Genomic DNA, 288,358 nt, shown 5'->3' on the forward strand with positions numbered 1-288,358 from the left:
TCACAAATGTTGATCAAGGAAATGCCACACATAAGCAATCTAAAATCTTGGCAGCAATATTTAAGTCAGTGTGAGACCAATTACGTAAGCATGAACAGCTATATGTTCACATATCCATATTAGAGTTTTCAAAGGCTGCATGTCAATGATTCCACTCCTAATGACTCTACCCTCATGATTCCACTCACTTTCTAGCACCATCCCATCCACAGTGCGTGGGTTCTCCAAATATTCTTTTTTGTTTCTCGGATATATTGCTGTACATTCATATTCTAACATCATTAAGGGGCTTTTCGTCTGTGTCAGAGTTACACTTGTTTTTAATCTCTCATGAACCACTGAAAGCTTGAGCTAGGCTCATGCCAGATGCCTGGCTCTGGCTCAGCTCTAGGCTCTCTTGGAACCTCAAGCCCAAAATGAACTAAGATTTCATAAGGGTGATGTGGCCTACTGGTCATAGCTGTTGCCCCTGCAACATGGGGAACCAGGTTCAAATCCTGGCCTCTGCTTACCTATTCTCAAAATCCCAGAAAATCTCTATGTGCCAATTATTTTTTTTTTTACATTGTTGGTCTGTGTTGTGAAGGGCTCTTATGTCATTGGTAAAACTGGGCTCAATCTTGGCTTCCGTGCTTGACTAAGTTGTGTGATTCCAGGCAAATGCTTTGTTTCACCGAGCCTCCTTTTTTGGTCATTATCACATACAATTAGGGCCGGACTGGCCCTAGTGGGCAGCGGGCATTTCCGCGGTGGACCGCCAGGATGGGGGCCGGTGTTTGCCCATAGGGGGGCATTTTTGTTACTGGGGGTCGGCAATATCGGCCCCCTGTAACAAAATCGACCGAAACTGGCCCTAGCAAACAGCTTGGCCGCACCCCCCCCCCCCCGCCCTCCCAGGGGGGCCGGCCGAGCAGTTTGCAAGGGCCGATTTCTGTTCCCAGTCCGGCCCTGCATACAAAAGCACCTTCAAATAAGTGAGTTCAGGTTACACACAGTACAAAAACCTCTCGTGTTTGTTTCAATTGCTATGTCTATAATAAGAGTCTAGGCTATATATAGGGTACACATGACAGCTGACTTGCCTCTTAGTTCACTAATAGCATTGTCATCAGGGTAGGGCCAGGAATGTTTCTCAGTTCATGTTGAGAAACTCTTACTTTTCATTAATACTCTCAATGCAGTGTTAAAATCTAATGTACGTTCTTATTCTAACCTCATCCATGGGCTTTTCTACTGTGCCAAGGTCCCAATTGTTCTTAATCCTTCCATGACTAGATGTGGGCAAACCACTTCATCTTATCTCGTGCCAGATGCCTGGCTCATCTCAAGATCCTCTTGGAAACTCAAGTACAAAACGACCTGAGCTTTTACGGAGGCGATGTGGCCTAGTGGCTACAGCTGCTGACCATATAACGTGGAGAACTAGGTTTGAATCCTGACCTCTGATCAGTATCGTCTGAATCCCAGCAAATCTCTATGTGCCCCAAAAAATGTCAAGAACTCCTATGACCTTAAGAAAAACTGTCAAAAAATAAATGTAGATTCTCCCTGTCACCCACGCTCTAATCTCATCCACCAAAAATTAAGGATAAAGCATTAACCTTTGAAAGCAGAAAGAGATACCCATCTAGTGGGTGAATATAGCAATGTGAAACTGGAAAAACTGGGATCAATCCTGGCTTGCCTGCTTGACCAAATGCGTGATTCTGGGCAAATTATTTATTTCACTGAGATTCCTTTTTTGTTCATTATCACATAGCAGTGTACCTTTAAATACATGAGTTCAGGTTGTGCTGTGTACAAATGCAAGTTTTGGGGTTGGTTTAACAGCCTATGTCGCTCCATTTATGAGTTTAGGCCACATATAGGGTACAAGCATAAATGCCATACCTTTAGAGCAGGAAAGTAGGAGATTCTGAAAAAATTGGGGGGATTTATTTTGCTCATTGACATATTGAAGCAGAGGCAATTTAAGGAGGGAAACAACTGAAATAAAGCCATTGTTGGCTTCAAAAATTGGAGATCTCCCACCTGAATCACGTCTATTGGCATGTACGTACATGGAATGTATGTACACTGACTTGCCTCTTAGTTCAATAATAGCATTGTCATGAGGGTGGGGGCAGGAATGTTTCTCAGTTCTTGTTTCAACACGGAGTGATACAATCTGAATATTTATGTGAAACGCTTCCACATGTTGTGGTGTAGCGGTCTAGTCCGCGGGCGCACACGGGGTGTGACGTCACCGGACACCGGTAGCGGCCATTTCATCGGCATTAGAGCGCCGATTCTGAAACTACACGGAGCTCCGCTCCGGCGCTCCTGTGTGCAAGTTATCCTAATAAAACAAGCATTATACCACGCAAGAGGTGTCTGCCTAATCCTTCCACCAGGCTCACGTGTGAGAAATCAGCAACCGTACAATGGCGAGGAGGAGGTGAGGGGGCACCACGTGCTCCATCCTAGCCCACGTGCAGAGCAGCTGTCGGCAGAACACCCTCGTGGAGGCACACAGGAGAGCGTGGCAGAGAGCGGAGACGCACCATGCATAACTAGCGGGGGATAACGGAACAGCGCTCCCAACTCCGATACGGTGAAGGGTCGGCGTCCAGCTCCACGCCGGGTACAGCAGGAACAGCGTGCCCACTCGACTGCCCCGGAGAGGGGAGCAGTGTCCCACACCCTGGAGGAGGCCAGGGGAGACCCCACGGGGAGCGGTGAGTCCAGCCAAGACGATGAAGCGAGGGGCGGGCAAGCCCAAGCTGTGAGGACACCCAACAATTCCACCCCTACAAGGCGGCGCGCCGGAGACGGAGGAACGATGAGCTCGCAGACATTCTCGCTGACGAATCCGGTGCCCTTCCTAACCAAAGTCGGATAACCCGAGATGCCATGGGAGGACTGGAAAAGGTACTTTCTAAATTACCTCTCGGCATTAGAGGAAGAAGGCGAGGCAGAATTCTCGAGCACACGACGGAAGAAAATTCTTCTCCACCATTTGGGCCCGGCGGGACAAAGAGTGTACGACGACCTGGTGAAAGAGGTGAGACCAGCAACGGACGACAACGTGTTCAAACATGCGTTAGATGATCTGGACGCCCACTATCGCCCGGCAGTGTGCACGGCGATCGATAGGTATAACTTCTACCATAGGAAGCAAAATAAAGGGGAAACGGTCGATGAATACGTGGCTGCCCTACAGAAATTGGCCCTTACATGCAAATTCAGAACCCTACAAGAAGAACTGATACGAGACCAGATCATCATGCACACAGTGAATTCCTCCATCCAAGAGAAGCTGTGGGCCAATGGTGACGCACCATTGAAGACAGTGGTGGCCTTAGTAAAGAAGGCAGAATTGACCAGGAGGTGTGCTGAGGCGGCCAAACGCGAAAGTCAGCCAGAACAAGCGGTGTGCAAAGTGGAGGATCGGAAGGCTAGAGACAGCAATCAACTAGCAGAACAGCAAGGAACTCGGAACTACAAAACGTACAACGCCAGGACAACCAGACCACAAGGACAACGGCAGTGGAGCAAGACTGCCTGCTACAGGTGTGGCAGTGGCACGCATACCGCTAGCGACAAAGGCTGCCCGGCGTTCGGAGCCAAGTGCGCATACTGTGGATTGGTAGGACACTATGAGAAAGTGTGCCGCAGGAAGTCCCAGAGGCAGGAAGTGAAGTACGTGGTGCACGAAACACGCAAAGACGATGTTGAGGAGAACGAAGATGAAGAAGACGAGATCTAGATCGTGGAAGAACAAATACTGGGCATAGAGAGTTCAGCGGACAAGAAACCAAGATGCGAAATGAATATTGGCGGAGTGAGTGTTACCATGGTAGCGGACTCGGGGTCGCCCTACACAATTATACAGAGGAAAATATGGGAAGAAGATTTTGCTACGAGGACGGAACACCACCTGAGGCCCACGGACATCCACCCAGTGACGTTCACCGGGGAGCCCATACCCATGGTAGGGTTTTGCCCTTTACTCTTTGAGTTCAGGGGCAGAACGTGTGATGGAAAATTGTACGTGGCAGAAAAGGGACCCTCAGTATTGGGCTGGAAGGACCAGGGAGCATTGGGGATGAAACTGAACCCAGGTGGACACATGCAAATTCTCATGACCGAGGACGGACTCGAGTATGAAGCGCAGCGTTGGAGAGAAGAATTCCCAGAAGTCTTCAAGGAGGTCGTATGGCAAAGTTCACTCACAGAATCCAACTGAGAGAGGGGGCCCAGCCGGTGTCCCACAAAGTACGCAACATCCCATTCCAGACCCGGACTGCGGTACAGGAAGAGCTGCAGAGGCTGGAGGACAATGGGGTGATAGAAGCAATCGACAATGCGGAATGGTTGGCGCCGTTAGTGGTAGCGCAGAAGCCCAACGGGAAGGTGAGGTTGTGTGTTGATCTAAGAGAGCTTAATAAGAACATTGTGGTGGACAAATTTCCACTTCCCCGCATCAACGAAATGTTGGCCAAGACCCAAGGGGCACAATGGTTCTCTACCATAGACTTAACGTCGGCCTACCACCAGATTGCTCTACACCGATCCTGCAACCATCTCACATCATTTATCACTCCGTTTGGGTGCTACAAGTTCCTAAGAATGCCATTCGGACTGGCCTCAGCGGCGGCAGTCTTCCAAAAACTAATGAACAAGCTATTCCACAAGAAAACAGGCATACAATACTTCCAGGATGACATACTGGTCATGGGGACTTCTAAAAAGGATCACAACAGGAAGTTGGGGGAAGTGTTGACCGTGTTAAAGCAGAATGGACTCACAGCCCAATGGGACAAGTGCAAGTTTGGCATGAACAAAGTCACGTATTTAGGGCACGAGATAACCAAACACAGCATTGAACCCAAAGCGGCCAATGTTGCGGCCATAAAGGAGGCCCCGACGCCCACGAACAAGGAAGATGTCCGGACCTTCTTAGGGATGGTGGAGTTTTACAGTAAGTTTGTACCTCACTTTGCCTCCAAAACCCACAACATGGGGGCACTTCTTAAAGAGAAATCTACTTTCCGATGGACGGAAGAGCAGCAAGAGGAATTTGAGGACATGAAAAGACACATCAGCGAGGCAGTGCCCATCCATGGATTTTACCCCAATGCGCAAACTGTGCTGACCACGGACGCTAGTGACCGGGGATTAGGAGCGGTGCTCATGCAAGGGACTACAGAAGGATTGACCAACACGATAAGTTTTGCGTCCCGGGTGCTGGCTCCCAACGAGTGTAAATTTAGTGTCATCGAGAAGGAAATGCTAGCAGCGGTGTGGGCAATGGAGAAATTCCGGCAATTCCTGTGGGGTGGAAGATTCTTGTTGCGCACGGACCACAAGCCGCTAGTGAAAGTTCTCACATCCTGTGGGCACGAACATGCCACGCCACGAATCGCCAAGATGACGCTGAGACTCCTAGATTATGTATATGACGTGGAGTATCTGCTTGGTCACAAGAACAAAGTAGCGGACTTCCTAAGCAGAGCAGCGTCCAAGGAAGTCACGGAAGTCCAGGATGAAGGAGGATGGGAGGACTACGCGGTGGCGTTCACAGGAGACCATTAACGAGCCATAAGTGGACAGGAAGGGGAGACAGAATATGAAAAGGATGAGAAATTAAGAGCAGTGAAAGCGTACGTAACCAAGGGATGGCCGGAAAAGAGATTACTAGAGGAAGTGTTGAAGCAGTATTGGGAAGTCCGGGAAGAGTTGTCGGTAGGGGACAACCCGTGGTTCTTGCTGCGAGGCAGTAAAGTAATCCCTCCGTCAACATTGAGGCAACGCATTGTGTCCATCGCACATGAAGGCCACTTGGGGATAGTGAAAACGAAAGGGAGAGCGAAGGAAGACTACTGGTGGCCGGGGATGGACATGGTAGTGGAATGCCATGTGAGGGCATGCGAGCAATGCTGCAATGCGGACAAGACGCAAAGGGTGTTACGTCCGCCCTTGGGGTGATATGAGTGTCCGGAGAATCCCTGGGAGGAAGTTTCCATCGATGTCCTGGGACCAATACAGGACGTGAATGACGTCCAGAAATACATCACCGTCTTAATAGACCGTTACTCTAAGTGGCCGGAGGTTCATGTGGCGGACAATGCGGATACTGAAACAATACTAGAGTTTCTAACAGACTTTTTATCAGAGAGGGAATCCCCAAAAGGATTCTGAGCGACAATGGCCCGCAATTCACGTCAAACAAGTAGGAAACCTTCATGGACAGAAATGGCATCACAGTCCGTCATACGCCGATCTATCACCCAGCGGGAAACGGAGCGGCGGAAAGGTTCAACCGGGTAATCATGGGGTCAGTGCAGGCAGCTATCAGCCAAGGCGCCAATTGGGAAAAGGAGTTGAAACGGTTGCTGTGGGCATACCGGATAACACCCACCTCCACTGGATACAGTCCCTTCCGGGTGCTGAGAGGGAGAGAGCCCTTCACGAAAGACAATGTGGCATGGAAACGTCTCACGGTACAAAGTCACTGGTCCCCAGCGGTAGTACGAAAGAACCTGGAAAAGGCGCAGACTGTATACACGGAATATTATGACAAGAGGCACAACACCAAAGAAGTAGCACTCGAGGAGGGCGAATGGGTCAGAGTCAAACTGCCCACACAAAGGAGGAAAGGAGACAGTAAGTTCACTTCCCCGTTCCAAGTAATGGAACCATACTCCAGATCGGCCCTCCTCAGCGACGGGAAGATATGGTCCCAAGACCGAATGGCGAGATGCCCCCCTACCGAAGGAAGGTGGACAAGTGCAGGGTCGGATGATGCTGGAGCAGCTGGTGACAAGCGGGACCTGAAGAAGGAGCGAGAGTGTCCCAAGGAAGGAGAAGGCAGTCCCCAATCGGGAAGTGGGCGCAGAGGGAGAGAGGAAACCACAGGACAGGCGTCCCCCGGCCCGGTAGGGAGTGAGAAGGAGGTGAGGACAGATGCAGGACTAAAGGGAGATGAAGGAACTCCCTGCATGGAAGGGGTCACCACCACCCCGAAGACGGGGGAGAGCAGTAAGTGGACACGGTGTAGAAGAAGAGTCATGTTGCCCAGGAGATTCGGGGAGTTCAGTATGGACAACAAGTAAGACTGTACAAGTTATGGGGAGTTGTTATATTGTTAGTTATTATAAAAGGGGGAGATGTGGTGTAGCGGTCTAGTCCGCGGGCGCACACGGGGTGTGACGTCACCGGACATCCGGTAGCGGCCATTTCATCGGCATTAGAGCGCCGATTCTGAAACTACACGGAGCTCCGCTCCGGCGCTCCTGTGTGCAAGTTATCCTAATAAAACAAGCATTATACCACGCAAGAGGTGTCTGCCTAATCCTTCCACCAGGCTCACCTGTGAGTAATCAGCAATCGTACACATGTTAAAGCAATAAGCTTTTTTTATTTATTTTTAAAACAGATTATCAAATTCTAACTTTATGGTTGTTGAGTGACTTTTGTGCCATGACTTTCAGGGGCTCTTGCAGCCAGAGCCGATCCTTGACTTGGATCTACTTGTTCATTTTGAGAGCAAGAAATTGGTGGTATGGATAAGGTTAGCGCAAACTAGCCAGTTCAATGCCTCCAAAATCAGGACACCCGGAATGATAGTCTGTCAATCTTGAATGCACGCTGTAAAACACGAAGCATATTTAATCCTAATTGTCTTTCTTTTTTTTTTTTCTTTTTTGCAAATAGCTCTTCTCCAAACTTTCCTAGCCAAGATGTATTACATGGTATTTGCCTTACTATTGAATTTAACTCCTTATTAATGTGTGGGCTCGCCCGCCTCAGGACAATATATATTATTTATCAAGGAAAATAAAAAGTGTTTGCTTATGTGTTCTCTGCTCTTCGCAAGGCGATCAAGGAACGTAGTGTCTCTGACATTCCCTCGTCACGAGGACAGCCACTGTGATCAATGGGCTGGAACAGCGCTCTGCCTAAATCCTAAGGCACTTCCTGCTTTGTGACCAAACTATCCTGCATTGGAAATGGCGGCGGCGTGCGCATGCGCGCTGGTGACAGAACCTGATGACCGAGAGAGAGGAGTCGTATTGAGCAGAAGAGGCGATTACACGAGAGGAGACCCCGGCCTGCAAGCTGTACCCGGCGCCCCCATATCCTTGCGCCGGCCTCAGCATGATCAAAGCCATACTTATCTTCAACAACCACGGCAAACCGCGGCTCTCCAAGTTCTACGAGCATTACGTGAGTAAAAGACCGCTCCTCCCATCCCGGAACCATAGCCCAGAGCCATTACAGAGCACCGGTATCACACCGGGGAATGACAGCTCGCGAAGCAAACATCACGCTGCCGACTAGTCGAACAGCTGGCACTGCCGGAAAGACAAGAAGGGAGGGGCACTGATACACAACTAGCTACACTCACGGAGGAGAGGAGTACTGTTAAAACAGGGGGGAGGGGAGGACATGCAAGCAAAAGGGCACAAGGAGAAGGGACTGCGACACAGAAGACCCAGTGCACAGGAAGAGAACATGAGCCCCGAAACTGCACCTTCAGTGCATATGGAGGGCTGCACTCTTACAATGCAACCTTTAATGCACACAAATAGGGACACCGCATGAAAGGTGTATTGCCATTCCCCAAAGCATCACATATTCGGACGAAACTGACACAGTATCACCTAAATAATTGTCACCGGCAGCTTCATACATGGCAGTGTACTTAACAGCTCAGGAAGAACACAGCAGAACAGCTTCTACAACCTAGACCCTCAGTACACAACCATCAACAGCACAGGAGTTTGGGCAGTAATACGTTACCGTGATGAACAAACCGGGCAGAGGCATTTTATTTTAAGGGCATCATGTAGGTTTGAATAGGACACAGCATGCATAACCTAGGACGAGGTACTACTGACAGTTGCAACCAGGAGGGGGTACTGTCAAGCCATCAGGAGGAATAGGCTTATAGGAGTAAAAGCAGCACTAGTGCAGCCTCAAATCACACGGATCACTGAAAAAGGCACGTACAGCACCAAGTTTAATCATGAGCTATCAACTACACTTCGTTATATAGCTCTAAGTCTGCTAGCTGATGGAAGCCCAGATCTCCTCATTTACAATGTATAAATCAAAGTTATAAAGGAACATCACATAATATCCATAGTAACACACTGACTTTTGACCCTATTGCAAATAGGTAATTATCGGGGAAAAGTCCGAAAAACCAACAAAACCAACTATTTATGTGCAACTAAACAGTTATCCGGTTAGCAGTTTTCCTCAGCAATTTCCCTTCGCTATTGTTTGGAAGAAAATTCACTTACCTAATCCTTGAATATTAGAATGTACTACTTTATGCCCCAGACTGTCAACTCGTCACTGTTTATCTGAAATAAGCCACATTATTAAGAAACTTGAGAAGAATCAGAATTGAGTCTAAATAAATACTAAATGCATCTCATTAATGTGAAATTAATCTGCTTTGTTGATGAAAACTATCTTGTGATCCATATTGCACGAATTAGCAATTTTTTGCTTTAAAACTGAGGTGATTGCATTCCAGTGTACTTACCACCTTACTCCATTCCTTCTGTATTATTAATTGGTACATTCCTTCTTTCCCACATTGCGCATTTGATCAGAATCAGAAACCCCTTTGCCAAACACATCTCCTCCATCCACAACATTCCTGCACAAATATTTTTCCATCAGGCAATGCAGAATCATCCAACCAGACCGTCACAGGAGCCATTCTATACATAATCCAAATGAGTAAGGAATATTTTGCCAAACTCTGTGGTACTCTTTTTATCTAACGAGGAAATATGTTGGGGTAAGTGGATCCGCTGGTGTACACTCTAATATGTGGGGAGTTGAGAGCGTAAGAAAACTAGAGAACACACTTATTGGTGTCTCAAGACCTTTATTCAGAATGAGGAAATACCACTATGTTTATTCTTTAAGAAACTGATTATTTTAAATGTCAGGTCACTGTTAATGAGAATCCCGTTTATTTCAGACTGAAGATACCCAGCAACAAATAATAAGGGAGACGTTTCACCTGGTTTCTAAGAGGGATGAGAATGTTTGTAATTTCTTGGAAGGAGGCCTGTAAGTATAACACCGGTCATTTGTATCAGAGAGTATTATTGTTTTTCCAGATGTTATGTGACTTTAAAATATCACTGCTGCAGGGAGGAAAAGTTGACAGTGCTTGGACACAAGTTGGGGGTACATGCGGGTAGATGGCGTCCACCCACTGTTTCAGAATTTAGACGTAGTCCACCCTGCCAAGAAGTTCGTTGGGCCACACTGAAATATGCTGAGCTTGTCCTGGTGTAATTTTCAGACACCAGGACACGTTCTGTATGTTGTCTGTTTTCCATTCCCAGCAGCAAGGTGTAGGCAGGGAAGAGGCTTTTATTATTATCACCTCCAGCAATGACAGAGATAAAGGCAGAAGTTAAGGGGCCATCAGGCCTCTTTTGTTCCAATATGATCCTTGCTGCGCACGGCCTGGAGCCTCACACTTATATGCAAATGCAACGGAGTTAAAGCATAGGCACACAACTTATTATTACTTCTCAAGTACTTAATAGATGCATGCGTTTGACGTTGTTCAGTGCCTGTATATAGGAGATATGCATGCACTGTAAGAATGTCAGATTTGTTGGTCTGTCCCAGTGTTTACACAAATAGCAATTTGAATACCGCTATTTTATTTGTTTTATAGTGCTACTCGTCCCAATTCAGGGTATCAGGGCGCTTTATGTAACATACACATTATACATTGACAATAAATAATGTAAGTGTGTAAATGTACAATATGTGTTACATAAGACAGTCAGGGTTACAATGTGTAGGAGTCACATGTTCTTCATAGTTCACTGTGCTACATTAGAAGGATTACAATGTATGAACTGCAAGTAACAAAAGGATCTCTGTGTTAAAAGCAGTAACCCACTTACCTATCTCATAAAATAAAAACCTGTCATCTGCATGTTACATGATGGGTTTTGCAGGAGACACGTTACCTGTCTTTACTGCTTTGATTCAAATCTGGGACTAGATAAAACACGGATCTCTTCAGCAAAAGCGTTAACCTCCAGAGTAATTTTACCATTATTATTATTCCCTGAGATTTAGTGGGCACACAAAGATCTCTGCAGCAAGTGCCTTGACTCCATAAGATATTTCAAAATGCATACTTCGCTACCAATTTAACAGAACAGATTTACTGCCATGTTTCTCCCTGTTGCCCAATTTCTCTATGGCAGAGTTATAAACAAAAATAATTCATAAATTGAGGCCCAAATTTAGCGTCTGGGTTGCACTTACGTTTTTGGCACAACCCAACACAAAATCTCATTTACTAACTCTAGTAATGCACTTAAATGTACTCATGATAGACCTGCTAATTTTATGTGTGAGGTCTTAATATCTAAGGTCACCTCTTGTGAGGTCACTTCCTGGGATGTCACGGGCTCTGTGATGTCATAGTCCATGATGTCACTGGCACATTGCCTAACTTGGTTAGTCCCCCACTTCTTTGTTTTTTTTAGGACTTGTGCTCTGGGCAGTCCCACCTCCACACAGAGTCAATTTGATTCTCTTCTCACTCGCTTGCAAAATATTTTTTGCACATTTAGTCCTACTTGTTGTAGATCATTTATAGAACTACGTCCATGATTTTAGTTCAGAATTACACACAGGTGGTGAAGGTAGTCTCCTGTTGAAGAAAGTGAGTACAGTGAGCTCTGCATTTTTCAACATAAACGCAATTTCTCGATTGTCAAGATTACCTAGAATGATGCTCCTCCCTACCCTTTGTACCTCTCCCCTTCAGTGTGGCTCCACAGTTTTATTCCTGTCACTTTTACCAGCCATGTTCCTTGTCACAGTTTTGATTCTCGCCCTTCATCACACTATGTGTCCATTCATCCTAGACCTCTACTTCTCCCTCTCTACGCTGTTTTTAGATCTCACCTACGCAGCGCGCATGCGCTGCTTAGGAAAAAGACCTTTAGAAATCGATCCGGTTTTGCAGGCAAAAAACGTGCACGCGTTGCATTGCTTTGAATGGCAACGCGTGCACGTTTGGCGATTCCCTTGCGGGAGCGAGCAGCACCATGTGTTAGCAATTAACGCGCTCGCTCCCGCAAGGGAAATGCTGCCTGCTCTCGGCCGCACTTCCCCCCCCCCCCCCCTCCTCCCACCCCTAACTTGCGTAAGGCGTGCGCTTGTTAAAAATAGGAGCAGTCAATTCAATTATGAAGAAAAGTCAAGCATATAGATAAAGGGCTTCTTAACAAAATGGATCACTAACTGCAATTCACTAATATTGCCTGTAGGTGTCCTCATAATATGCTACCAAGGAAACGGAACAAACGAAAGAGCATGAAAGAAGACTTACAAGAACGCATGCAATGGTCTTATGACATAGTTTTTGCTATTGGTCTCCAAATGGCGTCAATTCCAATAATAATTAAGGTTTTCAATGTCGTAGCACATACCCTTCATGTGCAAAAACGGATGTCAAATGTGCATTTAACCACGACAGAAAGTAGCAAAAGAACGTCTTATGATGATGCAATCTCGTTATTTTTAGAGCTCATTCATCTCTTCATATTTTTTTTTTGTGGGGGAAGGAGGGGTGCGGTGGAAGGGAGTGACATGGGAGGTTAGAAGGGTAGAGAAAATTAAACTATTAAGTTTTGTGCATATGATGTTTTTGCATTCGATGCTTGTGTGGAATTAGTTACATAATACAGCATTGATCTAAATATACTGCATGATATTTTGCACGTTCTGTTATGTACGAAGTTTCTTCGCACAATGTGCCACACCCACAAAAATGCTGGCATGTCCAGACTGGACATTAAATGGAGGTGGTCGCTTCCAAAGAAAGCTTTCAAACATAGGTCATTAATGACGCATGCAAATACAGAATAAAAAAATGGATAACCATGAATACCGGGAATCAAGGAGTTCTGAGTCAAACTGACCAGAGCGAGGCTCAAGTATTACATGCCACTCAAAATCCAGAATAGAACTGACACAGGTATGTAGGATATGGGCTGAAAACTGTCAGGGATCAATAAACACATCTCTGGCTTACTTCAGGAGTGGGATAACCACTGCCTCCGTGGAATGAGATGTACTGCCCTCACAGAAAGGGGTAGTAGACAGACAGAGGAAGGGAACACAGACGTCCGGCCTTTGGGTGATAAATGGAAATCTGTGACCTGTGGGGAGTTCAATTCAAAGTGAACAACGGACCATTAGCTTACTGGAGAATGAATCAGATGAAGACAACATAGGATGGAGTCATGGGGTTGGCAGCCGCATGCGTCGCATCAGAGATGTAGGAATGGATGTGGTGTACTTTGTCAGTAAAAAGGAGGCAGTGAAATGTAATTTCGTTTTTAATGAGCAGTAGCTGGCCAGGCCTAGTTTACCTATTCAAGGATATGATTGAAATGCCAACAAACTGACTCCTGTAAAGTTCCACTTATGTGCCATGACCAAATCCTGCACCGACATCCTGGTATGACTGTGGATTGTATGCGCATGTATGGTAGCAGGACTCCAAGTGGTTTACAAGTGCCTATGTATGCTGTTACTGGTGGGATATATTTTGGATAGCTGCTGGTCTTAAGTGGCACATCGTTGTAACAGCCCCCACTCAGTAGAAACTTATCACTTGAGAGATCTTATTTTGAGGTTTTCCCAAATGATTTAATAACACATTTACTAAACAGTCATTTTGAGGCCATGCAGACATTTCTAATGTCTATATCATACCAATGAGTTCAAGTTCTCTTGCCTATGATGCATGCAGCCTTCTTTCTATGTTTTGCACTACTAAGCAAGATTTCTCAATAAAAATTGCTCACTGTGAGAGATAGCATCAGTTATAACTCTTTTTAAGGTCCTTTTTTGTTCTTCTCACACGACGTCTACGCATCTGTTAATAGTTACCATTATCTAAAGATTCAGTTTCTGTCACATGTATGTCGTCTCAGCCACCTACGTGAAGAAAATGTCTAAACGTTGAGGACAATTGGGGATGGGTTAGCATCAACTGCTTGGTGAGGATGAAACGGTCTCACTGGGTAGTGATATAGCTTTGTTTTTATCTAACAAACATGTTTTAGACTTCCAGTGCGTTTGGATAGAGATTGTTTTTCCACACCTGCTTTCCTAAGAAGGATGGCGTAACTTTATACACAAATATGTGGAGGTATGGAGACAGGAGTGCCTTTAGATATACTAACCTTTTTCAGCAAAGGCTTACGGATTACTCCTTCCTGAGCAATTCCAGTGTCCTTTGCTTTCCTTTGAGTGGCCCATCCTGGAAGGCTGATCGGAACCAGGTGCAGAGATACCAATATACTGCGCTCATGTTGTGGGTAATCCAGCTAGAAAACCGCATTGTCACCACCAGTTGTGTGGAGCAATCCCATTACACAAAGAACATGTCTGTTCTTGAGAGTAAAAATAATTATGAAAATAACCCTGACCAAAGCAGTTTCTTAGCCCAGACAGTAGATCCACATCCTCTAAAGGAACATTCCATTTAGAAGTAGGTCTGAAATGTCCTAATTTTGCTTCAATTCAAGTTGGCTCACTGCCTGCAAAGTAGGGCCAGGACTGATGAAGCTCCAGGACTGATGGAGCTGAAAGCCAGTCTCCTGAAATTTCACTTAATCAATTACACCATCGTCCCAAAACGAAGGGGGAAGATCCTTCCACGACAACCGATAAAGTAGACTGCAGGTGTCTGCATAGAGCCACTGCCGTGCCAGCAGGCAGACCACAGAAATAAGGATGTGGGACTGCCCGAATGAGCCCAAGTGAGCACTATAGATTGACCCATGCCATGACCTATACTGGTACACCTGCACTTGGTTATCCTGAATAGGTAATTCTATTCACCGGAGACAATGATTGTGTACTTGAGGCAGCGGGCACAGTTAAGCATGTTGAGGCAGGGTGCGGCGGGAGGGGAGGAGTCGACAGACGACAGAATAGGTACTGTTTATTTATTCAATTATACCTATTCCGTAGTCTGTCGACTCCCCCCTCCCAGCCTCACCACATTTACCAGTGCAAGCCGCCGCTGACTTGAGGCTCACAGAGTTCGGTGGTATGATTTAGTGAAAACCGTTGTCCCCACACAAGAACTGAACAGTCAATTGCTACAGGCTGGCCTATGGGTCACAGAAAGCTAGCTAGCTGTTCCACAGCAATATAGTGAGCCAACACATGTGCTCTATTTGTGCTTATGTCCATGTTTTCATTCTTTAGCAAACTCTGTAGATCTCGACTGCCTCCCTGTAGATTTCCTTATTCCCTATGGGCCGTATTAAGTTTTGCTGTGACTAAAATGCTTAGCTTTTATTAAAAAGCCATGCATTGGGTTGGATTTTTATTTTCTGTACCTATTGTGTGACTGTTTGTGTTTTGAGTCCTTAGAGTCAAATGCAGAAATCATGAACCTGGCTCTGTTGGTAGAGTTATAGTAGGATAAATTCAGGACACCAGTGGTAAAGGATCTCAACTATGACAACTAGTGCCCTGTAGCCCCTGCCTGGACTTGCCCTTCTCCTCCTCGAAACGGGTCTGAAGACATGTTTACAGAACGCTCCTTTTGAAGGCCTTATGGCAACTTAAAAGGTGTGCTACTGACATAGTGTTGTCAGTTTTTCGCAGGTAAGTACATGGGTGTTTTTACATTACGGGTAAATACACTGAGGGTTATTTTTAGTACTTTTACATATTGGAACTTTACAACTCGGGTAAGTAACTTTTGTTCATGGTTAAAAGGGACAATGCTAAGTTTATGCGCATATATGTGTAAGTGCATTATATATACATATAAGTGCTTTCAATGATATGCCATTACATATTTAGGATACAGGGATTGGTAAGGACAAATAGTTATACACACACACATACGTTTACTGCTCCATTGGAAAAAATAGATACCTTGATCTCGAAGCTTGGATATTAATTAGTATTTAAAACCCATACATAGCTATTAAGTAAATTTACCATGAGGTAAAACATTGTGATGAAACCTATGGCAACGCATTAACAAGCAATGTATTAGCTGACATTCAACTGAAACAAATGGGGTGGGCTTTTCAAAACCATTATAAGTAATCCCAAAATATATTTACTCATCCAACGTGACAAAATTCTGGATATGACTGTATATATTTCTATACCACTGCATGCATCTAATTTCTAAAATATTGTCATTTAACTGACAATTGTGTAATCACTGTGATTCCTAATAACAAATGCTTTGCATGTCATTACAAAAACATTTGTATTAATCTCCAAATTTGTTCACATACAGCTAATCCAATTTTCATTTCATATATCATATACATTTACTCAATTACACAAAATATGGGTCAGACTACCCCTCACCATTAAATGTTCAGTGTGGCGAGTGTAGCTACGTTTTAGTAAGTGTAGTCTTCCTCCTTACAAATACTGGATATATTTCTATTTGACTACACTAATGTTTACAGAATGTCGGCATGTCATGGCTTACTACAATTTACAACAAGAATTGGCATAGCCAATAGGTCTCGCCTTTGGGACCTTATAAGTGTTTAGCCATGCAACAGTTGCATAACTAAATACTTATAAGGTCCCAAAAGCGAGACCAATTCGTAATCAAGTGACACTAGAGTAGGGGGGCCTGTTAACAAAGTAACAGATCGGGCATAAATCTCACAAACAATTTTTCATCAAACTCCTCTGCCTCTCATTTTAAATTGTTGTCCTGTATATCTATCACTGCTCATTTTGTTTTAATATCTGTTCATGGATTTCAAGTTTTTATATAGCGGTCACACTACCTTACAGCAGCTTGAGTGCCCCAGTACATTGGTGGGCTGGAGGGAGGGATATAGTGAGAGTTACATAGTTTATTTTCAAATCATTGTGGCAAAAAAGTGGTCAAGAGTCTTATAAGCAAGCAGTGAGACCATAGCTTAAGACAAATACGTTGATTATCAGCCTTCTAAACTACATGAAGTCATCATTGGATTTAAGTTTGGGCCTCCATTTGCTCCAACTTTGTGTGCTTACCTGAAAAGATGATGTTGTAGAAGCTGCCACTCTCTAGTTGAAGCATTATCTTGCAGTCATTTTTAGGTTGCTTTCATATGCTAAGTTCCATTTTCTTAGCATGAGTTATGAAACTATCTATGGTCATTGCTAATAACACCAAGGTAAACAATTCATAGTAAGAGAGTAACTCTATATTTATATAAATTGTAGTCAACTGTACCTCACAAATAGCAAGCCCACAAATGCAAACCTCTTTCACGGGAACTTCTTTGTGACTGGCACCTAGATGGAACAGGTATTTATTCCTGAAAAATGCTTAACTCACTATCATCCTGTAAATTGTAACTAGATGGACTTCACAAGTACCTTTAAGGAACTACATAACACTCTAAATTTAGAAATGTAGCTCTGTACTGTAAATCACATGTTGGTGGACTTCACAAATACTTTCCAGGGCCCAAGTAACTGTCTAATTTTTGCAAACCATTCATTCCCTGTAAATCACACCTGGATAGGTCTCACCAATGCTTCACTTAGAAATAAATATCTGCCTTTGTTGCTAACACCACATGTAGATGGCCTGCATAAACATCAGTCTCCAGAAATAAAATTATTTTATAGGAAATGACGAATTCTCTGAAATCACTATAACTCCCACCTGAGTAGACCATACCTATATTTATACCACGATCCAAGTATCACTCAACTTTCTCTGTAATTTGCATCTGGGTAGATTTTATATTCACATGGAAACAGAATAGCCCACTATGTCCCTTACAATCATTACAATTCAGATAACTGATTAACTGTTGTTTGAAATGGGGGTCTCTAGTTGGCAGGTTGTTACCCTGTCTAAGTAGGGACTCTTCTTCCTAGTCAGGATAAGGGAGTTACACGCCTAAAATAACCCTTGCTCACACCCTTGATAGCTTGGCACGAGCAGTCCGGCTTATCTTGGAGACAGTGTGTAAAGCATTTGCACATTACATACAGTAATACCGTGAGAACACTACAGAAGAACACAACACAAGTTTAGAAAAATATCCAATATTTATCTGTGTAAAACAAGACCAAAATGATAAAGATTCAACATGCAATAATCAAAAATGCACTTTGCAAGGATAACCTTACAATGCAGTTCCTTGAAGTCGGTAGCTCTGTCCGATGCTACTGTGGTGTTGAAGACAACCAAATCCAACAGTTTGGGTTGTCCACTTCAATGTGGACCGGTGTCGGAAGGCTTGCAAACAGTACTTTCTGTTCCGGCTGATTATGGTGGTGTCGGGCGGCGGCAGTCATCAAGGCTGTGGTGTGAAGCAGAGCGGTTCAGTGCCCTCAGGTCGCAGTGCAGACAGCGGCTTGGTGGTTGTCGTGCAGCGTCGTCGGTGAGACCAGGGCTGCAGTGCAAAGCGGGGCGGTGCTGATGGTCATGGTGCAAGCGGTGGCTTGCGTCGAAGATCGGCGGTCAATGGAGCTGGCGTCTGTGGGCTGCTGCTTTGGTGTGGGACGAGGGCGGTGCTTCGTGTAGCTTACCAGCGGTGCCCCCAGACCATGGTGGCGATATGAACTGGCAATAGCATCGTCATTGAGACCAGGGCGGCAGTGTGAGGCGGTGCAGAGTTTGGTGCCCACAGGTCGCGGTGCAAGCAGCGGCTTGGTGCATCAGCGGCCGTTGTCGGTGAGACCACGTTTGTGGTGCAAAGTGCGAGAGTGCCCTCTGTGGTGCCTTCAGTTCATGGAACCGCCGGCGGTCTTGGTGACGCCGTCGGGTTGTGGTTTCCCTCTGTGACAGCTGAGACACGCAGTCCCAGAGGCGGTACCCAGAGGAAGGTGAAGTCTTTGCTGTTCCTGACACTTCTTCAACAGGGGGCAAGCTCTACCTCAAGCCCTTGGAGAAACTCAAACAAAGAAGTTGCAGAAAGTTCAGTCCAGTCCTTTTCCTGCCCAAGACAGAAGTAGCCACTGCAGGCCAACACAGAAATGTGGTAGTTCCTCTTCACAGCTTCTCCAGCTCTTCTTGGCAGGTTTCTTGATCCAAAACAGTTTCAAAGTCCTTGGGTCTGGACCCCAATTTTATACCACATTTTCCTTTGTTCTCTTGTGGCAGGGAGTCTCTGAGCTTAGTCCAAACCAGTTCAATCTTCTCTGACCCAGCTTCCTGGCAGGAGGTGGAGAGGACATTGTGTAAGTCGGACCAGGCCTACTCAGGTGCAAGGAAATCTCCTCCCACTACTCGAAATGCAGCCCATCTCTATTAACCCCAGCCCTGACTCATCCAGGAAAGGCAGGACACACCTCAACCCTTGGGGAGGGGAGTTTGCCTAACGGCTAGGGCGGTCGTCCTCGAATCTGGGGAACTGAGTTCGAGTCTCTGCAATGATGCTGAACAGCCTGTGATTCTGGGCAAATCACTTGATCTCCCTGTGCCTAACAAAAAAATTAATGTGTCCTCATGTAATGCACTGGTGCTATGTAAATCGCTCTGATAGCTGATTCGGGTGAAGTTTGCGCTATATAAAACGCTGTAAAAAAAACCAAAAAAAACCCCAAACAGTGGCCGTCTACAGTGAATGCACATCCCCAGCCCGTGTCACTCCAAAGCCAGACAGTCAATCCACAATCCAGCAGAGGCACACAGGATGGTTAAGCAAGAAAATAACTTATTTCTAAAAGTGGCATTTTTAAACATATAATTTAAAAAACATCTTTACTAAAAGATGTGTTATTAAATTCTGAGTCCAGGCATACTAAACTCCATTCCTGTATCTTGTCCCAATGGGAAGTTATACTTGTAAGATGTTACAAAGTATCTCCCATTCTATCCTATGGGACAGATAGCCTTTCAATAGTGAAAAACTAAATCAGCGGTGTGGAATTTAATATAATATCTACTTGTTCGTGGGGCAGGTTGCTTCATAAATCTACTTGTCGTGTTACAAAATCCACTTGCCCCTTTGGTGCAATGTAGTGCAGAGACAAATTATGGCATCAATCTCATTATATAAGAGCTCTGATATAGCCTCTCTGATTATGCTAGGGCTCATACCATCGTAGTGTTTGAATGCTTTCAATCCCCTTATGTTGCCACGTTTCTGCACATCTACATACTGGGGCTGAAGGTAGTGGTAAGCAATAGTTCCTGGGTTAGAATGCCCATTTGAGTCTGGGCAAACCAACTAACTTGCATGTGTTAAGGGTTTTCAACAACTCTTCTCTAATCTTTTCCCATACTGAGAAATGCTGGAAATTTACTTCTGACAATGGCAGACTTAAACCACCTTCCAGAGTTGGGAAAAAAGTGGTTGGAGGGAAAGTAAACTTGCAAACACTATTCCTTTTCCTGCTTCTGTAAATTCTTGGGAATTCAAGAAAGACGTATAGATGCACTTAAAGCAAGGACATATACCATGGGTGAAGTTTTGAGACTTTCTTTAATAATTGGGCCCCTAATTTGGTCCGGGGTTGACCGTGACCTTTTGTGTTTATTAAAATTCTGTCTCTTTCTCTGTATCAGCTGGCTTCTCTGTGAGCGACAGCATTCTGCTCTTTCCCAAGGAGCATATCGGCACACAAAGTAGTTGTGTTCAGTGCCAGTAACTACTGTGGCAGTGTATGCTTTTTGAGACCAAAAACAATTTTTACTTTTGCCAATGTTTATTATAAAGGTGAGGGCCCGGCAATGCCCACACCAATAAGGTTTTACAAAAACCATCCCAAAACAAGTCACACATTGACAAAGCTAAGAGGCTGACCACCAATTTCAGACCTACTGGCTTTGCCAATACTTGTTTATTTTTGTTTCCCATAATCTTATTGAAACTGGTTACACTGATTTTTCCATTATGAATATTTTTGGGAAATACTAGCATGCATCAACATGTTACTAAATGATGCTGCAAAGAAATGGTACCTGAAATTTTACAGTAGTTGAGCAAAATGTTTTTTTCCTGCTTTTATTCAAGAATCATCACTCTTGCTTTCAAGCTTCTGCACATATTTGCATAAAATCAGAGAGCATTCTGGGAGCATTATACATACCGTTACCGACCGGTATATGGCTACCTACATGAGGCCCCAAATGCCTTCGGCTAGATTCAAGTTGCTTACAGATGCTGAGTACCAGTAGTAAAGTTTTATTAGTTGTAACCCAGAAACAGAATTTGAAGCCTCTTTGTTCTTCTTCCTGACCCTGATGGTACTTCTCACATTTTAGAACGGGAATCTGGAGAAGGCGTAGGCGAATTCTGTTGTGTCTCTGTGGCTGCTTCAGATAACGCTGGTATCTGAAGCAGCCACAGGATACTTAAAATGGGCCTGTAGTTATTATGGTCTAGGTTGTCCCAGGAACTTTCTGTTTTTAAGAAAGATGCTTAGTTCATTATCTTCATAAATGAAAGGCACTAATTCATTCTTCTTTGTTGTAGGACCCAGAATCACCTTGCCAGTATGCACTTTTAAGTTACTTGATTAGGTTGATCGTGTCCACCAGGGTACCATCACGAAAGCAGAAAGCTTTAGACTGCCAGCTGCTGCTCACGTGTCATTGCATTTTAAGCACTGGTATTGTGCACATCTGGCTGGCATGATGTGTTATGCTTGGCATGTGATGGTACTACACCAGTGTTTTGACAAATCACAGTTGATTTTTGCAACTTTTGTATTAGAATGCCCATTTAGAGTATGAAAAAGCTCTTTAGATGAGTTAGAAGCATTTTTCATTTTATGTTAGAAAACAAGCCTTTTTTGCTTGAATGATAGAGCTCAACTGAATTATAAAATAGCTATCAGTATGGTTTTGGGGTGCATGGGATATTTTGTCAGGATCTTTCAAATCACCTAACTAGAATCCGAAGGTCTTTTAGGTCAGAAGTAAATCAAGATGTGGATTTAGTGCATTTCTTTTTCGTGGTGGTCCTTAAAGGGGCCAATTCTTCCACATGAACGTTTATGGTTTATTTATTTATATAGTGTTTTATAGAGAGCGAACCAGACCCGTGAGGGTATCATAGCGCTTTACAGTAGTAATAGGTGGGATACAAGGACATGGGGGGAGGGGGGGGGGAAGAAAGTCAAAGGGATAGGAACAGGTAGATACAATATATTGGTAAAATAAACAATCATAATACCCGAATACATTTTGGGGTAAGAACAAGTCGATACAGTAAGCTAGAGAAAGCAGTCTCAACACCCAGGAGGTTTGTTTGGAAGTGCCGGGTGGGTATCATAAGGAGAAAAGGCCCAGGGATAGTGCCGTAGCAATTGGTGAAGCCAGGCTACGGAGGTGATTGTAACGTGAGCGTTAGGAGAGGAATTTGCAAATTAGGAAAGTTTTGGCCTCTTTTTTGAAGTGTGCTAGAGAAGATATTCTTCTGATGGCGGGTGGGAGTGAGCTCCATATTCTTAGGGCAGCCCCAGAGAAGGCCCGATTGCACTTTCTTTTTTTTCCTGAAGCGTGCTGGTTGGAGCAAAAGGTCCCTGGCGGACCGAGGGTTTCTGGCTCCTACGAATATCACGAGTTTCAGGGCGAGAAATGCAGGGGACTTGGAGTAAAGAGCCTTGTGGGTGATGCAAGACAGCTTAAATTGGGTTCTGGCCTCAAGAGGAAGCCAGTTCAGAGCTTTAAGGTGGGGCGAGATATGGTTGAACGTCTTAGAGCCAGTTAGAAGTCTGGGGGCGGCGTTGATGCAGGCTCTCAAGGGTACCAGAGAGATCTTGGGTAGGCCTGCGAGGGTGGAGCAACCATATTCTATCCTAGAGATGACTAGAGCCTGAATTGACGATTTTAGATCTGGGGTATCGAGGAATGGTTTCAGGTTTCTTAGGCAGTTCAAATTAAATCTGGCAGTTTTGGCCATCGAGTTGATATGGCCACGTATGTTCAGGTTCCCTCTAAGGTAATTCCAAGGGATTTAGCAGAGTCCACAATGGTAGGAGAGCAGTTTAGTGCTGTGATAGCCTTGATCCATTCTTGAATGTCTGTATTGTCTTTGGTCGTGAAATTAAGAGGAACTCTGTTTTTTTAGCGTTGAGTTTAAGCTGGTTAGATGTGAGCCAGTGAACAGTCAACTTCAGGGCCTCATTCAGGGAGCGAATGTCCTCTGGAGAAGAGATTTTGATGTAGAGCTGTGTGTCGTCGGCATACATGTGGTAGTAGATATTGGCAGTGCGCAGCACCTCTGAGAGCGGTTCAAGGTCAAAATTGAAGAGGGTAGGGGTCAGGGTTGATCCTTGAGGGACTCCAACCGTGATTGGAGAGGTAGCGGACAGGTTGACGTTGATCAGGACTCTCTGTGAGCGATTCTGGAGGAAGGACCTAAACCATGCAAGAACAGTGCCATCTAGGCCCATCCTAAGTTTGAGGCGATTAAGGAGAATTCCGTGGTTAACCGTATCGAAGGCCGAGGATAGGTCCAGGAGGATTAGGAGACAGGTTTTGCCTTGGTCAAGGGCTTGAAGGCCATCATCCACGATGTGGAGGAGTGTGGTTTCCCTGCTGTGCCCAGGTCTGAACCCGGATTGAAAGTTCTCTAGTAGGTGGAAGTTGGTGATGTGATGGCTCAACTGCTGTTGTACACATTTTTCCAGCACTTAAGCTAGGAGTGGGATGTTAGACATAGGTCTGTCAGGTGAAGCAGGATCTAGCGTAGGTTTTTTTAAGATGGGGATGACCTGGCCGGCTTTGAGAGAGTCGGGTATCGATCCCTGTAAGAGGGAGGCGTTGATTATTGCAGTCCAAGAGGGGATGATAGCCTGAGAGGCAGCAGCTAAGCAGTTTGAAGGGAGAGGGTCATTGAAGTGATTGTTGGGGTTTAAAGAGGATCGAATTTTTGAGACAGATTGTTCATCATAGACTTTAACGTAGGACCAGTGCGCTTAGTTTTTGAGGGCAGTCTGGGAGGGGGACGCGGAGGGAGGAGGTAGAGCCGGCGGAGTTTGGGAATAGGTAGCAGGCATGAGAGATTTTATCGCAGAAGAAGGAGGAGAATTGCTCGCATGGGATTAGAGATAAAGGGGTTTCAGCCAGTTTGTTGGATTGGTGTTTGACCAACTCAAATAACTTACGAGGTCTATTCTTGGCGTTCTCCAGTTCTGTTCTGAAGAATTCTTTTTTAGAGTTGAGGATTTTCTTGTTGTGGGCTTTTCTGGCCTGGCGGAGGAGCTTAAGATGGGCTGCTGACGGGTGCTTTTTAGGTCTCGCCTGACCCAGCGCATGCGCTGGTCTGGCAAGACTTATTGAGAGGGCTCCAAAAAGTGCTACCAGGCCAGCCTAGAGCCACAGTGCATGTGCGCGCGCCGCGCTTTACCGCCATTACTTTCGGTTTCGCTGCCGCACGGCCGCTTTGATGTTTGATCGTGATCGCGATCATTTTCACTTTCACGGCCGCTTTGCATAGCCAATAGGTTTCGCCTTTGGGACCTTATAAGTATTTAGTTATGCAACTGTTGCATGGCTAAACACTTATAAGGTCCCAAAGGCGAGACCTATTGGCTATGCCAATGCTTGTTCCAGTTCCCTTCTGTTTGCTGGAGGGACCTCCTCTCATTGTTGAGGGATCCGTTGAACCAGGGGTTCCTGTCTTTGATCTGGGTTCTTTTTAGTTTTAGCGGAGCAAGGTCATCGAGAATGTTGGATATAGTTGGGAAATAATGTTCAGTGAGGTTGTCGACCGTGGTGAGATGGAGGGGAGGTCAGTTTCACAGCAGACAGCCAATTTCTCGTGGTCAAGGTTCTTGGTGTCTGTAATCCGTCTTTTTGGGACCACGGGTTGCGGTGTCCATGTCTTGTGAGTGCCAGGCAGAAGGAAGGTGATAGCGTGGTGGTCAGACCGATCGCAAGGATCTATGGAGATGAGTTTGACCACAGGTTCCTTAGAGATATAGATGATCCAGTCTAGAATGTCGCCTTTCGAGTGAGTAGGGAGTCTCTGATGGCGTGGACCTGCGGGTCCTTAGGGTCGTTCCAGTGCAAGTTGAAGTCCCCAAGGAAAATGTCATTGGAGTTATGGGAGGCCTTGGCTGTGATGATTTCCATGAGGTAGTCGGTGAAAGTGTCATTCTTGCCTGGGGGGTGGTAAAAGATTTGCAGTCTGCACTGTAGGGTGGTGTTGCTGCAGATGGAGAGAGCAAGATATTCGCAGGAGTCTGTAGGTTCGGCCAGAAGTTCAGCGACCAGAACGTTGGAGCGGTAGATGCAGGCAATGCCTCCCCCTTTTTTTTTTTTCTTGATTGCCTGTGCAGCCTTATGATCTAATAGTTGGGCGGGACTAGAAGGTCTAGGCAGGGTGATGAGGATTCATTTAGCCAGGATTCAGTCAAGATCGCTAAGTCCGCGTTTAGGTTCAGGATGAGATCGGCGGCATCAGAGGCAGGCTTTACCGCAGAGCGGCAGTTGATAAGGAGACCGGATAAAGGGGGGTCGGGATGCGTGTCATGACTAGGGGCAGAGGTTGGAACTAGCGCTAGGTTACTGTTGACTACCCCTCTGTTGCAGAGAGTAGCTGATCTGTTGGGGTTGGTTGCAACCGTTCGGATAGGTTCTTCTTTCCTCGGGTCAGAGGGACATGAGGTTTCATAGCTAACGAGGAGGTCCACAATTTCTTCCTCCGAGAGCTCCAGAGGGCTAGTCGTTGCAAGGGTAGGTTTGTAGGTTAGGAGGATGGCCAGTACTACTTCCTCATGCGAGGTGGCAGGGCGCAAGTTTCTCAGGGATAGCGGAAATGGGTGGAAAAGGGGCTCGGAGGAGGAAGTGGGGGGGGTAGAGTTCTGCGAGAACCTGATATTCGAGCGAGAGAGAGCTCGGTGAGGTACAGGAGGTTCTTTAGGTCCGTAATGGAGTTGTGGATGCTCAAGGTTAGTTTGGTAGCTTTGCGGTTGAGAGCGTCCAAATCCCTAAAAGAGGGGTGCTCTTGTGGGCAGGGGACCAATGGTATGGGGACGGAACTGGTGAAGTGTGCTGTAGGCCTAGTAGTGAGGCTAGGTCGACCAGAGTCATGAGTTTCAATATCCCTGCAGTAGGGAGGATTTGACGTTGAAGGTTTGGGGAGGCTTCTGATGGCTTGTGCTGGTGGCGTGGTAGACGGGCTAGGACTTCTAGAGGGTCGGGCCATGGGGGGGGATATCAGTATCCATAGGAGAGGAATGAGTATGTAGGCTGGAGGTCAGGGGTAAGGGCACGCCACAGTTGGTAAGCGCTGGATGGATAGTAGGGGGGCTCTGTCGACCTGGTTTGGGAGCCCTGTCATGGGTGGTTGGTGAGAAGCTAGGCTCCCTTGGTGGATTGGGCGGGGAAGGTGCGAGGGGAGCGTGGACGAAGGGGGGTCGTACACATATTTTTTAAGGAGAGTGAAGAGGTCCGCAAATTTGTTGAAGTCTTTTGGTGGAGCGTGGATCAGAATGATGCCTTTTTTGTATAAGGTGATGGTGAGGTCAGCACGCAGGTTTGCGGATGGTGCGATTGTGAGTTTGCTGCCGTGTGGAATGTTCCTAGTTTTTTGTACGTTGAGGAGGTTCGAGAAGGTTTTGCGCCAAAGGGACGTTCTCCTGGAATAGAAGATAAGGTCATTAATGATTGTGCCCTTGTCCGCTCTGGATCGTAAGTCAGAGACTAGGGTCTCAGGATGCCTTTTCAGGATTGAGTGTTTGAAGGATTTAGCGGCGGTTTTGGAGAGTTTGGGAGGATAGATAACGGTGTAGGTGTTGTCGCCCGTGGGGGTCAGACCAGGTCCAGCCATGTTGGGGAGAGTGTGGAAACTCTCGCTCAGGAGGTCTGTTGAGAGTAATGAGGTATGTAGGTCGAAGTCCCCAAAAAGGTCTGCCCTGTGCGCTAGGCCTACCTAAGAGTGCGCAATGATGCCAAGCAGACATGCCCCATCTAAATGGTCCACAATGTAGTAAAGGTCAAAGTCCGATCCATAAATTAGGCTATCCAATGTTCGGTTGGGAATACTAGAACAGATTGAGAGGGCTGAATGATTGCAAAAACATGGCATGTTGAGAGTAATGAGGTATGTAGGTTGAAGTCCCCAAGAAGGTCTGCCCTACCTAAAGAGTGCGCAATAATGCCAAGATGACTTGCCCCGTCTAAAGGGTCCACAATGTAGTAAAGGTCCAGAAAGTCACATCAATAAAATTAGGCTATCCAATGATCGGTTGGGAATACTAGAACAGATTGAGAGGGCTGAATGATAGAAAAGGAAAAAAAAATGCCAAGATGGCAGCTACAGAAGTTGAAACAGTCCTCTTTCTTAGACCGAGATGCACTTTGAGCAGTCCGCTTTCGCTTTCCATGAGGAGGGATATGAGAGGACAGAGAGATTGTTCAGTCCTCTTTCCATTCCTATGAGTGCTTTGGTTCAGTCCTCTTTCACTGGTTGTATCATTCTTTCCATTGTGTTTTACCAGATTTAGACCAACTTCATTTTGTTTCTCCCTACCACTCATTGAGCGAGTGCTTTATTTCTGTGAGTAGCAATCTGAGCTTTACTGTATTTACATGAGGCAGTACTCCCTTTCAGTTGAAAAGAAGTATGCGGTTGTCTGATCAATCAATTATAGGAGAAGGTCAAAAGCAATTCCCTCCTATTGGCAATGTTGTATCTATACCATGTAATCATTTTTGTTTGACTATTTCTCCGACATCGCTCATGTGTTGAACCATTCTTGGTCTTTTTCGCTCTCTGAAAATTCTTCTGTCACAATTTTACTTTGTTGTGTACATATGAGGACCGTTTGATTTGTAGAGAAACATGGAGTATATGTGTATGTATCTTATAAATATGATTTTGGAATGTTTCACTACAAATAACTGTTCTGTGCAGTCTCCCCATTTTAAAAGGTGTGTTAATTCTGAAGTACAAAACAAAATATTCTACATTATTTACATGAAAGCCTTTGATAGAGTATTTTGCATTGTTTTATACTTTAATTGATTTATGTTGCCCAAGAAGGTCTGCCTTCATATGATATCAGATTTATACACTCAAAAGCTGAGGAATGATAGCTTAATTCTGTGCTGGTAAACGACAGTTCCATTAATTTGGTTCTTATTTTGCTTCATATTTAGACCATCATTTTTAGGCACTTCTCATTTCTGTTGCTGTTTATTGTGGTTTCTAACCATGATCAGTTTGGCTCCAATGCTTATTAAGACCCGGCACCTAAACAAAGCGGCCACATCTATTTTTAGGTTTGCTTCCAAACTGGGGTCAAGGCTCATTGGAGTAGGATTACAATAGCAAACGTGTCTCTGCTGCTACTAATGGCTCTAGTATTTGTGGTTATACTGACTGTCAGCCAGTGCAAAGGAACAGAGAATTTTGTAGCCTGAAGCCTGTTTGCCATCCCCAAACCACCCCAGCGTTTATTTGCCATATAGAATCAGGCCTTTCCCATATCGAGGAGATCTTTAGATCAAGGCCCATGCAGTTTTGGTATTCCATTTGTATGAAACCCTAAGCTACCCTGAACAGGAATTAATAACTGGCTTCCTTTCCCTTCACAATTTCTTGGCTAGAGTTTATCAGATCTAGTCCTAATAGCCTAAGTGTAAGCCTAGGTTCCACTGAGGGAAATAAATCCAGCAGGGGTGTGGAATTTAAGAAAATATCTATTTGTCCATGGAGCAGGTTGCTTTATAAATCTACTTGTCCTGTAACAAAATCCACTTGTCAATTGGTGCCATGTCGTGCAGCAACAATTATGGCAGCAATCTCATTATATAAGAGCTCTGATATAGACTGTCTGATTATGCCAGGGCTCATAACAATACTCCATGAATTTCGCAAACCAAATTGCCTAGAAGGAACTCATCCTGTTACTCAAGATTTTACAGACAAACTGGCAAATCATTAGACAGACAAAGCAGACACATTGGACTCATACTTAAAACAGAAACAAAGCACCAGCACTAACCCTTGTACAAAACAACAATCCAAGAATACTCTAACCCAGCCTCTCCGTTCCTTCCGACACATCTCACATGATTAATTTATGGACCTGGGCAAAGCAAGCAGGCCTGCCGGAAGCCCTTCTGACCCCTGTCCACCACAAACTTTCAAGACAATTCTTTTACCAACCTCTGCTGCCACTCCAGTAAGAAGAATCATCAACGATTCCTCAACTACCGGAATGTTTCCAGAAGAACTCAAAAAATCACACATTTGCCCTTTACTGAAGAAAACAAACTTGGACCCGCTGAACCCTGACAACTACAGACCGATTACAAATGGACCTTTCCTGGGCGAACTGATAGAAAGAGCAGCGTTCGCCCAGATGTCACAATTCATTGAAGAGAATGACATACTCTCAGACTTCCAAACAGGATTCCGACCATGACACTCTGAAACAAAGACTCTATGAAGCCGGCATAGAGGGAACTGCTGTAGACTGGATCACGTCCAACCTTCGAAACAGAACTAATGTCATCCATACCCCACCTTTCTCGTCCAAACCATACTCCACAAAAGCAGGGGTCCCTCAATGTTCTATCATCTCGCCCATGCTTTTCAAAATCTACATGAAGTCATTACCGGTACTGATCAATCAATTTCACCTCACGTGCTATAACTATGCAGATGAGACGCAAATACTCCTTCAACTGAAATGTCCCAAAGTAGTAGAAGTTTCTTGTGGTTCTTAGTAGCTTGATGTGGTCAGAGGATGGTGCAGATGTCCACCGTTGTTCAATTAATTTTAGGGCTCGTCTGTCTTCATTTAGTCTATCGTCATACCAGGGTTTTGAGTCTTTTGTGGTGACTCTTTTCAATTGTAGAGGAGCTAGTTTGTCTAGTACCATGTTCATGGAAGTAATGGTTAGTCAGACCTTGTACATCGCATAAGCCTTCAGGGGGAAGCAGGATGTTAGGATTGGAGGTTGAGAGTAAGTCGGAACTGAGATTTTTTTAGATTCCTCTTCCAAATTTTCGTTCTCGTGGGTTGTTCAGAGAGTACTTTAACTGATTAATTGATGTGGAATGTAATGATGTGGTGGTCAGACCAGTCACAAGGGAGGATCGATTCAAGCTGAGTGGAGTCAGCTTTGGAAATTACTAGCTCAAGGGTTGCGCCTTTTTTATGTGTGGGGCTGTTGCAGATTTGGGTAAGGTTAAGGTCTGAGAGGAAAGCTTTGAGGCTATTGACCCCAGGGTCGTCCGGGTCATCCCAATGGAGATTGAAGTCACCAAGGAATATTTGAATATTTTGAAGTCTGGCATTAGTAGATAGAATATCCATGAGGTGTTCGATGAAGGTTAGGTTATCTCCTGGAGGGTGGTAGAATGTGTGTAGTGAACATTTTGGTTTTGTTATTACTAGTGATGTCTAAGCAAAGGTATTCACAGGAGGATAGCACCGGGGCATAAGAGCGGTTCACTGATAGATTGCTCCGATGTATGCACGCGATTCCACCACCTGGCCTATTAATTCTATCTTGTCTTGTGATGTCATAGTTTGGGGGTACCAGTATGTCTAGAATGCCCGTAGAAGATTCATTTAGCCATGTTTTGGTATACAGTGTACAGATTTGTTTGCTATTAGCAGCCCCCTAAAAACTGATTCTAGCTGTCGAGAGTGTCATTGCTTCCACTTACCTTACTTGGTGTTCTAGGGTAGTGTTGTTTTGCAAATTACATTTCTAGTTGCAGATAGCCAAAATCCAAACTAGTTTAAGTATTTGTTGGCAATGGGAAGCTCCCCTCACACACACATGCCACTTTTGATGACTAGGCCATCTCTTCTTAGAGACCTAGGATTTCCTGCACCTTCTATCACTCCCACCAATAGAAAATTCCTAATTCCTGCAGCACTAATTAGAAGCTGCTGGGGTACAGTGAGAGTGTGTGTGACGAGCAGGGGGTCATAAGAAGTGCACACAGGGAGGTATGGATGGAGGGAGAGCAGGGATGAGAGGGAACGGCAAGTAAGCGAATGAGACGCTCACTGTTGGAAAGACAGAGGGGCTGAAGGGAGGAACGAGGCACGGTGGCGAGGCAGCAGACAGAGAGACCTAACGTCGTAAAGAAGTCCTATAAGCAGTTCAATTCAAACACTACATTGCAGGTGAAAAGATACACCCTACAGCCAGTATTATATGTGAGTGAGAAATGCTCCTCTCAGCCTAGTCAAGCTGTGGTTATGTGATTGAAATCATTTCAAGCCAATAGCTGAAAAAGGGTAGTCTAAAGTATTTGAAGGATGCGTGCAGAACCAAAGCCCAATGGAAGTATATTGTAAGCAGAAGTTCTGCTTGACAACTGTGCTGTTAACCCACACCTAATGTGGGACCCTTCTGATCACTGACCTGTCACAGATAAGCCACTTCCTCGTTCTGCTGCCACACACTCCTCCGTGGCTGTATCCTAGGAGAGAAAATATTCACTGTCCGGTTGTAGCAAACTAGATGTGCTTTTGAGCCTCATACTTAAGTCCCATTTGACTTTGTGAAAAGGGTGTAGCTGAGAGATAATGTTTTCTGGAAGTGAACTAGGTATTTCTATCCACCCTTTCTCCCCCAAACCAAGTGAATTACTATTGATTCTTTTTGCAAGTAATAAACTGCTAATAACACGTTTACTGTTTTGTTCCTTAATTGTATTTTTGTAAATTGAATGATTACCCATTGAGATGTTTCGTACAATTGACATATTCATTATATCTCTGTATCTCAGTTATAAGTTGTTGATTTCCCTAGAAAAATATGAGAATATTTGTCTATGCTACATTGCCAGAAAAGTAAGTTCTAGATAACATACCTCCTATTTTTACAAACAAATTACACTTGTAACGTTGTCTGAATCTTAACTGTTTGTGAACACATTCAATAAAAAAAAACTATCAAATATACTGGGTGTCAGGTAAAATGATATTTCTTTTCTGTGCAAATGAAATACAACTGCTTACATTTGTCCTTTTGTTAAAAAAATAACTGATGAACTTTAAAGCAAATCATTTTATGCTGTTTACTACATTGATTCTATTGTCCATTTAGCTTGATAGGTGGCTCAGACAACAAGCTGATATACAGACACTATGCTACGCTATATTTTGTCTTCTGCGTTGACTCGTCAGAAAGTGAACTTGGCATTTTGGACCTAATACAAGTACGTATTTCTTATTGTGTTTTTATCATAAGCGGTTTCCTTACCTGAATATGTGCCCATCACCATTTGTTATTTAAAGTGCCTTGTTTGCATGTGCTTCTGTCGCTTTGTAGGTCTCGCTACAGACGGTGTTATCTACGAATATGCTTATTGCTACCACTACACACCAAACAACACACACGTACATACACATATGCATTGAGAAAGGGTCTTTTGTACTGCCATTTTTTGCCATTGACTTGAGCGGACGAGCCCCCTTCAGGCATTGCTTGGTTGGTATGTCCTTCACGTTTTAGACCCGCCCACAGGAATTTGCAGATGTTTATACGTCTCTCCATTTACATTGCGTTCATGAGCAGGGTCCCAGAATAGTTCATCTGTGGCATCTCCAAACAGGAGAAACAGCTCGTTAACAATCCCCAAAGCGATGATGTTGCCGTTTTCTTCGGCAGGAGCCTTGCGGATTTTTTGTGCTGCTCGTCTTTACCGGCGTGCCCTCTTGTGCTTTGCTTCAATGCTGGTGGGCTTATATGAGGGACGGGGCATTCTCCCCCTCCCCCCCCCCCCCCCCCCCCCCGCGCATAGAAGCATCAGCACCGCAACCTCTGCATCGGGACAATTGCAACAGCGGCTGTGATGCTCATTTGTGTCTGGCTCCATATGGCCTTTGTGCTCTTCACTACCTCCTGAGATCCACGTTCCTGGAAGGCAGTGACGCACTGCAGTTCGAGCAGCGCTGCCCATCTGTAGTGCCCCAGTGATGCGGGTTCAGCAGACTATATCTTTATTGGCACAGAGACCAGGTACACACAAGTCTATATTGAACAGCGGATTCATACATCAATTCAGTGGAACATGATACATTTTCAGTGCTAGAACGTTCTTCAGCTGTGTAGCTTCCTGACCTCTTAGTTTGGTTATCGTCACCATTAATCTCAGGAGTTGCCAACCCAAAGGGGCTCTTCTGAAGAGTTGATCTTGACCAAAGAATCCCCCTGCAAATGAATTAGATTGAACCCACCGCTAGTACCTTCCATGGAGTTCTAGAATATGGCTGAACAGCTCGTAGGGGTCTTTCTGTTTTAAACCCAGATTCATCCAGGTTCTCACTTTGTGGACTACAGAAGAGGATGTACCCGTTATGTCACTGGTCTGCTCATGAGGACAGCAAGTCTTAGTTATTAGGGTGGATGGAAAACGTCCTGATTTTTGTACATTCGGAACTGTCAACTAGCAGTGATTTGTTAAATTATGCAACTTTTGCTGACAAATTGTGATCACAAGGCCCTAGTTTCTTTAATATTACCATGGCCTGTAGCCGCTGTCAACAGACAGAAAAAAACCTGATCTAAACTGGATGGTAAAATTATTTCCAGTTTTTGACAAAATAAGACCTATTTGCCTCCGGCATCTTTTTTTTCTTTTTTTCTTTCATTTGATGCAGAAGGCATACATAAACATTCTTCTCAGGCGTCCTGTTTCAAAAGTCATAGAACCGTTCGTAGTGGAATCAAATATCTTTAGATAACATAAAATGACGTAAACCTAGTCTAGTGAGGTAATTGTTTTAATCCTCAGATAATTTAATGATGCATAGTTTGGCGTGCAAGAAACCACGCAAATTAAAAGTGCACAGAGGAATGACGGTCATTAGTCTGAGATAGGTAGTGTGTATAATGACTGGCTGTTAGGTTTGCTGCGGGTGGTAAACCTAAGCAAAAACAAAAAAATGCTAACAACGTTTGCTGCTTTGAGGTAGTATGGAATTTCTCCCGGTACTCTTTGTCAACCAGATTAAAAAACTAAAAACCTGCCTTTATAAAAAGTTTGATTTATTAATACATACAACATAAATTATGTTCCCTCAGCACGTTGTGAGTTAACTCTGCTCAAGGTTTGATGAGTTAGAACATCCTGACACTTATCTAAGTTCTTGACAAGGCGGCATCTGCCCTATTCGCCGCCTGCTTAAAAAATACGTATTAATGATTTGATACTCATAACCAGGGCCACTGGAATTATGCTGCAGGTAAGGTCCAAATTATGCGGCAAGAAAATGCAAATCATGCAGGATAATGCGGCAAAGTTTGTGATAGTATTATTATGCCATTTTTACTTGGTGAAATACTGGACAAAGCTTTCACCTCTTTAGTACCTGTTTAACAACCAAATGCAGAAATATGCTACAGAAAAATGACCAGTCTACTTTTGCAAAGGGCCTTCCACTGTGTGGGAACACGTCGCCACGTTTTTAGTAACTTTTGATCCGTTTGAGTTACAAACAGCATCTTTTTTGGGGTAAAATCTGCTGATGATGGATTATGTAGAAAATAAGACCAATCCATAACTATGCAAAAAATGCAGCGGCTGCATAATTAGAGTGGCCCTGCTCATAAGGCATTTGCTTCCACAGCCTCTTGCAGGCGGTGTTGTCACTGGTTCTCATTTTAGGCAGAGTTTGCCTCAGTGTATTGATGCTTGTACTTCAGAAACCTTGACATGCCTTACTGAGCCATTCATTTTTCTGAGGTTGATAAAGTGGAAACTCCATGATGAACTATAATTTAAACAAAGTAGCAAAAATAGCTCGGATTGCGGTGTGCTCTCTATGAAGAGTTAATAATGTTAATATCTGCCCCTACCGCTCAATAGAATGAGAGAGAAACCTTCTAAATGCCAGTAAAACTGTAGTCTATCAGGCATTTATTTTTACGCACCAACCAGATAAAACTAGTATAAGGGTAGTTCCGAAAGGTGGCATGTAGGTTCATGGAATATGCGTCTGAGAGCCATTCTTTTACTGATCGGTGTCCACCGGTGCCTGTATTGTCTTAGAGGATAGTGCTCTGGAAATATTACCCCGAAGTAAGTGTGTGGCGAAACAGGACACCTCAAGAAGAGAAACTAGAGACACGAGAAGGAAAATAGTCTTCTCAGCTTACACCAAATGGAGTTTTGTACACAAATTAGCTTGGACTCGCCTTCTATACATGCAATATAAAATATAACCCGATGAAAATCCGTCTCTTTTCTTGTATGCCTGAACATGCTTTGTAGACTTGTAAATTATTTTGATATAGCTAGTAGACGATCACGCAGGTTACTGTGCTGTATCTCCCTCCTGGACAGTCTTAAAATATTTACCGACTGATAAATGATTCACATTAAATATTTATCTCCTGCCGATGGGAAATTTAGAAGCATCTAGCTATATTGGAACATGCATACTCTAGCAGTGTATTGCTGTTTGCAATTACGTTTACTGCCTTAGATCCCTATTTTGGTCTTAGTGTCAATAATTCAATGTACTTTGGATTCCAACATTTTAGATTTTTTTGTGTTGAAAATGCATATGAATTATGAAAAATGTCAAATGTGTGCTGCTTATTCTTTACAACTCTGTGATCGTTTTTCTATAGCAGTAGTATATCGGGCTTTCAAAAGACAACATTCTGACCTAAAGTATGGTCATCGACCTGCTACTTGCAGTTTTATTCTTATTTAATTCTGTACCCTCGGAGTTACTGACAAAAGTCATTTGCAATGCCACTGTTAAACGTATTAATCTTCTGCTCTTGTATTGTTCTTGATGTGTGTTTTTGCCGTTGTGTATTTTTCCAGTTTGTGTGATATAGTTTCTTTGACTTTCAAGAAAGGCATACTTTGAAAGCATGGCAATGACAAATGTAAATATGCTTTTGAGGTATATGCTAGACAGCTTTAGTTTTTTAGCTTGGCTAATTTAATGCAAAAAAAAAATAATACAACATATTACACAGGAAATAATTGTCCTTCTGCTGAAAAATAAAAAATATTGTGTGTATTGCATAGATTGTGTTCAGTACAGCAGGCCGGTGATGGTTATGCTGAAAAGCCAATGATAAAGGCTGTAGGCCTGATTTGGTTCATTAAGAAAAGTTATGTCAGATGCCATGGGTCTGATCCGTTTATTGTTAAAAGTTATGACAAAGGCAGTAGGTCTGAATTATTTATTGTGAAAAACGTTGGTTAAATCCAATAGACATTTATGGAACCTCTTGCTAAAAACACATTCACAGTGGCTTTACATTGTGAACTCTGACAGGAAGGTGTTTTACATTGTAAACTTCTTTGCTAAGCACCATAGGCGGGGCTTTATATTGCGAACCCTCTGGCAAATGCAACAGGAAGGGAGTTTGTTGTGAACTCTTACAAACACAATAAGATAGGGTTTGATGTAACCCTGACAAATGAAACGAGAAGGGATTTAATATATATGTGTCCCTTTTGTTGGTTTGGCACCTGAACATGATTGATATATGCATATAGTGATTTAATGTTCTGTAAAATGTACTTTGAGCCTTCCTAAAATGTTCAATGGGTTTCTTTAAGCAGAGACCACATCCGGTCTAAAGCCAGCTGGCCTTATTATTAATGTGGTGAAATAGTCAGATGCCAACTCAATAACAATTTGATTGATTTGACAAAGCCTATAGGCTTAACGCTTTTGATTGTGAAAATCCTCAAGTTTTCCAGTAGGCGCATATAGAAGCATTACTGTTTTTTATGACTAGAGCCTGCTCGTGCACACATTGTCACATGATGTGTCACATATAATCAGAGTTGACTACATTTATTGGGTCATTTGTTCCCTGTGGTATTTGTTTATTGTACATGATTTGCAGCCGGGTTAATATAGAAGGCCCCTATGAAAAGGAGTTCCAATTTGTAATTCAGCCTGAAATCTTGTTAATTTTGAGTATAGTTTTTAGTTGCGTGTGCATTAAAATATTTTTCATTTTTTCTATTTTTGTATTTGGGCATCACAAATAAGAGAACAGTGATAGTACACATCGCACATTATCACAGTATAACATTTGTTTAGCATAGTATACAAACATATTCATTAAAATAGTAAGATGAGTGTAGGGACCGTTGCGTTATCCCAGTTCAGCCAGCAGCTGTGCCGCAACCTCGTACACATAGATGACAAAAAGGAAAGGACAATCATTATCCCGTTTATGGGGTAGTAGCATAACCGAGTCTCCCCAACCTCCCAACTTTCCCTCTTTGTTAGTAACATGGCATTTAATGTCAAACAGACGCAGAGGTGTGATCAAGGCTTTGCAGGTAAGCTCGCAATGGCGCCCATATACCCTCAGAATGTGATGTGGGGGGGGGTAAGAGTTCCGCGTAGGCTTCTAGCTGCTCATTACAGTTTGCTAGATCTCTTAGCCATTCCTTTCATGTGAGTGTACACCCTTGCCCTCATTTCATGGAAGCTCAACTGTTCTGCAGGCATCTGTGCTTTGGTTGTGAGTTTTCCTTTCCCTGTGGGAACCTCCCTGACATATCCCAGCATATGTTCGGTTCTTTATTAATCAGGTGCAATGCCATTGCAGTCATGGAATTAGTTATGGTGTCCCTATAGTTCAAGACCCTGGGTCTTCCTTATGCTAAATGATAAAATCCAGCATGTGCTGCCCCACATCTCGTCCATCTGAAGTATTCTTTAGTCTACTAGTGTACAAACTCAATGGGGTGTGGTATATCCTGTGTTGCGGAATTTAAAGTGTATGATACGCAGACTGTTAAGTGAAGGAGCCCAAGTTTGAGTAAACCTACAATGCTCCTCAGAACGTTTCCTGTCTAAATTGTGAGTCTATTTATCACTAGTATTTGGTTTAGCTACCGGACCTTCTGATTCCATTGAGCAATTTAGGCGGATAACTAGACCTTTGGTTAATTCAGCAGAGAGGAGCCCTACAAGCTGTTTGGAATCTAAAGTTTTCTAGAGGTGTGCATCCTTCAACTGAGCTCAGCCCCTGCATCAAGATGAATTGCCCCTTGGGAAATGGGTCCTCAAGAGCTTTTAATTTCAATTTCTATAGTATCTGCAAAGATTTCTCCTCGCGTGTTGAAGTGAGCACAGGGTGGTGCAGAAGTGGTAACTGTGGTGAGTAAGTACATTTTAAATTAGCTCTAATCCTCATGCCCCCTCCGCCCACAATTTACATTTCACTGTGTCGATGTTGGCTCTCTTTGGTGGCATTAGGTGATATTGTAAGGCCTGCAGAGAAGTTTGGGAGGCATTATTATTTTCAGTAACGATATGCCGTGGCAATGAGGGTGGACAATTCTAATACTGAGCAAAATGAGTTTGGGAACATAGTTATGCTTCAGGTCTGGAGCTGCAAAGGCCCCCTAATCATATGGCAGTATAAGTTTAGGCTGTTTGTCCACTCATGCCAATGTAACCATTAGGAATTTAAAGTATTTCAGCAGCACTATGGAAATATTCATAAAAAGATAAAGAACTTTGGGCAGGACAACCATTTTCATCAGCAAAGTCCTTCCCACTAAGGAGAACTACTCAGCGTTTAATTTGCATTTCAAGGTTAGTAATTGTTACATAGTAGTTTGCTTGCACAGCCGTAGATAAATCATGGGTAATCCAAACACCCAAATACTTGACCGAGTCTGCACTCCATTGAAGTGTGTGCCAAGTGCACTTTTGTTCAGGCAATAAGGGGGAATTTGAGTGATTTGCTTCAACTAATACACAGGCCTGAAGCGCACTGAACTTTGTATTCACTTATAATCAGGGACAAATTATCCCTAGGATTTTGGATGAATAAGCTTGTATCATCAGCGTATAATGATATTAACATCTGCCCATGATGTTCAGTGTAACTTAGGAGTGGTGTTGCCTCAGTTTACAGGTAAGCGGCTTCACTGCAAAGGTAAACACTATAGGGGATAATGCACATCCCTGCCTAGTGCCACAGATTAGTGATCGTGTCCAAATCCATCCTGTTGACCCGGATTCTTGCAGTTGAGTTAATATACAGGAGCTCTCTCAGTGTAATAAAGCATGCCGGCATGCCCATCCTCTGAAGAATGGTGAATAAGAATGGCCTTTCTAAGGAGTTAAATGCTATAGCTGCAACTAGCCACAGCTTCCAAATCTGGGTTTAGGAAATTTATTGGAACAAAAATAGTTATGTGATGTAGACCTATCTGGGATGAAGCTGGCCTGATCCGAGAGTAGCAGGTCCAACACCATCGGCATGCCCTCTATTGCCGTTGTTACCTTCGCTACAGTAATGGGTTGTGACAGATAATCACAGTAGTCCTCACTCAGCCACGCAAGTGCATTATTGTCCAGGAAGTCATTGTCTATGTGGGTTTTAAAAGTGTATAGGTCAGCGTAGAAACTTCCTAATCATGTTTTCCAGTGCCCAACCTGGCCTCTCCCCACACTCTAGCTCGTATATTTCGTAAGATGTTTAATATCCTTCTCCGCCACCCCATTATATTCTGTTATTTTCAGCTTTATTTTCGCCAATAATTTAGTACCCGGCCTAGCTGCATACTTAGCCTCTAAGTCCAGGATCTCCTGTTCTAGACAGGACAGGTTTGCATGTAACATCTTTAGTATCTCCCCCCAGCTTTGATATACAAACACCTCTGATTACTACTGTGAGGAAATGGGGTGTATTATCTGGTGAAGTTGTGCAATCTCACCATGTAATACACTTAACAACCCCTTGAGGACCCTTGGTCTTCATTTGTCAATCTGTTGGCTCTGAGCAACAGGGTTTACACAGGAACAAGTCCAAAGCATTTAAACAGCAGCAAAACAGTAAAAGAGGTAATTGGCAAGACATCAAAGAAATCTGATGAGAATTTATAATAATCGACCTGTATTTTTAAGTAATTTTAGACTCCTGAATAAATAAGATCCATTGGCTATAGAATTTACAAGGTATAGTAAATCAATAAAAAGAATAAGCTTTGGTAAGTTCAACAAACTTGACACATAGAAACTTTGTTACTAAAACGTTTGGGATAGTTGTGATGTAGTTACTTGGAGTCTCTTTAGGTGATGAACTTCAGTAAGGAGCTAGTCGGGGATCCTCAGAAACCGTTACCTCAACAGGTGAATCAGTTTTCAGTCAGTTCCAGGCACTTTTATTGTTCGAACGGCTTTCTTATGGAAGTGGTCCTGGTGCAAGGGATGAAGGTTGCTAAAGATGCTCAAAGAATGCTGTGGATACGATGTGGTCAACAATGGTCTTGTTGCAACTAATTCTCGGTCCATGAAGGGGGTGAGACTGTTCTGGTCACAGGGTCGACATCCCTTGAAGTTCTCTCGAAGCTGGCAGAAATCCAGTTACCACTGGGCTACCAGTCCCCCAATATCGTGATCACTGGTCTCTCCTTCCTGGATCAATAGCTTGTCCTCTGGAGGTCCCAGCAGCAGTTTGACGAGACTAAAGGGTCCAGCAAACCCAGGTGCAACTTTGTCCGTCCGGTCCTGGTCTCTAGTGCTGCACTGTCTGCGGTTGGTGGCAAGTTGAAGACTTGGGGCTACCAACTTTCCTCAGTAGGCATCTCAGCTGTTGTGTCCCTGTGCTGGGAACAGAAGGCCAGCTCACTGACCATTGGGGCCTCTTGGCTTTGGCTGGGCTCTGGCGACGGCTTTTCTTCATGCAGGACACAGCAGACACAATCCATCTATTTTGCTAGCCAACAGGTTCAGCAGGTGCTGTTCCCGCTAGTGCAACCTCTTTTTTGCTTATTACACGATTCAGAAGGGCAGTCCTTCTTCCGTCCTCCGTCCAGTCGAGATCTGAGTTCGGGGTAGGATGCAGTTGGTAGCCAGTGAGCTACTAGGTTCCCTCCCTCCTGATGACGACTTCCTGCAAACTGTAGCATATGGGTATCCCATGATGCACCATTCTGCTCGCTTCCAATATGGCAGGACCCCTCTTCTGGCTTGTGGAGCTCCCTAGCCTAATCCAGAGGTGTAGCTACCAAGGGGGCTATACGCCTACTGAAAACCAGCTTGGCAACGGAGTTTCCCCTCGCCTGTCCCGAGGGCTAGTTGGTCTCCCCGAACACTGGAGCAGCCACTCAAACAAGTGTTACCCATTTGCCCTTCAAAGGCAGCCTCTCCTTTGAATCTCGCCTTTTGGGCCAATACCCGTGTGGCTTCCTGCAGGAGGAAGGTAACACCTCCTTCCAGAGCCAGTATTGTATTCTTTCCTGTAAGTTGTTAGCATGTCTCCCCAGGAGGGCAGTAAGCTGTCTCGATGACAGTACCCCATGTGCAACTAATATGGGAATAGAGGATTAAAGGCAACAAAGTGGCAACTTTGCAAAAGTTGCACACAGCACCATTTTACTTTAATTTGGAAACAAGTCTGGTGAAATGATACAAGTTGTTTGATACCTTGGATGACCCACTTTGGTCGCACCATTCCAGAGTGAGCACAGCAGAGCGGTCAACATGTCTTTAAAAAAAAAAACAGCTGCATCAGTCCAAAAGCTTAGAGATGACCATACAAAAAGCCACATTTCTTTAAAACCACCCTTAATGCCTTCACTAACCACCATTCATTTTTTTTCAATTGAAGTAATGCAGGATCTTGACGCAAAACTCCTTGCGAAAAACTGTATCTAGTAATATTTCAGGTCGTAACTTCCAAGTTAATTGGGGGTAAGGTGCATCTGGGATGCCCATTGTCAAGAAAAGTGGGGGATGGTTTGAAATTGTTATGGCCAAGTGGTGTCTATCCTGTACCTGAATGTTAACTTTTGTAGTGTCCAACCAGGAGTCTAACCGTCACCATGAATTGTGTACAAATGAGGGTGTCTGGCTCCCCGGAGATCTACCAGCTTGTGCGGAGTATTTATTTGGTAAAGCATTGCTGCTAAGATTTTTGCTCTCCTCACTGAACTATGTTGTAGGTAATGTGGATGGATGACAAGATACTTCTTGATAAGTTACAGGATAGGTTTATTAAGGTACAGCAGAGCAACACACCTCACCAGCTGACCAGACCATCAACTGCCAAGACTGGAACTTTCACATACCAGTCAGAACACTCATAGGTACTATGGGAGGTTGAGAAGGTAGAAACACAAAGGAGGGACTACTGACACCAAGTAGCCATAATGAAGTAAGCACAACTTTACAACATATCTTCTTCCTTTACAGAGAAAACAAAATAAAAGACTCAAACACATAATAAGAGCCTAAAACATGGAAAACAACAGAAAGGAAACATAAAACACGTAGAAGGTCAGCGACCTCTTGGACTTCCAGATCACGAAGGCAAAGGGATAGGATATGATGAGGATCATGATGACCAACTTCTCCCCTTCGATTGACGAAAAAAAACCAAGAAGAGACAGTCTACTCTCTACAATCCGTCATTGTGGCCAGCAAAAACGGGAAGAGACAGTTTACTTTCTCTGATCAGTCTTTGTCCGCCGCGGCTTACGACTCATAGTTGAAGATAGAAGAGTTCAACATGTGCCTCCAATGCCCAAAAAGTTCTAGAAGGATGTTCCCTAACAAAAAAAATTGGAGCCAGTTCTCTTACAGTCCAAGATGAAGTTCTGGACCAGTTGTCTCGGTTCTAGTTCTTTTTCTTGGGTTAAGGGCCTCTAGATGTGGTTCGAGCCTCTAAGTTACCTTTAAATTTAATTTCTTTGTGGGCAAACTGTCTCAGTACTGTGGGCTATAAGGCCTGGTTCTAGTCGCGGAACGTTTATCCCGGTTCAGAGAACCCCCTTGTCACGATTTTCTGTCATGGTACTGGAACTCTTGTTGTCACGAATCTCGGTCGTGAACTCTCCCGGTCCTGGGACACATTTTTTTCCTATCCCGGTGCTGATTCTGGGACATCCGTTGTCCCCCTCTAGATAGGTTACAACCTTTGTTCTCTCGTTTTTCCCTTTCTTCTGGGACCTTTGTCCCCTTCCGGTCCTAGAACATCCTTTGTCCTCTCCCGGTTCTTGGTTCTGCCGGTCCTGGGACTAGCTTTGTCCTCACCCGGTCCTGGTCCAAGGCTCACTCCCTCAGTCCTTAGTTTTCCCTGGATTGGGGTTAGAGTTGCAATAGTTTTATCCAAGTAAATATTGAAATAGGAATTGCTACTTTCCAATTTTCCCCATTTGCATTTCATCTCTTGAAATCTACAGTCTTTCAAAACTTTTGAACGGTGGCATCTCTTCTCATAACTTTAAGTCAGATTTTTGATATATTTGCCTCATTGCTTTGTGCTGCTCTCCGTCATGGTTCTAGACTGTGTTATTGTTTTTTTTTTTTTTTTAAATATTTTCCACAGTATTGTACTCTACTACATATGAGCTTACAGTTACTGTTCCTGGAAGTAATCATAGGCTGCAATGAGTGCTGCTAAGCTGAAATTACTGTTTCTGTACTCCCCATAGATGCTACAAAGCTGTGATATCTATGCTGGGGAAAAGCTGAAGTTACGAAACAAAGCAGTAGTAGATTTAATATTACTATAGGTTAAGGATCAAATATAGCTTTGAACTCCAAAAGTATTGACAAATGGAATACAAAGAACAACCACAAGATGGCACTCTTGTGAAAGAATTAAAAGCCTGAACTCGTTCGTGCTTGTTTCTGTTTCCGTGTAGATTCCAGAAATTATGACAGGTCATAATAGTTGGAGGTAGTGTTGGCTGCCAAAATTGTGAAACATCAGTGTTATGCTTAGCTATGCATGCGCTCGCTTACCTATACTTTGGAAAGGTGACATCGAGTTGAGGGACGGGCATTAACAAGCATAACGAAGTGCAAGGCATTTCCACAAAAGAAACCTCGATCTTGGGATACATCGACATGCGCTGCATAAGAAAATTGACCAAGATATTGAGATCTCTTGGGGAACACCAGTTCGGCAGAAAACACTTTCACTGTGCGGAAATCCTCCTATCACTGTTTTATTTGCGCTCCGTTGTGTGTTAGCGCAATTCTGGCCACCACTTCAACTATGCCGCTGGTACTCGGTACACAGGACAGATATCTTCCTCTCTTCACTCAATTGTGATCGGTGTTCCCGTTACCAAGGGAACGAGGCAACAAGATGGCTGCCTGACGTCGGGTCGCGACATTTAACCTTGGGTGGTGACATACTGAAAGCACGTCTCTAACCATGGGTGGTAGTCAGGACAACGCCAAGAACGCTGGACGTTCAGAGAGTGTGATGCTGAAGAGACATTCATTCCGCTAGTACCCACGGAAATTCTACGATGTCATCAGTGTGAGGATGGCAGCAATAGGAGAAGGATCTCTCTGAACAACAACGGTAAAACGGAGTTTTGGACACGCCTCACTTCTCTCTTCACCAGTCTCGGCTGTTCACCTCATTGTCCACACGTGTCACAAGATGTCTTTTTTTAAGATAGGTCTAACAGCTTGCCTCAGCCACGCATATCGATTACTGCAATATGCTGCTCCAAACATACGTTGGCTTAAATTAATCCAGAAAAATTGCTTGTTTTAAAATATTTCCATTTCAATTATACATGCACTTTTCACGCTTGCAACCGCTTCTCTGACCTGTCACCTAGTGTCAATATTCTTTTGACGAGATGAGTTCTTGGCTGCGCTTTAAACAGCAAGTGTCTTTCATACCTGGCAGGTCGTCTTGACTCAGACTTGACAGCAAATGGATTAGTTGTGACAGGTTTCTTGATAATTCTCGTTTCTTTTTCCCAATTTTTCTCGCGTTACTCAGGTTACCAGTTTCTTTCCAAGTTTTTTGCTGCAATTGGGTGACACGCAGTCTTGGGTTCTTGTGCGAGGTGTTGCTCAGGGCTGTGCTGTTCTTCTTGGTCTTCTTCACTGGTCTGGTCAGCTTAATCGTCGCCAAAATGTTGTAGGTAATGTGGATGGATCACAAGATACTTCTGGATAAGTTACAGGATAGGTTTATTAAGTTACAGCAGAGCAACACACCTCGCCAGCTGACCAGACCATCAACTGCCAAGACTGGAACTTTCACATACCAGTTAGAACACTCATAGGTACTATGGGAGGTTGAGAAGGTAGAAACACAAAGGAGGGACTACTGACACCAAGTAGCCATAATGAAGTAAGCACAAATATACAACAAACTACATCTATCAAGTATGTTTTTTAGCACTGTATTAAATTCTCCACCCTACAGCAATTCCTGAGGAGACGCTGCAAGTATTTTTTTTCATAAATGAACAAAAAAACTTGTCATCCCCATTAAGTTGTGTGTTCACCAAGGTCACATTGCCTTCCTCAGATAATTCTGTGGAGTATAATAAACCTGCTCTGGTCAGCCAATATGGGGCGGAGGTGCTGGAATCAGATTCCTTTTTTGACCAGGATGCTGACACCTCAGTGTAGGAGGAATAAGTTGATGCATACTCTCTGTGTTGTGTACTTTGTGACGTGGATTTCTTGCAGCAGGGCAACTTCCACATTTTGTCTGTTTAAGTAAGCTAGTATCTGCTGTGCCTTGCAAGAGTTATCCAGTCCACTGCAGGTTCACTTAATGGCCGGTACAGGTCCAGGACCCATGACCGGTTGTCATATTGCTAATCATAACTGTCTCATCATAGAGTTGCATATACCATGCAGGTGTCTTGCAATGGATAACCATCTACAGCTGTCATAATGTGTCCATATTCAAAACAACTCTAAACATTTTTAATCATCCCCTCTCCCACACTAGCAGCACTTCTGTGCCAGAGAGTAAGTAAATAAGCAAGTAAATCCCACTTTCCCTTCTACAGCCCATCAAATCAACTACCCACTCCCAAATCAAACCCAAAACAGTTCCTGTAGTTGCTAACCTATGGGGAATAGCCAGGGTGTTGGCCAGAGGTGGAGCATGTAATCCTTCAGGTGCAGATGGAAGGGATCGTAAGGTTCTGCATGGTATATATAGTCTTCTGCAGTGTGTTATTCAGCAAGTCTGTACATGTCTTTAAGGATATCAATAAATTGTCAATGTGTCAGGATAAAACCAACTTGGGGAGAGGTGCTAATGCCTCATCGATCACAGCCTATAATCTGATGCACCAACAGCCAATTGCCTACAGCTGTGTCCGGCTTGGCTATGCTACACAGTCCGCAGACTTCTGGCTAAAATGCAGCCTATTCGACATTGCTCGTTGGGGTTGTCTCATCTCACTCAAGATAAGGGGCACGGCCAGACTGCAGCAGTCCCTCGCTGCACACAAAATTCTAAGCTTATTTCAGGTTGTGGAATACGTGCTGTTTACCTTTCACCAGAATCTTCAATCTGTCTGGGCGTGGATGATGCTTGCCTCTTGTAGCCTTTTCTTCAGGGGCTGGTACACTTGGGTACTCTTGTTGGGTCTCCTGGACTGCTACTGTGAAGTAGTGAAGATGGCGATGGACTGACCCTCAAAGTTAATCCTGCATTTCTTTAGCCATCTGCAGGAATATATCACTGTCCCCAGATGGGCTATTATTGGACTTGCGGCTGCTGCAGGCAATGGCGTCAGCCCCAGGGAGTGATGTGCCCACTGGGCATCGAATAGACAAGAGATGTGAGCATGTTTACACATACGTTTCTCGGTTGCTGGTATTGGTGGACTCTGCTATGACTAGGACGCATAAATCTTTTCTCTGGGATCTTGCTTTCCGGTCTTCTGTTCTTAGCTTTCACAAGGTTTAGAAGTGTTTCCATATTTTAGAGCTTCTCCTTGTTGCCATTAGTGTCATCTTCCACGTCAGATATGTGTTGCTCCACAGTTGGCAGGCTATTTTCTTATTTATCTATTTTTGTGGACTTAAGATCTATTGGGGTAGTTTGAGGGTCTTTTTGCAGCACAGTAGGAGAGGACCTCAACAATCTGGTATGGTGTCCAGCTGTTGAAGTATTTTGCACCTCTGTGTCGGCTCCAAATTTACAAGCGCCCCTGCAGTGTGCCAAGGCCCTAAAGTGAAAGGTACCACTTATTTTCCTCTCCCAAGAGGCCTCACCACTACTCAGGAGCCATACTGTCTACTCCTCCTCCTCCTCCTCCTCCTCCTCCGTCTTTACCTTCTTCTCTTCTTCCTCCTCCCTTCTCTTTACTCTTTCCTCCTCCTTCCTCTTCCCCTTTTCTTTCACTGCCTATACATTTTTTTTTCTCCTCGTACCTCTTTATCTTCCGCAACCCCGCCCCTCATCCCTTTTATTTGCATGGCGCATAAGGCATTTAAAGAGAGTAGCTCATCTCTCGGATTTAGTCCTATGCACCCTCTCACAAGCTTCATTCCTCTTTTGTGCAATCCAAAGATTATTTTTGGCAACAGTTTTCTCTTAATATAGAAGTAGCACTTTACTGCCTAATATATCTCAAAATTGCACGGATAGGGATGTAGTCTAGTGTCCATGGTGGTTGGTGTAATGTGCAAAATCTTGGAACACACAAGAAAACGTTGGGAGACCTTTTGACGTTGCTATTATTTGAAGTGCAGCCTGGTGCTAGACTGCAGGACTGCTTTTAAAGGCTGTTTTGACACAAACCAAAAGGCTCCAGTGAGAAGCACTGATGGTCTCATTTCTCATATCTGTAGACACATGACTGCTAATAAAATCCATGCAGGGCATTAGTTGATTTTCTTTTAACTGGGAAGACCGGAATCGGTTTACATGCTTCTAGTTAGCATTACAAGATGTCAATCAAGAAAAAAATTAGTGCGCTGTGGCAGTTTAGCACAAGAATAGTTATTTTTGCATTCCATCTGAGCACCATGTGTGCATTTCTTTGAATCCCATTATGTTATAACAGGTGCTCAGACATGCATAGACTGAAGCTAATTCGCCTGCTGAAAGCAAGCACTTGCAGAGTAAGAACACTGTCACTTGTTGTGGCAGCCACCTAACGAAGACCCTGCCTGTGTTCGTTATCAGTCGACGTGGGTGGGTGCCACTACAGTGGTCAACGTGGTGGCGAGTCCTAGTGATCAATATGGTGATGGCCCATGATACAGCTCTCTGTGAGGAATGCTACCTCTGCCCAGTCTGCCTTACCTTTGGGTACTGATCACACACACACCACACAACTGAAAGCAGGCTGCGGCATAACCTTTCTAAGTTGCAAGCAAACACAAGAAGGAGAGGTTTGAGATTACCCGACATCCATTGATATCATTTAGCACATCATTTACAACAGGTAATATAGACTGAACATCAGTGTGCAAACCACTCCCTCTGAACCCCTTCAACCGCAGGTCACATTTGAAAACCATAACGTGGGTGACAGGCCACAATTGTGCAGTCTACACTACACACACTTCCCGTGTGACCCACCTCTCAACCCCAAGGTCAGGGCAATGCTAGATTCATGTGCACAGGCCCAAGATGCTTTACAATACACAAACATATCCACTGTGGAGCCCCAATATGATATAATATGGCAGTGCGAGTAGGAGAACAGACTTTTAACTGGAAGTTGTGGACACTACTGGCATTGATGCACTGGATGACCTAATGCAGGGAAACATTGCTTAACCTGCGTGTGCTTAGAATCTCACCTACCACACTCCCAATACCAGAAATGCTGCAGGTTGAGCCACTGTTTGGCTTGTCACTTGGGACACAACCCATCCAACTCTTAAATGTTTGTCTTTTAAAATCATGCACAACTGCTGCTGGTCCCCTACCAAGTTTCACAAAACAGAACTCTCCATTATTGATTTATGCTGGAGATGCAAAGCCAGAGACTGAGACCTGGGCCATGCCCTAAGCTGTCTAAGTTCTGTCAGATGATCTGGTGCACACTTTTTATTTTATTTGATTTGAAAAGTTTTATATAGCGCTGGCTAGACCCGGAGGTGTCAGAGCGCTTTACATGAGGACGAGCATTGTTTCAAAGCATAGTTACAAATGACATAGTTACAAGTTACACAGTTTCAGAGCATAGTTACAAGTTGCTGGAGCGTAGGTAAATGCGTAAAAAACATACGTAAGGGAAAAAGCAGGTAAGGGGAAAGATTCAGGGGAGAGGGGATAGAAGCAGGGGAAGTAGACAAAAAATGAAAGAGGAAAAAAGTAGGGGGAGGGTGAAAGAAACACAACCGGGAGACGAGCAAAAACAGTGTCCAACGTCCGGTGTAATGTGATCCCAGAGGAAATGAGTGTGGCTCCCTTTACACCGTGGCCTCTCTCAGAGGGGTCTCTGAGACTCCAGGGTATACAAACTGGATCCCTCCCCAACAAGGGGAGAGGGAGTGCTTTGGCAAGGGGCGCCATTCCCACACCTCCGCTGTGTGTGGCTCCCTTGACGCAAAAACTAACAAGCATTTACAATGCAATGGTCTCGGCAATATTATAGGTAGAGCTATTGGTATTGCTCATTATTTTTTTATTATTTTTGTATCTCTAAATAAATGGCATTGTCATTTCTATTGGCATTAGCTTTTTTTTTGCATATGTGATACCTATTGCATTAGCAGAGAGAGAGTGAGGTAGTGAGATAGAGAGAGAGAGAGTGAGGTATTGAAATAGAGAGTGAGGTAGTGAGAGAGAGTGAGGTAGATAGAGAGTGAGGTAGTGAAATAGAGAGTGAGGTAGATAGAGAGTGAGGTAGTGAGATAGAGAGAGTGAGGTAGTGCGAGAGAGAGGTAGATAGAGAGTGAGGTAGTGAGAGAGTGAGGTAGTGAGAGAGTGAGGTAGTGAGGGAGAGGGATGTTGTGAGGTAGTGATATATAAGCATAGAGTGATGTTGTGATGTAGTGAGATGGAGAGAGAGGTAGTGAAAGTGAGTTAGTGAGATAGAAAGAGTGAGGGAGTGAGATAGAGAGTGATTGAGGTAGTGAGTGAGAGAGAGTGAAGTTGTGAGGTTGTGAGCTAGAGAGTGAGGTAGTGATGTTTTGAGAGAGAGAAGTTGTGAGGTAGTGAGATAAAGTGGAGTAGTGAGGTAGAGAGAGTTATGTAGTGAGAAAGAGTGAGGTAGTGAAACAGTGATGTAGTGAGGGATATTGTGAGGAAGTGAGATGGTCGGTGGTTGAGATAAGTAATGACTGGCTGATACTGGCCTTCATTCTTGAGGGGTCCGTTGGTGGCTGGATTGTAGCCCACATAGGGAGCTGTGATGTAACAGGGCTTCAGAGACAGGTTTTGAAAGAGAAAGTAGTGTCACTTCTCGTGAATATATCATGACGTTCACGGGACACAACTGACTCATCTCATAAAATAGTTAACTATGGTAGGATATTGTTAGCATGGTCTTTAAGGCTTCCGTACATGAATTGGGACAGCTACAGGAACTTCTCTGCACAATGAAGTAGTACTGGCGGTTCTCAAAAGGACTCCTGTGTGTCAGATGAGAGGGACTGGCCTGTATCAGCTGTAATCGAACACTTTCTGTCGGACAGTGTACGCACGCCTATGGATCATTTGAATACTTTTCATGGGACAGCCGCTGCAATTCTCAGCTTTTTTCTAATAGTTTTAAGGGACTGTGCATATTTTTATCAGCAGGTATCAAATGAACTCTACAGTGGTGGCGCTTCTTTACAGGATTCCTGTTGTGTGATGGCACTGGCACTTATCAAATGAAATCATGGCACATCTCAAAAGTATTCTGTTACTTTTAAAGTGACATCACTGCCACACTACTCGGCGCTGGCACTTCTCAGCAAAATCCAAACACTTTTCATGGGACAGCCGTACCACACTGCTAAACATGACACTACTCAGCAAGATTCTAGCACTTATAATGGGACAGTAGTATCATGCTGCTCAGCAGTGACACTTCTTAGCAAGATTCTAACACTTTTAATGGGCCAGCAGTAACACACTGCTCAGCATGGCATTTCTCTGAAAGATTCTAACACATTCGATGGGCCAACAGTACCACACTGCTCAGCACTGGCACTTCTCAGCAAGATTCTAAAACTTTTGACGGGACAGCACTACCACACTGTGTCATTTTCAGTTTTTTTCCCATCTTTTTGCTGAAGAGGAACAGCATTGGCAAAAGCCAATAGGTCTGCTGAATGTGAGACATAACGGCTACGCCAATGCTTGTTCTTTAATGCTAATACATTTATAAGCTTTTCTATAGACAAATGTTCTCGAACAGCAGCATACTGGGAGATGATGATTATAAATTCCTGCATAGTCTGTGCTCGGCAAGGAAAAGAGGATCCAGGACAGAGGATCATGTCTCTTTAGACACCCTCTGCCTCTACTGCACACATCATCTGATGCATAGGCTCCTGATTTTAACGAGAGGAAAAACTGTGTTGCTCAATCGGATCAAAAGTTACTTTAAGTTGGGTGACATGTTCCAGAATAATGGAGGGTCCTTCACAAAGGTTCACTCGTCATCTTTCAGTTGTTTATTGTTGTATTTGGTAGTGAAACTGGTGCTAATGGGGCCAAATCTTTGCCCAGAAAGTAATACAGTGTGTATACGTGGCAAAATAATGAAGCAATACTCTCAAAAAAGATGCCACATTACATTCTAAAGTTTCTTTTCTTGCTTTACAATTTTGTCAACTCTGCCTTCTGATTTGCACCGCCCTGCTGCATAATTCCAGTGGCTCTTCCTATGGCCCAAGGAACTCTAATTGTGTTCAGAACTAATGTTTGTTAAGAAGCCCCTTTGTTCCAGGTGATTGTAAATGTTTTGTCATTAGCAAATTGAAGGCCTGTGCCTGCACTTGAAAGGCCGTCTCCGTCATCTCCCCACAACTCTGATTCACCTTAGAATACCTCTAAGTGGTCTCTCCATTTCAACTCTGACAGTTTATTTCACATGGAAAATAAATGTAAAGTGCAGAAGTCCCATGTTAGATTGGACACTTTAATACAGGTCTGGATTTGTGCTATCAGCATGAATTCTGCGACAGACAGATTAAATGCAGAAGTGGCATTTCTCAATAACACAAACACGCACAATGTCTCTTTAATAAGGACAAATCACAGATACCAGAATCCCAGTCTCAGGCAGTGAAGTGTCAGACGTAGGAGTCACGACTCGCGCTCAGACACATGACTCAACACATTTCTCGCCACCATCTATCCAGCCAGATACTGCGCGCGCATTCTTAAACACAGACCGACCTCGGGCACAGAGAAGGGATTAAAACTAAGCCACTTTTGGTCAATTTCAGCAAGCAACACAACTTTGAAATGCAATGCACGTATTTTCGGAAATAAAAGGGGGACACACGTTTCGAAAAGAACTGTGAAGAGTAAACACCACACCTTTGCTTGCCTCGTCCACGCGTGAATCTCTGCTACAATTAGCTCCGGAGGCATAAGGGGGAAAGACGTCCAAAGCACGGTGCGGTTCCCTGCTCGTCGAACTGGAGCCTGCCCCGGCAGCGCCGCCACCAGCACAACAACACGGCGCCGGACGGATGGATCTAGCAAAAAAATGGCGGATGGAAGCTTCGAAACCTTTGGATTGGGGGCGTGTTCCTGCTGTTCTAAAAGGGCGTGGCTAAAAAGTGGAAAGAACAGCAAGAAACACGCCCCCGAATCTGAAAAAGACGGAGCCTATTTGGAGGGACGGCTCTCTCCTCCTATGGCTGGCCTCCGTTTAGGAAGCCAGCCAATGGAAGAGAAGCAAAAAGAGAGGCGGGCTAAATAGCCACTCTAGGAAACATTAAATCTCCGACATCCGGTTCTGCCTTCGGCAGACCGGATAGTCCTCGACCTAAAAACTACCATCGACTGCCTAGCGCATCCCTTAGCAAAGTTAGCCAACTTCATGGCACACCAGACGTGGAACGAACCACATCTCACTGGCATAGGTGGATGGTCATGGCACTATCTACAGCAAGATGGGCATACTAACATACCACTCATCAAGGATCCCCTCACGCAGTGCAAGTATAACTACAACTAGAATAAATGGCCAAATGGCTATGTTTGACTGGATATGTGGCCTCTGACTAGAACACTGTGGATTAAACACACGGGAGTTGGAATAGAAAATTAACCTATTCCAACTTCCAGAGCTCCCCCGACTGAAAGTCGATGTAAAAGTTGGCATTGCAAACTCCGACCCTGATTAAGCAACATAAAGGGTATTTGCTTGGCAAATGACAGATTTCACATTTAGTATGTTTTATATTGCTACCTTAATCATCTTCTGTAATGCCACCAGGCAGGCTGGGATTGTTCAGCCTTAGGCCGAGGCTGAACCAGGATTACATATAGGTAATATTCCCTCTTTCTTTTTAGCAAGTGCCTTGGTATACACTCTGGACACAACAGCAGTACTGCATCTTTGTTCAGCTGCACCCGTTTGTCAAAGGCTTGTGTGATGTGTCCGAGCATCTCCATTGTCGCGGTCTGTCTGGGAAGAGTCCGGCTCGGCAGAGTTAGCCTTGCCGCACACAAACTGGAAGCCAGTGCCAGGTTGTTAATCTTCAAAACCGTTGGATGCCCAAAAGTCAGCTTCTTTTCTGCCTAATGCTCCCAGTAAATATTATGAATGGTTGGGGATTGATCTCTTTGCCGTATTTCATCATTTTTAAGTCATCTAGAAGATCACGCGTGTTTTCCTTTCTGTTGTCATCTTGAGGTTAGCCATGTGCAATATGCAGATATGCAAGCAGCCTTGATCCCGCTCCACAAGCAGCCCAAGACCAGTCCTGTCCTAGGTGGGGCTCTTCAGTCGAGTGCAGCTTGGATCTAGTGGCACAAAGAACAGGACCCACGTCTGGGCATACATATTGCACTGAAGTCAACAACAAATGATGGTTGGGATATTTTAATTAATCACAGCCACTGGCAGTTAACCTTGGTCAAGGCGGTTTACTTCAATGTGATGCCCTAAATGCAGCGGGTATGCTCAGGCGAGGATCCCTTCACAGAGTAGGGTAATGGGCTCATCTCACAAGTAACAGCTTTGAGGGCAACCAGAATATCAGCAAGCTTCATGCTTGAGAGTGTAGTGATGTTGGCCTATATAGTGTGGTTTCATGGTTGTATGGGGCGTGTCTGCATCCTGCTGCTGCCACTGGGTTTCATTGTGAAATCTTATGCTGTTTTATGAACAATGCTGGACTTTTTAAAGAGGGCTTTGCTTTTGTTGAATGCTTTGATTATAGTTGAGTTGTAATAAGTTGCTTTAGCTGTTGTGATGAGATTCTGTGAGCAGAGAGGCTTGAGTTATTTAGTGCATCTTCTATATTTGCCTTTTTCATTTTTTTTCATATTGTATGTGTAACATTTGTTGTCAGTTTAGCCGTATTAAAGTGTTATCCTCCAAAGCAACACAAAAAGAATCTGACACAAATTATGCCCCTAGTATATACTGATGCTTACCAGGGCCTAAGAAGAGAGCTAGCAGGGTACTCACAGATAATGTTGTCAATGACCTGCTTCCTAACACCCTAGCAATATCCAAAATCCTGGTGACCTGGTAAAAATATTTTGACTGCAGAGTATATAACCTGTCAAAATAAGTGCAAATCTAAGAATTACTGTTGAAGATATGTTGATGCTGGTACTGGGACTACATATGTTGGAATAGGTGTCCTTTGGAATTTCTAACCATCCACTTTTCACTTGAATCTAAAGGGGCTTCTCTTGTTGAACACATGCTTCAGAGTGTCAGAGCACTTACAGGCAGATAAAGATTGAAAGACCTTGTCAGTAAGGTATCAAGGCCTAAAAGAGAGTACAAAGTGACCTATTGTTTGAGACTTAGGGGCTTTCTTTAAAGATACTTTATGGGTAAAATGAAGAGTTCTGGAAGTGGAACTGGGAACCTTTTAATTTTAGTAGTTCACAATTATATAGTTCTGCTCATAATTGATAATTGAATCAGTTTGTGACTGAATTGGAAATATCACTTGAAAACAGATCTAAAAATGTCACCATCATGTTGGAGCTTCTACAAAAGCAGGCGTTAACAGTTTGCCTTGTGTATGCTTTCCTTTTATGATTTCATGTCTTTGGGATTTAAAACGGTTACCTCCCTCTCTCTCTCTAGGCGACCTCATGCAACTTCTGGCAAATTATCTTCTCACGTTAAGAGGCTAATCAACAGTCCAAAGCCATTTTGATTGCAGAATAAATCAATTATCCACGGTACACGACTAGCTGCTTCTATTGTTTACGGCTTTCTGGAGTTGAAACATAGCTACTTGGATATTAGATGGGTAATAACTGACAAAATACAGAAAAACAGACAAGGAATGGGTTATAACTCAGGTTAATTTTTATGTTATGTCGGTGTCATCATGGAAACAGGAAAGCTTCCGTTGTCTAAGTTACTTCGGAACAAAAGACTTACAGATATAAAGTGTTAAATACAACATTAGCAATAACATTGTACAAGTCGAGGCTTGTTCAGACAAACAATCGGGGATTTAAAGAGCGCAGTTACTCACCCGGAAGGGTCTCGAGGTGCTGAGGGGTGCAATGGGGTCGACTTGCTGATCCGTCTGGGCACAGGATCAGTTCCCAAACAAGTGCTAACTGCTTACTTTCCAAAACAAAACAGTTTATAGTTAGGTTTGTCATTGCACAAACTAAATCATGCCTTTTTCCTACATTCTAACTTGCTAATTTTATTAATGAACAAACATTCATATAAAAATTAAACAACATTTAAAATACTGTTGTATTCTGTGAAAATATCTATTTGGAAAGGTCGAAATCTAACATTTCCTGTTAGTTCATATTCAGTTCAGGAACTCTTCACGTCTTCACATTACTGAGATTCGCCTAAGGTCTAGTGGGGGGAAAAAAATAAAAATTGCATTGATCAGCATTTCCAACTTAACATGTGTAACTATGGAATACTAGTGTTCCCTTTGCTTGTCAAAATGTGGCTTATCGCCTACACGTAATTCCTACACGTTAATTGCATTAATTGTTTTATTTATTAAAACGCTCTCACAAAAGTTAAGTCCTTGGTGTTCTCCTCACATAGGCTCTCTGAGAGCATACTCCCATGTCTACGCTAGGCATCAGCTGCACTTGGATGTGATGATGTAAGGTAGACTTTGAACTGGTTTGATAAATGAAAAATGGATTTGTACCCCAGTTTGAACACTAGATGGAGCGAGCAGTCCAAGTACACTGCCCTGAAGTTGCTTGTCAGGTAATGCAATGTCTGGAAAGTACACATTGCTATCCTGAACAGTGTCTTTCAGTCCCAGTGGCGCGCTTTCAGTACCAAATCTCACAGTGAACTCCCCCCTTCACAAAACCTCAAAATGGAAAAGTGTTCCAGGACAACATCTGTTTATTCATTCTCCTAATCTGTTGATTCATTCTCCTGATCCGTTTGTGGCGTCTCTGAACCCTTGGAAGGGATGCAGAAGCTCTTGTCCTCTCTCTGCTGTCCTGTGGACGTATGCTGTTGCATGATGCATATGCAGGCGCAATATTAATCCTACCCTTTCTCGAGAATGCTTTTGATGTAAAGATTAGAATTCAACATGCAGGTAAATGTTGAATAAACATACGCGACAAAGTTCCCCCTCAAATGTTCGAGTTAGAGAATCGTAGAACCTCCCTGGAATATTTAACAAGCATTTGCAATGCAATAGGTCTCGCATTTTCGAGAGTTTGAGCTATTGGCATTGTAAATGACAATGCCTTTTATTTATCTTTTGGGTTTAGAAACCTAAATAAAAGGCATTGTCATTTACAATGACAATAGCTTAAACTCTTGCAAATGCGAAGCCTATTGCATTGCAAATGCTAGTTTGTAAATGCACCCCATTTACAATAAATAACTGTTGGAAAACGAGGCAGCATCTGTGAGGCCTGCACAGATAACATGACTACATTTGTCCTTCACTGGGAACCAAACACCCAATTGTAGCGCCTGACTCTCCGAGGGTAGTGTTGCAGAGCAGTCTGAGGATTACTCAAGGGAGGTGGTGTGGGCTAGTAATCGCCATTTGCAGGTGCACAAAAATAACACTCAATAATTGATTGTCCAGTCTGTACTTTGCTTTATAAAAGTAAGAGTACATTTATTAAACACACACACTACTCAATACCATGCACCAATTTACAAATATACATAACCTGTTGGAATTACTTTGTGACATTGCATAACATCTCCACCCCTCCCGCAGGGGCGGTGGGGTCTAGTACCACCACTCCCATGTATGCACATCAACTTGCCCCCAATGCAGTTAGTTGAACATAACCTGGAGCGAGGGCCCTGCGCACTGGCACCATCCCAGTGGCGACCCACCCCATTACCTCAACAAGCATTAAAAAGGGGTAAACCTGCCTTGGTGACACATGACCCTGACTGAGCATCTCCTACTGACCATAAAGTATGCACCTCTATATCTTAAGGGCTAGCAGTCTGGGGTCTTCACCTAAGCGCAGCAGCAAGAACCCATGTTTACGCACACTTTAGAATGACAGTACTCGTTACCTTAGTGGATCATTTGAATGCATTGCAATTACAGCCCCTAAAGGCATCACAGATTAAATCACAGGATTACGCATATACAGCCAGACACCCTAGCAGGACTGTCTGACAACATAACCCCACTTGGCTTATGACATCACCTTACACCAGCACATCACATTAAACAAATGAACTTCAGTCCCTCTGAAAGAAATAACCTTTAGTAAATGCATTTTGGTGCAGTTACACCACTTCACCTCCAGGGGATGCCCTTCTCCAGACGTCCCCAACTCAGCCCTTCACTCCATAATGCACATCGTCGTACACCCTCAGCTGTAGTTCCAGCCCAGAAGGTGATAAATGCTGGCTGAGCCCTTGATGGGTTATTATTTCAGATGCCCCAGGAAACTTATGGGGGGACTGTTCTCCTTGAGGAGGCTGCGGTGCTCCTGCAGCCCCCATGCACTCCCTTTCACCCATGAGGGTGACCCCCTCCTCTGGGGGCCACCAGGCACCAAAAACGAGGTTCTCCCCATGCCTTGCAAGGCATTATGGGGCGCTTTGAGCTCCTTCCTTCGCATAACAGATGAGCGGCTCTCCCGCTGTGCCGGGGAGAGTCGCGCTGGTGGTGCCGGCGGCTTCGCCGCTTCTTCTCCCTCCGGTGGGGGGCCCGGTCCCACCCGGGCCCCCGCATGCCTCCCACCCGGATCCCCAGGTGCTACTAGGCGACTTGGGGAGCCCACCCCCGGCCGCTCCTTCTGGTTTCCCCTCGTGCCTCCTCACTTCGTGTTCGGGGTCCCGGTCCCACCCGGGACCCCCGCATGCCTCCGTGATGGAGGGCAGCCTGGGGAGCCCACCCCCGGCTGCCCCCGCCGGCTCCCCGCCCGGCCAGCACCCTCGCGTGCTGCCGCGGGAGCCGGCACGACTCTTCTCAGCGGGCAGACACGCCGCATCCTCCATGGAGCGGTTCTTCGGGGGGAGTGAGACGGCACTTCCCCCCCACCTTCTCCACCCTCGGGGCCCGGGGATGGGGTCCCATCTTTGGCGGGGGGGCGCAACGGCGCTCCCCCTCTCTCAGCATCGGTGGGGGCCAGGGTGGGCTCCTGGCCCCCTGCCAAGGGCCACCTTCCCAGGGAGCGCAACGGCGCTCCCCCTCCTCCTTTTTCGGCAGGGGCCTGGGTGGGCTCCTGGCATCCCGCGGGGGAACCTTCACGGGGTGCGCGACAGCGCACCCCGACTTTCTTCCTTGGGGGGCAGCCCCCGGGACCTGACCCACCCCGGGGGCAGTTTCAAGTCCGGCGGCGGAGCCCCACGTGCTTTGTTGTCGGTCCCAGCAAAGGTCGTGTACCTTCTTGGGGGGCATATCTCAGCCCCCAGGGGTCCGATCTCCTCCATTTTCGCGTCTTCTCGCTCCTGGTGGCGCCCCCCAGCCACTGGGAGCCCTGCGGGTCTCCAAGAGGCTGCCTTCTGCAGGGAACGGTCTTCACTGGCTCCCTGCGCCAGCCTTTCGCCTGGCTCTTGTTCTGTGCCTCTCTTCTCCCTGCGCAGAGGCCACTGCTCCTGCGCACCGGTCCTGGGCTCTTCTTCCGGTGCTGTTAGGGTCCTGGGGGCAGTCAGGGGGTCTCTCCTTTCAACTGCCCATTGCGCCAGGCTCCAGCACCTTCAGCCTCAGCCGACCACACCCCAGAGAGACCTTCTCTTCCTGTGCAAGCACTTTTTAAAAGTTGAGTAGGGGGCTGGCAGGAAGTCCCTGTTGGTCCTATCAAACAGCGACACATCACTTTCCTGCCCCTGCTCCCTCCTTCTTGTCCAGCCTCTGGGTTTGTTCAAAATGGCATCGTCCAGTGTCTCTGGCCACATGGCCTCTGAAACCCAACTCCTTCCCTCCTTGGTGCAGCCTGGTGCCTGGCACACAGCGACAGCAGTTGATGGATTGGGCTGCAGCCCCACCCATCTTCTCTTCGTGGAGAGGAGGCCCTAGCTTGTGGAAGAAAGGTTATCAATCCATCCAGGCGAGGTCAGCCCTCAGCCTGGGTCTGGTCATGGCTGGCTCAGAGAAATATGACCGTTCTGGATGACCCAAAAGCAGTACAAATATGACTTTGGACTCTGCAGAATACTTCTTTTCACATTTGCTACAGTGGACTTAAGTGCGTGTCTGGAATCTGTAGGCCTAATTGAAGTTAATCTAGCCCCTGGCTCCACATTCCCATAGGGGAATAAGGAAGTGAAAACACAGTAAAACACACTGACTTTCCCTGGCATGTCTCTTCCATCCTGAGTTCACTGTGGGGGAGTCCCAACTTATGAGGCTCTCCCACCGTAAAAGCTCAACAATGAGGTGCTTAAAAAGCGAAAAATCCGGCCGGCCCATAGTGTCAGAACCACCTTCTAACAATAACCATAACTTTGGACTAACCGAATAACCGATTGGGTTTCCGAGCCGCGTGCGGCCCAGCCTAAAGCGCTTCAACGACTCGTCAGAGGTAGGTAGCACTATATAAAAGTAATTACAATCCATACAATAAAACAGGAGGTGTCTATGCAGAAGATGTTTTCTCCTTAAAAAGTAGGAGTTGGATTCTGAATGGGTGCTTGCACCGAGAGTAAGATAGATGTGAAAAGAGAGATGTCTGCGCAGAAATAAAGGTACGTCACTGAAAGGGGCGGGGCTGCATCGAGGGAAGAGGGCGAGCATAGAAGCTGAGCTATCTGAGCAGCAAGGGGGTGTCACCTTTAAACAGGGTTCATGCACGAGGAAACTAGTCTGAACTAGAGAACCCGAGTAAGAAACGAGGAAGAAGCGATTAAAATTCAACAAGAGGCGCCCACGGAGGTGTAGATGACACTATTAAAGAAGTGCCCGCACAAGACGGGGTGACCCTAAAGCAACACATAGGCACGTCACTGTACAACAGCCCAGGTGCCCTGCAGAGAAGGAGACCAGAACAGCATTAAACTGGAGGGGGCGTCTGCCTAGAGATAGGGTACAGCATGGAACAAGAGGTGGGTATTGAAAGAGAGCCGAGAGCAGCATTGTGCAAGTAGCACACCTGGGAAAAAGAAGCAGGACGTGACATAACAAGAGGTGTCCCAGAGAGAGCGAGAAAGGGTAGAGTGATTTAAAAAGAGGTACCACGAGAAAAGGAAGAGAGCAGAGCGATTTAGAAAGAGGAGGCTAGAGGAGCGATAAAAGGCATTACGTTTTAAAATAAAAAGAGGTGCCGTGAGGAGAGAAAGAAAGGTAGAGCGATTTAAAACGAGTTGGCTGAAGGAAGGAGAAAAACTAGAGCAATTTAAAAAAAGGTGCCTCAAAGAGAAAGAAGAGGTAGAGCGATTTAAAATTAGGTGCCGCTAAGAGAAGGAAAAGGTGGCGATTTAAAAAGAAGTGTCCCGTGGAGAAAGAAAGGACAGAGACATTGAAAATTGGTGCCCAGTGGTGAGAGAAAGGGTAGAGCAGCCTTTTTAATAGGTACTGGGCTTGAACCGAGAAAGAGAAGTTGGAAGTGCCATCATAAAAGCAGGTGCCTGGTCAGAAAAGAGGGGTACAGTTACAGAGACAGGTGTCCCGGATGTAAAGGCAGGGTTGCACAAGAGGTCAATGCCAGCATCACCCCTACCAGAGCCCCTTGAAACGAGGGCAAAGGTAGCTAGCGGCCCACCCAGCCAATGGCACACAAGACGGCGCCCTGTGGAGCTCAGGAGAAGGGGGCATCAGAGCATGGGGGCTCCGCAGCCTGCAGACAGGGGAGGGGACGCTGAAGGAGGGAGGAGGAGGCCGCGGATCTGTGTTTTGGTTGCTGCCAGCCCGCAGGCAGCCCTCTCGGCTCCGAGGGAGGGTGAGGAGCAGCTGCGGCTGGAAGATAACAGAGCTGAGCTCTGCTGCCACTTGAAGGAGGCTGAGCCAGGACCACATCCCTGTATGAGGGAGATGGCAGACGAGACCCGTCTGGACAGCACCTTCACCGCCCCCCAGGAAGAGCCTCCGAGCAGCACGACTGGCTCCACAACGTCGACTTGGACGGCAAGTTCGAGGTAAGTCCCTAATGATATTAACGGCCCTAGAACTGTTTGGCCCTGACTGTCCCCCCTACCATTAACGAGCCCTGAAGCTTTTCACATTAACAGGTTTCAGTCTTGGACTAAGCAACAGTTTATACAAGCAGCAGAAAGTGCCAACATGGGAAAGTAAAAGCGCACCATGCCCCCATTCTGCAGAAACGCCGTCACGAGCCGTACACGTGCACATCGCCTGTCCGGGCATGTGCACTGCTCCTATCCCCCTTCCGAACAGAAACGGACGACAATAGGTCTCGCCAAGGCGAGCAGCGCATGCGCTGCGTCGCTAGGCGAGACCTAAAAAATGAAACTGATTGCATTGCATATGCCTTGCCCTCTCTGACATGGGGCCCTGCTTCATACAGCTGGAAACAAACTCACCAATCCTTAATGCTTTTTGGTTGATACGAATGGCCAAACTGACCCTGTCTGCTCTGCAGTGCGGTTTATTCTCCCAGAGAGTCTTTCATTTGATTTCTGACAGAATGATATGTGTTTAAACTTTTCTGTAAAAAGGAAGTATTCTGTCCAATGTGTTTGAGGATCACATTTTACTGCTTGTTAAGCAGTGTGTTTCTTTTAACTTGCAAAAGGGTTTCAGCTGACCAGGTTCAAGCTTGAGATTTCCTACTAAGCCTGGTTGCAACCATTTTATTCAGTTGCTCACATAAGGATTCCCTCAGTTGAGGCCTGTGGTAATATTTAGCTTTGCTTGGCGTACCCATTTAAAGCAAGTTTTGATTCCATAGGTAAAGTGATAGCCTAAGGTTGATTGCCAGTCTTAAAGATCTGTCATACTTTCACAGCAGTCTGAATGGTGAGAGAGAGGTAGGCATGCATCATGTCAGAGACCTTGCATGACTATTGATTCTGATAACAGAGTGAACACCACTGACCTTTCATCTGGTTTGAGGTCACAGGACAGATCACACCACTTGGTCTTCCACCATGATGACATCACACGACTTGACATTAAAAATCCTTCGACTCTCTCCCGCCACCATGAGATGGCATAAAAAAGGGAACACCCTTGATCTAATTTATTTTCTCCCCCCTAAAACTATGAAACATCTGAATCCCATGACCCTAGCCTGGACGAAATCCACATACTTCCATTTCACACTCCGTAACTTCCACAAAACGGGACAGGCAAAATCAGTTCAAATATGGAGGACTTGACCACATGACCCATAATGTGCTTTCTGTACACCACGTTATTGTGGTTTGTAGGACTTGACCAAACCAGATTGAGAATAGCAGGAACACTGCCATATTTCATAAGCATGCTAAATCATGTTAAGGACGTATACGGGTGGATTGAGAATTGCTTGGTGCAGCTGTCCCAACCACTATTGGCGTGCACTTGCCCTGCTACACAATTATGAGTTCAAGTCTCTGAAATGGGGAATAATCATGTGGAACCGGAATTACTGGCTCCTTTGCTGCTGTTGTTTTTCTGTATGACAGGGTCTTTTCCTCTCATAAGTGGAAAATGAGAGTGGGTCCCAGTGCGAGTGAAGGGAGAGGTTGTGTGTGCCCTGAAAGGTCACTTGTGGCTGGGGGGCGTAATTGTTCCATTAGCCTCTTGTATTGTCGGAAGGGGCCGGGTTGGAGCTGCCTTGAGCTATACCCCTTTTTCAGAGTCCAAGGAGATTTTACTAGGAGGAGAAATTCTTCCGGTATAATCTGGCTTAGTGTTTGTGCACTAGGAAATTGTGTGCGTAAACATCAGACCACATGGAATTAGCTGAAGATTTGTGTCCATGGGCGTTTGCAGAAGGGGTTAAGGGGGGGTGCTGCATCCCCCCCCCCCCCCATCACTCTGGTCACTCGCTGGCTGCCTGGCACACTCAATGGCAGGAGGCGGTCTGGTGATTTACAAAGTGCTCAGCAGCGGAACACTAACGCCGCCATCCGCAATAGTGTTACGCTGTACTAGCACCAGTAGTACAGGCAGCACCAATGCAACAAAACATTCCGGGACCATGTCACGGCGGGTGGGTCCTCCTGGCGGCAGGCAGTGGTAGACTACTGATTGTTACTGATAGCTGAGTGCTACGCTACCAATACGTTTTTCAATTGGTAGTAGCTACCCATGACAATCTGACAAATTTGCAGTCCGGCACCGGCATCACTATCATTAGTAACTGAGCACTACCACTGTGAGCCGCCTCACATGTCACGACTCTCGAGTCAGACCAGATATGGTCCAACTCAGCTCTGTCACCTGAGTTGCCCTCCCACAGCCCGGCTTCAACCCGAGTAAGGTGCGCAGGGTATCGCTTTGCGCTCAGACGGAGGAGTTCAGAGCATAGAATAAGAAGCAGTATGCGTATTGTGCTGCAGCAGCACTCTGCACAACAGGCCCGCACTCTCTGGCTCATTGGCTCTTAACGGTTTTTGACCCCCGACTGACCTGCTGCGAGCCTGCATCCAATCTTGGCTGTATGTTTTATTTTGCTGCCTCAGGCATTTGTTAGGCAGTTTAGAAGCGATATACCCTGCGCAGTACTGTTGAGGACAAAAAAAGAGAAGCAGTGAAAAACAAGGGAAAGTAAGCACTGAGAAAAAAGGGGAGAGGAAGCAAAAATCTGTAAAAAAAAACAACAAAAAAAACTAGGCAAAATCATGAGAAAGCACTCGAAAAATGGGGGAACAGAGGGAGAGAGCAGAAAAAACTAGGCAAAAGTACGACAAATCACTCAGAAAAATGGTGGAGAGGAAGGAAAGAGCAGGAGAAAGCACTGAGAAAAATAGGGAACCAGATGGAAAAAGCAGCAAAAAAACAAGTCAAAATCGGGGGAAAGCACGCAGCAAAACTGGGTGGGTGGGTGGGCCAGTAAAAATCGAAACAAAAGCAAGAGAAAGCACTCAGAAGACTAGGGTAGAGGAAGGAGAAAGCAGTCAAACAAAAGGGCAAGAGCGGGAGAGAGCACTCAGAAAAACAGGGGGAGGGGAGGAAAAAGAGCAGTAATAAACAAGGCAAAAGCAGGGGAAAGCACTCAAAAAAACGGGCAGGGGGAGGAAGGAAAAAACAGTAAAAAAAACCAGCCAAAAGCGGGGTAAAGCACTCTGAAAAATGGGGCAAAGGCAGGAGAAAGCAATAAAAAAATGGGGCAAAGGCAGGAGAAAGCAGTAAAAAAAGTAGGGCAAAGGCAGGAGAAAACACTCAGAAAACCGGGGAGATCGGAAAGAGAGAGCAGAAAAAACGAGACAAAAGTATGATAAAGCACTCAGAAAAATGAGGGAGAGGAAAGAAAAGACAGTAAAAAAAGGCAAAAGCAGGAGAAAGCAGTGGGTTTATATCTTGTGCCACCAGGGGGTGGGGGGAGGATATATGATTATTTGGTGTTGTTGGAGGTTATACCTGGTGATGTGGGATTATATTTTGTGAATGCTGTGGATGCCATCCAGTGCCTGTAGGTGAGTTTTTTTGTTTTTTTTAAGTTCACAAATCCTCATCTTACCAAAATAACTATGCATTATGCAGGAAAAGCTTGGTTCTCCTTGCAGTAGAAATTTTAAGGGATTTTTCAACTCCCTGCAGTTCATCTACAGCTCGCAGTTTATTTAATACAGCCAGCCTGGTGATGAGCAGAGCATTTAATGATCACCATTTCTTTTTAGAAAGGGACATCCGCAAATGTTTTTCGAAAGGGAAATTGGATGATTTAGGAACTGATAATTAGGAAGCAAGACAATAATCTAGACATGGTGAACAGGAGGCAGAAGAACCAAACACAAGCAGTTCTGCAGGTCCCGTTGTAGCTACAGCAGAATGTATCCATGATGTTGATGCTCCTGTAAATTATATTGGTGTGTATTTTAATTCATCAAAAAAGCGAACAGATGATTTTAAATACAATCCACTAATAAATACGTATACCCCCACCAAAAAATATGACTTGGAGAGGAATTCACTTGGTCCGCGCTGTTTCCATCATGTTTGGATTGATTCATATTCACCATGGCGTAGCTAATCTCCACAACTGAAAAGGTTAAATTTGCAAGTATTACACAGTTTTTCCACAGCTAGTTCATCATGGGACTCAAGGAACATTCATAACTACGCCTTTCACTAAATATAAAGACCTCCATGAAGGTGCAAGCCACCATGCTTCATCGTCTTAGCATGAAAACGCACATGTGTATGCAACTCAATTTTTGGCGATCAGAAAGAAACTGGAAACCAGTATTGTTTGCCAAATAGACAGCGCTGTGAAAAGGCAAGTTGAAGAAAATCAGTAAAAGTTACTTCCAATTTTGTCCACTACCTTATTTTGTGGCACACATGACATTGCTTTGCGTGGGGAAAAAAGTACAATAGGAAACATGCAAAGTCTGTACCAATTTCACATTGAAACAGGCGATGTGATTCTAAATTGCACGTTATACATCAGTTTGATTTGAAACTGGATAAATTACAATATGTGAAGAAACATTAAGAGAAGATCTAGTATCCTTAGTTAGTATGTCAAATGGATTTTCAGTCATTGCTAATGAAAGTGCTGACATATCTGGAAAAGAACCGATGTCAGGCGGAGTATGTTTTGTAGGCAAAAGTAGCACTGTAGCGGTCATCAGAGAAGAATCCCTTAGATTTACAACTTTAAAAGAAATAGATGCTATCTCAATTGCAAACATGATTATGGATCCATAATCCTATCTGCAAGTTTTTAACTTTAATTCAAAATTCGTTTTTAAATTTTAGTTAATGTAGGGAGGCTTAGTGGCATTGTGGAATGCTTGGTGGTTTGTTGTTCATTATCGATTCTGCAGATCTTTAAAAAAGAAATAACTTATTTGGACCCTTGAGAATCATGATGGCTCTGCCGTACTCTTGCTTGGTGATCGACTAAAAGGGAGACCTGGGACATTGCAATAAATGTGGTTTACAGTGGTGACTATAAAATGTCCTAGCTATCGTAACGGAAAGTTTCAATTCTATTAAGGACTCAGAGGTAAGTTTTATGCTGTCCTTTCTTCACTTTATTGCAATAGCAGTCTTAATTTTTAATACAACTTGTCTTTATAACAAAATTTTCCTTCATCCGTAGGAAACAACACAAACAAGCAAAGTCCATCCAATTACCTTGCTGGGTATCCTTCATAGTCTCTTGTCTCCTTCACTCTGCCTCTTTCTTCACTTTTCAGCCCCCTAGTTAAGTTCCCTATAGGGTCTCTCTGTGGCTGAGGGGTTTTCCTGACTGTTTTTTTGGCTGTTTAGGAAAGGGTTGTTGTTGTTCTCAGTGTTGATAGAATTTGATGAGATTTTGCCTTGCAGGCTAACCTGTGGGATCGCTGTACTTGTACTCTTGTGTGGTGTTCATGGTCAATATCACGATGAGGTGAAGTCCTCCTCGCAGGCTCTGCGACCAGTGTGCAGAGGGAAGATTACGTTTAGAGGCAGCAAGCCGATCTTGGAGTCCTGCTACTTTCACCCGGATGCCCTGAGGGGTTCTGTATATGCATATTGGCAATCCCCCGGTCACATCAAAGGACCAGCTATTATAAGCACTACCCTGAGGTTGTAGATCAGCATTGGGGACACTGACCCTGGATAAGTTTGTTCAGTGATAATGAAGGGTGATCCGTGTACCGGGCTGTAGCCCTGAATGAGCGGCACCGCGGACCTCCACATTACAGTGGTCTCCCAGTCCATACATTCTAGTGATGCAGTTCTCACAGGTCCCTCCTCTCATGTCCCCTCCCTAGGGAGGAGGAGCAAAATAATTCCCATTTATTGATGAGTTTTGTGAGGACATCGATTCCTCTATACATCGAACAGTCTCATATGCCTTGGCATCCCATGAGAAGACACTACAACAGCTAAGCCAGGGACGGTACTGCATGTGGGAGACGTGAGCGCTATTTTGTGATGGTGCATGCAGTCCCAAAGTGTTTTTATTATGGTTCTTTTTTAGGTCTCACCTAGGCAGCGCTTGCGCTGTCTCTTCAAGACATACTATATCTAGGATCTGGGTTTGAAAAAATGCTCATCTTTTTCATTGGTTCCTGTTGATGCCCTTTAGTAATGCTGCCTTTTCATTAGTGAATACACTTAGCAGTCCCTCCTTTTGGAATTTTGTATCTTCCCACGAGGGCTGGCCCTCTTACATGTGTTCTTACTGTTCATGTTATTCATACTTAGAGAGAACTCTTTTTTTTTTTAAGTTGGCCTGCGTCTTTGCTTGTTAACTGCTCTGTTTTTACTTCGGTCGCATCATTTGCTTCCTGTCGCTTATCTCCCCATGCCTCCTCCTCACCTCTCCCACAACATTGCTTTGGTTGATTCATGTCCCTTAATCTCGCTTTGCCTTCCCTTCACCCCTCCCACAAAACTGTTTGCAGGCCCCCTACCTTTCCTCTGAGGCCGCTGCTGTTTTTCAATTTGCCGTCTACCCCCCACCCCGCACTGCACGTCACTGCTTGCCCAACCAGAGATTGCAGCATTGAATTCTCATGTCATTTTACATGAAACTCTTTTATTTATATAGTGCACCTAGCCATGGGCTCGGGGACATTAAACAATCCGCTCACTATCACAGGATGTTGAGCCGACAGCAGACTCGAACACTGATCCCCCAGGTCACCAGTCAGCAGCTCTTACCGCTGTGCCATATCCTTTTCCTTGTCATGTTGCAGGGTGCAGGACCATATGTGGCCAAAAGAGGTCCCAAGGGACACCTAGTTGACAGCCTGTGGTACTGCATCCTCACAACACTACTTGTTTTTTAGCAGTTGTAGCGCACACCTGACCGGAAGGTATTAGAGCTTTTTACGTAAGCACCAGTTCTCCAGGTCCAAAGTGGCAGCTCGCAGCGCTAACATTTTCCAACGAGGACATTTGTATTATAATCAGCGTGATTGCTCTGTGAACTAATACGAATCAGTGTTTAATTTCACTTTGTAATTAGGCGTGCACATTTGGGTGCGCTTCAGTGTCTACGCACACTAAGGAAGGCACCACTTTCTTGTTATTTTGTTTGCAAATGTAGCGCTACCCCAATCCAAAGGAATTGGAACACTTTACGGGAGCACCAGTTCCAAAGTGGCAGCTCATCGTGCTTACATTTTCCAACGAGGACACCTGACTGCATCAGGCCCACTTGCTGAAAACTATGACTTCAGCAAACTGCTCTAACTCTTTCTTTCTGCTCATATCCTTAATTTTTTTCCCCTGTGAAATGTATCTAAAAAAGAAACAAACACTTGGCTGCAAATGTTTTTTTCTGACATTTTTCTAGTCCAAAGTCCAGCCTCGGAACGGAAACAAAAAAAGGATCAAAATTTAAAAAGTAGTCAGATTGGTTTTGTTCACAACCACACACATTAGTGCCACTTTACAGAGTTTGCCAGTGAAGCACTACTTTTGTTTTCTCTTTTTTTCACAACGTTTTTTTTTTTCCCAAGTGGGGAAGTACACCATTCCTGGAGGTACTACAGTACCTTGTTGATTCGTACAGTGGAAAATGCTTCTTGTCTTTGGCCCAATCGCAATAAAACCAACCAATTACTTTAGCTCCCTCACTACACTGTAGGGGCTCCCTTCTAAATATGATGAACCCCATTCCCCCTCACCACACTCATCTCACACCGTCTGCCTCCTTACAGTGTTCACTTCTCCTCTGCCTCTAGCAGCTGCCCCCTCACCCCTTCTCTCTCTCACTCTCACTCTCACTCTCTCTCTCTCCCTCACTCTTATTCCCTCTTTGTGTCTCTGTCTCGCTCCTCCTCAATTGCTAAAGACCATGACTTAAACAAACAGCTCTTACCCCCTCTTTCCTCTCCTTTCCTTTATTTTTCCCCCGTGAAATATTTTTTTTTTAAACTTTGGCTGTAAATGTCGTATTTTTCAGACATTTGACTATTCCAAAACGCAACCACGGGACTGAGAAAAAAAAAAGGTTACAAATATGAAACAAAAAAGAAAACTAAATAAAGCAATGCAGAATGGCCAGAATTTATTCACAACCAAACACATTAGCGTTACTTTACAGCGTTTACCAGTAAAGTGCTACTTTAGTTTTCTCCGCTTTCTTGGAACAACATTGTTTTCCCCGGGTGGGGAAGTGCACCATTCCTGGAGGTAGTGCAATATCTGGTTGAGGCGTGAAGTGAAAAACATTTAATGTGATCCTTAATTGCGGTTTTCCTTATTTTTGTTTATAAAATGTGTACCAGGGTTCTGTGTTCGGGGATGTGGTCTTTTTAAACCATACTGCTTAAGTTTTGTAAGGATATACACAATGGACATTGAAACAGGTTCCTGTTTCAATGTTCATTGTGTATATCCTTACAAAACTTAAGCAGTATGGTTTAAAAAAAAACATACTGCTTAAGTTTTGGCTTATTATGGCAGGAAGCCGCGAGTTTATAAAAGTCTCCGCAGACTGTTTATGGATCAAGGACTATTTGATGTCTGGAGTAGGCTTAATCCTGGTCAGCCAGGCTATACGTTTTTTCCAGCTCCCCATAAAAAATTGGTTCGATTGGACTATTTTTGTGTTTCCTATTCTTTGCTGGGTAAGGCGACCATACTTACTTGGCCAAGGTTTATCTCTGACCATAACCCTGTAGTTTTAGATATTGAGCTTGATACGTTTATCCCACGTAACTCTGAGTGGACATTTGATAGAAAACTGTTGTTAGATTTGGGGTACTGCAATCGTATTAGGGATTGGATGTCCAGTTTTTTTAAAAATAAATAGGAACTCTGCTTCAGGAGGGATGCTGTGGGACGCATTTAAGGCGGGACTCAGGGGTGAGACCCTTAGCTTCGCAGCTCAAAAACGTAAAAATATGAAGGCAGCTTTGGACAAGCGTATCCGGGATTTAAGTAATGTTGAGTGTGAGTTGGAAAAAAAAATCAAAGAAGGAGCGGATTTAACTGTTACTGAGAAAGCTCGCTATTAATAGATCTGTAGTATTTCAACAGTTTGCCGATGAGGTTGCTGCTAAGTTTCAGCTCCATAAAAGAGAGTGCTATGAGTATGGGGAGCAGACTGGAAGAGTCCTCGCTAATCGACTCCGTCAAAGAGAGATGCAAAACAAAATTATTAAAATTAAAGATAATCAGGGAATACTCCAGGAAACTTCTCAAGGGGTGCGGAAAGCCTTCCAAACTTTTTATGAGGCTTTATATTCTAATGAGGAAATGGATAAGGTGGATAGCTATTTAGCAGGGATCATGTCCTCTACAGAAAAGCATCTTATCAGAGACAATTACAATGGAAGAGGTGGAGGCTACCCTCCTCTCACTTCCGCGCGGTAAGGCGATGGGCCCTGATAAAATACCACTGGAGTTCTATGTTATGTTCAGGGCGGAGTTGGGGGCAGAGTTACTGTCTATAATTCAATATGCTTTTGAAGGTTCTCCGCCGGATTCATGGGCTAAAACGACAATCATGGTTTTTAAGAAGAAGGGGAAGGATGGGTTACAGCTTGGTTCATACCGACCCATCTCTTTAATAAACGCGGATAGTAAAATGTATTCAAAATTACTAGGAGAGTAGCTAAAGTCATCACTTCAATTGTTTCAATACGTCAGCACGGCTTTATTGCCGGTCGGGGTACTACGGATCATATAAGTCGGGTCATATCCCTGTTGGACTGGGCACAGGCGAAGGACTCCCAGATGGGGATGGCCCTGTTGGATGCCGAGAAGGCATTCGACAGGGTCTCCTGGGACTATCTATGGTCAGTTCTCATTTGGAAGGGATTCCCTCCCGACTTTCTGAAGGCTGTACAGGCCTTATATAGAAAGCCAGTTGCTACCGTTAGGGTTTCAGGGGTGGAATTGGAGGAGTTTAAAGTGTTAAGGGCTACACGACAGGGATGTCCTTGTTCGCCTTTCCTCTTCGCTCTTTATATAGAACCATTAATTTTTAAACTGGAACACGATTCATTAATTATTCCCGTTAAACCTCAGCTACATGATGTTAAAGTCTTAGCCTATGCTGATGACTTGGTAGTTTTGTCTAGCGATGTGGTTAGTGCATTAAACAGAATTGAGATTTTGACTAACGAATTTGCAGGGATTTCAGGCTTCAAGTTGAATCTAGCTAAGACTCAGATTTTACATTCAGAAAAGGGATGCCCAGCAGACCCCAAAATAGTTGACGAGGTTGTATACCTGAGTATTAGAATCTCAGCGAAAGTACAGGATATCCCAGCCTTAAATACTGATCCTATTGTTGTAGATGCTAATAAAACTTTGGAGAAATTAGATCATTTGTATTTGTCACTTTATGGAAGAAGTAATGTTATTAAAATGTTAATATTTCCGAAATTTTTATATATATTTCGGGCAATTCCGTTATCGTTTCCCAATTCTCTATTTTTGAGGATAGAAAGGATGTGCTCTTGGTTTTTATGAAGCTACAAAAGGGCGAGAAGAGCCATGAAGTGGCTCTATTTACCTAATATTCGTGGGGGGTGCTCCATCCCTAATTTTCGTTTTTATTATTACGTATCGCTGGTCCAGCATTTTGGGATCCTGATTTTTGGAGAAAGAGCTATCCAGGATCCGGCTACCTCTCCTACCATCTACAAATTAGTTCTGGGCTCAGAAGCTCGCCATGTATTAGTTAGTTAGGGTTATAGAGCCAAGTTATTATAAAAAAAACTAGATTTAACATTCTTTTAGCTGCGTTTTTTGTTTGGAAAAAGATATGTGCGTTGTCTAAGATAAAGGAATTTAACCGTTACACACCGATTGGCTTGCCGGGGGCTCCCTCAACAGTTTTTATGGATTTTGTTGCGCGGAAGTGGCGTGCGGCCGGTATTGGGACAGTCGGGGATTTATGTGAACATAGTCAAATAATGTCATATGTCTCATTGAGCGAGAAATTTGCTCTTGATAAGGGCAACTTTTTAAAATACTTACAGCTGCGAAGCTTTCTAGACAAAGCTATTATGAAGGGCATTTGTTCATTAGAGGGAATACCTATTCATGAGGCTATAATCCTTAGGGGGAAGTTGGAGCAAATGTATCAAGAACTTACTCGGGGGCAGCATGGTGATCTCCTTATACAAGAAAAAAATGGGAGAGAAGGCTTGGGATCCCGAATATAGATTTACAGGAGTCTTTGGAAATGGCTAGTTCTATTTTGCTGACTGGGAGTCTAAAGAGTCAGTGTTATATGTCATTTTTGACCTGTATTATACTCCTCCTAAGATTGCAAAATGTTAGACTGGAAGGGGGGACAAATGTTCTCGGTGTGGTGAGATAGCAGCTGATGCTGCACATATGTTCTTTTTGTGTCCGTCTTTAGCCCCCTTTCTTTATGATTTGGAGTACTTTTTTAATTCCTCCTTAGAAATACCGGTAACTCTTAATTCGGGTTTGGTTCTGTTTGGCAACGAATCCGATATAAAAATTAGCAAAAGCTTAGCACCACAAAGGGGCTTTTTATTTTTATGTATGGCTGTGATGCGCCTTTGCATAACCTCGCAGTGGTTGAGTTCGGATCCACCCCTCTTCTCTGAATGGAGGGCTAGGATTCTTGCTCTGTATCATATGGAAATGGCTCTTTATAACCTGAAAGGTCATAGAAGAAAGCTATTTGGTGAGCAATTATGGGCACCAATAAGAGGTTGGCTGTGATTAAAGGTGATAGTTAAAAGGTTGTATGTAAGGAACCTGTGTTTATTTTGTATTTGTATTGTATAACGATAGGTTTTTATGTAACCATAATGAGATCTGATACTGCTGAATAAAAAATTTAACTATTACAAAAAAAAAAAAAAAAAAAGACAGCAAAGCTCTTAAAACAACAAGCTATATTTCTGTTTGTATATAAAAATAATTCTTGACCTGTGGTCTGGGAACTGCTGGGGGTCCGCAAAGCTTAGCCAGGGGGCCTAAGACAGCTTAGATAATAAAATAATAATAACCGATTAATAAGGTGTATATAAATAATGACACAAAATATACAATATAAGATGTTGAAACATTCTTTAAATTTGAAGGAATTTGAAATTGGAAGCTTAAAACTAAGGTAGTATCCTCCGATTGATTCATGGAAGCAGCATAAATGCATAAACAGAATAAGTACGGGACAATGGATGTTCTCAATTGAATTTGGAAAAAGCTCCAACATTTTCATTTAAATTACGTTTTTTTTCTGTATTTGTTTGCGAATTAAACAAAACCGTTCATCATTTGGAAAAAAAAAAAACAGGTTCCTTACGAACCTGTAGTCATATTCATAACTTTTCAGGCAAAAACACTCAAATGATTTCTGATAATAAGTGTAAAAGCGTTAACGTAACTTTCGTTCCTGCTTGCATTTCACATGCTCTACTTAATCGTGCATTCCCTATGATTGTTTACTGTTTCCAGGTTGTTGTTACCTTTTTTTCTCAGCCAGCATATTACTTTTGTCTCCTCTCCCTCATAACCTATTTACCATTTTCTGGTTCTCCTGCGTGGCGAGGTCATACGAATGGCCATAGCGATATGCAAATATCATCACGCCACTGCATACAAAAAAACAAAAGTAAAAAACCTTGCCATTTTCAACGCCAAGAGCTCTAACTTTCACAAATGTAAAATTGATTGCATTGCAAATACTTATTTAAATGTCCATTCCACTACAAACCAAAACACATGGGTAAAAGAATCTGGCCGTTTGTGAAGGCAAAAAATGCTTTTCCGATGTAGCAATCCCAGTTTGGCGATTCGGTAACCTCTTACCGAATAGCACAATGGGTTTGCGATTTGGTATTAGGAAGGGGCGTCCCTTCCTAATAGCGAATCGCATTGGTATGTATGGATGTTTTGTGACGGTAAATGCGGTCACAAATCATTCGCATTTTACCACCTACTTCAAGCAGGTGGTAACCAATTTGCAAATGGGAAGGGGTCCCCAATCACTGCCATTCTTATTTGGCAACTGCTATCATCTTTAAAGCAATATCTGTGAATTGTGCTTGTACTGTGACATGATGTTCAGTTAACTTCACTCTGAATGTTTCGTCTGGCTACCTCGTCAACAATAGTTCTCTTTAACCTGTAGCAGCAGCCACAGGGGGATTATCTGGCATACCTAAAAAAGTAATGCCCCATGTACAAGCTTCTTGAATCCATGTAGCCCCCATTTCTTTATTTTTTATTGAGTTCATACCACCCTTTTAGGTGGTAAAGGAAAACAATGCAATAGGTGCCATATGTATAACACCCAGACAGCATGCTAGGTTACGTTTAAGGGTAGACCAAAAAGAATGAGTGGAGTTTGTTCACTTGGGATACATTAGGGACTGAATTGCCGATGTAGGCCCATTCCTATTGCCGGGAGAAGCGGGAGCGGAACAGGTTGTCGAAGGGACAAGACCTTTGGAGTATGTTTGACTACAAGGCTACCCCTTTCCGATCAGCATGAGAAATGTGTATTCCACTACAATCAGGCAGAATTTTTGCGTTTATTCCAGATGGAGAGAGAAGTATACCCTGCATATAATTTTCACGAGGGAACAGCTTTCTGTTACGTCACAAACCAATATATACTTTGTTTTGCCCTGAAGAAAACCCAGGACCGAACAGGCAGTTTACAAGGGCTGAAACATGTTGGAGGGCTGAAACATGTTGGCATGTCTTTAGGGTCATAGGACCATTACTTCTGAAAAGACCCTTGTTTTATATTTATTTTAATATCCACTACGTCCCCGCAAATAAAGGTATACCTGGGAAATGCAGTAGGATTTTTATCTTTAGACCCCCTGGCCTAAATCTTCTAAGCGCTCCCTGAAATACGGTCGAGCCCACCTAGGCCTTTAGGAGCCAGGTTGAACCAGATGATGAAGCATGACACCAATAGGGTGTGTGAGGGTTAATTAACAGTTGCCTCCTTTTCCGCAACCAGCGGAGTACGCTACGTAAGATTTACTTTGAGCTTGATGGTTCTGGATACCTTACCATTGTTATGGCCCATTCCACATACCAGAAACTGCTTGGATGCCCTGTCTCCCAAATTGTGAGTATATTATCTTTGGGTAAATGGATGGTCTGACCTAGCATATAAAAAAGTACTTGTCAGCCCATTTGATTAATGAGCCAGGTTTACAAACGCCATGGCTCAGGGTCTTTCTTTAACATTATAAGCCATTAATTGTAACAGAAAGTCAGTAGAAATGGTAAAACTTTGGATTGACGTTCTTGCAGGTCCAGACCCCTCAGTTTCTAAGCAGCTTTGTTCAGCACAAAGTTGAATCTTCCCATACTGATGCAATGGAAACTTTCAATTTAGAGTCCTTTAGCTGTCGTAACTTACTTATGTCATGGTGTGAGATAATGCTTCAAAGGAATGGGTTGAAGTTGCTAGACACTTTTATTTAAAAAAAGAAAATTAAATGTAGACACTATTTGTGTTCTTGTAGAATGTATTTTGTAAGGGAAGACCTGGGGTTTTCAGACCTTCCTTTCAGGGAAGGCTGAATCCATTGGAAGAGGGACTCAGTCACCCTATCCAGGACATGGTTATTGTCATCATAGGCTCTTCTGAATTCAGCGTCAGTTAATTCCTTTCCAAGCAACTGGCCACTTCCCTGTGCTGATGCGTCATCACCATAGTGCGTGTACCTTAGGCCGTTAATGCTGATTTGTTTCGTTAAGTGACCTGACATGCTTGTTGGTCAGCTGGACAGTGTAGAACCTGAAATGTCTGTGGCCCGTCACCAACACAAGGAAACCCCAATACTTTAATGTAATGTAGTCATAGTGGTACGATTTTCCTTTGAGTCAGTTCAGAAGCCCACATATGCAGCAGCTCATCCATCTAGACAGTCGAGATCCGACATGTCCAAACCTGATCAACTGCATTCTGTGAATGTCAGAAGGTCAACTGTCACTATCCACAGCAGATTTGCTCACTGGACTGACCTTTAAGACTAAAGTAGTTGTGTATAAAACCCTTCTCCTTAACAGCTTTTAATCTAAAGGTGACCCGAAGATTGGATGATAGATGACTGAATTTGTCCCCAGGAATGTTCAAATATCCAGTTACTGGGACCACTGATTTTGAAAGTGGCATGTTGATCAGCTTCACCACCATCAAATTAATCAGTGATGCTGATATTACACTTAAAGAATTATTCAAAACAGTTTATGTCGCCATAAGAGAGGTAATTTTGGAAATAACTATTCTCTACTCAGCAACTCTGAGGCAGGCATCATTTCACAAACAGTTGGTAAATTCACCACAACTATAATCCAACTCGCAACGATACCTGGTGGTGTGTAAAGCAGAAGCAGATTAGAGGCACCTCTGCACAGCTGCAGGAAAGGGCCTGCAACTGTCTTTACCATGTGCTTTGTGATGGAAATCTACTTGTTCTGGTGGTGAACACACTGCCGTTATTTACAGGATTAGTGTTGGACATGGTAAGGGTATATATGTATCTATATATCTTATTAGCATTTGTAAAGCGCACAGCTACCTCCAGAGAGGTGTTCCGGCACTGGGGGCCGTCGGGAAGATTAAACAAGCTATTGTCCAGAGTCACAAGGTGCTTTGCTAAGCTGTCACCGGGGATCAAACCGTGAGCCCCCGTATTCTGTAGTCAGTCGCCCTGGCTGCTGCACCACACCTCTTCCCTTCCAAAGGGTTTTTGGTACCTCTACGCTCAGTCTGCTTAGGGCAATGGTAATTCATGGAGAGAACCTCAAGGTAGACAGCATTGCTTAATTTTCTCAGTATATCAGTTTATTTTCCCACAGATTGATTAAAATATGTATTTGTTTACCTGTTATTGAAGACCTGTTGTGAACAATGTTATCTGTTATGTTATCAGTGTTTTATAGCATGCTAATCGCCCTTGATGGTATCCAGGCTCTCTGTAGTAGGTGTGTGAGGCCAGCTCTGGGGCTTACTCGAAAAGCCAGGTCTTCAGCTTCTTGCGGAAGCCAAGAAGAAAGGAGGAGACTTTGATGCGTGGTAGGAGGCTGTTCCAGGCTTTAGGGGCCAGGTATGAAGAGGCATGGCCCCCTGCTCTGCTGGTGTGTATGCGTGTTGTGTGGGCTAGTTAGAGACTGGCAGAGTGGAGGTGGTTGGAGGAAGTGAATGCAGCTGTTGAAGTACTGTGGAGAGCTTTGTAGGTGTGGGGAGAAGTTTGTGTGTGTGTTCACATGGTTATCGGGTACCAGTGGAGTTTACTAAGGTGTGGTGTGATGTGGGCTCGGCGTGGGAGATTGAGGACTAGTCTGGCTTCTGTGTTTTGGAAGGTCTGCAGTCTTGTGAGCTGTGTAGTAGTCCCTGTGTACACCGCGTTTCCATAGTCTAGTCTGCTGGTGATGAGGGCCTGGGTTACCGTTTTTGAAGATTTTCTTCGGCATCATTGCTGTGTTGAAGCAGGCCGAGACCACTGTGTTGACTTGTGGGGGTCATGTACAGTTTGTCGTCTCTAATGATTCCAAAGTTTCTTGCTAGCGAGCAGTGAATGGGGGAGGGTTGAAGGTCTGTTGGCCACTAGTTGGTGTCCCATGGCTAGTCTTTCTTCCTAAAGACTACCACCTCAGTCTTGTCCAAGTTCAATTTGAGGCAATCGGATTTCATCCAAATGGCTGCTTCTGTCATGCACGCGGTGAACTTCTTCCCTCTGTTTGGTGTTTTGTCAGAGAGGGACAGTATCAGTTGCGTGTCGTCCATATAAGTGAGGATGTTTATATTGTGAGCTCATATGCCATCTGCCAGCAGAGTCATGTAGACGTTGAAGAGTGTTGTGATAAGTGAGAAGCCACGTGGGACTCTGCAAATAAGACTTGTGTTTCAGAGGCTTAGATGGGCGTGTTGACTGTTTGAGTTTTTTCTGAGAAAGGAGCAGATGTATTCGCGGGTGCCTGCTTCGTGCAGTTGTTGGATTAGGATGGGGTGGGAAAGTGTGCTGAAGGCTTCTGATAGGTCTAGAAGAATGAAGGCTGCAGTTACCCCCGTTGAGGATCAGCCGTGTATCATCCGTTGCTGCTGTAAGGGTGGTTTTCGGTGGTGTGGTTTGGTCTGAATCCTGAGTGTATGATGTCGAGAAACTGGTGTTTAGCAAGGTGGTCTGAGAGACGCTTATTGATGGCTTTTTCCAGGACTTTGGTTGGGTAGAGAACGAGGGCTATCAGTCAGTAATTGCCGAGTTTGATCGGGTCAGCCGAGGGATTCTTTAGGAGGGAGTTTATGGCTGCATGTTTCCATGGTCCCTGGATGGTAGCTGTACTGATGGAAGTGTTGAGGATAGGAGTGAGAACCTTGCTGATAGTGATTGCTCCTTTGTTGAAGGCGTGGTGGGGTAGGAGTCCCCCGGGGCTCCAGAATGAATGGCCTTCATGGTTGTTGTGGTTTCGTCTGTGCTAATGGTGTCCCAGGGCGGTTTCTGGAGATTGTCAAGGGTCCGGTTGCTGGGGGAAGATGCTATATATGGTTGAGATTTTGCTGCAGAAGAAATTTGAGAGGTCTTTGCACAGGTCCTATTATGGATTGATGTTTCCCATCACAGCTGTGGGTGTGGTGAAGTCTTCGATAATTGCAAAGATTTATTTGTTGTTGTTGGCGCTGGCTTTTATTTGTTGGACTAGAGCCTTCCTCCTGGTTTCTCGGATGAGCTGGTGATATCTACTCTGGGCGGCTTTGAAGGTGTCTTTTTCCATTTCCCCTTTACTGGTTCTCCATTTCGGTTCCTGTCGTTTGCAGCATTGCTTGGTCATTTCTGACATCTTCTGTGTACCAGCAGGCTTGTGTTCTGGTGTTCTGGTGTTTGCTGTGCTGCTTCGTTTCAAAGGGTCAGTGGTCTTTGGTGGCTCTTACTCATGATCGGATTTCTTTCTTGTCTTTCTAACTTCGTTGCTCTCTGCATGCATCTATGGCTGCTGTTTTTTAATTGATTTTCTAAAAGCATAAGAAAATTAATTTGAAGGTGGCCGCTGCACATGCGCAACCAAGGCGGTCCTATATATATTTTTTTAAGCATTGGGTAAGCCATTTGGATTTATAGGCAAGACCCATTGGTTTTGGTAATAATTGTTATCTTTTTTTAATTGCCAATTAAAGTGTCCATCTCGGAAGCATTGGTATCTGATGCAGTAAAACATGCAGTTGTTATCTTGTTGAGACACTTATCTCACCATCCCCCCTGCTTACCCATTTCATTGTCATGCCATTTCTGGTTGTCAAGTGTACTGAAATGATTCAGTTGTGCTGGTTGAAAGGAAATCTGTGTGTGAACATGCCAGAATGACATTTTTGAAGTACAAAGGGAAACATTTAGCGAAATTAAACTGAATGCAACTTTCATTACTTGGCTTAAATTCAGCTAATTGGTTAAAGATGGCATAACCAGTAAGGACAAATGTTTATCCATAGTATTGACTAATCTGTTAGTTTTCATTGTTCTAAATGCTTTATGTTCTTTTCACTGTATTCTTTTTGTACTGTACTGTTCAATGATCACACAGGGTCCACATATTTTAATGTAATATTTGCATTCTTCGCTTCTTGCTACTTAGATGTGTATTCAGGTTTCAGGCCACGTTTATTATTCCTTTGGTTTTCAACTTTGATCTACATTGTTTTCCTTTTCTCCACAGGTATTCGTTGAAACTTTAGACAAATGTTTTGAAAACGTCTGCGAGCTCGACCTCATTTTCCATGTTGACAAGGTACTGTAGTGATCTGTGGTATCAATTGAACCGAATGTTCTGCTTAACAAGCATGTGGTTCAGCCGGCTTTTGATCGAATGGTTAACAATGTCACCCTTGTGGGCTCCGAATTTCAGCCGGGGCTGTTGATAACATCCTGTAAAGTGACTGAATTTGTCCACAAGAATGTTTAAACTATTGCATAAATACACCCTTGAAACGGACAGACCTGGATGTAATGTTACAAATACTTAAGAATTGGTGTATTTTCATCTTCAATTTTTTGAAGTCTTTGAACTATTGGTGTTATGGCTTTGATTGTAATATGCAAATGTCTGTTTTATATTTCCCGAGCTTGGGTTTGATCGGGAATAAATAGCTTCCTTAGCACAGTAAATCATTCATGTGCACACGCTTTTCTCTTGCCCCTTCCAAAAACTGTCAGTACAATTGTATGCCGAAATGTTTTTTTAGGTCTTTCTGTAGGCAGATTTAGCTGTCTATTGCAGACCTATTTTCAACACTTATATTTACTGTGGGCTTTGGTTCAGTCCTTTGCTTATGATGGAATGGCTTGTTAACTTATCACGGGTCCCTGCTGTGATTGGATGAATTAGATCTTTCCACTGCTGTTGTCCAGGAAAAATGTGCTCTGCTGTCCATTTCCTGAATGTGATGTCTTTTCTGGCATGGATTGCTCTAAGAGAAGTGTAGTGCCAGCCATGGAATCTTCTGTCTAGCTTGCAGTACTGAGATTTAAGATGTGGGTCAGTTTGAAATGCTGGGTGCATGGATGGACTGTTTAATAAAGTGCTCTTATGAAATTCCGCATCATCCTGTGTGAATTTATGTGGAAGCTGGTACCACATTTTAGCTACGACCTTCGAGAACCTGATGCCTGAAAGTAGCACCTCAACATAAGCTGGTCGGTTTATAAAACTCTGCAAATGTGCATGGTAGCAGCCTGGCTAGAAGAAAAAAGATGTACTCATTGAGGGCATGAGGAATATTAAGATACAGAACTAATTTCTATATGCAAGGGCCTGGTCCTATGAATGTAAGAATGGTGACTTCTTACAGAACATATAAGGGTGCATTTACTGCAATGATAATGACTGGTATCATTACTACTCAGCTGTAGCCTCCTTATGTAGGACATAGAAAAGGAGCAAATATGGCTAGTCTTGTGGAAGTGAATATGTAAATATATTTAGAAGCCACACCCTCTCTGTGACCCGGCCTGCTGAAAACAAAAACATAGTCCACTTTATACCAATTTCTTTCCACTTTCAACAAAAGATATTCAAGAGCATCTGTTCTTTTCATAATGCTCTGGTATGCCGAGTTTGAAGGGGCACTAGTGGATACCGCTGGGGCCTCTAGTAACTCTATAAGATATCTGTCGTTATGGACCTTTTAGTTACAGCCTGAGGTACTTCTCCTTTTTTCAGAAATACGTGTCTGACTCCCAAGTATCCTGCTTCAGAAAAGATGTGTTTCTGACGCCTATAATGACAATGGTTTTGCAGTCTCATTATAGTAGCGTCATATGCTTTGCTCCGCAGACTGTAGTAAAGGCCTTTTGTTACTGCACTCTGCATCAGAAAAGGTGTGTTTTCGACTCCAAGAACCTCTAGTAATGACCTAAGTGACTGCAATCTGTTCCAGAAAAGGATTGATCTCTGAATCCAGGGACGTCCAATAATTCCCCACGATACTGCACCCTGCTTAAGAGACTGTTTGTGCCTATCTCAAGGGACCGCCACTAATCACCTGAGGTACTACAGCTGGCTACAAAAAAAGACTTGTGTCTGACTCAGGTAGTCTGCAATAGAAGGGATTTCTGTCTGAGTCCAAGGTCCACACCTCTGGTAGCTCCACTGGCTCCCGATACACAAACTCGCTTCTTTCAAACTCGTGCCTTCAAGGCGCTACACAAGTTTAGCCCTATCTACCTGTACAGTCTTATCTCCTTCCATCACCCATCCAGACCCCTCCTCTCTGTAGGACTCCTACGCGCACACACACCTGTTCAGCTCCAGGGTACTGTTGCGGGTGATAGTGCACTTTACAGATACTCCTAGTATAACCGAGACATCCAGCACCTACCTAAGGTAGTGTAACCTGCTACAGCAAGGACATATATCTCTGTAAACTAATGTAGCTGTACTAAGTACTGCAAGCCTAATACAGGAAGGAAACATGTCTGACACCAGCAACCTCTAGTAAAATCCCAACGTGTCTGACTCCATGGAGTTCTAGTAACGACCCAAGGCATTGCAGTTTGTTTACAGCAAGAACATATGTCTGTCAACTGAGACCTAGTAACAGTCCGCAGTACTGACTCGTGGGACCACTAGTAACGGCCTAAGGCACAGCAGCATGTTTACAGAGGACATTTGGCTGACTCTAAGGTCCTCTAGTGACCGCTTAATTAGGCCTAGGCGGAGCTTGCGGAGTTTCACTCCACAGAATTCTGTGGCGTTACTGGAAATCTCTGCGGAGTAGGACCCACTCTTTAGAAGGCATGGTATATTTTCACCCGTAAGTACACACATCACGTGTAATTCTCTCTTTATAGAGTGAACCCTCGGGCACAGTGTCCCCTGTTGAAGAAACTCGTGCTCACCCCAGACCTCATTCCCCTCATCATGGGCCCTCGCGCCTAGCGTCCTGCAATTCCTGCCTCACTGCGCTCATCCTCATTCTCAGGCACCTTCTACTGACTATTCATGTCACACACACAGTTCTCACATGCTTTTCCCTCTTCATAGAACACTCGCTCGACTTCAGGTGCAATCCTTCTCACACGGCACAGTTTGCTGAGCAAACACTGGCCTTCGGACCTACTTTGAGGCAGTTCCCAGCTGATGCCACTGATCTGTGACACTGATCCGGCTGCTTGAATTGAGACTTGAGAATCGGGGACTCCCTAGACTCATCTGTTCAGTGTATTTACCAGATTATATTTATCCTTTACTGACATGGATTATTGAATTAAAACTGTTGCTATTGCCAAAACGTTGCGGATTCAAATGTACTGCGCTGCATACTTGAATAGAATATGGCGTATCTGAAAAGAACGCTGCCTCTGCATGTGGCAAGGTCATAGGCGAATCAAAGGTCTTATAATGCTTCCTCTAGACATTTACTGGGGATCAAGGTCCATAATCATAGACATTTTAACTGATTTTATAGCACACACAGAGGGCGTGTCTGCCTTACTGTACACACGGTACTTTTGTCGCAAGGCAGCATTGTTCTGAATCCATTTCATTTCATTAGTCTTTATTATCGATATATTTCATCAAGAAAGACAATTACAGAATAAAAGTGCAAACATAAAAATCTAATGACTCCTGTTTCTAATAAACCAAACCCAGGCCAGAAATTTAGCCACAGCAACTACAACACATTCACCGGTATCAAATCTCAGAATTTTTAGGGCTACAAACCCCTGTCTAGTTCCCAATGTGCGACATAAGGGTTTAAGCCACTTAGCCCGGGGGGCAGCATAGGCCGGGCAAACAAAAAATATGTGCCCAACTGAGTCAGCGCAATCAGTACACCAGCTACAAGAATCACAGGTTGCACCCTTCCTTTTTTTTGTAAAAGATTTAGTCGGTAAGGTGCCAACTCTAAATTGGTGGTATAGTTTTCTGTCTCTGGGCCTGGTAATAATGTCCCAGTAGGCTTCTAGCAGAGGGGTGTTTTTATGCTCTAGAAACCTGCCTGACAAGGACTCAGCTGGGACTAAGGATAAATGTTTTTGTAGCACCATTGACCAATAAAGGATTTTAAAAAGTTTCTTGGGGGGAAAAGGGTTAGTAGCCGGGTTGGTCCATAGAATTCCCAGACCCATAGATTCCAAAAGTTGACTAACTAGCCTGAACCAGGTAATGTTACTGGCTCCCATAATGGACCGGACATCGAGAAATGCCTTAGCATAGGGGCCTAACTCCGGGACCGTCCAAAGTCTCCTCCAAAAGGCCAGTGGTTTAAACCTAGCAATGTCGTCAAAGGAATGGCAGCCAAGGTCCAGCAGGAGCGGTTTCACTGGGGTGGAACAGGGGAGGCCCGTAAGCATTCTGAGAAATTTTACGTTGTGCCTTAACCAAAGGAGAAAGATCAGCAAAACCCCAAAGTTCAGCGCCGTATAGAATCGCTGAATTAACCCTTGCATTATAGATTTTAATGGGAGGGCCTATCATTTTCGACTGGGATTGCTTTTGTTCTTTAATCAGGCACCCAGAAAGCTGGGCAAATTTAAGAGTTAAAACATCTATTTGCGGCCTCCAGTCCAACTTATTTTCAAAAACCACCCCCAAATAAGTCATGACATTAGTTTGTTCGAGTAAATTGTTATTCATGGACACATGGCCTTTCACACGTCTCCCTTTATTAAAGACCATGTATTTGGTTTTTGAAACATTTACTGACAGGTCAAAGTCGGAGCAAAAGTTGACAAATACATTCAAAGCCACCTGTAACCCAGACAAAGTCTGGGATAGGAGTAGGGTGTCATCGGCAAACATGAGGAGTGGAATTTTAGTACCTCCCAACATGGGGGCGTCCGTAGGTGTAGATGAAAAGTACTGCACAGCTCTATTTATGAATAACAGAAATAGAGTAGGCGCAAGGACGCACCCTTGCCTGACACCCCTACTAACTTTGAATCTGTCGGTAACCTGCCCCTGTTTCCCCCATCGAACTTGCGCAAAGTTGTTTTCATGCAACCTGATAACGATGTTCAGGAGATCTGTCGGCATCCCTAGCTCCTCTAATGCACCCCAAAGTTTAGTCCTATTGACTAAGTCAAATGCTGACCGCAGATCTACAAAGGCAGCATATAATGTACCACCACATAGATAAACCGTTTTCCAGACGATCAGTTGAAACTTGAACGCCTGGTCGATGGTGCTTGTGCAAGATCTGAAACCGGCCTGCAGGGGTGAGATGATATCCTCCTGCTCGATCCAGAGCTGGATTCTTGCCAGGATCATTCTTGCAATAATTTTTTGAACAGAGTCAATTAGACTAATGGGGCGGTAGTTCCCCGGGCAGGAGCGGTCACCTTTTTTAAAGATGGGCAGAATCTCAGCACCCCTCCAAGAATCCGGAATGGCAGCCCCCTTAGCTACAGCATTTGCTATGAGTGCGATGTAAGGCACCCAGTTGCCAAGGTCGGATTTGAAGAGGTCCGCGGGAACACAATCTATGCCTGGTGCCTTACCACTAGGTACCCTACTTAGAGCCGACACAACCTCTTCACAATCAAATTTAAAAATCGGGGAGGTGGACAAATCCCTGGTTAATGGGGGGGCGATCCCCTCAGCCAAGTTTGTATCCGAAAACTGAGATTCAAAATGCGACAACCAGATGTCCGGGAGTACATGATTAGTAGGGACCTGGGTGCTCGGAGAATTGCCCCACTTAACAATGTGCCAAAAGAAGGTTAAATTCCTATGTTTACTAGCAGCCAAAAGGTCATTCCAATGGTCATTGTCCCAATTTTGTTTGGCCATGACTTTAGCCTTGCTGTAGTCTTTTCTAGCTAGTCTAATGGCAAGCTGATTTCTATTAGTGATAGCAGATTTCAGTTTGCCATAAGACTCACGGCAAGCTTTATTATACCAAGAAGTTGGTTTTAAGGTAAGTGATATCTTGGCCTTACAAGGTTTGGAAAAGAGAGACTTGAGGCCATAGAATAGATTTTCATGTATTTGGGTGGACTCACTGACAACTTCCTCAGGGCTCCGAAGAGCCTTTAAGTCCTTCAATGCACAAGAAACCTTAGAGCTGATCTCAGATAGTACAACACTGTCGATGGCGACCTTATCCCAGCGCACTCTCCGTTGGTTGTTAGTGAGGAGTGTGTCGGCAGTCACTATCTCTGAGGGTTTATTTCTATGGGCTAGGCAAAAAATATAAAACTCAAAACTAATGGGTTATGATCACTCTCTGGGCGGTCTAAAACCACCATATCACAAAGTGTAGGCCAAAACTCCACTTTGATTAGGACATAATCGATTCTGCTACAACGTCGACCACCGGAAAAAGTCATCTTGCCATTTTTATCGGACGGGGTCCGTCCGTTGGCAGCCCTATAGCCACGCTCCATACATAAGCTCATCCACTGGATAGCTGATTCTGTCCACCTCTTGATAGGGGGGAGATCAAGAGGAGGGATGTTCAAGATTGCATCCACTTCCAATGTGAGTGAATCCCGAGCAGTATGCAGAGGCTCAAAACAGCAGTTTAGGTCACCCAGTATTACCACATTAGTACATGTATTGATGGTGTCCAAAAACCTATCCAATTGTAAGAAGGTGTTAGTACCACGCCCACCAGGGAGGCCCCTATTATATACATTTATAATCAAGATTTCTGGATCATCATTGATTTGCAATGAGATAATCAGTATATCAGGGCTGTCAATGGCCAGTTCGCTAAGACTACACTTGAGGGTTTGCCTTACCCATATACAGAGACAGCCCGAAGGGCGGCCCCTTGTTCCACTGGAAGCCCCCTTATAAAAGTTTACATATCCAGAAAAATAAATAGGGTCCACAGCCCAGGTTTCCTGGAAGACAAGGATATCTTGGGTGGTTACCCAGGCAGACCAGTCTTCATTAGTTATTTTACTGCGGAGACCAGCAATATTCCAAGAGGCCAAAGTGAGTAGGGGAGAGCTAGAAGAGTCAGTCAGCAAAGGAACAGGTAAAGAACCCAGAACAGCTGGATTGGTAACGGTAATGCCAGGACCCTTACACTCAAACACAGGGGCACAGGGATCAGTGTATGTAGTCAATGGACTGCCACTGTATGTCGTACGAGTACGGAATACCGTCTCAATTCTCGGTTGATTTGGGTTAACAGGACTGGTGGCCTTCATATCTGGACACTCCAAAACCGGTAATAAGGGATCGGAATTTGTAAGGGGGGCTATTTGAAGAGCACGAGCATAATTGGGGATTAAAACGCCCGAGTCCATGTATACCCCCCTGGACCCGCCCCTACTTACTAACCCGGAACTTTCAGAGCCAACAAGGGCCTCATAAACACAACCCATATTTTTTTTATTAGATTTGATGGCAGTCAATCTACCCCTTCTAATGTGTTCAATGGTGCAAAGAAATTAGACAGTGGGAAATGGAAATCGAATCTTGGCTGGCGACGGAAACTCCTATTGACCCTTTCCCAGCCTCTAGACATATCACAGGATATAACACAGGGATTGTGAGGATAAAAATATGACAAATGCAGAGTGGATATTCCAGTGTCGCTCAAAATATTGGGGTAGGAACATATATGACTCACCACCCTTGGGTCCCGGAAATTAATAATCACACAATCTCCCTCCACTTTCTTAGCCCTATTTCCCACCCAACTCACCCTACGAACAGTCAGAATCTCGGCACTTAATCTAGCCGGTAATGGCCTATTTCCATTTAACCAATGTATTACTTTATTCTTCAGCTCGCTATGAGACTCAGGCTTAGCCTGGGGGAGCCGTGGAACACCTACCATGATGACAGTGTATGGCTGCGACTCAGGAGGGAGGTTAATACATGGAAGTTTATAGAGATGACCATCACCCTCTGTTATAGGCTGGCAGATTGTAGTATTACTCTTATCAGAAATAACATTACAAGCTGGATCCTTTGACCTAACAGTGCTAACATGAGGGTGAGAAACCTCCACAGCATGATCTTTGTGAACAAGGGAATTGGAGGGTGCGCTGGCCAAAAGAGTATTACCATTAGGAACAATCCCCGTTTTAACTGCTACATCGGAGGTTGGTGGAATCTTTGGGCCAGTTGGAGTCGCTAAAATCTTCTCCAATAGAGACGTATTGGTAAGCACCATACTCTCAATTTTCCCTATGGAAGTAGAGAGTCTGTTAACTCTTTCATATAAGGGTAGGAAAAAGGATTTAAGTAATTGCTCTACAAGCTCAGAAAAGCCAGAGGGCATGAGGTTGGCAGTAGGCAGAGTAGTGGGAGGATGAGAAGACCTGGGACTCCCAATAACAGGAATTGAATTATGGGGCAGATAAGAGTTAGGAGCGTCACATTGAATTACAGATTTGGACAATTTAGACACTTTAGACACTTTAGCGCGTCTGCCCTTAGAGAACACTCCCATATGTTTTCTTTTCACAGGAATGGGCTTGGACTTACTGCCCAGACTCAAAGTGTCAATACAAGGCTGCACAGTAATGGGCTGTGAAGGGATCACACTAGTATTTAGGGGTAGACCGCTTGATTCAGAAATGCTTATAGTATCGGGTATGTTATCCAGCGGACTCTGTGCTGATATGTCCGGCCACCCTTGCGAGTCACTAAGTGGCCTATCTAAAACTGGTTGAGGCAGCCTACCATCAGGAGAAATGGCTGCCAAAATATTGCCAAGAGACGATCGCTTAGCGGAGATTTCTAGGGACAGTCTTTTTTCAGTTAATATAATTTCTTGTTCAAGGACCCGGGCTGCTCTTGTAATAAAATTGTCAAGAGTCCCTGTTACACGACTCCCATTACTACTCTGAGCAATCTTCCTACCGGACCTTAGGGAAGTCATACTCAGAAATAAAGAGCAAGCGGTAGGAGAATAGCCAGAAGAAGTGACAATGGGCCTAGGAATACAGGGTAATACACCTAAAAACACGTAAAGATTAAAACACTAAAATGCTGAAATGGCGTAACAGCTACAACATATGGCTATCAACCAGATAGCGATAAAACTTAAACTCACAAATGCGCAAATGTTTGATTCACAGGTTCGATGTCACACTTAGGGGGGTGGCCCGTCCCCGGCCGTCCACGAACGGCCACAAACGGCCCGGTCTTTGCCCGGTCTTCGCCCCGGGCTACGACCCGCGCGCGTTCCGCTAGCGTGTTAGGGAAGAATAATATCAATGGTACCGAGGGCAAGAGGGGGCGGGGTCGGGAAGAGGAGCCAGGTGAGGCGATTTGATTTGGCGCTGAGCACCGTGGTCCTCGCAGTCCCGAAACTGGGCGATTCAGCAGCTTTCCCCCTGATGCAGCTTGGCGTCCTTGAGGGTCCTTTCGCTTCGTAAGTCACAACAAGAATGAAAACCCTGCTGGTGATTTATACTGTCAGCGCCTGCGAGCGGCATGCGCGAAGCGGGGGCCGCGAGGCGTTGGATCGAAGGTTGGTGGAGGCGGGGTCGGGAAGAGGAGCCAGGTGAGGCGATTTGATTTGGCGCTGAGCACCGTGGTCCTCGCAGTCCCGAAACTGGGCGATTCAGCAGCTTTCCCCCTGATGCAGCTTGGCGTCCTTGAGGGTCCTTTCGCTTCGTAAGTCACCAAGCAAGAAACAATTCTCCAGTCAGTGAAAGAAAGGCACAAAAAAATGAATGCCAAGGTATTCCTTGAGCAGTTGTTTTTCTGACAAGCGTTTTGTTCAATAAAGTTTTTTAGTAACAACAAAAAGGCACTGCTCAATGTTCCCGGTTCTTGAGTTCCATAAAACCAAGAAGATCCAGTCGATGCACAATAACGTCCTTTTCAGATTGCCCTGATAACAAACAAAGGCTGTGTAGTCCAAAATTGAAGAAAAACAATCCTGCAAGGGGCTTCGTATCAGCTGCTCTCGCGGAAAACAAGGACACGGTGCGAGAGTGATCGAAGCGTCCAGGAGAGGAGGAAAAGGTGAACGCGCACACACGGCGCGTCGTAAGCTACAGGGTTCGTGACCGCGATACTCTTTGGAGCAGAACCTACAGTTCTGAATCCACCGACTGCAGCCGTTAATGTTGGCTTAACGACAATTGAAATGTATCTGCACATTTCACTTTGTAAGTGATGTCTCCATCTGATATGTATTAAGTCCTTTTCTTTTACGGAAAGACGGAAAGAAAAGTAAAGGGCAAGCTTTCAAAGTACTTTTAAGGGAATGGCGTTTGGCATCAGAAAATTGGATTTCTGTTCTAATGTTACTTCAAGAGCATTAAAATACAATATATTTGCTCTGGGGTACAAAAGTCAACTGTGATGCGGGATTTGCATAATGAATAGTCGGTTTATGGTTATGAAGCACCGTCATGTAGTGCTTTGTGATTGCTCAGGCTGGTTTTACTTTTTCTTACCTTCAAGGGTCTCTGCTCTGCCCTCCGGCTCACTTCTTGACTCGGTCTCTGCACTGCAACTCCTCCTCAGCTTAACTCCCCCTAACACTGGGTCTGGCCGCCGCTTGCTCGCTTGGCGGTCAGTAGAAACTCATGGGCTGCACCAGGGCACATAACTTGTTCCTCTGTAAGCTGGAGTTAATGTGAGCTGCAGAGGTGCTGCTGTGTGGTGCTCTCTGCTCGCACAGCCTCTGAATCCTATTCTGATGCCTGACCCCTGAAATGGCTGCAATGCCGCCGCATCTGCTCTCCCCGACTTGAGCCATCTGTGCTGCTGCAGCCTCCAATGCGGGCACTTTGTTATTTACTAAAGTGGAATGAGTACCTGCCGGAGCTCCAGCCGTGCCCGGCCTTTGCCTGTCACCTGATCCGGGGCAATGCTTGGATGATACTTCCGTTCTGAAACTTCTGATGCTCGTACTGACTAAAGCTACGTTCTCTTGCATTGTCATGTGCAGGTGAGAAACACACATCTCTAGTCTCTACAGTCTGATTGGTTGAGCAAGGTGCCTCTTTCCCTCAGTTTTTTGTCGTTATCGGTGCAGGAGCTCTAGGCAGTTACGGCTTGTTGCTCCTGAGGGGGAAGTTATCTGTGCAGTTTGATGCTAGGTTCTGAACCGCTATGTGTTGCCGATGCGCTGCTAAACTCCGCTACGCCGTGTTCAGTAGAGTTTTTTGCCGAACTCCGCACTCCAAGCGGTGCGACAAAGCTCTGTAAACTCCGCCAGCTGAGCGGAGTTTACCACCCACCCTTATACTTAATCTGCTGTACTCTTCTTTAGAAAATATTTGTTTCTGACACTGAGAATCTATAGTAGTGACTGAAGACACTGTAGCCTGCTACATAAAAGGATTTATTTCTGACTCCCGGCATCTCTAGAAATGACCAAAGGAAGGTTTAGTTAGTGCCTTGTGAGAGATTGCTTTTAACAATTAAGAATTTACGTCAACAGGTTGTTTATCTATACTTATCATATTCACTTCCATTTTAACACATAAAAGAATGAAATGCACTTTAAAAAGTGAGAAGCTGAATGTTGTAATGTTAACAAAAGCAATACTCCTGGGGATCCATTTCCAGCTGCCATAAATTTTGCACCATTTGTTTAAGCTAAAATTCCAAAAATATTGAACGTGAGGTTGTGATTCATGTGGTACTCCTTCCTCCCCAAACTAGCATTATAAAATGTGCCATGTGCCTCTTTGTCGATCCTGGATGTCTTGTGCTTGAAGATTGTATGAGAGGAAATGAAATACAGGTTCCGTCTGCACATCAGTATTCAGAACTGAAACTTATATCCGCTTTTGTCTCAAAAGGGAATTTAGTAAATGCATGAATTGTTTCCCTTTAAAAAACTAGTTTCATCTTTTCTCTCTCCTTTAAACCAATTCCGGCAAAGATTCTTTTCATAGTGACAGTTAAAGAAAAGATAAGTTCTGGTCTATCGAGGAAGATATGTTGCGAAGTAAAATTAACCTGCTTCAATTCAATACTATTCTATATAGACTTTGTATTCAGCACTAAAGCAAGGAAGAAGTAGCTTCAGTTCAGTTCAGTTCAAAATCTTTATTTCGATGGTTTAAAAAATCATCATAAAAAGTACATATTATAAAATACAATAACACATATAATCTATACATTTCATTATTATAAAAATAACCATCGGCCAAACTGTTTCAATTCTTATAAAATACAATATTGAATTAAAAATAGATTAGTCTCTGGTGTTCCTTAATCTTACTACAGCTTTTAAAAAACGTATTATTGAGCATAAAGTGTACATTTCATTTGCTCTTTGTAGGAACAACAGGGCTACTTTCGCATGATGGAATTTTCCATGTTTTAAAATATCGACCAGAAACATACGCCTAGGGGAACGATAAAATGGACACAATAATACAAAATGAAGGGTGTCCTGCGGAGACAAATTGTCGCAGCCGCAGGCACCCTTCTGCTCAATAGTTGCAGTAAAACCAGACTGATAAGATAAAATATTATGCAACAAATTGAGCCTAAAACGACACATTAAAAATCTCTCCTGCTGATTATGCAGCAAGAATAGGTAGGGTTCCATACCCACTGTATCTTTAACTAGGCGATGCACTACAACTGAACGTTTTAATGTTAAGGCTTTAGTTTCCCTGAGCGTCTCCCATTTATCCAGCAATAATCTTTTAATTTGTAATTTGCTATTTCTTGAGATTAGAGCAGGGGTACTCAAAAGGATATGCTGGCCTACGGATTCTAAGGATATTTTAACATATTTCAGCCATGGGATTAGCATCCCTTTGTCCCTTTGTAAACAATCCGTGAGAATTTCCTTGCTTAGTTCAGCATCCGGATTAGCCCAGATGCTAAGCCAAGCCAAAACTGGTCTGAGCTTAACCTGATCTGCGATGTATGGAATACCAAGTTCAGAATGTGCAATTTCAGCTGGTATTGTGGGTGGGATGTTCAGAATTCTACGAATGAATTTGTCTTCTTCTAATTGCAGCTGTTTAACATCCCTGAAGCCCCACACCTCGGCTCCATATACTGCTTTGGCTATACTTATTGAGCTATATAAGCTCATTACTTGCTCAGGGGACCAGCGTCCCAGTCTTTGGGCAAAGTTCATAATTGCACCACATGACGAAACCAGTTTGGTACAATGTTCCTCCAGCAATATGTCAAATTGAATTTTCCCATCAAATAGTAGGCCTAGGTACGGGAAGGAGGTTAGAGAAGAAGTAGGTAAAGAAACTTGGTGACGTCCACTTCCCTTGCCACACCACATCTTGTTCCCACTTCTTAAATCATGTATTCTATCCCAAGACTCAGTGATTTGGCATGGAGAAGGTAAGGGGAGGGCGGGATATACACTTGAAGGGTTCTGCACGCGAGTGCCATTCTCTGTCTTAGAGAATGGATAGGGAAGATGGGGGAGATGATGGCTTCATCAGAGACAAGTCTATTTTTGTTCTCCCAAGAGAGGCGCCGGCCTCCGGTTCCTAGCTTTACCCTTCCGGGCTGTCATAAGGGGATGGTTAACTATGCACCTGGCTTGCACGCTTACGGGTCATATGTTTTTCATGACATAACACTCAAGCTGCATATGTGAGTAGATTTCAAAAGCAAACCTGCAGTTTGATAATAATGTGGCATCTAACACACTTACCAGCAGATGGAGCCAAAAATCGAACTACTGAAGCTGCTTTGTTTTCCTCTTTCCCTGAGGGCATTTTTGTTATGTGGAGAATGAAGTGTCCAGAGGGGCCTCACGTGAAGTTTTCATCCATGCACCACAAAAGCCTCAGACAGGCCTGTTACCTTTGCGTATCGGTTGAGCCGTCTAGACTGAGGTGAAAAGTGGAAAAACAGCGAGGGCTCAACTGGAAGAGTGCTGCCAATGCATGTCAAAGGCGTGCAGTTTCCTCGAGCCAATACAAGCTGCCTTCCCCCTGTTCGGGCAATAATCGTTTGGGACTACTTGGGGTCAACAAAATGCAGTTTTGTAATGGAAAATGTACAGCAGATGAGCATTGTGGTGTTTTTTTCTTTGTACAGTTTTCATGTCGCTTTATTCGGATTTGAGCTGGTAGAAGTTACGCTTCTTTAGCAAATGAATTCATGGGTTAATGTTAATTAAACAAGACACTTACAATGCATGAGTTGCAAAATGCTGAGCGAACATGTACTCTAAGGGCAGTATTTGGGTGAATGAGTTAATACTAGGACACATTGCACACCTAAGTGCACAATAAATTTCATTTATGAGTGCAGACTCAACTTAATGAATCACAAAACATATTGTTTTATGCAAATTGACTCATTTATTCACACACAAAATGACACCGATGTAATGTAATTTTGAGTGTGAATAAACGTCTTCACAGGGGCAGTTTGTGGGTATTCCTCTCTTTCCGTTTACGGTTGACCATGTACTACTGTGACGGCAGTTGTAAATCCTTTTCAAGGTGGTGGGAACTGCCGTTCTCCTAGTTGGGAGGGGAAAACGTTTTTCCTTATAGTGAATAAGAAGGTTAGCTGTTGCAAATGCAGCGATGCTTGCCACTTCGAATTCCTGTACTTCCGAATGTATACATGTTTATGCGTGCAAGTGCCCGGTGCAGCCTTCCCGGACTACTACTGGGAGGATTTGTGAAGTCAAAGAAAGGAGCAATGTGCATGCGCACACATCTCCCACTTTCTTTGTGAAACAGGAAGTGTAATGCTTTAAGAAAGAGCCACGCAGAGGGGCCTAATTAAAGCTTCCATCAATCAGTGGGTCTCCTACTCCTCGGTCTCCGGCTCTACTTGCAGCATGGGTGAGCACCAGGTTTGGAGCCTGTGTTGCGCGGGCGTTAAATCTCAGACCTGGTGTGCAGGTCACAGCGACGGTCTAAATCACACCCTTTGAAGGGGGTTTTGACTGTCACTCATTTTCCCAGTCAGTGTCCACTGTGTGATGCATGCCAGACATGGGCATGGAAAACTCATAATGTCCCCCACACACAGAGCGAAAACTCCCTGCTTATCAGGGCCGTTTTCTGTTTTTATTAAGAGAAAACAAACTATAGCTTTGGGAGTTTATTTTCTCTAAACAAAAACGTTTGCCAAATTGTCGCTCTAAACATGGCGGCTTCAAACTTTCAGCAATATGAAGGGGGCCGCCAGCACTGCAGCTCCCATCACACCACAGAGATCTTCACCAGGGAGCTAAGGATCTCCAAAGAGTGTGGCTGTTCCTCTGCCTGAGTCTCTTCCCTTCTTCACATTTTGTTTCATATGTGCCATGTGCTCTTGAAAGAATATTGTCATTATTATTGCAGACAAAAGTTTAGATTGCAAACCGAAGATTCAGGTGTTCTTTCGCCGAAAGTATGGCCTCATAGCCAATCAATGGATTTCTAACCTACAGACCCGACTTGCTGTTTTTGTTAAGAAAAATAGGCTATATCAATTAGTGTTTGGAAACATTGATGCGGCTCGCGAGATGGACAGCATCCATATTGTGAATTGAAAAAGGGATAATGGATGAATCAATACTGTAGTTATGCCGCCAGGAGAACGAGGCCATCCATGTGAGCTCATTTCATACTCTTTCTTTATTTTTTATTTAATTAACATACTCTTTCTTGACAATTCATTTGCAACATGAACGCGAAGCTTGAAAATGCTTTGTGAATTCAGTGTCTCAACTGAATATTCCGAGTTGGGCTTGTACGCTTTCCTCTTAACCGCCATTATTTTAGTTTACAGCCCTCGGTGAGTTATATCGCAGCGTGGGTATCCCGGACAAGAACACTAAACCCTAGACAGTGAAATATCCCGCTGTGTCACACAGTCAAACAAGGGATCCCGCTCTGCCAGTGTGACGATGGGCAACGTGTACTGCACAAATATGCTTTGAAGTATGTTTTCTTGCACAACACATGCTGTTCCCCCCCTGAGAATGTCATGAAATAGTGATTATTTATGTATGCATTGCATGTCTCCTGCAGATTCCTTGGGTGAGAATGCAGGAAGTCCCTCCCGCCTTCTCCAAGGGCGGGTTACTCTGCAGGAATCATTTCTCGGTGGAGAGTTTTCGGTCTCAACCTGTGCACAACCCACGTAGATACAGTTACATTTAAAGTTACATATGCCCCATCAGATCACTTTAAAAAAATGTTTTTTTTTTACTTTCAGTGGTTTATCTGTTATGCTGCATATATTTTTTTAAGTAGCCTGAGTACCAACTGAGAAAGCTCAGTTCGCCAGTGTCTTCACGCGAGAGACAAACTGAAAGATGAACTTTGGGTCTGCTCAACTTATTTTGTAATAAATACCTTGCAACTGATGAAAAATCAGTTAATTTTTTGTATCCTCATGGTTTGGAGTTTCGCCATTTTTTAAACCAACAGTATACGATTGACAGATGCAAACAGTGGATTCATCCAGTCTCTCCTTTTTAGGTCTCGCCTACGCAGTGCTCATGCGCTGCATAGGAGGACCTTTAGCCATCGTTCTGCTCTTTTTCGAAGCACATACTCGTGCTTGTGGCAGCATACACCTTGTGGGAGCATGCAGGGGCGCGCCACAAGCACTAGTATGTGCTTCCAAAAAGAGCAGACTGCGCGCGCACCACTCCCGGGCTCACCTCCTGCTCCCCCTCTCTCTCACGCCATTCCTTGTTTTTTTTTTTAAACTTTCAGCGCAAGGCACGCGTGCTTGTCAATAGGAATGTTCTAAAGTCATGTTGTATGCTCCGCATCAGGCGGATTGTACTCACCACTGGAGACAATGTAATGCAGTGTCAAATCTCCGATAATACATGCTGTGAAGTTTGCCTCTGCCCGGAGCCATCATTTAAACTCAGTGGGATGCTCTCTGGAGAAGGAAGGGGCCACATGGCAAAGCCTGTGTTTGTTTCAGATTCCGCCGGTCTGTTTTCGGGAGCCGTCTGGCTGTTTACACAGGGGCCCTCCGTGGGAGGCTCTCGGGCCATTTTACAGGAGGGTCCAGGTGCGGGCCTTCAGAGTGCCGACGGCCGGGGGCCAGTACAGAGGCACCCCCTCCACTGCTGCCCATCCAAGTCTCACCTAAACAATGTACCCTCCGCTATCATCTGTTTAAAATGCCGACGTGTTGAATTTCTTCTGCTGTTTACAAGCGTAAAGCCATTTATTTGTCCTGGACCAGATAACACATCTCAACCTCTCAAGGACTCGGCCAGCCTCGCCCGCCACCTCAGGTAGGTGAAAGCATCTCCTTATTATCTGCCAACAAGCAATGACTCCTGAAAACACACTATCCTTCTCTTCCATTGCTCATGACAATCTCCATAGACGGCCCTCTGTGGGCACCCACACAAAGTTTGGTTGTAAAGATTTTTTTTCGGAAGGCAGTTGCAGCCCGAAAAACAATCGCATTTGCACAGGCCCAAAACTGTGATCAGAGATATGGGTTTAAAGTCCAAATTATAACTAATAGCGTGCTTGGTGCGCCAGCCCCGCAATAGTTTTGATTGTATGCAGTTCTTTCAAGCAAAACGATTAACAAACAACTTTTATACACACATATGTCTCTATTGAATGCATTACTAAATTTAGTGCCTTCAGAAGGATGAACGCTGAGACAACACTGCTGTGGATCAGACCACTCACCTGTATGCAGGTCGCGTAATGATCTCTGCAGCAGCAAGTGCTGAACTCACTGAGATAGCCCAGCGACAATGACTGTATACTCAACTTTCACACAATTGCATGCAGTGAGGTACAATGCTGTAGTCAAGCAAGTTCCTCAACATATTTTCAATCTGTTTTCCTCTGTAGGGTAGGGGAGTGCTGATCTTTAGGTTTTACCTGAGAGAGCACAGTGCACTGTCGCTTGCAGCGGTTTATTGGTTCTAAGAAAAAACATAACAAGCATTGGCATAGCCAATAGGTCTCGCCTTTGGGACCTTATAAGTGTTTAGTTATCCAGTACAATATCCTTGGTGCAACAACATCAAGTGTTGCATGGTTACACACTTATAAGGTCCCAAAGGCAAGACCTAGTGGCTATGCCAATGCTTGTTTCTAATTTCTTCTGTTCGGTTACTCTCACGTACAGCCATATATATATATCTGTCAGGAACCCACTCCAAAATACAAATCACAACACGTCCTCCTAGAGGTTTGGACTGGATTATCTCATTATGTCTTGGACCTAGACTGATATACATTTATATTTGGTGCCTGCATATAAAAAATAGCTAGTAATGACATAACTGAGGGAAAAAACACAATACAATGAAAATCTGCTCAAAGTCAAATTAGCAGTTCTGAAGATTGATTTCAAACACTCCCACCCATCACTTGATTTGCCACTCTTGAAACTTAAAAAGATCTTGACAAAATTGGTGTCTCAACTTCATTTAAGTATCATTTTAATAAACTGGTTGGATTGCTCTTCCAGGGCCACTTCTAATATTGAAAAACTCAGATATTTTATTCAGAACAGCAGAGCTGTTCCAGAACTATACGCAGCTGTCGCCAGACAATTATTTGATAATCACCTGGAGAGGGGTTTTGTGTCCGGCCACTTTCTGGGGGGTACCCGGAGTATATGTTTTGATTGGGCAGAAGCTGTGTGCTTCCACAAAAAAGGGCTTGCTCTCCACACAGCTGTGATAATTGTGTTTATTTAGCCAGCTGCCTGAACGTCAACTTTGAGGGGTATGCCCATGATATTGTAATTCTATTAAGGTGTTTAAGATAACTAGCTAATTTATGGTGTTTTTCTCTTGCAGCAGCACAGTCATTAATCTACATGGATGTTTAGGTCTGGCTTGACGGTGCAACTGTCACTTGACCTTTTAACCTAAACTAATATTATTTCACAGTTCTTTGCTTCGACACAAATTCATATCCGTACCCAGGCTATTTACCTATAATGCTTCACATTACCATACAGTATTCGTTTAAAGCCAGACCTATTGGCATTGCCAGTGCTTTGTTGTCATTTTGATTTTGTCATGCAGAGTGTGAGAAGGTGGGTTGGTATATGCTGTCCAGTAGTTAAAGTGGGCACCTTGTACCAGGCCACATGACCCTTATGATGTCTGAGGTCAAAGAAAACCTTATTGAAAGCTATCCTAGTGGTAGCTATGGAGAGCAGCCTTCAGGCTTAATCTTGAAGGAATGTAAAGCAGCTTGTTTTACCAGAATATTACCTCCTAAATGATTAAATAAGAGGCGAACCACACAGTGTTTATATAAAAATATGTATTTATTCATACAACACTCTCCACTAGTCTCTATGTGAGACTAGGGCATAAAGCACACAATACTAAATGAATAGAAAATTTGTAAATAGCGAAATGCACAGTGGGCTCCAGGGGGAGACCGAACCATATACTAAAAAAATTGTATAATAACAACAACTTCAATAGACACAGTGCCTAGAGCATGTAGAAACGCTTGGACCCCAAGGAACCACCCAGCGGAGTGACACAGGGAGCCCATGGAGGACGGGTGCAGTGAGGAAACACAGACGCGTGGTCCGTACAACTCTAGGAAAGTCACGGTTGGAAAATTACATGTTAAGGACACTTCTAAGAGGACTTCGAACAAACCCTTTGGAACTTAGGAGATTCCATGGCCAACCCACCAGGGAGTACCGAAGTACCCGTGTTACCTATCCCAGAGGAGCCGGGTACATAGGGATCAAGTGGTGTCGGAAACCTTTGTCGTTTTCAATGGAGAGCTGCAAAGAAATCCTGCTGCCAGGAGGACAAAGAATGTCCGGTGGAATCCAAGCCTGGATTTGAGGTGAGAAGAACCTGAAAGCAGAGGATACTGAGTCTGGGTCACTTCAAGTGACCAGGGGCTCGGTAATCGAATGCCCACTGATGTCGAGTGCTTCAGGAGTGAAGTAGGGTTGCTTGACTCTGCAGCCACGGGGACCAGGAGACGTCGAGGATGACCAGAGTCCGGAGGTGAGCTGTCCCACGAAGGATGTCGGAAGCTGAGGAGTCGATGTCTGGCTGGAGCACCAACAAGCCTTGACTTTCCTACAATCAGTCTGTTGCTGTTCAGTGAGGCTGCCTGCCAAGGCAACTCCATCAACTGAACCATCATCAGGGTTCTGTGAGAGGAGATCAGGGAGTGTATCACTCTCCTCCTGTCCCTCATCAGTAGCCATGAGCAAGCTCATGTCTGCCCTGTCCACATATGGCTTGAGCCTGTTAACATGGAGCACCCTGTGGGGGCTCCTGGGAGTTCCAAGGTCCACCAAGTAGGTAATCTCTCCCTTTTGCTCAAGAATGGTATGGGGCCCACTCCACTTGTCTTGGAGAGCTGCTGGGGCCACAGGCTCCAACACACCTACCTTCTGTCCTGGCTGATATATAGTCAAAACAGCCTGTTGGTCATGCCAGGTCTTTTGTAATTCCTGGCTAGCCTCAAGGTTTTTAGATGCCGTCTTCATGTACTCAGCCATCCGGGAGCGGAGACCAAGTACATAGTCCACTATGTCCTGTTTGGTTTGGGAGGTAACTCCCATCCCTCCTTAACCAAACATAAGGGACCCCTAACTGGATGTCCAAACAGAAGTTCAAAAGGGATGTAACCAACCCCCTTCTGAGGAACCTCTCTGTAGGCACAGAGAAGGCAGGGCAAAAGGATATCCCATCTGCGCCTAAGCTTATCAGGGAGACCTTTTATCATGCACTTGAGGGTTTTGTTGAATCTCTCAACTAACATATTGCATTGTGTGTGATAGGGTGTGGTGGATTTGTAATTCACTCCACACTCCTTCCACATAGCAGTCAGGTAAGCAGACATAAAGTTTGCATCTGTCTGATACTACCTCCTTAGGGAAACCAACTCTGGAAAATACTCCCAGGAGCGCTCTAGCCACAGCAGGTGCTGTGGTAGTCCTAAGGGGAATTGCCTCTGGATACCTAGTGGCATGGTCCACCACTAGTATGAATCTGTGCCCAGATGCAGTTGGAGGATCCATGGGACCAACAATGTCAATCCCAACCCTCTCAAAGGGAACCCCCAAAACAGGTAGTGGTATCAGGGGGCCTTTGTAATACCACCTGCCTTACCACTGGCTTGGCAAGTGATACAGGAGCGACAAAACTCCTTTGTGTCTTCTGACATGTGAGGCCAGTGAAAATGAGGTACAAGCCTGTCTCAGGTCTTACTTTGGCCTAAGTGTCCTGCTAATGGGATGTCATGTGCCGGTGTTAGGAGGAAGCCTCTAAACTTCAGAGGTATAACCAACCTCCTGGTAGCCACAGGCTTGGGGTCTCTACCGTCTGAATACAGAAGTCCATCCTCCCAGTCGATCCTGTGAGATCCACTGGCACTCTCAGCAGCCTCAGCAGCAGCTTGAGGTCTGAGGGGTTCAAGAGAGGGGCAACTCAGCTGATCCTGGCTCAGATCTGCCCTGCCCTGCCCCCAAGATCTCAACCTGATCAGGTTCAAGTTCCTCTGACACAGTTCCTTCACAGGGACTGAGATCACCGCCAGCAAGAGACTGAGCCTCACTCTGAGGCAGGGGGGAAGACACTGCCTTACCCCTTCTGCTCCTTCTCTTGGAAGGCACCTGGGCCATCTTTTCAGGATCCAGGGCCTGTTCAGTGGAAGACATTTTTGCCTGTGACCTAGTCATGGCAAACACATCTGCAGGGATGCCCAGCATTTCTGCATGTGTCCTGAGTTTCACTTCAGCCCAAGCTGAAGTTTCCAAATCATTGCCCAATAAGCGTTCGCCAGGGAAGTCTGAGCTAACCACAACTTTCTTACGGCCAGTTGCCCCTCCCCAGGTTAAATTCACAAATGCCAAGGAATGGTCTGTCCTGACATTGCTTGCATTGGTCACTTGGTACATCTCACAAAGTATGATCTGTCCAGGGTCCACAAGATCCTTAGTTACCCTTGTAACACTTGCACCTGTGTCCCTGTATGCCATGGCCTCCTTACCATTGATCAAAGGCTGTACTTGCCCAGATGACTGAGACTGACAATTAAGGAGGCAATATCCATGCCTCCATCACAGACTAAAACAGCCTGAGTTGGAATTCTGACTAGGCCAGAATCCATCTCAGATCCCAAGGGTAACCCTACTATACCCTTGTTCTGTACACCACCACTTGGAACTGAGCTAGGAGGTGCCGTTGCCTTAGGGGCAGTGGTGGCTGGAGTAGATTCCTTGGCCCTTGGACAACTGGCATCTTTTGTCCAATGTGTCTACTCTCTACAGATATGACACCAAGGTTTATGTTTGCCTTTTCCTTTAGTGGACTGAGACCCCCCCCCACCCCCGATGCAAATTTTTGGGGCCCTTGTGAAGACCTCTGGTCTTTACCCTTCTCCCCACCCTTATCTGAAGTTTTAGCATCTTGCTTCATTTGGTCACCACCTTGATTCTGAGTTTTCTGCTTCACCCTGGTTCTGACCCATTTGTCTGCCTCCTTTCCAATTCTTAGGGAGAGGTCAGATCAGAATCAACCAAGTACTGATGCAACAAGTGATTTTGGCAATTAAAGATCTGTAATTAAATTGTACACTCCTCTAAAATCACACCCCTTACTGCCAAGTAACCAGCCTTCCAGATCCTTAGTAGCACAATCTACAAGGTCAACCCAGTCCTGAGTCTGTGCTTTCTGGGTGTCTCTGAATTTAATCCTGTACTGTTCAGTGGTTAAGCAAAACCCATCAATGAGAGCACTCTTCAAGACTGAGTAATTGTCATCATCCTCTTCTCTAACAGTGAGGAGCTTGTCTCTACCTTTGTCAGCAAAGGTGAGCCACAAGATAGCTGTCCACTGCTTCTGAGGGACCTTCTGTACCTTACAGGCCCTTTCTAGTGCATTTATCCATTTGTGGATGTCATCCCCACTTTGATAGGGAGGGACTATCTTGTGCAGGTTCCTATGATCATGAGAATACTCTCTAGTTCTAGGGACACTGTTGCTGCCTCCATGGGACTCTAGTCCCAATCTTCTTGTAGCTCTTTGGAGCTTTAGGGATTCCCTGCCTAGGGCCAACTGCTCTTTCTTGACTCTCTCAAGCTCCAGAAATTGGCACTGCTTATCATAAGAGGAGTCCCTGTTATTTGATATGGAAGTCCCTACAGAAGTACCTGAGTGATTGGACTCCACAGAGGGAGTTCTGGATCTTCTCGGTAAACTCTGTACTCTTCCTGTTGGAGTAAAGAGAGGGCCACTGGGGCCTTCTCCCCCCACCTAAAGGAAGATCTAAGTTGTCCAGGTTAGAATCATTTTGATTCTCCTGGTCAGGGTTTGATTCCAGGTCACCAAAGTGTTCACTTTCTGTCATTTCCTCATTCCCTGTTCCACCCACTCTACCTACCTCATCAGACCCTGGGGTCTTTCTGAGGTCATCTAGAAGCAATATCTGTACGAGGCGTTGAGTGTTTGCTGTTCTCTCTGTCCTCAGCTTCCTAGATGCACACATGGCCCTCAATTCTGGAAATGAGAGGCCATTGTATCTAGTTGGCAGATAGCCACTGGTTTCTGCTCTAGAAGACATACTAGTGTTTGCGGTGTAGGCACTTACCTTACCTTACCTAACCTAGTGGAGACTAAACTCTCTTGAGTTGGAGAAAGGGGGTACTAGACTACACGTTCAGTAGAACTTACTTATTCTAATCTTGATTGTATTAAAAGTAAGCCTGGGCAAAGCACTACGCTACGCTCGCGTAGTTTGCGAAGTTTGCGCTACTTCGCACTACGCGAATTGCACGTAGCACAGTGCAAACACGCGTAGCGTAGTGTTGCGGTCATTTTTTGCTTGCTCGTGGTCCTCCACGTCAAGTTGGCGACTGCGAGCAAGCAAAATGACATCCCAGAGAGACTTTTTCCTCGTTCACGATCAGCAACATCAAGTTGGCGATCGCGAGCGTGGAAAATAAACCTCCCGGCGAGATTCTCAACGCGGGGAGGTCAGGTTTCTCATTGCGAGTGGGCGTATGTGCGCAACCGCTTGCGATAAGAAACTACCAGTCCGCGTTGAGAAAGCTGCCGCTCGAGTAAAAATCTACTTGAGCGGCAGAAAACTACAGCTCGCACTGTGCAAGATGCCATTTTCAATGATTGCACAGTGCGGACAAGCATCCGGCACTGTGCAATCATTGAAAACGACATCTTGCACAGTGCGAACAGGGTACTACGCAGTTCGTGAAGTGCTACGCGTAGCTCGTGAAGTGCACTGTGCGTAGCTACGCATAGCGCTACTTCGCGAACTACGCTCAGGGTTAATTAAAAGTACCTAATACTTTAGTGGTTTTCAGTTAATCATTCATTAAGATGTATCTGGTAAAACAATAGCCAGCTTGAATCCCAACCGCTGCACACCAATGTGAGAAGGTGGGTTGGTATATGCTGTCTACTAGTTAAAGTGGGCACCTTGTACCAGGCCACACGACCCTTATGATGTCTGAGGTCAAAGAAAACCATATTGAAAGCTATCCTAGTGGTAGCTATGGAGAGCAGCCTTCAGGCTTAATCTTGAAGGAAGGTAAAGCTGCTTGTATTACCAGAATCTCACCTCCTAAATGATTAATTGAAAGGAGAACCACACAGTGTTTATATAAAAATATGTATTTATTAATATAACACTGTCTACTAGTCTCTACACAAGATTAGGGCATAAAGCACACAATACTAAACCAATAGAACATTTGTAAATAGCAAAAAACACAGCGGGCTCCAGAGGGAGACCGAGCCATATACTAAAAAAATTGTATAATAACGACTTCAATAGACACAGTGCCTAGAGCATGTAGAATCGCTGGAACCCCAAGGAACCACCCGGAGGAGTGATACAGGGAGCCCACGGAGGACGGGTGCAGTGAAGAAACAAGACGCGTGCTCCCTACAACTCTATGGGAAAGTTGCGGTTGTAAAATGACACATTATGGAGACTTCTAAGAGGACTTCGAGCAAACCCTTTGGAACTTAGGAGATTCTAAGGCCAACCCACCAGGGAGTACCGAAGTACCCGTGTTACCTATCCCAGAGGAGCCGGGTGCTTAGGGATCAAGTGGTGTCAGAAACCTTCGTCGTTTTCAATGGAGAGCTGCAAAGAAGTCCTGCTGCCAGGAGGGTGAAGAATGTCCGGTGGAATCCAAGCCTGGATTCGAGGTGAGAAGAACCTGAAAGCAGAGGGGACAGAGTCTGGGTCACTTCAAGTGACCAGGGACTCGGTAGTCGAATGCCCACCGATGTCTAGTGCTTCAGGAGTGAAGAAGGGTTGCTTGACTCTGCTGCCATGGGGACCAGGAGACGTCTAGGATGACCAGACTCCAGAGGTGAGCTGTCCCACGAAGCATGTCGGGAGCTGAGGGGTCGATGTCCGGCTGGAGCACCAACAAGCCTTGGCAACGGCAACCAACGTGGTCAGAGGAAACAAGTTACGGTGTGGAATCATACCTCCCCAGAGGTATGATTCCAAGGTGTTTGAAACCAAACACAACATGTTTCTAAGCTGCCGTTTTAGAGTTAGCATTTACCGAGAGGTTATGATGCACTTAAACATATATGTCTGGCTGCATCACAGACAACCCCGGAGAATGGTCTCAGAAGGCTGCAGAGGGGCTCTGCTCATGCAGGAGCACCCTCTCACGCAAAACCCAGCACCCTGCCTGCAGGATTGTTAAGGCCTGCCATAGGGGTGACTGATAGGTATTTAAGTGTAGTGATTTAGATAGATATATTGAACCTATATCTTAAGTAAGTGGTGCAAGCACCAGCTTACACAGTCTGCGGTGGCAGGCTGATCGTGTCAATTTGGATGGCCTCTCACGGGGTGGCACAATACATGCATGCTTCAGCTCATGGGAGGCCTCTGGGGTACCTATGCAATGGGTACATGGTGTAACATATACTAGGGACTGATGAGGGGTACCCTAGAATCCAATCTGGAGTGTACCTAAAGTACTTGCATATCAATTTACAGGAGAAAGCAGATACACTGGGGTCCTGGATAGCAGGATCCCAGTCAGACTAGGCCAAAAACAAACAGTGTGACCTCAGCAAAAAGTGGGGGGTAACCATAAGAAGCAGATACTACCTTCCTACACAGAGGTTATAGTTAAACTGAATGGCTGCATATTCTTGTGATCGTTAAGCACATTGTCAAATCCTGCCGGAACCTTGTTGCTGTAGTTTATATTTTGTACTTAGGCCAGATGCTCCAATTTAATAGCTATACTAGAAGTACCATTTGCAGAATTCATCTGATCTGCTTTGTTATTTTGAGCAGCAGATTGCTCAAAGCGAATATTTTATACGGCAGAGTTCTGATCCTCTGCATCTTCACCCTGTAATAAATTAGCCGGTAAATATAGATTTAGGGTACTTGTGAACAATATCTGTGTGCACTTCCTCCATCTGTGGAAGGTGTGCTCAGAAGGTGGTCAGGTTGATGGTGAATATTTTGGGACAGCGCTCAGGGAAGAAAGGAGGCAGCATTTTCTTTCACCACAATTGTCTTCTCCAAGGCAACGCTGTCGGGCACCATCTGACGGTACAGCTTCTGTATAGCGGTAGTCTGGAAGGTTTCCAGGGCTGTCTGCATGCTGCCTGGCAGCTTCACAGCGTTCGGAGGCCGCAAAGAAGATTGTAATTGCGGTCTTTAAATGAGCAGTACTTTCACCGTCCAATGCGCGGGGAGGATCCAGACTTACATCACACCATTTCTGTCCCATTTCTGCCCTGCTTTGAGCACCAGCACCAGCCCTACCCATGCGGGACAGTTGGGCGACGTGAGTGCTGAGAAAGGCAAGCCAGAACTACTCTGTGCCTGTCAAATACCTCCGTTATTTAATTGAGACCGTAGTAGCAAAAAACGTAGGTACCATTCACAACAATAGGGCATCTCACAATTGTAGTTCTAAGTGGTGTTAAATGTATATGCCACCAGGTCAGAAGTTAGCGGGAAATATTTCCCCTTGTTATACTCGGTTTAAACAGCAGAAAGTACCATGCGCATGCCTGTTTGAACCCATGACACAGGGGGAGGGGGTTGATGGACATGGCCCTTCTTAGGAGGATTTCCCTAAAACTTTCTGCCCTCCTGGTTTTTGCCACTGTCTTTTCCTGACCTTAGAACTCTGGGCACTTTCCCACGGTACTCCAGTGGGATAGTAAGCGTGACTGCACATGTCAGGATAGGGTTCTTACTTGATTGGTTTAGGTGTCGTACCTGTGAGTGCCTTGTAAAAAGTACACCACATACCCAGGGTGGGTGCGACACTGACTAATAGTGGGTCGCCACACTAATTGTGCCACCCACCTGAATAGCCTGTCAAATATGTCTCTTACTCAGGTTGACTGGGCTCACTCCGTAGCCAACCCTGAGGGGGCCGTTCACTACCATCAAACCGGGGTAGGTGAGTGGCCGGGTAGGTACATCTGCGTGTGTACTGCCCGGGTAGGGTTGAAGCCCCATTTGGGTTTTCCCTACCTAGGGATTTGACTCTCCCTATGGGACACTTCCTGGTTGTGGCTGATTCTCTTGTCAGGGCCTTGGAGCCTGGGGCACTTTCCCACTGTAAGTGCAGTGTGGAAGTGTGCGCGCCTTTCCTACATGTTAGGAAGTAGTGCTCACTGGAAGTTTCTAAAGCGTCGGTCAGGTCTGCCATGGCCGACTGGTGGGTGCGCACTCACACCTACTATGTTTTAAGACCTGGGTCCAGCCCGTCAGTGCAGGCTGAGGTGCGCCCTTGCACCAGTGGTGTCTTTGAATTTGTGTCCAGCCTGCCATTTCAAGCTGGTGTGCGTACTCACACGAGTGGTGCTCCTAAATATGTGTCCGACTTGTCATTGCAGGCTGGTGTGCACTTTGCATCGATGGTGCCGTTAAATAGGTGTCCAGCTTTCCATTGCAGGCTAGTGTGCGCACTTGCATCGCTTGTTCTCCTAAATACGGGTCCATCCTGCTATTGCAGGCTGGTGTGCCCTTTGCACCGATGGTGCTCTTAAATATGTCTCCAGCCTGCCATTGCAGACTGATGCACACCATTCTGTGTTTACTCAGACTGGCCTGTTTAAGTCGCTAGCCATCCTGAGAGGACATTTCACTTCCACCAGAGTACCCCAAGGGTATGTCTTAAGGGATGAAGTGAGTGGCAGGTTAAAGGTAGGGCAGATACACATGTGTTGTGTGTCCCCTGCCCAGTTAGTGAGGAATACCCATGTGTTTTGACTGCCTATGAGCCGGTGCGGCTCCTTTGCAATGATGGAGGAGTGTCGCCCCCTCTGACTCTGAGCCAGCAGCTGAAAATTAAAACAACATTTTATTATCATTTTATTTTTAAGGTGCTGGCTTAGCCAGCGTGTGCAAGGAGTGGTGAGGCCATGGGAGGGGCAGGAGGTGTGATAGATGTGCACTTTAAGTGCACATGTCAGTTTTGCTGGCCGTCTTAGGCTGGCCAAACAGACATGCTCACTTAGGTTTCTACAACCCAGCTGTATTGCACAGCCTGGTTGGAGAAACAGCAAAGACTCCTCGTGCCTGAACAAGAGTTGATCCAGCCCGCTCAGGCCAGGTTTTGGATGGGGATTCCGTTATTCTGGGACCAGAAAGTGGAAGGCAACGAGCATGAGGTGGCCGACAGCACCAGGTAAGTAAACATTTTCATTTTGATTATTAAGCCTGCACCCCCGCGCACTCCCCTCTGCACCACCTCTCACCCTCCCATCCCCCCTCCACCTGCCCTACCACTCTAAATCAGTGTTGGGCGCTAATGCCTAAGAGGTTTGATCTTCCCATAGATTTTCATGGGGGAAAGGGTTGAAATCACTTGAGGTTGCAATAGTGGATTGTAGTGGTGCAGCCTCATGATGTTTCCTATCATTGGATTTGTAGGGACAACCCCTTGCCAGTGGTAAATGTGGCTTTGTCGTAATTTGCGTAGAAATGCCACTACCTGAATGTGGAAATGTTTGTGCTCTAAACTCTTTGTGTGTCTTGGTGCTTTGCTCCAATCCACACTGGAGGTTGGGGCAGCACATCTGTGCATTCCCCGCGACAGCTATGAAACTCTGGACATGTAACCGAAACGATAGACCTCTGCCATTTGTGGGCCATCTGGAGAGATTGGAGGAAGAGGTTTTGACGCGTGGCCTCTGGAGCCAGATCATGATCCCACTAAAGATAAAGATCTGCATTCCATGGCCCCATTGCAGAGAGGACTGAAATTTAGATGAGGTATCTGTGGTTCAAAGGGAGATCCTTTGAAGCACCCCCAACTTAAAAGGCACATTCTAGTATAATTACTGGCGCCATACTTCATCACAGGGTAAGAGATGCTTGTGGAGATGTGGGACAGGAGAACCTGGAACTACGTGTGCATATTGCCAGAGGAATATGTTGTGCACAAGGAGACTGCATGCCCGTCCTAGTAGTGACTGGCCTGGGCCGACTACCTGCTGCTGTGTGGCACCCTGAAGTGTGCTCTCCAAGGGCTTGTCGAGCTTGACCCCTATTCTTACAGAGGTCTCTGGGACATCAAAGACCTCCTAAGAGTGACCCACACCGTCTACCTATGACACCTGAAGCACGATGCCCTCTCAAGTATTCATATCATCTGTTAGAGTCCAACTGGTAGCGTGGCGTGGGCTTGGAACTAATAATTGTTCCTGGAGACCAGATTGCCTGGTGCGGAACTCCAAACGCTGGTCTACATCTAAGGCGTGTGGCCCCCGCATCGTGGGAACCATGGCACCCATAAGTGTATCATTGGTGAGTGGCTTTACCAGTTGCGGGACCCAGCGTAGTGCACTTCGTCGATCGTGCTACACCTCTCTCGTGGAACACGCCGAGTGCATGCTCATTGCATACAGTGTCCGAATCGGAAGTTGCAGCCCTCAGAGGCGTGGGCGTAACCGTAGTAGTGCCTCATTCTACCTCTTGAAGCATTGCGGAACTTGCGACTTTGTATGTGACCAGAACTGTTTGGTGCAACCAATATCGATGTGCACCGGACGTTGTGCCTCATTTTCAGGGAGGCGCGGAGTTTGCTTCTCTTCGCTGTGCGTGTGACCGGATCTGTCTGGTGCAGCCAAAATCGACGCACACTGGACATTGTGCCTCATTTCCTAGGAGGTATGGATTTTGCAACTCTTCATTGTGTGTGACCGGGATGGTCTGGTGCGACCAGTGTCATCGTGCACCAGACGTTGTGCCCGGATTGCCAGGGTACGACCCTAGTAAACATGTACATGACTGGGTGCCTCCTTCTTCCAAGAGCCCCTCCTGCATCATTCTCCATTCATCCACTTTTTCCTCTTTGGCCCTCAGTATGGACGACTAACTGCCTTCTCCTCACCCGGCCTTCCCCGACAACACCAGGTTGCCAGGTAGTATCGCCTGGCTTAGGCCTGGGTGTGATAGTGACTGACTGGGCCGGAGGAACACTTCCAAGAACGATTGGAAGCAGGTCAAGTGAACTGCGTGACACCCCCGTGCTTCGCAGAACTGGTCTGGAAGGTCCTTGGGCCCCCATTTTTTAAAGTTTAAACTTTTAAACTTTTCCCTATATTTACCATATGGAGATCTCTGCCCAGCTGGTACACGTAGTAACTATACATATGTAAATTAGACTCCTTCCCATGAATTCAGGGGATGAAGAAACGTAAGTCTTCACTACTGAATAACTTTACACTCGTAAATGGTGTATAACCAAAAGTAGTAATGTTGCTCAGAAGTATAAGAGTAAATTTACTTTTAGCAAATATAAAAACTTACCTTTGGCAAAATTGCTTAAAAAGTTTAATTCATCACCTTGTCAAAGGGCAGCAGGGTGGCTCAACAGTGACCTCACCCTACTAATCAACCCAGTTTGATTTTAGAATGATAAAACATTCAAATTGGAATATCCAGATTTTGGCAGTAAATGAGGTTAGATTAAATGGAATCACTGAAACAGGAGCCTTTATTTTAATAGATGTGTATAGAGCTCCAGTGAACCGTATTAAAATTGAAAACAATGTTTCCTTTAACCCCTCCCCTGCTCATGATGGAACCACTCCGTCATGAGCCACGGTCGCCGTGTGCTCATAACGGAGTGGTTCCGTCATGCTGCGGCCGTTGGCGGCCGCGCCGCCCACGCGGCGCTATTTCCCCGCCTGTGCGGGCGATTAGCGCAGTGGGCGGAGTCATGACGGAACCACTCCGTCATGAGCACAGCTCAACCGCGGCTCATGACGGAGTGGTTCCGTCATGAGCACCGCGCCACCGCGCTGCCCCCAAACCCCCCCAGAATTCCGCCGCAGCGAAAGGGTTAACCAAAATATGTTTAGACCTGTCATATTTGACTAGATCTCAGAATTATAAACATGTGAGTATTTTGAGACAAATGTGAGAACAGGGAGCGTAAGTAACAAGTGGTGTGATTTAATGGGCAATAATGCTGCATAGGCTTCCAGATTATTCTCAGGCTCCAAAGTAGCTGTTACATGTGCACTGGCTGTATGGTCAAGCCCCCTTTACTGGCAGTGGGACACAGGTAGGGCTAGAGAGAATTAAAGCAGTTAAAGCAGTCCTTTGACCTGCAATTGTGGCATACCAGTTTCTGACTTGAAAATAGAGCCTCCGCAGTCCACTCTTACATATTTAAAGTAATCAAATGAAAGGGGGCAAGGCCTTTGATTACTACTTGGGAGTGCTTGTTGTCTAAGCCGGCAATCTATGATAGTAGTTTCACATCCTCAGACCAGAAAAGGGGGCCACCCATGGTATACATATGATTTTGTAATTAAGAAAAGGATATTACATTGACATCAGCTGACGTTAAATAGAAAGTGAAGTATGTAGTTTTTTGGGAGATGTGGGGCACCAGAAGGCTACATGGGTAGCTGAACACTGGTACTTTATTGTTGGATAGACTGAAATATTTTAAGTTATCATCCAAGGGGATCTTTGTGATTTTGGATTCTGGTGAACAGTAGTGTTAATGTAAATATGCAACAGGAAAGTAAGGCTCCCGGTATTATGGTATTTAGTTTTGTAACATTTTCGTCTGTATTTATTCATATTTATTTTTGAGCCATTTTATCTGCATTTATCCATATTTATGTTGTGTTTTGTGTATAAAAGAAATTTTAAAAGTGTACATTTCCATATTTAGTTTACTGATAGACATGCACTCATACTTTGATGTCTGTTATGATTCACCTATTTAAGCTGCCAAATATTACGTAACGATACATCCACTAAATATTAGCATAAAACCACAAATATATGTTGACACATGCCATTATTTAAAGAAATTTCATCCCGTTTTTTTATTTGCCATGCTGTCTATCTGCTCAGCTATTGGGCTACAGTTCATGAAAGACAGTACGGGAGTCACTAAAAAGAAGCACAATGTTTTGTATTTATCTTCATTTAAAAATAAATGCAGGCAGAAAACACATTGTTGTTTGTCTGTAAAAATCTGTAAAAACGGAAAACAGGGAGCCTTAGTTATAATAAGCAGACCTCATTTATTAAATCCCTTCATAAGAAAATTTGCTTGTAGTAGGTTTTCTTGTTTTCACACCTCCGCAGACCTTATAATAAAAGTTGACCTTGGGAAAATCAATCCATCCTAAGGCCTGATGGGATACCATAGCCTTGTTACCAATTGACTTTATGTTCTTAGCACAGTTTTGGTCTCCTATTTACAGGATGGTAAAGCACACTAAATTATTAACTAAAACGAGGAAAAGATAAATCGTGTCTCACAATAAAATAAAAAGAATGGGATCATATTAAGCTATCCCATATCAGTTCATAGCCTTTTTGGACCCCGTGGAGAAAATATTCCTTAAGTTAATACTCCAAGTTATAGACCTGGATATTGGTGAACAACCTAAACCCATGAGTGCAGATGGCCTTCTGGCAAGGGTGTTCAACCTTGAACAACCCACTGGCTCTGGGAATGATGGTTGATAAGACAGCAGGGTAACAGCGGTGGGACTTCAGCTGTTGGTGCTTTATATTTGCTTTTTTGACATTTTAGCAGCTTTTGGCTAAGTGAACTGGGGGCTTCTCTGTGACAAACCAAAAAACTGGTGAATACCCCATTTCTATTGAAGGGAATTCTGCATCGCCACTCAGTAGTAGTTAAGGGTCTGTTCAGTAGAAGAGAAGCACTTGTGCCCAAAATCTTTATCACTCCAGGTTTTAAACTGGCATGTACTAGTCATCCTTCTAGTTAACCTTTATATAGATGACCTGGAAACATCATTGGAGAAGGAGAACTCCTGTTTTCCAAAACTGTGTGTGTGTATATGAAAAACAAACACAAATATATATATATATCCCCCCCCCCTAAGGTTACAGGGACGTTCTAGTTAGGCTCAGGCTTTACTCATACAAAACCAGGGAAATTCAACAATTCTAGTTAGCTGAGGTAACTATAACTTGCAATGCATTGCTTATGCCCTCACGTATTACATCACCCATGGCATGGCCAATGACATCACTAATGTCATTACTCAGTTGATGTCTAAGTGGCTGTATGGGTGTGTGAGTGGGTACGTAAGTGGCTGTATGGATAATTGATTGGTTGTCTGAGTACCTGTCTGAGTGTCTCTGTGGGTGGGTGAGGGGATGTGTGACTGGATGGATCAGTGAGTGGGTGAGTCAGTGGCTGTATGGGTTAGTGAGTGTTGTGTGAGGGGCTGTATGGGTGAGAAAGTGTGTGAGAGTGGATGTGTCAGTTGCATATGGGTGACTAACTGTATGTGAAAGGCAGTATAGGCGAGTGATGGGGTATATAAGTGACTGTATAGTGAGTGAATTTGAGAGTGACTCTATGGATTAGTGTGTGCTTGTGTCAGTGAATGTATAGGTGAGTGAATACATGTTAGTATATGTATGAGTAAGTGGGTGTATGTTTAACTGTATGGGTGAGTAAGAGGCTGTGTGATTGTATGGGTGAGTGAGTAGGTGTATGAGTAGCTCTGTAGGTGATTGACATATCCACACAGCCTCTCACACAGTCAGAGACTGTATTAGTGAGTGAGTGAGTGTATAAGTAGCTATATGGGTAAGTGAGTGGATTTGTGTGTAAATCTATGAATCAGTGAATGGGTGTATAAGTACTGGTATGGGTCTGTGAATGGGTTTGTGAATGATTGTGTGGGAGTGGGTGTATGAAAGGTTCTATGGGGGTGTGAGTGGGTGCGTTAGTGATTTTTTGGATGATATCATCAGTGATGTAATTTGAGATGTCATCAGTAATGTCGCGGACCATGTAATGAGTGATGTAATATGTAAGGTCAGTGCATTGCGGGGGAACGTGTTATAGTTAGCTCAGCTAACTATAACTGCTGAATTTCACTAGTTTTGTATGGGGTAAACCTGAGCCTAACTATATCGTCTCTGTAACCTTTGGTTTTTTTCAGTGAATTTCGAAGTTTTTTAAAATTCCATTTCCTAACTATAGCATCCCTGTTAACCCTTATGTTTTTTCAGTGAATTTCTGTGGTTTTTTAAGTAGCAATGGCGTTTGCATAGTTATGGAGAAAGGGGGCGGGGCCTCTGACCAGCGCTCAGGAATTCTGCTGTGTGGGACTTACAGAAAGTACTTATAGAGCTTCTTGGCCCCCAAGGCCCCTCAGAATCCAAGAGGACTTAATTCCCCAACCAGTAGTTCGCCAGGAAACACGTTTGCAGAGCATTGGAGAAAGAGGTCATGGCCTCCGAAGTCCTCTTAGCTATCCTGCTGCGTGGGATTTACTGAACATAACAGGAGGGGTGAGTACCCTCCTGGTACTTACTCTGCAAATGGGCCTCCTGGTGCGCTACCGGTTGGGAGAAGAAGTCCACTTTTGTCCTGAAACCCTCAGGAGGCCAGGGGACGTCATCCCCCAACCAGCAGCACGTTTGCAGAGTGGTGGAGTAAGGAGGAGTGGCCTCCAAAGACCTCTCAGCAATTCTACTGTGTGGGACTTACTGGAGGCAACATGAGAGCTTGTTGGCCCCCAAGGACCCTCTAGATCCAAGGGGATTTAATCCCCAAACTGGCAGTGCACCAGGAGGCGCGTTTGCAGAGTGGTGGTGAAAGGGACGTGGCCTCCGGTGACTTGCTGAGGTTCTTTTTTTTCTTAAGGGAGGGGGCTGCCTGGTCCCCCTTCCCTGGGCCATTTTCATCCCCGGGGATCCCATCTCTGACGGCCAAGGCTTGTTTTAATAGGTTGGGGAAGGGGGGGGCACACGATCCCCTTCCCGGGCCAATTTCAACCCTCGTGGCTCAACCTTTTTAGATGTCGCCTACGCAGCGCACATGCGCTGCCTAGGCAAAAAGACCTTTTCCGATCGCTTTGGCTTTTCAGCCAAAAACGTGCACGCGTTCCATTGCCTTCAATGGCAACGTGTGCACGTCTGGAGATTCACTTGCGGGAGTGCGCGGTGCCATATGGTAGCAATTATCGCTCCTGGCGCTGCACTCTCCCGCAAGTGAAACGCTTTCACTCGCCCCCCCCCCCCTCTGCTGTCTCCTTTTAGCACGAGGAACGCGCTTGTTCCATATCTTCTGATAACATTAGAGGCGCTTAGAAACAGACGAACCACAGTAAGAAAGCGCTATACAGAAAATGCAGATTTAATGCAAAGAGAGCAATGCGTCCCTGCCAGAAGTGTTCCAGAAAGTTATTAGAAAGCAACCGCCTCCAGAATAAACATGAGGAGGCCTTTAGCAAACCGCAAGTGCACGTTCATTTGCTGGCAGGAAAGGTGAGGTACGAGTCGGCCTTGTGCCCAGGCAGCAGTCACAGCTGTGCGGCTTAGACTGGGGGCAAAGGCACGGTAACAACACATAAAAGAGGTAGGGTAAGTCAACTGTCGTTCCCGTTTGTTAGACGTTATACGCCAGGGTAGCACATTATACTTGTAAAAACTGCCCTCACCCACAATAAATTGTGGCATGCTTCATCATAGGGCTGCTACTAACGTCTCTGCGCAGACCAACGCTAGAGACGGAGCAATAGACAATACAACAATGATAAAGACATACAAGAATAAGAAAGGATCCTGAAAAATGTGCAGAAACTAATAATATTAAAACTAACTGAGGGATATCTGTATAACAATTTTATTCCTAGATTCCCTCGTCAGGACTAAAAGGAATATGGGTGATGGTGGTATGAGTTAATTATGTACTCATCACCCCCTGTCTGCATAGAGGTCGACATGTTTCAGCTGGTTATAGCGTCTTTATCCAGCTTTCATCAGGACTATACGGATCCCTATGCTCTTATCCTAATTACCCCTTATACACTCCCCAGTTGGGGTTCTGACTCCACTGGAGAATTGTTTTAGTTGGTAACTTTACTCTTCAACTGCGGAAAAAAGAAGAAACAGAAGAGTATAAAAATAATAAACTACACTCCACAGTCACATTTTACCAACACCACATAACTTCACAAGTTTATCAATGTGCTCTGCCCAGAACGCATACATCCACACATAACCCAATAGGTACGACTTCAAATGTTCCAAATACTGAGGGGTATCATCACTCACCCCAGCGGAACAGAGCATTACTAGCTCTCATCCTGATGTGTCTCACATAATTCATGTGAACCTCACACCAGATGCCATTTGCATAATGTGCTAGCCAAACAAACACGTGTGAACAAAATGTGCAAAACACCATCCACCACCGGACCAAATTCTGATCTTTTTTAATTAATCCATTACCCACATCCTCTTACCGTGTTTATTAGATAAAACGCTTGAACAGGCAGAGGAGAAGAGGGCGACCCCCTGTAGTCACACACTGTAGGGACAAATATTAAAACATAGTAGTAAACATGCTATTCATCCTATCAAACATAAAGCTCCAGTATAACCGGAGCAATGCCACACATACCTAGTCGAGCGTTATTCTATGTCCATATTCTCTTAAAAGAACACAGATATGCCTCGGTCTATCTGTACCCCTACATTCGAAGGTCGCAATCGTATGCCCAATTTTAAGACATATGGAATCAAGGACCAAACTTCCACACAATCGTATTTCCAAAATTAATTCCATAGTGTAAAAATCACTACCATCCGTCACTCACGTATCCCGTGAAAAGTAAATTAGCAACCAATGGGTATTTTAACCCTTACTTCATCCAACATTAATAAGGAGCATCGTATCTTTATATGGGTTGCCCTCACCCCCCATTGGTATTCCCCTTGTACCTTACTTCGTCAATGGTGGTGCGCTGCTCGAAGAATTCAGTCTCTCTCTGTGCCGCGTAGAAGCACCGAGTGTCTCTCCTCTGCTGCTTACATCTGTTACTACCGGTCACGTGATCATTACGTAACCGCGCTGCGTGGTGTAGCTCAAAAAACACTAGAGCGCTCGCCCGCATAGGGACTGCCAGTGTTCTAATCCATATCACGGAGCCTTCCTCCGCCCATGATAAGCTCAACCATTGGATAGGCCATATTAGCGATTGCTACTTCTAGCGCCAACATGTACAAGTGCTCCCAATTTTTTTTTTCAAAAGCAATTTCTAATCTATATTAAAAGATATAACAAGGAAGAAAAAAATCCTTTAATATAAATCCCTGTCCGTAACAATCTTAAGCGCTTAGTAGGACCGCCCACCGACCAATAAGTAATGATGTCTAATTAAACACACCAGTGGTGTAGAAGGATATTCATTCTACTGATAGCTATGTGCTTGTTCACTCAACAGTACCACCATCCCCGAGGCAGATTGGATCTGAGTCTTCACATATTCCTTCTTGCCCAGAGCCAACCAGGGTATATCGTCATTCAGCCCTACAATACGACTGCCAATGCGATATACCCATTTTTGTTCACGTACAAAGAGTGCATGCGCTACCTCTCTCACTGAATCTGGAAAAACTGGTTTGTCCAACACCGTCCAATATATATCATCCACTGTATGTTTGCATTCTGCATAGTGTGTCATAAGTCGTGTATTTGTTCTGGCACATCGGATGTTGCTCCTATGTTCCATAATCCTCACTTTAACTTTTCTACACCTCATCCCTACGTAGATTCGATTGCACGGGCATTTAATGATGTAAATAACATTAGAGGAATTACAATTTGTATGTACTTTCTGTTGCCACGGATAATGCAATCCAACCTCCACTTCTTTGGTGTTTCTTGTTAGTTTACAGACATCACATGATCCACACCGTGTGTGGCCCGTAACTGGTACAAGAGTACCACTCGCTTGAGGAGCCCCTCGAGTAATCTTGTGAGTTCGGGAATGAACTAGTTGATCTCTAATATTCTGACCTCGTCCGAAGGAGAATAAGGGTTTTTCAAGCCTTAAGCCACTTGAATTCAATATGCGCCAATGCTTCAAAATAATGCGTTTGATCGCCGTAGACGATGTATTAAATGTAGTGACACATATTGTATTCTTATTGGCTGATCTTTCTGACTTTTCCAAAAGTACCTCTCTCGGGCAATTATAAGCTCTTTTTTGTGCCCTACTCACCACTCTCCTAGGATAACCTCTATCTCTGAGTTTTTCAGTCAGGCCATAAGCCTCTTGCCTGAATTTCTCAATCTCAGAACAATTTCTGCGAAGTCGCAGAAACTGTCCAAACGGAAGGTTGGGATGAAAACTCCCAAAATGAAGCAATCCATTTTTATCCGTAGCTTTGTGGTGAACTCTCGTAGACAATTTTCCTTCAGAAGGATAAATGACTAAATCCAAAAATGGAAGCTCGTCCCTAGTGATAGTCATAGTGAAATGGAGGAACGGTGCCAGGAGATGTATACAGACAAGCCAATTAATGGCAAAGCAAAACACGCTTTGAACTCTAGTGAGATTGAGGTGTGTAATGCACTGTACTGTAGTTCCCTCAAAAAGCGCTTCAGCCACCCCACCCCCCGAAGATGCCAAAGCGCATGCGTTTTTCAAGCACTTGGTGAACAGCAGTAGGCAGTATATAGACATAATTAAATGGGTTTTTCATATGAGAATACTCCTGTTATAGCACATACCATAAGCTGAATTTTCTACTGGTGCTGAAATACCACTTGTTACCACCCAATTCAAAACACTCTTTCTATCTGCCTCTGGAAGATCATACTGGCATCTTGTAGCTTATTGGTCCTTACAAAACAAAATCATTTTTTTTTAAACGCACAACTGCACCTACAGGATCGATCCCTGTAGGACTGGATGCAGATGTCACATCCAGAATCAAATGTGTGATATGCATGAACCTCCCCCCCCACGTACCTCTCCGTGGCCCCTCTGTCCCCCCCTTTGCTCTCACTCACCACTATGCTGCTCCCGTCTGTAGTTACGTTACGTACTATTGAGCAGTATACGGTGTTGTGTAGGGTCTGAGCAGAGAACACTACACACAAATTTCCACGCTGTGATCCATGACACACTCGGAGATGTAGTCACCTATGTGAGGAAGAGCTGTTGGTGTTTTTTTGTGTGCTTTATTTTACTTGGTGAACGCGGATAGGCCTTGATTTAGCCAAAGATTGCCGGCAGTTCTAACAAGCATTGGCATAGCCAATAGGTCTCGCCTTTGGGACCTTATAAGTGTTTAGCCATGCAACAGTTGATGTTGTTGCACCAAGGATATTGTGCTGGATAACTAAACACTTATAAGATCCCAAAGGCGAGACCTAATGGCTATGCCAATGCTTGTTATTTTATGCTAACATACAGCTGCCTCTGTTCAAAAGCAATTCTGATCCGCTTAATGCTAGAAAGCATTTTACATGCTCTCGCTTGCAGGAAGCGAAGCGGAGCAGTGTTTGTATGGCTTGGTAGGAGCAAGCCATAGGAAACTGCAATGTCCCGGGGGTGGACTTTGCTGGAGGCGGCCCTGGTGGATGTCGGTTCCCAGGGCCATCTAGGGCTCCTGTTGGGAGGGGGGCAGCTCAGCTCCCACCTCTGTATTTGACTCGGGGAGGTGGTGGTCCCCAGGGCTGCCCCTGCTTTCTTTTTTTACATTAAAGCCTCAGCATGGTGGCTGCCCCTGGGGCTGCAGGGGGTCCATGTGGGCCCCTTTGCATTTATTTTACAATGAAGCCGTGGGGAGGTGGTGGCCCTCAAGCTGCTTGGGGGTCCTGATGCTCCCCACTGCATTTTTTTTACATTTAAGCCCCCAGGAGGTGGTGGTCCCCAGAGCAGTGAGGGAGGCCATACAGGCCTCCCTCACATTAATGTTTAAAGATGCCCCAGGGAAGTGGTGATCCCCGGGCATAATAAGCCAGAGGAAGTTGGGGAGCAGGTGAGCTCCACCTCCTATATTTACAAATGTCCCCAGGAACTGGCCCACCCGGGGGCTGATTCAGGGCAGGGTGTTCCTACCCTGCCCCCCCCCCCCCGGGTGATCAACAGAGTCCCAAGGTGGCTGTCAACACTTGTTAAAGTTTTGGCAGCTAAATATTTCTGAAGCCACTAAACGGATTTACAATAATTCACAACAAGCATTTGCAATGCAATCAGACTCGTCTTTGTGACCTTATATGTATTTAGCTATGCAGCACATTAGCCCGAGTGCTGAAACATCTACTGTTCTTTAACATGGAGGGAAAGTATGCACCAAACTGCGTGACCTGACAGGTATGGGAACACATGGGGAGAAATATTGCTTTTCAGCGACAAATTGTATAGTTCAAAGCTCTGTTTATATTATAAACTCAGGGCCTTCGGTGGTCATATCAATGAAAATACAAGATTTGAAAAAAATATCATTTTCTACGAGTGCTTGTGGAAGACCATTTCTATGGACTGGAATCTAGAGAATGCTATAGTGATCCTGGTATTTTACTGACCTCTGCTGGTCGTTTTCGATCAAGAAAGTTAAATAGAGGCAGTTGCCAGAAAAGAAAAAAAAGAAAGTCCCTAAGCACAAAGCAATTCAGGTATTTTACTGACCTCTACTGGTCGTTTTCTATCAAGACAGTTAAATGGAGGCAGTTGAACAAGCAGAAAGCCATTCTGGTATTTTACTGACCTCTACTGGTCGTTTTCTTTCAAGACAGTTAAATAAAGGCAGTTGAACAGAAAAAAAAAGTCCCTTGGTGGAAGCAGTCCAGTCCTAGGGATGATCTCTAGAGCCCACAAAGTACATTCACATATAACTATCTACTAAAGTATATACAAGAGGTCTTGAATGCCCGACCTAAAAAGCACGCTTTCTGGACCCAACATCTAGCTTTCTGTCAAATTTGGTGTCATTACGTTCAACGGTTCAGGCTGTAGTAATGTTAAAAAAAAATAAAAATCACATAGACATAACATGGGGGAAAACGCGTTTTGAGACCCCCCCCCCCCTTTTTCTCGGCCCCCATTTGACGGATCACCCTCAAACTTTAAACACAGCCGCCGAACCAAAAGGGGAAAGTTTTGTGAAAAGTTCGTGAAATTTTGTCAAATGGCGCCAAAGTTATCTGCAAAACAAAAAATGCTTTTCATCTATATAGATATATACATATCCTAGTGGCAGTTGCCACACGGTAGTTACAGTTCGGATCGCTTTTCCTTAGGAAAATTGTTTTGTGTTGCTAATACCTTTGGCCCCGTGTGACTAATCTCCATAAAACTTTTGATACAGGTGCTACTTATTGACTAGTTTCTGCATGGATAGTTTCAGGGTGATCCATCTAGTTGAGGCCGAGAAAAAAGGGGGGTCCCAAAACGCAAAATCCCTATGCATTTTCCATAGACATTTTTAAGACGGGCTACAGTAAAAACTGCTGAATGTAATGATACCAAATACTCAAGTAACTGACCCTAAAAATGGTAATGTATGATATTATTTGCATACCTAACTATAATGTCACTCCAACCTTCGCCAGGCCCTGCGCCCAACCCCTTGCGGGTGGCAAACCACTTCAATGCTCACCGGGCACAGCCTTATGTGTGGAGTTGGACACCGGGCTTGGCCTGCCCCAAGGGTCATATACCCTACTTTTTAAATTCTTTTTCAATCACAATGGAGTCCTACAGGAACAAAAGGATCATGCTATCTCACGCAAGAGTCTTATGGGATTGCGCAAACACCAGAGTTTTTGTTTAAATAACGTTGGCCAGTAGGTGAGTCTCTCTGGAAACCCCCTCTCCCCCCAACTAGGTCAAGGGTGTCAGAATACCCCGACCATGCCCCTTAAACTTTATTTTTTTCCTTTTCACAATACTGGCACTGAGTTGTTTTCCTGCGGGAGACCCACATACCCAACTGGCCAGATATCTATAAACTTTGTTGTATACAAAATATACACAATTGTGGTATGCACACATACGCATTCCCCAAAGGAATTTGCCACGGGGTAGTTATCATTAGGACCATGTTTCCATAGTGAAAGCATTTTTTTAGATTTGACAAATCTTCACTAAACTTTAAAAAAAATATCTCATCTCCCTCATTTCCTTCCTTGAAAAGTTTCGGGGTAATCCATCACGCGGGGGCTGAGGAAAATTGAGGGCCCCAAAATGCATTTTCCTCATGAATTTTTTCCATAGATCAGCAATACCGCAAAAAGTGCTCAGTAGAATTGCACAAAATTTGACTAAAAACTAGATCTTTGTCCAGAAAGCGTACTATTTGTGGTTTGGTGTAAATCCGCTCTCGAGTTTTTGAGAAATTAAGTTTCAAAATGTATAAATACTTCACGCTACAAAAGATTCGCAGTGCCAGCAGTTCTCAAGATGAGATCTGATTTGCTGCCACCACATTAACAAAGATGTGGCGGAAGCCATTTAAGGACTCTGTCCCCTGTCCTACAAAAAATGTTTAAAGAACATCGAAGGGACAAGGTAGGTATACCCTGGCCCCCTAAGCCTGGTGGGAGGGCCCCTGCCTCTCCTTCCAAAAGTACAAAACGTATTTAAAAAAAAAAAGTATTATCACTAACTTGCAGAGGATCTGCAGTAAAAAAATAGATTTTGCAAAAAAAAAAAGCCCGGTCTCTTGCCCTTTTTAAATAGAAAAAAAATTAAACTGGGTGGACCAGCACCCAGGTTGATGTCGTAAACTTATCTTTAGGGTAGGCGAAGCATGGGCCCTCTCTCCGATCCTTTTAAAGGCCCCAGGGACCCCAATCTTGTTTATTTTATTTTTTTTCATACCCAGAGTAGGCAATCATAAAAGATTGATACATAATTCATACAGACTTGACCGTGATACATATTGTCATATTAGATCAAATTCCATGTATAGATAAGCCAAAGAGAACAGCATAAAAAAACGAACAATGCTAAGAATATTACAGAGATTGTACATAAGCGGCACAGACAAAAACAACAGGGAAAAGAAAAGGTGTTGTTATATCTTATACAGACCAAGGTTATTCCTACTGATTTAAACTTCGGTTTATAAATAAATTGATCTCACTATCCATATTCCTATTACTCACAAGCCTCCGACTTCCCCACTCCATTTTGCGATATATGTCCAGATCTTTAACTCCCGGCTCCTGGCTTTCCTCCCTCTACAAGCATACAGGGCTGCCTCTTGTTTCCATATCCCTAATAATCTAGCTAACCACATCTGATACGTGGGTGGATCTTTGTCCTTCCAACGAGCTGTTAATATTATTCTAAAAATAGCTATTCCTACAAAAAGGCAATATTCTTGTTCCTTGTTGCACTCCAACTTGCTATCATAACCTAATATTACTAATGTAGGGGTGAGCTCAAGGTTTCCGCCTAATAGATGTTTCCAAAGGCTAAGAATCCCAGACTTTAGAAGGGCCAGTTTCCCACAATCGTAGAGCATATGTATCAACGTAGCAGGGCCCACCCCACACCTAGGACACTTATCATCCAACCTTTTCCCCCATAAAAATAGCTTTGCCGGTGTAAAATAAAGATTAAATATAGTCTTATATAACTGAGCTTTTAAATTAGAGGATATAAAGCTTTCGGCAGAAAGTTCTAAGCTCCTGTAGATATCTGCATCCGGATTATTCAGTTTCGCTGCCCATAAAGACTCGTTTTTTTCCAAATCATCCGTCAATGCTGCTAGTAAGAGACTATATATGCCTCGAATTCTATAAGAGGCACTTCCAATCAAATACATCAGAGGAATCCTCTCGATCCTCACCCTTGGTCTATAAGCCATAAATATACTCCTAATCTGAATAAATTTAAAAAACTGTTTAGGGCATACCCCAAAGTGATATTATAATTCAGAGAATTGTGGTTGTTGTTTTCCACCATAAAATGCTCCAATAGTAGTAATCCCTTTATTCTCCCACTCTCGCCCTTTAGAATCATAGGCATCCTTTGGGAGAGACGATATATGCCATAAGGGGGTATATTGCGTAACCGTAGGAATTTCCATGAATTTTGATATCTGCTTCCAGATCCTCCATGCACTCTTTATAATTTTAAACCTGACTTTCTTATAATAGCTTTGTTCCAATTCTTTTAAAAGAAGCCCAGAAGCCTTGTCTCCTACTGCCAATTCAAACACTGTTGGAATTCTCTCCATCGTACCCTCATCACTATTTCTATCTATCTTTAATAAGAAAGCTAATTGGTGTAATAGTGCGGCCCAATAATATAGTGTAATGTTTGGGGCAGCTAGCCCTCCTCGATCCTGTGTCAATGACAGAAACTTCATAGATCTCCTCACCTTCCCGTATTGCCACATAAAATTCGAAAACATAGAATTAATACTCTTAAGTATATGATCCTCCAAAGCCAGCGGAATTGACCTGAATAGGTATAAAAACTTAGGTAAAACAGTCATTTTCAAAAAAATTCCCCTTCTAATGATTGGTAGATGCAATCCATTAACCCTCTTCAATTCTGGAGCTAGGGTCTTAATGAGTGAACCGTAATTCAATTTAATTATATTTTCCACTTTTGCCGTAATACACCCCCCCCAAATAGACTGCCGATTCTGTTCGCCTTGGATTATCAAACTCCACATTCTCTGTACAGACAATAATAGTTTTCTCTCTATTCAGGCGGTATCCAGATAGCATACCAAACCTCTCAGTTATACAGTTGATTTTGTCTAAAGCCTCTTTAGGATCTGATCTCAAAATTGCCAGGTCATCGGCATAGGCCAATATTTTAATCTGATACCCCTTGGAGTATATAGGTTTAATTTTGCCTGACCGTAAGAGCTTCTCAACTAATGGATTAATGTATAGCGCAAATAAAATAGGTGGGCAGGGACATCCCTGCCGGGTTCCCCTGGAGATGAAAACCTCCCCTGACTCTATTCCCATCAATTGTATCCGAGCTTTTGGATTTTGATACATAGCTTTAATTGTTCTAATAAATCCCTGGTCAAACCCCTTTAACTCCAGAATGCCCCACAGGAATTCCCACGTTACACGATCAAATGCTTTCTCGGCGTCAAGAAGGATCATGGCCATCTGGCCCCCCGTCTCAGATACGATGTCAAATAATGAGATTGCTCTCCGTATATGGTCTGTTGTTTCTCTCCCTGGTATAAAACCATGTTGCCACGGGGAAATCAGACGACCAATGACCCTTCCCAACGAGTAGCTAAAACCTTAGAATATATTTTCGTGTCTGTATTAGTTAAAGATATTGGTCTATAAGACCCTGGATTATCTGGAGGTTTGCCCTTTTTTGGGAAGATGACAATACGTGTCTCCCTCCATGACTCCGGAATTTTCCCATCGTACTGGATACCTCTGAAGAGATCTAGTAAGAGTGATAGAATTGTTGCTCCCAGTATTTTGTATACCTCAACGGGTATTGCAACGGGGCCCGTGGCCTTTCCTGAGGCCAAACTCTGTAGAGCTACTAGAATTTCTTCCTGTGAGATCTATGATTCTAGCTCTTGCTTTGAATCTTCATCCAAGACCTCTCCCATTTCCTCTGTTGTCCGGGTAATATCTTCCAGTGTTAACCTTTCTTCCCTAACCCCCTCTTCCGAATATAGTGTTTGATAATAATGTTGAAAAGTTTGAGCTATATCATTGGGGTCCGTGTGTACCACTCTCCCCACAATTATAGCTAAAATTTGATTCTGTGCTGACTTTTGTCTAGTACAAAGAGCTAGTCTCTTCCCAACAGATTCCCCACTCTCATATAAACTACCACGTCGGGACTGGAATTCCTCTGCAGATTTTTGTGCAAGCCATCCATTAATTTCTGACTTGAGAACCAATATTTGTTCCTGCTTATGCGTTGTCTCGTTTCCATGCTTTATAAGTAGAGAATGCTCCTCTTCTGCCATTCTAAGTCTGCTCATTAGCTCTTGGTTCTCCCCCATACGTAATGCTCGTGCTTTAGCAACATAGCTAATAGTTTTCCCTCTCAAGCCCGCCTTAAACGCATCCCAGACAACTATTCTCGAGGTGCTATATCTGTTTATATCAAAGTAGTCCGTTGTCCATTTTTTAATATGCTCGATGTAATTTATATTAACCAGCAGTTTTTTATCAAATGACCATCTCCCCCTTTTTTTTGTAAAGCCCGGAATTTCCACCTCCAAGATTAATGGGTTATGATCCGATATGATCTTAGGCATGATCCTAATGCTAGCTTTATTAACCCCTTCGCTGCCAGGCCTTTTCCCCCTCCTGTGCCAGGCCTTTTTTTGGCTATTTGGGGTAGTGCGCACTTAGGCCCCTGTAACTTTTTGACCGCATTAGGTAGCCACGCCAAATATGCGTCCTTTTATTCCAACATCATGGGGATTCTAAAGGTACTCAGGGTTTGTGGATTCCCCTGGAGGGGTCACAGAAAAGAGCCAAAATACAGCAAACTTTTGGGGGTTTTTGGAAAAATTGGAAAAACGGGCTGCAAATGAAAGCATCTGGGTTTTTCCCTGCAAATGTTATCAAAAAAGGGTTTGTGGGGTTGAAATCACCATTTTCCCAGCTTTTCGGGGATACTTGACTTTTGTCAGAAACCCAACATTTTTTACACAGTTTTGGCATTTTTCTGGGACATAGCCTATTTTTGCTATTTTTTGTGCTTTTGACCTCCTTCCAGTTAGTGGCAGAAATGGGTACAAAAGCAATAGTGGATCCTGGAAAGCTATACATTTTCGAAAAGAAGACAACATTCTGAATTCAGCAAGGGGTCATTTGTGTAGATCCATCAAGGTTTTTTTATAGAAACAAACAGTTAAATGTAGGATAAATTGAAATTTAGTTGAAAAAAACAGCCTTTTGTGTCAACGTTTTCACCTGTAACTTCTTCTAATTATGACAGCTCTTTGAAAGCAATATACCGTTGCATCCGCTGGACATTACTGGTTGTGGGGATATATAGGACTTATAGGTTCACCAAGAACCCGACGAACCCAGAGCCAAAAACTGAGTAGTAACTTGCAATGGTTTTTTATTATGTACCGGGTATATAGTAATTATTCTGTAAAAAAGTGTACATGGAAAAATCGGTATGAAAGACGCCTATGTATTTCTGAAATGGGAACAAAATATAGAGTTTAGAAACAGTAGATATTTGCACATTTCTGAAATTGGAAATACTCATACTAGCACGAGAATTATCAGTCATTTTTTAGAATGACTTCTTTTTTACACAATATCTTTCATTTGGAAAGCAGAAATGCATGGAAAGTCAATAGATAATAACAGTTCCTTTACAAATCTGAATTACCCTAAGTCTCCCGATAAAAATGGTACCTCACTTGTGTGGGTAGGCATAGTGCCCACGACAGGAAACGGCGCAAAACGCAACGTGGTCACACCACATTTTTACAATGCAAAATTACCCTTTTTTTGCAAAGTGCCTAGCTCTAGTTTTTGAACCCTATCTCTGCGGGCACCTTGGGAAACCTAGCAAACCTATACATTTTTGAAAACTAGACACCCAGGGGAATCCAGGATGGGGTGACTTGACTGCCTCCCACCAGGGTCTGTTACCCAGAATCCCTTGCAAACCTAAAAAATTGTCAAAAAAAAACACATTTTCCACACATTTCTGTCGTGGAAAGTTCCGGAATCTGCGTGGATCCACAAATTTCCACCCACCCGCGTTCCCCAAAGTCTTACGAGAAAAACGGTACCTCACTTGTGTGGGTCGGCCTAGTGCCCGCGACAGGAAACGGCGCAAAACGCAACCTGGTCACACCTCAATTTCGCAGTGAAAAATGACCCTTTTTTGGAAAAATGACTAGCTGTAGTTTTTGAACCCTACCTCTGCGGGCACCTTGGGAAACCTAGCAAACCTATACATTTTTGAAAAGTAGACACCCAGGGGAATCCAGGATGGGGTGACTTGACTGCCTCCCACCAGGGTCTGTTACCCAGAATCCCTTGCAAACCTAAACAATTGTCTAAAAAAACACATTTTCCCCACATTTCTGTCGTGGAAAGTTCCGGAATCTGCGTGGATCCACAAATTTCCACCCACCCGCGTTCCCCAAAGTCTTACGAGAAAAACGGTACCTCACTTGTGTGGGTCGGCCTAGTGCCCGCGACAGGAAACGGCGCAAAACGCAACCTGGTCACACCTCAATTTCGCAGTGAAAAATGACCCTTTTTTGGAAAAATGACTAGCTGTAGTTTTTGAACCCTACCTCTGCGGGCACCTTGGGAAACCTAGCAAACCTATACATTTTTGAAAAGTAGACACCCAGGGGAATCCAGGATGGGGTGACTTGACTGCCTCCCACCAGGGTCTGTTACCCAGAATCCCTTGCAAACCTAAACAATTGTCTAAAAAAACACATTTTCCCCACATTTCTGTCGTGGAAAGTTCCGGAATCTGCGTGGATCCACAAATTTCCACCCACCCCGCGTTCCCCAAAGTCTTACGAGAAAAACGGTACCTCACTTGTGTGGGTCGGCCTAGTGCCCGCGACAGGAAACGGCGCAAAACGCAACCTGGTCACACCTCAATTTCGCAGTGAAAAATGACCCTTTTTTGGAAAAATGACTAGCTGTAGTTTTTGAACCCTACCTCTGCGGGCACCTTGGGAAACCTAGCAAACCTATACATTTTTGAAAAGTAGACACCCAGGGGAATCCAGGATGGGGTGACTTGACTGCCTCCCACCAGGGTCTGTTACCCAGAATCCCTTGCAAACCTAAACAATTGTCTAAAAAAACACATTTTCCCCACATTTCTGTCGTGGAAAGTTCCGGAATCTGCGTGGATCCACAAATTTCCACCCACCCCGCGTTCCCCAAAGTCTTACGAGAAAAACGGTACCTCACTTGTGTGGGTCGGCCTAGTGCCCGCGACAGGAAACGGCGCAAAACATAGTGAGGTGACATCAGAATTGCCTATCTCAAAACCACCTGGTTTTGCAAGAGGGGTCTCTTGGGTTTTTGGAAACCTCAAAATATCTGTCACATTGTCCATGCAATATTGTGCCGAAATTCTCACGTTGTAGATACAATGTCAAAACGTTCTGGTTTTGCAAGGGGGTCAACTGTCTTTTTGGCCCGTGCTCGGCGGCCATCTAGGGAAACCTACCAAACCCATACATTTCTGAAAACTAGACACCCGGGGGCTTCCAGGAAGGTATGGCTTGCGTGGATCCCGCAACGTTTCCTTACCCAGAATCCCCCACAAACCTCAATTTTACCTGAAAAAAGCACTTTTTCACACTTTTTTGTGTGGGAAAGTTGTGGCATCACCGGGCTCACTCAAATTTCCCACCTCCCAGCGTTCCCCTGGGTCTCCCGGTAAAAATGGTGCCTCACTTGTGTGGGAGGCCCAAGTACCCGCGACAGGCAAGGGCCCAAAACGTAGTGATGCTACATTTGGGATAGGCAATGTTGATGTCGCATCACTACGTTTTGGGCCCTTGCCTGTCGCGGGTACTTGGGCCTCCCACACAAGTGAGGCACCATTTTTACCGGGAGACCCAGGGGAACGCTGGGAGGTGTGACATTTGAGTGAGCCCGGTGATGCCACAAGTTTCCCACACAAAAAAGTGTGAAAAAAGTGCTTTTTTCAGCTAAAATTGAGGTTTGCAGGGGATTCTGGGTAAGGAAACGTTGGGGGATCCACGCAAGCCATACCTCCCTGGAAGCCCCCGGGTGTCTAGTTTTCAGAAATGTATGGTTTTGGTAGGTTTCCCTAGATGGCCGCCGTGCACCGGGCCAAAAACCCAAGAGACCCCCCTTGCAAAACCAGGTGGTTTTGAGATAGGCAATGTTGATGTCGCATCACTACGTTTTGGGCCCTTGCCTGTCGCGGGTACTTGGGCCTCCCACACAAGTGAGGCACCATTTTTACCGGAGACCCAGGGGAACGCTGGGAGGTGGGAAATTTGAGTGAGCCCGGTGATGCCACAAGTTTCCCACACAAAAAAGTGTGAAAAAAGTGCTTTTTTCAGCTAAAATTGAGGTTTGCAGGGGATTCTGGGTAAGGAAACGTTGGGGGATCCACGCAAGCCATACCTCCCTGGAAGCCCCCGGGTGTCTAGTTTTCAGAAATGTATGGGTTTGGTAGGTTTCCCTAGATGGCCGCCGAGCACGGGCCAAAAAGACAGTTGACCCCCTTGCAAAACCAGAACGTTTTGACATTGTATCTACAACGTGAGAATTTCGGCACAATATTGCATGGACAATGTGACAGATATTTTGAGGTTTGCAGGACATTGAGGATAAAAAAACCTTTTTTTAATTCACAAGAGAGACATCACCATGAACTCCCATGGGTTTACAACAATATCTACACTTGGTGGGTTATTTTTACATGGAACATACACCTTGGCAGAGAAACTAAAAAGACAAAGAATCCTGCACAGCCACCTATTCCTCAAACGCACACACATACTGGTTGGATTTGGCACGAGGGCGAGTGATGGTTCAGTATATTCAATTTTATTAACAAGAGATTTCACAAAAATGAAATGCACTGTCAATAATTCAATGGAGAAAAAACTGAACCAATGACTCGCAGCTCGTGAGCTGTAAAGCCACGGCAAGGCACCAACCGCTTTACAGGCCATTCACACACCTTTCATACGTGATACACACAAGACCATTCGCACCACCAGGCACAAAAACAACACATTACAAAATTCACAAAAGGGACAAGGTACACCCTGCTTCAGAAAGGCAAATATTACTGCACAGCCATCTAATCCTCAAGCACACACACATACTGGTTGGATTTGGCACGAGGGTGAGTGATGGTTCAGAATATACAATTGTATTAGCAAGTGATTTCACAAAAATTAAATGCACTGTTAATAATTGAAAGGGCGAGTAACTGAACCATTGACTCACAGCTCGTGAGCTGTAAAGCCACGACAAGGCACCAACCTCTTTACAGGCCATTCATACACCTTTCATACGCGTGAGACATACAAAACCATTCACACCGCCAGCCGCGGGCCCATCACATAACAAAACTCACACCAGCACACAGCGCCATTCAAGGGCCCATCACTTTCACACGCCCACATTCCTGACACAGCAACTACACAAGCAGATGGATTGCGTGGAGTGGCACTCGGCTAGCAGTGTGTGTAGTGACCAGCAGCAAGTCACTACTCACACACAGCCAGCCGAGCACCAGTCCACGCACACCGCTAGCCGAGCACCAGTCCACGCACACCGCTAGCCGAGCACCAGTCCACGCACACCGCTAGCCGAGCACCAGTCCACGCACACCGCCAGCCAATCGCCAGTCCAGGCACACCGCCAGCCAATCGCCAGTCCAGGCACACCGCCAGCCAATCGCCAGTCCAGGCACACCGCCAGCCAATCGCCAGTCCAGGCACACCGCCAGCCAATCGCCAGTCCAGGCACACCGCCAGCCAATCGCCAGTCCACGCACACCACCAGCCAAGCACCAGTCCATGCACACCGCCAGCCAAGCACCAGTCCATGCACACCGCCAGCCAAGCACCAGTCCACGCACACCGCCAGCCAAGCACCAGTCCACGCACACCACCAGCCAAGCACCAGTCCATGCACACCGCCAAAGAAGTGCCAGTCCACACACACTGCCAACACATTTAGGATTTTTTTAGACAAAAATAAAAACACAAACAAATCACAAATAGATACAAATCTACAAACACAAAATCAGAAACTAAACACATTGCACTAACGGCAACCTTGAAACAGAATCAAATTTTTCAAAGAATACAAACCAATCAGTTAACTTTACCACTCATGAATGCTCCCAAAAATTATTTTGCGTATGGTATGCTCTAAAACAAGCAGGGACACACAGCCCAGGTTTAGATGGACAGTCGGGGCAATACATACGAATCTCCTTCCGCGTACCTCTTCGCCAACAGACTCTGCATCTCCTAGTGGGAAAATCTTTTGCCGGTGTGGGAGGGATGAAATCAGGAAAGTGGCGATCTTTCAATCGAACCACATCCTCCACCACTCCAAATCTAGGAACACTTGCCTGTTCCACAACAACAAGGCTAGCTATCACAGAGTGCTGAAACTGAAGAAATGTCAACTTTGATGCAGGAGAACACTCCTTGAACACAATAAAAGCATTGAACATTGCTAATTCGAAGAAATGGATGGACAACTTCTTATACCAAACATAAGCCTTCCGAATAGCAGAGTAAGGTTCCAACCTCTGATCTACTCTGTCAACACCACCCATGTGCTTATTGTAGTCTAGAATGCACACAGGTTTGCGCACTTCAGCAACCTGACCCCAAACAGCCACAGGTGAAGTACTCTCATCATGGATGGTAGTCAGCATGTACACATCCCTCCTGTCCACAAATTTTACAGCTAGTAGTTCATCACTACGCAAGGAACTGCACTGCCCCCTCTGAAGTTTTTTGCAAACAAGTTCTTTCGGATAAGCTTTACGGTTAGAGCGGATTGTGCCACATGCAAAAGTGTCCACTTTATACAATTCCTTAAATAATTGCACAGCAGTATAGAAGTTATCAAGGTACAAATGGTGGCCTCTGTTAAACAGTCTCCTAGCAAGATCCCACACAATTTTCTCTGCAACTCCAAAAGTGGACGGACAACCTGGGGGGTCAATAGCAAAATCTCTACCAGTGTACACACGAAAATTAAAAAACATATCCTGTCCTACTCTCAGACAACATATACAGCTTAATTCCATAGCGTGCCCTCTTGCTAGGGATGTACTGCCTAAAAACCAAACGGCCCTTGAACAAGACCAAAGACTCATCAATAGATATTTCTTTCCCTGGAGTATAGATCTCAGAAAATCGATCCACAAAGTGATCAAGAACGGGCCGAATCTTAAAAAGACGGTCACAGTCAGGGTGATCTCGTGGCAACGCAATAGAATTATCAACAAAATGCAGCATACGTAGCAAAAGTAAATACCGATTACGAGTCATAACTGCAGGAAATATGGCAGTTGCCAACAAGGGGCTAGTAGACCAATATGAAGCCAAGGTTGGCTTCCTTACCACACCCATCAATAAAGTCAAACCCAAAAATTTCTTAATCTCTTCCAGATATGTGGGAGTCCACCGGGTAGCTCTAGACTGGGGCCTAAGTTTGTCGCTGTTGTTCCTCAAAAACTGTTCAGCATACAAATTCGTCTGCTCAACAATCTCACCCAAAAATACATCATCCATAAACAACTGAAAAAACTGTATAGGCAAAAAGTTTTCACAATTCACTGTACACCCTGCATCACCGCTAAAGGCAGGCAACACCGGCTGCACCATGTTTGGATCAACCCAAAGTCCAGCACTTCCAGTAGGAAGCCTAGCAGCCTCAGACTGCAATCCAGATGCCTCTTGCACCATCGGCACAGCAGTTTCCTCCTCTAAGACAAGCACTTCATCCGCACTGAGAGTTGCTTCATCCACACCAAGAGTACCTTCATCTGCACTGAGAGTACCTTCATCATCCGATGATTCCATGTTGAGTGAAAACTCACTGCCAGAATCTTCCCCTCCCTCCTCTTCCCTCAGACGCACTGTCAGTCTCATAATCATGCTCAGAGGAAGATTCAAGAAGCATACCGACCACCTGTTGAGCAGTCATTCTACGGCTAGCCATATTGCTTACTAATAAAGGTAACTTGTCAAACAAGTCAACAACAACAAACTCTTTGTAAAATAAGTAATAAACAAAAAGCACCTTTATCAAAAACTCAAATATACTCCAAAACAATACCACTCACTTGCCAGAGGCAGCTAAACTACTCACCACCACCAACTCTGTACAGACACAGTATGGATCAACAATATCCCACTAAAAAAGAAAGAGAAAAGCAATTACACATAAGACTATGCAAAACACATCGCAAAGAATTTCATGCTCAAACCACTAACTAAATATGCCGCCATTATGACATCACTTACAAAAAAATTCATTCAGACATTATATTATTACTCATTTGGTGTAAATACAACAACAAAAAATTTCTTACCAACACAATGCAACTACACAAAACTGCAGAACAGCCACCGTCGAAAAGCTTTAGACTAGAATAAAAAGAAGAAAAAAAACTTTATTGTAATATATGCATATAATGCTCTAGACCAGGGGTCTTCAAACTGTGGGGCGCGACCCCCAGGGGGGCCGTGGAGTGATGCAAAGGGGGTCGCGCCTTCCCAGTCACACTTCTGCCCAGGCCCAAGGGCTTCAGCCCCCCCCTTCCCCCGTCCTGTGTCTCAGCCCGGGCTGCTGCAGTGAAATTTGAGCTGCTGGGGGCTCAGCTGGGCAGTGTCTGGATTCCTATCTCCGGCACCCCCGTGTTTTTTCACAGGTCTTTAAAGACCATTTGCATTTTAACATGCCTTTGTAAACTGCTTACAGAGGCTTAGGTTTTTTTGCTGGTTCCAGTACCCCCTGGGTCCCCACTGTGCCTATTCCTTACATTTGGATTTTACATTCACTGCTGTAGTGTGAGAATGCATTTCATGGAAAGGAATACAAAGTTGGCTTCCTGGGGGCGCCGTGAGTGAAAGTTTATTGTGCTTTTGAAGCACCTGCTGCAGCGTTTCTTTCCCCGGCAATTACCAGGCCTCACATAAATGTCAAGATAACTGGTGTGATTAATTATCTTCCTGGAGAGAGATCAGAATGTTGTATAGTTGAGGTTTTGACTTGGGTGATGTTAGTGCAGAGGGTTAATATGCCTGCTGCAAAGAATGTGTACCAAGTAGATTACAGAGTGCGTATGATGTGAAGAGATCAGCAGGTTACTGCTTTCAAAAGAGACATCCTTTTGTTACTTGCAATTTATAACTTAAATTCCTAATAGAGAATAGTGAGCTATTAACTTTCATCCTAGAACAGCATACACACTACAAAGAATACATTATTAGACCATTGATTAATGTGGCAAAAAGGGTTAATTTGGCTAGAAATCAATTCTTATTATTAAAGGAAACTCCCAACTATGCTGTTTCTTTTTCGACTCTGAGTTTGTGCTTCTCCACACCAAGCACTCTTGAACTATACTGCCTACCAGTATGGATGACATGTGACTCCTATACTTTTAGTCCTTTGGCTTATGTAACATTTCCTATACACTGATTTACACACTTATGATTGATTGTCTCTGTGTAATGTGTGTGTGTTGCAAAGTGCTCGGACACCCTACACTGGTATGAGTGGCACTATATAACTAATTCAATGCATCTGAGAGTGTGGGGTTATGGAGACTTGGTCACTGTTAAAGGGTGCTAGTGAGAGAATCCGTGGTGGGGGTGGTCATTGTGGGGGGCACCAACAAACATTGTCGCACAGGGCACCACCAGCACTAAAGCCGGCCCTGGGAAGTATGCATAGATAAGCGCTGAAAATACCGCTTTAGGTGACTGTTTTTTTTTTGTACCGACTGGGCCACCAAAATAATCTGCTGGCAACCCTAACCATAGGACTGGAAGTTTGTTGCAGGATCAGCACATTATTTATTTCCTTCACCCTCGATCCCCGATTAATGCCGCAATAGTTTAACTTAGATCTTAAAGTCTACGCCCCGTCAATAACATGCTGAGTTACTTCATGGGTCTGGGAATGCACCCTGCATTCAGACAACTCATTCCTCATTCTCGCCCTTCATTGTCACGCTCACCCTGCACTCACAGTGATCACAATGCACTCACACTGATCACCATGCACTTGCACCATTCACCCGCTCACCCTGCACTCACAGTGATCACTCTGCTCTCAAAATGCACTTGTCCTGCTCACACTATACCTCAACCTGCAGTCACACGAGTACACTACTCATCCTGCACTCATGTGACACTTCACTCACCTGTCCCCCTCACTACTCAATATGCAACTCACTCAAACAAGCCCATCAGTAATCATACATTCATTCATCCCATTCTGAACTTGCATCCGCACCCAAAATGAGAGAGGACAGCAAGGGAGTGAGAGAATTTGATTGAAGAGGTCAGGGATGAGGAGAAATGTGAATTGCCGAAGAGAAGTGTGGACACGCAAGAAGTGAGTGTGATCCAAAGGTGAGGGCTTCTGTTAGAACAAAGGGGAGATGTGAAAGAGGAATGGGGGACTGGAGAGGTGTAAGATACAAATAGACAAAAATTTGAATGAAGAGACGAGGTGAATGAGAAGTGCTGAGGGGCACGGGAGGTGACAGGGCCAGAGAGGCCATGAGATAAATGTGAGAGACTGTTAGAGATGAGGGCAGTGAAAGGACAGAATGGCAAGAGGTGATTAAAGGTGAAGTGAGAGGTTGAATGGGGAGAGTTCAGAAGTTGTAAAAAGGGGTGAAAGAAAATGACCTGCAAAGTGAGAGAGGGATCCGGGGTAAGGAGAGGAAAGAGGGATGGAAGGGAGGGGGTGAGAGGAAAGCTGCATGGGTAAAAGACTTAACTCTACACAAAACCGCCAGGGTTTTAAGGGACCCCTGCTTCTTCCGGTCAGGGCCAGGTGAGCTTCTAATGTGGCAGCACGTATTGCTGCAGAGTGGAAGGCCCTTCACAAACGTTGACTTGAAATCTTTCTGATGATAATTGCTGTATTTTGGTTATAAATGGGTACTGATTGGGTGAAATCTTTCCTCAGCGTTACTGTGTGTAACAAATATCAAAATAATGAAGCAATGCTATCCCAAAATACGCGGCATCACATAACCTTATTTACATTTTCATCCCACGCAATTTAGTCAACAGGTTTAGACATTTTTGTCAAGAGGGGGTCCTTACACCTCAAAATGTTGACAGGGGGGTCTCGGCATCCAAAAGTTTGAAGACCTCTGCTCTAGACCATCACGTACTGCGCAAAATGTATTGCTTGACCCTCCCACTTTCAAAAAGGAAAGATCGATGGCCCAATCCTTTACAAGCAACGCGGCGAGAATCTGGAACTGAGCCTCCGCTCCGGACCACCCCCTCCCTCTTCCCAGTCCTTCAAAACTAACCTCAAAGTTCTCCTCCTGCAAAGACACTTCCAAACTTAATTCACACCCTCTCTATTGTGTGAAGGAAGTCTTTACATTATAGGAAATTCTGTTCTCCATGCCCGTAGAAGTGCCTACCCAGTGTGTTCCTGTGTTTTGCGTGTCTGCCATTTATTGCACTTTTATACCTCTACTTTTACTTTGTACTCTTTTGTAAGTTGACACCACTACAGTACACCTGCTTGTGCTAAGACATCAAGCCTTCTAAGGTCTAGTGGGGCCTTCTACGGTGTAGCATGGGAATGTGCTCCCTCAGTACAGTGGTGTGGTGGACTGGTCATGAATGCTGAACCCGGTTCCCCATTTCCAAATTCAACAGCTCCGGCCATAGTGCCACATCCCCACTGAACGCCATACTTGCCCACTGAGAGAAACTCGCACTGCCTTCAGCTATAACCTAATTGTGCCCGCTATAAACACTTGGATGTGGCTCAATTCAAATTATGCACTTGATAAGAGTAATACGCTGCCTAAAAAAAAAAAAACACTCCTAGGGAATGCAAAGCATGTGAAATGTAAGCAGAAACAACATGGTTACCTAAACGATCTCTCACTAACTATTCAGAAATCAGCGAGTGGTTTCACCGGAAAAGTTATGGACATGACTAGAGGGCCCTGAAGGGAACCGTTTCACTGTCCATTGCTTACATCCTTACAAAACATAAGCTGTATGGTAGACCACATCCATAAACACAGAACCATGGTGCACATTGTGTTTTCCAATTCACCCATCAACCAGGTATTGCAGTACCTCCAGAAATGGTACACTCTCCCACCCTGGAAACAACAATGCTGTTCAAAGGAAGACGAGAAAACGAAAGTAGCAATACACTGGCAAACTCTGATGCTGGTGTACTTGGATGCAAATAAAATCAATCTGGCCACTTTGCAACCCCTCTGTCTTACTTTCTTTCGCCCCCCCTTGGTACAACAATGCTGTTCAAAGTTAGACGAGAAAACGAAAGTAGCACTTCACTGGCAAACTCTGATGCTGGTGCACTTGGAAGCAAATAAAATCAATCTGGCCACTTTGCAACCCCTCTGTCTTACTTTATTTCGCCCCCCCCCCTGGGAACAACAATGCTGTTCAAAGTTAGACGAGTAAACGAAAGTAGCACTGCACTGGCAAACTCTGATGCTGGTGTACTTGGAAGCAAATAAAATCAATCTGGCCACTTTGCAACCCCTCTGTCTCACTTTATTTCGCCCCCCCTGGGAACAACAATGCTCTTCAACGTTACACGAGTAAACGTAAGTAGCACTTCACTGGCAAACTCTGTGATGCTGGTGTATTTGTATACTAAAAAAAAAAAACAGGGCACTTTGCAACCCCTCTGACTTATTTCGTTTCACCCCCCACCCCCCTACCAGCACCCACCGATCACAAGATGTAAAAGAAATCAATCTGGCCACTTTGCAATCCCTCTGTCTAACTTTATTTAGCCCCCGGGGAACAACAATGCTGTTCAAAGGAAGACGAGAAAACGAAAGTAGCACTTCACTGGAAAACTATGTGATGCTGGTGTATTTGGATGCAAATAAAATCAATCTGGCCACTTTGCAACCCCTATGGCTTACTTTATTTCGCCCCCCACCCCCATCCCACACTAGCAGCACCCCTCATACAGAAAACGAGAGAAAAAGGGCATCTCTCGAAAACGTGCGTTTATTTTTTGGATCCATTTCACATAGAAGCAACTGCACTTGGACGATCCAAGCGCAGGAACAAAGCGGAGCCTACATAAAAACATTTCTACCCCCCCAACATTGTGCCCCCACCCTACCTAACCCACCGATGCAATAATACCCCCTCCCCAGCCCCAAAACTGACCTTTACTCTCTGCGCAGGATGCAAATGGCTTCCTGCGCCTCGGAGAGCAAAGGGGAAGCCTCCGGTGACGTCAGCGCGGCTCGCGCGCTGACGTCATTGATGACGCGGGCGGGGGGAGGCAGGGGAAGGTCTTCCCCTGCCTCCCCAGTAAAAAAAAATAAAAATCGACGAATCACGGGGGGAGCGCCAGCGCTTCCCCCAAGAGTGGGTCCCATGACGAGATGGTCTCATCATGGGCACAGCGCGACTGTGCTCCATGACGAGACCATCTCGTCATGGGCACAGAAGGGGTTAAGAAGGGCTGTTGACCCAAAAAAGTAATCAATTCTCACATCTTTTTTATGCGGAAATGAATAGTATGTACTTCCTGTATTCTGAGATGTATTTTTGGCCAGCCACATATCCACTAAACTATGGCTCTTATTGAGTGACGTTAGTGCCCTATAAACCCTCGGTTTCTGCCCCTGATACCCCCCTTGTTTATTATGCCCTGGCTGTAAATCTAAGGAAATGTTGAAGTCTCCACAAACAATTAGGGGCATCGGCCACATTGCCAATTCTAATTCAAGATCCTCAAAAATCTGGGGGTCATCATAATTTGACCCATAAATTGAGCATATAATCAGTCCCATCCCGAGTTCAACTATCGCCCATCTACCTAATGGATCAGCTAACTTCCTCTTGGGTTGGCCCAAAGATGTTTTGGCAAATATGGCTACCCCTCGAATGTTTGAGGTTTGGGATGTAGATGTCAATAAATGATAGCCCTGAATTGAGAGCCAATGTCTTTTATCCCAAGGGAGGTGGGTCTCTTGCAAACATGCCACATCAAAAGAGTATAATTTAACCAGCTCCCCCAGTTTACCTCTCTTAATCGCATTGTTCAATCCCGCTATATTAATCGAGCAGATGTTTACTCTCCCCATTTAAATCTGTTTTGAGAGTTCCTTGCAGAGCAAACAGTTCCCTTTTTTCCTTCCCCTTTCCCCCTCTCCATCCCTTCTCTTTACCACTGTACAAATCACATAACGCATTTCTCTTACTTACATATATATTTTTAAAATTTCTATTTGTTTCATCTTCTACTCTGGATAAGTTATTTTTACAGTTTTCCCCTCCACCCCCCCCCCCCATCTCCAGACCCCTCCACCCAGACCCCCAACCCCTCTGAGAGACACTCAGACATAGTCTGTGTGTGATGAGTGCCTCGCACATAACCAAAAGCCCAAAATCAAACCATACTATTAGTTGACAGATGCTGTGTAGTTGCTATACCACCCCCCACTTCGGTTTCTTAGCTAAATTTGTCAGGAAGCCGAGAGCACAAGCGCTGGAATCGCGCGCCTGCATTGCCTACAAGTCCCAGCCTGCCCCCGGTTCGGGAGGGGAGGAGTCACGCCTACAAAACCGAAGAGACGCCCCATGGACGCTGTGCGTAATTCAAAGAAGCACGTCCGTCGTCGAGCCAGTGGGAGAAGCGTCCTCGCCTTCGCGTTATTCCGGAGAAGACGAAACCGAATGCGTGGAGCCTGCATCCGATAGAAGCCGCGGAGAAGAAGCGAGCGAGTCGGAGACAGGTCCGCGGGTTCTTCGTCGACGGAAGACGCCGTTCGGAGGAGGCTCCCAGAGTACAGATAAGTGCAACATTCTCCCGGACAGGAGAGAACCGAGTCGGACCCTAAGGAACCGTCCCGGGCCCAAGAACGAGCAGCTGGATTCTCAGTTGCTTAATGTTACCGTGCCAGTGAGCGGGTAACAGGATTCCTAGTGTTTAGTTTTCTTGTTTCCATAGCGCTGGGGTGAGTGTTAGAGGTGTATAAAGTCGTACTTTGCAGCCAAACACTATACACTCCCCCGATTCCCTTTTTCCTGCAGTAAATAGGAATATTTCGAAAGGAAGGTGGGTGGCGAGACTTTGTACACAAGTGAGGTACGACTCACTACGAGACTTTCGAACTGTCGTAACTTACTCTCTGGTCAGAACCGGGAGCAGTTCAGCTGTATTATTTTGTCATGTTGAGTCTCTAAAGGTACGGATAGAGGGGGCCCTCTTTCCGGACGAGAGAAGGTGGTATTAGTTAGTAACGTTTAAACTCTTGCCTCTGCTATTACCTCATGTTGTGGACTGCTTGTTAACGCTCAGGTTCAAACTATATCCTCAGAATATACCTATGCTTTCATGACTAGAGAAAATGTGTGATATTAATCTAATGTTGGCATAGGCGGAAAGGCGGTGTCTTTCCAGAGGGTTAGCCCACAGAAAGGGTCTGAGGTTAGCGAGAAGGAATGAGAGTAGCATTACAGAGATATAGGTATTGCTTTGTGTATTTTTTCGTTACAGGTTCTACTCCCCGCTGTTCCCTTCCTTCCCTTCCCTCACTTGATCGCTCTATACCTCCGTGCCTTTAGTGCAGGAGTTGGGGATATCAAGAGGTGGATACCATATGGCATCGCTCGAATCCTGAGGAGTACTGGACCGTGGACGGATCGTGACAGAATTACGCACCCACGTATTAATACTCCTCCCGGTTCGGGGGGTGAATATAGGGCCACAGTATGGAGGACGTTTTGCAGGCACTAGCAGCAGTTCAGCAGGAACTGTCAGCCTCCAGAGTAGAAACCGCCGCATTAAGAGATCAAGTAGACAGGTTGTCTAGAAACCCCTTCAATGTCAGCACAGGATCTAATCCTATACATGTGAATGTGCCCTCACCTATACCATTAGCCAACCCTGAACGATATACAGGAGACCCCCAGAAAATTCAGGTATTTCTAACGCAGATCTTGATGCATTTTTCCTGTAGACCATCCTCTTTTCCGAACAACCACTCAAGAGTGGCGTTTGCCATCTCTTATTTGGCGGGAGATGCAGCCAATTGGGCAGTGCCATTGGTCAGGAACAACGATCCGATATTGTCCGATTGGGACGAGTTTAGGGTCGCTCTGGAAGGAGTTTTCGACAGACGCACGACGACATTCAGTGCAGACAGGGAGTTGTTAGAACTAAGACAGGGACGGAATGAATTGGTGACTTACTTGACCTCATTCAATCGGCTGGTGGCAGAAGCCGATTGGCCTGAAGAAAAAAGGATGTCACTCTTCTACCAAGGGCTTTGTAATGAGTTAAAAGACGTCATAGCCCGCATAGACCCTCAACCTCGTACATGTGCCGCTCTGGTCAGCTTGGCTCTAAGGTTAGATGGGCGCATATCAGATAGAGGTGGGGATAGGTTTAGGGGAGAAAAAGGCAAGAAAGAGACGGCAGGTACCGACCTGGCACCAGAACCCATGGAGGTAGGTGCCATTCGTGCCTCGTTGTCTCGTACGGAAAGAGAGAGCAGGAGAACTCAGGGGCTCTGTATGTATTGCGGGAAGAAAGGACATTATGTTCGAGAATGCCCGGCTAGGCCCAAGAAACCAGGGGGAAACAATCGCTATAGAAAAAATATAGCAGTAGTCACCAGTCCTGAAGGGGGCTCCGCTGCAGCGGAAGCTCCAGAGACGTCGGAGGGCAAACCCTGGAGAATCCCTTCTTTGGCTACCACGAAACAGGGACAAACCGAAAGACACATAGAGTTGGTTATGTGGTTGGACAACGGCCGTAGCCTTTCTCAGGTGAAAGCCATGTTGGACTCAGGAGCGACGGGAAATTTCATACATTCCGGGTTGGTGGAACAGTTGGGTATTACAAAGGTGGCTAGGGAGATTCCAGAAGAAGTATTGGCGGTAGACGGAAAGCCGCTTACTTCAGGTTTACTCATTGAACAAACAGAGGACCTAATCCTAACAACCAGAACGGAAGAAGGGAGACACGTCGAAACCGTAGCCTTAAACATTATTGAGGCTCCTCAGTATGAGGTGATCCTGGGTATGCCGTGGTTCTGTCTTCATAACCCAACTATAGACTGGAAAAAGAAGACAGTGCTCTTCAGGTCAGAATTCTGTAACGAACTTTGCGTTCAGGGGAAGGACTCCGGTGCTGCTGCTTTAGCCTGCCCTTTTGTCGCCGCTACAGCAGCAGAAAAAGCAGTGAGTATACCCAGGGAATACGCTACTTACGCTGATGTTTTCAGCAAATCTCAGGCCGAATCACTTCCACCTCATAGATCTTATGATTGCCAGATAGATCTGGTGGAGGGAGCCAGCATGCCCACCTGTCGGGTGTATGCTCTCTCGGAACCTGAGACGAAACACCTCAGAGAATACCTGGATCACTTCCTAGATATAGGGTTTATTCGTCCTTCCCGGTCCCCGGCGGCGTCACCGTTATTTTTCATAAATAAGGCGAATGGGGAATTGAGAGCCTGCTGTGATTATCGCATGTTGAACAAGAACACCGTTCGCAACAGATACCCGTTGCCACTCATCCCCGTCTTGTTGGATCAAGTGCGTGAGGCCAAGATATATACACGACTGGATCTCAGGGGGGCTTATCACTTGGTGCGCATTCGCAAAGGGGATGAGTGGAAGACGGCGTTTAAAACCCGGTATGGGCTTTTTGAGTATCTGGTGATGCCGTTCGGGTTGTGTAACGCCCCGGCGGCATTCCAGTACTTTCTAAATGACGTCTTGCGAGAGTACATAGACAGAACTGTTATAGTGTACATAGACGATATCTTGGTTTACTCAGAGGCCAAGAGCTGTCATCAGGAACACGTGAAACAAGTGTTACAGGTTTTGAGGAAACATAGGCTGTTTTGCAAGCTGAGTAAATGCGAGTTTGGGGTGTCGGAAGTCGAGTTCTTGGGAGTTATACTACGTCCTGAGGGTATGTGTATGGCAGAACGGAAAATCCAAGCGGTGCAGGAGTGGCCAGTGCCAGGTAATGTGAGGGAAGTCCAGTGTTTCCTGGGCTTCACTAATTACTATAGGCGCTTCATTCATGGGTTTTCCAGTATTGCCCTCCCGATTACCCGGCTTCTCAGAAAAGGAGTGCCGTTTGTTTGGACCCCCGAAGCAGACCAGGCTTTCGGGTATCTCAAGGGAGCATTTACTACGGCTCCGGTGTTGCGTCACCCTCAGCTCGATACCCCATTCATAGTGGAAGCCGATGCCTCCAATGAGGCCATTGGGGCCATCCTCTCCCAGAGAGACAAAGACTCTGGGCAGCTGCACCCGGTAGCCTACCTATCCAGGAAATTGCTCCCCGCGGAAAAGAACTATAATATAGCCGAAAAGGAGTTGTTGTCCATTAAGAAGGCTTTTCAGGAGTGGCGTCCCTATTTGTGGGGTGCCAGATTTCCGGTCACCGTATATTCCGATCATCGGAATTTACAATACTTAAAGGCTGCGAGACACCTGTCTCCCCGACAGATGAGGTGGATGCTCTTTTTTGAGGAGTACAACTTTGTTATCACCTTCAGACCGGGGGTGGATAACCGGAAAGCGGATTCGCTATCTAGGGTGTGGACCGCAGAAGGGGCATTGGAGGCACCCGAAGAGGCTATCATACCTCCGGCCAAGGTCCTCTGCACCATCAAGGCAGAGAATTATCTGGATGACATACGAAACTACAAGAGCCCCGAGGCCTGGGGCCGATGGGCTGAACAAAGACCGGATCGACTGATCCGGCAGGGTCTGCCTTTTCAACAGAATGGTCTGTTTGTACCATCACGGTCTCTTCAGAAAAAGGCCTTTGAGTGGTGCCATAAATCGCTGTTAGCCGGACATCAGGGCGTTCAGAAGACCATCCTTTTGATGAAAAGATCGTTTTGGTGGGATTCGATGGTCTCGGACGTCACGGAATGGGTATCCCGATGTGAGGACTGCGCCCGAGGGAAATCGAACAGCGCCTCAGCTAGGGGACTGCTCTGTCCCATGCCCACGCCGCGTTCACCGTGGCAGAACATTAGCGTGGATTTTATAACAGGACTCCCGGTGGATCAAGGGTGCTCAGCCATCCTTGTGGTGGTAGATAGCCTGACCAAGATGGGGCATTTCATCCCGTGCAAAAACTTACCCACGGCTAGCCAAACAGCCCAGTTATTGTTGCAACACGTGGTGCGGATTCACGGCGTCCCGCGAGTCATAGTGTCCGACAGAGGCCCTCAGTTCATCGCCAGTTTCTGGAAAGGGTGGTGCCATTCCCTGCGCATAGACTCAGCAGTTTCCACAAGCTTCCACCCGCAGACAGACGGGCAAACGGAACGACTTAATCAAACATTAAAGAAATATCTGAGATGCTATGCTAAGGAGGCACAGGACTCTTGGGTTTCTTTGCTGTGGATGGCCGAACTGTCCTATAACAACACAACGCACAGTTCCATAGGAACATCTCCCTTTTCAGCCAATTACGGCTTCAACGCCAACGTCCTACCCATAATCGTGCCCAGAGGGGCGAGTAATCAACCATCGGTTCACGACCGAATGAGGTTGTTGCGCGAAGGACACGTGCTAGTACGGAAGCAGTTGGGAAAAGCGAAACTGACGTACAAAAAATGGGCAGACAAACATCGTGTGGCAGGACCTCAGTATCCGGAAGGAGACATGGTATGGTTATGCACTAAAAATATCCGTTTCAAACTGAGGAGTGTTTTCCACCCCAGATATATCGGTCCATATCAAGTGATAAAAAGGATTAACCCGGTGGCTTACAAATTGCGCCTTCCTGGCTCTCTTCGGATACACCCAGTATTCCACTGCAATCTCCTGAAGCCGGCAAAAGGGGGGGTAAAGAAAGCTCCTCCGGCGATCTCTGCAGAAGGACAGGAGTACGAGGTACGGCGCATATTGGATGCCAAATTCCGAGGTGGTAGTCTTTGGTTCCTGGTCTCATGGGCCGGATACACTGCGGAAGAGGATTCGTGGGTGCCGTGTCGTGACGTCCATGCCCCGGCCAGGATTAGGTCTTTCTATCAACGGCACCCTGACAAGCCCGGTTCTAGGAGGCGCTGGGCAGGGGGACCTACTGTCAGGAAGCCGAGAGCACAAGCGCTGGAATCGTGCGCCTGCATTGCCTACAAGTCCCAGCCTGCCCCCGGTTCGGGAGGGGAGGAGTCACGCCTACAAAACCGAAGAGACGCCCCATGGACGCTGTGCGTAATTCAAAGAAGCACGTCCGTCGTCGAGCCAGTGGGAGAAGCGTCCTCGCCTTCGCGTTATTCCGGAGAAGACGAAACCGAATGCGTGGAGCCTGCATCCGATAGAAGCCGCGGAGAAGAAGCGAGCGAGTCGGAGACAGGTCCGCGGGTTCTTCGTCGACGGAAGACGCCGTTCGGAGGAGGCTCCCAGAGTACAGATAAGTGCAACATTCTCCCGGACAGGAGAGAACAGAGTCGGACCCTAAGGAACCGTCCCGGGCCCAAGAACGAGCAGCTGGATTCTCAGTTGCTTAATGTTACCGTGCCAGTGAGCGGGTAACAGGATTCCTAGTGTTTAGTTTTCTTGTTTCCATAGCGCTGGGGTGAGTGTTAGAGGTGTATAAAGTCGTACTTTGCAGCCAAACACTATACACTCCCCCGATTCCCTTTTTCATGCAGTAAATAGGAATATTTCGAAAGGAAGGTGGGGTGGCGAGACTTTGTACACAAGTGAGGTACGACTGACTACGAGACTTTCGAACTGTCGTAACTTACTCTCTGGTCAGAACCGGGAGCAGTTCAGCTGTATTATTTTGTCATGTTGAGTCTCTAAAGGTACGGATAGAGGGGGCCCTCTTTCCGGACGAGAGAAGGTGGTATTAGTTAGTAACGTTTAAACTCTTGCCTCTGCTATTACCTCATGTTGTGGACTGCTTGTTAACGCTCAGGTTCAAACTATATCCTCAGAATATACCTATGCTTTCATGACTAGAGAAAATGTGTGATATTAATCTAATGTTGGCATAGGCGGAAAGGCGGTGTCTTTCCAGAGGGTTAGCCCACAGAAAGGGTCTGAGGTTAGCGAGAAGGAATGAGAGTAGCATTACAGAGATATAGGTATTGCTTTGTGTATTTTTTCGTTACAGGTTCTACTCCCCGCTGTTCCCTTCCTTCCCTTCCCTCACTTGATCGCTCTATACCTCCGTGCCTTTAGTGCAGGAGTTGGGGATATCAAGAGGTGGATACCATATGGCATCGCTCGAATCCTGAGGAGTACTGGACCGTGGACTGATCGTGACAAAATTAGCTATCCTAAAGAAAAAAACAAATAAAAAGAAGGGGAGCTGAAAGATAATACCCCTGAGCAAAAGAAAGCAGAACAAAACCCCGCCCCCCCCCAGAGTGAGAGAGAGGAGAAAAAAAAAGCCCAGTTTTCTAATGTCTAATCTCTTGTTCTCCTACTCACCCTGTTAAGCTATCTAGATACTCCTTAGCCTTTATCTCAGACATAAAAAACCGTGTCTGTCCATTCCATATGACTTTTAGCTTAGCGGGATTGTTTAGAAAAGCCTGAGCTTTCTTATCCTGAAAAGGTCTTATCAGCTGCCTCAACCTCCACCGTCTTTCAACAGTGGTATGACAGAAATCTGGACGAATAAAATAAGTAACCTCATTCCTAACACGTCTAGCCTCAGGTCTTGCCTTTTCAAAAATAGCTTGACGCAGCAAAAAGCTGCCAAAGTAAACCAAAATAGCTTGTGGCAATGACCCTGCTCCCACTGACTGTTTTTGCACGAAGGGGACCCTATGTGCCCGCTTAACCTCTAGTGGCCAATTCCAGTCCGTAAGCTCAGGGAGCGACTCCCTAAGCAGATCAATGACATGCCTATGAGCATCCTCCCCCTCCACTCCCTCTGGCACACCTAGAACGCGGAGATTATTCCGCCGTTGGCAGTTCTCCTGCTCCTCCAGTTTCCACTGGATATCTACTATCTGTGCCTCCTGTGACTTAGCCTGCTCTTGCGTGCTTGCCAAATCTGACTCTGTGGTACAGATTCTTGACTCCTAGCCTGTCATCCGCTCCCCAAATGTGCTACAAGTTTTTGACAGTTTTCGGACCACTCCCTGTACTTTCTTTAGCGCAGCCTGAGCCTTACGCCCGTCCTGCCGCGTCTCTTCTCGATGGGTAGAAATTGCTTGAAAGATAGTCTCGAGTGTAGGTGGAGTGGGGTCTCCCCCCTCTCCTCCCTCTAGTTCCTTTACTGATTCCTTTGCCGCGACACCTGTAAGCTGTACTGAGGGAGTATAGTCCCACGTGGGATCTCTCTCTCGTATTTTCCTTCTCCTCTGGATTGTCCCAGCTTTAGCAGTATCTGAGATGTCAATTTCGCTGTCGCTTGGGCCAGGATCACTACTATCTGTCCCCACTTCCGACCAATCGCCCCCATCCGAAACAGAAAAAAAGTCTCTGAATCTTTTTCAGGTCTCCTCCCTACCCCTGCACCTTGGCTCTGCGTTTCTTCTGGCGGGGGGTGCGGTGATATAGTAGTTGCTTCAGTAGCCGTTTGACCCTCCACGGCACTATTATTACCCTTGTTAGCATTTTTAGCACCATCAACAATGTTATCCTCGGTTAGGGGGAGTGTTATATCGCTCAGTCCCAATTCACCCCCCCCCCCCCTCCGCCTACCTTTCCTGACCCACTCTGGGCCCTTATGTCAATCTCAAGGGAATCTCCTACATCCTGAGTGGGTAGAAGCTCTTTCATAGTTTTCCCTCCCCCTTTCATCAGTTCCACTACAGTGGGACAGGTTGACTTTCCTATTATTCCTATGGTTGTTTTCTTCCTCCCGGAGGCTGTTGCAGCTCAAATACCGGTTCCTTCTCCCCTACGCGTGGGCGTTATGGCCGGGTCCTCAGCCTGAACCAGATCTGTAGACACTGTGGGGTTCTTCAAGGCAAGCCTTGCCTTAGCTTTTGCGAGTGCTGCCGCCGATTTTGGGGCCATTTCCGCAGCGCTACCAGCGTTACCAGCCTTCGTGAGCTCCGCTGCATCCAAGGCAACAGTCTCTTCCGATGCCGCCGCCGTCCGATCCCGCGCTGTGTCTGCCACGTAGCGATCCGCCCCTGCTTCCACGTCCAGCATAGGTTGAGTCAGAGCCACTGAGGTTGTCAGAGACACCGAGGACGCCAGGAACGCCTTCCTTAGATTTCGGCAATATCTAAGCAGGACCAAACCAATGCAAGTCCCCATTAGCTGAAAATATCGCTCCTGCGAAATCCGTGATGTACAGGTAAGCTCGGATAACATATTTTTTATCAGCTCCCGCAACTTCGCTCAGTAGAGATTCAGCATCCGAAACGACAATTACCGGCTCTTGGTATGGTGCGAGCTACGGCCTCACTCGACCGCCATCTTGCCTCTCTCTACCGTCCCCCAGGGACCCCATCCTTTTGGGCCGCTTTCATTTATTAGGGGAGGGGAGCATGGAACCCCTCTTCCTCAAACCTTTTACATGCTTGGGGTTGCAGTCGTTTTTCAATGGGGAGGGAGATGCACTGGCACCCTCCACAATCCTTTTATGGCCCTAAGGACCTCATCCTCCGGCTGTAACAGTTCCAGGTGTGCATTCCTCAAAATCTGTAGAATGCGTCTTATAACATGGTGCCAGTCTCCGTCTGTAAGGTCAGTGTGTAGTTTGTGACTCCAGCGGCGTTTAAGTCTGGACTACGCCATCCCATCCATATGATCCCATCCATATGTCCCAGTGCTCTCTACACATTGGTGATCCTGTGCCTCATGGAACTCCATGTCAGCAACATTTGCAGCACAGGGTCAGTGTTAGGTTCTGTTCCCGAGTCGCCCCCACTATCTTTCAAAGTGCTGCATGTGCCAAAAACTGTCCGGCTGGGATAGCGTATGTTTTGAGCTAGGCCAAAGTTACTTCTCCTTGGGCATCTCCTTTCGGAACAATCCATGTCATGAGCCAATGTAGTTGCCCTTCTAGATAGTGCAACTTGTAGCCTGCCTCCTGCTTCTATTGGCATAAACCATTTTCCCAGAGCCAAGCAACACCTGCCTAATGCGCAGATCAGAAAGAAAATCATTTACGTCTCGAACTCTGTGTCAGGCAACAGCAGGGAAACGTTGGCAAACCAATACAAAAGTCTTGCCAGGCTCACCATTTCTACCAGTGTGATGCAGCCCATATTTTTTTTTTGTAAATCTTTTTATTAATTTCCAACAATGTCAACAGTACAAACCACTGAAAAATGCAGATATATCTGTTTCGAATCTTGTAGTAATCACAGATACAACCATACATAGTACAGACCATTACAATAGGATTTAAGGCGTAAGTTGGTCATCAGTGTCAGGGTCCGGGGGGGAGCACAAATACCCTCTCGATAATTGTTCCATTTGTCCCAGATAGAGGACCATTTCCTGGGGCACCCATGGGAGATAGATACAGTTTTTTCCCCTAAACATGCACCAGTCCATGTCGTTTTTTCAGGATATCTCCCCGGGTGGTTCCCTCGCCCCCCATGACTGCGCTACATTCCGCTTAGCTATCATCTGGCCCAAAGTAACCCACAATTTATCTCTGCTTTTGAGGTCTGTGGGCTCCCAGATATTCAAGAGACACCACTTTGCCTCCGGTAGTGTGACTACCCCTGAATCCCGACTCATACAGTCAAGCACCCTGGACCAGTAAGATTGAATGAGGGGACACTCCAAAATTATATGCATGAAGGAGCCAATCTGTCCACAACCACACTGACAGTCGCCCTCATCCATCCTACCCATTTTAACCAGTGTTGGACCAGAGATATAAATCCGATGTAGGATCTTTAACTGCACAAGACGCAGTCTAGAAGAGATGGCCACCTCCTATGGGGAGGCCAGGGCCTCCTGCCATTCCTCATAGTCTATCTCGAGCCCATTGCTTTCCCATCGCTGTCTCAGGAGTGCCAGGGGGTCAGGTGTGTTGTTGACCAACTTCTTGTACGTCATTGATATGGCCCTCTCTGGTAAATCGCCACCCAGTAGTCTGTCCTCTAACGGCGATGCTTCCAGCAGGGAAGTGCCAACTGTAATATTCGATTGTAGTGCATGCCTGACTTGTAGATAACGGAAGCGCTCTGAGTTCGCGAGGTCGTGGCTATGCTGCAAGTCTGCAAACTACACCATTCACCCCCCTTCCACAGGTCACCGATAGTTGAGGCACCAGTGAGATCCCACTTGTCGAATCCCTTAGTGGTGCCGAGTGTGCCTAACTTCTCCGAATCCCATAAGGGGGTTGCCAGAGAGAGTTTCCCACCCCACCCAAGGCTTTTGCTCACCGTGTGCCACACAGCCACCGAGTGTCTGTCGGGCCCGTAAGTCAATATCGGCTGGGTCTGGAATACAGCGCTCTTCTTATGTTTCCCCCAGGAAGCAACCATTTATCCATCCTGTAGGCAGGGTCATCCTCAGGTTTATATACACATTGATTTATAGCCGCCAGATGCGTGGCCCAGTAGTACCTCCGTATGTCCGGTAAACCAATACCCCCATCATACCAACCCAGGATCAGCTTTTGGAGTTCTATTGAAGGCCTGCCCTCCCACAGCAGATTTCTCTGCAGGGCTTCTATTTCTTTAAAATAACTGGTCGGGACCAGATCAAGCGAATTCTGCAGGGCGTATAAGAAACGGGGTAATGACATAATTTTGAATAATGCTGTCCTTCCCAGGCGCGAGAGCGGGAGTTGTCTCCACACCTAGACATCATGTTTAAGCCTCATCAAGGGGGAAGAAGGTTACGCTCATAGCGAAGCCTAGGGTCAGCAGCGATAAATATGCCCAAGTATCGAAATCCCCTACTCGCCACCTGAATCGGGCAGTCGCGGGGCAGGGGTGGAGGATCCCCGTTAAGGACGTAAAGTAGGCACTTGCTCCAGTTTATTCTGTAACCTGAGTACCTCCCAAAGACAGGGAAAATATCCAGGACTACCCGTATGGAGGACCTGGGGGGGGGCAAAAATAGGATGTCATCCACATAAAGAGAAATGCGATCCTCCCATCCCTCTGTCCATTTGAGCCCTCGAATTGATGGACTCCAGCGGATCCAGGCCGCCAGCGGCTCCAGGGACCGGGCAAAAAGGAGAGGCAAAAGAGGGCACCCTGGGTGGGTCCCCCGGCTCAGGCCAAAATTCCCGGACTTTTTGCTGTTGAACCGCCAGGGGTTCCGAATACAAAACCTGTACCCAGCTAATGAAGCCCGGACCGAAGCCAACTTGGTCAGGACCGCAAAGAGATAAGACCACTCAAGTGTATCAAATGCCATTGTGGCATCTAACGAGACCGTGACCGCCGCCTCTCGGATGGTGTCGAGTCTGCCCAGGGCGCCATGTACGCACCGTAGATTTAATGCAGTATTGCGGTGGGGCATAAAGCCTGACTGGTCAGGGTGGATGAGGTTGCAGATTACTGGTATCAGACGATTCGCCAACACTTTGGCTAGGATTTTGGGTTCGGCATTTAACAGGGAAATTGGCCTATATGAAGAGGTGTGAGTCTTGGGCTTACCATCCTTGTGTATTGTCACCAACGTGGCAACTCGCTGGTCGTAAGGAAGAAGTCCCTTTTCGCGGCCTTCGGTGAACATATTGCTCATGTGGGGACCTATAGCGTCCGGTCTCAGTTTGTACAGCTCTATTCGCAGTCCGTTGGGTCCGGAGGCCTTGCCAGTACGAAGGCCCCGGATCTCCTGCGCCAGTTCGTCATCTGTAAGGGCACTGTCAAGCACGTCACGTTCGTCAACCGTGAGAGTCGGCATTCTGATATCCCGGAGGAGTTGTTCTGAGTCTGCACCAGAGAGGCTGGTTGTGGATCGATACACAGAGCAATAATAGTCAGCAAACGTGTTTGCGATTGCTTGTGGGTCAGTTATTGTGTGGCCCCCTTCGACCGTCAATTCCGGGACTAGCCTGTTAGCCAGTTCCTTATCCAGCCAGGCTAACAATTTCCCCGCTTTATCACCCAGGTCGTAAAGTCTACCGGCTTTCTCTCTCCCCAGTGTTTTGGTCATGCCCGTGGCAATGCTCCTGTACTCTTCTTGCTTGAGTTGCAAATTGTGGAGCGCATCTGGCGAGGGATCACCTGCCTCTGAGTCTTTGAGATGATGGATCTCATCCTCCACCCAGGCCAGTTCGTACACCCTATCTTTCCGAATCCCGGCGATAGAGGACAGGGCCTGTCCCCGTATCACCGTCGTAAACGCCTCCCATAGGACCTGGGCCGACTGGACCGTACCCTCCTTGTCACTAAAATAGTTAGTAATTGTCTGCAAGATTGTCTTTTTGACAGCGGGGTTGCGGAGGTACCAAGGGTTAATCGTTGCTACTCTCCCAACCCATCCACCCCCTAGAACCAGATGCGCCCAGATGGGGGAGTGACCAGAAATACCTCGTGCCATGTGTCTAACTTCCTGAGTTTCTACAAGCAGGGCCGCCAGGGCCAGTAGGTAGTCCAAGCGAGAGAAACTGCTGTGTGCGCCGGAGTAAAATGTGTATTCAGTAGAGTCAGGGTGTAGTACGGGCCACAAGTCCACCAGTCCCATAGCCTCAAGGAAGTCCGGCAGCCATCTCTGGGATTGTGCAATGTCCCGTGGGGGATAACGATCTAAGAGCCCCGAGACCACTGCATTGAAGTCACCACCCAGTACTAACCTACCCTCGGAAAGGGAGTGCAAGTGAGTGCCCAAGTCCCTGAATGTCAGGCTCTGCAGACCCGGTGGTACATACACTGTAGCTAAGTTAAAGGTTGTGCCCTTCCATTGCCCGGAAACTGCCGCATACCTCCCCATGTCATCCACCCAGGTGCCCTGTACTGTGGACGGAAAGGATTTCTTGAGTAGAACACCCACACCTCGGGACCCGGAGGTGAATCCAGAGTGAGCCACAAATTTGTATACCCACCTGTCTAGCCCCCTACATGTGTTACCGACTAGGTGTGTCTCCTGAAGTAGGACCACCTCAGGGGAGTGACTTTTAATATGTTGCAAAACTATGCTGCATTTAAGTTTATCCCCGAGGCCAGTAACATTCCAATTTAACAATCTAATCTGCCTGTCACGGCCATTTCCCATTGTATCTGACACAGTATACACTCAAATACCCAAGTTGGAAGAATAGTACAGTCGACATGAAAAAACAAATAATGAGACAGGAGAACAAAACAGCGTCCCCAAAACCCACCCAACAGCCACCCCCCTCCCTGCACTCAGGGCCTTAAATTGCCCATCAAAAACTCTGCAGAGTGCCTGTCGCCCAAACTGGTCTAACTGTAGCTAAACTTTGGGGGGGTGGACGACTACTCCCCCGTGAACCCCTACCCCCATTCAGCATCAGTATGGCTCCAGAGATCAAGACTGCGAGCCATAAACCAACCATCAAACCACACATTGTCCCAGAGTACTTCAACTATCACCCGCTGAACGACTATGATGCGAGGTCAACGCCATGTGTGCCCGTTCCCCCCCCCCCCCCCCCACCCTCCCAAAAAAAGAAAACCCACAAGTCTGCATCTTATAGTTCTTATAGCGTTCAATGTCTCAGGTAGCTGAAGTGGGATCATCTATGCTCGCCCTGGTCCTCCGCCCTTCTCCTGCCTTCAAGCCAGTCCGCGGCGTCCTCTGGGCAGTCGAAGTACAAGGCTCTACCATCTGTTTCCACCCGGGCCGGGAACAACATTGCCTACTTCACCCCTCAGTCTCGTAGTTTCTTTTTGATGGCCAAGAAGGATCTCCTCTGCTTCTGGACAGCCAGGGTGAAATCTGGAAAGAAGAAAATCTCTGCTTTTTCGTAGCGAAGCGGTGGAGCCTTCCGAGCAAACTGGAGGATAACATCCTGGTCTCTGTAGTTTAGTAGACAAGCTAGTATCGGTCTGGGAGGCACTCCAGGCTTCAGTCTCCCGCCGGGAACCCTGTGCGCCCTCTCAATGACGAAGAATTTTGATAGTCCCTTAGGCTGAAGGTGGGTAAGGATAAGATCTTCCACGAACAGGTCAGTAGCCTGCCCTACCGCTTTTTCGGGGACCCCAATTATGCACACATTGTTTCGGCGAGTTCGCCCTTCATAGTCGTCCAGCCTCCCTTCCACGTGTTTCTGAAAGACTTGTAGGTCTACCACCTCTTGCTGCAGCTGGGATGCGTAATCAACCAAACCAGATGTAGTTATCGCCAGTTGCTTGACCGTCACCCCAATTTTGGTAAGGTCTGCCCTAAGGAGAGTTACCTCCGTCGCGATGGCGTCCGTCCTTTGTTCCAGGGACACTGGTATGCCGGAGATAGCATCCATCACATCCTGCAACATTAGCTCTGCGGCCGTCCCCTCCGTGCTCTTTATCGTGATTGCCGCGTTTTGCAAATCAGGGGGAGTCGCCTTCAAGTAAGCGTATTTTTCGAGTTTATTAGATTGCACTGTCTTTGGGCCTCTGGTCCCCGACATCATCTCTGCGGCACCCCAGCCCTCGGTGTCACCCGCACCACTGCTGATTTCAACTTGTTGTTGGCGCTGTCTCTTCGTGCTCCCCAGGGCCCTGAGGGGCAGTGCGCAGCGGAGAAGGGGCAGCCCCCAGCAGACCAGACCACTAGGGCACCACCCCAGGCGGAACCACGCTTTGTGCTACCAAGACAGTTCAGGTCGAACGCTGATAAGTCCCGGGCACCAGCCAGGAGGGCCCCGCTAGTACCAGATGTTGGGGGCCCAGAAATGACAGGGGGCGCTGAGACTGGTCCTCCAGCCCCCGGCAGTCAAATGGGAAGTGCAAGTCCGCAGGCAGCCTCAATCTTCGCCGCGCTCCAGCCAGGCCCCAATGGGCATCCCCAGGCCACAGGCAGTCACAGGGTCCCCAATCGCCAGCCCAGGTAAAGGCCGCTCTCCTCTCCCGCTTCGGGGAGCACGTCTGGCCCCAACAATAGCAGGGGTGGGCCAAAGGGAGGGTGGAGTCGTGGCACTTCCCCGGCGGGTCCGCTCAATAGTCTATTGTGCTGCGCCACACCATTAGCGGGCCCCCTCCACGCAGCCACCGTTGGGCGTGTTCACCTCACTTTCAACGCCGCAGTCGGTCCCCCGGGGTCTCTCCCACACAAAATGCGCCTCTCGCTGCCCGCCGGCCGCGGGTCTCTGTGTCTCCAGGCAGACAGCAGGCCTCCACGGCCTCTCGTAGGCGGTCACTCGCAGGATCAGGCAGCAACTCCCAGCACGCCGCGTCCCAGTCTCTCGAAAGGAACCCCAGGCCTCTATATTGTGCCCGGAATGCGTTCTTCGTTCCGGTTGCAGGCCCTATTCAGCGGGGATGCGCGCGTCTTTTAAAGCACCTCTGGAGCCGGATAAGTGTGTCGGATCGTTGGGTAGGGTTCACGGTTGCCGGAGCTCTACGGAGTAGCGGCCATTTCTTTTCGCGGCTTAGCCACGCCCCCGATGCAGCCCATAGTTGACAGTGCAAGCTTCTGCCACAACACCGATGACGAGCAAAGAGAGGTGACCACCCTCGCTGGCATCCTTGAGCTCTCTATTTACACGTACAGCAAGATATATTTGAAGGTATGCAGAGTAACTGGGACTGCATAGGGTCAAGACCCTCCCAGAAAGGTCACATACTAGTCTGAAAAGGGGAAAATGCATGAATTCTGCATGTTTGCACACAGTCATGGTAACGCAATTCAAGTAAATCAGAACATTATCTGTGTATGAAATCTGTTCCTGACCCGCCACTCCCATCCTATGCTCACTACCTGGCATTCACATTCCTCACACCAGGGGGTCCATTGCAAGTGTGAAAAGCAAAGGTGACCACCCTGTTGAGTGCCTCTGTAAATCTGCCACTGTTCAGCGTACTCCCGCCAGACTCGCACCTGTGTAACTGGAGCTGTGTATAACACCCAGATCCAATTTTACCTCACCTTTTAAAGGTAAAACAAATTTCGGAAACTGATCTGGTTTAGAAGCAGATTGGCTAGTTTTGTGCAAATCCCGTCCACAGGTGCCAACCTTATAGGCATATCAAAAAATGCCTTTTCAATATAAACACTATTTGAACCATAATATGGCAGAAATTCGCTTATTGAGGTAAGGACATCTACTTGTCTGGCTGTTTGATGGCCTTTTCTCTTTTACTATCGGTTTGCTGTTGATCAAACAGTCGCATACCAGTTCTGCACAAGCTGCAAATCCCATGATCATCTGCTGCAGGCAGTTTCTTATTTGGAAAATTGTCTTTTGTTGGTCATTAGGTCCTCTCTGAGCACCATGTGCATTTGAGCTGTATCCAGTGTTTTACAGAGAAATTGTAGCATTCCTCAAAAGACTCTGTGGGAAGGTTGAGTACTATGTGGTGATGCTGGTTAGGCTTCACCAAGCAATACTGTCACAAACCCCCAGAGATGGTTCTTGAATTCACAATAATAAATCCTCAGCTCAGTCCTAGTAGAGTGGCAAAGAGCAGTCAGTTTTACTAGAGGCACATGTGTTAAGCATTTCAGAGTACTAACATGGACAATAAGTAATTGAAACAACTCAAAAGAAACCCAACACCAGTTTATAAAGTAAAGCAGATTTTTATCTTAATTTAGACCCCAAAATGAATGGAATCAAATACATATAACAGGAGTTGTAGATTTTAGAAGCAATAGAAAATCAGTGCAAAATAATACAGTGAAATTCTATCATTGTGGTAAAACCCACTAATGACAATCGGTCACTTGCAGGTCGAGTTTGTGGAACCCACGGAAGGTAAAGGTGATGCGGGTCCCAAGACCAAGCCACTACAGTCAGTTCAATTTTATCTGGCCAGTGGAGCCTGGGTGCAGAGTTGTCCTGGCTGTCCCTGGTGCTGATCGGGAGCCGTGGGAGATCTTTTTACCGCTTACATGGTGCTGTGGGGAACAAGATGCAAAAACACAACGACGGAACTGCTGCTGACTTCAGATGAAAGTCGAATGGAGTTCCGTCTAGGTGCAGTGTCACGTAGGGTCAGTTGGCAGACTGGCGACCAACAAACCTTGGCAGCTGTAAGCACAGCAAATGGTAATTTCAACGTTCGGTGATCCGAGGGAACACGGTAGCTGTCTGTAACGTCATGGAAGGCAGATCTACAGTTCCCACAATGCACTAGACCCTCTGGATTGGGACAATCTCTTGGAATGCCCGATAGCCAGCGATTCTTCGGATCCTGAGCATTGTTTTACCTGTAGTTTGCAGGAGACTAGTGCCACTAGTCTAATGGAGTCTGAAGGTGCTTCAGGCTCTTACCGGGGTCCCCCTATCTGGGGGAACCAAGATTTAGCCTAGTACCAGTCTCAATCAGGCAGTTCCAGGAGCATTGACACAGGTGCCAAGTATCCCTCTTTTGATTTGGGCAAGTCATGTTGTCGCATACACAGGTCTCTTCTTTGTCCTCTTCATTGTAAGTTTATTGAGAATCTGTTATCAGGGGTAGCTCACCATAAATCCTAGATTTAGAGGTGTGGCAGCAAGTGGCCAATGGGCTACTTGCTCCAGCGGCTAATACACCCTCGAGTTGACTACATCTGGGGGTGTACGTCACCTTATCTACCCAGAAGCCACTACTTCTACCACTTTTAAAAATGTCAGAAGTCTTCCTTAGCTGTAAAGACCAGGCAGCCCATCCTAGAGGTCAGGCCAGCCTACTGGGGGTACAACTCATGCACACCTAATTTCCTCCCTGTCCTGAAGCAAATGTGCCTGGGGCGGGTTCCTCCTTTGGGAGGCAGACCTGATGCATATCAGAGGTGGTGTAGCCTTTCAAGCTCATCGTCTTGATGTGCCACTTCACTAGCCTTCCTGCTCAGGCCTTTGTTCCTGACTCTGGGGGTATTCACACTGCCTGACAGAAGATCAGAATCCTGTCTTGGTGGCAGCAAATGCGAGCTGTCAGCCAGAGCACATGAAAGACTGGGGCAATCAGGTGGGCAGCCTCTAAGGTAGCCACCTGGGTGCATGCCATATCGTCCTCGGCACAAGATTCATGTCAGGAGTGAGGAGGCACGTTGTTTGATACCAAACAAAACATATTTAGGTGTACCGTAATGGAGCGGCCAACCTCTGGTTTGCCAGGGTGCCAGCCCATGTTATCCTACTGACCGCCTATCACTTATAGTGTCTTTAATGGTAAAGGCTTCTATAGAGATGTATAAGCTTGCACACACATGTCCACACCTTTAATATAATGTACCCTGCTTCCTGGACTTTAGGAGGCTTCCCTTAGAGATGACTGACCTATATTAAAAAGATTGCACTGACTTTACCTCATATGGTGAGGACAAAGTCGAGTTTAAGCAGTTTGCACTGGTCCTGCAGTCTGCAATGGCAGGCCTGCTGTCAGTAGTTTACTTCAGTCAATTAGAGTGGCACAAACAGTACATCAGGCTCTGGTGAACCCCAGTGGCAGATTAAACTCTGTAGAGGCCCCTTGGCAGCCGAAAGTTCGGGAGCCCCCTCCGGATACGTTTTTAATTTTACCAACCAACAATTTTAATAAACAAAATTGTATTACACAGAACTAAACATTAACAATTATTCTACTTGCGAATACTCTACTAGGGTCTGGAGTCGGATTCAGCAGGAACTCTCCACGTGTCACATAAAGCTGGGACCAGTGAAGCCCGAATTGCCAGGTGCTCCCTGGACCATAAACAAGCATTCTGTGACCGGTTTCGGGGTATTACCCCTCATCAGTCAGGCTATCTTGAATACAGTGGCAAAGTGAGCAATGGACCCACATCTGGGCATACCATGCCAACTTAGGGCAAACAAAGCAAAGTTCCCATGAGCAACAGGGTCAAGACTGATTTGCATATGACTGAGTCTGAATTGGGTTGGCGAAGTGAGCTAAAGAATGAAGATGGATTCAACCCAGATCTGTGACTGGAGGTGAGTGTCTGAAAAGGTTCAATGTTCCATTCATCATCTCCTTGTGTTTGCGTAGTTCAGTCTAGTGCCAGCGTGGGGAACGGATCCAACCAGGGTAAATAGAAGTCCCCTAGCAAGGCCTCCCATTGGCCTTGGTTTGGTATGTTTGTGTTGCAGGCACTAGGCCCAGCCACACAAGTGAGGCAGCCTTTTTATTGGCATAGGTGGAGCTGTGCTGAGTGGTGCGAGTTTTGTGGATTCCTGCGGATTCCAGAAGTTTCCATTACAGAAATGTAAGAAAAATGCATGTTTTAGGCAAAGTTTGAAGATTTTAGGGCATTGCAGGTAACAAAAACCTCATGGGAGCCACGCAAGTCATCCCATCCTGAATTCCCCTCGGTATCAAGTTTAAAAAATGTGCAAGTTTTCTAGATTTCCCTAGGTGCCGGCTGAGCTAGGGCCCAAAATCCACAGCTACCCACTTTGCAAAAAATGGGTCCGTTTTGAGTGGAAAAATGTGATGTATCCATGTTGTGTTTTGGGCCGTTTCCTGTCGTGGGCACTAGGCCTACCCACATAAGTGAGGTAACATTTTTACCGGAAGACTTAGGAGAATACTGGATGGAAGGAGATTTGCAGCTTCCCCCATATCCCAGAATTTTTCATCACAGAAATATGAGGAAAATAATTTCTTTTTAGTGAAAGTTTGAAGTTGGCAAGGGATTCTGGATCTTCGTTATTACCAATTAAATTTCACTGCATGTTTGCCTTCCAAATGTAAGCCAGTGTGTGAGAAAGAAGACATTTAAAAAAAAATACTCTCCTTATCGTGTGCCAATATCAGAAATACATAGGTTTCCATGATGCCCATTTTTTCACTTTACATATTTCATCACATGAATTGGTCTATAGTCGGTACACAATTAAAAACCATTGTACTGTGCAGCTTAGTTGTTGGCTCTGGGTATCTTGGGTTCATTGAAAACCTACTAACCCTGTATACCACCTCAACCAGAAGAGCCGATTGGACGTAATGGTATATTGTTTTGCAAATCAGTCATTGTTACAAAACACTACAGATGAAAACGTCAAAAATTGATGCTTTTTCCTACTCATTTTCAGTATTTTTTTGTTTCAACAGTTAATTTCGAAAAACCTTGAGGTATCTTCACTTATAAGCCCTTGCTGAATTCGGAATTCTGTCTTCCTTTCAGAAATCTATAGCTTTTATGGATCACTCCGTTCAAAATGGTTTCCATCACAAACTGGTAGTAGGTTAAGAGCACAAAAAAAAGGAAAAATGGGCAACCTCTTTAAAAAAGATACAAAACTGTGGTAAAAAGTTGGCTTTTTCATTTAGCTCTGCATGTTCCAGAAAGCTGTGAAGATGGTGATTTTAGCACAGCAAAAAGTTTGTAGATGCCATTTTTATGAGAAAAAAACACTTTTGTCCAGGGCACTTTTTCCTATTTTCCTGACAAAAACTCAAACTTTAGCTATATTTTGGTAATTTTTTACGCTGCCCCCCAGGTGAATCCTCAAACCCTAGGTACCTTTAGAATTTCCAGGATGTTGGAAAAAAGGACACAGATTTGGCGTGTATAGCCTCTGTGTATAAAACTTTATGGAGATATAAGCTTGAACTACCCCAAATAGCCATAAAAAAAGGGTTTGCACTGAGATGGAGGCCTAGCAGTGAAAGGGTTAAGGGAGTAATGTGCTCAGCTTGCTTAAGTCATTCCAGCTATGCACCATTTATTATTGTGAACAGCTTGGGTAGACGTTTGTGGTTTTGTGCAAGGTGGTAGTGTATGGGGCAGTTTTGAAGACTGAAAGGTTTCAGTCCCCGGTGAACGGTAAAACCAGTGTTAAGATGGGTACAAATACTGTTTCCTCTCATTATCAGGTATGTTTTTGAAATCCCATATTTGCTTTTGTGGTAAATAAGGGGAAAGACTTGTAAACATGGCTGCACCCTATTTTTTGCAGTTTTCTCTCCTGAACAGTTATGTACACTCAATTATACGTAAACTGCCTTAGTACAGCCTCTAGCCTCACTCGGGTCAATCTAAAGTGCACTCATTCTTATGCATTCACTTAACAAAGGCTCTTTTAAAAAATAAAAAAAAACATCCATTATGATGACTTGGGAATACTTTGCAAAGTCATCCTGGACTACCATGTGCCCCCAGATGCATAGTAATATACAATTGAATGCTGTACGAGTGCCAGTGTAAACATTTGAAGTGAGCTTTTATTTGCACTAATCTCGTTACAGTAAAGCTATTTTACCTTTGTCCCTCTTTAGCACATATTCTCACACATTGTTGCCTTTTTCCTCCTTCGTTCCCCACCCCCTTCATCTCTTAATTTTCTTTTTTAGGTACACAATATTTTCACTCATCTCGTTACAGTAAAGTTACTTGACCTTTGTTCTGCCTCTTCAGCACATGCTCTTACATATTGTTGCCATTTTTCCCTTTCCTCTCTTCATTTTCTTTTTTAGGTACACAATATTCTGGCAGAAATGGTAATGGGAGGAATGGTGCTAGAGACCAATATGAACGAAATTGTCACGCAAATTGATGCCCAGAACAAACTGGAGAAGTCTGAGGTAGGTCTAAGATTCTGCTATAGACGCAGTTCTCTGTTAGCATGATTGTAACATGTGCTTGTACTGAAAATTATGTCTGTCCTGCGAACTCAGACCAAACACAGCAGACTTATTCAAACTAGAAATAGGTGCTTATGTAAATGTAAATTCCGCAGTTGTCTGAGAGAACACTGATGATTGGGCAGCACCGAAAATAAATATACTTTGTTTTATTTTTGGTTACTCTGATCTGGAGTGTCTCCGCGCTGGATTCAAGCTGATAGTCAGATAACAGGCGTCCCTGCATTGTTAGTGGATCAGGCAATTTCTAAAAAGCCACGTTTTTAGATGTTTCCGAAAAAGGACCTCGTAGGGTTCTAATCTAAGATTGAGTGGGAGCCGGTTACACTGTTTGGCTGCCAAAAACCTAAAGGGACTACCACCAAGACGTGTTCTGTGAATTCTACTTTCCCCCAGCTTGTAAACAACATGCAAGTGGTCCAGCAAATCAGAAAACCTTAAATTCTTTAGCAAAATTCACCTCTGACTTTGACTATGTTTTGGATTGAAATCTTAGTTAAGCCAAGCAAGTGTCCTGGGCTAGTTTGTCAAAGAAACCAAAAACCCAAGTTACTTTCTGTTGGGCACCATTCAAAAACCTTATGTAAATATTGATGCAACATGTTGAATCATTTGAAAATGGTTTTTCATGACTAGTCCGAGAACTTTATAAAATGTATACGAGTACCCAACCCTTCAAAATGTCTTGTGGGCCCTCTTTCATGTTTCTAAAACTTCCTCGTGATCAGTTATCTGAACAAAAATACCTTTTGGTAGCCGTTTGCCTGTAAGGGGATTACTTCTGTCTCACAGTTAAACACAAGCCAACAATGGTTGTCATTGGTTCTATGTCTTGTGTTGAGCAGACACCTGTGCCTCTGGTTTAGTAGGCACTCATTATACATTCAGTGGACATGCCAGCTGTAGTTAGCATCCACCTCAACAATATTTTTTCTCCGGCTACATCGTTTACATCAAAGTTTTGAAAGAGCTCTACCAGTAGATGATCTATGACAATTTACTGAATGCTAACAATAACATTATTGACCATAATCTCAAAGTTCTGTTGCTCCCTTTGCAGTCATCAGGATTGATACTGCATATTGTAATTCGGTGCCTACTATGAAATCTGAATGGCATTACTTGAATAAAATGTTCATTGATGCCCCCAGTATGCATTAGCGGTGGTTACAATTTGGCTGTGTTAGCTCATTTTGCATGATTGTAGATTCTGTTAGAATGTAATGACAAATATTAGATGGCTTTATCCTGAATGCTTTTATATCCGTAATAATATATTCTCAGCACTAAACTTTAGTTTTTCCTATGCAAGCTAGCTAATTATGCTAGCTCAGAAATCAGCATATGGAAACAAATAATATTGTTCACTCATCACTTTTATCTGTAAGTCAGTTGGCCATAGTTCAATGCTTGGGTTAAATGCCATTGAGCTTTACCACTAAATGAATGCAAGTGTAGGGCCTTATTTCTGAGCATGATGCATGAGGGGCATCTGCCAAAAAGCAAGGGATTTCCCCTCTACCTTGTTTAGAGTGTAGATGTCCATACATCTCTGTCGGTTCACATATGCATCTATTGCTTGACCTGGGTCTCCTCTCCCCATCAGATAGATCCAGTCACGGTCTCACTCACTTCTTGCTTTTCCCATCTTCTTGATGACCACAGGTTTCCAGCTCTGTCTGTGTCTCCGGGCCCCCACTGGCATGGTGTCCCAGCAGGGTGTCCTTCTATAGGGCTGAATGATTAAGAATCACAGCCCTGGCAACACCAAAGTCCTGAACATCTGCTTTCACCTCCTGTGTAACACATATGGTACCAAATTCCCACTGCCACTCGATCAGACACAAACACAAAAAAGCTCCATCTATGCTAGAGTTCCACAGTAAGCAGCACCAACAACTTCTGTTCAACTCACCTTCAGGCAAACAGTAGACATATAACACTTCATGGTCACCTTTAACCTTGACCCAATACTCAAAACAGAAGCATGGCTCACGTTTGGAGTATAACTTGATAATCCTGCATACATAGGTGCACAGAAAATGGACTTTTCATCCTTCATAAAACTACATTGCCATTCATATATCTCGCCCACCTCTCAGTGCATGACATAATTCATTTCCCCTTCAGCATACCTTCTATTCATGTACATCTTATGCTATGCCCAAAGCTCCTATAAAATATCTGCAAGGAATTCTGAGAATTTTCCCTTAATTCTCATTGCTGACATGCATGTCACATGCAAGACCATTGGAGAATTATTTTTGGAGCTCATCATCACCATGAATGATGTAACTGTACCATCACGCTAAAGTAGCAAAACTCTAGACTTTATCATTCCTGCTGCACCCTCACTAAGCTGTACTATTCCTTAATGTTTAGTGTAGACTGCCTACTGGGATTTTACATTCAGCACAACACTCTATTCAGCCCCTTGCACAATGCACCCTCAAATAAAAAACAAAATAAAATACCAGCGACCATTCAGAAGCTTCTCCCTTGACGCACTTCAATGAGCATTCATTGCACTTAGAGTGACACATACAGTGACATTCAATGACATGCTGCCCTGAACACACCGTAAAACTCAGTATTGTGACCAGTCTCCATGCTCACTCCATCCCCCTCACAAAAAACTTAAACCACAAACCAACTGTCTCTTGATACTATCCAGAAACACCAAAAAAGAGATTCTGAAACTTGAAACCCAGTTGCATAAGACGATTTTTCTTAAAACAGCCTGCACAACATTGCAATGTTGCATCAACAAAATCAAATCTGAATTGTGTACCAGCACCAAGTACCATAAAAAACATTTAGATCTAGGCTTACCTGGATCCACTTCCAATCCAAAGTCCATAATTAATTGACCTCGAACACCAACTCCTATCATGAAGAAATACCCTCATCCATTCACCCTCTCCCGTTGATTAGAAACCATTCTGACTATGGTTAATTCCTCGCTGTTAACAAAGACTGTCCTGTCACCCACCTCCTATTCATGGGTAACTTCCTATAACGAAGTGTCTATCCATATTGATAGTTGCCAATGTGTTTTAACATATCAATATGGGTTAAGTTTCTACTATGGCACAGGAAAATGCAATAAGACAGGTGGTAAACATTGCTCTCAATATCAGAGACAAAGGTGAACCTTGCTGCCTGTTGGTCTTAACCTGCTCAGCAGTGTTCAACATGTTTAACCACCAGTCTATCCTTACCATATACCCAGACTTCCTAGCTATGTCACCTTTAGCCCTTGGGTTGTAGGATTTCTAGAGTCCTTGCTTTTATCCAAGTGATGAGTGGTAGTTCCTACAGTTCAATACATAAAGAATATTCTCCTTAAGCTGCACAAAGCTGAATCCAGCTGAACCTTATCAGAGTGATCAAGCCTGCAACTTCTTCTGAGCTGTCCACACCCTTCTTTAATTGCACATCGAATCGTCGCTGGTGGCGAGGCACTACAAGGGGACATGTTGTTTGCAGCCATCCATCTGCTTACGGGCCAAAGAATGGATGATCCCATAACGACAGCCCTCTGAGAACCTCACTGGCTTCTCCTGACAACTTTAGTCCTATTCTGGAGAGTCGTCATCGTTTTAAACCAGACATTGTCACAATGCGTCTGTACATAATCTTGCTTTTGCTATTTAAATTGGCATGCATTCAACTTGTAACTCTGCACGCATTGCTCATATACTCGTTGCTATGTATTGATTTCCATTGCTCTTTAGAGATGGGTATGAACTACGTAAATACTCTAAATAAAATAAATGCCTGCCAGAGAATCTTTCCTCATTGTCGTGCATGAACCTGAGATTCAGAAAACCCAAATCCGAAAGAAAATTAGATACGCCTTCTCCTGGTACATCCCAGATGTGAGAGCACACCTGAAGGTAGCTTTCTCCCTCCAGCTATTAAAGGCTCTCCTGTACTGACACGACCTTCCTCTCCCCATCTACCTTTTCCACACTCCCTATTCAATTAACAAAAATGAGCCAACACGTGACTTGGGTATAGCCAGTGTATGTAAACAGCTTGTGTGTTTTATGGGCCTAGGGATTGTTGTGCACAGTTTTCTTTGGCAACAATCACACACCACATCAGTGTTTCTAATAATATAGCTATAGTAAACTAGCCCCTTTATGCCCAGCGGAAGTCTGCTGCTTATAAATAGTGGTATAAGTATTTTGTTTCTAAATTAAAATGCATGAAATCCTGGCCCCTAAAATAACCTTCTGGCTTCTGCTAGAAATATTTGTACATTATGTTCAAGTCATCCCACTCAATCTGACTGGGAGCAGTTACGAGATGCATTCATCAATGCTTTCTGTTGCAAATCAGCTCCCTCTTTAGCTGTCCGCTGAACCTTTGTTCTGTTCCTTTGTACCCATTGAACCAGATGTTCCAGTTTTGGTGCCAACATTCTACCTAAAAACTGACGTTTAAATGTCAGAACATAATAAACTTCAGATAGATACATACTCTAAAGGCTGATGGGAAACGTGACTTTTATGAAAAACTGGCTTATCCATTTGTCAAAACAGATTTTCTTCTTTTCTTTTTAATATGTGATGGGTTTCACATTTTCTGGGCGCGAAATATTACTGTGGTTTCTACACACGTGAACGTTCCCCAAAGGGGCATTAGCTAGGTAATGTCGCCAACGACTGAATGTTTTCTGCTTCCATGTCAGAAGACTAGGTTGGTAGTGGTATGTGTTTTGTGTTATCACTTGGCAGCTATTATCTGCTTCTGAAAATGTCAATTTCTTCTCTTTTACCTTACGGGCCTCTTTATGTGTAGGGCACCTGCCCCTTTTGCACATGGTATTGGAAACCTGCTAAAGCTTCCAAAAACAAGCGGTATATAAGTGAATGAGCTGCTCTGCCTTCCGTCCCTCACTCCCCTCCCTCAGTCCTCTTCTGCCTGTGCAAGAGAAAGGGCATGACCTTATATTGCTGTGACTCCTAGTTACTACCAGATGCATGTGTGCTATCCTTTATGGGTCCCTTTTTCAGACATGCCTGCACTTATACTAGCCAGCTTTATTTTTAGGTTTAGCCTACCAGACACCATGCTTGTCTGGTTGCGAAAGACATATTGTAGGATACTAAGTACATACAGGGGCTTGGAGCCAACCCTTTGCATACCATTGGTTAGCTTTCTTGGTACTCTTTTGCATGCTTCTCATTTTTGTCTCAGCTTGTCAGTCTTGTGTTTGTCCCTCCCAGGGACCATAACCTCCTTGTCTCTTTTGACGGGGTGAATTCTATACTTCCACATGATTTTCAAGCACTACTTTTTTCATTTTTGGTTAAGCACTCCACAAGAGTGCACCTGTTTTTCAGTTGTGGCCTGCATGTACTTCTTTTTCCCTGCATTCTGTGTTGTTCAGCGTCACCCATGTGCTTCTCCTCACCCCTTCCATTTAGCGCTCACTCTTGCTTCTTTTCCCTGTTGATGTCTCACCCATGCGCTTCTCCCCCACCCACTCCAAGTTGCTATCTTGCTTGTTGTTTCTTCTTCTCACCATTGCGCCTAGTAATGCTTCTGTCCGCCCACCCTCCATGCTCCTCGCCCCACCTGCATCCTAAGTGTTGCACATCTTCCACTCACGCTTAAAAAAACCTATTTGTATTTTTTTTTTGCTTTTTAGTTGCCAATCCAACTCAGATCGGCAAGTAAAAAGAAAAACAAAAAGTGCTGCATGTTTTTGTAGATGCATGCATGCATGGTGCACGCACCTACAGAATGGAACGGAGGACAGAGGCTTTTTTTCTTATTTATCAATGCTGCACAGCATCGGGGATGCACTACAGAATGGCTTAAAAACAGTGGCAAAACAAGTAGGTTTCAAAAGTAAGATCTTTTGGATTTACCAATTCTTGTTCTTCATGGCTTTACAGAGCAGGTCGCCAAGTCACCTGACCTTCTAAGCATAGTTTTTGATAAACCCAATTCCATTTTAGCATGTTTCCTTTTGCAGCTCAGGATTCTCCTCAGCAAAGTTTAATGTCTTTTTGGCCAGGAAGCAGGACGTGATCAATTCTTCTAGGACTCTTCTCTTCTAATTGGGTCAGCTGCTGTAATATCGTGAGTCTAGCTGAGTTGAATTACTGCATTAGCCAGCTCCTCCACTAGATTCAATTCCACTTGGTTCCTGTGCCAGGAATTCTTTGAAGATGATAGCTTGGACTTACACTGGCTCAGTAAGAAAGAATATTGTTCCAGATGTCTTCTCCGCTGGGAGCAACCCAGAGGAACTATTTATGATCCTATATCGGACACATCACCAGTGTCTTTATAGAGTGGGTTCTGTGCATACATCTTATGATTATGATGCCTCTTGTGCATTTGAATCCAGCTTCCCTTGAGCCCTCTCCCTCTGGTACTGTCTGAGACCTCAAATACATGCACCTCTGGTTTCTGGCTAGCAAGGGTACCATAACTTCCAGAAGAAAACTGCATGAGGACTGTGGTGTATTTCTGGATAGTTTACCATTGTTCTGGTACTATCTGTCTTTTTTTGGTTCTTCTTCAGTACGCAGCCAGGGTCTTTGGAGGGAGGTTACCAGACGCCTCAGTTGAAGGCACCTCACACCAGGTATGGTTGAACTTGGGCTGGACACTGAATCTCAGACTTAGTCCTGTTGTGTTCTCTATGTAAGTTTGATCTGGAGAAGAGTTGATGATTAGAGCCCTACTGTTCTGAATGAGTATGGTGGCTCTAAGCCTTCGATGGATTTGATGCTGTTCCTCTTGGACCCATTTGCATCCAGTTGAAAAGAAGTAGAGCTTACACTACATTTAAGGGTCATTTTATGTTTCCTGACTTCCCTAAGCTGAACTGGGGTTGTCCGTCTTCTTAGATTGTCATTGCCTCTAAAAATATGTGAAGAACACAGAACTTGAGTCTCCCTGGTGTAATTTATTAGCATACACCTCTGGCCCTGTACGCCCCTCATGCTTTCTCTTGCTGCCTGCTTGGAATGTCAGTATGTTTCATCCACGGTGATCCTATGGGCTTTTCATCATCGTCCAGACTGGTTTTGGTTTGTTCTGTGTTCATGCAGTGCATGTTTACTAAAGTTCCAGTGGTTACAACTAGTGTGCCAACTTCTTCAGACTTTTTCTTCACGGCCATCATACCTTTATTGTTTCCCTATAAAAGGCATGCCCATTAACCTTGCAACCAGGACAACAGCAGTGCTCAGGGTCGTGCTTAATTAATTTCCCCCTAAAATCCCATATGAAGCGTTCTCAATTGTGGAGCAGATAGTGCAAGCTTCACTTGGGTATTTTCATACACAACTTACTTTACAAGTAGACCCGGGTACATTGGGTGGTTGCAATGCTTCAATCTTTCACGGGAACGCTGATGGAGGTTCAGTTTCTTGGTACAGTTTGAGGCTGTACACACAACACAGCCAATACAGGACTATCCATTCTCCATCTGTTTGTGGCTAGCTGCATCATTATTAAGTTTTGTGCATCTTTGGTCAAGGCAGTACATATTTATACCCAGCCACATATTCATTCTTGTGTGGTATTGGCAGTGCAGTGCATATTTCAAAGCCATGCTGCTTCACTGCTTCGACTAGTGCTTGCCCACGCTAATGCAGTAGTGATGCTGGGCTTTTGAGAAAGGTATACCAAAGATCAGGGGTTGGCTAGCTTCTGATGCTGTCATCTTATTTTGTACCCCCCTGAGTTGTGCGCATTCTAAGTACATCAAAGGAAACTTGGTAATGGAGCTCTCAGACTGCAATCATAAGGGTCAGTGCCTGGTCGTAATCAACATCTGCAACCATGTGGACATTGCAGCAAGATGCACTGCAATTGACAGGACAGTTTCCAGCCAATAAGATAGCTCAGAGGACTAATGCATTCATTGTAGAGATCGATGAAGTCTGAAGCTCACAGGTTCAACTTAATTCCCTTTATCAGCTCCCAAAGAAATAGTAGAATTACTTTGTACAGTGCATTAATTATGATTTTGATGATGGTTCAAGACTGAAGCCATAACTCGACTCCAGCGCTGAAAAAGAAAGAATTGGGCATTTCATTTGCTTATAATGTCCTGTGTATGAACACATCTCTAATTAGACTTCCCTGCAGGGGTGCACTCTTCTCCTTTGTCCCTAGCAAGCTTCCTTATTTGGCTACTTTGGCCTTTCTCCAAGTATCTGCCCTAATGTCAAGTGACACATGCCAAGTTTGCAGGTACTTTCATAGACTGCCTCTTTCGTATTTGTCGTTTTATGGACGTAGGAAAAAAATCAGACCTGAAAATATAGCTGGGCTCTCAGTTCCTACTCGTAGGATGACTGAAGAAGAATGTACTGTATGGCATGCCACTGCTGTCAGTGTCTGAGTGCCGCCCAGCCCATTTCAAAGAGTAGCAGTTATTAACCATGGTAATGATTTGTTACTTTACCACTGTAATGATTTGTTCAAGTGAGCCTGTGAAATTATGAGAAATCATTTAAGAAGCCTGAACTGGTGTTATGAACTATTGATCTAGTTACTGTATAGCGCCCAGGCCCTCCTAAATTGCTGCTTCTTCATGTAAGAGCTGGGAGGGCTGTCGCACAATGCAGTTAGTGTTTCTTTTAATCATCTAAATGAGTCAATTTTGGGCTCTTCCTAGTGGACTAGGAGGGAGTCTGGTTCAATCCACAAGAGAGAATTCATAGAATGTTCTTCCAGGAACTTACAGATTCTGGGGCTTGATGACCGCATGGACCTATCATCTGCTTATTCCCAGAAGAATTTGTTTCTGAACTAACCGTGCTCCATGACTAAGGAGTATCCCTGTTCGGAACCCAGAGAGCACGTATGTGTTTTTTGTGCTGTAAATGTTGACTGAGTCATTGTGTCTTTCTTACCATGGTTTTTTGCTGCAGGACCTTTGGCCTAGAGCCTTCGGCCTGAGGGCAAGCTCTATTTCTGCTCTATCTTTCTCTACCGGGGAACAGTGGAAGGAATCTAGACATGTCTGAATTCTCTCTAGCTAACCGCGGGAGTACTCTTCTTGGTAGAACAATAAAGGATGGAAACTTTATTATTTTGTTTGTCAAATTATTCATTCATGAAACGTTACCCTCAACTTCTATGGACAAATGGAATCTCTCTCTGCAATAAGGATCCTGGAGTTCCATTGTCATTAGGTCGAGCATCAGTGCGCATGCGCTGTCTGCAAGACCTGTTGGAATCACTCGTACTGAGTGTAATCCCGCCTGCTGCTGGCATTTTGTTCAGTCTTGCATTGCTTGTCTTTCCTGGATCCTTATTCGTTAGTGCTCTGACACATAATTACCGGTTTTACGGCGAAGAGCACTGGTAAATTAGTTTCCTTACACATAAGTGTTGTGTGTGCTTTGGGGACTTCTTTACTTTTTTGGAGGGGTGGTAAGTGCATTTTACATGAGCAGTTGCTACTTCAATGATGCTTAACTCAGCATTTCAAAGATGTGTGCACGCCTTCTCTTTGTTTAAGGACATTCGTCTGTGCTTAGAATGTACCAAAATGGCAGAGAGACATGAGCAGTTACTACTTAAATGATGACGCATAACTCATAAGTGCATTTTACATGAGCAGTTACTACTAAATGATGACGCGTAACTCAGCATTTCAAAGATGCGTGCACGCCTTCTCTTCGTTTAAGGACATTCGTTGGTGCTTAGAAAGTACGGAAACGGCAGTGAAAGAGCCAACGTAGGTAGTTACATACCCTGATCGCAGTTTACAGACTAGCAGGGAATTATGTCCCTAATAATCCTCAATGTGTTCTGCTGATATGCATTATTTAATTGCTTATTGATTTTGGTGTTTGAACATAAGGTGCATATTGCGCATCTCCAGGGCAAGGAAAAATATGCATTATAGCTAGAAAATGAATAAACTGAGTGATTTATGAAGGCGGTTTCCTGGAGAAGCTTTTTGTAATTCGCTTTGGCAAACGGGCAAGCTGTGTTCTGTTTACTTGTTTTTTTTTATTTCAACATGTTTTATTCATTTTTTTACAAGAAAACATTTTAAATAGTGTCAAAGCTGGCCCTTTACCCTGGCAGATTATGACATTGGTCTAGGATGGCAAAAACGACATGCCCCTTTCATCCCAAGAAACTCTTTCCATTTCAATCCTTGCCTTCACTGATACAATAACACATGTCATTGTAGTACAGTACCAGCATTTATCTATTGCGACCATATGTCACATTTAGGGGGACCTGGTCGTTCTATTTAATCCAAATAAAAGCCCCGTCCTTTCTTTCTAGAAATCAGAATCGGGCGTTTTAGGCCAATGAAGTAAAATTGAGCAATAAACACTACAAGTTACACTAGCATTTATTTGTGAAGTGAAAGTCAAGCTGTAGGAAAACAGTATTTGTGGACTGCACATATTTTCGGCTTTTGATGCTGACAGTTTCATCGACTTCTGTCTTCCCGGTTTAAATGCCTTCTCTGTATGCAGTCGCAGCAAATTTGACACATGCAAATAGATCTCTTTGTAGAGAGTTAAAAGAGACATGATGTCACCATTCTCTATTTTCAAAGGTATATTCTTTAATTACTATACGTTTACATTTCACTGGCGCCACAGTGTGTCCCGTGAAATAAATTGTTCTAATGGGCCATTCAAAAATATAAAAAAGAGCTGCTGACCTAAGTTGAACCTGAGGACTTTGGCAACGCAGCTCATTGATACTGCTGCTCAAACTCCCATTGTGTTAAGCAGGACCCTGTTGATGAACATATATATTTTTTTAATCTAAGAGCGCTATAGTTAAAACAGGAAATGCTAAATAATCATGGTGAAAGTGCAAAACTCCATTGCTGAGGCATGATGCTTTCAAACCCCTTTTGATAAATAAGTCATAAAGTCAGCAATTACTCTTTCAGCGCCATCTCCCTTATTCTTGTATCTTCAAACGGCTTAGCACGAATGAATGCTACTCGACCACTGGCTACTTTTTCTTTTCTATTTTTTTGTGTAGCAGCAGCAACAAAAAATACATTGCTACACATCATACAAAAATAATTGAGTGAAGGTTAGAAATCTGAGGACTCCTGAGTTTGGCAACATTTGTCATTCAATACCCACGATTTAAACTTTTGAGAAAGTTCTGACGCATGGACAAAGTTGACTTCCAGCGAGATGGCCTACTGTTACTGTAAAAAAGTTTGTATTTTAGGTCGAGCCTGGGCAGCGCATTTGCTGCTCCGCAAGGCATGCTATATTCCGGTTCATTCGTGAAACTCCATCCATTTTCCGCCCATCTTTTCAATTGGCTCATGTTACTGTCCTTTCTAAATCATTGCTTTTCATTCATGAAAAGGTTTAGTAGTCTCTCTTTTGTACCGCCTTGTCTGCATTTGTAACCTCCCATAAGGACTGGACTTTTTACTGTGTTGTTACACGGTCTGCTTTTTGTAGTCTGAGAACTATTTTTTTTAATGATCTTCCCCTATTCCACCCACAATGTCTTAGTACGTCGCCCACTTTTATATTATTATTATTAGTAATCCATTTATTTAATTTTTCAGCGCAGTCCGCTTTAACTATAGTTGCCCCACTTATTTAGTTTTTTAATTTACAGTGTGGTCCGCTTTCACTTTAGTGGCTGCGCTTATTTATTTATTTATTTTACAGCAGGGTCCACTTTCACTTTAGCGGCCGCGCTACAGAACCTTTATTTGTTTTTCCTTTTGGGTGAAAGCGCCCCATACCACGCTTTCACTTTGATGTTGGCCTTTCATTACATGCTGCTCACTGTAACCTGAATACAGCAAGCAGTGTCTAAACAAAGGGGCGTGGCCACCATTAAACTGGTCTCGCATTTGGAAGAGTTTGACTATTGGTATTAGAAATGAAAATGCCTTTTATATATGTGTTGCTTTTGAAAACCCATAAATAAAAGGCATTGTCATTTACAATGCCAATAGCTTAAACTCTCACGAATGCGAGACGTATTGCATTAAAAATGCTTGTTTTTTTATGCTTCCCTACTCTTTCATGTGCCAGTATTTCCTAACAGCACCTTTCTATCACAACGGTAGGTTCTTCACCCAAGTCTTTTGTACCGTCTAGGTCTGTGGTCTTCCAACTTTTTATTGCCACGCGCCCCTCCCCCTAGTGGAGGAAAATAAAATCATGGGCCCCCACTCAGACTTTTTCACAATTATTCTATTAAATTGTCAATGTTTAAATATGTCTAGACTTATTTAAACATTGTAGTGGAGTTTCCATACTGTTTAAAAAATGCAATCAAATACATAATTGTCGAAAATACTGTTCTGGTCAGGCAGGCCTTACTAACGTGTAAAAGTGTCGAGAGTGTCATTATTAGAATTGAGGGAGGGGGTTTTGAAGAATATTTGGAGTCCCTTCCCTTTTGACACATACTCCTAGCTAGAGTACAAATACCAGCCCTTTGCTCGCAAGGTCTGTTCCATGCCAGGTACAACCAAGGTTGAAAACATGTCAGTCTTGTAACACCACCTCAGACTGAGTTCGGTGCTTGGGAACCGTTTCAAGTGTAACACGAACGAGGAACTGTAAGTACTTGGGGTATACCAATGAGTGTCTTCTGCAGTTTCATCCCTAAGCACCCACAACCAGTTTCATGTTCTCCCGGTTAATGTTGCTCTCATGGTAGACTGAGAGAAATGAATTGGGGAGGTTGAAGGTAAGTGTATGTGTTAGTAATTAGGCCGGGCTTGGTGGGGACCCCATCTTCTAGCGGGAAAAGACACACTCGCTTAAACTGAAGGGAAATTGATGAACCAAAGGGGTAAATGTCACAAAGTTAAGCAATTTGTTCATTATATTGTTCTACTATGAAACATTTGACTGCTGTGTTTTTTATGCTGTTTCTGACTTCTTAGTATACATGCAGCATGAAATACTATGAAAATAAATATGTATCAGTGAAACCAAAAATGTATGTCTGTATATTAATGGTTATTTTTATTGGTCATGTTTGGTTATTTTTAGTTTTTCAAGCTCGGTATAAACGCACTCTTCTTATGTTGAGATCCATCTGCATTTTCAACCCTCCTGATCTTTCCAGCTGTCTCTCTCCATTCTTCTCTCTTGCAGACTTTTATCTTTCAGTCTCCCAGACAGGACAGGTAGACACAGGTACTGCTGACTTTAAGACAAAATGTACTTGGTGTACTTTTGAAGAAGGGAAAACAAAATGATGTCCGAGAAAATCAATTATTCACACCAGACTGGAAATGGTGTAGCGTGCCATTAAATCCATGCCAGCCCCTGTTATAGTTTGCATTATCTCACATTAGCACCTATTGCAATTTAATGCTTTCGGTGACCTCTTCTGTTCCGTTATTTTATTTTATGTTTGTATGATTTCCCATTTTTGGAATAAGGACCTAATGTAAATCTTCACACTGGGACAAGTTGTATCCCATACGATCAGTGACTCTAAATTAAGGTATACCTGATTTTGCACTGTCAGCCTTTAATTCGCTGTCTGATGTTGAGATCACAGTGCTTAGGACTCTTCTACAGTGTGCAAGTCACTGATGTTTCTTGAACTAGAAATAAAACAAACATCAATTGGCTTAATAAATGCCAATGAGTTAACTAATTTTTTTCAGAATTTCATCCTAAAATGTAATTGTTTAAAATCCAGATACTTTTCTCTGTGGTCTGAGAATAGAGCAACAGATAAAAGTAAACTATGGACTGTGTAAGAAAAAATTGTAGGCACCTTTACCCTCTTTCCTTCACTTGCCACCTCCTTGCCTTTCCCATGTCCTGTCTTCACTCCTGCTGCACCTCAGTCGCCATTGCCAGGAAAGGGAGCTGGATTGTTAACACAAGAAATGGAGCAGCGCTTCTTTTCTGTTGTGCTTGCACATATGCAGTTTCTTTTTTGTTTGTTTTGTTTTGTTTTGTTTATTCTGTTTTTTTGGGGTCTGGCAAATGAAAGAAAAAAAACTATCATTCCCATCCATTACTACCCTCGTGCCCAATTTGCTTGAAATTCTGATATTTTGTCTGCACAAGTCTTTTATCCGTATGGCCTCATTTTGAAAAAGATCCAGACTTCATTTTGTTTTCTTTCTCTAATTCTGTTCATTTATTTATCCTCATGGGAGATGTAGGTCTGGTCATTCTCCAATACCCTGTATCTCACCCATCCATCCAGCTTGTAGAACCTACCGCTTTGAGTTTTATATGTGCGTCTTAGGTAGTAGCGTTTGCATAGTATACTTGTTGACAGTGCTGTTGGTGTTGCATAAGTTCTGCATAGATGTGGTGCATCAGTATCTCACTTGCATATAAGCAGTACATCATCGCATCTCATTTCGGGTCGTGGTCCAACTTTTCATCCTCACAAAGCAAAGCTGGGTACCATGATCGGGTGCAACTAACCTTTATCCCTCAGTTTACTTGCATTGAAACATCACAGTGTATGAAAGAAAAGGTTGAAAGAAAGTGGTTGATGGGCAGCCGCATATTTTAGACCTATCATTTAATAGAGTGTGGTGGATTTATGGGTAATGGGTTAAGAAATGTGTGAAGTGGTAATGTGAGACGGCAACTAAATATTGCTGATGACATCACCGTGACTTATTTAAGCGTAGTACAGCTAATTAATGTGAGAATATGCTTAATTGCTTTTTCTTTTCTTTCCCTGTGAGTAATCCATAGGAGTCAATTGCATTCCCTTTAGTACAACATCGTATGTGTGTCGTCATCCTTTCACTTGTGACAGTCTCTTCATATGGTACCAGAAGCTCAGCCGGGCTCGTGCATCGTGCTGGCACAGTAGAATAGTATAGGCAATCATTTAAAGATTGAAATCGGCGCACAGCTAGGGCATCATCAGCAGAATGTGAGTTTCCTAAACGTAAATGGTCTGCCAGAGTTACTTATTGTGACTGGCCAGGCACAGGCAGTGGGTTTGACCTGCTGGTAAGGCTCGCTGTTTTCATGATGCCTGCCATAGTTTCATAGTCACTTTATAAACATAGAATAGCTCTGTGCTGGGAACAACGTGCCAGGTAGGTTAAAACAATGCACTATTGCCTGTGTAAAGGAATCGCCAGTTCTGCGCTCAGTGGTTTTATTAAAAATCACTAACGTGTGGCTGGTGTCCTGCTGGAACTCAGTTACGATCTTCATTCTTCCAGTTGCTCTCAAAGGACATTGCTCCCCGAGTTCCCCATCTGCCCGTTTGTTTTTACAATCTTTGCATGTGCTGTGGCATTTCCTTTTTTCCATTCGTTCATCCTTTGATTGTTGCTGCAGCAATTCTAGTTAAACAAAGATAGAAAACAGTTTACGTTTTTGTTTTTTTGTATTTCACGAGCCTACTTATTGAACGGCTACGTTTCTAAAACTTGAACGCGTTTTCTATTTAATGGCTTGCACTAAAACGCCGAAGACATCTTACAACACACGGCCCGCTGAAGTGCAGTAACGTTCTCGTGGTGTTTCTTTAAATCCGTCCCCATTCTGGCTGCATAGAGGCGCTGTGCTACCCTGCCAGCTTAACATCTGGTGGCGTATTCGTTGAAATCCTTGCTATCTTTGTGCATGCTGCTTTCAAACGGAGCCAGTGTTTTAGTTTTCTTTAAGCCCCGTTGCGATTAACCTCTGTACAGAGTACTCGCTTCGAAATAGCAGCGCAAGCCTGGATCAAGTCCCGGCAGTCCGTTGTTCCCGATACATCGATATTATCAACAGAGAAAATCTCCCAGGCCAAAGCACTCTGCTTGAAATGCTCTCATTGCGTGCCGCAGAATGACAAAGAGCGCTTGTCATTGTCTAAACCTTTGGCGCCACCATTCGTGGACCTCTTAGCACCTGTTTTCAGGTCTCTCCCCTTTTCCAGGGGAAAACCAGCCAGCTAATCATTTTAATGCCAGTTGAAGGTGAGTGCGAGCTGCGGCGCGAGGGATAGCGTGGTACTCCTCTGATGATCAGTCTTACGAAGCAAACAATTTGTAGTTTACCTCCTCTTTTTAAATCGGCTAAATTGTTGTCATTCTACTGCCTGAGTGGAGCAGTGACACACTAGATAGTTTACTCTCTTCCTAAACTGTATGGAAGAGCCTTCTGCTTTAATCTTGTGTTAGAATGTACAAGACCAGCATTTGAAGTTTGTTCTAAAAGCAAAAGCTCTCTTTTTGAAACAACCTTTGAAAGTTGTCTGACTAGACAAGTTTTTTCTGAAATAAATCTGAAAGCAAAACTTTTTTCAGTTCATTTTCCGACGTTCGTATTAAATAGACCATCAATACAAAGTGGGAACAGAGAGGCTGCAGGGTAGGGAGCATAGTGCAGCAATGAAGAATGCCTCCAACCAGGAGGTGATCAGCAGGAAGGGTTTATGGGAAATGCCGCTGTTTGGAAGTTGCTGCGTCTCATGATGAGATCTTAGTGAAGTCCTCTGCTAGGGATGAAGAGTAGACCGGTTTTGAAAAAACTGAAACTGTGCCGAAATCTCTCATCGAGTTAACACATTAATCATGTGTCAGAAAGTAAGGCTTGTCTTACAGAACTGGAAATATTGTGTAGGAGGCAAAGGCATGGGGCCAGTTCAGAAGCGTACACAGCAACTATTTAAGGCTGTATTATATGAAAAGGCACATTATTATATGATGTATCATGCAACATTGAATTTTACCAACCATCAGTGGAATATTAGGGTGATCAAATCGGAAGACCTCAAAATGAATAAACAAGATGGCAATTCTATGGTAATTGCGTGACAGCTTTGGTATGCCTATGAAGAGATCTAACAAGGAGCCTATAGTAGGTTGTGTTACCGCTCTACACATCCCCTGCAGGGCCCCATTTAAGTGTTGAACCCATCTCTGCCCCTCATCTCCAGAAGGATAGAGGTTTCAGAGAAAGAATAGCGGAAACGGTGCATGGTTTCAAACATGCTCAATATTAAAATGTATAGATTGGTAGGGATATGCAATAGGATAGTCATTGACGTTCCCTATGTGAATGCGTACAGTAGTTGAGACAAGGATTGAACAGTGAGCGGTTCTAGAACTGAAGATCTCATCAGGAGATCATAGGGGAGAACTCTGTTTATTAATACTTAAAAAAACTTTTCCTGGATGCATGAATGAATCACCCGCAGATGTGCTGGAAACAAGAGTAGTACATTGAAAACTTCACATGGCAGATTCAGATGAGCTTAAAAACCAAGTGACCCTTGTTTCAGATGGAGACCTTATGGCATCTCTTTGCAAACACAAGGCAGGAAATAGCCAGAATGGATGGGCCAGCCTCCCTATTTACTGCCGTTCTGTTACAAATTGTTGAGCTGGTGTTTTAGCAGGGAAAGTAGCACTTTAAGCTAAGTAAAATGTAAATTGTCTCTTCATATCCATGAAAGTTATTGAGCTCAGCAGACATAGGTCTTAAAATAATGAAAGTACTATGCTTTGTACTAGTAGAAGCCCTTTTTGTTCTAATTCATTGCGCTTAAGAAATGGGATAAATGTGAGGAGAATATTCATGTGATGAGTATTGATGTTACCTGTCAAACTTGAGATCTACATCATCCTATTTGAAGGTGTTAAGCTTGTTGTTTTGCAGTCATTACTACCCCTAGGTAAATTATTCGCCATTTACTGTTTCTAATTGTTTGCCTTCTGGCTGCAAAATTTCTCGGATAGTGTCCATTGGAGTTCACTTATATTTACTCGTAAAGTGATAATGCATGTGTTGTGAACTGTTTTCTCGTTTTACTTTTTATTTTTTTTATTAAAATCACACCAAGCCCTAACACCACATGTCTGATCTTGAACAATACAACCAGTAGTCTCATCACATCTTAAAGTCTAGTGTTGTTGCAAAGCTCCTCACGTGAGCCTTTTTCTCTTTTTTGTCTCTTTGTATACAGGCTGGTTTAGCAGGAGCTCCAGCCCGCGCTGTGTCAGCAGTAAAGAATATGAACCTTCCCGAGATGCCACGAAATATTAACATTGGTGACATCAGTATAAAAGTGCCAAATCTGCCCTCATTTAAATAAAATGGCTACTCCCAGGTAAAATGTAAAATAAAAAATATGTATTGTTAAAATGCAGATTCACAAATGGTTTCTTTACCAAATAAAATGAGAAAAGCCCCCCTTTTTCTACCGGTTAAACGTTGAGGTACTCTGTGGAAGGAACACTGTATAAACTTATAATGTGAAAACTACGTTTTGTTTTAGTTTTGCATAATGTATTTTAAAGAATTAAGTAGTTTCAGTCTGAATCTTAAGGACATTCCTGTGCCCTGTAAGAGGCATGTCACTATCCTCTGACTACTACAGTATTCTAAGAAAGTATTTAAGGATTGTCTTCTCATTGTGTAATCCGCAGTCTTCGGATAGTTGTTTGGCTTTGCACTTACTAAAGCAATTACATTCCTGGACAAGTCTCAAGCACTTCTTGGGATAATACGATTCTATGTCGATAGCAAACTTCTTCTTTATTTTTCCTGTGTAACAGCGTACAATTTAACTGGATTGAATTTGTAAATATCTGTATCTGAACTCCATTGTACCTCAGCAATAAATTGTTTCAATGTCTCCTTCATGACTTGCGTAAATAAAAAAGTAAAAAGGCTCGTGCATTTATTACTGTTATAAACCTGTTCGAATAATTTTTTTTCTGTTGTTTAAGCTGATGTATGCAGTAATCCTGCTTGAACATAAAAATAAAATGAGGCGAAACATCCATTTTCGCTGGTTTAAGTCAACGATATAGCCCATTTGATGTTCCCAAAAAGTGTATTTTTCCTTTGGCACTGGTGTCTTAAGCATTAATAATTTTTTAACCATATATACCCAACTTGAATCCTGCAGGTGGCAACATGTGGGAAACTGGGAAATGTGTGTGTTCCTGTCTTCTTCTAGCCTTTGCGTGCTTGGCTATTTAAAAAAAAAAAAAAAAAAAATTGTAGTTTTAGCTAGCGCGAACTAGACCCGAAGATATCCGGTATCAGAGCGCTTTACATGAACACCAGTTTCGTTACAGATGGATGCATGGATGCATTCATTTTTGTTAGGCACGGGGAGATTAAGTGATTTGCCCAGAATCACAGGATGTTGAGCGTCGTTGCCGAGACTCGAACCCGGTTCCCCAGCTTCGAGGTCGACCGCTATAGTCGACCTGTATATCTAGGAGTACTCAAACCTGTGCCTCACTGATCTAGAAAGAGGCATAAGTTACTCTGTTTTCTCTCCTCAAAATTAAGGTGTTCTTTTAAAGCTGTTGAATGCAGCGGTGCAAGCGGAACTCCTTCACCAAATCCTTGATCATAACATCGGTAATGATGTGTCATGCATGATATCAAGAGCATCATTAACCACAACATGCATGGCACAACATCACTCATCTGTGTGTGTGTGTTTACGTCTGATGCATGCAAATAATTACTAAATGCATAACCCCTCGAAAGAATTAATGGTGCAGTGTTGCTTCACCCTACTAAATCAAATGACAGTACAGAAAGGAATTGCATCTCTTAGCTGCAGTTCAGGTAGTGTGTGAGAGAAGAGGACAGAAGTGAAAGCTCATGGGTCGCCTGTACTCTTAGCAGATCAGTAAGTGAAGCCCTATTCGAAAACACCCCTGCTTGGGCTGGTGGACCTAACTATTGGCAAATGAAGAAGATCTAATGGGGGAAGCAGGGAGTTGTATCCCACGATTTAACAATTTGTAGCTTTTCCCTTCTCTTACATTTTACATACTCATGATTGCAATTTTGTTCTGTCTTCCACAGTGTAGACTGAACTCAGTTTTCCATTTGATCCCTCTTCCCTTGTATCCATGTTATTGTTTTTTCCTTTCTCTTTTCTTATCCCTTTGCCCCTTTGCTTTCATTTCCAACTGCTATTGTTGTGTATGCTGTTTAATATGTCCTCACTGTAGTCCCTTTTCTTGCTGTCACCCTTGAGGGAGCTGGGTGTTCTATATCTCAATCTTCAGGTATAATCATTAAATAACTCCTGCCACTGGTCATATGGACCTTTGTCGACAAAGAGAAATAAGGAATGATCATCTACATAAATACATAGCAACAGTTAATATAACTTTAGTTTAGTCAATTAAGAGAATTAGTGTGAGTTAAAGGGTTTTATTTTCAATTTTTTTTAGCTTTTCATAATGGAATAATTAAGTATTAATCTTTAATTCTCAGCAGTAAAAGTTAATATAATCCATCAATTAATATTTGATTATAAAATAGAACAGTATATCTGTCAAAATGATAGTCAATATTGTAATAATACAACAGTCATGTTACATAAAGAAAAATTCCCCAATCTATATTAGTTTGGAATAAGAGAAAAAGGGGTCAGTTTAGATACCCGTAAAGAGTTCTGATGAGAATTATTGCGCAAGCATAAAGTCTTTGCATAGTAAGCTGGAAAGTATTCCCAGCACTAAATCGGCAGACTACCAATGGAAATAAGTAAGAACACCGCTCATATAGAGAAGTGTAAAAACTCAGAGATGAACCTCTAGTCAGACTGTGGGGAAAGTAAGCTACTCTAGAAACATGCACTTATATAAACACAATATTCTATGTTGCAACATTATTTTCTTTCTTTCTTCTGATTCCTCCAGTAGAGTATCAGGAAACTCCCCATGTTCACAATATGGTGCAATAGACTTTCAGACGTTAGTCCTTGAAAAGTTACATCATTGTTGTTTTGCAGTCCAGACTCTGTTTCTCATAAATCATAATTCCTGTTGCCTCCTCTCCACGAGAACCTTACTATCCGTTGTCTAATGCAAAACAAGTGTCTGTTCACTAACAGAAGTCTTTTGAAGTAGCAACTTCTGCAGTAAAAGGAGAAAAACATCTTGCAAAAACAAGTATACAATGTGAAAAACAGGCCTTTCAGTGTTAATGCATAATTTTTCAGTTAGCATGGCATCGACAGTTAGGCTGACTTATATGAGCATCTTCATTTATTTTGGAGGCCCAAAACATTTAAGTATGATTACCTCATACACATTTTGCATTTAGCATATGTGTTACTTAATTGCTAGGTTTGCACATTATTATTAAAAGCAATTTGCTAGTGAATAAAATTTGCTTCAACGCCCCTGTTTCCTGCTGCACCACAATCTTTAATGCCTTACTTATTTTTAGCATGCCTTCTCTCCATCACCCCTCCCATGTTTCTTCTCCCTTCACCACTAGTCCTGCACACGTGTGCTCTCTCTCCCTTTTAGAATACATGGTTCTTTCTAAAGTTTCCAATTCTGTTTTCACAATTACTCACATGTTTTTCTTGTTAATGTGGTTAGTGGAATTATAAAGTGTGCCATTTTTTGTTTATATGGTCTACAAAGTGAGTTGTCTCCTCTAGAGAGGGTGTTTTACCATTTGCATTTCACAGTGCAAGAGCACAGTAATTCATACCATATTAGAATGTGACATCATTTCCAATTAGTGATTTGAGGATGGGTGCTCAATGTAACTGGTACTATTAAGTGGAAGTTAGAAATTAAAATTGGCATGTCTTTAGTTGTTAACCAACTTAAGTCGGACATATTTAAAGTGGAGCAGGATTCCGCAGATGATGTGCAAGAATTGAAGGGGTTTGAACCTAGGGAGTTGAGATGGTGTTGTAGTATGGAGAATGACCGTGATAACCAAGAGATGCACATCTAGGTTATTATATATAGTGTTTTTTAAGTTCAAAGAAGTTTATTGAAAAGAAATTGAAATGACTGAACACAATATGCAAAATAAGTTATACATCTTCACATTCCAAGCTCATCATATACAGAATAAAAGCATCGGACTAATAACGTAAAGTTGAAACAGAAAAATACAGAAGAAATATATGTGCCATTTAGATAAATAGAAAAAACGTATGGAACAATTAGGGAGTATAGGGTGGTTTAAGAACCTCCTGTTGAGAAGGGTTTGGTAGCGAACATTGTTTAGCACTTGTATCAATAAACATTGTGACAGGCGACCATAGATCAATGCGTTTTGCAGCCAAGCATGGAGGAAATACAAAAGCACTATCTAACCTGTGATTATGGCAGACAGTAAACCACCAAGCCCTGTAAGAGATTTTCGATGAGTCTTTCCAATTGACAGTAATTTGTTGAAAGGCCACCGCTAATAATAACAAGTCAATAATCTTGACATTGAAAGGCGCATCAACCCAGATAGGAGAAAGGCTACCTATGAAGATATGAGTAAAGGAAAAAGGAAACTTAGTGTTGTGAATTAGGTTAATTTGAGCCCAAACTTGTTGCCAGAAGCTGTGTACCTGTGAGCAATTAAACAACATGTGAAATAATTCAGCGTTGGGAGAGGAGCATGTCCAACACGTATCTGGGGTAGATGAGAAGTGTTTAGAAAGGGTAGCTGATGTAAATCAGTCTATTGTAGACAAAGAATAATGTTTGGGTAATATTTGCTGCTCGTGAGGCCTTACGTAATTTAATCCATATGCCTTTCCATAGTGATAAAGGTCAACATGTAGTGAAGTTTCGTTCCCATGCTTCTTCGTTTTTTGTCTTCTGTCTGTTAGTGTCTTTGCCCTGTAAGTATCTGTAAACAATAGACACCTTAGGTATGGTCATTAACAAAGTCTGAAGACTGGTAGAGGGTTCTGGGCCATTAGAAGTGTCTTGTAAGGTGGCTAAATGTGAAAGAGATTCCAGCACACTACTTTTGAGTAAGTTATACTTATTGATAAAGGAGGCCGGTAAATTGAATAATATCATGAGCTTATCAAAAGATATGAATTGTGATTCTGAAAATAATTGATAAATGCAAACTAAGCCTCTCTGTCTCCAAGTCTTCCAATAGAAAGGCTTATTAAGGATCAACAAGTTTTTATTATGCCGATATAGCCGGGCAAGGGGAGAGAGAGGCGGGCTATGACGGAGTTCCACGCCTCCGAGTAGCCGTTCGTGACCACGCCCCCTTTTCTCGGCAATGGCGGTAATGGCGGCAACGGAGTTTCAGCGCTACAGATGTAGCAGCAGGAGCCCTGGGGGAAAATTGTAATCCTGCCTCAGGAAGGGAAAGAAAAAAACAAAGCGAAAAGGCGAAAAAAAAAGTGTCGGTCGGTTGGAGCCTTATCAGGGGGTTCGCCGGGGGAGCAGTGACCTGTGGCCAGTGGGGGAAAAAAAAACGGTCAGGCGGACTCTGAACCAGGGGATTCTCCTCCCAAAAAATTACAAAAGAGAGCGGCGGTCCACGAGGAAAACATTTGGTGGTGACTTTTGGATTTTGAATGACCAGCCTGGCTTTTAAAGGAAGACGGCGAACAGCTTAAATAAGGAGTGAGAGGTGAGGAGGTTTGGAGTGGCGGAATTGGGGCTGAGGCGTCTTTGAGGCTATTTGCTGAAGGAGAAAAAAAGCTTACACAGTGGTGTTTTAACTGCAAAGTGGGAATAAGGAGGGGGGAAAAAACTCAGGTAGAGTTGGGTTATAGTACCCTTTTCTCTCCCTCACTTCCTCGTACCAGTATCAGTCACTGGAGTAGGTCTGCAATGGGGAGACATAACAAACAAAGCAACCCAGCTGGCAGGATTGATGCAGCGACTGGTTTGAAAGCTAAGACTCGCCTGGCGCAGGCAAAGGCGCTATCTGTTGGAATAGGAAGAACAGGACTTGTGGGGAGTCGCCTTGATCGGAGTTCTAGTTTTGAAAGCTCCGAAGATGAACTGATAGCGGAATCCGTTGGTGTAAGTCAGGCATCTAGTACTTCTTCTTCCATATCTATACCAGAAATTGAAGTAAAAGCGGATAAGAGTGACACTAATGAAAGCAGCAAAGAGGAGGGAAAAAGTGTTAAGGAGTTTCCCCTCTTCACGAAAAAGCTAATGCCGCCAACTATTTTCCAGTCCATGGCACCGCGGACAGTGGTGGTGGATCCTCCTAGCTTGTCGCAGCTCTCTTTAGATGCCAGCTCTCCTGTAACCGCCACCTCTCCTATCTCTCCAGTACCCCTGTGTGCTCTAAAGTCCACAACTTCGACTTTTTTAACGAATGAGCTCGATGACTGTGCCTTGAATCCTCCTCCTGTACCCGCTGCAAAGGATGGAGCCCAGTTATTCTCCCAGATAGTTCCAAACCGGACACGGAGCGCCAGTAGTTTGATGCTCTCCTCCGGGCTTCTGGAACAGGATCAACTAGACCAACGGGATCTTCAAAGTCAGCAAATGTCCATTCATAAGAGTCAGAAGGTATCAGATATGGTACAACTTCCAGCTCCCGATATAGCTACTGGTCCGGCTTTAGATATAAATGTTCCTGTAGAGACAAGCTCCACCAAACAATTAGATGTTAAGACTTTGCTTAACCTTATTCTCGAAGAGATTCGCAAAATGAAAAGGTCGCAGGAAAATGAGATTGCTTCTCTTCATATCCGCCTTGGGAAAATCGAAGACGCGGTGGCTTGTCTACCAGTCAAGATACAGAAAGCAGAATCTAGGATCTCTCAGTTGGAGGATCAGATGTCCGGATTATCTACTAAAGTATGTGAGGCCATAAGGGACAGGAGCTCGTTAGAGAACAAGCTCGAGGAGTTGGAAAACCACTCTCGCCGCTCAAACCTACGTATAGTGGGAGTACCTGAGAGAGTGGAAGGTGCCCAGACATCACAATGGGTGGAATCCTTTATTAAAGAAAAAGTACTTCCCGAGTTTGGTGGGGATCTTACAATTACTAGAGCCCATAGAGTCCCGTTTCATCCTTTGCCAAGTACGAGTGGCCCACGCACCATCTTAGTCAACTTTGCAGATTATCGGATAAAAGAAAGATCTTGGCTAAAGCGATACAACAAAGACAGTTTCCAGTGAATGAGACCTCTAATTGTAGAATTTTCCCAGATATGTCCGCTACTGCAGCCCGGAGATGCAAAGAATTTGTTAAATTGCTTTTCTTGTTTAAAGCTCAAGGTGCACAGGCATCAATTGCTCAGCAGTCTAAACTCCGGGTTCTAGTCAAGGGGAAATTCCATATGTTTTCCAACTTAGAGGATGTTCAGGATTTCCTTAAAGGAATGTCAGCTACGTAAGGAATTAATGGATGATTGAGGCTTTTTTTCTCCCCCCTCCTTCTATATATCTTGAAGGTATAATAGGTATGGGAGTTAGGTAATTAATTTAAAGTAACTTTGAAAATAAGAGAATTAATGGTTGCAATATTTGGCTTTTTTTTTTTTTTTTTTCCTTCGACCGGGGTTTTTTTTTTGTAGTAATCCATTGTCGAGAGGTGAGGTGGGGTGGTGGGTCACGATGGGTGCAGTTCCATGGCGCTCTCTAAGTTAGCAGGGGTGAGGTGGATAGCGTGGTGGGACACCTCCCTGGAGTGTGGGTTGAGTGGGGTGGGAAAGGGAGTGGAAATTAAAACAGATAAAAGAGCAGAAGCAGGGGCACTAGTGCATAATGTTTTCTTTTTAAGAAACTTAGGATGGGAAATGTTCATAGTTGTCGTATGCAGTTTGTATTTTTATATAAGTTGCTATAAAGAGTCCTTGTGATACTGTTTCCATCAATGTCAGTGGGATATTGAATAAATCCAAATATGGAGCCTTAACAAGATGGCTGGTGTCCTCCTCCCCTCAGGTTCTATTTTTTCAGGAGACACACTTAAAAACCAACTACCCTAAGCTGTATGTTCCTAGTTTTTTTCCGCATGTCTTTTTTACTTCAGCTGGGTTGGCCAAAAGGGGTGTCGCTATATATTTTTGCCGCAGTCTTCCGTGGGAATTCGGTTAAATTCGGAGAGATCCATTGGGACGCTGGTTGTGGGTCGAGGCTAGATTAAATGGGATAAATCTAAATTTTATAAATTATTATGTTATGTTAATATGTTATGTTAATAGGTGCTTATAGAGCGCACGGTCACCGAAAGGTTTCATGGCGCTAATTGTGTGAGGTGTTGCGGCAGGACGGGCTAAGCGAGGATTTGCGAGTACAGCCAGGTCTTGAGAGCCTTTCTAAAACCCATCAAGTTATCCTGCATCCTACTGTCCAGATAGTAGACAATAGTGGGCCGATGATTCTACATCCTTAAAAAAGATTGCGGAGCTTCTTAGGGATACCCCGGGACAAATAATTCTTGGTGGCGATTTTAATTTTATTCAGGATCTCAAAACAGATACGTCAAATAAAAAAGAATTGAAACCCCAAACAAAGAAAGTTTTGGAAGCCATAAGGCAGGAATATTTATTAGTTGATCAATGGCGTAAATCTAACCCCAGGTTAATGAAATTCACTTGCTATTCTAAACAATTTCATACGGCCTCCCGGATTGATTTTTTTCTTACTTCATGCTCTTTGAAAATACTAGATACCACGATAGGGGTTAACCCATTTTCAGATAATTCCCTTATTTCGTTAAAGCTGGAAATTGAAGGGGGGATTAAGACGGAATCCAGGTGGCAGATGGATCGTCTATTCCTGCAAGATCCTAATTGGGTTACCCAAACTAAAAAGTGGATATTGGAGTTTTAGCATAAATGAAGAGACAACAGATATTTTTTTAGTATGGGGTGGGTTTAAGGCAGCTATGCGGGGGCAGATAATTGCCAGTTTAGCTGCTTTGTCGAGAAAAAGGCGGATAAAGATTAACCAACTCCAACAGGCTGTAAATGATGCCATGAGTTTAAAAGACGTTCAGCCACAGGGGAGTCGAGATGCTGCTATTCAGCTAGAAAAAGCAAAATTAGCCCTTAAAGAATTTTTTTTAATTGAAGAAATTAATAGTTTTAGAACTTGTCAGCAAAAAGTTTGAGGAGAGCCAAATGGTGGGAAAAATGTTGGCAGGGCAGACAAAATCAAAGCAGGAAAATGCCTTCATCTCTGAAATTATTGACCCTAAGACTCAAAACATCAGCAGAGAGAAGGGTGATATTGCTCAAGTCTTTTTGGAACATTATGCTCAGTTATATTCTACAAAGTATGTGGTAGGCTTAGATCGTATCCGTAAATACTTTGATGAAGTTAATGTTCCGATTTTGTCTGACCCAATGGTAGATCAACTTGAACGTGAAATTGTGGAGGTAGAAATTGCGGACACAATTAAATCAATAGCAGGGGGGAAGGCCTGTGGAACGGATGGGTTCCCGATTGAATTCTATAAAACGTTTGTGAACGAATTGACTCTCTTTTTGGCAAAACTATTTAATGCTGTTAGAATGGGTGGTAATGTTCCTCCGAGTTTTAAGGAGTCCATCATTGTTAGTTTTGTCAAAAAGGGGAAGAATCATAAGGAAGTTAACTCCTACAGGCCGATTAGCTTGCTCAACACTGATTTTAAAATTCTTATGAAAATATGGGCCCAACGTTTTACTCCAATTGCACAGTCACTAATACACCCGGACCAGGCTGGTTTTGTGGCAGGAAGAACAATGGCCTCAAATACTGGATTTTTAATTCAGGCTCTTGATTATGTCACTAGCAATAAAATTCCAACTTTAGTTACAATGGTAGATGCCGAGACGGCATTTGACTTGGTCAACTGGGAGGCTCTTTTGTTTTGGAATGCAAAGACTTGGCTTGTTAAATGGTAGCGGCAGTCGTAGTCGGTAACCTTTCAAGTATTGCCCGGCGGTAATCGCCTCTTATACCATTCGATGCTAAACCAATAAAGAGGCAGGCGCCGGAGACTGGAAGGCAGGAAACAAAGTTTTATTCCGTCGGAGTGGAACACATCAGATCAGACAACGAGGTATCGTCACGAGGTGCTCTAACTGCATCTCTGAGGCCTGGCCTCTTATACACAGGTTTATGACTTTATTGCAGGTTTATCATACATGGCACATTCTTGAGATCGCTTTGATACCTGAAAGAACATCCTCCGAATCCCCACTTCAAGCTCGTTCCCACACATATCTACAGTGGAAGTCCCCACCCCACCCACAGTAGGAGATGGCTATCACACAGCTGGACATTCCGCCAATTCCCGGGGGTGTGTGCGACCGGTCGGGTCTCAGGGGGTGGGGGGCCTTGATCTACTGTAATCCCTTTGATGTGGGGTGTTTCCCTTACAGTAGGGGCAATAAACTGCATCCGCAGGGCTAGGTGATGGCCTGGGATCGGTTCGGACAATGGGGCGCAGAGGAAGGGGGTTATCAAAGAGATGCATGACCATGTATGGGGTGTCGGTCAGGCGTGGGATGTGGTTCCATGGCAGGGTCGCGCAGAAGGAGAGGGTTTATGGCCTGTGTATGAGAGAGCGGGGGTGGCCGGCGCGCGGGGGAATGCTCGCAGCGCCAGGGGGACGCGCTGGCGATCGGCAATGAGCAGGGAGAGACCAGGGTGCCTAAAAATGGCTGCCGTGCGCTTTCCTGTGTGTCGCGCTGGGGAGAGACAAGATGGCGCAGATAATGTTCAGTTGCAAACTAAATTTCCACAGGCTTCCCTGTCCGGGTGATTGAAATGTTGAAAAAGATTTACCAAGGTGCCCAAGCTCGAGTGGTGATTAACGCTAACACGGTAGGGATAATTGATATAAATCGAGGCACCAGGCAAGGTTGCCCATTGCCCCCTATTTTGTTTACTTTTTTTATTGAGCCGCTCGCATTAAGAATTCGTGGTAATCCGGAAATTAAACCACCAATAGAAGGAATGGCAAAAATAAAATTATTCGCTGATGATATAATTTTGTATCTGCAACCAGATAAATTAAATCTTGATCTAGTTTTGTTCGAATTTAGCAAATATGAAAGGATAGGCGGATATAAAATTAATCAAAATAAAACTGAGGTTCTTGCCTTGAATGTAGACCATAATTTTCTACCATCTAATCTAAAATCTCAAGCTCTAAAAGTAGAACCTATTAGATATTTAGGTATTTATGTTTCTAGTCAATTTGAGCAACTATTGAATCTAAATTATTTAGTAATGCGAGATAAAATTAAGGGCTTGCTGGAGAGATGGATTTTTTTACCATTGACCTTGATTGGTCGTGTAGCACTTATTGAAATGTCGATTCTTCCTTTATTGGTTTTTCTTTTTATTAACGTACCGCTAAAAATCAATTCCCATTTTTTAAAAGATATTGAGTCCATGATCAGAGAATTTGTATGGAATCGAAAAGTACCTAGGGTCAGGCTACCTATATTGCAGTTAGAAATAACCCAACGGGGGCTAGCGCTACCAGATATTCGTACTTATTATTTGGCGGCAGTCCTCGATCTTTCAGCACGATTATTAGATCTTAATGGGTGGCCTGATAGGTTTTTTTATGATAGAATAATTCAGGAGTCGGGTTCGCTAGTTTCTATGTTTTTTTAAAACCGCTAAACTACCCAAAAAGACCCGTTATAAGACTATTCGGGATTTTTCTGATAGACTCCAGTCCTTCTTTAAACAAGCTGGGTTTGGTGGATTTTATTATCTCAATCTGGAAGAATCTAAGGCTTTAGGGCTCCAAATCCATTCCACTAAATGTAAAAGATGGAAGGACTGTGGTCTAGGTGAATTGGATTCCTTTTTTGCCGCAGGGAAATTCATTACTTGGCAGGAGGTCTTAGAGAGATCTGATAATCGTTTAGCAACCGGTTTTTTGGAATATCTCCAGATATTGAACTTTATAAATAAATATAATATGTCAACATGTGGGACATTATCTGCTCTGACCGACGCCGTATATAAAACTAAATTAAAAGGTGTGGGAAACTGGTATACTCTATTAAGAAAGGGCAAAGAGTCTCCTCTGGTTGAAGAAATTCTCAGTAAAATAACTCGGGGAAACTAATTGCTCCTTCACAAGACAGGAGTGGGAACAAATCGCTCAGTTAGGAAGTAAGGCTCTTAGAACAGCCAATTTTAAAAGGATGTCTTTTTCATCTCTCTGGCTGGCTTATTACACTCCGAAAGTTCTTAATAGACGCTTTTCGGAAGTGCATAATAAATGTTTTCGTTGCCAGCTTCAAAATGGGGGAGATTAGCTGCATATATTTTATACATGACCGAAGCTTGAAGTTTTTTGGCGTGAGATTTTCGCAGCAGTGAGCTTAGCAATTAGAAAAGAGCTCGAACCTGAAACTGAGGTGGCTCTTTTTGGCTTGTTGGGAAAAAGAATGGACTTATCTAACGCCGAAGAGTCTTACGTGGCGATTTGTTCATTAGTAGCCCGCTCCTTAATTCTCCAAAATTGGAGATCCAAGGATATACCATCATACTCTAAATGGGTGAATAAAATGCAAAAGATAAAAAGGTATGAAGAGGCCTATGCCAAAAGAGTTGGGGCGATAAAAAGGTTTACTAATACCTGGAAATTATGGGATAGTGATCTATCTATGTATGTCACATAGCACTTCAGTATTTGGTTTTTATTATTGTTTTTAATTAGATACATCTTTAACATAGGTATTTTTAGCACTTCAAAAATCTGTTAGCACTTTATTGAATTAGCGATTGTAGCAAGCACTAAGCACTTTCATTTTTCTGTTAGGCCTGTGGCCATGTGAAGCTGAGATTGCAGCGTTGTAGGGACTTTTTATAAAGTATATTGATTGTGTATAGGTAATTAATGTTTTATGGATTGGCAGGCCAGGTCGAATAATATAACTGTTATAGGCCTCTGGCTATTTTGCTTATTTTGCACATTTTGCACTATTTGCACAATTGAAACTATATGTATAGATAATTAATATCCTATGTATTGGGAGGCCAGGTTGAATAAGGTAATTATTATAGGCTTCTGGTTACCCTGCTTACTTTTGCACATTTTGCACTATTTCCATAATTGAAATTATGGATATGTATACCTCTGTCTAAAGTTTGCTGTTTTATAATTATTCTGATCTACTGCTTTGTTTACTGTGTACTGGTTTTGTTGCTCTCCTTCTCTGCTCAATAAAATATTATTTAAAAAAAAAGTTTTTATTATGCCAAATCGTTGAATTTAAAAAGGAATCTTTAGAATCCTGAGGAGAATGTGAGCGCAAATAAGCAATTTGGAAGTGTGCTTTATTATAGGAGTAGAAATAGATTGTGGTTTACGGGAGGAGAGAGATTCACAAAAGGAATAAGGAGCTTAAAAGAGGTGTTCCGTTGAGGTCCAAAAAGGACAGTCATCTGTGGAGTCAAGCAACCATAGAGAAGCCTGACGCAGCAAGAAAGCTTTCTGATAAGCCTGGAAATCAGGGAAATTGACTCCTCCCTCTGATTTGGGGCGAATTAATTTGAGCAAGGACATTCTGGGTTTTTTATTACTCTACAAAAAAGAGGATAAAATGGAATTAACTTTTTAAAATAATTTAGAAGCAAGTGGGACCGGGATGTTCGAAATAGTGAATAAGACTATAGGCGATAACATCATCTTGATGGTATCCAAGCGACCCCACCAAGACAGATATAGAGGATGCCATTTAGAAGTCAAATCTGAAATCTTCTGAATACACTTATTCATGCATAAAGTTACCGTTTCCGAAATTGAAGGTGTAAAATGTAGGCCCAAGTATTTAATGTTATTCGGACTCCAGTTAAAACGGGAAGCTTGAAATTCTGAACTAAAAGTATACTTTGTCAAAGGCAAAATTTCGCACTTATCATTGTTTAACTTATATCCAGAAATAAAAGAGTAAGATTTCACCTCCGCTAAAAAAGCAGGAATTGATTCTTCTGGTTTGGAAATAAAGAGTAGAATATCATTGGCGTATGCTGCAAGTTTAATGTGGACATTCGAGGATCGAAACCCCAAAATACTAGGATTTTGACGCAATTTGGATAAAAATGGTTCAAGGGCTAAATTAAAGAGGAAAGGCGAAAGAGGACAGCCTTGACGTACTCCTCTGCCTAAGTTAAACAAGCATTGGCATAGCCAATAGGTCTCGCTTTTGCGACCTTATAAGTATTTAGTTATGCAGCACAATATCCTTGGTGCAACAACATCAACTGTTGCATGGCTAAACACTTATAAGGTCCCAAAGGCGAGACCTATTGGCATAGACGTAAGTAGTCAAGTCACAACTCCCCCTGCATCAAAAACATATGAACGTATGCTTGTGTGATGCAACTGGTGCTCATGCACAGCGCTCCGATGCCGAGTTGGCGCTGTACAAACCTGCAAGCACAGGAAGCCGTAGAGGGCACCGCAAAGACTCGTGCGAAGAAGGGAGGCGAGCGAGCTATGCCGGGCTGCCGCCAGAGCACGTCAGGGAGGAATGCGGCCCGGCCTTGGCAGGATTGGGCAAGCTTACTTTGATATGGCCGAAAAGTATGGGCACTGGGTTTATTTTTATGGCTACTCCTTTCAGCAGAGGCTAGTTATCGATTTCTCAGAATACTCAGGGAGGAGAAGTGGAATAGTTTACAGTAAAGTGGAACCACCCAGCAGTTGCATCAGACCTGGACTTTGGCCACATTGTAAAAAAAAAAATTATGGACTAGTCTGGCTGTTAATTCCGGCTTACAAATCCAGTCATATGTCTCCTAAACATTGCCTCATTTCAAAGTGTAACTTTTGGGGTTAATGCATCAGGCATCAATAGCAAAGAAATCAACAGCATAAAGCAATGAAAAAACATTGCGGGCAGAAAGAAATGACTGCTTGTTAATGTTAGTTACGGAGCTGAAAGTCCTTTCTATTTTTCCCCCAAACATTTATTTTTTGTGTGTGTATTTATTATCTGAGCATGCATGCACACAATCACAGTAACTCAGAAGAGAAAACTGTTTTTAGCTAGTTTGCTGCATTTGTCCTAAAAACGTAGGGTTTTGTTCACAACTTTTTAAAAGTGTGTAATAAAAATAACTTAAAACATGCCCAAAACATGGAAAAAGTACCAAAGGTGCATAGTTTTCTCCTGTAAAATCATTTTTCAGGTATTGAGTATGTATTAAAGTATGCATGCTTCAAACTGATCCAAGGGGAAATAAAAAGTGCTGCATAGGATTACCCCACGAACTGAAAAAGCGCTTTGATGCCTCGTCAGGGATAGTAAGTGCTATATAAATGCAATTACAATACAATACATGCAAGTAAGTTTTATCAGATGGAAATCAAAGGTCTCAGGGCTTCTAAGACTCAATTGCAAATAATGATAGTGAACATGTTTTCTGCGTTTGCCTTGTGGTACAAAGCATCTTAATCATGAAGGACCGAGTGAAAATGTAAAAAGAAATGCCTCCATAGGGGTGCACCATCATCTACAGCAAATGACATGTGCAGCAAACTTCCCCCATCCTACCCAAATCAGCTGTGCAACACAGTTACATTTAGGCACAGAGAATGGCCTAAAATGAGGCCCGAGGCCGACCATCCGCCCCACCCAAACCAGCTCCCAATGCCGGTTATATGATGGTGGAAAGACTGCATTCAGATTTGTCAAATGGCTGCAAAATGGTTACCAAATAAGACAATTTGTACCTTTTAACTTTGCTAAGAGTCGGGCGCTGCATTCAGGGGGTGCTGTGCTCAATCACAGAGTGCACAAAGCTGCCATGGGTAAAACACGGACTGGTCTTGAAGCCGGGCTGTTTGCCAGCTTCGTGCAGTCTGTGATTGAGCACAGCACCCTATGAATACAGGCCCTGACTTTTTGCAAAGTTAAAAGGTATAAATGGTCTTATTTGGTAACAATTTTACAGCCATTTGACAAATCTGAATGGAGTCTGTCAACCATTGTATAAGCCGCGGTCTAGTATTTTGTATTTCGCATAGATTCATTAAACATTGCCAGAACTATTAGTCAAAGACATCTGGCTGTCATAGTTTACTTTGCCCATCTTTGATATTTTTGCACAAAGCTTAAGATGGACGAAACGCGATTACAGTTGCATATGTCACCAAAATTCATGCAAATCATCAAAACGCAGCCAGCATTACTAACAACCGAAACCCCTTTTGCCCTGCTTTTGACAGATGTGTAGGAAATTTTCAATAGTAGGACGGGGCTTAGTGCTGTCTGCCAATTTTCAGGGAGAGAAATCTTTTTTTTGAACGCCGTACGCCGTGCACGTTTCAGGGAGAGTAATCTCTTTTTTGAACGCCGTACACATATGTGGTCAAGTTGTTTGGTGAATCAGTGCTTGTCTCATTCAAAAGGACCCGTTCAGAGCTGAAGATAAAGAGCTGAAGATAAAGAGCAGGCAGAGCAAAGTTAAATGTGAAAAACATAACAGTCTTCCCTTCTCAAAATATATAATACAAGTAATAAACGAGAACAGCTAAATCTTGGTCGTTCTGAATCTGTGCAGATCAGACAACAACCGCCACAAAATGAAAACAAGCATTGGCTGCTCGGCAGTAAAATTAACGCCGCGCGGCCATGAAAGCGAAAGTCATTGCGATGGCTCTGAAAGCGAAAGTCATCGCGATGACGCGCTAAAGCACGAGTTTTCAAAGTGCTGATGGCACATACATGCTCGCGTGAATGCAAGCGCTAGGCCAGCCAGCAGAACTTTGAAAACTCATCTACAAAATGTCTCTCCGAACAAGCGCATGCGCTGGGCTCAGCGAGACCTAAAAAAGGGGAGACTAAGCCACTAGCGCAAATTGCTGCACGAGGATTAGAATAGAGAAGAGAAAGTAAATTTATGAAGTTAGGGCCAAATCCAAACCATTTTAGAGTATAGAATAAATATTTCCATTCAACTCTATCAAAAGCCTTTTTGGCGTCTAGAGTTAAAAGAGTGATTAAGATGGGATGGTTTGGATAGAATATCAAAAAAGAGTTGTGTGTTATTGGTAATGAGTCGACCTTTGACGAAGCCAGATAGTTTTTTCCCTAATAAATTTGGTAAATAGGAATCTAGGCGTATGGCTAGGGCATTAGAATGTTTTTTATAATCAATATTAAGTGAAATAGGTCTATAGTTTTTGCAATATCTGGAATATTTACCTTCCTTAGGGATAAGACAAATGTGAGCTTCTGAGAAGGAGCCCGAGGAATTATTGGAGGAAAAACAAAACGAATAAGTGAATGTAACTTGGGAATTAAAAGCTGAGAAAAATTGGTATAAAGTTCTAAACGAATAAGTGAATGTAACTTGGGAATTAAAAGCTGAGAAAAATTGGTATAAAGTTCGAGAGTGAAGCCATCCGGGCCAGGAGCTTTATCTTTTTTGAGATTTTGAAGAGCAGTAAAAAGTTCCTGTTGGGAGAGATCAGATTCTAAGCGGGACAAATCTGGAAGGGCGTCCTGAGACTTCTGGATATTAGAAAAGAACTGCGACAACAAATGATCCGTGGGTTGAGTTTCTGAAGAATATAAAGATTTGTAGAAGAGAGAAAACTCGTTCAGGATTTCGACATCTTTAAACTTTAAAATTGAATGTTCATCAAAGACAGAGTCAATATTCAATTTATTTTGGCGAATCTTTAAATAATTGGCTAAGATTTTCCTGCCCTTGCTTTTACCCCAATAGAATTTTGCGCTCGATTTTAACAAGTAAAGGGAGGCGTCCTCTGTTGACTTTTTATTAAATTTCAATTTAGCATTAATAAGAGCCCTTAAGCAATCCTCCGAATGGGATGTATAGTATGAGTGCTCTAGTGCCTTAATGTCTTGGAGGAGATCTATTGTAATCTTACGTGCAGATTTTCACTTCTTTCCAACAAAGTTTATGATAAATTCTCTTGCTGACGCCTTAAAGGTATCCCAAATAGTTGCGGGTGATAAAGATTCTGTGTAATTTCTGTCAAAGTAATCATCGAAGAAGGAAGTAAAGAAAGCTAGGAATTTGGGGTCCAAAAGGAGAGCGTTATTAAAACGCCATCTTCTAGGGGCATTATTCTTGGGCAATATATCAAATCCAATGGAAATGGGTGCATGGTCTTATAAAAGAATGGGACCAATATCTGCGAATGTGAGGGATTGCGAAATATTATGAGAGACAAAGACATAGTCAATTCTTGATTGGGTATGGTGTGTTGAGGAATAAAAGGAGTATTCCCTAGTGGTTGGATTACAGAGGCGCCAAGCATCAAGCAATTTATGTTGGGATATAGTATGAACAAAGGACTTCTGCGTTTTATTGGGGATGAAAGGCACTTTGGAGTTCCTATCTATAAAAGGGTCTAACACTTGGTTATAATCTCCAGCCATAATAAAATTATCCTCAATGCAATTGGATATTCGTGTGGCCAAAGTATTACAAAAAGAGGTATCGCCCCCCCGTAGGTGCGTATACATTAAGAAGAGAGAAAGGAACACCTTTTAGTGATAATTTAACAATAAGCCATCTCCCTGTAACATCCATTTCTTGCGACAATAATGTAACTGGAAGAGACTTGCGACATAATATCCCAACACCATTTCGTTTGCCATCCCCAGGAGAAAAATAAGCTTCACCCACCCAACCTCTTTTTAATTTCAAAGACTCACTATCCGTAAGATGTGTTTCTTGTAAGAAGACAATGTCAGCGTTTAACTTAGCTAAATGTGCTAAAACACTCTGTCTTTTAATAGGAGAGTTTATTCCCCTAATGTTCCACGAAACCAACTTAAGCGGCATAACAGATTAAAACAGAGTATAAATAACAGTTTAAAACAACAGTCGGAATCACAACAATATGATAAGCAACATCAAAAGAATTCAAGTTTATGATGCTAAAATCCAAATCCATATAAAGACATTGTAGATTGTTAAAGGAGAAAAGAGATAATAAGAAGAAAGAAGTGAGCCTAGAATAATGGGAATTATAAAAAGTATACAAGCAAGGGAAAGAAAGGAGAGAGAGAACAGTCACATGAGAAAGATTTAGTACAAAAATAGGATGGAGAAGGAAGAAGATAGTGTGTTACAAAGCATAGAACGAAAGACAGAAGAAAAGACATACCAACACAAAATATACCTACAAAAAGAAGACTCGGGGAGATACGTGAGGGGGGATGGAACCACATGGGATAGGCGGTGCGACTGGGGTCGGCCAAACGGGGGATCCAGGAGAAACCACGGTACGGGAATGAAAAATCTGTAAGGGCGAGGAATAATAAGGGTTAGAACCAATATTGAAACAACAATTGAGCTAAATTTTGAAACAATCTAAAACAGAAACAACATTAAAAAGCTGAGGAACTAGTCTAAACAAATCAGCAACTTGTAATCTTGTGGAAACAGAGGGCAGCAAATAGAAGGGAAGGCGATAAAAGATACAATGAACAGGAGACCAGGAAACAGTGAAAACAGAACAATTCCAATAGAACAAACAAAATTCAAGGCAGGAGAACACTAAGAGATGTGGTTCTGGTAATCTAAGGAACTAACTTATAGAGAAGATTCCACACAGGATAAACCAAAACCTGAATAAAAATGGGAAAGATATATAGAAAACCAAAATTGAGTAAATAAAGAATCATAGGGAAGATTAAACATGTAATCCAGGAGGGATCAGAGAATGTATAATTTCAAGAAGTACATAAAGTCAAGAAGTATCCGAAGGAGAAGGTCGTTGAGTATCCATAGCATTTGGGTTACATGAAATAATAAAGCTCTGTAGCCTTACTGGATCATCATACGTTGTTGTTCTATTATTGTATGTAACCTTGAACAGGCATGGATGGAAGAGGCCATAGCAGGCTCCCAGTGAATGAAGAGCTGGCCTCAAATTAAGAAAAGCTTTTTGTCTGTTAGCAGTGGCCTTGCATAGTCCGGCGGGAAACAAAGTTGAGCCAAACTAGGTAATGCGTTGAGCAGATTTTACCGCAGACGGCACCAATAACAGATCTGTGTACTCCAGGAAGTATATAATTACTCCTCTTGGTCGTTGTCAAGGCGACATGTTGGAGGAAGGACGGTCTAGTCTGTGTGCTCTTTGAATATTTAGATTTTTGCCCTCAGCTAGGCGTAACACCTTGGGAAGGAAAGGTGCAAAGAAGGTGAGGGGGTCGGACCCCTCAACCCCCTCTTCCAGACCATAAATACACAGATTATTCCTCCTGCTGCGGTTTTCTAGGTCCTCAATCTGCTTCTGGAGCGTCGAAACTTGAGACTGAACCTGGGAGACGTTCGCAGTCGTATTCTTAAAGGTGGAGATACTCTGTTCAACTACAGCGACTCGTGTGTCGAGTTGAGACCAGTTGTCTGTGAGTATTTGTAGTTTAGAATAGGTTTCCTCCATAAAGAGTCGAAGGGCTCTTATCTCATCCAACAGCATCTCCATGGAGACCGGAGAAGCTGATTTAGGAGGAGAAGGGGAGTTGTGCTTTAAGCGCTTAGTAAGCAACTTCCCAGGTGTCGTAGGTAGGGGATACATGTCGGCCGCCAGGGAACTAGGCGGCAGCTGAAGACAATCTTCTAGTTTAGAATAAGCAGTGAAAATCTTAGAATTTTTAATAAGGACGTGCTTTTGTTTCGTCTTTGTAGGTGAAACACCCTTCGTTCTGCCCATAAAAAAACACCGATGTAGCCCCAAGGCAAAAATAGGCAAAAAAAAAAAAAGGATCACTGTGAAGTAAAGTTATAGATAGTAATAGAGGCGGTGTGAGTGACAGTCAAATGTTCAAATGCACATCCAAATCAAATTCGCAGCATCTGGCAATGCAGAGGCAAAATAAACAAGTTCACTGCTGTAGTAATATTTGGTCAAGGCACGAAAGAGAAAAGTCAATGTGGCTCAAGCATTGTTGATTAGTGCTGCAGTGAAGGGAACAAAATGATGCCTAAAGTTCCAATTGGCTGAGGTGAATGCGTCATAGGAAATCATGGGAGCACACAAAATGGCCGTCAAAAAGGCTTAAAGAATCAGCTTCTTGTTAAAAAGAGAAAGAAAAAGAAAAACTCCATACTCCATGCAGCAGAATGCTTTAGCAGGAAACATGCCCAAAAAGATCAGTCATACAAGTGAGGCAGCAATGGGGAAAGCCTCGCGGTGAATTTGAAGGAATCTGCCGATCACGGGCAAATCAAAATGGCGGCCGCAGCTTCGTGTTCTCACAAAACGAACTCACTTGTGAAATAAATGCATTTGCTGGTGAAGGTAAGCCTCGGCAGAACACTCGTGTTACTCAGCGCATGTTCCGACGTCTTATGCTAGTCTTCTTTTCGCCGTCACAACGATGGACCGCGGAAAATTGCAGACCCTCCGGAGCGCTTAACCCCAGCGCCGCCATACGCCGTGGGTGCGAAACCACGCCCATTATATATAATGTGTTGATTAATGTATGGTATGTTTTAATGGGAAGTGAATGAATATGTGTACCTCTAGCTCTGTTATTGTGACATCAATTAGAACTTGTGCATCACCTAATCTGCCATATTCTCGGTACGCACCTTGCAGCATCATTTTGTACTTTGGGAATCCTCTTGCAAAAGTCAGAACATGCAACAGTTAGATTGAGCGGCATCTCTAAGGTGAAAAGGAGACAAGAGGGGCTTTTTTGTGTATGAATGATTAGCTGAACAAGATGACAAAAAGAGAATCACACCAAACTGAGTATTGGAGCATTGAAAGAGTTTTGTGAACAGTACATTGGTTGAGGATAGATTGATTGTTTGCACTCTAGGTTATGGCCTTCACTTCTGTGATAGCCATTGATGGTACGGCATTCAGCAGTTGTCAAATTACAGGATTTTACCTTCTGGCAATCACCAGTGGGTAGTTATAGTTAGGACTAAAGTTTCCATACTAAAAGAGTTTTTTGCTTTGCCAGTAACTTTGGCCCCGCTTGACGAATCTCCACAACAGTTTCACAAACTTCTTCTCTTTGGTTTAGCTGTTGTGTTAAAAGTTTCGGTGTGATCTGTCAAGCGTTGGCTGAGAAAAAGGAGGGTCCCAAAACACGTTTTCCCCATTTGAAATCTATAGGGATTTTTCATTCTTTGAACACAACTATAGTCCGAACTGCTGAACGGAATTACCTTCAGTAAGTCCCACACAGCAGAATGGCTAAGAGGTCTTCAGAGGCCACGCCCCGCCCCCTTTCTCCACCCCTATGCAAACGCGACTACTGGTTTAAAACAAACGTAGAAATTCACTGAAAAAACCAAAGGTTACAGGGACGTTATAGTTAGGAATTAGCATTTAAAAAACCTTAGAAATTCACTGAAAAAAACAAAGGTTACAGAGACGTTCTAGCTGGGCTCAGCTGTCAATTGTACAAAACGAGAGAAATTCAGTCATTATAGTTAGTGAGCTAACTATAACTCACGCCCCCGCAATGCACTCCTGAATTTCTCTGGTTTTGTACGAGTGAAACCTGAGCCTAACTATAACGTCCCTTGTTTTATTCAGTAAAAAAAATAAAACGTGTGTGTGTGTGTGTATATATATATATATATATATATATATCACCTCCCGTAAGGGACCAGGCACAGACACCACAAATCTCCAATAACTTAAATTTAGTTTACGTGTCTGCTATATATCACTCCTCCATTCGCTTCCTCAATTTCCTCGAAACACAGTGGAGCAGACACAAATGCGAATTCTTATTTTGTTTATTTACCTTCCGCCATAGTGTTTTGGCTGTGCAGACGGCCTTGGTCACATGTCACGCATCGTGTCATTCTTTTTACATACAGCATTTTCATGGAAAAAGAAGCAAGACTTTGATTGAATAATGTCCCCTCTGTGTTTTAAATAAAATGCAATTCAAATTCATTGTTCTGTTTTACACAATATATCCATAATTAACACTTATTTGATACAGTTCAGTTTCTTTAAAGATTTGCAATTCATTCTTATGGAAATACATAATTACCACACTTATTCTGATAGATAATTAGAGGCAAGTGCCTTTTTTAATTTCATAACTCTTTTTTGTAGTATTATGTAAGCTTCACACGATGCATGAATTGAATTTAATAATTTATGCCCTCATTATATTATTGCTGCAATCCTAATCACTGTATCAAAAAAATAATTTGATAGATTTTTCCATATGTTCTCCGGCAAGTTCCTTTATATGGACTTGCTAATAGGCTAATCCTATTTTGTCTCACTTTGTAAAGACCAGATAGTAAAAAGAAAAAAAGGTTGAAAGAAAAAGAATAAAGAAAAAGAGAAAGAAATAATACCAAAAGACAAAAACAGGGAGAAACCAACATGTTTTCTACAGGACAGTTTCTAAAGATTGTCCTCTTGTACTCATTATTTGAACATGTCCTTTTCTGATCATCTATTTATAGCAAAGAGTATAATTCCTCATAGTAATTTAAGCTCTTGGATATTTTACAATCCAAATAATGTAGCGCATTTCCAGTTCTCTTAATTTTTTTGTGTGATCACCCCCTCTTTAATTGTCGGGTACCGAATCGATTACAAAATACTTTATTTGTTCATGCTCTTTCTGATGGGATTCTTCACAGTTGTGTGCCACTGGATATGTGCGATCACCATTTGTGATAGCCCTCATGTGTTGCAAGACTCTCCTATGGACTGGCAATGTGGTGTTTCCCACAAATTTTAAATTGCATGTGCAGGTTAGCACATGCACAGCAAAGTGTATTTTACAGTTATAGGCTCCCTTAATATTCACCTACTTTGTACTGAAAGGTGTCGGGTATGTCATGGTGTTTTGACCTATGCTGCATGCCCTTCTCCGTGAGCATTTTCTGAAGCTTTTGATGGTCGTAACCAACTTTGCTCACGTTATGTCTCTGGGCTGCTCTGCACAACCACATCTTTCAGGGATAATGCCCTCCTGTATGTAATTAAAGGTTCTTCTGGCAAAAATTTGCTTAGTACTGGATCTGACTTAACTGCGTGCCAGTTATTTCTCAATAGTGCTCGAAGTTCTTATTCCTGATTATTAAAGGTGGTTAAAAATCTTATTGCTGGCTGTCCTCCTTTTAGGTCTCGCTGAGCCAAAGGCTCGAAGAGACATTTTGTATGTGGGATTTTCAAAGTGCTACCCACAGTCTTTTGGCTGGCCTAAACCTTGAGTGCACGATCACATGCGCGTGCACAGCTGCTCCCACTCCCCCCTCCCTTCTCTATAGATTTCTTTCACATTAGCCGCTTTGACCCTTGCATTCCCCCCTCCCTTCTCACCCAGCCCTTTGATGCTCTGCTCGATTACTTTCACTTTCGCCGCTTTGATGTTTGATTTTTATTGCCTTTGTTTATGTGACGGAGATCCATTGCATTTGGCAGAACATTTCTGGGGCCGTATTGCATGAAATACACCAGGTGGCGCTAACGTGTTTTACAGAGCACCATACAGCATTTTGTTCTGCGTTAAAAAAAAGACGCTTTAGGAGCGGAAAGGAGCTATCCCTTTTACTTGTATTAAAATGTATTTTTAAAGGTGTCTCAAAGGATCCTGAACATAGTTTATACTAGCATGCTCCAATACTGTCCGTATTTCACTCCTGATTGCACTGGCCTTCCAGGTCCTAAGACTCAGACTCATGATTTTACTGTTATTTCAAAACCAATCTAACATTTGTTTTGTTTTAGGTATTACCTTAGAAAAGCAAACCTATGTGATCTTACTCTCCTTGGTCAGTGTTTTATTATGGATGACAAGATGTTTTCTCATTAGGACTCGCACCATAAGCCTCTTTCATTCCAAACATCTCGAAACGCATTTGTCTCTGTAACAATATAGTAATGGCTTTCAGTTACAGCTGGCGGAAATTATGCTACACACCTATTTATTGCCTTCACCAAACGATTCTGCTTTCACTGGTGTCACCATAACTTGCCAAAATATTTTACTGATGCTTTCGGCAGTGTCTCCACTTATGTCTGATCACTCCTCAAATGACACCTTCCTTAATCCCACCCACAATCAAGGTAAGCCACTCAATTTTATGCTAATTTCAAACACTTTATCCAAATCTAAACCCATCATCGCTCCATCTGACATCACACATTTCACATGCAAATCAGTTCGCCTCCTTGTAGATCGCTCTCTCATGTACCCATCTGCTGTAGAAAACAGGACCCCACTGCTTTCCACGTGATCTTCATAAAGACCTCACTTCAGTCTTGCACTACAGCTCATACAACTGCTTCATTGTCAAGCTTGTACCAAAGATAGGCCTCAGCCATGAATTACACTTGAAATAAGAGCGCATAACAGTAAATGAGGGCAGCAGTACATAAATGGCGAAAGCACATATTCACTGCTAACTTCTTGGTTAATAAGCAAGCCCTTCATACACTGCATAATGATCTAGGAGGTGTCAAATCTATCTATTTCCAGGACCTCGTTACCTCACCATCCACAAGCGCTCTGTGCAAACCTTCAGCTCTTTACTCTCTCCATCATCTTCAATTATCAGTATTCTATTGTTCATCCTTACCTGCTCATGACTTCACCCTGCTACATCTGCTCCAAGATTAACACTATAATTAGTCCACAGTGCTCAAGTCCTCACTCGCCTCAACCCTGCGCAGTTACATTATTACGATTTAACACAACATCCTCCTAACAAACGTTTCCTCTTATGAAAGTAGCTAATCCACCCTGTGCCCCCCGTAACCATTTCGTCCTCCCTTCATCAAATCTTTGCCTCTTTCATCCAACAGTTTCCCCTGCGTTTCCCTTCGCACTGACTGCCTGTCCTGTAACCGACTACTCAACCCTCTCCTGTGTTCGGGACCCTTCATTCCACTATCCTCTCCTCTGTTCTTGTCTATGCTCATACTCTTAGATCGTTCTGCCTCTCCTTTGATATTGCTGGTCACCCCACACTTTTCTCAATGAGCGCACGGGGCATTAGCTGGGTACCAGCCCTTATGCTCCTCTGTTAGACCTGGCATCATTGGCATGAGTCTCTCCTCCATTTGTTTCTGTTTGCCTCCTCTGTTTACGATGTTTTTGCTGGATTATTGCTTTGGGCACTGTGCCACTGCTGATCAGTGCCACAGTGCAAGTGCTCCCTATGTTAAATTGTTACATTGATTGGTGTTACCATGATTGGCTTGGTTGACTTACTGTTCAGACCCTAGTCTAGTGCACTGCGTGTGCCAAGGGCGTGTAAGTTAACTGCTGCTGGTGGGCTTGCAGCACTGGTTGTGCCACCCACAGAAGCAGCGTGTAAAATGTGTCTCAGGCCTGCCACCGCAGCGCCTGCGTGCAGTCCCTGACTGCCATGTCGACTTGGTAAGGAAACCTACTTACCAGTCTCTAAACCTTCACTTTGCCACATTTCAGACACCTCTATGGTAGGCCCTAGGGCAGGGTGCATTGTTGGTAAAAGGTAGGTCATGCCCTGATGTGTGTGGCATGACCTAATAGTGAATTACAGCCATTTTCGTTTTTCACTATTGAAGGGCTACCTGCCTCCAATAGGCCAGACTGGGCAGACTGATTATTAACTCCATTATAATCTATCTGACTCAGGGAGCATGGTAGCAAGTCGAGTTTAGTATCCCTGAACTCAGAATTTAATAACACACCCTTTAGGATGGATGGTTTTTAAATTCTATGTTTGAAAATAGCACTTTTAGAAAGTGGCTATTTTCTTGTCCAACTATCTACCGGTCTCTGCTGGTTTGGTGTGTGTGTGTCAGGGGCTGGGTGGCTCCAGAGGTCTGAATGAGTCAGTGTGGGGTGAATGGGGGCGTTTACACATAGAGTGAGGGAAGAGTAGCCTGCCCTGCCTGACACAATACTGGCTCCACCTCCTGCTGGGCGACTGATAGCCCTGCTCCTGCCAGTGACAATACTGGCTCCGCCTCCTGCTGGGCGGCTGAGGACTCTGCCCTGCTCAGTGAATAGGCCAGGTGCCTCTGCCTGGCAACACCCACAACAAACCTGAGATGGTGGGAATCTCCCTGCTTGGACAAAGGGAACAAAGGGAAAAAGGGGTATAAGAGAAGGACCCCTGAACCAAGAACTCAGATCACTTCTGACAAGGAAACCTGTACCAAGGACAAGAAGCCTGCTGATCTAAGGACTTGCCTCCCCTTTCTGCCAGAGTGCTGTTTTGCTGTGGAGGAACCTGAAAGCTGCTTCTTTATTTTTGCCAAGGAACAAGGAGAGAGGAACTTGGTGTGTACTCTCTGAACACTTGCTAGGAAATCTCCAAGGGCTGGAAGAGTGCCAGTCTCCTGTTGAAGTCACAGGGCCAAAGGACTTCACCATCTACTAAATTGCTGAATTGCTGGAAAGTGTTGTTTCCAGCACACAAGGGAAAATCTGCAGTCTCGACGCCGCCGACGCCGCCGAATCCAACTCGACATCGTGAGTAACGGCTCCAGTGTCCCGAGCCTTCGACGCCGGCCGCCGAGCCCGATCAACGCCAGCAGCAACGCCAGTGAGCAGTGGGTATCGGCCCCGGCTCCAAGTGACCCCGTCTCGACGCCGGTATCGACGCCAGTGAGGAGTGAGTATCGGCTCCACCTCCAAGCGACCCCGTCCCGACGCCGCTGCTGATCGCATCGACTCGACGCCCTTCTCGACGCCGTGAGCGCTGCTCCGGCCCGACATCCCTCGACGCCGCTGCGGATTGACCCGACTCTGAGGCACGATCGACGCCGACCTCGACGCCGACATCTCGACGCCGGGGATCATCGTTTTCTTCGTTTCTCAAGGTACTGTACTTGTGGGGTCTGTTGCAACTCCAGGCTCGACGTAGCGCTCCTCGCGGTCGACGCCGAACCTTGGGAATCTTGTAGACTCGACGTCGTGTGACTCCTGTGGGGGTTACATTGTTGCCAAAGAACTGTGCTCAGAAGAATACTTTGCTAAAGAACTATTTGCCAAGAAGAAACCTTACTTGAACTATTACTTTTCCTTCCAAAGAGTATTTATTAAGACTGTGGTATATTTTTGTCGTTATTTGGTCTTGTGCTAAGCCTTATATAAAAATACTATTTTTATAATAACTTCTGTGTCGTGTCCATCTGTAGTGTATTCACTTTATTACTGTATGTGGTCATAAATGCTTAACACACTGCCTCTGAGATAAGCCTGTCTGCTCTGCCAAGCTACCAAGGGGGTAGCAGGGGTTATCTGAGTGTGTAATCCCCTTTCCCTGACTAGAGTTGGTTGGTCCCTATTTGTCAGAAGTGTATACCTCTGCCAACTAGAGACCGCCGGTTCTAACATCCTCAATAAGCAGCAGCAATCGTTGCAGTTTCACCAAGGTGAGTTTAGTAAAAGTTTATTTTACTACTTTCGATAACTGGTGCCTTTCGCAAACAGAAAAGGTAATGACAATGTATGGCACATTACAAGATGGCATGTTTTAATACTAGGGCTTCTGATTATATGCATAACGTTTGATCTAGCAGACATGATTGAACATATGGTGAGACCCTTAAATGAAGGCTTAGGGCTCAAATCACAAAGGGACTAATATGCAATAAAGTTACGTGTCTCTTCACTCATGGCAGAATCTCCGCACTGCACTCACTGCAGTGCGCTGGACAGAGAGGCTGCCCAGAGTGCAGAGACTCCACACTTGTACCTTTACTACACGTAAGTCCCTTTGCAAATCAGACCCTTAACCTCTACTTCTTTGTGATTTTTAAAATAAAGAGAGGGAAGCATTTATAGTAAAAATGGAAAACTCGTGTCTCTATTTACAATGCAGTTATTGGTTGTTTTTAACTTTCAAGAAAATAACACATTTGTTCTTAAACGACATCCATATCTTAAATCACACATTTTATGATTTTGACATTTGGAATTTCATGTCATACCCTTCACTTGTGCCCATTCCCGACTTCTTATACCCTAGTTATCTAGCAGTGCTTTCAACACCACAGGCCATCAAATTCTGGACGGAACGGCCCTAAACGGTTTCACCCGTACTTCTATAATCACACTCAAATGCTAACAAGCATTGGCATAGCCAATAGGTCTCGCCTTTGGGACCGTTTAAGTGTTTAGTTATCCAGCACAATATCCTTGGTGCAGTAACATTAACTGTTGCATGGCTAAACACTTATAAGGTCCCAAAGGCGAGACCTATTGGCTATGCCAATGCTTGTTTTCCTTGTGTTTGATTTGGAAAACAGAATTGTTTCCCTTATAGATGCTTAAATCTGATTTCCATTTCATCCTGACATTTCTATAGTTCCCCATTTGTGCTACATTTCCTTTTCGCACGTAGCATTTCACCGTAGGGAATACTCATCTTTGTATGACTAGGGTGAAAGTTAGAGGCATGAAGGGTTGTGTTTCCTGCTTTGTTTTGTGCTGTGCAGTCTTGTTTCCAATTTCCCATAATGTATATACACTTCTATATCGAGAAATGTTACCATGGATGTGCTTATAACATACGTGAATGTTAAATTTAAATCATTGTTATTAAGGTTTCTTACAAACTACTCTGCAGAGTTTACTGTGCCATTCCACACCACAAAGAGGTCATCTATGAACCTGGTCCAGATTATTGTATGATCTTCCCAGATTCTTCCATGGTCCCTGCGGAGCACCTGTTCCTCCTACCAGCCCACATGCAAGCATGCATTACTGGGGGCGAAACAGCTGCCCATTGCAGTCCCACGCATTTTTTGATATAGCTCTCCCCCAAACAGGAAGAAATGCTGGTTGTGATTGTAAAGGGTCACTGATTTGCTTTGTAAAAAATGATGCATTGCACTTAAACCATCTGTTTGGGATATACTTGTGTATAATGCTGCTATATCCATGGCAATTAGCATGTAATATGTTTCCATAGGAATGTCATATATCAACCTCAGGAAGTCACCACTGTCTATTACATACAATGGTAAATCTTTTACATATTGCCAGAGGAAGAAATCTATGCCTTTGGAGGTGTTTTCCAACATGCTGCCATTTGCAGAAGTTATTGGATGCCCTGATGGCGTTTTTTATTTTTCCAATAACTTTGGCCTCACTTGGCGAATCTCCAAAACAGTTTTACAAAACTCCTCTTGTTGGTTTAGCTGCTGTGTTGAAAGTTTCAGGGTGATCTGTAAAGCGTCAGCCGAGAAAAAAGGGGGGTCCCAAAACACGTTTTCCCCATTTAAATATATAGGGATTTTTTTAACACAACAGCCCGAACTGCTGAGCGGAATTTCCTCCTGTAAGTCCCATATAGCAGGATTGCTCAGAGGTCTGCAGAGGCCACGTCCCCTTTCTCCACCACTCTGCAAACTTGACTACTAGTTAAAAAAAAAACATAGAAATTCATGGGAAAAACCAAAGGTTATAAGGATGTTATAGTTGGGAATTAGCATTTAAAAATCTTTAAAATTCACTGAAAAAAACTAAGGTTACAGGGACATTAACATTGGGAAATGGAATTTTAAAAAACTTACAAATTCACTGAAAAAAACCAAAGGTTACAGAGACGTTCTAGTTTGGCTCAGGTGTCATAGCTATCCTGTGAAGCTTTAAGAACTCTCTGCTATAAAATTAAATCGGGATCTCCAGCCAATCTGTTCATTCTGATCAGCTCTTGCAATTCCTATCCCTACTTCTACCCACACTCCGTGGACTGAAACTTATCTCTTGTTTCCGCATTTGTGCCAGCTTCATAGAAGCATGCCAAGGTTATTCCTCTACTAAAAAACCTACCTTGGATGCCTCCAAACCAGAAAGTTTTCGCCCAATCTCATTACTTCCTTTTGCAGCTAAAGTTACAGAGTCCTATTTCAATTCCATTTTGACAAACTTTATAGAGTCCAATAACATTCGGGACCCTGTGCAGAATGGCTTTAGACCTGGCCACAGTACTGAATCAGCCCTGCTGGCAGTGACCGAGCAGCTACGGAGCTCACTGGATGAGGGTCATGCCTCTGCCCTGATTCTTTTTGACCTCGGTGCTGCTTTCAACACTTTATCGCACAAAATCCTTGTGCAACGCTTACAAGAGATCCGATTAAGAGACGCTGCCCTTAATTAGTTTGTTTCTTTTTTATCAGGCAGATCCTTTCAAGTAATCTCACCCCCTAACGGCTCTCGGGTGCAGCTCGCACATCACGGCATTCCACAGGTCTCGGCTTTGAGCCCAACATTTTTTAATATCTACGTTCAACCCTTGGCAGGCATTGCTAAAAGTAGGGGCCTTTCCATGGTCTCAAACGCTGATGATACCCAGCTGGTGATCTCTTTATCCGACACCTCTGACCAACGCATTCCCAAGTTTCCAAATGACATGATGGCCATCATGGAATGGATTGCAGCCAACTGTCTCCAGCTGAATGCTAGCAAATCCGAGATCATCCTTCTAGGAAGGGACACGCATATCTGGAGTGATCAATGGTGGCCTGCCGCTTTGGGAGCCCTTCCTAACCCCAAGGAAACAGTTAAAAACCTGGGCATCTGGTTCGACTGTGCTCTCACCTTTCAGGCTCAGACAAAATCAGTGGCTGGCAGCTGCTTCGGTCTCTTATGCGGACTGAAGCCTCTGCTTTTTGCCAGACCGTCATCCAATCTAATTAGATTAGATTATTGTAACTCCCTTTACCTAGGTGCTAATACAGCTGGCATCACTCTGCTTCAGAGGGTGCAGAACGCCGTTGCCCGGACCCTCTTCGCCCTCCCGAACTCCTGCCCTACTTCCAAATTCATACATAAATTGCACTTGCTCCCGGTTGAAAGGAGAATCCACTTTAAAACCTTGTGTATCTGCCACAATTTTTTTTATGCCCAAGCACCTCCCGTCTAAGCCAATTTTCTTACCTCCTATATGCCAGAACGCGCCCTCCACCCCTCCAATCAACATCTGTTGCGTGTTCCACATGTTAGTAGAGCACGGGCGGGAGGCCGGTGGTTCTGGGCGTTAGCCTCCTCGCTGTGGAATGTTCTCCAAGGCAGTATCAGGAACATTCAGGACCATGAGGGTTTCAGGAGAGCAGTTAAGACCTGGCTCTTCCCTGAATAACACCTTTTTGCTTCGTTCTCTCGGTCTGGTAATCTGTGGATCTAGCGCTGCGCTCTACAAATCCAATAACATAACTTGTACAAAACCAGAGAAATTCAGCCGTTATAGTTAGTGAGCTAACTATAACTTGTGACCCTGCAATGCACTGCTTATGATCTCACATATTACATCACTCATGACATGGTCAATGACATAACTGATGAAATCATCATCAGAATCTCTGAAGCACCCACTGACACCCCCATATAATCTTTCATACACCCACTCCAACTACCACACTACCATTTTCAAACCCATTCACACACACACATACCAGTGCTTACACAGCCACTCACTGATTCATAGATCAACACACGTCCCCTCCCCAGGGCACTTTTCCTTATGAATGGCCGGCCCAAAGCCCCGGGGACGGCTACCTCCCCATGAGTGATGTAATATGTGAGGTCATAAGCAGTGCATTGTGGGCGCATGATTTATAGTTAGTTCAGCTAACTATAACTGCTGAATTTCTCTGGTTTTGTACAAGTGACACCAGAGCCTCACTAGAACGTCTCTGTAACCTTTGGTTTTTTCAGTGACAAAAATATTTATATATATATATTTCTATCACCTCCTGTATTTCTTGAATCCTAAAGGGACCCGGCGTAGACCTCACAAATCTCCAATAATTGTAATTTATTTTTACACGTTTGCCAAATACATATATATATAGAGAGAGAGAGATTGGTCTTTTGGAAAAATGTACTATTTATTAATGTAATTCTTTAATATTTAAATATTTTTGTGTTTTGATATTTGCTTTTATTATTTAAAAATAATTCCTATGATTTGTTTTGGGTTAAGCACTCCAGCCCCCTTTTCAAAGTTATATTTGTGTGTGTATATATATATATTCACTGAAAAAACCACAGGTTTCAGGGACGTTATACTTAGTTGGACATTTCACTCGTACAAAACCAGAGAAATTCGGCTGTTATAGTTAGTTGAGCTTACTATAACTCGTGCCCCCGCTATGCACTGCTGACGTCCCATATTACGTCATTCGTGACATAGTCAGTGACATCACTGATGACATCATCCAGTGACTGTGTTTCTGTAAAGTTTAAATATGTTTTATATATATAAATACCAAGATGTATTGAAGGATGAGTGGGTGTATGAGTGTCTGTATGGATGACTTTGTGGGTGTGTGACTGACTATAATTGAGTGATTAAACGTGTCTTACTGAATGCATGGGTTAGTGACTAAACTGTGTGAATCTCTGTATCAGTCTGTTAGTTGGTGTGTAAGTGGCTGCAGGGGTTGGTGAGTAGCTACATGAGTGTCTAAATGTGTTTTATGATTGGTTGTCTGAGTATCTGTATGGGAGCCTGAGTGGCTGTGTGGGTGGGGAGTGTGTGACTGCATATATGTGTGAGTGGGTGATTCACTGGGTGTATGGGTTCAAGACTACATGTGTGAAGGGCTGTATGGGTTGGTGAGTGTGTATGGGTGTGGTGGTGAGTGAATAGATGTCTCTGGTACATGTGTGAGTAACTAAATATATGTAAGGCAGTATATGTGAGTGTTGGAGTATATAAATCACTATATGTGAGAGTGAGCGATTGTGGCTGTATGGATGAGTGTGTGCTTGTATCAGTGTTTGTATAAGAGAGTAAGTATGTGTTAGTATCTGTATACATAATTGAGGTGGTGTGTGTGTATAACTGTACAGGTGAGTAAATGGGAGTGTGATTGATTCTTTGCATGACTGAATAGGTGTGTGAGTAACTATGGATGAGTGGCGGTGTGTTAGTGTCTGTATAGGTGTATTAGTGCTTATGATTGTGCAATATTGATGAGTGACTGCATGTATGGGTGAATGTGTGGATGTGTGTGTAGACCTTGGAATCAGTGGATGGGTATGTAGTAACTGGTATTGGTGTGTCTATGGTTTCGAAAATGGTAGTCTGTATTTTAGAGTGGGTGTATCAAAGGTTATATTGGGGTGTGAGGAGGTGCATCAGATTATCACGTGGATGAATTCATCAGTGATGTCACTGACCATGTCATGAATGATGTAATATATGATGTCATCAGCAGTGCATTGCGGAGGCGCGAGTTATAATTAGCTCAACTAACTATAATGGCCGAATTTATCTGGTTTTGTATGACTGAAATGTCAAACTAACTTTAATGTCCCTGAAACCTGTGTTTTTTTCAGTGAATTTCTAAGGTTTTTGAAATGCTAATTTCTAACTATTCCTACAGAGGTCGGACATGTACAGAAAGAGGAAGAAAGGTGCAGAAAGAAGCAAGAGAAATGCAGAAAGAAGCAAGAGAAATGCAGATGGAGGCCTTGTTGCAAAGTCATCCTGAGCCCCCAACTTTTTGCTGACTGGTACTGGTGGTAACTGACTCTGACTAACCAGGCCCGGAGCCATTGTTATGCTGAAAGACACTTAGAATACAGTGAAAACACCTACATACACTAGGGTACACTATGGGTTGGGGTAGCCCTGTGATTTGCATGACCTCCCCTGTAAGACCCTAGTACATAATAGGGCAGTGGGATTGAAGCTACCTCTAAGTCAGAGGTGCAGAAAGAGGAAAGAGAAGTGCAGAAAGAAGCAACAGAGGTGCCGAAAGAGGTGCAGAAAGAAGCATGTGAAGTGCAGAAAGAGACAACAGAGGTGAAGAAAGAAGAAAGGTACATAAAGAGGCAGGGGGGGTCCAGAAAGAAGGAAGAGAAGTGCAGAAAGAGGCAAGAGAATTGCTAAAAGAAGCAACAGAGGTGCAAAAAGAGGTAGGAGAGGTGCAAAAGGAGGCAAGAGAGGTACAGAAAGAGGCAGGAGTGGTGCAGAAAGAAGGAAGAGAAGTGCAGAAAGAGGCAAGAGAATTGTTAAAAGAAGCAACAGAGGTTTAGAGAGAAGCAAGAGCAGTGCAGAAAGAACCAACAGAGGTGCTGAAAGAGGCACGAAGGGTGCAGAAAGAGGCAAGAGAAGTGCAAAAAGAAGCAACAGTGGTACAGAAAGGGGAGAGTGGTGTTGAAAGAGGCTAGAGAGTTGCACAAAGAGGGAAGACGGGTGCAGAAAGAAGCAAGAGGGATGCAGAAACAGGCAAGAGAAGTGCAGAAAGAGGCAAGAGAATTGCTGAAAGAAGCAACAAAGGTGCAGAAGGAGGCACAAGGAGTGCATAAAGAGGCAACAGAACTGCAGAAAGAAGCAAGAGTTACAGAAAGATGCAAGAGTGGTGCAGAAAGAGGGAAGAGAGGGGTAGAAAGAGGCAAGAGAGTTGCACAGAGGGGGTGCAGAAAGAAGCAAGTGAAGTGCAGAAAGAGGTAACAGGTGCAAAAAGAGGCACAGAAATAAGCAAGAGCCGTACAGAAAGACCCAACAAAGGTGCAAAAAGAGACAAGAGGGGTGTAGAAAGAGGTAGGAGAGATGCACAGAGGGGCAAGAGAGGTACAGAAAGAGGCAAGAGAATTGCTGAAAGAAGCAACAGAGTTATAGAAAGAAGCAAGAGGAGTGCTGAAAGAGCCAAGTAAGGTGCAGAAAGAAGCAACAGAGATGCAAAAAGAGGTAAGAGGGGTGCAGAAAAAGGTAGGGGGTGCACAAAGAGGCAAAGGAGGTACATAAAGAGGCAGGAGGGGTGCAGAAAGACCAAGAAAAGTGTAGAAAGAGGCAACAGAGGTACAGAAATAAGCAATAGGGGTGCAGAAACAGGCAAGAAGGGTGCAGAAAGAGGGAACAGGGGTGCAGAAAGGAAAGAGATCTGCAGAAAAAAACAACAGAGGTGCTGAAAGAGGCAAGTGAGGTGCAGAAAGGGGCAAGAGATCTGCAGAAAAAAAGAAAGACGTGCTCGAAGAGCCAAGTGAGGTGCAGAAAGAGGCAATAGAAGTACAGAAAGGAGCAACAGAGGTGCAGAAAGAGGCAGGAAATGTGCAGAAAGAGACAACAGAGGTACAGAAAGAGGCAAGAGGGATGCAGAAAGAAGCAAGAGAGGTGCAGAAAGAGGCAGGAAATGTGCAGAAAGACAACAGAGGTGCTGAAAGAGGCAAGTGAGGTGCTGAAAGAAGCAAGAGAGGTGCAGAAAGAAGGAAAAGAAGTGCAGAAAGAAGTAGCGTGCTGAAAGAGGCGCGAAGGGTGCAGAAATAGCAAGAAAAGTGCAGAAAGAGGCAAAAGATCTGCAGAAAAAAGCAACAGAGGTGCTGAAACAGGCAAGAGATCTGCAGAAAAAGCAACAGAGGTGCTGAAAGATGCAAGTGAGGTGCAGAAAGGTGCAAGAGATCTGCAGAAAAAAGAAACAGACTTGCTGAAAGAGGCAAGTGAGGTGCAGAAAGAAGCAAGAGAGGTACAGAAAGAGGCAATAGAAGTACAGAAAGGAGCAACAGAGATGGCGAAAGAGGCAAAAGGGATGCAGAAAGAGGAAAAAAATGTGCAGAAAGAGGCAACAGAGGTACAGAAAGAGGCAGGAAAGGTGCAGAAAGAGGGAACGGGTGCATAAAGAGGCATGAAAAGTGCAGAAAGGAGCAAGAGATCTGCAGAAAAAAGAAAGACGTGCTGAAAGAGCCAAGTGAGGTGCAGAATGAAGCAAGAGAGATGCAGAAAGAGGCAATAGAAGTACAGAAAGGAGCAACAAAGGTGTAGAAAGAGGCAGGAAATGTGCAGAAAGAGGCAACAGAGGTACAGAAAGAGGCAAGAGAGATGCAGAAACAGGCAGGAAAGATGCAGAAAAAGGGAACAGGGGTGCAGAAAGAGGCACGAAAGGTGCAGAAAGAGAAAAGAGATGCAGAAAGAGGCAAGGGAGGTGCAGAAAGAGGCAACAGATCTGCAGAAAAAGCAACAGAGATGGAGAAAGGCAAAAGGGGTGCAGAAAGAGGCAAGAAATGTGCAGAAAGAGGCAACAGAGGTACAGAAAGAGGCAGGAAAGGTGCAGAAAGAGGGAACGGGTACATACAGAGGCAAGAAAGGTGCAGAAAGTGAAAAGAGGGGTGCAGAAAGGCAAGGGATCTGCAGAAAAAGCAACAGAGGTGCTGAAAGAAGCAAGGCAGGTGCAGAAAGAAGCATCAGAGGTGCACAAAGAGGCAAGAGGGGACTGGAAAGAGGCAACAGCAGTGCAGAAAGAACCAAGAGAAGTTCAGAAGGAAACAACTGAGGTGCTGAAAGAGGGACGAAGAGTGCAGAAAGAGGCAAGAGTGCAGAAAGAAACAACAGGGACAGAAAGAGGCAGGAGTGGTGCAGATAGAGGGAAGAGAGTTGCACAAAGAGGGAAGAGGGATGCAGAAAGAGGCAGGAGGGGTGCAGAAAAAAGCAACAGAGGTGCAGAAAGAGGCAAGCAAGGTGCAGAAAGAAGCAAGTGAACTGCAGAAAGAGGCAAGAGAGGTTCAGAAAGACGCAAGAGAGGTGCAGAAAGAGGCAAGAGAATTGCTGAATGAAACAAGAGGTGCGGAAAGAGGCAAGTAAGGTGCAGAAAGAAGCAAGAACAGTGCAGAAAGAACCAAAATAGGTGCAAAAAGAGGCAAGAGGGATACACAAAGAGGCAAGAGAGGTACATAGAGAGGCAGGAGGGGTGCAGAAAGGGAATAAAAGTGCAGAAAGAAGTAACAGGTGCTGAAAGAGGCGCGAAGGGTGCAGAAAGAGAAAGAGAAGTGCAGAAAGAAGCTACAGAGGTACAGAAAAAGACAAGAAAGGTGCAGAAAGGGGCAAAAGAGGTGCAGAAAGATGAGGGGTGCAGAAAGAGGTAAGAAATCTGCAGAGAAAAGCAACAGAGGTGCTGAAACAGGAAAGTGAGGTGCAGAAAGAGGCAAGAGATCTGCAGAAAAAAGCAATAGAGGTGCTGAAAAACTGCAGAAAGAAATGAGAGGTGCAGAAAGAGGCAATAGAAGTGCAGAAAGAAGCATCAGAGGTGCAGAAAGAGGCAAGATGGGTGCAGAAAGAAGAGAAAGAAGTGCAGAAAGAAGAAACGTACAAAAGAGGCAAGAGTGGTGCAGAAAGAGGGAAGAGAGGTGTAGAAAGAGGCTAAAGAGTTGCACAAAGAGGGAAGACGGGTGCAGAAATAGCCAAGAGAAGTGCAGAAAGAGGCAAGAGAATTACTGAAAGAAGCAACTGAGGTGCAAAAGGAGGCACGAAGACTGCAGAAAGAGGCAAGAGAACTGCAAAAAGAAGCAACAGAGGTACAGAAAGAGGCAAGAGTGGTGCAGAAAGAGGGAAGAGAGGTGTAGAAAGAGACAAGAGAGTTGTACAAAGTGGGAAGAGGGGTACAGAAAGAGGCAGGAAGGGTGCAGAAAGAAGCAACCAAGGTGCTGAAATGAGGCAAGTGAAGTGCAGAAAGAGGCAACAGAGTTGCAGAAAGATGCAAGAGAGGGAGATAAAAAGCAAGAGAAGTGCAGAAAGAGGCAAGAGAATTGCTGAAAGTAGCAACAGGTTTCGAAAGAACCACGAGAAGTGCAAAAAGGGGCAACTGAGGTGCAGAAAGAAGTAAAAGCAGTGCAAAAAGAACAAACGGAGTTGCAAAAAGAGGCAAGAGGGGTGCAGAGAGAGGCAGGAAAGGTGCAGAAAGAGGGAACAGGGGTGCAGAAAGAGGCAAGAGATCTGCAGAAAAAAGCAACAGAGGTGCTGAAAGAGGCAAGTGAGGTTCATAAAGAAACAAGAGCGGTGCAGAAAGAGGCAATAGAAATGCAGAAAGGAGCAACAGAGGTACTGAAAGAGGCAAGTGAGGTGTAGAAAGAGGCAAGAGAAGTGGAGAAAGAAACAGCAGAGGTGCAGAAAGAAGCATAGAAAGTGCAAAATGAAGCAACAAAGGTGCTGAAAGAGGCAAGAGTGGTGCCGAAAGAGGGAAGAGAGGTGTCCCCCGGGGCCTGGCCTCACTGTTGGGGACTGTGGGGGGAGCCCCAATGCCCCCATGGTCCCAGCCGGCTCCCCGTCTCCTGCAGGAGCCGGCATTGCTTTTGCACAAGGGGAGCTGCTATCATGCAGTTCCCCTTGTGCAAAAGCAATTCTGCTACGGTTTTTGGAAGCGAGAGCAGACTTCCTGCTCTCGCTTCCAAAAACCGAAGCAGAGTTTGCTATGACAAAGCGGGAGCCATGCTCCCGCCGTGCCATAGCAAACAGCAATGTCCCGGGGGTGGGCATCCCGGGATATTGCAGAAGCCGGCCCTCGGGTGTGGCGGTCCCCAGGGCCATCAAGGGCTCCAGGAGTGGGGCTGTGCGGCCCCCTCTTAATTTTTCTAAAGCCCCGGGGAGGTGGTGGTCCCCGGGGTCCGTAATGGACCCCCATATTCAAATATAGAGTGCCCCGGGAGGTGGCGGTCCCCGGGGCGGCCCGCAATGCCCCATCCTTATTGAAGTAAAGCCCCGGGGAGATGGCGGTCCCCAGGGCTTGGGGGTCCGCAAGGCCCCTGCCCTTATTGATTTGAAGCCCCGGGGTGGTGGTGGTCCCAGGGGCTGTGGGGGGGGGCCGCATGCCCCCTCTAATGAATTAGAAAGCCCCAGTGAGTTGGTGGTCCCTGGGGCTCCCCTGGCCCCCGCTTCATAAATCAAATTGCCCCCAGGACCTGGCCCAAACGGGGGCTTTTAAAATTGAAGCGCGGGAGCCCGCACTTCGTTTTTTTAATTTTCAGACAGATTCGCGCACCGGCACAATCCCACCCAAAAATGCTTTTTTGGGGCCCCTGAGCAGGCTGTTTTTACCCTGCCCCCTTTTCTTGTTTGCAATGTATGTCTCACCTTTTTGATTTTCACTCAATGTGAGGCACACTTCCTGGTTTGGAGTGTTGGCAGCCAATTAGAATGAAGCTTGTGCTGGGGAGGATATGTGTGGTTAGGCTCCACCCAGATATCTATATTTCTTTTTCCTTTAATATTTCAAAAACTACTGAACGGATTTACACCATTTAAAAAAAGGCGCTTTCTGAACCAAGTGCTACCTTTTTGCCAAATTTGGTGTAATTCCGTTCAGCAGTTCTGGCTGTAGCCTGTTCCAAAATTTCCTATAAAAATTAACATGGAGAAAATGCGCTTGGGGAACCAACCCTCCCGCTTCACGAATCACCCCGAAACTTTCAACAGAGAAACTGAGAGGGCCGACCCATTAGTTTTGAAAATTTCGCGAAGATTCGTAAAACGGCGCCAAAGATATTGGCAAATCAAAAAACACTTTTGCTATGGAAACTAGGTTTTAACTATAACTACCTACTGGTGACCGCCAGTAGGATATTGTTAGAAATGGGGATCTCTAGTTGGCAAAGGCTTGCACCATTGTCCAAGTAGGGACCCTTCTTCCTAGTCAGGATAAGGGAGTTTCACTCCTAAAATAACCCCTGCTCACCCCCTTGGTAGCTTGGCACGAGCAGTCAGGCTTATCTTAGAGGCAGTGTGTAAAGCATTTGCACAAAACCAACATTAATACAATGTAACCACTACAAAAGGACACCACACCAGTTTAGAAAAATAGCCAATATTTTTATATACTTAAACCAAGACCAAATACGATAAAGAATCCAAAATACAGTAGTTCAAAAATAGTTACTTCTCAAGATGTCTTTAAATTGCAAAAATACGTTGAAAACACAGTTCGTACGAGTCTGTAGCTCGGACCGATCCTACCGCGATGCTGAAAACAACAGAGTATCGCCATTCCCGCTGACTGCGTGTCGTGTACCTCACAAGACTCACCTTTGCTTGCGAGGTGATTCCGCAGAGACGACAAGAGCACCCGTCCCTGTACCCACCTGACCCTCGTGAATAGTAGGAACCAACGGGGATGAGATGGACGCAGGGAAGGGAGCCAGAAAGGACGTAGTGGCTTGGTGTGGAAGTATCCTGGGGCCCTATGGAAGACAGGAAGGACTATATCAATAAGGAATCCTAACCCCTGTTCTACAGCACCCACGCCAACCCACACACAGAAAAGAAAGTCATTCCGGGGACTCACCGATGCTTCTTTGGATCATGGCAACCAGAATCAGCGCTGCTCCAGGCGAAGAACTCCTGGACACTACTCCTTCCGAAAATCAAAGTAAAGCGCTCCTGCGCCGGTGTGTTGAAAGAAAGGTCAAACCATGCGCGAAGGTGTTCTTGCGCAATAAAGCGGCAAACTACGGGGGCAAGCTATAACAATGGCAACGTAGGTGCTAGAACACAGTTCCAAAACGAAATGGGTACTTCGTCACAGTAGCGCTCCTGCGCTATGGACTCTTCAGTACCCCCTAAGCGCACCCACGCTGAAGTGAAGCAAAACCAAGAGTATCCCACCAACGCTCCTGCGTTGTAGGATTGAAGAAAAACCCCCAAGCGCTCCTGCGCTAAGTAAACTAAAGTGCTCCCTAAGCGCTCCTGCGCTAAGTAAACTAAAACATCCTCCCAAGCGCTCCTGCGCTAAACGAACAAAAAGGTCTCCAATACTATAAACAAGTATCCCATGAGCACTCCGGCGCTCTGGGATTCAGGCTGCCTCTGCGGCGGGAATTCTCGATGACCAGTGGGGCGCTCCAGCGCGGTGAGAAGGAATACACAAGCACGCCTTCAACTTACTGGAACCAGGTTGCGGGAGTCGTGACTCGACTCGGAACTCGGCAGTCACGTCTTCGGGGGATTCGGTTGAATCCGAAGCACGGAGCCGGCGGGAAACGCGCAGTGTAAGCGTTTCCCCCGGAAGTGTTTCTCCGACCTCTCGTGCGCCGCAACCACTAGACCGGGACTCACCCTTCCATCCGGAAGTGAGTCTCCCGGTGTTTCTGTGTGCGCGTTTGCGGGGCACCTGACAGTACACCCCCCCAAACAAAACCCCCTCCCCAACACCCCAAGGACTCAAACAGGGGAGACAGGGCGTGGGCTCAACGGGTGACTAAGATGGAAAGCACGGACTAGAACGGGAGCATGGCGCACATGGGACAAAGGTTCCCAAGACCGTTCATCCGGGCCGTACCCTTTCCAGTCCACCAGGTAGTATAGCTTACCTCTGGTCCGACGAGAGCCCAGAATGGCTCTAACCTCATACTCAACATGGTCCTCCACCACCACCGGAGAAGGGGGAGAGGGAACAGCGCTACCAGAAGGAACCGCCCTCAGCAGTGAGACATGGAAGACAGGGTGGATCTTCATGTGAGCAGGAAGCAAGAGTTTCACAGCTACGGGGTTGACCACTTTTTCGATGACAAAAGGACCCACAAAACGAGGCAACAGTTTCTTGGGGCCATGCACATTCAGGTGCCGAATGGAAAGCCATACCCTGTCACCCAGACGGTACTCGGGCTCCTTCTGTCTATGGGCGTCGGCATACGCTTTGTAGGTGTCCTTAGCTTTAGCCAACTCAAACCGTGCTTGTTGCCAGAGGTGGCACAAGGACTCATGGTAGGAACGCACCGTGGGTAAGTGGCTGTCCCGGGGTACCTCCCAGGCGGTAGTGCGAGGGTGACGGCCGTGGAGGCAAAAGAAAGGAGACATACCGATGGCAGAATGCTTGCTGTTGTTGTACGCGTATTCCGCCATCCACAGCACCTCGGACCAGTCCTTCTTCACCGTAAGCAGTAAACAACGGAGGTACTGCTCCATGGTATGGTTTGTTCGTTCGGCTTGGCCGTCGGTCTGGGGGTGGTACGCGGATGACAGGCGGACGTCCATCTCGAGGATCCTGCAGACCTCCTTCCAGAAGCGGGACACAAACTGCGAGCCCCTGTCCGTGATAACCACTGACGGGATGCCATGGAGACGAACTACTTCTTGTACAAAGCACACGGCCAACTCCGCAGCGGTAGGCACCTTTGCCAAGGGTATGAAATGCGCCAGTTTGGAAAGGTGATCCACTACGGTAAGGACAGTGGTGTGCCCCGTCTTGGTGAGAGGGAGTTCAACCACGAAGTCCATGGAGATGGTGTGCCACGGACACGGTGGCACCGGGATGGCACGCAGTAGACCAACAGGGGGTGTTGGCCTGTTTTTCCCCAACAGACAAACGGCACAATTCGTCACATGGGTTTTTGTGTCACTCGCCATGGTGGGTCACCAGAACTGTCTTTGCACCAGCTCAAGTGTCTTGTGATAACCAGGGTGGCCAGAGAGGACGTGATCATGGCACATGCGGACTGCTTGTTGCTGACTGGGAATCCCTGGTAGGTACAACTGGTCCCCCCGAAACAACAGTCCATCCACACACGTCACTCCTTTGTGGCCCTCTGCCAGAACGTCCGGATCCGCTTGCTTCAGGTCGTCTTTCACCTGTGTCATGAAGTCAGAGGAAGCCACTACGCCCTGGAAGTGCTGTTCCGAAATGATGGGAACCGGCTCGGTGTTGTCGGCCTCCTCCTCGGTTTCGTCCAACCGTGAAAGGGCGTCCGCTTTGGCGTTTTCTTTCCCAGGACGGAAAGTGATTACAAAGTCGTATTCATTGAAGAATAAGGTCCATCGGAGCTGGCGGGCGGTGAGGGCACGTGCTGATCGTAAGAACTGGAGGTTCCTGTGGTCGGTCGGTCGGACTTCCATGGGGAGCATTTTCGCACCATCCTTAGCGAATCTGTACGTCCACCAGATCGAACAGACCGAGATCCTCTCTGATACAAACCCGTTTCTAGGTCATATTTTGACCTGGAAACGTTATATTGATGATATTTTTGTCATCTGGAGGGGCTCGATCGAGACAATCAGAGATTTTCATACCTGGTTGAATAACAAGAACAGGTTCCTGAAATTCACCTGTGATTTTTCAAGAGAAAGCATATCCTTTTTGGATCTACGGATCAGCCCAAATAATGACACTCTCAGTACTGAACTCTATAGGAAACCTATGGCACGGAACTCCCTCCTACATTTCCAGAGTCACCATCCCAGAGCTCTTAGGGAGATGCTTCCATTTGGACAATTTCTCCGCATTCGGCGGAATTGTTCTGAAGTGTCTAAATACAATGAACACGCTTCCTTTCTGTCCACACAACTACAGGAGAGGCAGTACCCTAAGAAGATCATCAAGACATCTATGAAAAGAGCTAGGAACAACCATAGAGAGGCTCTGCTTGAGAAGAGAACACAGGGCCCCATTGAAGACAACAAAAGGATTACTTGTGTCAATACGTTTTGTAACTACTCCAATGCACTCAAGAAGAGCATCTTAAAGAACTGGAGGGTGCTCAAAATAGAGGGTAGCTCTCTACCTCCTCCCCTCTTTGCCTTTAAAAGGAGTTCGAATTTGAAAGGCCAATTGGTACATACCCGCCCTAAATTAATGAGGAACCCAGAATCAACTACACTTTGGGGATTACCACCAGTTGTGGGTCATTTCCCATGTGGGACCTGTTCAGTATGTTCTCAAACTCGGCATACTACCGAGGTAGATATTGGGACAAGTAGACCTTGGTCCCTTAAAGCACACACGAACTGCAACAGCGAAAGGGTGATCTACCTAATAAAATGCCCCTGTAACAAGAACTATGTGGGCATGACATCACGTAAGGTCAAAGTGAGAATATCGGAGCACAAGAGCACCATTCGGTGCAAGAAAAGTGCGACCAAGCTCACTAACCACTTTGTATCAGTGGGCCACAAGGAGAACGAGCTACAGTGGGTCATCCTTGAACAACCACGTATTCCAGCTCACATAACTGACATCCAAAAGTTCCTATTACGCAGAGAGCAGAGGTGGGTGCACAGACTGCACTCAGATACTGAAGGTCTGAATGATGAGATTCCTTGGTTGTTGCTATAGTCTTTCCTCTCACAGAGTATTAAGGATATGGACTTACCTGCATGCCAGACAGATGATACTATTGGGAGTTTGTTATTTTGTCATACTTACCATATGGAAACTATTTGTAACCCCTATTGGTATTTGTATTTGACCTATAGCACTCTTGGTTGGTTTTGAGCATATAAAACACTGCCCCAAGTGAAGGACTTTGGGTATTTACATACAGAAGGATACACACGCACATATATGTATGTATATATGTATATATATATATATATATATATATATATATATATTCACATAGATATGAGAGTATATATATATATAATCCCTAAAGTCTACCCTTACCAGTACCTACCCCTAAACCCTGAAATTACCTTTACCACCCTTTAGCACTACCCACCCCATAAGCTATAAAATGACCCTTCCTGCCCTCTACCACTTCTCACCCCTATATCCTGTAAACACCATTACCACCCTTTACCACTGCCCACTCATTACCCATGTGTATATATATATATATATATATATATATATTACCTACTGGCGATAGCCAGTAGGTAGTTATAGTTAGGACCACGTTTCCATAGGAAAACCTCAACATTCTATTTTGAATAACTTTGGCGCCGGTCGACGAATCCTCGCAAATTTTTCAAAATAGGTGGGGCGCTACGCTCCGCTCCTACCCTGAAAGTCTCGGGGGGATCCGTCAAGCGGGGGCTGAGATAAAAGGGGGGTCCCAAAACGCGTTTTTCCCATGCATTTTTCCATAGGACCTTTAGAACGAGCTACAGCCCGAACGGCTGAACAGAATTACTCAAAATTTGGCAGAGAGGTAGTCCCTAGGTCAAGGAAGTGCCTTTTGTAGGTTTGGTGTAAATCTGTTCAGTAGATTCTGAGAAAATAGCCTTTAAATCAATATATATATCTGAGCCAGCTTACGGTACGCTTACCGTACGCTTACGGTAAGCGTACGGTGGCGTGCGCGAGCGCGATTCTGATTGGCTCTTAGATCTTAGTAAACATTCGAATCGGCCGAAACCAGGAAGCGGCGGCCGCCATTTTGTCTCTCGCACTGAGAGTGATTTTTAAAATATCAAGCCCAAAAACATGTAAAGGGGCTGTTTTGACAACTCCCTCCCACATAGTCATGTTGAGGGAGTCCCCAAACATCCCCCAAGTGCAAAAACGGTTTTATTTTTTTTTCGGCAATTTCGCGGGGTACGCTTACCGTACGCTTACCGTAAGCGTACGGTAAAAAAATAAAAATAAAAAAAACACTATCCACACTTACCCCACCCCCTGTGCTTTTGGTGGCCGAAGGCCACCAAATGTACAGGGCTTATGTTAAGGGCAAAAAACACTATCCACACTTACCCCACCCCCTGTGCTTTTGGTGGCCGAAGGCCACCAAATGTACAGGGCTTATTATAAGGGAAAAAAACTTAGCATTTAAAAAACCGTACTAATTCACTGAAAAAACCATAGGTTTCACACACGTTATAGTTAGGAATTAGCATTTAAAAAACCTTGCAAATTCACTGAAAAAACCATAGGTTTCACACATGTTATAGTTAGCGGAAATTTTACTGATAAAAAACCAGTGAAATTCCCCCGTTATAGTTAGCGCAGGCAACTATAACTCACGCGACTGCAATCTTCTGCTGATGACATATGTGTCTTTATGAAAAAAAAATATTTGTAATATATGTATAGCTAAAAATGTATGGAAGAAGACATGGGCAAATAAGTGTCTAAATACAGTATTAGCATCAGCAGAGGATTGCGGTCGCGTGAGTTATAGTTGCCTGCGCTAACTATAACGGGGGAATTTCACTGGTTTTTTATCAGTAAAATTTCCGCTAACTATAACATGTGTGAAACCTATGGTTTTTTCAGTGAATTTGCAAGGTTTTTTAAATGCTAATTCCTAACTATAACGTGTGTGAAACCTATGGTTTTTTCAGTGAATATATATATATATATAAAATGCACGATAAAGGGAGGCATGGTTAAGCAACAAAAATGTACCTGCATGGTAAAGGTATGTATGGTTTTGGCTTCGTGGTACAGGCAATGTTGTAAAGGCTGTTTCCCATCAAGCTATCATCTAAAAGAACCTATTCAATAATGCATAGCATATTAATATGTAAACAAAGGCAAAGCAACATGAAGACTCTGAATTCCTTGTACTAGCATTAAAATGTAACAATAAGCATTGATGGCTTTAAGTTATTTGCCAAAAATGATAAAACCAGTTTATATTGTATTGCAGTGCACCATCATTCTTTAATTACAGTTAAGAATCTACCGACAATAGTAAATTATTGTGGGATTGGAAACTGATCCAAATTGCTTTTAGCAATATTTATAAAACCACTAACAATATTAAGACACAAAAATCTAAATTTAATACTTCATATAAATAAAGTTTAATTTTAATAAATAAAGAAAAGGTTAATTTGCATGTGAAATATTTGGATAAACACAAGGTTATGCAGCTTTTCCTTTCAAATGTCTGTCCTTTCTGCTGCTAGTGTTTGTTTCTAGTCAGCAAAGTGTGTTTAAATGCAAAGTGTGTTTAAGACTGCAGTACCGCCTCCTGCCTACAGAGGCAGAGCTGAGCAGAAATATAAACACACTTGATGAAACACAGGTCCCCACAAGGCAATTTTTTAAAAAGTTGTAAAAATTGGCACAGATGTTCCTGACACCGTTTTTTATCATTTAGAAGACATTGCCTTGTGGGGACCTGGGTTCAGGTCCCCACAGTGCGATCAAGTCCCCACAGCGTGAGTGTGTTATCACACCCAAGTCCCCACAAGGATAGTAACACAAACCCACACACACACACACACTAGTGTCTAGAACACACATATATTATTTAACTGTCGACATTATATTTTATTAAAATGAATATAATCTCTTAGATTATTTGTCAATTACATTATTCATCCAATTAAAATATAATCTTAAACTAATATATTTTTTACTATTTAGATTAACATTAAATAATTAAAGTCTTTTAAATCCATTTTAGTTACATTATTCGTTAAGTTACAGTTATTTTATTAATCTTCAAATATTTTCAACTATTACCTTATATTTTCATCTATCTAGCTATCTACCTATATGCAAATAAATGTACATACATTTTAATATTAACTTACCTGTGAAGTAAAGTACTACGGATGTAAAGATGGTAAAACCTACTTGTGATGCAATATCTCTCAATGTAATGCCAATGAAATAACAGTAGCATACACATCATTGTCTTAATGGACCAAAAATATAGAGGACTTTATTAGTTCGCGCAATTGTGATAAATAGGGATTATATCGTAGCTAAGATGGGTTGGTCACAGAAAAAGCTTTCAAGGTGAACAAGGCTGCTTAGCATGCTTCTCTTTTCGTTCCCCGTAAACCTCAGTCAGTGTTTAAAGTTCTTATTGGGACATCTCAGTCTCTCTTGTTAAGCATAGCAAACACAAGGAGATAATGGACAGAGCGCTAAATCTTTTCAGACATTCACCCCCAGTCACTATGTGATCTGGGTTGTATCCATCATCATTCTTTAGCTCACTTTGCCACCCAAGTGCAGACCCAGCCATATGCAAATTAGTCTTGACCCTGTTCCTCATGGGAACAGTCCAGCCTGAAATGCCAAGCCAGGTCTCCCCTGGACTGAAAACAAGCATCCTGGGACCGGTTTTGGGGTAACACCCCTCATCAGCCAGGCTAGCTTGAATCTAGTGGCAAAGTAAGCAAGGGACCCACGTCTGGGCATACCTTGCCAACTTAGGGCAAAGAAAGCAAACACAAGGAGTTGATGGATGGAGTGCTGAAACTTTTCAGACACTCACTCCTTGTCACTATTAGATCTGGGTTGAATCCATCATCATCAGGTAGGTCGCTATTTGCGATCCATTGGGAATTGCTAAAATCATGCGTATGTTGGCCTGCTGGGGTCAGCATACAGCATACCGCCGTGTAGCCTGTTATCCTTAAAGGAAATTGGGTTGTGTTTAATAAAAAAAGAAAAGTTTTCTTTTCATTTTTGAAGGGCAGGCACTCAAAATGTTTGTACTACCATTCACAAAAGGTAAGGGGTCCCTTGGGGACCCCTACCTATTTTTGAATGGTTACCACCAACTTAAAGTTGGTGGTAAAATGTGAATATTCTGAAACGGCATTTCAGGCGCAAAACATACCACTGCGATTTGGTATTAGGAAGGGACGCCCCTGACTAAAACTGAATCGTATACCCTATTTGCGATTCGGTAATAGGTTACTGAATCCCAAATAGGGTTTGGTATACAGGAAACGCTTTTTTTCCCAGTCACAAATGGACCGATTCTGTGACCTTGAAAAAGGTACATACATGTGTCTTGGAGTTTCATACATTAGGAATAGCGATTACCTGATTGCGATTCACTAAAAATCACAATTAGGTAACATGTGGCCCCTTACGTTTGTTAATCAATCAATCATAGTATTTGTAAAGCGCGCTACTCACCCGTGAGGGTCTCAAGGCGCTGAGAGGGGGGGAGTTTTGCTACTGCTCGAAGAGCCAGGTCTTGAGGAGTCTTCTGAAGGCGAGTAGGTCTTTGGCCTGCCGTAGGTGGGTAGGTAGGGTGTTCCAGGTCTTGGCGGCGAGGTAGGAGAAGGATCTGCCACCGGAGGTTGTTCGTTGGATGCGGGGGACGGCGGTGAGGGCGAGGCTGGCGGAGCGGAGCTGGTGGGTGGGGGTGTGGAAGCTGAGTATGCTGTTCAGGTAGGCTGGTTTGAAGGTGATCCTCTTGTCGACGGGGAGCCAGTGTAGGTTAGTCAGGTGGGGGGTGATGTGCCTGCGGCGGGGGACCTTGACGATCAGTCGGGCAGAGGCATTTTGGATGCGCTGTAGTCGTCGTAGGTGTTTGGCTGGGATTCCGGCGTAGAGTGCGTTGCCGTAGTCCAGCCTGCTGCTGACGAGGGCCTGTGTCACCGTTCTTCTTATTTCGGTCGGGATCCACTTGTAGATCCTGCGAAGCGTGCGAAGGGTGTTGTAGCAGGAGGAGGAGACGACGTTGACCTGTTTGGACATGGAGAGGGAGGAGTTGAGGATGAATCCTAGATTGCGTGCGTGGTCGGTGGGTGTCTGTGCTGTCCCCAGAGTGGTTGGCCACCAGGAGTTGTCCCAGGCCGAGGGGTTGGGTCTGAGGATGAGGGTCTCCGTCTTGTCCGAGGTCAGTTTCAGCTGGCTGCTCCTCATCCAGTCGGTGATGGCCTTCATGCCGTCGTGGATGTTGGTTTTGGCAGTGCGTGGGTCCTTGGTGAGGGAGAGGATGAGCTGAGTGTCGTCTGCGTAGGAGAAGATGTTGAGGTTGTGGTGGCGGGCCACTTGTGCGAGGGGGGCCATGTAGATGTTGAACAGCGTTGGGCTGAGGGAGGAGCTCTGGGGGATGCCGCAGATGATGTAGGTGGCTTCGGATCGGAAGGGTGGGAGGCGGACGTTCTGGGATCTGCCAGAGAGGAAGAATGTGGTCCAGTCGAGGGCCTTCTCTTGGATTCCAGCTTCTTGGAGGCGTGTTTTTAGAGTGCGATGGCAGACCGTGTCGAAGGCGGCGAGAGGTCCAGGAGGATGAGGGCTGATGTTTTGCCGTTGTCTAATTGGCACCTGATGTCGTCTGTGGCGGCGATGAGGGCAGTCTCGGTGCTGTGGTTTCATCTGAATCTGGATTGTGATGGGTCCAGGATGTTGTTGTCTTCGAGGTGGCGGGTCAGTTGCATGTTGACTATTTTCTCGATGACCTTCGCCGGGAACGGGAGCAGGGAGATGGGCCCGGAAGTTCTTGAAGTCCTTGGGGTCCGCCTTGGGCTTCTTGAGGAGGGCGTTGATTTCGGCATGCTTCCAGCTTTCCGGGAATGTCGCTGTTTCGAAGGATATGTTGATGACCTTCCGTAGTTGGGGGGCGATGGCTGCGTCTGCCTTGTTGAATATGTGGTGTGGGCACAGGTCTGTCGGAGATCCTGAGTGGATGGAGTTCATGACCTTGCGTGTCTCGTCGTCACTGACGTTGGACCAGGAGGTAAGGCGGTTGGCTTTGTTGGTGTTCGGAGGAGGGGTGGAGTCTGGCGTGGTCGGGTCGGTCGTGGTGTTGAAACTGTCGTGGATGTCAGCGATCTTGCGGTGGAAGAAGTTGGCCAGTGAGTCGCACAGTTCCTGTGAGGGCGGGATGTCGTTGGTGTTGGCGCTGGGGTTGGAGAGTTCTTTAACAATGCGGAAGAGCTCTTTGCTGTTGTGTGCATTGTTATCCAGACGGTCTTTGAAGGAGGACCTCTTGGCTGATCTGATGAGGTGGTGGTGTCTGCGGGTGGCGTCCTTGTGGGCTGCGTGGTTGTCCGGTGTACGTTCCTGGAGCCATTTCTTCTCCAGTTTCCGGCATGCGTGCTTGGAGGCCAGGAGCTCGTCGGTGAACCAGGTGGCTCTCTTGCTGGCATGGCTGTTGGAGGATTTCTTCAGTGGGGCGAGGGTGTTGGCACAGTCGTCGATCCACTGTCTGAGGTTGCGGGCTGCGGCGTCTAGATTGGTGGGTTCGGTGGGTTCTGGGAGAGGGGGGTGAGCAGCTGGTCTTCGGTGACTTTGCTCCAGCTGCGGCGAGGCAGCTGTTGGGTGCGGTGGTACGTGGTTGGTTTTTTGAAGGTGAAGTGAATGCAGCGGTGGTCGGTCCAGTGGGGTTCGGTGGTGTGGTCGAAGGCGACGTGGCTGCTTGTGGAGAAGACGGCGTCCAGCGTGTGGCCGGAGGTGTGGGTGGGTGCAGTAACGAGTTGTCTGAGGCCGAGGTTGGCAAGGTTGCCGATCAGCGTGGTGGAGTTGACGTTGTTGTTCTCGAGGTGGAAGTTCAGGTCCCCGAGAAGGATGTAGTCCGTGGAGGCGAGTGCGTGGGTGCTGGCGAGGTCGGCGATGGATTCGCTGAACTGGGCACGGGGTCTGGGGGGTCTGTAGACGAGCGTTCCTCTGAGGGTGGTGTTGGGGTCGGTGTGGATCCGGAAGTGCAGGTGTTCGGCGGTGTTGAGGGTGTCGTCTGCGTGGGTGGTGACCTTGAGGGTGGACTTGTGGACGATGGCAATTCCTCCTCCGATGCCGTTGGCGTGGTCCCTGCGGGTAATCTTGTAGCCGTCTGGGATGGCAATGGCAATGTCTGGTGCAGAGGAGTCGTTCCACCAGGTCTCGGTCAGGAAGGCTACGTCCGGGGCAGTGGCGTCGAGCAGGTCCCAGAGCTCGATGGCGTGTCTGCGTGCGGAGCGGGTTTTGAGGAGTATGCAGTGGAGGTGGTTGGGTCTGGTCCTTGATGGTTTGGTTGTTCTGTCGCATGTGAAGCTGCAGCTGCGGCAGGAAAAGGGTCTGTGGGTGTGTTTTGGGGCGGCCTGGTTGCAGCGTTGGTCTCGGCCGGTGTTGAGAGCGTGGAGGGAGTCGGCGTCGTAGCTGAGGCTGGTTATGGTGCGGTGGGGTGCCGGGGTCCAGGGGTTCTGGTGTGGGGCGCGGTCCAGGCACGGACGGGCACAGACGGGCTTGCCTCCGGCACGCCAGCTGCGCGGCCGCACAGCGTCCTGCATTAAGAAGGGGTGGAGGGAGGGAGGGAGGAGCAGCTGGGAGGTGGGTTGCGGGAAGCGCATGGGAGAGGAGGGGGGCGGGGCTGCAGGGGACGCAGGGGACACAGTGGCAGGAAAGGAATGCGGGGACTGCGGGGAGCGGGGCGGCGGAGAACTTAAGGCACAGCAGAAAGGAAACAGGCAACAAAAACACAGGCAACAGTTATTTAAGGAGCGCACAGAAAAACAGGCAACAAATACAGGCAACAGTGACTAAAGCAGCGCACAGAGAAAACAGGCAACAAATACAATACAAATACAGGAAACAGGCAGCATATCAGACCGAATACTTACCGCCCACCACTGGGCCACCAGGGATGAGGTGTAGGCGGGAGCCTGCGGGTGAAAGAGGGCCTCGAACTCCCAGCAGCAGCGAGGGGCAGCAGACAGAGGACACAGCACCAGCAGGGAACGCTGGAGCGGTGGGGGTAGCGTCCTGGCCTGAGAACAGGTCAAGGTACGCACCCTCGCCGCGCAGCATCCTGCATTAAGAAGGGGTGGAGGGAGGGAGGAGCAGCTGGGAGGCAGGTGGCGGGAAGCGAATGGGAGAGGAGGGGGCGGGGCCACAGGGGACGCAGCGGCGGGAAAGGAATGCAGGGAGTGCGGGGAGCGGGGCGGCGAAGAACTTAAGGCACAGCAGAAAGGAAACAGGCAACAAAAACACAGGCAACAGTTACTTAAGCAGCGCACAGAAATACAGGCAACAGTGACTAAAACAGCGCACAGAGAAAACAGGCAACAAATACAATACAGATACAGGAAACAGGCAGCAGATCAGACCGAATACTTACCGCCCACCACTGGGCCACCAGGGATGAGGTGCAGGCGTGAGCCTGCGGGTGGAGGAGGGCCTCGAACTCCCAGCAGCAGCAAGGGGCAGCAGACAGAGGACACAGCACCAGCAGGGAACGCTGGAGCGGTGGGGAGAGCGTCCTGGCCTGAGAACATGCTTGCCTTTTAGGTTTCATCTAGATAGCATCTCTGCAAGACTTTTGTTTACATACAATGGGCCTTCAGCCCACCTACACCTGACCATTTGTTATCTTCAGCTTCGCTCTCAATTGCTTTGCTCCCATTTGTAACAGCATGCGGGTGTCATGACCTCGTCTTGTGTTATGCCCTCCCCTGGAGCATAGACCAAGTACTTGTGTCCATCCACTGCTGCCGTTTTGGAGCTACTTTTTTGTGTTCAGGCACCCCATATGGGTGCTTCTGTTTTTAGACCATCTCCCATATCCCCGTCCATATAGCTTCTGTTCCCTCCCAACCTATCCCTCTTCCATGTTGCCACCCTATACTCCACGCTACTGCACTCTATGCCACTGTACTCTACTATACACCAGTATACTCTACTCCACAGCACCATTGTACGCCACTGCACTCTCCGCCAAAGCACTCTATGCCACTGTAATCACCCGACTCTGCTCTTCTGTGCATCACTCTACTCTATGCCACTTCACTCTATGCCACTCTATGCCACTGCACTCTACTCTGCACCACTCTACACCACTGCTTTCTCAATGCTACTGCCTGTACTCTTCACCACTCTGAGTGAGTCTACACCACTCTACTCTGTGCCACTCTATTCTACCCTACTCTATGCCAATTCAATATACTCCAGTCTATGCTTTTCCACTCCACAGCACACCACTCTACGCCATGGCACTTCACTCTACTTTACGCTGCTGTACATCATAGCTAAAAGACATAGTCAAAGCCAATAGCTCTTGCTTAGGCTTGTTTGTTAAGCAACTTTTGGTCTATTCATTTATGTTTTTCAATGTTGTTGTAGTCCTTATTCATTTTCCATTTCCTGAACAGGAAAGGAGTTTCCCTCCTAGGTGCCAGTTTGAATTTCTCTTTGCGCTTCTGCTCAGTTCACTACTTTGCATTTGCCTTCCTTTTTTTATATAAATTCAACTGCTGAATGAGAGAGGGCCACTGGTGCCTCCGTCCTGCCAACCCAGCACCATATTTAATGGACCTATTGCTGCACACAAGCAGCAGGCTGCCCTAAAGAAGCACTAAATGTGAGCCTGTCTGGTCCTGTCCACGCAGTGGCTGGACATAGGGCATGGCACTTTGCTCCTGTGTCCTCCTCCCTTTGCTGTGTTTTGAATGTCTTGTCACATTTGCGCCCACACACTCCCAACAACCTCTTTCTCTCTGACTCACAAAACATTCTCTCCCTTAGTCATAATTCCTGCTACCCCCTAGCATGCAACACCTGATTACTTCATTCATGAGCGCACTCAATGTGGTAATCCAGTGCTCCCTATCATATGAACATTTTGTGTGCACTTATGTACCTTTGCTCTCTAAACATGCCCAAGAAGTTAATACGTTTTTAACTTACCTTGATTTGTATATTTTAGCTGTTCCAGAAACCTGATTATGGACCACTTCCTCCCAGAAGTTGTGGTCGCTTTCTCCTTGTGCCCCAAGTCTTTTCAGTCTGATTGTTTGAATCGTCTGGGCGATGGCATTCTAGTGATCTGCAGATCGTGCTTTTCAGTTGTTCTTATCCCTATTACTACTTTTCCCTGAGCTTTTTGCTGTGCTTTTTCCTTCGTATACATATTCCCCCATCAAACCTACACAATATGTCTTTTATAACCCCCAATGCCAACATCCAAGTTTGACACGAACTTTCAGAATTTATTTCTCACTTCTGTCCCTTGGCCTGTTGTTTTATCCTTCCACAAGCCAATATGTATCATAATCTACATACCTGTATTTAATTACTGTCTGTCTAGCCCATTGCCTGTCTCAGCTATGCAGTCTCTCGTTCACACCATTTATCTCCTTTTCACCTCTCATGACCTACTCAGCCCCCCCCCCCACCCCCACACCCTGTTATACCTGGCTTGGCCATAAAGACATCCACTTTAAAACATACTCATCAATCATTACATGTCTCTCATACTACTTGTCACAATGCCATTCATTCTTCCATACAGTAAAACAACTTTATGACATGATATGGTTGGTCTTGAGCATCACCAGCTTTACACTTTATTTTGATTAAACCATTATTATTACTTTCTTCATTGCTGGTGGTGTCCTAACATATTCTCTATATTTTTGTGTCCTCTGCACCACATGTAAATAATCCACAATAAAACTTAAGCAACTTGACTCCTTCATACGGTTTGTGGCTAAAGTGAATTTCTTTACTCGATTTGTTCACACTGTGGCTAAAGTAAAGGCTCTTCAAAGCTTGTTCTGGCAGTGTGCGCCTTCTTCAGGAATGCCACAATTCAAGACTCCACACAAAAAGAGTTGTCCTGAAATGACATCAACTTAATCTCTGTTCTACTACACAGGATGCACCCACAGAGTCCGCCTCCCCTCTTCCCATCGCAAGCCAAGCACACCATCAGTGGCCTTCCCCAAAGGCTCATTCCTCAGCCCAACCCTCTCAACATCTGCTTGACAGGATCCCGCAGGCACCCTGTATGGTGGACTCTAGTGGGGATACCTGATCAATAAAACACATGAAGCGATCTTGAATTCCCGAACGCAAGAGAAGGTTTGAATTCATAATATTGTCTCATTGGTCCTTTTGATTTTTGGTACTACTAATTTTAAGGTGTGGGTGAAATGGGTGGCAAGCATTGGGAGTTTTAACTTACTGCACATTTGGGTTCTGCGTTTGTGTGAAGGCATTACCACCCCAGTTACCCCTCCCTGCGGCAGTTGTGGCCCTAGTCCCTTTTGGGCTGGGTTCCCTGTCTATTGCTGTTGCTGTTGCCACGTGTTTGTCCAACTACCTGATCCCTGTAGATGACTGACCTCCCTGCGGCTGAGTGTAGGATGCATTCCGGTTTCCATGGGCTTGCTTTTGTGGACTGATTATTTGTGGGGACTGGCCCTGGCTCATTGACCTCTGTGGTATGCTTTTATCCAGCATCTGTCTGCCACGTGGGCCATTCTAAGACAATAGTACCATTCCCTAACGTCTGGTTGCTGCCAGCCACCCTGGCCTCTGTCTTTATAGCTATGTTGAAACCCTCTGGGGTTCTGCAGTGGAGCCCGCTTTAAGACTGATGCCATCTGAATGCTTGCGGCCCCCTCGAGGGCGGTCTTTTTACATTTGTGTTTGACCAACTTAGCGGTGTTTCTCTGGGTTGGCTCCTGTTTGGGAGTCTTCCTAATGGGTCGCTGAGTGGGGGGGAGGGGTACGTGTGTCTACTTGCCCATCTCACTCTCATCCTCCCTCCAAATGTTGTAGTGAAGATTGCTATCTATATACGTACAATGCTAAGTGAGCACAACCGCGTTAGATGTTAGAAAGCCATCTTGCCGCTTTTGCTGCTTTTGCACACGACACTGTAGTTACATGTTATTAATTGAGAAATGCTTGCTCGACTTTGCCCCACGTTGGGCGCCATGTGGTCACTGGGTATACTTTCATGTGGTGGTTTTTTGTCTACTTTACGTGCAGTATTTTCTGTGCTAGCTTTGCCTTTGGGTACCACATACGGCAGCAGGAAGGGTCCTTCAGGCATAGAGATTGCATCACATAGTGCCAGACAGCCTCTTCTGCACCACAGCCTTGTGCGCGGAGGTGCAAAGGTGGCAGCGGAGGCTAAGTTTGGTGGTCCTAGAGGCACAAATGCTCTGATTGTTACTTGCCCCTGTATGCCTTATCCCTACTTCCCCCCTCATTCCAGGGGACCCAGTGGCCGTGTGTATGGCACAGTCCTGACTCTCTTCCTCCTTACATACCCTAATGGCTATCAAGGTCCTTGACTTTTTTGCTGTCTGAACTAAGAGACAGTGCGCGCGACATGTCGTCTGCCGAGCAATTTTGCACAACTCAAAGATATTTTCTGTATATTATAAGACCGCCTAAGCAAAGGAGGTCTGATTGGTGGGGATTGTCCTCGCCTGTGTGCATATAATGTGGGCGTGTTTTAATAGCCCTGGCTCTAGGTAAAGAGATTCAGGGTAGAAACAGGCTATAGTCCCATCATCGACAAACTGGATTGAGATCTGTAGCTTGGTCATCAGGTCTCGCCCTAGTATGTTAGTCGAGGATAAGAGAAAATACAATAACTGTTCCCTCATACTACTCCCCCCCCCCCTAGCTCAAGAGGTTCCATGAAGGGGATCCTTGTCACCGTACCCGAGAACCCTTGCAAAACTGCAGTGTTTTTTTAATCAGGGGACTATCCCTTCCCTTGGATATTACCTCCAGAGATGCTTTAAGGCATAGGCAAAATGGTCTCTAGCCCCGGGCCCATGCTTTCAGAGGGCCCCCTGATCGAGCCAGCTCTTTTATGCAGAGATTCTTGCTCTCATGACTATGAATATTTCAAATTAGATCAGATTGTTTTATATACTGTTTTCCTTTAATTTCTTTTTTAATGTGGGTGATGTGTGAGAGTCTATTATAGACATTTTGCAGAGAAATGAGTTTGTATTTCATGCATCATCTATAAAAAATGTTTACTTTTAGAACAAAACAGGACCTCACATATGAGAAATGGGAGGGTGTCTCACAGAGATTTGCAGTAATATGAGTGAGCTGCTTCTGTGTTATAATATTGAAAACACAACTCTATCCCTGAATATTAGATGTAAACACATTTGGAATTGGAGGAGTGTGCCTGTGCCATGTCAGTGACCTGGACAAAGAGGGCACGAAAGAGATGAAACTGGGTCATAAATGTAAAGCTGTTCTGTAAAGGGGCCTGCAAAATACATTGGGCCAATGGCCTCCTAAATCTGTAAGATGTCCCTGATGACCTCATCGCCCCCTTGTTTATTAGGAAATTGTATGGTGTATTGTTCACAAGTACCGTGACTACTGGTTCTTTCTCCGGTTGGCCCAGGGTGGACAGTTGGTTGTGTGTGTGTTTTTGGGTGTGTTTTATGCTGGGGGCATCGAATCCCGATGTTCCCCCTTAGTTAGCTGGGCTTACTATGTAGCCTCATTCTCGCCATTTGATCCTGGGGGACTGGGACCCTCTTCCTCACCCCAGCTAGTTGTATCAATATCCAGAACCGCTATAAATCTCCCTGTTACTAGAGTTTGTTCGGCTGAACCGGTGGGAGTGTGTGTTCTCCGCACCGCTGAGGTTTGATGGGGTGAACGCCACAGACGGTGGTCAAACTGCGCAAGGCCCTTTCACTGGACTAGGGCGGCGCTGGTATTGCCTGGGCCTGTGGGCCTATTACACTCTCATGCTTGGACCTAGCAAGTTTGTTGTTCGGTATGAGACCCACTGGCTCCCTCAACTGGTGGGTTAATGTATCCTGATGCGGGGACAGCAGGCATTGGGGAGACCACCTCCATATCTGCATATCATGGTGGAAGTGTGGATGCCTTGCTTGTTGTTTGTGGGATAGAATTATCGGTCTGGGCCTTCTCAAAGTTGGCTCACAGTTCTAATAGTGCCTCTCTCATGTCCTTCTGGCCTGCATATTTGGTTTGTGTGTGTGTTCTCATGTGTTCGATTGCGTTAATGTTAAAAGTACCATCTTTTGGCCAGGGAAACTTGTGTGCCTTAGTGTCTGTGTGCCATTCTTGGCAAAACTTTTTACTTTTTTGCTTGTATGGGGAACCTGATTTGCATGTGCTTTAGTGGCGACTCTATGATAAGTTGGGTAGTTTTAGAGGACAGATGCGCCCTAGTTTCTCTTATTTAGGGAATTTTCAGTTTTGCTCTCATTTTGTGGGGACACGGGGTCTACTGGTTCTAACGACTCACTATGAGCTCAGTGCTATCTACAGATGTATCAAAATAAATAACAATGCATATGTAGGGTCACAACCTAAAAGATAGTGCATCCGGTGCAAACAATATTAAAAAAAAACCTTTGTTAAGAAAACGAATAACTCGAAAAACTACAGGCCCCTCTTGGCAAAACAAAAACTACACCTATATCTCACCCAGGGGCCAAGCGAACCATGTGCATCACTCCCAGCGGTCCAACCAAGCAACACCTTTCACTTCTTTCAGATAACAATAGTGTTAAGAAACTGGTAGACTAAAAAAAGTTATATTGAGGTACCAGCTCTGTTTCACACCCAGGGTCCAAGCGTACCATGTGTGTTGCGCCCAGCAGTCCAAGTGGTGAGGCCTCAACACTGTATCACACCCTGGGGACAAGTATACCATCTGTGTTATGCCTAGCGGTTGAAGTGACAACATTCACCTTTCCTACCTTGCTGACTATCGAAAAAAGTGATTTCCGTGGGATCACCTCCGAAGCCGCCTTACGAGTACTCAGTTCGAACATTTAAAAGAGGTAACATGCCAGATTTCTGTAAGTGGCCGGGTGCTCATGTTACATTTTTGTGCTTCTTCCTGGTTTGCCATATACCAAATTGCGGGACTAAGAATTTGATGTAGTCTCTTACCCACTGTGACGGCAGCTTCAGGACGGACCTCCACTCCGCGGGTTCAGCAGAACTTCCAATCAATTGCAGTGTCTGCTCACCATCCTTGCTGCGCCAATGTAAATCTGTCTGAGCGGGATCTGCTCCCTTCGGCTACAGTCGGGTCCAAGGTATGAATCACTCCTATCTGGCTCACCAAAATGTTGCTTGAATCTGAATTTTACATTTAAGAGGCATTTGGCAAAACAGGAAGAGTTGGTTTAATTAAACGCTTCGGCCGGGAGTATGGTTACAAAAGCGGGTCTTAGGAGTGTCTCAAAATACAGTCAATCTGAGGAAGGTTTTATACATTTCTTTGGGTAGTATGAAATGTTTGAGTTGATTCTTTTTTGGTAAAGAATGTGAGCCTTGTCTTTGGAACCATAAATAAGGCCCCTGATAACAAATTCAGATAAGCCTTGATCTTGCGTGGACATAGTGGGTAGCATGTCCAGATTTCTGGCATGAGGGGTGCATGAGCACTGCTTGTGCTGTGTCCCGATTGGCTATGTGTTTCTAACTTCATGTGGCATCTGACTTTATGGTGTTTTGGGAATGTGTGCACCCCACTGGCCATGTGTACTTTATTGGAGCCAATCTCCCTGGACCATTGTGGTGTCACTGCGCCTATCTGTGGGAGTTATCTGAGTTTCCTGTTCGCTTGTTTGTCTGACGGCTACATGCTACCCCACCTGTAACCTGTCAATCAGTAACCTGAGGTCTAGGTCTCAGAGCCTGCCTGACCACGTAACTCAGTGTTGGGGTTGACGGAGAGTTCATGACGGATGAATTCGATAATAGAGATGCGATTTTGTTCTTGCATATAAATGTATCATTATTAACATTGACATCAAATTTTTCAATTTTAATACCCTCTCTATTCTTAATGCAGAAATAAGATACTTGGGCAGCTTTTCAGGATGATAGGATTCAGTGTAATGGCATCATTTGGCAACAGAGTTTGTATAGGATGTATTGGCTTATTTGCATGCCTATTATTATGCCTTTCTTATCAGGTGTTTCTAATGCTGCTGTATTGGAACAAGGTTACTAATGGAAATCAATAATGTATGGGATACTTTATGTTTACCACGTGATGTGTATTCAAGCAATTGCATTGAGGGGTTGATCCATTTAGGTGCAAGGCTATGAGAGTCAAATGTAGAAGTCATAATATAGTTAGGAGAGATCTAGTGAATGATAAAGAAATAATTTTTTCTTGGGAAAAGAGCGTATGAACTAAAATAAAAACCTCAGATGAGACAAAGAAGGGGAAGGTAGAATCCACAGCATTGACTGACTTTTAGAAAATATACCCAAGAAGGGTGGGATCAGTCATCCTTTCGTCTCTTAGAAGTTTAGATGGGGATAAGAACTAAAGATTTAGGAGTATTTAAAAATAGCAGTAACATCAAAAAAACACAAGTGCTGAAGCATGTTTGACACTAAAAGTTATCAGCAAGTGGGCAAGTCAAGATTTTAGAAACAGATAAAGTGACATAAGACAGCACTCTTTGCCAGACATCTTTCTAATACGAAACACCTAAAAGGGTAGGGAATACATATCCATTAACATCAAAGTTAGAAGGGGGAAAAATGGTCACAATCCCTTACTGGCCATATTATTGAGTATAGTAAACGTGGGGTATTTGTCCTTGACAGTGGGTGACCCCCATCCCACTGGCGATAAGTAGGTTCCAACAAGGTGTCAGGACAAATTGAAAGAATAATAGTTCAATCACAGAAAAATTCCAGAGTCATTCATTCATGTGCTTTGTTTTTATATACAGTTTTTGAAGTTCAGACTCTCTCTCAGGAAAGTAGCAAAAAGGTGACAGTCAACACGTGTTTTGCCCCCTACATGGCCATCCAGCCTGGGGCTTCCTCAGGGCGTTAGTAATCTGGTGAGGACACAGTCCATCCAAGGAAGTTCGGTTCGTGTACTAGTAGGCTCGTCAATAATGGCAAGATGCCTCGCAGCAATCGGTCTCTGCAGTCAGCGTCAGCCATATCCATTAACACCCTCAATGAACTGCTGAAGAGGAAATGGTTACAAGAACCTAATAGCTTGCAGCTTAATATGCAGAAAATGACTGCCTTTGGCAGGAAAATACGAATAGAGGTACAAAGTTAAATATTTTTGTATAGGAAATTCAAATTTAGAAATACCCAACCAGAAGGACAAGATAAGTGTGAGGAGATCCAGGATGGCACTGTAATGGAAAAAAAGAACAAACCAGTATTAGAGGACGGGAGTTTAGAGATGAACACAAGGAGAAGGAAAAGGAATTCAATATATGGGAAGACCAGATAGAGGAGCATTACATGGAATAAAGTTAGGAATTAACTTAAGTGGCCTTGGAGGGGATTGCCCTTCAGGTAGTGGGAGATACAATGGCAATCATTGCCTCACAGCTTCTCTCTATGAACCTGTCAACTCCAATTTTGCTGCTAAAAGGATGATGGGGTAGTTACTCCACCTTAATTTTCTGCAGTTACTGTGCTTGCCCATTTGTAATTAGTGTTGCGATTGTATAGATACTGTAGGAAGCAGGCCCTATAGTTAGTATAGTAAAAAGAAATACACTGTCATAGAGTCCTCAATCGGTACACAGAGGTAAAAGAAGATAATTGTAATTCTTTTTTTGTGGTAGAGTGAGTGAACAGTTAGGATTATCAGAGGGTAGTGCTAAGCATTTGTTGTCCTACACAGAGGCAATAAATGAGACGCAGACAAGAATAAATCTGAGACAAATTTGTAAAAAATAAAGACGATTTCTTTGTATTTTTAAACACCAAAAATGCAGTTCTAAGGTAAGAACTTTTCAAATTGCAATACGTAAAGAGTTCGTAAAATGTATCAAATTTGTGCGCAAGTACGCACCATAGGAATCAGTGAGAAGAAAATAAAAAATTGCATATAAAATCAGGCAAAGCTTTCACAAAGTTCACCGTCTTATTTCAGTTAGATGTTGGAACCAGGTCCAAAGTTCCAGCAGGAGAAGTACTGGAGTGTCCACGATAGGGCGGGAGCAGGGTGCTGAGAGTCTTGAAAACTGGTGCGCACGACGAAGGGGGCCACTTGAACATGCACTGCACAGGGGATCTTGGAGTTAAGTCCAGTGGGTCTCTTTGGAAGGAGAAGGTTGCAAGGGCCTGAGGACCACCAAAGCAGAGCTGGTTGGTCTGCACCGGTGGGGCCGGATGCAAAGCAAACAGGTCAGCCGGGTGTCGGTCATCTTTATGGTTTTCTCGGTCAGGAGCAAGCAACTTGGAGTGGCAATCTTGGGACAACTGGCCCACTCATCAAGTGGGTCTCGGATGTCTGGACGTCGCTCGATGAGCTTGCTTCTGATGCTCTGCGAGTCGGAAATGGACTCTTCTTAGTTTTTACAGTTGGGGGTCTTGGACCCCGTGTATTGGTATGCCACAACTCAAGTAGGTTGTGGTGCCTCCAATCTTGGTGAGAGGCAGATCTGACCCTGCCGGAGCTGTTGTACCTTTGCTTGCTTCGGTGCTGCGTCAAGGTCATTGGGGAGCAGCAAGTCAACAAACCGGAGTTCACGGGATCAGTACCTGTGGTGTGCAGGGGAGTGATATCTTCACTCCGAGGGAGCTTCTCGGCTACTTCGTAAAGGCTGGAGGTGCTCCTGTGTTCTTGGAATCCTTTCAGGTTTCGGGACAACACAGCAGCAGCGATTGTCGAGTCTTTGCAGCTGGCAGGATTTGGCGCCTTTTGTTTCTGCAGCAGGGCTTCAATTCTTGCGTAGCAGGTCTTTTTTTCCTTGTTTTCTTTGGTCAGATGAATCTGAGGTTCAGTTCTCGGGGAGCCACCTAAATACAGAATTTAGGGGCCTTATAAGGGGAGGCAGGTAATAGCCAATGGGCTATCTACCCTTAGGGTGTCTACACCCTCTAGTGACCACTTTCTGTTGAAAGAGGCACTACCCTAGCCCTGATTGGAGGTTTTCTCACCATCTCAAGATGGTGGAATTTCAGGAGAGGGGTTCACCTCGCCTGCCCCGCCCTATGGGTGGTGCAGGCTGAGGGGGGACCGTCTTCCTCATCTAACTCATTTCTCACCTCTTTCCACTAAAGCAGGAAAGGTGGCTTGGCGTCCCCCACTATCTGGGGGCTCCTGGGCTGGCTTTCAAAGGTGGCATTGGCTATGAAGCTTATAGCATACACTGCCCCCCCTAGGGTCTGCCCCCTATATGTTTTTCATACAGCTTTTCAGGACAGGGGACCCAGGTTCTAAAATGGCTGCTGCCAAATCTTTGTTGATGTGATAGCAGTCAATTAGATTTCATCTTTAAATCTGTCAGCTCCTCTGACCCTCCACAGCGTCTTATATACATAAACCTTAAACCTTAATGTCTCAAAAACCACTGAAAGAGTTTGCACCAAATCATAAAAAGCACGCTTTTGCAGCATGAATCTTTTCTGTATTCACATGCTTTGAATTATCCCTCATCCTAGTGGTTGGGTCTGGAACTCTCTTGTTGTAGACTCTTTTTGTTGTTGTTGTTGTTGTTGGGTGTCAACTGTCCTCACCATATGGTGCTTAGTTTAGCCTCTCCTGGCGTCAAACACCCTCCCTTGAAGCCTCTGTGCAGGGTCCATGAAAAAGAACCTAACAGTGGAACCTTCTGTTTAAAGCACCTAACTTATTTTAACTCTTCCCTAGTAAAAACCCATCTGATACCTGTGGGATTAGTGTGCACACTGAATAGTACCCACCGTCACAGTACTTATTCCCGGAGGAACTTAAATAGTTGAAAACAAAGCAAAGGTGCACCACTTGTGAGCAATTTTTATCAAACAGTAACAGGCAAATTGAATACATCCAAGTTCATCAAAGAAATCTCCTGAGTTGGTTATTATTTTTCTTTGTCTCATTTATTATTTCATTTTCGTTTCGCGTTGATGACACACGGCGTTTAACACGCAGAACAGCCGACGCGTTTCGTCCCCTTGCGGGACTTCTTCAGAGCTGTTAAACATAAACACATACAATATACAGATTTAGGAACATGACTTACAACAAATATACAATAATATTTTTACAAAACGATCCATGTACTTGAACAAAGACAGACCAGTAAATTGACAAATGAAATATAAAAGTACTTGTTTACATTACACAAAACATACATACTATCCAATGAATTTCTACATCAAGACATATAATCTAAAATGTGCCAATCGGCATTAACATTGACCCAAAACATTTCTATTTTTACTAATTTCTTCTGATAACTTTGATGTATATATGCCCAAGGAAGGGCTAAGGAGCTGGAGATACTACTAAAAGGACAGCCATACTATCTGGAACGTCCAGAAGTACAAAGGAAAAAGTTAAATGAGTAGAATAAAGTGTCTAGTACCATAAAAGATACAAACTGATATTAGGATGAAATTGCAGATCATGAACATTAAAGTCAAAGAGGAAGATATATGGGGATTATATAACTTCCACATGTCAATTAAACATCCTCCATATTGGTAGGACATCAAAACAGTTAACAAACAACCAAGAGTTAGTCATCTACAGGGGAGCTGATACAGAGAAAGGGCTACTGCGATGAAAAAGTGTATCATTCATATACCCACCAATAAAAGTCAATGGAATCAGACGATCTCCAATGTGAGTTATTATGTAACGATAAATCTCCAGGGGGAAATGCTTCCCCATCAAGTACGATCTACAGTATAAAATATAACAATTAAGCAATCAATAATAATTATGAGGGAGTGATCTCTACTCAAATTAAAACACACAAAAAAAGATATCTTTGATGGGGAAGCATTTCCCCATCAAAGATAAACGCCGTGTGTCATCAACGCGAAAAGGAAATAATAAATGAGATAAAGAAAAATAATAACCAACTCAGGAGCTTTCTTTGATGAACTTGGATGTATACAATTTCCCTGTTACTGTTTGATAAAAATTGCTCACAAGTGGTGCACCTTTGCTTTGTTTTCCTCTGTGCAGGGTCACCTGCTTCAGAATCTTGTTTTCTGTTGTTTGGAGAACTTTCAGCGAGGCTTCTAGACCAATCATCACAAGGAAGAAGAAGATAACAAGGTATAGTTCAGAAATGTATAAGGCCTAGAGGAAGATCATCGCCACAACAGAAGGAGAGGACTCTTGTCAAAGGATTTTAGCAACTTCCACCGAAAGTCACTGAGGTAAGTGGGACGAGCAAAGGACGGAGAATGCGTGGAAAGGCGATGCTCTGCTGTGAGTGAAATGCAGAATACACCTTTCTGTTTCTACCTGGAGTGCCACCACAAGTTTGCCAGAGGGACAACCACATGGTGTGCAATTTCTGCCTGCTGACAGACCACAAAATACATACCTGCAGCGCCTGTGCAGAATCGATACCAAAAACACTGAGGACACGAGAGAAGCAAAGGCAGGCGCACTATGCCATGCAGAGGCAGAAAGAAATACCATCACTGAGAGACCTTGGACTGTCAAGTGAAGAGGAGGACAATGCCGCCGAAGATGCAGAGGGACTGGGCTCGGATGCTGAAAAAGAGATTATCGACGTCAAGCGGGAACACAGGAAGCAGAAAGATATGCCTATATAGGTAATGCAGAAAAAGAGGGGAGCAGGCGAGCGAGAACTTCAGACTGTAGATCTCAGAAGACTGATTCAGCACCGAAAATGTCGCAGACCGTAGGCAAGTCAAGGGTAAAAGAGCCCCTAGGGTCCCATACAGAGGACATTGCAGATGGTCGATTCTTGGAAAAGACACTGGCATCAAAAGATGAGAGAAAATCAAGAAGATAGAAGCCACGACTACGGCAGCTGAAAGTTTGATGCAGAAGAAAAGACCAGCGACCACACTTAATAGCGAAGAATGTGCCCTCAAAATTGAGCGCAAGAAAAGACATCTAGAGGCCAAAATAACTGTGATCCATCAAAAAAAGAAGGATTTGAATGCCTCCCTCTAGGGATTCAAATTACCGTCAAAACCTTTGACTGAAAGAGTACAGGAGGAGAAAGACTCAAGGGGAAATTAAATCTCCAATGGCAGCAAAGCTGCAAGAAGAGATGAAACAAGAAATCTTCTATGAAGGGGAGACTGAGAGTCACAGGGTCTGTTCTAGGATGTTGAGGGGTTGGAGGGCATCATAGGAAAATGGCTAGACCTTGATGCAGATTTCGCCAAAGAGGGTGTGGGCAAATATCCATTGAGGCCCTCGCCCCTGGATGACATTGCAATGTATAATCCAATGGTGAAAAGGGCAAAAGAACGGTACTGGGTCCACTTGGATGAAGAGAAGTCATAGACATGCTTTCTGCTAGAGACACTCCTACCCTCACAAAGCAAAAGTTTCTGCCAATGGTCCAGAGAATCTTGGACCAGGGGAGAGAGGCATTTACAGAATCAGCAACCTGAAGGTCAGTGACACCCAGGGTCAAAAAGAAATATAAACATTCACCGAAGGATCCTCCATTTATTCGGGGTAATGCAGTGGCAGACTCCATCATTGTAGCCACTGCAAGGAAAAGAGCCGATATGCCTGCCACCTCTGGGCCATGTCTTGATAAGGAAAGCTAAAGGATGGAAATAGTGGGGAGAAAGTTCAATAGCATAGCCGTAACACAATGGTGCAAACTCGAACACCCTGCTCAACAGGTATGCCTACTAATACCAGGAGAAGACGGCCTGATTAATGAACCACCAATGCGAGCAATACCAGAAGAGAGCAAATGTTCTCACGGGGAAGGGAAGAACATAGCAAACATGTGCCTAAAATCAGCACTCGGCGCCGCAGACACAGCGAGTTTGCAACTGGTGGCAGGAGTAACCCTAAGGAGACACGCCTGGCTGCGAGTCAAGGGGTTCAAAAATGAAGATCAGGCTAACGTCATCAGCGCCCCTTTCATTGGGCAACACCTATTTGGGAGCGCAGTAACTGACACTGCAACAATTTAAAAAGGAAAACGACACAGCAAAGTCAATGGGGGCCTTACACTTTAGAGAACAGCACAGAAGGGGAGTCACCCCCACTAGAAAGCTGACAGCAAACAAGTGACTCACAAAAACAAGTCTACCCCACACACAACACCTGTGTGGGGAAGAATAGGAGCCTTCCTCCAGGAGTGGAGGGAGGTCACATCCGACAAGTTGGTACTTAACATCATCCAAAATGGCTAATGCATAGAATTGGAAAAACATCAAAGCAAACAACCTGTGCAAAACAAGAGAAAACCTGTCTCCATCAGAAAGCAGAAGAATTACTACAAAAACAGGCAGAGATCATCCAGGGAATCTACTCAACATACTTATTGGTGCCAAAACCAGGCAAATTGCTATGACCCATACTAGACCTCCACTTCCTAAACAAGTTCATAAAAACACAGAAGTTCTAAATGACAACCCTACAATAAGTTATCCCTTTTCACTACTGGGGGTTTACATGGCAATCATAGACCTAAATGACACCTATCTGCATGGCCCAATTGTAGGAAAGTAGGATCTGCTTTACTGATTACCCTCACTTTTTGCTGGTGTTCAATTGTTTTCTGACGACACTGACTCTGATCCTGCTGATCAGGTCCCCAGTTACTGTGCTTCCTCCCTAAATTGTTAATGGTACGTACTTAGATGCACACCAGATTGGATACTTGTGTACCCTTGTAAATCCCTAGTATATGGTACTGAGGTACCCTGGGCAGAGGTACACCAGGGGTCCCTCATGCGCTGAAGGTTTCCCTATATCTAAAGTCACTGCACTTAAGACCCATTAGTCACGCCTCTAGCAGGCCCTCCAGTCCTGAAGGTAGGGTGCTCGGTCCTAAGTGTGAGGGTGCCCCTGCATGAGCAGGACACCCCTACAGCCTACGGAGTCCATTCTCCCAGGTTGTAATTGCATGAGCCATATAACATATAGATGGAGATCGCGTCATTACGCGATGACCATCTCTAAACTGGCTTGAACGAAACTGGGCATGTTTGGTTTCAAATATGTTGGAATCATACTCCAACACTGTATCCGGTGTTGGAGGTATGGTTCCATCCATGGTAGAGCCCCTCCGGTAGGCCCTCCATGCTCCCGGATCGATCTAACAGAGCCTGACAGCAAAATAGAGGTGCTGCTGACCACAGACAAAATTCTGTTCTCCTACTGCTGGCAAAGGACAATAGGTTTCCTGTCACAGGGAGGTGTGACTACCTCCCAGAAAGGACTTAGTGTATTGGGCTGGGGCGGGAGCACTTGCCGGTACCCCATAGTCTGCTCAAAGGGCACATACGGTGCCCTCCATGCATACTCCAGTTCAAACCAGAAGAGGTAGCCATTGGCTCCCCTCTCTGGCATGAAACTGGACAAAGGACATGGGAGTATCATCCCCACTTTTTGACCTCTCATCTGGGAGGGAACACTGAATCGTCCTAACCCTCACCTTAGAGTAGTTAAGGGCTTACCTTTGGGTGGGTCCCTAGATTCGTCGTGGGATTTTATTCAGGTCCGACTCCCCTTCTTCTTTGACCATCTGGACATCTTGGCCGAGTCGTGCTGACTGCGCCGATCTAATCACATCATCCTCTTGCTTCCGGACCAACACTGAAACAGAGAAGACTCTGTCGACTCCTGATCTCGTTGTCCTGCAAGCTCGCTGCAACATCAGTGTCCCGTGCTCGTGCCAACGGAGTCGTACGCATCGAGAGGTTCTGTCGAAGTGTTTGTCCCCGCTATAACTGACCCGTGCCAATGCAGTTAGTTGGACGGACCAATTCCGTTGTCTTCAGCATCCCAGTCACTCGGACAGAGATACCACTTGGGTGTACCGAAGCTTGAAGTCTCTTCACTTAACTTGTCTTCCTGAACTCAAGTGGCCTTCGTCTTCCATGCCTCCTGGACGTCCCAGTGTGGCATAGACTCCCGAACTCGCTTCTGAGTTCCAACAGACTCTTTCATCCTTGTGCGGTAAGACTGCGACTGCAACGTATCTGTGAACAGAATTGAGTGTCCGGTCAAGTATTCCTTCTCATCTGACCGTGGGGGGGGGGGGGGATTCCACGACTCTCACCTGGGGTGGTTCCTAGGGTCCCGACTCTTCTACATCTCCTGGATCCGGTCTCGCCTTAGGTTGTGGTTCACTTCCTACTTTTTTGATATATTGTCTGTCTCCCCTCTGAGGACCACTGTGCATTGGTGCTATCTGCTGTTCTATGTCCAAAGTATTGTGTGCATTGTGAATATCTCCGGGTAGGAGATACCGTAACGTGTTAGTGAGTGATTTTTAATAAATATTTTGTTTTAGAAGTCCACTGTTTTTTTTTTCATTTAGCCTACTCTAAACGATTAGATACTGGTAAACTGAGCTGCTTTGCACTCCTCCTAGACTAAACCTGAAGGCTGCTCTCCACAGATGCCACTTAGTGAGCTTTCTTTGGTTATCTAAACCCCTAAAATCACCATAAGGGTCGCCCGGGTTAGTGCAGGGTGCAACACTTACATAAGGAAGCACCATATACTGATCTGGCATCTCACATTGGTGTGCAGCGGTTGGGAGTCAAGGTTGCACAGGTAAGTTCTACTGTACTTTGCAGATTGGTTGTCAAGGGCCTCACACACCCTTCCTCCAATCTCAGGAAGTTTAGTTCCCTCTAGGTTAGGTAGGTGCAGCACCACACTACACCTAGTATGTCTTTAGTGGGAGACGCCAGTGGCTCTCTGCATTCTAGATACTGTGGCCTCACGTTCCTGGAACTGAGAGCCCTTTGTTCCTCTAGAAAACTGAAGATGGGCAAAAGGTCTAGCACTCAGCTCCTCTTAGGGTGCTAATGCAGGATTATCTCCAGAAAGCTGGTGGGTCAGAAGAGCATGACCGAGTGGGTGGGCAGGTGTCAGAAGAGGAGACAGGAGGGACCTCCCTCCATGACCGTTGAAACACATGTCGGCTGAATAGAAACTATAAGAATAAAGAAAGAAAAACAAGAAACTCAAAATACTGTGTTAATATTTATGCATACAATGTGCAGATAAATGTTTAGATGCACTACAGACATGTGCTGCGGATTTCCTTTGTGTATTCAGTGGCCTCGGCTGCAATTTTAAGGGAAGTTGGTGGTTCTCCTCACCTTACAGCACCGTCCAGAATTCAGGATCTATTGAAACTAATATATGTGCGATTTTCCTGAGTGGCGCCGTTTCACCTAGCTCAATACCACTGTCCGTTCAAAGGTCTTAAGGCTCTGGAAGGTTGGCTTCATGGAAGCAAGTTACAGGACTGTGAGGGACTGTATAATCTTATCATGAGGGAGCACATCCTTAATAATTGTCAGAATCAACTTTTACACCAGTACCTGGTGGACTCTGATCTGACCTCTCTCCAAGAATTGGGAAAGAAGGCAGACAAATGGGTCCGTACCAGGGTTAAGCAAAGAAACCTTGGTGGTGAAGGTGAACAGAAGAAGTCAGATTCTTTTAAATCCCAAGACAAGGGTGAGGACAAAAACAAAGACAAGAAAGAGTCTTCTCCAGGCCCCCAAAAACCTGAATCTGAGGTTGGGTCCCAAATCTCCAAAAAGGGCAAGGAGAAACCTTGGTGCTACTTTTGTAAGGTGAAGACCCACTGGACAAAAGATGCTAATTGTCCTAAAGCCAAGGAAGATATTACCACTGCCCCTAAGGCAACTGCACCCACTAGCTGCAGTACATGAGGTAGTACTACCCCCAAGGGATTAGCAGAATTAACCTTGGGCTCTGAGGAGGGTTCTAGCCTAGCCAGAACTCTTGCACAGACTGTGCTTGTCTGTGATGGTGGCATAGATTTTGCCACCTTACTGGTAAGTCCCACTAACTTGGGCAAGTAAAGGCAGCAGCCTTTAATCAATGGCCAAGAGGCTATGGCCTACAGGGAAACAGGTGCCAGTGTCACCATGGTGACAGAGAAACTTGTGTCACCTAAACAGATCATACTTGGTTAGCAGTACCAAGTCATTAACACAAGCAACGCCAGGACTAACCATTCCTTGGCAGTTGTGAATCTCAGCTGGGGTGGGGTAACTGGCCCTAAAAGAGTTGTAATTTCTGAAGACCTGCCTGTGGATTGTCTGTTGAGGAATGATTTAGAGACTTCAGCTTGGTCTGAAGTGGAGTTCAGGACTCATGCAGAGACGGGCATCTCTGCCAGTGTGTTTGCTGTCACCAGGGCTCAGGCCAAACAGCTCAGCACTGAAGGGGCACTGGATCCTGAAAAGATGGTCCAGGTTGCTCCCAAAAAGAGGAGCAGGAAGGGGTAAGGAATTATCCTCCTCCCAGGGAGGGGATCTCAGTCCCTGTGAAGGAACTGTCAGGCAGAGTTCTTGGGGGCAGGGAGCCCATCCAGGGCAGATCTGAGTTTGGAGCAGAAATCCTGCTCCTCTCTTGAACAAGTCAGACAGCAGGCTGCTGCTGAGGAAGCAGGGGATGTCAGTGGATCCCACAGGGTTTACTGGGAAGAAGGGCTCTTGGACTCTAAATGTAGAGACCCCAAGCCTGGTGCCACCAGGAGGTTGGTCATACCTCAGAGGTTCAGGGCTTCCTTCTGTCTCTAGCACAGGACATTCCCCTTGCAGGACACCTTGGGCAAAGTAAGACTAGGGACAGGCTTGTCCCTCACTTTCACTGGCCCCACATGTCTGAAGATACCAAGGAGTTTTGTCGCTCCTGTGTTACCTGCCAAGCCAGTAACAAGTCAGGTGGCACTACAAGGCCACCTTAATTCCACTACCAGTGGTTGGGGTTCCCTTTGAGAGGGTAGGGATAGACATTGTTGGTCCCTTAAACCCCCCAACAGCATCTGGACACAGTTGTATACTAGTGGTGGTGGACCATGCCACAAGGTATCCAGAGGCCATTCCACTTAGGACCACTACAGCTCCTGTGGTGGCTAGGGCCCTCCTGGGAATCCTAACTGACAGAGGTACCAACTTCATGTCAAGTTACATAACTGCAATGTGGAAAGAGTGTGGTGTAAACTATAAGTTTACCACACTCTACCATCCACACTGCAATGTGCTTGTTGAAAGGTTCAATAAGACCCTAAGGGTGTGATCCTGGGACTCCCAGAAAAGTTCAGGCAAAAATGGGATGTCTTATTACCCTCACTTCTCTTTGCCTACAGAGAGGTCCCACAAAAGGGGGTTGGCTACAACCCTTTTGAAATTTTGTTTGGGCACCCAGTTAGTGGTCCCTTATGTCTGGTGAAGGAAGGATGGGAGCAGCCTCTCAAACCTCCTAAGCAAGACATTGTGGGTTATGTCCTAGGCCTGCATTCCCGCATGGCTGAGTACATGAAGAAGGCCAGTAAAAACCTTGAGGCCAGTCAGGAACTACAAAAAGCCTGGCATGACCAGAAGGCTGTGCTGACTGTTTACCAGCCAGGACAGAAAGTGTGGGTGTTGGAGTCTGTGGCCCCAGCAGCACTCCTAGACAAATGGAGTGGCCCCCACACCATCCTTGAACAGAAAGGTGAGGTCACCTATTTGGTGGACCTTGGCACCCCTAGGAGTCCCCATAAGGTACTCCATGTGAACCGCCTAAATAATTTTGTGGACAGGGTAGACATGGGTTTGCTCATGGCCACTGATGAGGGACAGGAAGAAGAGAGTGACAGCCTCCCTGATCTCTTCTCCCAGAACCCTGTTGAAGGGTCACTTGAAGGAGTAGCCTTGGCAGGCAGCCTCACTGCCCAGCAACATGCTGATTGCAAGGAAGTCCTCAGTCAGTTTAAGGGCATGTTCTCTCTGACACCCAATCAAACCACCTGGTGTACCCATGAAGTGGATACAGGTGGCAGTCTGCCTGTGAAGAACAACATTTACAGACAGCCTGACCCTGTCAGAGACTGTATCTGGACTGAGGTCCAGAAAATGTTGGAATTGGGTGTCATTGAACCTTCAGATAACCCTTGGGCTAGCCCAGTAGTCCTGGTGCCAAAACCACACACCAAGGACGGCAAGAAAGAGGTGAGGTTTTGCGTGGACTACGGGGACTTCAATGCAGTCACTAGGACTGATGACAGATCAGACTCTCTGAGGATGCCAAGCAAAAAACAGCTTTCTCAAGCCCCAGTGGGCATTATCAGTTTACTGAAATGCCTTTTGGTTTGAAGAATGCATCTGCCACATTTCAGAGAGTTGGTGAACAAAGTCCTCACAGGTCTGGAAGCTTACGGGAGAGAAAAATCCAGACCATCATGGACTGGGTTGCTCTCACTACCCAGTCCGAGCTTTCTTAGGCCTGACTGGGTGCTACAGAAGATTTGTTAAGGGGTATGGGTCCATTGTGACTCCACTTAATGATCTCACATCCAAAAGGATGCCCAAGAAAGTCCTGTGGACAGCAAAATGCCAGAAGGCATTTGAAGAACTAAAGCAGGCCATTTGCACTGCTCCTATTCTGCAAAGTCCTGATTACTCCAAGACCTTTATTGTCAAGACAGACGCTTCTGAGGTGGGGGTAGGGGCTGTGTTGTCTCAACTTAATGCAGAGGGCCAGTAGCTTTTATTGACAGAAGGTTGATCCCCAGAGAAAAGGTTGGTCAGCTATGGAGAGGGAGGTCTATGCTGTGGTCTGGACCCTGAAGACGTTGAGGCCATACCTGGTTTGCATTCACTTCATTGTTCAGACAGACCATAAGCCCCAACAATGGCTTAAACAGATGATGGGTGAAAACCCAAATGTTTGAGGTGGTCCATTACCCTACAGAGGATGGACTGTATGGTGGAACATAGACCTGGGAGTAACCATGCCAATGCAGATGGACTCTCCAGATATTTCCACTTAGGACATGAAGACTCAACTGGGCAAGGCTAGTCTCATCTCCTTACATTTGGGGTGGGGCGTTGTGTAGGAAAGTAGGGTCTGTTTTACTGGTTACCCCCACTTTTTGCTGGTGTTCAACCGACTAGTCTGACTGGGATCCTGCTGATCAGGACCCCGGTCACTGTGCTTCCTCCCTAAATTGGTAATGGAATGTACTTGGGTACACCCCAAATTGGATACTGGTGTACCCTTGTAAGTCCCTGGTATATGATACTGAGCTGAGGTGTGCAGGGCAGAGGTACACCAGGGGTGCCCCATGGGCTGAAGCATGTATTATGCCACCCATGGGAGACAACTCAAACTGTAGCCATAGCACTGCCATTGCTGCCTGTGTAAGCTGGTGCTAGCACTACATACAACAGATATAGGTTTTCCTATATCTAAAGTCACTCCACTTAAGAATCATAAGTCACCCCTCTAGCAGGCCTTCCAGTCCTGAAGGCATGGTGCTCGACACTAAGTGTGAGGGTTCCCCTGCAAGAGCAGAATATCCCTACAACCTACGGAGTCAATTCTCCTGGGTTGTAAGTGCATCAGCCATATAACATATTGAGGTGCATCAAGTCATTCTGCGATGACCATCTCTAAACTGGCTGGAACGAACCTGGGCATGTTTGGTATCATAACCCAACACCGGTGTTGGAGGTATGATTCCATTCATGGTAGGGCCTCTCCGGGAGGCCCTCCTTGCTCCTGGGACCGATCTAACAGAGCCTGACAGCAACCTAGGGCTGCTGCCGACCACAGGCGTGATTCTGCCCACCTGCTGCTGGGTCAAGCCTGAGCAGAGGAAGGTAGGAAAATAGGTTTCCTGTCACAGTGAGGTGTGACCACCTCCCAGATAGGACTTAGTGTATTGGGCCGGGGCGGGAGCGCTTGCCAGCTCCACATAATCTGCTCGAAGTGCACTTTTGGTGCCCCTCTTGCATACTCCAGTTCAAACCAGATCAGGGAGCCGACCTCCTCCTCTGGGAGGGACTCCTGAATCATCCCAACCCTCACCTTAGGGTACTTAAAGGTTTACCAGTGGGTGGGTCCCTAGATTCGTCATGGGATTCGATTCAGAACCAACTCCCTTTCTTCTTTGACCGTTTGGACATCTTGGCCGAGTCATGCTGACTGGGCTGAACTGCTTGCATCGTCCTCTTGTTTCCGGACCAAGACTGCAACGGAGAAGACTCTGTCGACTGCTGATCTCGTCATCCTGCAAGCTCGCTGCAACATGAGTGTCCGTGCTCCATACAGATTCCGTCTGCAACAAGATCGACTAGTTTGCCGAACCTGTGCTCCCACGGACTCCACAAGGCTCTGCAGCATGGGTAGTGGTTCTGCGTTCCCTTGAGGCCTCAGCTGTCCTCTCGTCTAGTTGAAGCCAGTATCCTTCGTAGAACACCCTGGAACCAAACCACTGTGCACCGTGTCACTGCATCGCTTTAATCACCCGGTGACCGAAACGACTACCACGACCTACTCGTGACAACCGAGTCGTATGGATCGAGGGATTCTGTCGACAAGTCTGTCCCCGCTATAACTGACCCGTGCCTGCGCGGTTGGTAGAAAGGACCGATTCATTTGTCTTCAGCATCCCAGTGGCTCGGGCAGAGCTACTGCTTCGGTGTACCCCAGCGGTGTCCCTTCACTTAACTTGTCTTCCTGAACGCAAGGCCCTTCGTCTTCCGTACCTCCTGGACGTCTCGGTGTGGCATAGACTCTGTCCCCTCTGCTTTCAGCTACTCTTCATCCCAAACTCGTTTCTGAGTTCCAACAGACTCTTTCGTCCTTCTGTGGTAAGACTGCAACCGCAACATACCCGCTGAACAGTATTGAGTGTATGGTCAAGTATTCCTTCTCATCTGACTGTTGGGGGTGGTTCCATGACTTTCACCTGGGGTGGGTCTTTGGTTCCTCAACTCTTCTACATCTCCTGTGTCTAGTCTTGACTTAGGTGGTGTTTCACTTCATACTTATTTGATATATGGTCTGTCTCCCCTCTGGGGAACACTGTTTATTGGTGCTAACTGCAGTTCCATGTCCAAAGTATTGTGTGCACTGTGAATATCTCTGGGTAGGTGATACCGTAACGTGTTAGTGAGTGATTGTAATAATTATTTATGTTTTACAAGTCCACCGTGTGGTTCTTTTTCATTTAGCTTACACTAAACGATTAGATATTGGTAAACGGAGCTGCTTTGCACTAAGCCTGAGGATGCTCACCACAGCTACCCCTTAGAGAGCTTTCTATGGTTATTTAAACCCCTAAAATCACCATAAGAGTCGCCCAAGTTAGTGCAGGGTGCAACACTTACATAAGTGAGCACCATATACTGACCCGGCTTCTCACACCAATGAACCACAGACAGAAGAAGTTTTGTTGCTTCATAATACACAAGGTACACTACCAGTTCTGATTTCTACTATTCGGGACTAAATCAGTTCCCAGAGTGTTCACAAAGTTCTTAGCAGCCGTAGCTGCTTATCCGAGAAGGAAAAGAATACATGTGTGCACCTGCCTAGCTAACTAGCTAGTAAGGGCAAGTTCTGCCCATACGTGCAGAGACAGCATAAGGACAGTGATGACAACACTCCACAGACTGGGTTTCACCGTAAAAATGGAGAAATCTTCACCGTGCCAGAACAAGTGAAGCTCTTCTTGGGAGCTAAAATAAACAAACCACAAGCAAAGGCTTTACCATGTGAAAAGAAGCTAGACGCTCGTCACTACCAAAATGGTAATCTCTGACAGTGAGGACTGTGGGTAAGTTGCTGGGAATGATGGCTTCTTGCCTACCACTAATTCCACTTGCAAGGCTACACATGGGACCGATTCACGGATGGGTCTGAAGCCAATGGTCACAAGCAACGGGGAGCTGGGAAGATCTAGAGGTTGGCACTCAGAGTACAGGAGGAAATCATGTGGTGGAACAGGATGAATATAACAGTAGGAAGACCCTTCAGGCTGCCACCTCCAACAGTGACTATCACCATGGATACCTCACACATGGGATGGGGAAGCTCAATATCAGAGGGGTCTGGAAATCAGAAGAAGTGATACAACATATACATTTGTTTTGAGGACAGTGTTCCTTGCCTTAAAAGCCTTTCGGACGCAGTTGTGGAACAAATTAATACAAGTTGTAGCAGACAACACAACAACAATGTTCTACCTCAGCAAGCAAGGGTGGGGCAAAATCTTGCACCCAATCAACACTAGCACAGGGGATATGGAGGTGGGGCATCCAGAGACAGATAGCCATAGCAACCATGCATCTACCCGGAGTAGACAACGTAGAAACACTAAACAAAAATATATATATATATATATATATATATATATTCACTGAAAAAACCATAGGTTTCACACACGTTATAGTTAGGAATTAGCATTTAAAAAACCTTGCAAATTCACTTAAAAAACCATAGGTTTCACACATGTTATAGTTAGGTGGATATTTCACTCGTAAAAAACCAATGAAATTCCCCCATTATAGTTAGTTCAGATAACTATAACTCGCGCGCCCGCAATCCTCTGCTCATGACGTCACATATTACATCACTCATGACATGGTCAGTGGCATCACTCTTGACATCACTGATGACATCATCCTTGTGATAGAGTGGCGGTCGCGCGAGTTATAGTTATCTGAACTAACTATAACGGGGGAATTTCATTGGTTGTTTACGAGTGAAATATCCACCTAACTATAACATGTGTGAAACCTAAGTGAATTTGCAAGGTTTTCTAAATGCTAAGTTATGTATGTATTATTATTATTTTTTTTTATATTTATTTTACAATAAACTACGTATACATATACATACGTGATTTAAAAAAAAAAAAATTAAAATGTTTTTTTCTGCCTTCGGGGTCCTTCAGGGACCCCCTGACAAAGGCTAGGGGGTCAGGAACTCTCTACTCTGCCCCCTTTTCATGTTCGCCACCTTCCTTTTCCACTCTCGCACTGAAAACAAACAAAATGGCGGCCGACACTTCCTGATTTCGACCGATTCGAACGTTGACTGACATGTAACCACCAATCAGAATTACGCTTGCGCACGTTAGGGTGCGCGCACGGTGCGCGGCTATAGATATTTATGTGCTTTAACTGCAATTTTCTCAGAAACTACTGAACAGATTGACTCCATATATGCAAAAGGCACATCCCTGACCTGAGGACTACCTCTCTGCCCAATTTCAAGTAATTCTGTTCAGCCGTTCGGGCTGTACCTTCGACTAAAGGTCCTATGGGAAAATGCATGGGGAAAATGCGTTTTGGGACCCCCCTTTTTTCTCGGCCCCCGCTTGATGAATCCCCCCGAGACTTTCAGGGTAGGAGCTGAGCGGAGCGCCCCATTAGTTTTGAAAAATTCACGAAGATTCGTCAACCGGCGCCAAAGTTATTCAAAATAGAATTTTGAGATTTCCTATGGAAACACGGTCCTAACTATAACTATCTACTGGCGACCGCCAGTAGATTATATATATATATATATATATATATATATATATATATATATATATATATATATATATATATATATATATATATATATATATAGGTAAATTGCAACATTCTATTCCCAATAACTTTGGCGCCGATTGACGAATTTTCGCAAAATGTTTACAAAAAATTGGGGGGCGCTCCGGTCCGCTCCTATCTTGAAAGTTTCGGGGTGATTCGGCAAGTGGGGGCTGAGAAAAAAAGAGGGGTCCCAAAACGTGTTTTCCCCATGCAATTTTCCATACGAACCTTTAGTCGCAGCTACAGCCCGAACTGCTGAACGGAATTACACCAAATTTGGCAAAAAGGTAGCCCTTGGTTCAGAGTCGTGCCTTTTAGTTAAATGGTGTAAATCCGTTCAGTAGTTTTTAAAATATGAATGGAAAAAGAAATATATATATCTGGGCGGAGCCTAACCACACATCTCATCGTGAGATCTGATTGGCTGTCAGCACTTCATCCAAGAAGTGTTGGCAGCCATCTTGGGACCAATATACATGATAGCACCTCATTAAAAAGCATTGCAGTTAATAGAAGGTTTTAAGACCTTAGTTACATTATAAATCATTTGTTGATGGTACCATACTCATTTTAGGAATTGTGGTGTGGTCTAAGGTGATTTTACCATGTGAAAAAGCCTTCTGCTGGGATATCATGAATCATGTTTGAGAGAAAACTATTTTCTCATGCTTTTCCCACAGAGGTTTGGAAGGTGATCTATAAGCTAAACTGAGAGCATATTTTCTGTAAATTCACATTATCTTTCTCAGTCATGTGAGAATGAAGTCTGACATTCTCAGTAAAACATGTACATCCAACAAGGGCAAAGACTGTCAGTTGATTTCTTTGTGTTCTACTGCAGCTTCCCAGATTGTTCTAAAGAACAACTAGAGCGCTAACAGTCCTACTTATGACAAACGTATTGCACACCTGAAGCCATCTTGATTGGAATAAAGTGGTAACTCTTAAAACATTTCATTTAAAAAGGAACAAAATGAGGGGGTTCATTTTGCCATAGAAAGTAAGATTAGTGCTGTAGAAAGAAAAATTAGGGCACATTTTGAGTGACTTCTCAAATACTCTTCTATTTCATTAAAACATTCTGACATGCAGACTGAAACATGCACTTTCAATACCAGCAGCAGACTTCCCTGGTGAGCAGTAGCTTTACTACAGTGATCTAATGAGCAACTAGAGTGCTAACATTCTGAATTTATGGCAAATGTGTGACACATATGAATGCCTTCTTGATGGAATCAAACTAAAAAACTGAAAGTATTTCCTACTGAGGAGACTGTAGTAAATGAGGAAATTAGGAAACTTCATAACAAATAAGTCTCCCAAGATGGCCACCAGATACAAAAGAGCCCAAATGTAGCACAAATATCACCCAAATGTAGCCCACATGTAGCACAATGACAGAAGTGTGCAAAACTCTTTTTATTTTTTGTGTTTTTGCAGTTTTATATAGTGCAGACTTGTCAGGTATTGGAGTGCTTTACATGAGCATTGGTTACATCACAAAAGAACACATTCGTTTTGGTTGTAGACATGGGGAGATTAAGTGATTTGGCCAGAATCACAGAATGTTGCGCTGAAGCAGAAACTCCAACCTGGTTCCCCAGTTGCAAAGTCTACAGCACTGGAAGTAACACCACATCCTCTGCCCTAAGTGCAACATTTAATCAAGTGGTCAACTGGATAAAAAAACATATAACAAATAATTTAAAAGTAATTTGTCGCTATTTGAAAACTCAGAAAATATGTCCTCATTTTAGTTTTTTAGAGCACTAACCATAATTTTGATGCAAATCAGACCCTCTCATATATGTAATTTCTAAAGGAAATGCTCTAGGTATTACAGTTTTGATTACATCAAGATGACGTCAGTCGTTCCACACTTTTGTAATAAATATGGAATGTTAGCAATCTAGTTGTTCATTAGGATACCGTTGAGAGGCAGAGGCCAGGGGCACGGACTCTGAAAATTGAAGCTGCCTTCAGGAGGGCGCAGATGCAACAATTTGACCACACTGGGCAGGCAGGAAGGGCAGTGGCAGCACAACAGACTATGGAGGGCAGTGGAAAGGGGGGCAGGGGCAACAAACCAACAATACAGGACTGGCAAGAGAGGCTGTGGCAATATAATAGACCACTGTGGGCAGAAGGAAGAGGCAGTGGTAGTACAACCATACATGCCAACAGACCCGATTCAGCCAGGAAACGTCCAATGTTTTTAAGCCCAAATGTGCTTTATTTTCTCTGTCTCCTGTCTACAATCTCCTCTTTTTCAATGTAAGTCAAAGAGGAAAATCAATACCCCAGTTTTTTTTCAAAATCTCCCTCTTACCAAGTTCAAAATGTCAGAAAGTATGGTACATTGGATCATGGAAGGCAGGAGGAATTGGGGTAGGGACATGGACTCGGAGAACAGAGGACAGGAGGGACATGGAGAGGTGCACCAAACTGACCCTACAGGGCAGGCATCAGGGTTTGCAGCAGCACAATACACCACACAGGGCATGTGGGACGGGGGTGCAGCACAACAATCCATAGAAAGCAATAGGGAGGGGACAGGACCATGCACATGGACAACAGAGAACAGAGGGGAAAGAGGCAATGGTAGCTAGCTGACGACAATGGCAGACAGGAGAGAAAGCTGCAGCATAACAGACCATAAAGGGCAGGAGGGACGGATCAGGGGCATTACAATGAAACAGACAAGCCAGGAGGGAGGGAATAGGGGCTGCACATGGAAACAGAGGGCTGGGGGCAAGGGGGCAGGAGCAGCAATATGACCATGGAGGTCAGTCAGGATGGGCACTTGAAGCAAGACACCCCATGGAGAGCAACAGTGAGACTATGATGGCATACACACATACCATGGAGGGAATGCGGGAGAGGGTCAGGGGCAGCTAGCTGACCACACAGGGAAGGTGGGTGGGGCTGTGGCAGCACAGAAGTCCATACATGGCAAGCGGGAGGATTAGTGGCAGCACAATGGCTATGATGGGCAAGAAGGAGGGTGCAGGGGCATGCACAAAGGACCATGGAGGATAGAAGGGAGGGTCAGGACCTGGGAACAGACAAGAGAGTTCAGGGGAAGGAGCCTCACAACAGACCACACGGGGCAGGCAGGAGGAGCAGTTGCAGCACAACATACCAGGGAGGGCAGAAGGGTGTGGCAGTAAAATGGACCATGGAGGACAGAAGGAAAGGGATAGGGGCATGGAATGTGGACAGGCAGGGTGGAGGTGGCAGGGACAGGTTACAGTCATCTGACAATGCTAGGCAGGTGGGAGGGGAGTGACAGCTCAACAGAACACTCAGAGTAGATAGGATTGGCAGGTCCATTGAACATGGTGGGCAAAAAGGATGGAGCAGGTGCATGCACAAAGACACGGAGGGTAGGGGGAAGGAGAATAGGGGCAGCAAGCTAAGCACAGAGGCTAAGCAGGAGGTCAATGATGGGGCATAGAATTGGGCAATGGAGGGCAGGAGGAGTGGACTGGTACATCATGCTAAATGGAGGGCAGTGGCAGCACATCAGACCATGCATGGCAGGAGGGAGGAGGCTAGTCCATGTATTCAGACAACAGAGGATATGGAGGAGGTGGATGGGGCAGCAAGCTAACTGTTCAGAGAAGGCGGGAAGGCCAGTGGCAGAACAACAGCCACACAGGGCTGTAATAAGGGAGCAGGGACATGGACTTGGACAATAGATGGCTAGGAGGAGGGAAGGCAGGAGCAGCAAGCTTGGGTGGGGCAGCACAATACCAGGCCCTGCTTCCAACCCCCCACCATCCATTGTGATATGCATCTTACTTAACGTTAAAAAACAACTAGAAATGTGCTGAAAAAAACAAAGATTACAGGGACGGTATAGTTAGACTCAGATTTCACTCATACACAACCAGTGAAATCCAGCAGTTATATTTACCTGCGCTAACTATAACTTACGCCCCCGCAATGTACTGCTAATGACCTCAGACATTACATTATTCATGACATGGTCAGTTACATCACTCATGACATCACTCATGACATCTCAATTGAGCTGTGAATGGAATGGAACTATAATCGCTAGAACTTTATTTAGGGATAGTGTATGTATATTAACACCCCTTTTTTTCCTTTTCTTTCGTGTAAGAACCATTATAATACGCAACGTGCCCAGATTAATATGGCCGATAGCCCTTCACTTTAAAGTAATGTGTAGTCCATTGTTTTTGTTGATGTTTGCAATTCTAAGTATGTTTATTATGAATGAACGTTGACGAACATACAGGTATGGCGGTCACGGGGCAAGATCTTTTCTTTATTGTATCAATTCCTGAATTTTCAGATCGTGACCAGGCCAATATGGCCGCCAGCTTTTTGGATTAAAGTAATATGTAGTTCTTTGTTAATGTTGGCAACTGGAGGCATTTGTACATTTAAATAAGGATGCTACAATGACGTCTTGTATCGTTATCAAGGTTCGGACGAGCCGAAACACGTGGATCACGTCCTTTGCAGATTAAATACTTCCAAACTACAACCTGAGTGATGATTCCTTCCTTGTAAGAGTGAGAGGAGATTAAATAGATATATATAAATTCACTGAAAAAAACACAAGTTTCAGGGACATTATAGTTAGAAATTAGCATTTAAAAAACCTCAGAAATAATCTGAAAAACCACAGGTTTCATGGACGTCATAGTTAGTTGGACATTTCAGTCATACAAAACAAGAGAAATTCGGCCGTTATAGTTAGTTGTGCTAACTATAACTCGTTCCCCCGCAATGCACTGCTGATGATGTCACATATTACATCACTCATGACATGGTCAGTGACATCACTGATGACATCACTAATGACATCTCAAATGACATCACTGATGACATCATCTACGTGATCATCTGATGCACCTCCTCACACCCTAAAATACAGACTACCATTCTCGAAACCATAGACACACCAATACTAGTACAGCTACAATATTCTGTGCACTATGCATGCAGACCTCTAATCAGCTATATAGCACTGATACCGTCTTTTAAATACTCAGTTAGTACCTATGCAGTCCAGGAATCCTTCTGTCTGTCCCATGCACTTGTCCATTCACCCATTCAGCACTATGTACGTATCCTATCAGTCTGCCAATACCTAAGCACTTATAAATTTAGCATGCACTCTCTTTGCAGCGCTGAAATTACTCCAGTTATTAGTCATATACTTAAGGAATGGCCTAGCCACTAACCCAAGTACAGGTACAAATGTTTTGTACACTATGCATGCAGATCTCTAACAAGCAACATACTATTAATACGCTCTTCTAAATACCTAGTTAACACCTATGCAGTGTTGGAATCCTTCTGTCTGTGCCATGTATTTCTCCAATCACCCATCCAGCACTATCTACGTATCCTATCACTCCGCCAATACCTAAGAGCTTATAAATTCAACATGTACTCTCTTTGCAGCACTGAAATTATTCTAGTTACTAGTCAGGTACCTAAGGAATGGCCTAGCCAGAAAAACTAGTACAGCTACAATATTCTGTGCACTATGCATGCAGACCTCTAATCAGCTACATAGCATTGATACAGTCTTTTAAATACTCAGTTAGTACCTATACAGTCTAGGAATCCTTCTGTCTGTCCCATGCAGTTCTCCATTCATCCATCCAGCACTATCTACGTATCCTATCACTTCATCAATACCTAAGCACTTATAAATTTAGCATGCACTCTCTTTGCAGCACTGAAATTACTCCAGTTATTAGTCATATACTTAAAGAATGGCCTAACCACTAATCCAAGTGCAGGTACAATATTTTGTACACTATGCATGCAGACCTTTAATCAGCTACATACTATTGATACGCTCTTCTAAATATCCAGTTAGTACCTCTGCAGTGTAGGAATCCTCCTGTCTGTCCCATGCATATCTCCAATCACACATCCAGCACTAGCTACTTATCCTATTACTTCACCAATACCTAAGCACTTATAATTACTGAAAAAAATGTTTAGCATTTTTTGATATGTACTACTGTCAAGGTAAGATTAAGTAATCCAAACACTATCAATGCACAACTACATTCAGCTGTCCACTATATATATACACCTCTAACCAGCTACTTAGTAAAGTACTACCCATGCAACCAAGGAATCCTCCTGTCTGTCCCATGCACTTCTCCACTCACCCATCCAGCACTATCTACGTATCCTATCACTCCACCAATACCTAAGCACTTATAAATTCAACATGTACTCTCTTTGCAGCACTGAAATTATTCTAGTTACTAGTCATGTACCTAAGCAATGGCCTAGCCAGTAAAACTAGTACAGCTACAATATTCTGTGCACTATGCATGCAGACCTCCAATCAGCTACATAGCTTTGATACAGTCTTTTAAATACTCAGTTAGTACCCATGCAGTCTAGGAATCCTTCTGTCTGTCCCATGAACTTCTCCATTCAACCATCCAGCACTATCTACGTATCCTATCACTCTGCCAATACCTAAGCACTTATAAATTCAGCACGCACTTTCTTTGCAGCACTGAAATTACTCCAGTTATTAGTCGTATACGTAAGGAATGGCCTAGACACTAACACAAGTGCAGGTACAATATTTTGTACACTATGCATGCACACCTCTAACCAGCTACAAACTATTGATACGCTCTTCTAAATACCCAGTTAGTACCTATGCAGTGTAGGAATCCTCCTGTGTGTCCCATGCATTTCTCCAATCACCCATCCAGCACTATCTACTTATCCTATTACTCCACCAATACCTAAGCACTTATAAATTCACTATACACTCTGTTTGTAATACTGTAATTATTCTAGTTACTAGTCATGAACTTATGGAATGGCCTAGCTACTAACACAAGTACATCTATAATATTTTGTGCACTGTCCAAGCAGACCTCTAACTAGCTACATACTATTGATACACTCTTCTAAATACCCAGTTAGTACTCATGCAGTGTAGGAATCGTCCAGTCTGTCCCATGCACTTATTTAATCACTTATCTACCACTATCTTCTTATCCTATCACTCCACCAATACGTACGCACTTATAAATGAAGTGTTCACTCTGTTTGCAGCACTGTCATCATTCCAGTTACTAGTGGTATTCTTATAAAATGACCTAGGCACCAACACAAGTACACATAAAATATTCTGTGCATAATCCCTACAAATCTCTAAGCAGATATATACTATTGGTCCACTCCATTAAATACTGAAGTAGTACCCATGCAGCGTAGGATACCTCCTGTCATTCTCATGCAATTCTTCAATCACCCATCCAGCACTATGTTCTTATTGTATCAGTCTGCCAATACCTAAGCACTTATGGGGCAGATTTACAAGCACCCTGCGCCACCAGTACGTCACTTTTTGTAACGTAGTGATGGTGCCAGGCACTCCTTCATATTTACAAGGAGAGGAAAAGCCACCCTGCGTGGTTTTTCCTCTCCTTGTAAATACGACCCCTTCATACACAGAACTTTGCGTTGGAGGGGCATCCCATAGGTGTTGCTGTGGGTGTTCCCACGCAACACCCATAGAACAAGACACAGCTCCAGATTTAAATCTGGAGATGTGTGTGAATGCTGCGCCATCCTAGAGTTGGTGTAGCATGGCGCAACGAGGAGGATTGTTTTCATTTCTCCTCATTTTATCCTCTTTCAATGCATGCTGCATTCCACAGCATACATTGAAATAGGAAAATGCCTTTACAGGACACCTTCCTGCACAAAAACAATCTCCACACGACACAGACATCCTTGCACCATAGTGCAAGCGTGCCTGTGGCTGCAGTTAGTGTAGCAGTGCAGAGGGAAGCACAGAGTTGCAACATATTCATGTACATATTTCACATCCCTGTGCTTCGGAAGTGCCACAGTGCAGTGCAGCTAAAGAGATTGCAGTGTCACGCTGCAGTACTTCCTCATAAATCTTCACCTACACCATACACTACTAATGCATTCAGTCAATCATGTTGTATACATATTTTCAACCAAACTTTCACACATTACCTTGCAATTATAGTTCTTTCTTTAACCAGATAAGGTAGTTCTGATAAGAACTTTTTTTTCTTCTTTTGTTTTCTTTAGTATTTTTTTTAACAATTTAGTATTTTTTTTGGTGTTTTTTCAAAAAATGAACAAAAAAAAGAACGAATAAAACAGGAAACATTTGGAATTACTTATCATTCCAAAAACAAAAAAACAAAAAAATTAACAACGATGGTTGCGTTGCACAGCACAAACTGCATCCACCGACTGCTCACCGAAGCATATGAGTTTCTTACACTTGCTCGAGAAAGGCAAATTATGGCCTAATGTCCATTGCAGGTGTTTCTGAGGACGCTCCAGATGTACTTGCCACAGCAGGTGAGGGGTTCAAAGCAGCTTGCCTCATTTCCTCCCGAGCAAGATTGAGAGAATGTGTGGTCCGGATATGCTTGTACATAGAAGCAGTGCCACAAGAGTATTTTTTTTCACTGCCTCTTGACAGAACTCGGTCACAAATTTTGCACGTCACCTTTCTCGCATTTACTTTCTTCTCTCCAGGTGGAAAGTGAAGAATTTCCACCCGACAGATTCTGGCCTCTGTGGACGTGGTGCCTCCTGCAAGAATTCTTCTTCAGAAGATACTTCCTCCTGCTGCTGCTGCTGTCCAGATGCCATTTTGTTTGATATTTTTTGAAAACCCCCCAAAAAACAAGCAAAAAGGGTTCTTGTAGGAAAAGAGATATCTCTCTAAAGATGCTCCAACAAGAATGATTAAAATGGGTGGTGTCCTTCAATAGTTACAGTGGGAAATGTTATGAACCAATGAAATCTATTTTTTTTAGGTCACATGGGATCCGCGCACTCTGCGCACACGAAGCACGCACCCGACGCGACTTCGTGAAAGTATATTTAAAAATAATGTAAGTTTATTAGAAGTACAAATATATTATTTTGATGAATATCTTAGATAGTCTCTTGCCCTAATATGTATATTAAACACACATACATATCATTTTAGAACATAAAAAAAATGTGCAGGAGTCGTGCACCCAGCGCGCCCCAGCACGTATATGACATCACGCGGGACCCGCCACCGCGCAAGCGTCGCATACCGTAATGCGCATGTGTCACGAATGCGCAGGAGCAGGAGTTGCGGACTGGTCGCATACCAATCGCGCACATCACGTAATATTACATTTATATGATGTAACTGAAAAACACACAGCCATCGCACACCGTACGCGGATCCCTCACGACGTTTCTAAAATGGAGTCTAGAATCCGCACACTCACCATGATGTGTACGCTTTGGATGCGCTCATTTAAAAAAATAAATTATAATAATAACACAAATATATTAAAAGATAAAAAGAAAACAAAAAAATTTAACAATATTTCAGTTTTAAATTTTTTGTTGTTGCAATTTTCAGAAAAATATATAATGTTATTTAATGAATAAAATATTTATAAATAAACAGTTAAAAAACTGTAGAAAATCAGTACAAAAAAATAGGTATAACTACTATTACACTTAAAAATTAGCATTTAAAAAAACCTTTGAAATTCACTGAAAAAAACATAGGTTTCAGAGACGTTATAGTTAGAAATTAGCATTTAAAAAAGCTTTGAAATTCACTGAAAAAACCATAGGTTTCAGAGACGTTATAGTTAGAAATTAGCATTTAAAAAAGCTTCGAAATTTACAGAAAAAAACATAGGTTTCAGGGGTGTTATAGTTAGCTGGACATTTCACTCGCACAAAACCATAGCAATTCCTCCATTATAGTTAGTTCTGCCAACTATAACTCGCGCACCCGCAATGCACTGCTGATGATGTCACATATTACATCATTCATGACATGGTCAGTGACATCACTGATGACATCACTGATGACATCTCAAATAAATATATATATTTTATATTGAAGTCAAATAATGTAATATATGTAATATATGTAATGTCAAATAGTGTAACATATTCTATGGCGTTCTCTTTTAATTTCTTGCCTACATTATTTCCTATTTCTTTGTGAATAGTGATAGCTTACTCTTTTGTGGGTGGGTGTCTGTCATCCCTAAGCCCATGCTTAGCCCAGCCTAAACCACTCCCCGCCCATAGGTTAGTAAATAGTTTTTGTAGTTCAAGAGCAGTACTGCTACATTACTACTTCAAGTACTACAAAATGTGGTTAGTAACTAGGCCCCTTTCTGTCACAGATATTATTCTTAAAACAACAGTTATTTTAGGAGAACATTCAGACTGTAGAGTAATCTGGTCATGTTGCATCTCTTCTTAGGTCTTGCTTAAATACAGCGTCAGCTGAGCTCATTACTTACCATTGGTTGGCTTTCTTGTCAGTCTCATTTGCTTGCTTTGATGGCTTTCCATCCTCTTCTTCTGTTTATCTCTCCTCTAAAGTAGTGTTTTTTTACTATATTTGCAACTGGATGACATGTACCCTTCCACTGCTTAAGTTCTGAGAACTATTTTTTTTCTGCCAGCATTCCCTGTGTCTGTGTTTTCTTGCTCTCTCCCTCTTATCCTACTCAAATGCCCCTGGGCTCCTATGTTGCTCACCCTGCTCATATGTTGCTGCCTATGTGCCTTCCCACCCAGCTTGATTTTGTCTCGTTTTAAATTTTTATTTTTGCACCTGCATCTGCTCCTCCATTGCTTCTCCTCCCTGTCCAACAATCCTCCGCGACCCAGCTCCTCTGTTGTTCTCCCGCTACTCGCCTTAACTTAATTCACCCCCATGCCCGAGCATTACTCACTTCCCCTCCCCACCTCTTCTATACTTAAGTCGAGCATGCATGCAGTGCACATGTACAACAACCTATTGTGTAAAAAAAAAAAGAAATTCTAAAAAGGGGCTTTCATCCTGCCCATAACTTACCATTCGTTGGCACCATCATCACTCTTCTTTGCTATCTTCTAATTCTGCAGCGCATGCGACACGTCACTTCCTGCATCACTTTCTGTTTTTTTGTGTGGAGCATAGATCAAGTACCTATTGATTTAGATTTGTGTCTGTCCGCATTTCGCTGTGATTGAGATACTATTTCTTATTTTTTGTTTGCATTGTTTTTACATTTTTAAGTAGTGCAAACTCAATCCGAAGGTATTGAAGCGCTTTACGTTATCACCAGTTACATTACACAAGGTTACATTCATTTCAAGTCATGTCCATTTGCCTTCGCAGTACATCATACAGAAAGAAAACATTCCAATTACAAAAATGCTAATTTAAAAGCCCACTTTAGAACTCCTATCTACAGCCATGTGCTACTCGTTTCCCCCACTGTATATAATCATATCATATTCAAGCACTTTACCTTTGATTTCACAATCGTTTACCCCGTTGTTTCGTCTTCCAATATCTCCACGTGGTGGCATGCTGGGGGGTGGGCGCAGCAGTCCCTGCTTCTATGGAGTGCCCAGCGAAATAAAAACACCTCCTGTAATCCTTCATTCTCCACCTCTGCCACCTTTCTATGGAGCATTCCTTCCCATTAAAGCCTTTCCCTGCTCCAGTGGGGCGTTAGCCCAAGATAAATGTGACTAAAATAACACAAGCAAAGAGGGAGAGAGGACCCCCGTTTCCAGCAGTGCTCATCCTCAATGTATTCCTGCTCTGGGATAACAGTTAGGCTGCAGATACAGAGCAGAAATTGTCTACCAGGTAATGTTTTGTTTGGCTGGGGGGAGGTGCCTAGGCCATAAAGGTAATGATAATAGGGGCCAAATCAGCTCCCTTCTCCTCCCAGAATGGTGGGCCCCGGGGGAAGCACAGTCGCAGACTAGTCTTCCCCCAGGGTCTTTCGTGCAGGGGAGTACCAGGTGGGGTCAGGGGGTGGAGTTTTAGGGGGTGGGTATAAGAATGCAGGGGAGGAAGGCAACTTCCTCTTCCTGCATTCTCTGCATCATCGGGAGGGTGTAGTTAGCGAAGGAACCCCCCCACCCTGCAGTTACTAGGGTTCGGGAGTAGGGTTGGTGAAGCGTGCCAGTTTAGGACGGGCTGCAGGGTTAGCGGTACTTCGGAGGGGTGGGGGAGTCAATAGCGGGCTCACCCATCCCTCGGGGGGGGGGAGAGTGAATGATGCCTCGGGGGGGGGGGGAGAGTGAATGATGGGGGGAGCTGGAGGCATGAGTGTAATGCCAGATGATACCGGGGAGGATGCTAGGAGAGATCTGTGAAATGGATGAAGAACGGAACGGGTTATGGAGTGGAAGGAGAGGTGAGTTCGGAGTGGGTGAAGAGGATGAATGGATGAAGAGTTGATGTTGGGGGTTTTGTTATTGGTTATTTGTTGTATTTGGTTATTGATTATGTTGTGCAGCCTGGTCCTAATAAATGGCCTTTTACGCTTAAGACATCAGCGTGGTCTGTTTATTGCGCAAATTATTCTGAAGCCATTGCCCTTGTCCGGGAAGACGATCAGGCTCTGCTGCCTCCCCAAATACCGCCATTTGAAGAGCGCAAACTCGATCTGACCCGAAAGTTTTGGAGCGCTTTACATTGTCACCATTAACATTGCACAAGGTTGAGATTAAGATTAAGTGATTTGCCGAGACTCAAACCTGGTTTTATTCAGACTCCTACACAATAATACTTGAAGGTGCACAACCGGTTTTAAACAGTTTGAACAATTTATGCTGACAGGTTCCAGGTACTTGCATATGGTCCTAACTTGTGCAACTGCACCTATTAGTGCACAGTAGATACCCACTCCTTCTCCTTCTCCTACATCCCCGCTAAGACGTGGAACGACGTACCCCTCCATCTTCGAACAGCACCGTCCCTGCCTCTTCGATAGAGATGTCACACCCACAGTGCCCGGATACCCCTAGTGCTGCTCTGTACAAATGCTGATTGATTGATTGATTGATGTCCCAACTGAATTGGTGTGGTGCATTACAGGCTTATTGCTTTTGCATTCTGGTACTTGGAGATTTTACTCTCCATATCAAACATTTGCAAGGCCTATAGGTCTCACCAATGCGAGAACTATTGGCTTTCTCACCGTCTTTTAGCCACAGTGAAGCATGGCTGAAAGTAAAGAGAAAATAATGTGCTACATGTGGTCAGGACTAGTTGCATAGTAGCACTTTTACTTCCTTTAATTCAAACATGTTACACAGGAGCCGCGCTTCTCTACAACATGGCTAAAGAAGATATTGACAAAGCCAATATCTCTCATGTAGACCAGACCTATTGGCTTTTCCAATGCTTATTTTCATTTGTTTTTCTTTTTTGGAGGGACCAGCAGCAGCAATTTGCTGAAGGGCCTCTAATTTCTTTAATTAAAAATAAATAAATAACAAAGGCACGTTGGTGCACTTTCTCATTTCTTTTAATGTATAGCTTCAAGACAGGTTCTTGCCATATTGAAAAGTAAGTTAAAAGAAAAAATAAAATGGCTGCTACTTTGACACTTTGTTTTGTATCAGCAAAAAAGAATTGGCATGCCAAAAGATGAGGCCTACTAGCTTTGATAGTGCTTGTTAAGGTTATTATTCAGATTTATAGAGTGCATGACTACACAACCAAGGGTGTCCCGGCGCTATGCTATAATGAGGGACCAAGGAGCATAGTAGAGACTGATTTAGGTGGCAACGTTTAAAGAGAGACAGGTTTAGAGTTTCCTTTGGAATTCTGAGAGCGAACAACACTATCTCAGCTGGGAGATAATTCCATAACTTTGGGCCTAAAAAGGATAAGGCTCACCCTCTTTGCCTAGTTCTCTTAACTCTAAGAACTACTAGAAGGTCCATGTTACTTGAGCTTAGGAAACGACAGGGAGTAAATGGCCGCACCAAAGATCTTAAGTATGAGAGACCAGAGTTTGAGAGACATTTTGGAACATAACACAGTGCCTTACATTGGATAAGACGTTCAACAAGGAGCCATTGCAGCTCACGAAACAGGCTAGCCTTAGAGAAAAACTTGGCGGGTTGAAGTAAAAGTCTTGCTTCTGCGTTCTGCACTATTCGAAGTTGTCTAACCAGATTCTTCGTGCCTCCAAGATACAAGACATTTCCGTAATCAAGCCTCGAAATCGACAGGGCTTGAATAACAGTTTGTTGGGCCGAAAGCGGAAAACAATCTAATATTTCTTTGAACTTCTCAAAATGATGAAACAAGTAGCGGCCACTTTAGAGATCTGATGACTCAGAGACAGAATTGAGTCCAGCCAAACGCCAAGTTTTTTTACTACTGGGACAGGGGTGGGGAGGCCCATCACCTTAGGGCATAAATGCTGGCCCCAGAGATGGGGAAGGTTTCCCAACACAAGTACCTCAGTCTTGTCTCCATTTAAATTCAAAGAATTAGAGTTCATCAAGGACCAGACTTAAGTAAGACAACTATTCAGTGTCACTGCGCTCTGATTCTCCTGAGAGGACAGGGAGACAACGATCTGGGTGTTATCAGCATAGGAAAGAAGTGTAAGGAAGTGTTTTTTTACCAAGTCTGCAAGTGGCATTACCTACAGGTTGAAGAGAAATGGGCTAAGGGTGGGCTTCGATGCCTTGATTCTTTTTTTTTTTAAACCTTTATTTTTCAGTTTTATGAAATACAATACAGCTGCAAATTACTATGCAAATGAAGTACATTGCATAGTAATTTCAGTCTGAGAAGGCGCTTCACCCAGCACTTACTCTTGTTCGCAGACACACAGACAGACTTACACACATCGCATGCCACAAACTGCCACTCTGTTATGCAGAGTTCTTTTCCCCCTCTTTGTCCACATTACTTCCCCCATTGCCATCTGAACTATCACTATCCATTACTTCTGGGTCGGCTTCTGGATCTAGGAGTACTTCTCTTAGGTTTCACCAAGTAAAATCTCCGCTGTAACCTTTTCGTTCCACCTACTGAGTTTCATGTGGATCTCCTCAGCCAGGGACTACTCTTGTATATCTCTATTCCAGTGTGCTATCTCCGACCCATCCAAGTGACGGCGACTCTACGCCTGGCCAGCACTGGCACCAATTGGGCCTTTTAATGTTGCCCAGCAGGCAGTTCTGAGGTTTGTGTTCGATGTTCAGGTGTGTAGATTGTTTGATGTCTGACGCTGCTAAGCCAAATGCATGAAGTCGGTCTGCTGATTACGCATCGTGGACAACTGTGTCCCGCATGGTGTTGTATAATAGTTGATCAGGTGTCTGCCAGTGCCGCAGGACATTAAAATTCGCAAAATGTGAGTGGGTTTCGGCACAGCAGGATAAGGGGGCCAGGTGACCTTGGCTATTTTAGCTAGTCCAGTGTGATGTTGTAAGTGCCTGGGCCCAACTGTATACTCCTAGCAGGCCTCCTCGAAGGATATGAAAGTCTCACCAGAGTACAGATCCCCAAGTTGGGCTCATCCACCCTCCCGCCAGGTTTGGAAGGACACATTGACCATCATTTGTCTTACTATCTGTAGTGTCCAGACCACGGGTCCCCGGTGGAATGGGGCCCGTTTTAATGCTGTCTGGGCAAAATGTTGCCATATTTTTGCAGTTTGTTGAACTATATATGGGACTTCTTTCGCAATCCCCGCACCCTCCATTAACAGTTCCAACAGTCGTTCTGCAGCTACTCTACTGGCTAGTAGACCTTTTCCCATTTGTCTCCTGCGTCCAACTAACGGGCTGCATGTGTGCAGCATAGTAATACAGGTCAAGTCAGGACACCATTAACTCCCCTCCACGTACTGTCTGGTCAGTGTTGCCCAGGCCACCCTGTTACGTCGTCATGCCCACAGGAGGGAAATGAGTATGGAGTCCAACTGTTTGAACATCTTCATTGGGTGGAAACCTAGTGAATTCTGTAGGACATACATGCATTTCGGCAGTAGCACCATCTTGGTGATAGCCAATCTGTCCATCAGCGAGAGTGGCAGCGTGCTCCAGAAGGTCACCGACATTGTTAAAGTTTCCAGGACCCTTTCTATGTTGAGGAATTGTTGCAGTGTTTGGGCTTGCGCTACCCTGATCCCAGGTATCTGAATTCTGTCCGCTCCCAGCCTAAACAGATGTCGGGAAGGCAGTCCACCGGTGTACCAACCAGCGATGCAAACAACCATGACTTGGAGCAGTTAAGCTGAGGACCAAAGAGGTCCTGGAACTCATCCAGCAGCTGTAGCAGAATCAGTAGTGCGTCGCATGGAGAAGAGAGGTAAAACAAGTTGTCATCAGCATACAGAGATATAATTTGACAGACTTCCCCCATGCGTATGCCCCAAATCCGCAGCTCCAGGTGCGCCCAAATCACCAAGGACTCCATAGTGAGCGTAAATAGGAGCGGCTAGAGAGGGCAGCCCTGCCGTGTTCCATGACCCAGAGACCACGTGCCCGAGGGACTGCGTCCCGCACATACCCTTGTGCTGAGGTTAGTGTAGAGCAGCTGGAGGCAGTGTCCCCACTTCACGAGCCTCTAAGAAGACCTCCAGGAGACTCTGTGTTATCCTTGCCAAATATGCCTGATAGAATTCAGGTAGTATGCTCTAAGCCTATGGGGGCTTGGAGATCTTCCACTGCCGATGGTCCGAGCCCAGGGATGGCCAGACTCTCCTGGACGTCTGGAGCCACGGCATATACCCATTGTAAGTGTTTCTGAAATGTATCCATTATGCCCACTCTAGAGGTCACCCTGACACCTTCAGGTGTAGTCAAATGTGTTGTGAGCTCCCTACGTACGATCTAGGTCAAGAGCCTACCTGATTTGTCACCCTTTCGATGGAGTCTCTGTATTGCTTTAGTTTAGTGTATACTTTTTCAAGATGGTCCTAAATTTCCGCTACACTCCTCCCTATGCGTTACGGGAAAGATCAGGCCCCCGTCTGTTTAGAAGCCAAGGCGGCTTCTTCCCTGCTCAGTTTTAACTGCAGCTGTGTGTCAGCCCTAAGCATGTACTCCTCAAAACTGCTTTAGGGGTTGGGGAGGAGCCAAGATGGCGACCGGAGCAGACGCTTGAGCGCCCGGCTCCGTCGGCCCTTGGCCCCGGACTATTATCCTGATTCCTATCCTTGCCGATTCTCGAGGTGAAACGTGTACGACGACGCGCTGTCCACGCCGCCACTTCCCCGAAGTCTCAGCCCGCCCTGATGCCGGAGTTTTTGGTGCTTTTGTTCTCCGCCCTGGACCCCTGCTCCATTGTGGCCTTTGCCGGCCCCCAGGAAGCTCCGCAGACCCGCTAGCGCAAATCCGAGCCCCGCGGTCCCGACCTCACCTAACATCACGGACTGTCGCCAGATGAGCCTGGGGAGGGACGGCCAGACACCTCCTGCACCCTGCGCCTGAAGGGCTGGGGCTGTAAGGTAAGCCCCGGTGAGGCGGGTCTCCTGCCCTGATCTGTGGACCGCGCTGTGGGAGGCTGCCGACCCCCTTCTTCTATTGCCTAGTCGGCTGCAAAGTGAACCCGAGGGAAGGGAGGCGACTGTTGGCTTTCCCGGTTGCGGCGCAGACCTGAGGGGAACTGACTCCTTGCTACGACCCCCCCCCCTGGCCATTGTACCGTCCGGCGGTAAAACATGGCGTTGTTTGCTTGCTCGCGGCTGGGGGGTGATACTCCGGTCTTGCCCGCTGCCCGCTTCGCCCTCCCTCCACCAGACACCAGCTCCACGGTGCCGTCCCGGATTGTTGCCGATGTGGGGGTGCAGCTTCCGCTGACATGCGGCTCCGTACTGGCCGTCCTGTGGGACTTTCGTTTACAAATGTTTGCTCGCTTCCAGGCGCTAAGTGAGCAGTTTGACTCCCTGTTGTCGGCTGCGGGCCGTGAGCGCTCCGTCTGTCATCAACACGGCGTGGGTCTGCCAGTGCTTTTGTCCTCTTGCGGGGACGCAACGGCTGTGTGTGATCGTGCTACACTGGTGCCTGCATCTGGCTTTCCCGGCACCCAGGATCAATTGCTCTCCAGCTTAACAGCGGATACTTTGTTTCCCCGTTCATTGCTGCCTGCTTCATTGTTGCCTGCCTCACCGCGTCTGCAAGAGTATCCAGCTGAGCAACACCTAACATCCTCGAGGAATCGTTCACGGTGGCCTACTGCTTCTTTTCTGTGGAACTCCTGTACTCTACATGCCATGTCTGGACTTTATGTGGTGCACAAAGGGACCTCTACAGATGGTCGGCGGCCATTTTGGGATTCTACTTCACCATCTTCTCCCAAACGGCCATATTGTCTTTGTCTGCACGGGATGCGGGGCCTTCATGTAGGGGCTGGCTTAATCTCAAGCCCGCGATCGGGCCAGGGCTAGACTGATTAATATCGCCATGGTTTCACGGAGGGGCTGGACTGGGACTGGAACTGTATGTGTACTTTGTGCGCATTCGTCGCGATTTGTCTTCCTTCATCTAAATTGTTGTGACAATTCATTTTCACACGACCGCTTTTGGGGTAGTGGGTTCTCTGTGTATGGAAGCCAAAGATGGCCGATGGTTTAGGGCGCTCTGATGATACGTAGGCTCCTCCCCACCTTCTTCTTTTTGGGAGTTTAGATTAGAATAGTCCTATTCTTTTCTCACCCCCTTTAATATAGGTGTATTGTTTTCTTATCTTTCTTTACTTTATTCTTACTCTCTTTCTTGTCTATATTTCGGGTTTATTGGGCGACAGGCACTATGCTGGGGGGGGGGAAGGCCGTAGCCTCCGCATTGGTGTAGGGTGGGGGGGTAACTTACTGTTTCTAATTAGTTCTATGGGCCTTTTTTCTCTTTATGTTTCTGCGCTATACTTGTTTCGATTCTGGGTCCGGGTGGGGGGTTGACTGAGTGGGGGCGGCACTGGAGGGGTACGTAATTGCTCATGTGACTATCCTGTTATATAACTGCATTGCCTCACTGCCTGCGATTTTACTTCCATTGCTGTTTTAATGATGCTGCTGCTCTCCCGTGTGGTGAAGATATCGTGCGGACTCGAATCTCCTTGGTTCTTATTCTTCACTGACTATTTCCCTGATAAACTTATTTTGAAAACTTCAAAATTAACCTTCACTTCTCCTTTCCCTGGGGTCAAGGATCTCTCCAGTGTATGTTTCATAAATCGTTGCTAACCTTGACCGTTGAAGCACAGGGGCCGTAATGTTTGTATCAGTGCTTAACCGTATCGTGGCCGGCCTGAAGGTTGTAGGCCCGTATTTGTTCTTTTAATATGCACGAATAAAGGTTTTAAAAAAAAAAAAAAAAAAAAAAAAAAAAACTGCTTTAGGGCCTCCTACTCCGTGGACCTGAGGGCCATGGAGGCCCAGTTAGTCTCCAAATAGCCCTTAAGAGACTGTGATAGCACCTCCCGCCCCCTGGATCCTCGTGGATGTCTACCGGCATCCTCCAGGAAACAGTGGCCCGCGCGATGCCTCCCCAGCATACTTCGCAGCTGACTGGGGAATGGTCTGACAGAAAGCATGCCAGGTTTGTTACCTCGGTGCCCTCTATTTGATGGGAGCCCTGCAACTAGTACCCGGTCTACATGCTGTAGGTATTGTGTGTAGTGGAACAGCAGATGTATACTCTTTGGGCTGGGTGGTGCATCCACCAGACATCTTCCAAGCCCGTTTTGCATTACCCCCTGAAGTGTCGCCAGCATATTCGGTTTGTAACTGCCCTGGGAGGCATCCGGTCGAGGATGGTGTCTAAGACGCAACTGAAGTTGCTGAGCCATAGCAGGGGTGAGTCAATGGCCTATGTTAGCTGGTCCTACATAGTATAAAAGAACCTAGGCTCATCATTGTTTGGGGCGTAGGTGTTCAGTATAGTCAGGTCTCGTCCATCCAGTGTTCCCTGCAACAGGACATACCGCCCTCTAACATCTACCTTCATATGTGTGAGGGAGAACGGTGCCACCCAGATTAGACAGCCCCTAGTATGTGGAGTAGGAGGAGTGGAAGATCTGACCACGTCATTTTGTTTTAGCAAATTGGGTGTCACCTGCATCGTCCAGGTGTGTTTCTTGCAAGAATGCTATGTTGATTTTGTGTCGTTTGAGGAAGGTGAGTACCCTGTATGTCTTGGTTTATATACCTAACACCCTGACTTCCAGGTTAGGACTCTGTGATCACTCCCATCCTCTTCTGCAATTTCTGGCTTGTGCCTCCTTCCTTCCACAATGCTAGTGCTCCCTCCATCTACTGTCTAACTGTGAACTCAGATAAACTGTGTAAGCCAAACTCGCCCCACCCAAACATGGGCAAATATAGCGCAATCATTTGGCTATCTATGCCCACCCATTACTGCTGCCAGGACGACCACAGCATCCCTAAATATCTTGATTCTTAAAGGAAGGCAAAACAGTGTATACCGCCTTAGTAATATGATTCAGGGAACAGAATGCACTATAGCATCTTAAATGCATTAAAGGCAATTATGTTGTACTACAGTTACCATATCCCTCTGTTAACTTATTTGACTCAATATAACATTCATTATTTTTCATAGGCAGTCGCTAATACATATATCGCCAATAAGAAAGCATCAGTAGTCAGTCTTTAAGTATGCAAAGAAGTAAAAATCCACCATGTGTCAAAGTGAATGTAAACGTTCAAAAAGGTGCTAGGTGTAAAGCATTCTTACAACTATTGAGACCTATTTTTCTCATTACTGTGACAAATAATTTGTCCCAGACAGTCTCATTCATTTAAAAGTGAGCAGAACTGGGATTTTTAAAGGGCCTCCAAGACTTGCATAAAAAAGTAATATACAATGAGCCTGAATAAGAGTGTGGTGGATGGATAAGTCCGTCACATTTTCACTATCTTCAAATCGAGGCCTATGTTCTGTAAAACATTTTTTGTAAATGAAAGTAGTATTTTCTGAGACCCTGTAGTCTGAAAACTAGGTAAACTAGAAACGCAAGACACATCTTTCTGCATTATTGGGCTACACAGAATGAATGAGGCACACTTTTTATTAAATGGAGTGTGTAAATTAATTGCACCATTCTGTGTGTATTTCACAAACATCTTTAGCTTGTGAGATAGAAAGAACAGTGCAATTAATAGCGTTCTCTGCAAGAAAAGGGCCTGATTTAGAAGTTGGCAGTCCAAACACCCCCCTGCCGCTGCAGCGGTCCCTGAAACACTGTTGAGCTGACAGCAGTCCGCCCGCTCTATCTAGATGTATACGCATTAGACAGCTGCGGTAGTAGTCTTCTGTACTGGTGAACCGCCCACCATTGCCGTCCTGACGGCAGGGTCCCGCCGAGTATACCTGGATGTTCCCGTTGGCCTGGTGGTGGTTGGTGGAGTACTGACAGGGGGGTGACCCTGGATGTGGGTAGACAGGTAAGTGACATTTTTTGTTTTTACATAAATCACATATATGTTGTGTAGGTGTACACGTGTCTGAAGGATATGTGTTTTGTGCATTATTTGTACATTCTCCACTGCACCCCACCAACATACACACACCATGCAATGTATACCCGCACACACCACCTACACTTACCTTCCATTCCATCAAAACAGGGTGCCAGTCCATGGCAGTCCAGGTGCAGTAGGACAGAGGGGACCTGGAAGAAGGAGAAGAGGAAGAAACTGCAACCTCAACCCCAAATAAGGTGAGTATTTATCCTTTTACGTCCATTTCCGCCAGCTCAAGTAGGAGGGATTCTCATTGGTATTACCTCAGAAACAAGCCAGAACCAAATGTCAACGGCGGTAATCCTGGCTGAAGTTTTGCTGCAGCCTCCTCCAGCCCATCCAGCCAAAGCGGCGGGGAGCGAAGTCCTGGGGGAGTCGGCAGAACCACGGCTGTCTTCTCGCCCATTGCAATGCAGCATCTAAATTGGGTCAGCAGGCGGGCAGAGCGCCAGGTAGGCGGGCAGGAAGACTGGCAAACAAGCCCACTCAGTCACATCCCGCCAACATCTAAATCAGGCCCTAAATCATTTTATATTTTTTTGGTCCTCATATGCAACAATCCAAAAAGGTGTTTGTTACAGTGCATACTGGGTTTAGAGAACTGAATATACACACGATACCTGCCGGAAGTTCCCTTGCCATGATACACCTACTTTCAACCTTTTTCTCGATTAGGATGTCTTAATCCTTGGACCGTGTTAATCCTCTATTGCCTATCTGAATTTGAATTGTGATTAACAAGAGGTTCCCATATACTGGCTCTCTTCTCAGAAGCATTTATACAGTCTAACCTACCAAATCGTCTAGCGGTCTTTAACCAAGCTGCACAAGACAGTAGACTACTAGAAATCCAATTAATACAAATTTCCCTGCGAGCGATGATAATCAGAATTAATAACAGTTGCTCAAACGATTTCTTGTTCTTCCCAGTAAAACTATAGTCATCTAGAATCCCAAAAATAATCAAAGATAGGCTTACCTCTATGTTCGTTTTCAATATATCTGTTAATGTCTTACCCACTTCTAACCAATAGGCATTCACACAAGGGCATTGCCAGAACATATGCTCATCATCTGCTTTCTGGAGCCCACATTTCGGACAGCATCTTATTTCTCCTCCTATTCTGGACAGCTTCTTTGGCGACCAATAAACCCTGTGCAAGGTAAATAAATGGTTCTTCCTTAAAGGTGCATATTTGACAAACAAGCATAGTATATTCATAGATACTTGCCACAGAGTTGTTAAATCGGTTTTCGGAAGAGCCCCTTTCCACTTTTCCTCCAGTGGCGTCGTGTAGGAGTGTTCCTCTTGGACTAACATCCAGTACCATTTGGCAGTCTCATTTTTTCTGTACAGGGTTACCGTATAAAGCTGTTTCCCACTCATTCAAGGCTCCTACAGATGATTGACTTTGGGCCCAACTTGTTAATTGTAAGTATTTAAATCTAGACAATAAATTGTTAGTTTTTTTTGTCAAGTAGTCCCAGGAGATTTGATTCTGCTCGTCCATTAGTTGGCCCCATTTTTCAATTTCAGCCTCCATTAGTGGTGTAGATAAAGAGTCTTGTAAAAATGAAGGAGTCCCGGGCGATTTCCAAAAAGGAGCCATTTGACTATAGTAGGGTAACTTCAATATTCTCCTGATGTGAATCCAGAGTCTACATGCCGCGTTCAAGACCTTCAGACATTTTTTTTGATGAATTTAGGGTGGCCATATGTAAACAAGAAGTAGTTACCTTGTTCTGCTAAATCACTAACTAATGCTCCTAAACAAGGTCGAAGTAGCTGGACGCGTTTACTTAAAAGTTCTCTAATGTTTTTTAACTGGAAAGCCCAACAGTACAGCAAAAAGTCGGGTAAAGCAAGCCCCCGTCTATCTTTTTTTTGTGGAGTTTTTTCCAGGCGATTCTTGGGTTTTTATTAGCCCATATTAAGCTTGTCAATTCGCCTTGCAGTTTTTTAAACCATTTTAACTCAAAATATAGTGGTAAGGAATTAAATATAAACGTGAACTTTGGCAAGATCATCATTTTTATCAGGTTCACCCGACCGATGATAGATAATGGTAGGGTAGACCAGGTATATAACAGCCTTTTAGTTTCTGTCATAAGTTTTAGAAAGTGAATCTTTGCCATTTCTTCCAGGGATTTAACTACCTGGACTCCTAATTATCTTATCTCTTTTTTCACGTTTTTCCTTAAAGTAAAATCAAGTTGTGTATTCCAGGTCATTATCTCAGTTTTCCCTTCATTTACCTGGTACCCGGCTATCTTGCCAAAGTCTTTTAATAAGCCCATTATAATTGAAAAGGATTCTGTGGGGTTTTGAGTGTATATTATTATGTCATCAGCGTAGAGCGCCTCTTTCTTAACCCAACCTTGGTGTTCAAAAGACTGGATCAGCTTTTCCTTCCTAATCCTCCTTGCTAAGGGCTCAATGTATAGGTTAAACAGCAAGGGGGATAGGGGACAGCCCTGCCGTGTACCTCTACCTATTCTTAATTGCTGAGTAAGTGAACCGTTAATTAGAATTCTTGTGAAAGGGCATGTGTAAATGGTTTTTATAGCATTAATAAAGTTGTTCCCCAGCCCATTATGGGTTAATACAGTATGGAGAAAGGGCCAGCTAACTCTGTCAAATGCCTTAGCGGCATCGACAGTCAAGATATCTAAGGGAAGATTTTTTTCTATGGCCAAATCTATAGCACATACCAGGTCATGTGTAAGATCAGTTAACTGTCTGTTTTTCGTAAACCCTTTTTGCGAAATTCCTATTAGATCTCCCAATACTTTATCTAGCCTTTTTGCCAATATACTTGTAAATAATTTATAATCATTGTTAAGCAAAGATATTGGGCGGTAGGACTCTTAATTTTAAGGATTCTTGTGGGGTTTAATATAAGGGTTATTGTGGCCGCATTCCAGGATTCTGGGATGTATTCCTGTTTTATATAGACAGAATTAAATAGTGCGGTTAATGAATGAGTAATTTCCTCCACTAAGACCTTATAGAATTCACTAGGAATCCCATCAGGTCTAGGTGCTTTGCCATTCTTCAAGTTTGTTATTGCTAAAGATACTTCTTCAGATGTAATGGGGAAATTAAGCATAGATTCCTTATCTGATGAAAGTTTTGGGAGAGGGTCACTTGAGAGCCACGTAGTTAACTGTTCATGCAACAATGAGATCTCTTCCTTGTATACATTGTTGAAGAAGTCGGTAAAAGCAGCCCCAATGTCATTATCATCAGTGCAGCTTACATCTGACCCCTCCAAAATTATCTCTTTTATTGTGTTCCTAGCTAGGTCTCCCCTAGTTTTTCATGCCTCTCCGTTCTCATAATGCGCCAGCTTACTAGCGAACCACTTTTTCTTAACTATACCTTCCAGATGTTCCTCAAGTTCTTTCTTGCCCTCATCAATTTGTGCCTGGATCTCATTTACTGCTACTGAGTCCTGCGCTACATAAAGATCTTTTTGCCAAGAAGTTATTTTCTTCTCTATCCCTTGTATTTTTTGGTCATTTTCTTTCTTTCTATACGTGGCATAGCTAATTGTTCCTCTGATATAAGCTCGGTATGCATCCCATATAACCCGTGATGAACTGGAACCAGTATTTAGTTCAATGTAGTCTAGCGTATCTTGTTTCAGTTTTTTTTGTATTTCCAATTCTCTTATTAAGGACCTGTCCATTGTACTGGGAGCAAAAGCTTGGAATTGCATGCCAAAGGAACTCAGAGCAATTGAACAGGAGGAGCAGTTCAGAAAGGCTTTAAAGACATGGATCTTTGGAGCATCTGATGCCTGCTGCCTGGCCCTAATTTAGGTCTCAATCTACACAACTGATCTTTGTCATTTGCAGCGCCAGGAGACTCCGTTAGGAGTGACAGATGCGCTATACAAGCAACACCTTTCATTTCATTTCATTTCATTTCATTGTCCATCTAATTTCGGACCCCTTTTGTTCTATAGCTTTCTCTAAACTGAGTGCTGAATGGTCAGATATATGGCGAGGGTGATGAAAAACTGCTATAACCTTATTACATAATTTTTATAGCATTAACTGTTGGCCTAGTGGTTGATTTGTCTAATTCAGGATCCAACAGAGTATTAAAGTCCCCCGCTATTATAATAGGATAGTCATCATTCAATATTTGTTGCAAAAGGTCATGTAGTGGTGATGGGTCATCTATATTCGGGCCATACTAGCTTATCATAGAGTAGTTCGGACTATATATCCTCACTGTCGCTATAACCCATCTTCCTTTAGGGTCTGAGACTACTTTAATTATTTTTGCATGAGCTGAGTTTTTAAACAGAATAGCGACCCCTTTAAAATTACAGTTCTGGTTAGTACATGCTATCTGGTATATCCACTTATGCCCTTTAAGTATTGTCTCCCATTCTTTTTGTTGCAGGTGAGTTTCTTGCAATATTATAATTTCACTCTTGGATTGTCTAAGAAATTGTAACATACGTCTTCTTCTATCTGCTACTCTGAACCCATTTATGTTCCAGCTAAGTATCCTCAGAATATGCTTGTTACTTGTGTTAACCATGTTCTAGCGACATTTCCTGTTGTCTAGAGGATTTTCGCATATGAGAACTTTTTATTTTTAAAAATTTTTTCACAATGCTTCTCCACCCGTGTGCAAGTTGCAAAATATATACAATGCATTCTTACCCCATTCTCATAGAACTCCTCCCTCCCAGGGAACCCACCCTTTGACCGATATGGGCATAAAAGCTGCACAGCGGCCTTCATCTCTCCAGCGTTATGCTTTATGTATGTGTGTGGACTCAATTTATTTTAAGAGTCTTTAAGACTTTATCTATTTAAGAAAACGTTCTACTTCCTCTGGATCTCTAAAAATGTGCATTTTATTATTCCACATTATTTTTAATGCGGCGGGAAACTTAATTTGCGCAATGGCACCTAGTGATTTGAGCTCCTGTATGTACCGGCCCAATTCCCATTGACGCAATTGGGTTTCTTTTGATAAATCCAAGCGGATACAGAATGACCATCTGTCTCTGGTGTACGACCCAGCTTTTAGTGCATCTGAAAGTATCTTTTCCTTAATAGAGTAAGTATTAAAGTTAATTAGTATTTTTGGGGGTTTGTCTCTATTAGGATTTCGCCTAAATGGATCTCTATGAATTCGCTGGATATCATGTAGAAGATCTAATTCCCTGGTTTCTGGTATTATTTCTTGGATCAGATTTATGAAAAACTCCTTCAAATCCTCACCCTCTTTTCCTTCCGGTACATTCAGAAGCCTTAAGTTATTTTGTCGTGTATTATTCTCTAAAGTTTACATTTTTTGAAACTTTAGAGAATAACTAAATCATTATTTGTTGGTGAACATTTTGAATAGGCTCTCCTGGGCATGAATATTTGCATTTCCCTTCAAACCTGTGTATTTTTTAAGGACTGTATTTTTTTTTAATCAAGGGTCCGCATGGACGCAAAGTCTGCAGTTTGCAAACACAGGGTTTGCGGCAGGAAAACCCTGTTTTAAAATGTACCAAAGCCCTCTCAAAAGTCCCAAAAGGCTTTTTTACTGGTAATAGGTTTTTGCGATCAAATTCAAATTGCAAATAGGAGGCATGAAAGAGATTTTCCTCCCCTATTTGGGTTTCTTAACGGAATGATTTGTGACTGCAGCTGTGGCAAACCATTGTTTAGTTACTGATCCCTTAGCGGGGGTTCATAACTGATTCCCAAAAGGGAAACTTTCCCCATGGGACAAATTTTCCTTTGAGGATCATGTTGGTGGCTTCTGTAGCAGCAGGAGGTTGTCCTGAAGGCTACTGCCTGCTCCCGGACAACAGGTTCCCCACCGTTTTTTTTTTTTTAAAGAAGCAGTCTTTGCCCCTTTTATAGACATGTCTGCTTTAAAAAAAAAAAAGGTTTGCCATTTCCGAGGCATACATATGCTTTGGTGGAGGTCTTCAGTCTTTCGGAGGCCTAATCCCTGCTTTAGCAAGCATTCACAGGGAGTCACAAATTGCAAGGTCATTTGATGACCACCTGCAAATGTAAAAATTGCTTGGTGACGAATTAGTACATAGGTGGCATTGCAAATTGAATTTCCCTTCACAAATCAGTAGGTGTGAATCTTGCACATCTCTGGTTTGCAATGCAACTCCTATATCAGGCTCCATATGTTTTTAAATGTTGAAAGTGCTGCATAATTTTCCTTTACTCACATAATATGTAGCATAATATCCATTTCCTTGCTGCCTAATTTGCCTTTTCTTCATGCATATTTGATCGATCTTGCCACATAATTTGTTCCTCCGCTTGTACATGTTTTCAGTGGCCCTGTTTGTAATGTGTCAGTTCTACCAGCCACCATGTTCTAGTAAAAATATCCTAATGTTTAAGTATGCCAAACACCATTTCTTCATTTTTAGGTCTACCCTATCCAGCGCACATGCGCTGTGTGCAAGGCCTGCAGTATTCACTACATGGAGTGTAATCCTGCCTGCTGCTTGCCATTGGTTCACTCCTGGGTCGCTCTGATTTTCTGAGTCCTTATTGGTAGATGCTCCCGATACATCACTTCCGTTTTCAGTCCAGCAACACCGACCAACTACAATTTCCTTGTGCTGTAGGTGTTCATGTGTTCACCTGCATATCAGCAACAAGCCGGCATCCCCCCACCGTTACTATCTCACAGTGCCTACGTAGAATCGTTACTTTGGCCATAGCCTTCCAATACGATAACGAGGTAAAGTGCACAAGAAACCTTAAGGGGAAAAAAAAGGAATTAGCTGCCAGATAGGTCAGCACTGGTTTTGGTTGAGGTTTTCGGCACAGAAAAATGTCTTACTACTCACATTTAACTTTAAGCAAAGGCGCCACTCCTCCTGCAAGCACATAAACACTCCTGCAGCACGCAAGGTGTAGGAAAGTAGAATCTGCTTCTTATGGTTACCCCCACTTTTTGCTAAATGTGATACTGTTTTTGACTAGTCTGACTGGGATCCTGCTAATCAGGACCTCAATCTATCTACTTTCTCCCTAAACAGTTGTTATGTACTTGGGTACACTCCAGATGGGGTACTGGGGTACCCTTGTCAGTCCCTAGTATATGGTACCAATGTACCCATGGCATAGGTACCCCAGAGGCCTCCCCTGGGCTGAAGCATGTTTTATGCACCCACGAGAGGCCATGCAAAATGAACTACAGGCCTGCCATTGCAGCCTGTGTAAGATGGTGCATGCACCACTTTCTTAAGATATAGGTTTACTATATCGAAGGGTCACTACACCTAAAACCTATAAGTCACTCCTATAGCAGGCCTTAACAATCCTGAAGGCAGACTGCTTGGTTCTAAGTGAGAGGGTGCCACTGCATGAGCAGGACACCCCTGCAGCCTACGGAGTCCATTCTCCCAGGTTGTTAGTGCAGCAGCCATTTACGACATATAGAGTGGCATTATGCGACCGCGTGATGATCAACTCAAAACGGCTGAAAGTAACCCTATTGTGTTTGCTGTCAAACATTGTGGAATCATACCCCCATACCGGTAACCACTGTGGGAGGTATGATTCCACCCCTCAGAAGCGAGCTTCACTGGGGCCCTGGTATTCCCTGTACCAGCCTTCTAGTCCCAGGCAGCACAAAATGGTTGCTGCCGACCAGAGACACATTTCTGCCCTCCTGCTGCTGAGCCAAGCTCGAGCAGAGGAAGGTGGAACAATAGGCATCCTGTCACAGGGAGGTGTGACCACCTCCCAGACAGGATTTAGTGTATTAGGACAGGGTGAGTGCGCTTGTCAGTGACCAAAAGTCTACATTTGGTGTGTCTGTGCATAGGCCAGTTCAAATCAGTCCTGGGAGCCTGGTGAGAAACTGTACAAACGACATGGGAGTAACCTCCCCCCTGTCCAGATCCTCCCCTGGGAGGGTCCCCTGAATCTTTCCAACCTCTCCCGTGGGTACAAAAGGGCTTACCTGGCTGTAGGACCCTAGATTCGATGTGGACAAGATTCTGAACAAGAAACCACTGAATTTCGACCGTCTGGACACTCTGGACTTCGTTTGGGCCCGACTTCTTCTCCCTCTCAGTCTGAAGCATCATCTTTGCCCGTGCACCATACAGGCTCTGTGCAGGATCTGTGGAGCATCAAGGACAACCAAAGGTATCTCCCTTGAAGTGAAGGAG

The 288,358-nt window shown here is 44.7% G+C and overlaps 1 protein-coding gene across 2 annotated transcripts; it reads left to right on the forward strand.

Moving 5' to 3' along the window:
- The first annotated feature begins 7,971 nt into the window (after positions 1 to 7,971).
- AP3S1 (adaptor related protein complex 3 subunit sigma 1) lies at positions 7,972 to 180,736 on the forward strand. 2 transcript variants are annotated; one of them, XM_085632643.1, is made up of 7 exons: positions 8,002 to 8,211; positions 9,989 to 10,080; positions 32,045 to 32,156; positions 79,930 to 80,001; positions 161,951 to 162,058; positions 175,231 to 175,272; positions 180,029 to 180,736. In XM_085632643.1, exons 1-6 carry the CDS (start codon positions 8,143 to 8,145, stop codon positions 175,264 to 175,266), a joined length of 489 nt encoding a protein of 162 aa, XP_085488769.1. In that variant the 5' UTR covers positions 8,002 to 8,142; the 3' UTR covers positions 175,267 to 175,272; positions 180,029 to 180,736. The 2 variants fall into 2 exon arrangements, with proteins under 2 accessions (XP_085488768.1, XP_085488769.1); XM_085632642.1 differs by lacking the exon at positions 175,231 to 175,272 and having other exon boundaries at positions 7,972 to 8,211.
- The last annotated feature ends 107,622 nt before the right edge of the window (positions 180,737 to 288,358 follow it).

Source organism: Triturus cristatus, chromosome 2_1 (genome assembly GCF_964204655.1).
Source record: "Triturus cristatus chromosome 2_1, aTriCri1.1, whole genome shotgun sequence".
Classification (NCBI taxonomy): domain Eukaryota; kingdom Metazoa; phylum Chordata; class Amphibia; order Caudata; family Salamandridae; genus Triturus; species Triturus cristatus.

Bases quoted from the DNA above. Each gene is read 5' to 3' on its own strand.
- AP3S1 (XM_085632642.1), top strand. From the start codon at position 8,143: ATGATCAAAGCCATACTTATCTTCAACAACCACGGCAAACCGCGGCTC. The intron at 8,212-9,988 runs GTGAGTAAAAGA...CGTTTATTTCAG, and splicing joins CCAAGTTCTACGAGCATTAC to ACTGAAGATACCCAGCAACA. The intron at 162,059-180,028 runs GTAGGTCTAAGA...CTTTGTATACAG, and splicing joins ACAAACTGGAGAAGTCTGAG to GCTGGTTTAGCAGGAGCTCC.